Source organism: Podarcis vaucheri, assembly GCF_965113315.1.
Source record: "Podarcis vaucheri genome assembly, chromosome: 1".
Classification (NCBI taxonomy): domain Eukaryota; kingdom Metazoa; phylum Chordata; class Lepidosauria; order Squamata; family Lacertidae; genus Podarcis; species Podarcis vaucheri.
In genome coordinates this window covers 116,017,309-116,262,622 of record NC_138759.1, presented here as the reverse complement: position 1 = coordinate 116,262,622, position 245,314 = coordinate 116,017,309, and the positions used below count along the sequence as shown (strand labels likewise).

Genomic DNA, 245,314 nt, shown 5'->3' with positions numbered 1-245,314 from the left:
CCACTCGAGATTGCTCAGGAGAATCTCCCGGTAGAAGGTACCCTTTGCAACTAAGGCCTGATTCATACATGACTTTGCAGCTTAATTTTCTACCCCCAATCTGCTAAGTAGTATATGCTGTACATGTTTAGATCAGCTTGGATTACAAGTATTTCCTGGGCCACATTCCACCATCTTTGTTAGGGTGACTGGCACTCATAGAATCGTAGAACTGTCGAGCTGGAAGGGACCCTGAGGATCATCTAGTCCAATTCCCTGCAATGCAGGAATATGCAGCTGTCCCATATGGGGTTCGAACCTGCAACCTTGACGTCATCAGTACCATGCACTAACCAACTGAGCTGTCCAGCTGGAAATGATGCATGCAATAAAAATATCTACATTTCACCCAATGCAAGCCGTAAACTCATCAGAACAATGTATGAACCGAGTCTTAGACACAGGCATGAAATTCTTGCAACTTGTTCGGTGGCGATTACTTTCTCTTTTTATGTTCTCTGTGGTGGTGACGAAGGGTTGCTTCCAGTTGATATCCCTCTGCGGGTAGAAAGACTCATTGATCCAGTAGGGCCTTCTGTCAGCTGAGCAGATATCAAAGAGCTCTTGGGCAATGGCCAGCCTCCCCTATAGTCCAGCCTCCCAAAATCCACCCTGGAGGCTTGGAGTACCCTTTGGAACATCAAGTGAGAGTGGAAATCCCTGAAGACCAACTCAATCCCGGAAGGCTCCACTAGATCAAAGGGCCCTCTGTCAGCAGAGGGGTGCCAACTGGATGCAGCCCATAGCTTAGAGACAGAAAGACCTTAACTGCTTTCTTAATTTGCTATCTGTAATCCTCCCCCACCAGATCTGCTGTGCATTTTTGGAAGTTTCGGAGCGCCTCCTCCATTTAACAGTTCTGTGCTTTGCATTTATTGGAAATTGCATTTCAGTATTTGCAGTTATCTAAGTATTGTCAGAATGCAGAGGCTTCAACATGTTGCAGGTTCGTGCCTGTAAAACTTTTGATCTCCGTGTCTGACATCACCAGACCCATGTTCCTTAATTCTCTATATTTACATATTCTGAAACAAGTTTACCTCTCAACCGAAGGCCGTTTTCACTTGCCGTTTGAGAGGGGTTTGTTAACAGCTCAGGTTCGATTTCAGAACCTGATGCAAGAGTCATTGTAAAATTTGGGTTCTGTCTGGTTTGGCAGAGGCGAACAGACTGTTCTGTACTACGTTTCTCACTATATTCTAGTCCTCACTGAGGTGGCCAGGCTGTTTCTGGGATGTGCCACCTCGGAACTGCAGATAGAGAAGAGACTCATGATTTGAACGATACACAAAAGTTCCCTCTACATAGAAAACTAAATGTTGGAGGGCAGGATTTTAGCCTAGCTATATCCCTGGCATGCTAGATTTCTGTGTACATGGAAGTATTCAGTCTCCATTGCTTCTCCATATTGTAGAGTTGGAATGGACCCCAAGGATCATCTAGTCCAGGGTTTCTCAAATTTGGATCTCCAGCTGTTTTTGGACTACAGTTCCCATCATCCCTCACCACTGGTCCTGCCAGCTAGGGATGATGGGAGTTGTTGTCCAAAAACAGCTGGGGACTTAAGTTTGGGGAACCCTGACCTAGTCCAACCCTCTACCTATTGTGCAGGAATCTTTTGCCCAACATGGGGCTCGAACCCACGAGCCTGAGAGTCAGAGTCTCGTGCTCTACCGAATGAGCTATCCCAGCAGTTCTGGTCATATAAACCGCAGACTTCAGTCTGCAGCACATTATATAGGGTGTGATCTGTAGGGTGCTTCTGCTAGGCAACCTTCATCCATTTCATTGGATCACGGAAGGTCCCACTAAAATGAGTGGAGTTTATACTGCATGCACGCTTTGTAGGTTTGCACTATAACCTAAGAGAACTAAGGCCCTACAACTTCCAGGCATCGTAAGAGTGTGGGGAGAGACTCAAAAGATTTTGCTGGTTCCCGTATGCCCGAAAAAAATGCACCCGTACTTTGCATGTACAACACTCCCATGGATTTACAACGAGCTGCAAATTGTATATTTCACATATTAAATATGTGACCTACAAAGCTTTCAAATATTTATGTCGCAAAATATAGAGTATAATTAAAAATCTTGTTCTTGTTTTTAATGTACTTTGTTTCATTTTGCACCTCAGATTTCAGAAACCTTCAAAGGGAGATGCTTCCTCACTATTGCCCATTGTCCTCTTTACCAAACATTTCATTATTGAGTCTGAATTCTCTTTCTGTCATCGGTTTGTCACAACCCTGTTCTTTTCCATGTAGGTTTTTTTTTTGTCTGTAAATTTTATATTTACTGAAGTAAGAGGTTGGGGTTTTTTTGTGTAAACATTTAAACTTTAAAAAAATAAGAATAATTTTGTTTCTGAACTTTTCTCTGCTTACACCAAGTGGTAGAAAGAAATTTGTATTGTTAAATAAATCAATTAGTTGTTAAAGGAGAATGCGTGTCTGCTTTTTGGTGGGGGTGTGGGGGTGTCTCTGACTTCGCTGTGGGAGGAGCCTGCACCTGGTTGTTCTAAAGCAAAGTTCAGACATTAGCTGCTCTGTCATCAGGGTGACAGGAAGTGAGGTAACAGCCATGACTCTCCTTGGCCTGGAAAACACATAGCTCTCTGATAATGGGATAATGCAAGGAGAGTCACAATAGCGCTACTCTGGTGTTCAGCCAAACGTATGAGGACACAAACCGAATGTAGCTGTAGATGGTCACAGCGTTCCTGCTCTCTCCTGAATGCACAAAGATCTGAAAGGATATTTTACACATGTTTAGCCATACATAAATCATACCCCTGGCATGCCCCCCCACAACCCCCCCTGGAGCAGGTTGGGGCTTTGGAATGCAATGCATTGGCCAGAAAATAGAAATATCTGGAAAAAATGGAAGGGAAATTATCTAACTCACTCTCTCTGTGTGTATCATATTTCTCCCCAATGAGATTTCATGAAGTAGAAGCTGCTGCTTCTTTTTAATGAAAATTGAAGCTTCCTTGAGGGGGACATGCCCCACTTCACAGCCCTATGCCTCAAGCTCTAAACATCAGGACAAGAGATTTTCCGCCAAACCCTTTGGCCGACGATGAGGAGGATGGCGATTTGGGAGGTCATTTTCACAAAGAGTAGTGTGCAAATGAATTCTCCTGGCTGCACTTCCGGCTACTGACTGTTCTACCATTGTACTCTGCTTGCAAGTGTAGGCCAAAACTAAGCTGAGCTCTAAGGCCCGAGAGAAAGACCCAGTCACTCGTTTCAGCTTTGGGATGCGATAAAGCCTGGTGTTCCTGCCTGTCACTGTGTTTCATGCACCTCTGTGAACCACATACAGTGGTACCTCGGGTTACAGATGCTTCAGGTTACAGACGCTTCAGGTTACACACTCCACTAACCCAGAAATATTACCTCGGATTAAGAACTTTGCTTCAGGATGTGAACAGAAATCACATGACGGTGGCAGCGGGAGGCCCCATTAGCTAAAGTGGTACCTCAGGTTAAGAACAGTTTTAGGTTAAGAACGGACCTCCAGGATGAATTACGGTAAGTTCTTAACCCGAGGTACCACTGTACAAAGTATTGTGTCTGCCTGTACACACTCACTTCCTCCTCTCATCATCATCATCATCATAACAACAACAACTCATTGCACTCTGGTTGGGCATTTTGCTCTTTCTGGTTCCCCCCACAATAGCAGTAATTTTGTATGCCACATACAGCTTGTGCAGAGACTGCCCTCCCTCATTTTAAGGCCTGCTAAAGACAAAGAAATAAATGCTGGCGGATTTACTTGGGCTTGTACAAAACCTAGACACTGTCTCCCAGGAGCTCTCAGGAATGGCCAAGGATTTCGCTTAACGAGGGCCGGGAAGAGAACAAGAGTCACTAGCAGGCACAGCAAACAGCACTGGGCTAAATGAACCAGCCGTCTGGCTTCTTATAAGGGTACCTCGTATGTTCAATCACTAAGATAATTTATTGACTGATTCCTCATCAGCCCTGATTCAAAGCCATAAAAGGGCAAGTTCTCTGGATAGCGCCCAGCAAACCAAAGTGCTTCCAAATTTGTGGTGATTTAAGATCTATTGAAATCAATCAGAGGGCCTTCTCGGCAGTGGCGCCCTCCCATCAGATGTCATGGATATAAAGAACTACACAAATTTTAGAACATCTAACTTCCCAGCATTGGGAAGTTTTTAAGGTTTGATGTTTTATTATGTTTTATATGTATTGGAAGTTGCCCAGAGTGGCTGGGGCAGCCCAGCCAGATGGGCGGGGTATAAATATTTTATTAGTAATAATAATAATCTCACTTGAGTTCACACTTAAATGTTTAATTGAAGACTTGGATTCAAACATGCATTAGCCAGCATGCAACAGTCTTCTGAAATAACAGTACCAACTCAAGATTTCATGTGAGATTACTTGTTTGACGGTACTCCCCTTCTCACATTCAGTGGTGACACAAAATAGCCTCTGCTTAGGGAGTTGTGTCCTCTCTGCAGTGGTGGCACTGCACTCTTTGGAGCTGAGTGGTGGAGAGACAGCAATGGGGCTGGGGGAGCTCTGGTTTCGCAGCCCCATAAACATTAGCATATCTAGGGGGCTGACACCACCATTCTGGAGCTCACTCCAGCACCCCACTGGGAGGACGTCTCCATCTCCGCCTCCCTTATGAGCCACCGCTGGTTGAAAACTAACCCACCAGGAAACACTCCAGCAGAAAAGGACCCTCCCGAGGTTAGTGAGAAATCATCATTCTGAAGCACACAAAGTGGACATAAAGAAAATAAGTGAATAAGACATGAACAATTCATTATTTACCAGAGGAACCTCTCAACATTCAGGGGAAAGGGAAATTAGGTCAATAAACAATGGTTTGACAGAACAGTTCCGCTGCAGCTTTGGAGCAGGGAAAAATTATCTACTTGCAATAGACCAACATTCTTCTTATATCTGAGAGACTTGTTCTGGATGCAAATTAATTAGGCTACAGTCCTAGGCCCACACAGATGTCGACTTAACTGAATTAAATCATTCTGAGTAGAAGCACATAGGATTGCATTGTCCGGTGTTGGGATTCCAAAGTGTCGGATGCAGACCTTAGGACAGGAGAAAGGCCCCTGTTGTCCTCCAGAGAGTGGGTTGGACTACAGCTCCCATCAGTCCCAAACAGTATGGCCAATGGGCATGGATGATGGGAATTGTGTACTTGACAAGTTACTTGGCTTTATAAACTCTAACAAACTGCTACTTCCCTGGGTTGTACTCTGTGTATCTAGAAACAGCTACCTCATTTCCGTTTCATTTCCAAACAGGAATGCCCAGCTTCAGTATTATAGGGGACAATTGGGGACCCACGTCGAACGCTGCAGTTGCACCCCCTCCAGTCCCAACAGGAGTTCAGGGCTCCAACCCACCTGGAAGAGGAAGCTTGTAGCATGATTCAAATGTCCTGAAAGTGGGTGAGGTTTCAGGAGGGAGCAAAGGAAAAGGAAACCTATTGTTCACCCCCCCATACCTTCCTGGATTATTTACTGCTAAAGATTTAGGATTGGTAGCTTTATTAATATATATATATTGGGGTGTGTGTGTGTGGAAGGAGTAACCTTCCTTCCTCCCAAACATCCCCAAATAGCATGGAGATCATTATCCTTATTTATATTTGTACACTGCTCTTCATATGAAGATCCCAGGGTGAGTCACAACAGGAAAACCAAATACAAAATGAGAATACAAAATACATAGTAAAGCAGAAACAAACCAATACCTCTGCTTCCACAAACAGATTAAAAAAGCCATAGAATGTTAGTCAACCGAATGCCTGGTTGAAGAAAAACGTTTTCGCCTGGTGCCTAAAGATATGTAATGAAGGCGCCAGGCAAGCCTTCCTGGGGACAGCATGCCACAAACCTCATGACTCAAATCTTCCTGACCCCAATGCCCCACCACCCCATAATATGTTGTTAGTTGCTGAAGCAGACCAACCCCCTGACCTCCATTTCTCCTCCAACTGACACCCTCGACCACCCCCAGTCTGCCCTTGATATTCCATAGGTCCCTCAAGTCTTTACACCTAGACCCAGTGCTTTTTTTCCTAAACAAATGTTTAGGGGGTACTCTCATTTTCCTACTCATATTGAAATACAGCCCCTCAAATTACCAAGCGTTAATATTGAGATGTGGAAAATATGGAAACAACAAGGAGAAGCAGGACTAAGATGCTCCAGAGATCCAGACCGTGGGGAGCCCCAAGAAATTAATAAATACAATTTGGGCTATAATTTGATCTTTTTTATTTTAGTTTTTTACTTTTTTAATTGAAGTATTATGATTGGATATTTAATTGGATGTTTATTAATTGGAAAATCAATAAAAATTATTTTTAAAAAGAAAAGAATTCAGCCCCTCAATGAGGCCAAACTTAGATTCACAAAATGTTTAGGGGTATGCCCTATCCCTGCATCTCCCCCAGAAAAAAGCACCACCTAGACCTTTGTCAAGCTGTTTTTCTACACACCAAACACATGTTTCTTTTCATTTAATTTACTTCAGCCTGCATGCTTAAGAAGTCCTCAGACCACGGGGGAACCTTACCTTTGAGCAGCCCATTTTTCACTTATATAAATTCACAGGCCTGGGACCATCCCAAGTCCAACATTAGCTAAATAATGACTCTGCCCACCCAGAATTTCCCCACAGAGAAATGTCAGTGCTCAAGACCACCCAGTGAGCTTTACGGTGAAGACCTCTGTCTTTCACTTTTCTCCTCTGTGCCTCGTATAAATACATATTTCAGAGTCTTGAAGTCTGCCAGGTTCTATATGGAAACTTAAGCCTTTTCTATCACTGATTTACTGGTGAATTCCTTCAGGAAAACAACCCCCTCCCTCAAACACACACATCCCTTTCTCCCCCTCAAAACAATGATTGTTTCTTCAGGAATCTCATTAAAAAGCAACCACATCTCCACTAGATGTCAGTGCAACCCCGTTTTGCAAGACGCAGATGAAATAATTAAAAATAGTGTACTGACTGGCCTCACGCAGCCAAGCACTCTACATACGGTAATTGCAAGGAGCTTCCTAGTACTACAAGCAGGAACTGCAACACAATGTCCAAGTGTTGGGCGCTCCCATGTGGGGTGCCGGCCAGCCATGGAAGCTTCCAAGATACCCCATTCTGTTTCCCCTCCCAGTGGTTTCCCATCCCTCTGCCTCAGCAGTCAGTAAACATGACTTGTCCACTAAGTATGCTTAGTCCTCATTGGGCTGTTTTGAAGGCAGACCTCCCACACTTAATTCCCACTATCCATCTCAAAAATGCATGTGTTTGAAGTAGTTTTTGGGGTACTTCAGCCAGCCTGACACCACCTCTTTTGTGTTTGTGGTGCCATTTTGGTTACACACAGCTGCAAAGTCAGGGAATGATTGTGACTATGAGTATATATAATCTGTCATACCTGGATCATCTGCTGGGCTTCTTTGCAGCAAACAGAACAATATTTTAGCTAATCTGGGGAGTTGCAGCTGTGGGTTTCTGCAAACCCTTCCGCCGTGTTTAAAATGTTTGTGATGAGCTGAGTGGACAGTGGATTTCCTTTTTCCTCTTTCAATAAATGGGGAAGGGGGGAAGTTGCAACCTAATGGATCCTGCCATTGTGGTAAGGGGCTAACAGGAATGGCAACACTACAGGGGTGTTCAAGATGGATGGAAGTACCCCACACTCTACCCTCATGCAATGGTAATGGGTTGTGTGTGTGGAAACGAGTAACTAGGGTTATTATGTTTCAGACCGTTGCCCTTGTAGTGATCATCTGGTCTAGCAAGACCACCAGCAAGAGAATTTGCAAGGGATATCCAAGTCAGCCGTGAGCTGTATAATCGACATGGTGATTATGGTTTCCGTCTTTCTTGTTTACACTTGATTGGTTTGTACTGGCGAATGGCCCTGAGAAGATACAGAGCGATCTGGTGCAGCAAATGGCAGGCTAGGCATCTGTGGCTTGGCCTTGATTGCGCATAGCATGCGCCCTGGCACTTCGTTGCGGGAAGGATCAATTAGCAGCCCTGAACAGCTTCAAAGTGCATGTTCCTGTGGAGGCCTTGCTGGCTCGTGGAATTAAGATAAATGTAGATTTCCTTGGGGGAAGGGAACCTTGCAGTCTACATCAGTTTGCTGCTTCCCCATGAATCAATTTCTCCAAAACATTCATTTTTTTTAAAGTGTTTTTTTAAAAAACAACAACAACAACAAATCTTCTTGTGCAATTAGATGTGCTCATTTAGCATATGCGTACTCACTCAAAGCTGAAGAATGCCTACCCATCAACCAGTAGGGGCATTAGAATAAATATGTGATTGCAGTTTTTCCCCTTCAGACATCCCCCCTCAACCCAATGCTTTGATTGTGAAACCATTTTTTTGAGGCAATGGGGGGTTGGCCTATGAGGGCGAGTGGGGTGCTGCTCTCATCCTGTATCCCTCCCTTGCCGGCCTTCTTAGGGAAACAAGGATATGACAGTTTGGGTGCTCTCACTTCCTCATGTCTTTAATCTTCAATTCAGTTCTCCACATTTCTGCAACAATTTGCCATTATTATTATTAACCCTCATGAATTTATTTAGCATTTTAGTGCTGATTTCTCCTCCTAAACACATCTTGGTGCACCTCTGTGACTCATTTGCACATTGCTGCAAGCAATTTCTCCTGACATAATTCATTTTTGGTGCTATTTTCCCCAATATATTTAGTTCCATGCACGCTTTCCCCTAATAGGCACATTCTTCTAAGGTTGGAAAACTGCGTTGCAGAATTCAGATAATTTTGAAGGGTGGCTGTGTTTCTATTTTCTCACTGTTCCAGAAAGTGTGAATTTGTTAGATTCAACTTTAAACGAGGAATGAATTGGATCCCTCCTTGAGACTCACTACCAGTCCAGGCAATGTCCCTGCCTCTCAGCTTCCTGGTCCTCAATCTCCGTATTGCCCCATTGCAGAATTCTGCAGAGAGGATGAAGGAGGAGTTCTAGGATCAGTTGGTTCTTGCTGCTGTTTCCTCTGGTCCCATCTACTGTTGACTCCTCTGATCTCCACCCTAACAATCCTAATGGCCACCACCCATCATGGGGACTTTGAGGAATTTCCAAGATGACAACCAGAAACCCTTTCCTGCAGCTGAGCAGAGAAACTTGCCTATCATACTGAAGCACCATTTTCTACAGTCACTTATGTACAATTCACCATTAGGCTTCTCTCTTCCATCTTCATTTCTTTTCAATTACTGCATTTTTGTGTGTGTTGGATGCCCCCATTTTTAGGACTCAATTTTAAGTAAATGGCAAAAAATGGCCTGGAGTTGTTGAGCTTTTTGGGGGATAATTGACAAGAGAATTAAGCAGGGGGGGGGGATGACAGAAATCACTAACCCTGATATCAAAGGCTGAAAACATGCTGCTCGCAGGTGGAACCAATCACCTGTCCCCACAATGCACTATCCATGTATAAGACAGCCCAAGTGTGAGAGAGCCAGTGTGGTGTAGTGGTTAAGAGTGGTAGACTTGTAATCTGGTGAACCGGGCTCGATTCCTTGCTCGTTCACATGCAGCTGCTGGGTGACCTTGGGCTAGTCACACTACTCTGAAGTCTCTCAGCCCCACTCACCTCACAGAGTGTTTGTTGTGGGGGAGGAAGGGAAAGGAGAATTTTTTTATATATAAATTTTTTATTGGTTTTACAAAGTTTTTATAAACACAAACAAATAAACAAACACACAAACAAACATGTATAATTTCGTATCCTTTTTTTTCTTAAACCTTACTTCGTCGACTTCCCCATACCTCCCCTTTCTACATCCCAATTTCCAAAATTATTTCAGCAAATCCTAACACTTAATTTTATCGAATTTTTCCTTTATTCTTTTCTTTTACTTAATCTTTTACAGCTGTAACCCCCATTTTCCCCTAAAACCTCGGCATTTTAACATTCATTAATTTTGCAATGTTTCTTAAGATAAATTTTGAGGGAAAGGAGAATTTTAGCTTTGAGACTCCTTCTGGTAGTGATAAAGCGGGATATCAAATCCAAATCCAAAGTTTTTTAACATAATTTTTGAGTTAAGAAAAACCTTGTCTTAAAAGTACAGTAAAAGTACAGTATATAGAATCCCACATCTTTTTAAAAAATATATATTAAAAAATCCTTAGCACAGCTAAGATATAACCGCCTGGCATGCAAGAATACCATAATCATGATTATTCTTTCTTTCAAAAACACCAGAATCCACACTCAAAATAATGTTGACTTCCATAGAGGGGGAAGGGGGACAATATTACAGAGCATGCCGGTCGTGGGATGTCATGGGCTGGCTGGATGCAGAGCAATGTTGGGAGGAACCAGCTGAGGAACCTCCAAGAGAAGAACGCTCAGAGCCCGGGGATTGGTGGTGGGATGTGGATGAGTGGTCACAGGGAGAAGAGGGAGAAGACCAGGAAGAGGAGGTGTCGGAAGCTGAAGGGTAACAGGGCTTAATAAGCTGGGAGAGTCTGTGGCAGAGAGAAGTCAAGAATCAGGAGTGGAAGCAGAGGGTGGGATAAGGCAGGTCAAGAGGCCGTGTAAAGTGCCATAGATGTCTTCCCATCCTCTCGCAACAAGCTCCCTTCTTCCTCTGTCTCCTAGAAAAGGCATGAAAGGCAAGGAAGAGAGGTCAGCTTCACACAGACACAGTCTCTGATTGCTTGGGAAAGCTCTGGAGAGAAGGAGACATAGACAGCTGTGGAGAGGCAGGGACCTTTATTCTCAGCAACTGAATCATGGAGTTAGACCCGCAGGGAATGAGCCGCTGTGCTCATCAGGCCTGACACCCAGCAAAGTCTGTGAAGAGCATTTTTTTTTGGTCAATGTTATTAACTCCAACTTTGAACTGTACGATTTACTGGCCGGCTCACTCCGTGACTTGGGAGCTTTTGCTTGCTATCGAAATACAGTGGTACCTCGGTTTAAGAACAGTCCTGTTTACAAACGATTCGGTTTACGAACTCCGCAAAACCGGAAGTGGTGTCCCAGCTTGCGAACTTTACCTCGGTCTAAGAACAGAAGCCGAACAGTGGAAGGGCACCGGCGGCGGGAGGCCTCATTAGGGAAAGCGGGCCTCGGATTAAGAACGGTTTTGGTTTAAGAACGGACTAAGTTTGTAAACCAAGGTACCACTGTAGTTGCTAAACTCATTCTTGCCTTGAGCAGAAATAAACTCCCAATACGTATTTTAATTGACGCCTTCCTCCTGCCAATTGCTCCTTGATCCAATGCAGGTTCTGACAATTATTTCAACGGAGCCAGGATTAAATCTCCCAAGTTTGCTCTTGCGCCAGTGCTTCGGGGCTTCCCCTAATTCTACTCTTTAGGCACAGCTTGGCACGATGGATACATTTTTCTGCAGCCCCTAATGGTAAGTGGATTGATGTGGAAACAGCTTCCGTGTGTGCCGGCTTGCTTAGGGTATGAATGCAGCCACAGAGGCAACAATACCTTTCCATGTAAGACATTTCCTTTGTCCTGCAGGCACTGGTGTAATGGCATGAAATACTGTCTCCTGCATAGGTTGACTTCATTGTCGCCACAGTGGTTTTTAAATTGGGTTTGGCTCTGTACCTGGATCGTATCTGCAGAGGTAATTTCTAACTGAGCCTGGCTTCTGGGTACAAAGCATTTCAGTGTTGATTTCCCAAGTCACATTCAGGAATTGGAAAACAGATTCCCCTGAATGAAGGTCAGCAACATAGCAGAGCCGTAGCAAACATCTCTTGGCCTGTGTGTGTACACATACAGAATTGTAGTGCCTAAGGATCTGCTGAACGGTCTTTCTAATGCTCCGTGACAAGAATATGTTGTTGTTGATTTAATTTCTATACTACTTTATATTGGGGGGGGGGGGTGAGGCGATCTCAATACAGTTTACAAACGACATTCAGACTTCAAACTTCGTTCCAGAGGTCTGTTCTTAACCTGAAACTGTTCTTAACCTGAAGACCACTTTAGCTAATGGGGCCTCCTTCTGCTGCCGCGCCCCCCGGAGCCCGATTTCTGTTCTCATCCTGAAGCAAAGTTCTTAACCTGAAGCACTATTTCTGGGTTAGCGGAGTCTGTAACCTGAAGCGTTTGTAACCCGAGGTACCACTGTAAAATATACCTTCAAAGCAGGATAATTAACTGGAAACTAACATATTTCCTTAAGGATTATTTTTTTTCAACAAAGGAGGCCAACTACAGAATGCACATTTAACACAACCAAGTTTTAAAAAAATCTTTTTAAAAAACAAATAATAATAATTAATTTTACATGTAATCTCAGTACATCATATCCACATTTTATATCTCTTTGGCTCAACTGAGCCTGATGACTTCCCTCCATCCCGCCTAGTGGTTTACAAAGTTAAATGTGTAAAAACCAATCTTAAAAGATTTCAAAAGAAACATTAATAAAGGAAGCCAAATATAAAATGTACATTTAAAACAGCATAATTCGCAAGGGAATAAAATATTACCATAAGCATAGAATGTGTCTGCTGCCGTTGCTGCCATTCCTGCCTATGGTGGTTCATGGTGGGCGACTGCAATGGATGCTCAGGCTCAGTGACCTGGGTCTGCACTGAGAGACAGCCAAGATGATCCCCGGTCTCTTCAGCAGCCTCAGCTTTTGTAGCTGGAGTCAGTCAGGACCCCACCCTCCCCGGCCAGGTGGGAAAAGGCCTGCGAGGCCTTCCAGGACTCACAGGAAATATTTAAAGTACTGAAATATATAACAAGATAACATGTTTGCAGTTGGGTGCTTATAATTAAGACCCTTCTGAATATTCACTGACAAACGTGTTTGCTTCATGGGAGCATTCAGGGACCTCCAAATCCTTCAAAATGATTCCTTGCTCACCTTGTCTGTATTTGTTCACGGCCCTGATTGTTTGTTACTTTAGTATTGTTATTTTTTTAAAAATAACATCTACCCTCTTCCCAAGAATAGGGATGCCATCACTTCATCAATCAGATGTGTCTATGTGATGATGTCACTGTGGACAGACAGTGCTAGTTCAGAGTGAGGGTATTGCCACTAACTGGCTATATAATGAGGTCACCATTACTAGGAAAAAGAACAATCAGATGGAAGAAATGACAACAAAGCTGTAGCTGATCGGTTTTGCCAAGAGGATTGTTCAGATGTGCCACCATTTTAATACACACACGACTGATCTAGAAAGCGTTATTTTCGCTCTCAGTTGCTCCCATTTGCCCTCAGTGGATCTCATCCTGTAGCCTGATCTGATGGGCTATGTGGCATAATGACATAACCGTGTCATATGATCTCTGATTGACTGGGACATCCTATGTGACAGATCCCAGAAACACGAGCTCATGGCAGCAGAGGAGAAGGATGCTGAGGTGGCAGCAGCCAGGAGGAATGATGCCATTGACTAGGATAACAAAGGTGAACATCTTCAAGCAACAACCTCAAAACCTGAGAAGCTGTAAATCAGGGTTGTGTGTGGTGATGCACTACTGGGCTTAAATAAGAAAGAGATTATTTGAGGCCCCCTGGGAGATAGAACATTTGATCCCACACCTCTCTCTGAAGTAGTTCACACCAGCAACAGACATATTATATCTGTTTGTGTAGTGTTCATTTCTGATGACTCTTTTTAAAATTAACAACAACAACAACAACAATACTTTTCAAGTTCATACATTTCACTAATTTTACAATCATTTTGACATTTCAAAGCTTGACTTCCTTCCCCCTCTTTCTGCAGTTCCTTAAATTTATTTTTAATATCTTCTGCAGATCCAAATTAACTTAATTTGCTCATTTATTCGTCTTCTTTAAATATATACTCTTATGAAACTGCAGGTTATTACAATAATCCTGCCAATGTTCTTATCTGTTTACAACTTATCTGTAAATATTCAACAAACCATTTCCATTCTTTTATTAAGAGTTTTGTTGTCTTGATTTCTTATTCTTCAGTAGGTTTCACCATTTCGGCAGATTCCATAAGTTTTTGTATCCATTCTTCTTTTACTGGGACTTCTGCTACTTTCCAATTTTGGGCAAGTAACATTCTTGCTGCTGTAATAGCATACATGAATAAATTTCTATAGAGTTTAGGTAGTTCTGTCCCTATAATCTCCGATGGCTCTCAGTGTTAGGTAATAGCTGCAGAAGGAGGGTTAACAAATTCTCCTTCCTTGCTGCCTTTTGTTCCTTTGAAATGCTTTCCTTTTGCAGTTCTTTTCAAAGTGTGTCATCCTAAGACAACATACCATGGATCCGGATCTAGTGGCTGTTTGTCCAGGTGGAAGTTCCCCTGTGTTCAGCCCAGCTTGTTCTCAAGTAGGCGTCTTTGGGTTTCAACGTTAGTTTGTGTGGCACTAGATGTCATATTAAAGCTGCCAGTTTTTAACAGATGGCACATCTGTGACTCTCAGGCCGGGAAGAAGCTGTCAGCCATAACGATATATTAATTTTATTGGGGTACACGCATTAGAGCTGTAGCATGCAATACCGCCATTCATTACATGGGGACAATAAAACTATGGGCTGAGGGTTTTTATAGAGACAGGAGCTTGGGATAGGTGCATTATTCTGAAGTCACAAATGACAGATGTGTCTGTACACACAGCGGTCCCAGTAAGTGCTGTGAATATTAATGGAATGTACATTTTTGGCATAAAAGTCAAGAACCTTTATGCCACACAATAAATCCTATGTGTAGCGTATGGTTTGGAATGGAACGAGAATGATGCCTAAAATGGGGAAATAGTATACCACTGCATTTCTGTCGAAAGGACCCTGTAATCCTTTCAGCCATAAACATATGGTCCAATTCTACTGGCAAAGCCCTTTAACAATCTTCTGGCCAGCCAATTTCAGTATGTGGCAAGCTAATGGTGAACTGATGTGGTGAATTGTCAAAAGCCATCCCATGCCCCCGCAACATGGCACATGTAGAAACATATTCCCACAAAAGGAGCCCTGCCTCTACTGTTAAGCATCTCTAAGGACATTTCTGCTATGTTTACTTTGGGATTGCTTGTTCTGAGTCTGTTCTTAGGGGTAAACATAAAATTGTTGTTGCTTAGTCGTTTAGTTGTGTCTGACTCTTCGTGACCCCATGGACCGGAGCACGCCAGGCACTCCTGTCTTCCACTGCCTCCCGCAGTTTGGTCAAACTCATGTTCGTAGCTTCAAGAACACTGTCCAACCAACTTGTTCTCTGTCATCCCCTTCTCCTTGTGCCCTCAATCTTTCCCAACACCAGCGGCTTTTCCAGGGAGTCTTCACTTCTTATGAGGTGGCCAAAGTATTGGAGCCTCACCTTCAGGATCTGTCCTTCCAGTGAGCACTCAGGGCTGATTTCCTTAAGAATGGATAGATTTGATCTTCTTGCAGTCCATGGGACTCTCAAGAGTCTCCTCCAGCACCATAATTCAAAAGCATCAATAAAATAGAAAGGCCTATTTAATGCATAAGATGCTATTGACTTGTGCACGCAACTAATCTTACCAGCTGTAGCATGTAAAACCACAGCCTGTATGTGACACGATATTCATGTTCAGCCACAAATTGACATGGATGACAAGAGAGACAAGCTACATCAATTCCCTAGCATGAGAGGAGGATTGGTAAAGGCAGGAATGAGTATCTAAATGACACAGAAGGGCTTTTTCTTTTCCCTCAGACACAGGCCTTAGCAATGTGTGTGGAGACATTTGAGCTTCACTTTAGACAGCGACATATTTTTAACTGGTACTCACCATTTTGTCCCTGCAATATCATCTTTTCTCCCAGCTCTCAATTTTGCCTGGATATGTAAGCTGGCAAGAACTAATAAACTAGGACAAGATGCATTTGCAGGTTCCATTGACAGCAGCTAATGACATGGGAAAGTGCAGTCCAGGGACTCTTGTCCCAGGAAAACCTGTTTTTCCTTCCTTTTTTGGACTGGATTCATCCTGATGCTGAGCAGTGCTATTTTTCTAGAAAAAGAGGTGCCAGAACTCACCATGAACACCTCCCCTGTTCTCTTATAATGGCACTGGTGCCCACCTGAGAGGTGCCAGAACTGAATTCTGGCGAGTTCCAGCTGAAAACCCCCTGAAGCTGAGGACCCTCGCTCCCTCTCCTTTTGACATGTTTTTGGGCGGATCATAAGGAAGGATAGGTAGCCAATCATACCATCCTGCATATCATCTCCCTGGCTTCTCTTCTCTCCCTCTCTCTCTAATTCTTTCTCTCTTTTATCATTTCCCTCTCTTTTCACCTGTAATCTGATGTATTATTGCACAGTCATTTATGACTCACAGGTCTCTCCCGCCCTCCCTCCTTCCCTCCCTCCCCATCTCTTCTGAGACAAGTCACTAATAATTTACCATGCAATTTCCCTTATATATAACTTGATGGTATATAATAAAGTTACTTTTGGGAAGGAGTAAAGGAAACAAGGTCAGAGCTTATGCAGGAAAAGGAGAGTTTTTAAATATATATATATCTCATAGGAGATGGGGGATGGTAAATTATTAGTGTCTTGTCTCAGAGGAGATATAAACACTCTCTCTCTTTCGCTCTTACTTGCTAGGTACTGACCAGTCGAGGAATGGTCTGTTGGGGAAAATGGAGCATTGGCCTCCCCAAATTTCTTTTCTTTTCTTTTTTTAAATGCATTTTTATTGAAGTTATACACAAAAAACAGACATATATGAAAATACAGAGAAAAAGTTACAAAGAAAAAAGAAAAAAAAGAAAAACCACACATCTGAAAAAAGAAAAGCACACAATTTGAACTTCCCTCCGTCCTTTTGATAAGTATCAAATATCTCCTTCCATTACGTATTTGATTTTCATGGCCTCCCCAAATTTCAGTCTGTCCTTACCTGCCTGCCTTCTTCCTTCCAACCTCTGGCGCCCCCTACTGTTGGTCCTCCTACCTTTTGCCCTACCAGTCTCCATGGATACCAACTACCACTGGTACTGACTGAGATATCCCCTACTTGTATCTCTGCCTCCCAAGGATGGTGCTCATCCAAATAACACCATAGAAGCAGGGCGTAGTTTCCATCAGAAGCTTTCACCATTGCTGACTGCCAGGCAACAACTGAGAAAGATTCTGAGGGAACTGAGGGAAGCAAAAATTAATTTCACTTAAAAAAAGAATTGTGTTTCTAATAAAATGAATGTCTGCTTGTTCTTTACACCCAGACACCTCAGGATTCATGTTTAGGCTGGGTAAACAATAAAACACTGACTTTTCCAAGAGCACGTCAGCCATGAAAAACAGAGAAATCCTTAAAAAAGTGGTGTGGGGTTCTGCTTTTGAGCTATTGTCCTTGTGGATTGTGTTGGGAGTTTCACTCTGAATGGCTGAACTGTGAAGCAAACGTCTTCAAAAATGAAATTCTCCATAGCCTTCACTCAGGATAGTTGGAAGACAGCATTCCCAGACCTCCAAACATTTAAAAAATTCATGCAAGAATCAGCTACAAAAATGGCTGCTTCTGGAGCAATATATAAGACGCCATCCTATACTGAGTCAATACCAACCACGAGTACAGTGGGAAGAATGGAAGTCTGTGGTTTTGGTCTCAAATTTCCTTCTTATTCTGTCTCTAAGTGAGACCGTTAAGTTTCTCTCAAATGCAGATGTTTGTGGTTTAATTCATATAAAAACTACTCATTTCCTGAAGGTTGGGCTGGTCATTGTAAAAAATAAAATAACACTTATTGAACCTGCTAAAGTGAAACCAAGACCACACAATTTTATTAAACTCATGCAGCATTAACCGAAGGGTTTTTTTTTAATTTAAAAAACCCAAATTAGCTGCATGGCATTGGCATCGCTGCAATCTTACCTGGGGAGCAAGTCTTCAAGGTAGGATATTAGATTGGCAAGCAACACTCAAAATGCTGCCTCAAAGGTAAAAATCACCTCAGAATTATATACGTCACCATTACGAGATTTGTTTTCTTCTTTTTCTGATACATGCCAGGTTCTGAATGAAGCTGGAGAACATTCTCAGTCAAGGCTGCCTGCTGAGGGCCTGAAGGGACCCACCCTTGTCTCTTTCCACATGGTGTGGGGCTTTGCTTGACAGGCTTCACAAGGACTGCTGCTTAGCAGAGAGGTCTCCTCTTTTAAATTGTTTTTAATTTTCATCTGTGTTGTTTTAAATGAGACCATCTTGGCTGTGAGCCCTGGAAGACCTGCACCCTGCCTTACTGGCCCTTTCCCATCTGGCCTGGGAGAGTGGAGTGCTGACTGACTCCAGCTACAAAAGCTGAGGCTGTTGAATGGATTCTTGGGCTGGAGTATTGCTTACAGAGAGTTGAGAGAGCTGTTGCTGTTATTGATATTATTGTTGTATCTTTAGTTTTAGATCTTATGATTTACGCGGAAATTGTTTCCATTAGGATGTGTACTTTTTGATGTTTTTTATTTATTGTCTATGACTTCTGTTCTACTTGTAATTATGTAAATCTTGTCATGTTGTAAGCCACCTTGAGCATAGTTTTAAGTATGGAAAGGCGGCATACAAATAAAATGATGATGATGATGTTCTGCTTTTGAGATTTGTGGCTTCCCTCATGAGGGGTTTTTCTTCCACACTTCCGAAACAGCTCCATTTCATTTCACCCTTTTCTGTGCGCCAGTCTAATAAGATTTCCTCAGGGGATTGTGCTGAGTAGCATAGGAAACTGACTTGTGTGTTGAGGTCCCCAAGCCACCCCAATAACTCACACATCACACTCAATTTTTGTTTAAGGTTTTTGACATAATTTTGGCCACAACTTTATTTAAATACATAACTGTGAGTGGTTGCTTAGGCATTGGTTCCGACTATCTGTCCCCCCGCCCAGGGACAGAACTGACTTCCGGATTCCAGCGAAAGCCAGTCAGGGAAAACAATATTAGGGAGAGATAAAGCTGGGCACCAGACCCTCACCTCTCCCCGCATGCTCCCAGAGGCCTTGCACGGCCCAAGCCCGATGCCAGGGACTTGGACGAAAGCATGGCAAGCCCCCAGATTCCTTTAACGGAATTCCCTTACTACACCAGCATTGGAGGGGTAGGCACTTATCCCTCCACCAACCAATTTTTAACCAATGCCTAACCTCAAACCTTACAAGTTGTGACGATTTGCTACGCAGTAGGCAAAAACCAAATGCCTCCAGCCAATCAGCCAAATGGACAAAATTCCTACCAGGCCCCTGCCCCCAAAGCAGGCGACCCCATGACAGGCATAGCAAAGTCAAGCGCAAAACCCCATTTCAGGGAGGGTGGGTGATCCAATGCACACAGCAAAAGAGGACGCTCAAAGCTGCGTGCCCAGTATTTAAAACCTTTGAGCCCAACCCACAAATTGGTAACATCAAAATCTCCCCAGAAACACAAGTACCCAATCACAGCCTGTGGCCATCCAAACAGATCAGCCCAGCAACAGTGGGGTGGCCTGCAAAACCCCACCGCAACCCGTGCTCTCTATTAGTGAGAACACGCTTTCCCATGATGCCAAGCCACACCAGATGTGCACCATACATGTGGGGCAGATGACCCTTCAATGCCTACTTAAACTGAACACCCTTCCTGTACACGAATGCACAGCAGCATCCTCAGACACGTCCTTCTCCATCTCTCAAGAAAAGCTGTGGTGGCGAGGACTGGTATCAGGACTGCAGCAGGTGGCTAATCCTCTTCACTTCCCCAAATGATTGGCTGCCCTTACTTTATCAAGTGCTGACACTTAAAACGCTTGGGGCTGGATCAAAATTTCCCTTCTGTTTATGTGAAAATGTGGGTGAAACCTTTCACTGCCTCGCTTTATTTTTCTCTTAAAGAATGAGACACTACCCATTTTGTTCATAAATATGGTTCCTACTATCCATGTCCCTAGACCATTTGCATTCATGTGCTGTTATTAGTAGATTCAGGAACTGATACGCGTGTTGAATGGATCGACACTAACAAGAAAACAAGCACGATTATATTTATCTTATTATAACGTTCACGCCCCATTTTTTCCTTCCAGCACTCTGACTGCTACACCACACCGCCTCTCCCGTGTTACATAAACTGTCTGCTCTGTAAAAAAGGGGGGGCACACAGGTGAAATGAACGAAGTAGTATCTCATTTTCCTGTTTTCCACATTTCAAAAACTGGGAGTTGGTGTTGCACAGTGGGAGGAATGTGTGGAATTCTGCAAACAGGTCAATAGTATGCTTTAAGAAAAAGCCCAAATTCAGAGAACAAGCTGGAATGCTGAAGATATCTTTTATCCGTATTTCAACAACCAATATTCATAAAATATTAAATATACAAATAGGGTGCGATCGTGGATGTAAAAAAACAAACAAAACACACACACACACCAAACAGACCTGAAGGCAAAAGCTAGAGCATTTTAAACTGCTGTTCTTGTATTACATAACCCCCTTTAATTGTTCATGGCAGTAACAATTATACTACTTCTGGTGATTATTATGAGAAGAGAAGAGAAGAGAAGAGAAGACAAAGAGGACAAACAACAACAACAACCAAAAAACCATAATATAGAATTCTTTGGTTAGGAGCCAGAGTATTCCCCTTTTTAGAAGCACTGGTTTAATCTCCTCATGACTGATTTTTAATGGGTCTTTTACAAACAGATTAATTTGGAGGATGTCCAAATTTCAGATAACTTATTCTAAACTGCAGAGGTTCTGTTGTCCTCCCAATGACAGCTCCAAAAAGGCCACGGTTGTTGTTGTTGCTCCTCCTCCTCCTGTCAAAGGCCCTTTGAGCATGGATGATGTCTTACAAAGAGAGGAAGAGCCCTGCTGGATCCGATCAAAGGCCTATCTGGTCCAGCACCCTCTTTTCCACAGTAGCCAGTCAGATGCCCCTGGGAGAACAGCAAGCAGGACATGCACGAATGCAGTAACCCTCTCCTTCTGTTGCTATTCAGCAGATGGTGTTTACAGGCAAGCTCCGCCTCATCCTTGAGATTGCATATGGCCATCAGAACAAGGAAGTAACTCACTACTCCACATTCTCTCCCACATTGTGCTACTTGCAAGGACAATGCACAGGCAGCCAAGCATACCAGTGCCTGGAGAACTTGCTTCAGTCTCCTGTGTGCAGCACCAGAAAGCTCTTTCAGTGTCTGCAACCCGACTCCACAAGAAACAGTAACCTCTAAAAACGTCTTAAAATGATTAACAGATTCAATATCCATAAAGCAATGCTTCGCACCTCCGCTGCTGCTGGTATGTGGACTTTGCACACTCTGGGGCAGAAAAATGCCATAACAAGAGGGTTTGAGTAGGGAGGCTGCAATAAAATGTTGCAGCATGAATGCTTCTGTCCTGGGTTCTGGTCACCCCGTTCCATGCCGTCCACCTGATCGGAAGAAAGGGAAGTCAGATTGTTCTGCTATCACAATTCAGAATAAACAGACTCTATGGACATAATCAATCAGTGTCACACCCTTTTGAACCCCATAATTTTCAACAGGAGAGATGTTCACACATGAATAGCTTGCTCATTAAATCAAATGCGTAACTTCAAATAATAGCCAGTGCTATGTGTTTAGCTTGCAAAGAGTTTGGCCACTAGATGGGGCTGGTGGAATACGTGTAAGACAAATTTAACCTGCTTATTATGGCCTTGCTGCTTGTTTTGTGGTTCCAAAATTGCTCTCCGCTTGGGGCCCCTTAATACTTCCTAAGGGATGTCATTGTGATTGCTGTTTAGTAGTTTGAGTCTACATAAAATTGATGTTGAGCATTACAACAGCTGTTTGACACCATTTTATGTCGATGTTGTGACTTTTAAAAATGCTCATTACTCGAAAACGTTAACTCTTCGGGAGAACATGCTGTGAGCATTCTGCTTCCATTTTCCTGTGATTTATTGTGATCTTAAATCGCATTGCTTGGGATTCGATCTGCTTTGGGTTTGCTGAGTCTACTTTTTTCAAGGACTTCTGCTTTCCTTTGCTGGAACGAACGGATGAACATTGCTCTAAATATGAATTACAAAATGTATTTATGCCTTTGGGGCAGCGCAGTCCTAATACATTTTACTAAAGTTGGAAAACACTAGTTCTGATCCAGCCAGCCCCATGTGTACATACGCATAAGCAGCCAAGTTGTTTTGGGTGAGTCCCAGAGACTGGTTGTACCAGAGGTTGCGGGTGATTCTCTGGAACACTTGGCAGAAAGTTGTGAACAATTTGCTAAAGTTGTTCTGCTACATAGTGTCTTAGATACCACTATCCCTATCTCCCATCTCAGATAAAAAAACTCCATCAGAAATGGCTCCTTTCCTCTTCCCAAAGTGCTGCCTCGTGCCTCTCTCTGGTTGGCTATCTTGGTAGCCAATCAGAAAAAAGGCTTCAGCACTCTTGTGGAAGGACTGCATCACCAGATTCTGATCTGGCTCTGCTGTCCGTCACAGAAGCAGAAAGGCGGGATACATCTAAGGGATAAATATTGCACAGCAAAAAATATACGTTATCCCTTCCTTTCATTGTCCCTTTCAGATCATTCTCCTATGTACATGACGAAGCAACCGGGAATGTACTCACAATGACATGCTCCAGTTGGTGTGATGGTTGTACCATTTGGACGCTCCTTCAAAATGTGAGGGAAATCTCCCTGTTTTCCTATTTAAGATGTCCAAAATGAGATTGTGCTTATTTTACAAAACCTCATTAGAAAATAACAGCCTCTAAACTACTTGCTTCCTTTTTCTGGTGGCAAAATAGCCGTGTGTGTGTGTGTGTGTGTGTGTGTGTGTGTATCCCACAAATTTGCAAAGTAGAAAGGGGAGAAATGATTTCATTGACCAAATTGGATCATTTGATACTTTTCTTCGAACAGCCTGTTTTGCTTCTGGTGCGCTTTGCTGCATCTACAGGAGCCTCACATCTCTTGAAAATGAGAGTGTTTTGCCATTATCAGATCTTCGCTCCCATTATCTCTCACATCATAACTATTGAGCATCCTCAGCCTTCCTGAAATGAAGTTGAACAACCGTAGCATTGCCAAGTACATAGTTGATGCTTGTGTCACGCTTCTGCCCCATTTTATTACCACAAAATAATATTTTTTGGTGAGGAAATATACACACAGAGAAATAAATTAATGGTCAGTCTCTTGACTGATTAGCCAGCTAGCTAGCCAAGCAAAATCATTGCACTATCTCACTAGAAGTGATGTTCTGAGATTTTGGAAAGGTGCTGAGCATATTGGGCATGGATCTGGGAGATCTGGCTTGAATCTACAAGTTCTGGGTTCATATCCCTTCCGTGCCACAGACTGGTGTAGGGGGTTAAATAGTTTCATGCGGTGATTATCATCAAGCGCAGGATTTCCCAATCTTGGGACTCCATCTGTTTGTGGACTACAACTCCCATCATCCCTGTCCACTGGTCCTGCTAGCTAGGGATGTTGGGAGTTGTAGTCCAAAAACTGCTGGAGACCTAGGTTTGGGCAACCCTGATCTAGTGAGCTGTATATGTGTGTGATTGATTGCCATATAGATTGAGCAAACAGTCTCCTTGTAGCATAAGCACCATCTCTGGGGGCCCCTGGGTGCCAAGACACCCACAAAATTTTCCCTGTGGGTGCCCACAGTGCATGTGATGTCACATGGTGTGCCGAGGCCTAATGGGGCTCGTTGCAATCACGGGAGGGTCTGACAGGGCCTGTCATGCCGTGTGACATCACACATGCGACTTTTGTGATGTCACACACATGTGCCGGGCACCCCCAATGTACGATGGAACCTGGTGTGCCTGCCTAGTATTTCAAAGTGGTGGTTACTGCTCAGCTTTAGAGGGTGTACTGGCTATGACAAGCAGCTATCTGTTCTCTCTTTTGGCACTTGCACAATCGGCCACTCCAGCTCTGCTTCAGGTAGTGAAATGTCATGGGCTGGCGCTACATGGAATGTACTATAAATGCTCCTCTCTGCACTTTCCCTTTGTCATTGAGAAAACTTCATGCTTGCTTTTTTTAAGAGTGAAAATGTGCTAGCATTCCTATAAGCCATGCGACGAGCCTGTGCAAAGTGCTATTTTGAGGACCTATGCCAAAGTGAAGTGACAGGCAGCATCTTGTCTTATTTTGTCAGGGTTGCAATGGAATGACTCACAACATCTTAATCTTCAGCTCCTGGCAAAAAGTCACCATTAGTCCTGGCTTTGCTGATTTGCTGAATCAGACCTAATTAGGCTCTGTATCCAAACAGCCGCTGGAAAAAGCATCAAGGCCTTGGACATTAAACACTGCCCAGTTATTTCAAAGGGAAAAAATGGAGACTCAATAGTCACATTATCCAAGTGCTTTTCTAATGTGAATTGAAGGATCTTATTTGGCTTTACTGATATGTTTTTTTTTTAAGGGGGGGAACGCAGAATAAATGTTCTTCCTCCCTCCCTCCTTTCCTTCCTTTCTATTTTCTTTTCGGTTTACAAGAACTGGACACATCCTGGCAAAACAACACATCCCAGAAAGACGATAACTGCTGCTATGTGCCAGCATTTAATCATTCTATTTTTAGGCCTCTGTTGTAAAAATGATCTACATCCCTTTGAAATATACAGAAGTCAAACTGAAGTTAATGGTTTCATGAGGAAGTGGCTACTGTTGAATTATATTAATCTTTATTTGGTTCTTCTTTCTTTCTTTCTTTCTTTCCTTCTTTCTTCTTCTTCTTCTTCTTCTTCTTCTTCTTCTTCTTCTTCTTCTTCTTCTTCTTCTTCCTCCTCCACCAAAATTGTGTGTGTGTGGGGGAGCAGCCTTGTTTCACAGCAGCCCAAATGGTGGTACTGCCTTAGAACATCTTCATATTATGAGCGGTTTGCCACTGCAATGGTCTCCCTTGGGAGGTTGTGGACTCTCCTTCCTTGGAGGCTTTTAAGCAGAGGATGCTGTAGCTGAGATTCCCGTATTGCAGAGGGTTGGACTAGATGACCTGTAGGATCCCTTCCAACACTGTGATGCTATGAGTCCAAGCTTTTGCTCAGTCAAGCTCAGCGGCATGAAGGCTGAAGCTCCTCCAGGTAGTAAATGTCTGTACTTGTCCTCCCTGAACAGGTTGGCCAGGGCAGGTATGACTACTAGGCTCAGGAAAAATGGGATGTTGAGTATTGTTGAGAAACCCACTTCCGCCCTTCGAAGGAGGTGGCGTTGCGGGCTTCACGACCCCACCACACACATGGCGGCTGGAGCTCAGCCCCGCGTGATTGGGGGGGATACCCGGCCGCGTCATCCCCTGGCCAGCCAATCGGCTGGCTCTGGGGGCGTGGCCTGCCCTACTTAAGACAGGACGTGGCCAGGGATCTCCCTCTTTTCCTGCCTGCCAGCTGTTCCTGCTTTTCCCACCCTCCCGCCCTATAAGGTTTTCGTTCCTTGACCTTGCTATGGACCTTGGTTGGTCACCATTGAGGGGCCTGGTAGGAATTTTTCCACTTGGCAAATTGGCACCAGCCACTTGGCTTTGCCTACCTTGTAGCAAATCATCACAACTTTCTTGGTATTGGCGGTTAGGCATTGGTATTGTTCTGTAGATAGAAGAGGGAAGGTAGCACCATCATCTGCACCACATATTAAAGGGTAGTCCGATAAAGGATTCCGGGGTGTGTGGCCCTGTCCGAAGCCTATAGAGGTGAGGGCCTAAGGCACGCCCCCTATCGGTGATCCCGGGAGAGTTCCTAGTTGATGTGCATCAGCAGGAATCCCCCTACTGGTGGTTAACCCTTCCTGGACTTCAAGTGGACGGGCTGAAGTTGGATATAGTTGGATATAGCCTGGTGCTCATTCACTCTCTTTCTGGATTCTGTAAGCCTGGGCAGCACCCAATCCCAAGCAACAAGCACTGACTAGGCCAAAAGTAATTGCATACCGTCCAACTTTTGGAGACCCAAACCCAGGACATGTGTCTTCCAGGACGCACTCCTGGGCAAGTCATGTGACCTGCACCTCGCTCTCACCCTGAAAAAGCACTTGGGGGGGATGAGAGCACACAAGGTCATGGTGCTCAAAATGGTCCCTGTGATCTCGCATGAAAAAAATGGGATGTCCCATTTTTTCCCCAGGGCACTTGGCAGATATGCGATTAGCAAGAGAAGGAAACGGAGAAAATGTCTGCATATACAGCACACCTTTAAAGCACATTTAAAGTATACCCTCCCCCAGAATCTTGGATACTGTAGTTTGTGTGGGGTGCTAGGACTTGTACCTCTGAGAGGAGTAAGCTATAGTTTCCAGGATTTTGTAAAAGGAATGTTGTGTATTGGGGGGGGGAGAGAGAAAGAGAGAGAGAATGAGGAAGAGAATATGCACACCATTTTAAACCAGGCTGACACCCCTCCAACCAAACGTGTGAAGTTAACGCTGGTGGTTTAGAGGCTAATGTGAACATGCACAGACAGCAGCCTGCTTTAGCAAAGGTGTGACTGAGAAGACCATGAGAAACATAGAAAGTTGTAGAGTTATAGGCAGGTGCTGGTCATTTTCACAAACTCGGCGTTTTCATCCAAAAGCTCAGGCTATTTGCAGAACTCGGTTTCACACTTTGTCCTTTCCGTTGAGTCAGGTCTGGATAAAGTCATATACTGTTCAGATAACGTCCACAGATACCCGGAAGGGTTAACCAGGTAGCCGCATGCAGTTGTGAAAGCTGCAGCAAAGGGTGGGGCGGAGAGACACACAAACCATTTCCTGAATAGATCGAAAGCCAACCAAACAAACCACCACAGGACGCAGAAGTTCAGTGTGAGAAGCTAACATTTTTAAAAGAAGAACAGATGTACTAAGGGGATATTGAGGGGGTGGGGCTGGGGACTAGAACTCTACTTCTATATGGGAAGATCAGATTTTTTCTATACCTTATTTACATTTTCAGCTCCTTCAGGTGGCAATCCTATAACACTTCCCTGGGAGTACGTCCCTTGGAATTCAACAGGTATTGCATAGTGGGCATGTGTAAGTGGGATTTTTATAGACCGCAACCTTTCTAGATAAATTGAAGTTGACGTGAGAAAGCCTACAGCTCTTCTGTGACTGGCAGATCTGGTCAGTTAAACAAACAGCCAAGAGGTACAAGTCTGCTTTGCAGAGCTTAGGAGGAGACAATAAAAAACCCCCTCTCATGCTGCAGATTATTACAAGGCAGGCAATAAAACACACACCAATCTGTTAATATGATGAAGAGTTATTCTCGGCACTATCAAACAGGGACGACACATAAAAATATATATATGAAGGTCCTGAAAATTAGAAGAACTGCTCCAATTTATTGTTGGAGGGGGACAAATTAGAATAAAACATCTATAGCTGCTTCTGCCAGGAAGACGGAGAAGTTCACTGCAAAATGTAATGGTGCAGACTGACTTTTCTCATCGGAGCTGACATTTCAGTAGGCGCTGGGGTTTCAGTCTTGCACCTGGAAAAAAATAATAAAACCCTGAAGTGCAGCCGTGCTAGATCTAATTCATACACGCAAACAGCCCCCTTTGTGGTCCCTTTGAAAGGGAGCTATAGTGGGGACGGATAGGGTCCTTCAACCTGGAAAAGTCCTAAATCTCCACTGCCATGTGGGATATCTTCGGGAGAAGAAAAGGCTAAGAAATAAATCCTACACAAATCCAGAGTGAAGTTCTAAAGATGGTTGGGTGGAACCTTGTATGCCTCCTTCCATCAACTCCTGCAGCCAAGTTGGTGCCAAATGTATCGCTCTGCTGTCCTTTGGACCACCTCAACAAGGCTGGGGGGGGGGCAGGTTGTCGTCTGGGCAGCCCAGGACCTCCATACACACTGCCCAGACTTGCACCTCAGGGAGGTCATTTTGCTGCTGCTAATGCAGTGGTTTGACTTCACCCCCAGAGGTGTGCTCCATTGTCTCTTGAGACAGACCGAGGCCAACAAAAACAACTGAGGGCAGGGAACTGCTCCTCAAGTTGCGTGATGAGTTCCCGCCTCCCTCCAGAATGAATAAAGACACAGGAGACAATTATTTAAGGTTAATGGGCTAAAATTGGCCACAACTTTATTGGTTACAGGTAAGAGCGGTATTGGCATAGGCATTGGTCCTATCAGACTATCCGGCTTCAGCCTGTTTGCTTGAAGACCGGGAAGGGTTAACACCAGCAGGGGGAGCCCTGCTGATGCACATCAACTAGGGACTCCCCCGGGTCATCGCTCGGGGGCGCGCTTTAAGCCCTTGGCTCCATAGGCTTTGGACGAGGCAACGCCCCCCGGAATCCTTTACCGGACTACCCTTCAATATTTGGGGGAGTTGATGGCGCCCCTCCCCCCCAACAGACCTGCATAACAATACACCTACCAATGCCTAACCGCCAAAAACCAAAGAGTTGTGACGATTTGCTACAAGACAGGCGAAAAACCAAATGGCCGGTGCCAATTTGCCAAGTGAAAAAAATTCCTACCAGGCCCCTTAATGGCAACGAACTGCAGTCCATAACAAGGTCAGAAGGTAAACCTTAAAGGATGGGTGGGTGGGAAACCTAATCAGCTGCATGGACCAAGGGGAGATCCTGGGGCCGCACCTGCCTTAAATGAGGCAAGCCGCACACCCCGAGCCAGCCGATTGGCTGGTTCAGGGGATGACCTGGCCCGAGGATTCCCCTGATCATGCGGGGCTAGAAATCAGCCCCCGCGCACGTGTTGGGGGTGTGAGCGCACAACCCCACCTCCTCCTGATGTCAAAAGTGGCTTTGTCCAGCAGACGGATCTGCTATCTTTCAATCCTGTTGCCCCTTCTTGGAAGCCCAGTAACTTATTTGCATATGTGCTGGAAATGTACAGATATTTGTGTTTTTTTTGGAATAATATATATGAAGAACTTAAAAAAATATATTTAAATTAACATTCAACAAGAGGCCAGAAATATCTTTATTCAGCATTTTGCCAAAAGAAATAGGGAAATTGAAAAGAACATTGTTCATGGATAGAATAACGGCGGCCAGAATTTTAGTAGCAAGAAATTGGAAAAACACAACAATACCCAACACGGAAGACTGGCAAATCCTAATGGTAGAATATCTGCAGCTAGCAAAAGTGACAGGAGGAGTAAGAGGCCAACCAAAACAAAAAGTCTATAAGGACTGGAGAATCTTTAAAAAATATTTAGAAAACTATGGAATAAAAGGAAACATCTTGGCAGAATTAGACTGATCCCTGTATTGTATAAATATAAGTTTGTAGGGAGGTAAAAAGAAATTATATAAGAAATATGTAACTGTGTGGTATAAAGTAATGGATAGACAAAGTACAGTGAGATTAACTGGAAGTCAGTTTTAAAATTCTTTTCTATAAATTTTATAATTGCGTTCAATACCAGGAGTATATATGATGATAATTATATTTATCTTCTTATATCTTATAGTGTGGTGGTTTGTTTGATTTTTCTGTTATTTGTTTGTTTGATTGTATGTTTGTTTACTTGTATGTATGTCTGTTTTTCATAAATGTATTTATTTTAAATTAATAAAGATTTTTTTTTTAAAAAAAAATTGAACGGGTGCAGGGCAAGAGGTTGCGCAAGAACTGATTGTGGCAGAGGGTCACCATCCACAGAGAGCAGCATTCAAGGCTAATTGATGCTTTAGCATGAACGGGACCTTGCTGCAAAAATATATAAATGAAAAAGGGCACAGGGGCACAGGAAGATGCCTTGTACTAATTCAAACCATCTCACAATGCAGTTTCTAGGCTGGCTGGCAGAAGCTCGTCAGGATTTCAGGCAAAAGTCTTTTTCCAAGCTCTACAATTGAGCTAAGGCCCTTCCCCCAAGAGAGAGAGAGGGGGGTGGGCAAAGCCGTGCAGTGGAGCATCTCAAGCATGCCAGGAAGGAAGTCCTCCCTTGCAATCTGGTCTCTGACACACGGCCTCAGTCTCACACCTACTATGCGTCTGCAACACAAGGAGGGAATAATATGTTTGTCACCTTAGTGTCTTTGAGGAGAAGAAGAATGTCTTCATGAAAATCTATCCGCACTTTACCACAAATTTCTCCTAATATAAGCACATTTGTATGCAATTTTGCCTAATATATATTAGAAGTATTGATATGCAGTTGGAAATAGAACCAAAAGGACCCAAGGAGGGGAAGGGGGGGGGAGTCAAGGGATTCAATGTACAGTGGTGCCTCGCAAGACGAAAATAATCCGTTCTGCGAGTCTCTTCGTCTAGCGGTTTTTTCGTCTTGCGAAGCAACCCTATTAGCAGTTTAGCGGATTAGCGCTATTAGCAGTTTAGCGGCTATTAAAGGCTTAGCGGCTTAGCATCTAAAAGGCTATTAGCGGCTTAGAAAAAGGAGGGGGAAAGCAAAAAAAATCGCAAGACTTGCAAGACGTTTTCCTCTTGCGAAGCAAGCCCATAGGGAAATTCGTCTTGCGAAGCACATCGAAAAATGGAAAACCCTTTCGTCTAGCGGGTTTTTCGTCTTGCGAGGCATTCGTCTTGCGGGGCACCACTGTAATCTTGATATGTGGATATTGTATGCTTTTTTAATGTATGTTTATTTTATTTATTATTTTTATTTTTCTATTTTTAAAAATTCAAATAAAAAGTGTGTGTGTATATCTATCTATCATCTATCTATCTATCTATCTATCTATATCATCTATCTATCTATCTATCTATCATCTATCTATCTATCTATCTATCATCTATCTATCTATCTATCTATCTATCATCTATCATCTATCATCTATCATCTATCTATCTATCATCTATCATCTATCTATCATCTATCTATCTATCTATCTATCTATCTATCTATCTATCATCTATCTATCTATCTATCTATCTATCTCAAAGCAATTCCCCCTAATGTTCTGCATGACATGTTCTTTGTGCTCATATATGCACTTTGTACACACTTAATCCTAGAATATGCATTTTTGTACGCATTAGTTGGCTGGAGAAAGGCATTGCAAAATTCAGAGAAGAGTACATTCCAAAATGTGACTAAGTTTTGGTTCCCATAGAGTTTTAGAAAGTGTAGATTAGGTTGGTTTGTCATCAGAAGTCAGCAGAATCTAATTTCTCATCCGTCCCTTCTGGGAATCTGCAAAGGTTAAGTACCAGAAGCAGAAGTTGAAGTCTGTGGGGTGTGAGAAGAGGAGTAGGTCTTGGCTGACAGATTTTCCTAGATGCTTGTGGTTAGCAGATACCATTCAGAAGTAATAGTCATCCTTTAGATTCATCCTTTGAAGTGGTACCACTGATTTTTGTTCTTGTTGTTGGGCCTCCACAGAGTACGTGGCTGTTGGAGGACTGGGCTGCAGCCAAAGTGCTCGTCCTCTTCTTACAACTTCCTTTCATTCTTCCTTCCTGTTAGAGCTGCTCTTGAGCAGCAGCAAAACAATAAGCAACACTACATGGGATCACTCAGTTGGTAGAGAAGGAGACTCTTAATCTCAGGCTCGTGGGTTCGAGCCCCATGTTGGGCAAAAAAATCCTGACCCTCACGGTCCCTTCCAACTCAACAGTTCTATGATTCTCACACATTCTCAGTCAGAAGTATCAGAGGGGGAAGCAACCCAATTTTTAAAAAGTGGTTCTGGCTTGTGATTTCTCACCAGCTGCTAATGACAGTTTAAATGCTATGACGGAGACACAAGTTTTGCTCGAGGGTTGCTGGCACAGAGAGGCGTTGAAAGAATGTTTTTTTTGCCACAGTGAAAGGGAAGCATTTGGATTCCTTTTCTTTTCTTTTAATTTTTTTAAAAGTTTATTTTACAACACATACACACACACTCATTAAACTAAACATAAAAGTAATAATACACAATCAAAAACAAAGAAAGAAATACAAATAAAACATAATAACGTACACAGATCAAATTGTTAACTCTCTCTCTCTCTCTCTCTCTCTCTCTCTCTCTCTCATATTTCAATTCTTCTTTTCTTCCAATTGACTTCCTTCATCCTCAACACGGTTCTCTTTTCGTCTTTGTTAATCTGTCTCCTTAATTCATTATTACCCCATTTTCTTTCTGTTTTTAGCTTTTATACCATAATTTATTTTGCAGAAGTTAATCAAAACAAGCCCAAGTATTAATTTGAGGGCACTGATTTTAAGGTATTATCTATATTTTCCCCATTCTTTTTGAATTTTTTGCTTGGGCTGACCCCTAATGGCTCCTGTCAATCTAGCCAATTCAATATAGTCAGATAATTATCTTGTCACTCTTCTTTTGTCAGTATTGTTTCTTTTTTTCCAATTTTTGGCAATTCATTTTAAGATCATTTCTGTTAGCCTTATGAACGTCCTTTGGTGCAAGAGGGGCATTAAAACATCATTAAAATATGACACTGCAAGCACGAAGCTTTTCAAAAGTATTGCACAGTGGCAAATGATAATCTCACAGCACATGAGTTTTCAGCTGCTTATAAAGGAGTCTGTGCCCAATAATGACTCCCTGAGGAATGATCCTATATGATACATATTTGACACATTCACATATTACGTTATTAGGTGTACACACCTACCTCCTCCACCCCCACCCGGATAATGTGTGAACATTACATATTCACAGTGAAACCAGGAAAGAACAGTGTTTCTTTAACAGACAACCCAATACACTAATTTCAGAGTATTTACCACCCAATATATGATTTCAGTGCTGATGTTCAGTACCTTAGCAGGAATCCTGATGACCAGGAAGTGACCCAAAAATGTGGGTTTAAATCCTGAAGTTGCCAAATTCACTCCAACACCCGCCGCATAGTATTCTAAGCTAAATTTGAATGCAGGTATTTGAGTGTGTGACCCGTGTGTATGCTCTCAATTAATGAAGGAGTAACACCTGCTCACTGAGCGCCGTTTGAGCTTCCTTTCTTTAATAAGGTGCAAAGGTGTCAGAACTAAAAAGGCCCTTGTTGGGTCTGTAGGAAGTGCAAATGAGCACAACATATTCAAATGGGAATTAGGAGATATGTGTAATATTCATATCCCATCGTCCTGCCTTTCTCTTATTTCATCCCCTCTTTTTCTTGGGGAAGGGAAGTGTAGGGCACACGTACTGTGTGTTAACTTTCCTAGCATCATTAAGTGATGACTTTGCACGGGTTGCAAACGTGGTAATAATTCTGACTGCCAAGTTGAAAATTGGAGGATTGTACGACTAGCTCCCTGGATTAAATTAGGTCTTCGGAAACGAAAAAGCTTTCACATCCCACACCGTTACCAAAGTGAGATTTCCTTCTGGTTCATACGGTTGGGGGAAAGATGACCAGCTTAATTATGAATCCTGTTTTCAAACCCTGGGGTCAATGCTCAAAAGCATTGTGCTATGGGCCTTCTGAAACATTACATGACTAAATGTATGTGGATTTGTATCCTACCATGTGACAAGACCACATAACTGTCTCCAGTAATCCAAATTAGTTTTGCCCTAAAGTCTATTCTCTCATTCATCCATCACGTTAAACCCTACAAGTTCATCCATTTTTGATAGGGAGGTTGAACTGCAACCATTACAAAATGCAATGAAACCTGAATCCTGAATCCAGATTATTGTGCTGTGTATATCAAGTTGCCTGCACATATATAAGCTTCAGCTCCGAATACAAGGATTTGGGGAGTGATGTTCTGCCCTTATTCTTGAGGGATGGTTATATCAGGCAGAGTTCTGTGGGAACTGGAGCTGTGCTCCCCCCGGTCTCTCTCTTCTTTCATGTACATCGAACATTCCCACAGTTAAATCCCAGCACTTGGGGGGGGGCATTTATGACCCATACTGTGTAGACATTTTCCAGCTAGGAGTAAGAGCTTAAATAAAACACAGCAACCTTGATTCCATCCTGCCACTTCCTGCTTGTAATAACAACAGGAAGTTGACACGGGGGCAGAGGCCAAGGTAGCTTCATTCATAAGGCTGATATAAACACTTTCACATAACCCTGGCCTGGCCTGAAAGCACAAAACAAATGTATTTATTTATCTGAGTGGATTGTGCCTGGGAGAACACATTCAAGTAACTGGAGGGTGATCTGCATTTGTACAGACAGTGGAGGCATGAGCAAGACATTACACTTTTTAAACGAAAGGAGCTGAAACTTTAATATAGTAAAAATCCCAGGTTCCTCCCCCCCCCAACAAATACACTCCTTTTGCTTCCACTACATAATACAATTGCGAGTTTTCTGCCATTGCTGTCATAGTGCTGCTGGTTTTGCCAGCACCACCAGCAGCAGTGGCTAGGGACAGGTGAATCTGTCCGCATAATATTTTTCATTTTTGCAGTCTTAAGCTCAGTTCATCACATCAGTCCTTTTGAAAATTCATCAGCATTTTAGTGTGAATTCCTTCTGATATACGCATAAGTGCTAATATGCCCATATTTGCAAAATAATTCTCCCTAATGTAAGGCATTTGTGTATGTTCTTCTCCCTATTCTGTGCACTTTTATGTTTAGTTTAGCATATGCTTTTTTTGTAAACAGGGTTGGAGAACTGCATTGCAAAATTCAGGGAAGAGTGATTGTTGAAAGGTACTTGCATTTTGGTCTGAGTATCATTTTGAAAAGTATGAATTCGGTCTCCTTGAAATGTGAACCAAATCAAATCTCTCTCTCCTCTATTCCTACTAGAGGCAGTTAAACATATTTGAACAGATGGACGAAATAAAACAAATGCGGGCAAATGTAAGCAAGAAAATGATAAAATTAGAAATGATACAGTGAAGGCTAACCTTTTGGGGTGAGAAGACTGGAAGAAAAACTAACGTGCCTTCACCTTCCCTGCCCGCTTTTTATGAGGGAAATGCTATTCCTCCCTCAACAGGCTACTAATAATTTAACAACAACAACAATTTTATTATTTCTACACTGGCCATCTGACTGGATTGCCCCAGCCACTCTGGATGGCTTCCAACATATATAAAAGCAGAATTAAACATGTCTTCTAAAGATGTCTTCTAAAGGTTGTATAGTTACTTATCTCCTTGACATCTGATGGGAGGGCGTTCCACAGGGCAGGCGCCACCACCGAGAAGGCCCTCTGCCTGGCTCCCTGTAACTTCAGTTCTCTGAGTGAGATAAATGATGTACTGCCTTATATTATGCCAAGCCACCGGCCTAATAGTTGCAGAAATTGCGTGGCCTCATATTGGCCATATATGTGCAAGCTGTGTGTCTCTGCATTTATGCAGAGATTCTGTCACCTTAAACTGCAGACAGCAGCAGCATTAAGAATAAAATATTTTGTTCTATGAAAAGAAGCCCTACAGAAGCCAGAGGGGTTGTCTTATTTCACAGCAGGCTGCCAGCATGGCTTTGTCTTTCTGAAGAAGCCTCCTTCGAATACAGGAGCAGAAGCAACGTGGTTCTGCGAACCACAGCAGCAGGCTTCAAGCTGCAGCAGCAACGCCCACTACTTCCCAAACGAGAGTACATTTAATCGTTACATCTTGCTTCCTGTTGTCTCCTTCTGTGTGAAGAAGTTAGAGGGTGTGTGCAACTGAATCTGCTCATTGGCAAAGCCGGGTTGCATAGTGGCTTAGCTTCTGCACGTTCTGGAGGAGCGATCACACGCCGGGAGGTTAACTAAGGTCTGAGCCACAGCCTGAGTCTAAGAACAGCCTAGTCTCTTCATGCAACGGACTGAAGAAGGTACTGCTGCACTGCAGGTGGAGATATCACATGACTGAATGCTTCCTGCATTAAAAATTTCCTAGCATACAGAAACCAAGCACAGCTGGCAAAAGTGGTTGGGCGTGAAGCTTTTTATCCCTGAGGTGCTGGATTTCTGCTTGCAGCAACAATAAATGTCTCATCGTTCTGGATTCTGACTGCTGCTGGAGTCACAGGGTGCATACCCTCCAACATGTGAATCCTGGGGTTTTGAACACCTTAGACCAATGGTTCCCAACCTTTTTTGGGCAGTGCCCCACCTAAGCGTCTCTAAAATCCTGACCCCCCCCCCGTGACATATAATTCTTATTATTCAAAACGAGAACTCCTATTCACATGGAGGAAGCCTAAAAGGTCATTCACTGTCAATAACTCATTCTCGAATTGGCCCCCTTAGACACATTCTCAGGGTCTGACTCAGGTAAGAGATCTGATTCTCGTGAAGAAATGTGTTTGAAGGGTGACATGTTAATGCTTGTGCATGCATGTTCTTGGAGACATATGTTCAATCCCCAAAATTTCCAGGGAAGGTTGGGAACGGCCTTCGTCTGGAACCCTAGACCTTTAGAGCAAAATTAATTTGATTGGCAGGCACATATCTGTGGCTCTTGAATGCAGAGAAAATAACTCAAGACTGGGTGCCAGTATTGGGGTCAAATGTCCCCAAACCATTGTGGACAAGTCTTTTAAGAAGAAAAATAAGAGAAGAGTTTGGATTTGATATCCTGCTTTATCACTACCCAAAAGAGTCTCAAAGTGGCTAACATTCTCCTTTCCCTTCCTCCGCTACAACAAACACTCTGTGAGGTGAGTGGGGCTGAGAGACTTCAGAGAAGTGTGACTGGCCCAAGGTCACCCAGCAGCTGCATGTGGAGGAGCGGAGACGTGAACCCAGTTCCCCAGATTATGAGTCTACCACTCTTAACCACTACATCACAGGCCTCGGCCTCTCCTGCCTCTCAAAAGATCCCATGGAATGATAGCTATCCCACAAGATCTCACAACAGCACAGTGGGAAGATGTAATCCTGCCTTCCCCACTCCTCTCCAGGCCTCTGTGCCTCTGGGCAAAGTCATCTCACCTGGAGTGTATGCCTGGAGCAAGATTTATAATAATATTGTACACATGCTGTCTCTGACGGATGCCCCCATCATCGGTATTTGGTAACCCAGTTTCAAATTCTCACTTCCCCTTTTCCACAGTTGACATACAATTTCAACATGTCGCAAGGAGCGGATGGAAGACTGAAGTGCTGGAAGATCAGAGTAAACATTTTGCCGCAGAAGATGATCCTTCTGTACACAAGGAGGGGAGCTGGCATACAAACCTTTTCCTGTGTTCTTTAAAATGCATCCCATCTGCTTCTGGAAGCATGAGGGTTCCCAAATGCCCTTGCTAAATTTGTTTGCTTCTAATCCAAAAGAAACCCAGGATGTCAAATACAATAGAGCACAAACTGCGATCTCACTTGTATCTACTTGCATTCAGGAAGAAGTAGCAATCTCAATACCTCACACATTGTGGGAGAACTAGAATTTCTTATACTGTTGCTCTTTTTCTGTTCCTGATGGATAGAGAGCATGAAACCTCTTTATTACAGGGCTTGGAAACTGGATCTAACCAGCAGGTCTGATCCTCACCTTGTGTCAGGTTTGGCAGGTGGGCTGGGCTACCTACCTGTCAATCACCCTGTTTTCCATGGAGCTATTGCTTCTCCCCTTCTGCTGTACCCTATCTTCTATCTAGCAAATCATAACCACAATGTTACAATCTAATTGAGTTCATGAAATATCATGAGTATTCTAGTGACTCTGCTCTTGTTTGCACATAGTTTCTATGCAAGGGGGGGAAACTGGTATAAAAGAGTTGAAATATGCTGAGACTATAAGTGGTTTTGGCACCAAAATGTGGAAATACTCTTTAGCATGAAAAGCTTGAGATGTTGCAAGAAACGAGATACCAAAGAATAGGTAATGCTTCTTCATGTAAGCGCAACTCAAGTGAATCCATATAAAGCAAAGAGGCTGCCGGAATTTTGAATCAGCATTTGTCAGTGACGGCATCGCAATGTTCAAACCTGTTCAGGGAGAAGATAGGTGGCAAGTTCTTGGGGTACATCCTTCAGCAAGACCAGCCTTTGAAGGTCCACACAGCTGGGAGAGATCTGGGTGGGGCCACGGCTGGGTGCAATAAGAGCAGAAGTGATTCTTTGGCTACTTCCCACACTAAAAATGAACTAAGAACAAGGAAGCAGGTTATGAGCAGCTAATGCTAAGTTGGAAGCTCTGCTGAGAACTTTTCTAGCTCTAATCTGGGATTTAAGGTGGCAGCTGCCAATTCATGTGATCCTGGCAGCGGTTATGTCAATCATCCTGACTACAGCAGCTCTTTGCTGGGTCTGAATAATAAGGTGAATCGGGGTGATGTACCCTTCCCTGAGCTGCTAACATCAACTGGAATACATCTAAAGTTTGTGCGGGTACTGTGCAGCAAAGTTGAGTGCTTATCTTACTGATTTTTGGGGGGAGGGGGAGAGAGGGAGGGAGAGGGAGAGGGAGAGGGAGAGAGAGAGAGAGAGAGAGAGAGAGAGAGAGAACGTGCTGACTGGGTTTCTCCAGCCACTCTGGGCTGCTTCCGACTTAATAACAACACAGCAAAATGTCAAACATTAAAAATTTCCCTATACAGGGCTGCCTTCAGATGTCTTCTAAAAAGTCAAATAGTTGTCTATTCCCTTGACATCTGACTTGAAGGTGTTCCACAGGGAGGGCACCACTACCGAGAAGGCCCTATGCCTGGTTCCCTGGAGCTTCACTTCTCGCAGTGAGGGAACCTCCAGAAGGCCCTCAGAGTTGGACCTCAGTGTCTGAGCTGAACGATGGGGGGTGGAGATGCTCCTTCAGGTATACATGGCCGAGGCCGTTTAGTGCAGATTCACTGAACACCGAAAATCAGCGCCCTCCTGTGTCTCACCTTCCATTCTAAGTCATTCTTGGGGCGCCTCCTGCAATGCCCCCTCATGGGCAAACCAGTCGCACTACCCTAAATCTGCCTCTGCTCGGAGAGTGACCCCTCTCTACCACAAGTGCTGCTCCTTTGCATAACTGTATCATTAAAATTCATATTTGATATTGGGTGGATTGGGCACTGTGTGCAATGCGATACACATCAAGTAAATACTTGAGGGGGCAGTTGTGTATCTATCAATTTCCTCCAACATCTGCAGAATATAGGATTTTATGTTTGCATACTTCTTGCAGGTGGGGAATAATGACATTTTGAAGAAAAAGCAGCATTTTACACATCTGCAGTGAAAAGCAACAAGGGAGGCCTTCTAGATTGGTAAATGCAAGCAGAAAGGCCAGTTCATCTGACCTCCGCACACCTTTGGTGAAGAAGTTGTGTGTGTTCCTCCTGCAGTGCCAAACTGGATGATACGGAGGCGCTAAACCAATTCCTTGCACATTGTGCTCGGATGGCCCAGAGCTGATGAATATGCAACGCCGTGCAATCCGTTTAATCTGCCTAGGCATTCTGACGCCGTCCGGTGCTCTAGAGTAATAAGTGTGATGAATGAAGTTTTCCATTTAGAGTGGAGATGATAAGGGCAATTCTCACAACAGATGTTGTTATCATTCCCAGAAAAGGCAGCTCCTCTTTTGCCCCAGAAGAAATGTCAGAGGAAAATGGCATAAAAGGGATTCAGAGTGTCTCTGCCCAGCAAGAGACCACTATCCCTAAGAAGGTTTGGCTGGCACCTTCATTATACACCTTTAGGTGCCAGGCAAACAATTTCGTCTTGAACCAGGCCTTGGGTTGGTTGACATCCAATGCCCTTTTAAATGGTGGGTGGCAGAGAAGGAAGCTCCTTGATTTGTTGGGTTTTTTGTTCTTGTTTTGTTCTTGTCTATTTTCTGTTTTTATCTTGCATTTTTATGTTGTGAACTGTCCTGAGATCTATGGATGAAGAGCAGTATACAAATTTAATAAAGAATAAATAATAATAATAAGGTAAAGGTACCCCTGACAGTTAAGTCCAGTCGCAGATGACTCTGGGGTTGAGGCACTCATCTCGCTTTACTGGCCGAGGGAGCCGGTGTTTGTCCACAGACAGCTTTCCAGGTCATGTGGCCAGCATGACTAAACCAGAGCAGCGCACAGAAACGCCGTTTACCTTCCAGCCGGAGCAGTACCTATTTATCTACTTGCACTTTGACGTGCTTACGAACTGCTAGGTAACTGAACAAGCTGACTGACAGGCTTGCTCTTATGAGTATTTTCATCTTAATGATACAATAGTGTGTGTACACAAAGCAGGGCTGCAGAATAGATGAGAGGAGGGGACATGGAGGTGGGGTGGTCTGGGTGCACGGGGGAGTTGAGGAAAAGGAGGATGGGAGAGAGAAAAGGGAGCGAAGGTGAAAGTGGAGAGGTCAAAGGGGGTTGCAAAAAAAGAGGGGTTGGATATAAAAGCAGAAGTATGAAAAGGCCTAACCAAGAGGAGATGGCAGAAGGCAAAAAGGCTGCCAAGTAGTTGCAAAGTATGGGAGGAGGAAGATACATGAGGAAGATACACTGAAGTGATTTGTGCGCAAGGCAAGTTGCGCAAAAGGAGGGTGAATCTTGGACATGGGTGTGAAGGTGAAAATGAGTGCAAAGCGGAGCTACAAAGAAAAAAGAGAAGTGGTTTCAACAATGCGGTTGGGAAGGTGAAAAGCGAGCTTCGTAGTTGCATGGGAAGAGGAAGCTCTAGGGGGTTAATTTGAGAGAGGGAAATAGCAAGGGTTGGCAAATGAAGTGAGCAGGGGTGCAGTCCCTAGTGAAACATATCCCTATACCAGCATCATGGTGAGGAAATGAAACCTCCTGGGTTGTATACAGCAAAAAGAACAATGGAAATAAATGGATTTATGAGTTGTGCGTATTAATTTCAATGGCCCTACTCTGGGTGTGACATAGTTTAGGGGTGGGGAAGCTCCTGCCCATGGGGATGATAAAGACCCACCAGATTTCCCCATTTGGTCCTTGAGGTCATTATGATGGCAGGTGTGAGGCAGGTAGAAACCTGACTTGGCCAAAGGCAGGGTGATTGCAGATACCCCCCGCCCATGAATGGAGCTTCTGAAGACCTGGCAGTCAGCTGATGGAGCCCCTTGTGATGCCAGGTGATTGACAACTGGGTAACTCCAACCTACCAGTCAAACTTGGCCCACAGGGGGCATGGGATCCAGCCTTCTGGCTTGATCCAGTTTTCCACCCCTGACGTAGTTGGGTGCAGCCTCCACCTTCTAAAGGTGTACCTCAAATTTTAGATGAGATATCACCATGGAGAGCAAGGATGTCTCTTCTACAAAAGTGCTACTCAGGGCTTAAAGCAATGTCCAAGGTGTAGAGCAGTATTTCTAAAACTTGGCCCTCCAGCTGTTTTTGGACTACAATTCCCATCATCCCTGACTCCTGGTCCCACTAGTTAGGAATGATGGGAGTTGTAGTCCAACAACAGCTGGAGACCAAAGTTTGGGAAACATCGGTGTAGAGAAAGTGTATGACCACACTAGCTCTGCCCCACATGTTTCAGCACAGATGTCTGCTTTGGGGAAGCCCCTACCACACATGGAGTCCACTCTCCTCATGCATTTTGGAACCCTCATTTTACAGCCCTGGCCAGCAGGACCAATGGTCAGGGCTGATGGGAGTTGCAGTACAACAACATCCGTAGGGAGCCATGTTGGAGAAGGCTGACTTAATTTGTGTTATCTGACTGTAGGACTGTCAGGAGAAGTAACTTCACCAACTTGCAGTTGCCATGTTCAATGCAGGTTCACAGCTTAAGCCACAGGATATGGTGGGGGAATAAATGGATTGTTGTTCAGTCTCAAACTGAAGCTGCTGACTTTGTTCTATTTTTATATCTGAAATCTCTTCGCAGTTCATGCAATGGCTTTCCCAGATGTAAATGTGGAGCAGAACAAGGGAAGCCAGATGATTTCAGTGTACCAATTTCCTGCTTTAGTTCATGAACTCAGAAGCAGCAGTCACACAGTCTGTTTCTGACACCACTCTGTTTCTGACTGGTGGAGTCACAGAGAAACCACTCAGTCACATTGCCATGGTACGGCATTTGAATGGGGGATTTTTCCTAACTCTCCTAACATACTCAATAGGTAGAAGAATGGGAAATAATTGCTGTAATGATCATATACCTCAAGAAAATGTGCTTAAAGGTTGACCTAGCAACAGCAGAGCTTGAGAAATGCTCCCCATTGGCTGATAGAATTATGACATCACCACTTTGCTCCCCTAGTTACATTATTCTTCTTTTGGGATTTTAATCTCATTTTTACCTTTTCCTGTTAGTTTTGCTGTCACATGTCAGGCCCCCCAAGTACTGTCAGGTCCTTAAAATGGGCAAGTTGTAGTTTTGCAGATAGAAAGAAAATTGGACCAGGTACTATTACTGAGTTGAATTTCATTTTCTTTCTAAACATAGATTTTTACATCATGATCACTAAGTAAGAGAAAAAGGGGGGAAAGGGAAAACACTGATTTCAGTTCATATCGTATATTGTGAATGAGCTTGTGGGATGGTTAGAGTAAAATGGCCGGAGAAGCTCAATAACTATGGAGAAATTATTCATATTTATGTTATGCGAGCAAATCGTAGTCAGAAATATCCATACTTAAATAGGATGGAATCAGTAGGTTGAAGAACTTCAACAGAAAATTGGAATTGCTTGCTTGCCGAACTTGCTTGGTATGTTTATATAAAAAAATTCCTTCTAGTAGCACCTTAAAGACCAACTAAGTTAGTTCTTGGTATGAGCTTTCATGTGCATGCACACTTCTTCAGATACACTGAAACAGAAGTTGCCAGATCCTTCTATATAGTGAGAAGGTGGGGAGGGGTATTACTCAGAAGGGTGGTGGGAATGGGAGATTGGCAGATAGCTGAGATGAGCTTGTTGACGACTCTTAACGACTGTAATAGGTCTTACAGGAAAAGGCAAGGGGTGAGAAAGCTCATACCAAGAAAGCTCATACCAAGAACTAACTTAGTTGGTCTTTAAGGTGCTACTGGAAGGAATTTTTTTATTTTGACTATGGCAGACCAACACGGCTACCTATCTGTAATTGGTATGTTTATGTTCTGCTTCTCTGGATAAATCTTAGTTTATCCCTCCTTTTGTTTCTGACTTTTATCTTTCTCATGATCCAGCTCCACAGCTTCAAGTACACATGTCCCCACATGTTTTAATATATGTGGTATTCACTTGGGGAGACTTGATCCCTTTCAAAGCAATATCCAAACTGAACTTGAACCCTGTCAGCAGAGGTCACTTTGGCATATATGCCAGTTGCCAGATGATTTCATTGAGAACACTGAATTGTGGCCCAATTCAGCAGCGTCAGCAAACTCTGTGGCTCATCAGCCTCGGCTTTGCTAAGCAAATGAGACGGTGCCTTAGATTTCCTTCCAGTGTGAGCCAGTGTGGTGTAGTGGTTAAGAGTGGTAGTCTCGTAATCTGGTGAACTGGGTTCGCGTCTCCGCTCCTCCACATGCAGCTGTTGGGTGACCTTGGGCTAGTCACACTTCTTTGAAGTCTCTCAGCCCCACTCACCTCACAGAGTGTTTGTTGTGGGGGAGGAAGGGAAAGGAGAATGTTAGCCGCTTTGAGACTCCTTAAGGGGAGTGAAAGGCGGGTTATCAAATCCAAACAACAACTCCTCCTCCTCTTCTTCTTCTTCTTCTTCTTCTTCTTCTTCTTCTTCTTCTTCCATTTTAAGTTGCATTTAAGCTGCAAGAAATTCAGTGGGAAATCTGTCAATACTGTTGAATACTGATGCCCCACAGGCATTATACATTTAAAGCACACCACATGAAACAATCATAGATTCCCCCAAAGAATCGTGGGAGCTGTAGTTTGTCAGGAGACCCTATTCCCCTCGCAGAGCTAAATTCTGCCATGTGGTTTAACTGTCATTCCCTCTTCCCAGGGAACTCTGGGAATTGTAGCTCTGTGATGGTAACAGGCGTCTCCTAACAACTCTCAGAGCCCATAACAAACTGTGGTAAAATTATTATTATTATATATGCTGAGGTAAAATCATTGTCAGAAGGAAGGCTCTGGCTTGTAAGAATAAAGGAAGCAAATTCTTTTAAGATGTGTTTAAAGTCTTAAGGGAGATTTAAGGTATTCATATTTTATTTAATTGTGTTGTGCTCAGGCACAACATTTTTTTTTTTTAAGATTGATGTTTAATTATGTAGGGAGTTTAGCTTAACAACATAATTACAAGACAGCTAAAGCTGGTGCTTGATTGTATACTTAATACGGCTTTCCAAGAATTGTCTAATCATAAAATTGCTAGTTAAACATGTCAATAAGATGTAGTTTAAAAGACTGTAATTACACCACTGTCCACATTATCTGCACGGGTTATGAAAGCACCATTGTGGCCTAAGTAATCATTGTTTTCCCGAGTCTTTTATTAGAAAGAGTTAAAAGAGATTTGGCACAAAAAGTAGCGGGGGAGGGCGGGCAGAGAACAATATTAAGAAAAACTAAGGGCGGATTTAGTGTAAACCAAAGGATTTCAGGAACTGATCATTTAAGACTGTGTTACCAATATTAATATTGTGATGATGGCTTTTTTCATTTTCTCCAAAACAAGCATGACGTGGAGAGATTAAAATTATTAAACTTATCTCATTTCACTGCCACCCCCATCATATTCTTGCTAAATTTGCACACAGAAAAATGGAAAATGAGGTGGGAAGCCTCTATCTGGCTTGTGCAGGTAAGGAGTTGTGGTCCAAGACCTGTAGCAGATTTTGGAAGACTGACCCACAATCAGAGTTGCTACCTCAGTGAGAAGTTGACCTTAGCATATATATTCAGACAGATTTCCGCCCCGCCTCCCACAATAAACCTTATATTGATAATGGCACCAGAAGCTGGGATCTGCCCCATAACTCATCTTAGGAACTCTTACTGATCCAGTCGTTATAGTGTTTTACTATTATATTAAGGACTCTGGTTTTGAACTCTTTAACATCTCTTTTCTTTTCTTTTCTTTTCTTTTCTTTTCTTTTCTTTTCTTTTCTTTTCTTTTCTTTTCTTTTCTAGTCAACCAGTTAGGTGGGGCTAGAAATAAATTGGCAAATGAATAAATGATGCTTGAGCTAGCTCTGGGCCTAAGATTGCACACATTCCTGGTGCTGCCCCTGAAATTATAGTTAATATAGAGATTCCATCTATATAGCCAATGTGTACGGAAAATTTGAATTAGAGCGGTTTTGTGCTGTGTAAGATGGAAATCCCACCTTGTGCAATCAATCAATCAATCAATCAATCAAACAAACAAACAAACAAATAAGAATAAGAATACTGCATCTTTCCTGAAAATAAACTCAAAGAAGGGCTAGAGTTTTGCAGGATATTTTCTCAAAAAGAAATTGTGAGGGAGAAATACCCCCTCCCCCGCCCAATACATTCAGAATTTTATAATGTCATTTCTTTAACTCTCATTCATAGTGATTTTGTTCTTCTTAAATTTCAATGGGGAAATAATATTGAAGCACTCAAGTTTACAAGTTTTTTTTTAAAGTCTCTTTTCTTTTTATGCATGGTCATGGATGGTTACCTGGTCGTCAAAGATGGGACCTGCAAGTAGTGATTGAAAGTGTTTTCAGTGTGTGCGAAACACAGCCACTTCAAATGAAGCAGCTTTTATAAAATTCCAAGTTAAAGAGAGGCAAAGCAGAAATGATCGGGGAAGGATCTTTAAGGCCGTATATTTCCATAAGTACTTCAGGGGCTTAACATTTCACTCTTGGGAGTAATCTTTTTATGGACTGGTAATGAAACCTTATCTGACAGTGGTTATGAGTCATTCTTTGGCATTCTCCTGCCAAATGTTACTGTGCAGAGTTCTGGATGATGGGATAAAGCTTCTTTCTTCACAGTTTTGTCTGCTCAGGGGGATCCTTCAGTTAGAAAGGAAACCCATTTTATCCTTCTGGAAGCCTACATAATCCATCCATCCATTCCTTTCTTTTTTACTTGAATGCCATCATCATATTTAAGGTTCAGAATTAGAGCCATCTTTCCTTCGGTTGAGAGGCACCTCTGTTATGCTTTGGGGAACCAGAGACAATTGAGGAATAATAGTATTATTTATTCACGGTTAGAGAGTTACAAGAGTTAGAGAAGCAGTTCACTGGGTGGGCAAGTAGCTGTCGCTTACTGGGAGGGAGGGAGGGAGAGGTGGAGGTGCAAGGTGGCTGGGAGGTTGGCATGGTGCAAATGCACTGTCAGGAGTGCCAGATTGGCTCCGCCGGTACATTTGCACTGTGCTGACCTCTCTCCCTCCCTCCTGGTAAGCAACAGCAGCCTACTTTCCAGGAAGCTACCATTGCCATTCTCCCCACCTGGTGACCTGCTTCTGACTACTACCAGCCACAGACTAGTGCTATAAACTCATGGGTAATTTCTGGTTTGGATTTTTTTGAAAAATGAGTGAAATAATTCGGTATTAAGCTTTAGAAATTTTGCTTTGCCTTGAGCAAAGTGGACCCATCAAAATTAATGGGCTTGACTAACTTAAGTTCATTACTTTCAATGGGTCTTCTATTAGCATGGCTTAAAAGGTAAAGGTAAAGGTAAAAGGACCCCGTGACTGACTCTGGGGTTGCGGCGCTCATCTCGCTTTATTGGCCAAGGGATCCAGTGTACAGCTTCTGGGTCATGTGGCCAGCATGACTAAGCCGCGTCTGGCGAACCAGAGCAGCGCACGGAAATGCCGTTTACCTTCCCGCCGGAGCAGTACCTATTTAGCTACTTGCACTTGACGTGCTTTCAAACTGCTAGGTTGGCAGGAGCAGGGACCGAGAAATGGGAGCTCACCCCATTGTGGGGATTCGAACCGCCGACCTTTCTGATCAGCAAGTGCTAGGCTCTGTGGTTTAACCCACAGCGCCACCCGCGTACCAATTTAGTATGGCTTAGCTGGATACAATCCCTTTCCCTTGTGCCTGGTTCTTGGTCTCTGGTTAACCTCAGACCACAACCTATGCTCCAGGCCTGACATGGATACAAATCAATGGAATGCGCTTCTGCCTTTGCCCAGTTGCAATAAATGGAGGCTGTGCAATAAGACAAATGTGCTCTTGCACAGCTCCATTCATTTCATTGGGGGCAAGGCCAGCATTAGCAACCAGCAGAGCCAATCACCCTGGACTTAGGGTAACTTGTTCTTAACATCTGGTTGTAGTAGTAATTTTAATGTGCATTTTGCATTTTGTGTAAACTGCTTAGAGGTCTTTATGATTAAGTGATATACACATCCCATTAAGCAAAATAAAATAATGATAAAAATTTCCCTCCCTTTCAACACACACACACATATCAGAAATGGCATGGCAAGCACATGTGGTGCATGTTCTTTGTCTCTGCAAAGCCAAAGCGATTTAATTCACAATCTGTGTTGCTCTCATGCTAATTCTTGAATCATTTGCTATTAAGGCCTTGATGGTTTTATGTGGTTTGCTGGGAAAGATGCAGGACTCTGGGGGAGTTCTCTGGCTTCAGATGGTTTCAAGGCTTTCCTTTCTCTCTTTCCTTTCTCTAAAATCAGAACCAGATTACATTGGGGAGTGGTGTTTAACCTAAACAAGCCCAGTAGGAGGTGATGGGTGAGGGGGAACCCGACAGAAAAAATGAAACACCAAATGTCGGGAATTTGGCTGACATTCCCTAGGACGTCATCTGAGTTTAAATCATCTTTATAGTGGCAATTCCCCCCCACGGAATGCCTAAAGAGTTATGTAAAGACATTACTCTTAATCTCACGCAACATGCTAATATGGAGAGAGAATAGTGTAATGGTTGGAATGTTGGGCTGGGATTGTGAAGACTAGGTAGAAATCTCCCTTCAGCCATGGAGCTCATTGGATGACCTTGCGAGATCCACCCTTTTCCATGAATTGCTCAAACTGCATCGGGGCAGAAAGTAATGGCCTGTTACCACCCTTGTTTGTGGACACACCTCTCTAAACATGCCTGTAGACTACTTCTTTGTGGTCAGGGAAAAAGCCCTTCCAGAGCATGAATGACTGGGGAGAATTTAGCTAGGGGAACTGGCTGTATTCAGGAGGACAGACTGGTGTCAGTCTGATAGAGCTGACCTAGTAAAGGTAAAGGGACCCCTGACCATTAGGTCTAGTCGTGACTGACTCTGGGGTTGCGGCACTCATCTCGCTTTATTGGCCGAGGGAGCCGACGTACAGCTTCCAGGTCATGTGGCCAGCATGACTAAGCCGCTTCTGGCGAACCAGAGCAGCACACAGAAATGCCATTTACCTTCCCGCTGGAGCGGTATCTATTTATCTACTTGCACTTTGACGTGCTTTTGAACTGCTAGGTTGGCAGGAGCAGGGACTGAGCAACAGGAGCTCACCCCATCGTGGGGATTTGAACTGCCGACCTTCTGATTGGCAAGTCCTAGGCTCTGTGGTTTAACCCACAGCGCCACCTGCATCCCTGGCCAAAACGCAAGGGAGCCTGGTGTGATTATTCGGGATTGTATTGTCAAGATAGTGGAGTGCCCATGAAAGGTAGTCACAGAGGAATGGCGATGAGAGCACAGCTTTCCCAGAAATGAAGTTTATAGCAATTGAAAGGTTAACTGCTGAAGGCCTTCCAGGAATGGAGAGGGAAAGAGAAGGTGGGATTGTTGGATGAACAGTGGGGCTGTGGAATGTGCTTTGCATCCAGTGGGGAGAAAAGGAGAGATTGCAATCTGAAGAACAGTTAGAGACAATAAGAGTCAAAAGAGGGAGATTCATTTACCTATTCTTCCTTTTGGTTATAGAAAAAGTGGGCAGCAGTTCATAGGAACACTCCACCAGGAGCTCAGGGCACAGAGTTCATGGAATTCGGGAGGGGAGGAGAAAAAACTTTGACAGGACTCCAAGGAGGTTTTTGGGAAGAATGGAAGTCTTTGGAAGACAAGCATGAATCCACTGGAGGGCGAGACTCAGTGGAGAGCAAGGGAACTCTGCTAGGTCAGATGAAAGTTCTCTCTTATGCAGAATCCTGTTTCTTACAGTGGTCAACCAGAGGTGTCTGGGATGTTCACAGGGCAATAACCCTCACCCACTGTTGTCCCCTACCATTTTCTTGACCTGCCCTGAATACAAGGGCCATCTTCTGAAGCAGAGAGCCTCCTGTACTCTTGAAGGCTTCCACACACATCCAAGAAAAGAAATGAGCCAGGAATCTTAGGGGGAGTGTCTTCCTGTCTCGCTCTGTAGAACACCATGTTAAAACACAGTACGCTATCTTCTTCCAAGTGTATGTCCAGTACTGATGTGCTCCCACCACTTCCTAGGCCTCAGAGCGCTGAAATTCCAACTGTAGACCTTGTTTGTGTCCAGATTCTTTCCTCAGTTCTTTCAAATACGTTATTCAATGAGCCATTTGTTTCATCGTGATGATGTCATGCAGAGCACTACTTTAAACAAAATGAAGAAACAGCAACCCGGGTATTTTATCACATCAGGGTTATCACTAGCAAAATAGCCATGCTGCAGGAATTTGACTGTTAGTGAACACATCTGGAAGGCTTTGATTACATTATTCGCCCTAGATAATAGGAGAAAAGTTGTCCAATTGTGCCTAGTTCCAAAAAAGGGCAGCAAATAAAAGAAGATTGATAGACCTTCCTGGCCTACTAAGTGTTATAAAGGATGTGGTAGATAACCTAATGAAAGCTCAGTTTAACCACACAGATAACAGGCTGTCAGTTTAATAATGCCAACCCACAAGAATAAAGGGAAATGTAAAGAATTAAAAAAAAAACATATATGTTTATTAATTTTCAAGAATACTATATGCTCCTCAGCAAGGTTTGACTAGTGCCTTCATTATACAGATTTAGATACCGGGTGAAAACATTCCTCTTCAACCAGGTTTTTGGCTGATTGACATCTGATGTCCTTTTAAATATGTTGGGCATTATTGGTTTGTTGTTGTTGTTCTTTTTTGTGTATTTTGTAATTTTCATATTGTGATTTTATGTTGTGAACTGCTCTGAGATCTATGGATGAAGGGAGGTATACAAATTTAATTGAATGATGATAATAATAATAATATACACACTAGAATTAAACAAATACTCTCTTCCTCCCAATCTACTGCCCCCTTTCCTTGGGTATCTGGATTTCTCATTACCTGCATTAAGCTAAGTGTAAATTCCACACTTGTTTCACAAATAGTAACATAACTTACCCTGTATCTATCTTAACAAGTCCACCCATAAATGTAAAGAATTTTGAACCGCCCCATATGAGAAGCATTCCCGCACCCCTACAGCTGTATATTGGAGGCACTGAAAAGCCACAGATTGTCTTGGTAACACTACCACTTGTTAGCAGAAGAAACATATTCTTACACAGGAACCTGCTGTGTAAGATATGGGCATTTGGGGGCAGCCCTTGGACCCCTATGAAATCCATGCCTCAAATGTACAGCTGCACTTGGAAATGGACTTGGTGGTCCCGTCTTCCATCCTCTTTGCTCTCTGGATGACATGTGAGCCTGTGGCTACCAGAACATGCTACCAACTGCCTTAGACTGGAGGCCCGGGAGCAGTTCCCATGCATATAGATCCAGCCACCTCTTCTTTGCCCTGGAACTCTTGCTGTAATTCTTGTAAGCCAATTTCTGGAGTGAAGCCAGCTGCAGTTATTGGGTGTGTTACATTAAGAAGTCTCAAGCAGCTCTGTGGACTCCGCCCATGTTCCAGAGAGACTGAATGGGTATATCCCAAGGGCTGTGTAGAAGTTCTACACTGTGAAGTTACTTCACTGTGTGAATTCCTCATTCTACCTTCCCAGCACCAGATCTCTCAACTGCCCAGAGTCATGTGTGTGCTTTCAAGGTGGCCAGTTAGGGATCACTATTAGTCTCTGGCCTGGGCCAATGATCTGCAGAGCTGAAAGGAATATTACAAACACCCACCAGCCACGCAGAAGTCCTAGAGCCAGTCTGCAGCATCTCCAATGGGGCTACGAGAGACTCCTGGTGGAAAACCTGAATAGCAAACCAAGCTAATGGACTATGCTGACATGGCAAAGCTGACTGGAAAACTCAAGAACCAAGAGGACAAAGGCGTTACAGAAGAATGGGAAAATTCATAAGTTACTTAAGAGACCACTGTAAGCAGATGGAAACATTGGCAGGATTTTGATTTCACTTGCAGTGTAACAATTATCATGGAAAATATGGATTGATATAATAGTTTGGAGAAGATGCAGTTTTAAATGATTAAAAAGGAACTCCAGGGAAGGAGGGGTGGGGGAGTCCTGAGATTTGGAGGAATCTCTTTATATGGATATGTAATTGGATCTTTTTAAAATATAATTTTGCATTTTTGTAAAAACCAAATAAAAATGATTTCCAAAAAAAAGAAAGGAAAACCTGCATAGTCTCTACTATAAAGGTAAAGGTAAAGGGACCCCTGACTATTAGGTCCAGCCGACTCTGGGGTTGCGGCGCTTATCTCGCTTTATTGGCCAAGGGAGCCGGCGTACAGCTTCCGGGTCATGTGGCCAGCATAACTAAGCTGTTCCTGGTGAGCAGCGCACATAAACACCGTTTACCTTCCCACTGGAGTGATACCTATTTATCTACTTGCACTCTGATGTGCTTTTGAACTGCTAGGTTGGCAGGAGCAGGGACCAAGCAACGGGAGCTCACCCTGTCATGGGGATTCGAACCGCCAACCTTCTGATCGGGAAGTCCTAGGCTCTGTGGTTTAACCCACAACACCACCCGCGTAGAGTGGATCATCTAGTCCAACCCCCTGCAATGCAGGAATCTTTTGCCCAACATGGGGCTCAAACCCACAACCCTGAGATTCAGAGTCTCATGTTCTACCAACTGAGCTATCTCAGAGCTTCCAGTCAGTGTAGAGGGTACCAAGCTAGATGGGCTCAGAACATAGGAAGCTGCCTTATACTGTGTTCCTGACCTGGGCCACAGATACATAGAGCTGCAAGGGACATTTAAGACCATTTCTTCTTGCTGAACTCTAATGCACTGAATATCGCCTCATCCAGATTCCCACGACCATCCTATAACCAATGGGACAAAAATGCATCAGGGCTCAAGGGGTATGAGCCCTGATGCATGGAATGAGGGCAGGGCAGTAAAGCAAGGCCCGATGGCTGGAGTAAATTACTTGATGAAACATGGTGTGGAGGACGCCCCTTACCCATCAGTGGCATAAATTCGCCTTCCTGCTTGCCAGTCTCACAAATGCGTTCATCATGGGATAGGAAAACAGATCTACTGAGCTTCTGAAAAGAGGGACAGAGGAGTTTCATTCTTTTGTTTTCATTTCTGCTAAAAAGCAGAAGCAGTGCTATTCAAGCACTAATATTTTTAATATAGGGAAGATGTTTTGGAAATAGAGAAGGCAATAAAAAGAGAGACAGCCACTGATGCAACTATATGGAAGCCAATTTGTCTTGCTACAAGTTGCTGCAAAGTTCTGAGGAAATTTTTCCCTTCCTCCTCCTCCAGCAGCAAATCACCCTGTTTTTGTAGGTAGATAATATTTTTGAGATGTTGGGGGAGATTTCTGTTCCATCTGCCCTCCTTTCAAATTGCCGTCAAGCCCAGGCACTCCAGTACCAAAACTTTCAGCATGTTAATTTCAGAAGCAGTGTATCTCTTGACACCCAAGGTGCTAAGACTATGTTCCTATTTTCCTTGTTTTATGCTGCATGCACTACAGAGAGTATTCTTAGCACAAAAGTGCTCACATTTTTAGAAAATTTCTTATTTGTCTAATCTCCTGTTACAGGAGCTCCCGTCCCATTTTTTGTGTTTAAAATTTGAAAGCATAAAAGAAAGCTGGGAGTTGGGTGGTTCTCCCAAATAATAGTGATAAGTTATTACTATAGAAGCAAAAGTCACATTTTGACAAGATTCAGACACCTTGGCTGTGACCTTCTGAAATAAGCAAGAGCTAAAAGAGATTTGTTTGTTTTTAATGTAGAAAAAACCCAGTAATAATATGTGTATGTATTTATAGCTCTGTGAAATATCCTTTTAATCCTACATGCAGGAGTGACCAAAAGCAATGTAAACAACATTCCTAGATAAGCAATGGCATGCATCAAGCAGAAGATCATAAAATTAGTGCCATGTACAGAGATTAAGGGTGGGTGACTCGTTTTAATCAATCTGGGTTTCTTTCAGTTTCTCAGCTTTCCATTGTAGAGTTCAGTTCTCCACATTGCCACATCAGTTTGCATTTTTTAAAAAGTCCTCATGAACATCCATCAGCATTTTAGTGTAGGGTTGCCATATTTCAAGAGGTAAAAATCTGGACAAAAAATGTTGTGCTTGAGCCACCAGAGCCGCCAGAGCCCAAAAAGAGGACATGTCCAAGATTTCCCTGATGTATGGCAACCCTATTTTAGTGTGATTGTACACACTAAACATCCTAATACAGTGGTACCTCAGTTTTCAAATGTAATCCATTCTGGAAGACCATTCGAGTTCCGAAACGTTCAAAAACCGAGGTGCAAAGGGTGGTCTGCAAATTCAATAGGTAAAGGTAAAGGGACCCCTGACCATTAGATCCAGTCGTGACCGACTCTGGGGTTTATCTCTTTGTCATTCCACAGGGTGGGTGCCACTACTGAGAAGGTCCTTTGCCTGGTTCCCTGTAGCTTTGCTTCTCGCAGTGAGGGAATTGCCGGAAGGCCCTCGGCACTGGACCTCAGTGTCAGGGCTGAATGATGGAGGTGGAGACGCTCCTTCAGGTATACTGGGCCAAGGCCGTTGAATGCAAACTAAATAACTGTTCTTCCCAATCCCTAACAGAGCTAGGGAGAGAAGGAGCCAAATGTTTCTGGTCTCGTAGCTGCGTCGATGAAATAGCCCTGCTTCCTTTCTCTCTGACTATTGCACCCTAGTGGAGAAAGAGCAAATGTAGGGTTGCCATATTTCAAAAAGTGAAAATCTGAACACAAAAGTTGTTGACCTTTCCCCCCAAAAATCTCTTTTAAATATGAAGCTATTTCTATGGAAATCCACTAAAATCTGCACTTCTGAGATGGGTTGCCATTCATCTGGATTTTCCCAGACATTTCAGCGATTTCTACCTGGACACTGTTTCTGACAGCCACATTCCGGCTATGTCCGGGAAATTCCGGATGTATGGTAGCAAAAGAGAAAGAGTGGAGAATCCTGGCATTTTCAGCCTGCCCACTAATTACAGAAATAATCTGTTTCTCCTGGGCGCTCGCACGCCTTCCCATCTGCTGAGAGTTTTGCATGAAATATTGGAGAGTTTTGCAATATTGAGTACAAAGAGGGGTCCACTGCCAGCCAGCCATCCTTGCTTCACAAATTGTTCCATTAACGCCCCCCCAACCCACTTTTAGTTATGATGCTTGACACTCTGCGTTCGGGTAAATTAGACTCACAATGCATAATGAGCCATGAAAAGGTTTTTAAAAATTATTTCTGATACTGGTAAAGCTCATTGCTACTGCCTATATCTATCTATTATCTATCTAGCTATCTAGCTATCTGTCTATCTATCATTATTGAAAACAAAAAACAAAAAGAAAATGAGAAGCAGTGTCATGTGGCCTGTAGTGTGTCAGACTAGGTTTAGGGAGACTCATGTTCCACATGAAACTAGTGGGCAGCCTCCACTTTTTGCTACAAATGACTAACTTATCTCATTTATTTCAGTGGGATGAAAGTGTGACTAACAGAGCTCTAACCATGCCTTCTCAGCTCAGTTGAATTCCATGGGGTTTACTCCCAGGTAAGTCAGGTTAGGATTGCTGCCTAAGGCTCTCATCCGATACACATTTTCCTGAAAGTAAGTCCTATTGAACTCAATGTGCTTTACTTCTGAGTAGACACAATAGGACTGCTCTGCGCCTTCGTCTGGATCCAGCCCAGAGACATTTGCATTTGGACTCCAAACCCAATAGCTATAATTGGTGTCAGGCTCTAATCCCCACCCTCCACACCGAAACACACACAGAGATATATACAAACCTTATTTAGAAGAACATTGTCTGTTTAAGTAAAGCCTATTCTTAAAAATAAAATAAAAATAATCCTTGCAGGAACCTAATAAATGTGTGAAAAGAATGTTGTTTATTAGTGTCAAGGGACTGCTATTCAGCTGAGTTGCAAAATTAATTTCCCAGCACGGTCGATAAGACATAAAAAAACTCCCAGATGCTGCTGTCACCCGTCAAACCACAGTGAAATATTGCTCCTTTGTAGTGCATCGCCCCAGCAACATCATGTTTTCCTTAGCAGTGTTGTGATAAAGAACGACCTCAAACACAGCTCTTTGGTTCAGCTTGCACTCTTTCTTGATAACCCGCAGATGTCTGAAAAAGGTCTTTAAAGGGGTTTGTAAATGGCCCTCGTGGCTGAAGACAGTCAAGAGCTTTCAAGAGGGTTAAGGTGGCGTTATGAAGCCTTCATTGTATGTGATACACACACTCCTCACTCTTGTCACTGCTTGCATAGGGATTTACAATTGTGCCTCAATGCATTCCTCTTGATATTCTCCCAGCAATTGGTTTGTTTTGCACAGGTCCTCCCTCTGTTTTGTCCTCCACAGATGCAGAAAGATACCTTTTTAAATAACATAACTCATAGTGCACAATAGCAACGGATCTCTCAGCGATCAACAGATATTTACGGATGGTTGCCTGCCATGTGTGCTCCCGTTTGAAGATGTTGAATTTCAAAGTTGTTATCCTTTTGCAGTTAAAGGAACAAAGGCTCTTGTGGCACCTTAAAGACAATGCTAATGAAGTGGCTGGTGCCCCATCACAAAGCCATCAATGGCTGCAAACCCAGGAGCAAGCCCCACAAAATGTCAGTAGGATTCCAGCCTTGGTGGATAAAGCCAGCCTTTAGCAATGAACACAAAGTCAACAAACAACACTTCAGAAAAAAAGGTGAAGCAAAGAGGTACCTGTTGGGACATAGATGGATATGTCAATTACGTAAGGTGCAAGGCAGACAAAATATATATTTACAGTCATACCTCGTGTTTGATTCACGTTGCGGCTTTTCAGGTTATGAACGCGGCAAACCCAGAAGAGTTTACTTCTGTTTTCACTGCATGCGCATGCGCAGAAGCGATCTGCACGCTTTGTGCATGCGCAGAAGCGCTCTATTGCATTTTACGTAATAGCTCCACTTGCAGACTATTCGGGGTAAGAACAGCGTCCTGAAATGGATCTTGTTTGTGAGTAGTGGTACCACTGTATATATAATGTATGCACATTTTTTAAAAAAACTTGGGTTGTCGGCAAAAATAATACATAATCTGTCTTGTTATGGAGGTCAAATGGGGTTTTTGAATTTAGACATAAGGCTGCATGAAATTAGGTCATAGATTCACAGGTCACTCACTCCTGGGTCTCAGCTACATTAGTAAAGAAAAAGCGTTTTAAATGCATTATAACACTGTGACACCAAATGGTTGCCTTTTGGCAATGTGGTTTCCTATTATGAAGTTTGCAACACGTTTTCCTGAAACATTTTTTTCCTTTATGTGTCTAGATCCAGCTGTGGTCAAAATGCATTGGTTTTCAACTGGTAGAATGTGATCCATTGCTGGGTTGCAGCCTGACTTAAGGTGGGTCACAGCAACAGCCGTTTTCAAAACGTTCAGTTGAGCTGCAGCTTCACGAAAAAGTTTGTTTCATATTGTGGTGCTTGCTCACCACTTTCTTGTTGTGAGGGAAAGATTTGCTTCTTTACATTGCTGGAAGGAATGAAGAGTGATGTGCTACTAGAGAGACCAGCAGGATGTTAGAACGTTCCCTAAAATGACATCTCCTTTGGTGCAGCCTTAAATAAAGTGTTTGCTCTTAGTGAACAACTGGTGCCTGTGCTCTTTACAGCACCACAAACTATAAGGAATGATTCAGCCACTCCTGTGCTTGCAGGGGATGAGTCATACCAGTCCTCTGCATGTACCATTGATGCCTCTTTTTTCTGCTTTGGGTGCAGCAATAAAAAAAGGAAAATGAACTGATTTACAAATGGCATTCTAAGGATTAGGCTCCCAACAGCATTAACTTTGAAAAGATTGCACATTCTGTACTACGGAAGAGGAGGAGGGGGCGATCCTCTGCGTGTGCTTTGCATTATGTTTAATAGGTACAGAGCCCTGTCACCAGTTTCTCACACTTCTTCAGGTTTTTTTTTCCTTTTCCCACCATTAAAATTCTAATCTGTCCCAATTAGTGTGAACGCAACTCCATGCACACAAAAATTATCACAGGGTTTTAAAATATTTCTTCGCATTAGCTGCTGCTGGAGATAACCTGATGATATGAGACACTGGACAAACCCATAACGCTTTCACCGCTTTTCTTTTCTCCCTCCCCTCTTTCATTGCTGCCACTATTCAAAAGGAAAATGAAACACCAGAGTGTTTTCAAAACCCTCCCAAATTCAAACTGACTTCTAAAGTAAGGCAGCTTTTGTTCCTTGCCACTCCATTTGGACTGAAAGTCTGGACAGGACCACACCATACAGTTAAATCCAATTTGGTGCACACTGATTCCTCCAACAAGCCTCAGGAGCTGTAGTTTGTTGAGGGTGCTGGGAATTGTAGCTCACTGAGGTGAAACTACAGTTCCCAAGGCTCTTTTGGAGAGGCCATGTGCTTTCAGTGTGTGGTGTGGCTCTGTCCATATTCCATTTAACTGAAACAGAGTCACATTTTCTACCCCAAGCCAGCATTCTGCTGCAGATCTGGATATTTTAAAATCATTAAAACTATGATTTTGGACATTTACAGAATTGCATCCCTGAATAATGAAAAAAAAGAAGAAGCTGTAAATTGCAAATTTTATTTCTTCGTAAGTAAGTAAGTAAGTAAGTAAGTAAGTAAGTAAGTAAGTAACTGGCTATGTAAATAAGGAAGTAAGTAACTGGCCTCTTTGTAAGTAAGTAAGTAACTGGCTATGGCTCTAAATTTATTTGGCTTTTTTCTGGAAAGAATATCAGGATGCCACACACCGAAACATGACATACAGCAAGAGTGATGTGCGATTTTTATTTTTATTTTTGAAAAAAGTCACTTGATGTTAAAACTGCATCATATTGCATGCAGTTAGTATTAATCTACTTTAGCTATTCTTTGGTTTTTACCCCTGCCCATAATTTATTATGTACCTGGAGATATTTATCTTCCCACTTTGGAAAAAAGATTACAATTAATATGGCACGCATGACTTTAAATTAGTACTTCAGCCAGAGCAGCATGAGTAATGAATTAGCCACGGCTTTGAACTCTTGGCTGATGATTTAAATTGCCCGCATGTGGCTGTTGCATGATCCAGATCTACTGAAATATGCACTCAAGCAGAACAGACTTTACCTGCTTCCATTTGTATACTATCTGGGAAATTTAAAAAAAAAAATCAGATTGGGGAATTTCCACATATTGAAATCAGTGGGACTCAGCATGCCTTGTCATTTCAGATTTCACAGCTGCGGGAGACAAAGAGACTTCAGTAGAGGGGACAAGATTCTCAGTGTGGTTTTGGTACTAGATTAGTGAAGTGGGTTTTGACCTCAAAACTCTGGCAAAAGGAGTGGCCCACTTTCATCCTCCCATTGCTCACTCCTGACATAAGCAATCATTTATCTCTCTTGGTGAGCATTATGTCTGCAAAGTGATATTTTCGGTCCCTCTCTTCTGTTCTTCTCTTTTCAGGTTGCAACTCTATCCCTGTTTAAAAAGGTAAAGGTAAAGGGACCCCTGACCATTAGGTCCAGTCATGACTGGGGTTGTGGCGCTCATCTCCCTTTATTGGCAAAGGGAGCTGGCGTACAGTTTCCGGGTCATGTGGCCAGCATGACTAAGCCACTTCTGGCAAACCAGAGCAGCGCACGGAAACGCCGTTTACCTTCCCGCCGGAGCAGTACCTATTTATCTACTTGTACTTTGATGTGCTTTCGAACTGCTAGGTTGGCAGGAGCAGGGACCGAACAATGGGAGCTCACCCCATCACGGGGATTTGAACCGCTGACCTTCTGATCGGCAAGTCCTAGGCTCTGTGGTTTAACCCACAGCGCCACCCGTGTCCCTTCATCCCTGTTTACCTGGGAGCAAATTCCATGAAACTCAGTGGGGCATGCGTCCGAGTAGTGGATTGTGTTTTTTGTTTCCTACTCATAAATAAGTAAGTAAATAAAGAACCACAGTTTCCTGATTCGACAGCTGTCAGTTTAGACCATCTACTAACAAGGCTTTAGTTTTACCCAGTGCTATTTTTCTAGAAAAAGAGGTGCCGGAACTCACCATGAACACCTCCCTCATTCTTTTAGAATGACAATGGCACCCACCTGAGAAGTGCCGGAACTGAGTTCCAGAAAGTTCCAGCTGAAAAAAAGCCCTGGTTTTACCACAAAGAATACACCCAACAGATGTCTCTAGTGTGCACAAGTCTGCTGATCAGTATAAATATTAAAGCACAAACAACACCTTGTATCTGCAGTTGTCGTTTGTCTGTTTTCTGACAGGAGGAGCCAGTTTTGATGGGCTTCCTGTGGTCCCTTCGTTTTTTATCTTATCATCCAATTTTCCGCTGCACTGATCTCCTTCTGTCATGCTGATGGCCAGCCAAACTCGCCTCGTTCCTGGAGAGAGCGGCGTGTAGCCCTTTTTCATCAGAGTAAGACAGAAGAGGAGAAGGAGGCGTGATCACTCCTGAAGTGGAAGCCTTGCCAGTGCTTTGACCTCTTCGGTGGCGAAAGGGAGGCTATTCATCTTCAAGGAACCTCACATATTTCCCTGGGAGGAAGTCACACTGATTTCACAAGAACTCAGCTCCACAAAGGGCTTAGGACTGAGGATGTCACTGCCCTCATCTGTCCTCTTGGCAGAGAATTCTGAGTTAATGAATCAGCTTCAACCCAAAGTCACATTTTCCAAGGGCTTTCCAAGGACAGTGGAATGGTTGGAGTGTCAGACAGCGACTGGGTAGGGTCAAATCTCTACTCAGCCATGAAACTCGGTGGGTGGCCTTGGCCTGCCACCATCCATTCTAGAAAAACATGGTCTGATCATGGGAAAGGCTGTGCTTCAAAATAAAGGTAAGGTAAAGGAGAACCGCTGCTTCAAAGTGGTCACATGGAAAGCAGGCATCACTCAGTGGTAGAGCACAAGCAGAAGATTCCAGGTTCGGTTCCCAGGAACTTCAGATGTGGCTGGGGAGAAATTCTGCCTAAGACACCAGAGAGCCACTGCCAATTGGTGTAGACAATACTGAACGAGATGGATCATGGGCTGATTCATTTTAAGATAGCTTCCGGAGTGTTGTCACAGACTGGTGGGACACCGAAGAGTGGTGCTTGGGTGCCTGGTGCAGCTCACGTGTCCTGCAGCCGGGGGCAAGGCAAGCCTCCCATGGGGGTGTGCTGTGCTGCATGGAGCCTCTCCAAAGCCTCCCCCTCAGCTGTAGAGCAGCTTAGGGAGAGGTGGAGAGCAGACACAAGTCCCACACTGCCATTTCAGGAAGTGCAGAGCCTCCAGGAACCTGCCCAAGCCACACACCCCTCAGTGTTGACACACAGGACAGTCCGTATCCCCCTCACCCCCTTCCTCCTCCAGTGGGTGGGAGGAACTGGTTGGGGAACCCCCAAGGGAAGAAGGTTCAGAGCCCAGGGTGTGGTAGTGGGGAAATGATGAGTGGCCTGAGGGAGAAGGCTGGGAAGAGCAGGTGTCAGAAGCTGAAGAGGTGACAGGGCTTAGTGAGCAGGAAGAGGCTGTGGCAGAGAGCAGTCCAGAAGCAGAGGCAGAAGCTGAAGCAGGAGAGGAGGGAGGCCGAGAAGCCAAGATCAGGCTGGCTGGGGAACCAGGAGAGGCATGAAGAGGGTGAAAAATTAGCTTCACACAGGTGCAGTCTCAGATTGCTTGAGGAAAACCCTGGAGAGGAGGGGACTTAGGCAGCTGTGGGGAGGTGAGCAACTGCTCCATGGGGACAAGACCTGTTGGAAATGAGTTGCTCTGCCCATTAGCCCTGACACTCCTATGCAGATCATATTTTTGCTAATAAGGAGTTAACTCCAACCTGCTCTATGTGATTTACTTCTGGCTTGCTCCTGTGACTACGATTACTGTACATCTCCTGGAGTATAAACATGATTATAGGAAGGAAAATTGTTCTAAAGCTGGCATAGGGAGCCAGTGTTGGTGGAATCCACTTCTCACCAGTCCTAACCTGCATGGCCAGTGATCAAAGAATCATAAAACTGTAGAATTGGAAGGGAACCCAAGAGTCATCTAGTCCAGCCCCTTGCTATGCAGGAATTTCCACTAGGTCAGGAATGATGAGACTTGTAGTCCAAGAACATCTGGAGGGCTATCACAGGTTCCCTACCCTGTTCTAAAGAGCAAATCAAAGAATGATGATTTACATTCCAGTTCTGTAATATGTTTAAATGTGTTTGTTTTACTAGCAACGAACCTAGCAAATAAGCCCAGATCTGTATTCCAAATGTTTCCTGAAAGCTGAGATCGGTTTCATTTACATAAGTTCAAGCCCAACTAGAACAGAGATGAGTTTAATGTAGAAAAGAAACGTCTCAGAAGTTTGCAGTTGATATGCAAACTACGTCAATGCCACTGCACTGGGCATGCGGTGGGTTCTGATGGGCAAACAAAGAACAGCACAGGCAGGGGCTTTTCTTCTTTGAGCAGATTTTCTTCCGTGAGTCGTGGAACTTGAAGGCGCTTGAGGAAAGTGGGAGTCATTCTGCACACCCCCAAACAGCATTGTCCACCAAGAAAGAGAATAGGGAGGAACAGAGGAAGTTGCCTTACCCCTAAGTAAGACCCATTGGTCCAACCTTGCCTGTACAAACAGAATTGCTCAATCTCTGACCATGACTCTGCAGAGTTTCAGAAAGGGAATAATCTCAACATTACCTGGAGATGCACACAAAGCAAATGGCTTGCCACTAAGCTACGGTACTTGTCTAGAAACCTGTGTGTCCATATCAGAGCCTCCTGGCAACTAAACTAGATCTTTACCAAGAATAGCTTTTCTGGCATATTTTGGATGAATCGTGGAGTTGGAAGGGGGCATGAGGGTCATCTAGTCCAACCCCCTGCAATGCAGAAATCTTTTGCCCAATGTTGACTCGAACCCACAACCTTGAGATTAAGAGTCTCATGCCTGGAGGCTGTTGGAGGATGGATGGCGGCTAACAGATTGAGGTTGAATCCTGACAAGACAGAAGTACTGTTTTTGGGGGACAGGGGGCGGGCGGGTGTGGGGGATTCCCTGGTCCTGAATGGGGTAATTGTGCCCCTGAAGGACCAGGTGCGCAGCCTGGGAGTCATTTTGGACTCACAGCTGTCCATGGAGGCACAGGTTAATTCTGTGTCCAGAGCAGCTGTTTACCAGCTCCACCTGGTACGCAGGCTAAGACCCTACCTGCCCGCGGACTGTCTTGCCAGAGTGGTGCATGCTTTAGTTATCTCCTGCTTGGACTACTGCAACGCGCTCTACGTGGGGCTACCTTTGAAGGTGACCCAGAAACTGCAATTAATCCAGAATGCGGCAGCTAGACTGGTGACTGGGAGTGGCCGCCGGGACCACATAACACTGGTTCTGAGAGATCTGCATTCGCTCCCAGTACGTTTCCGAGCACAATTCAAAGTGTTGGTGCTGACCTTTAAAGCCCTAAACGGCCTCGGTCCTGTATACCTGAAGGAGCGTCTCCACCCTCATCGTTCAGCCCGGACACTGAGATCCAGCGCCGAGGGCCTTCTGGCGGTTCCCTCATTGCGAGAAGTAAGGTTACAGGGAACCAGGCAGAGGGCCTTCTTGGTAGTGGCGCCTGCCCTGTGGAACGCCCTCCCAGCAGATATCAAAGCAATAAACAACTATTTTACTTTTAAAAGACAACTGAAGGCAGCCCTCTTTAGGGACGTTTTTAATGTTTGATGCTGTACTGTTTTTAATATTCAGTTGGAAGCCACCCAGAGTGGCATAATCACCCAGAACTATCAGACCTGAATGCTTCTTGACATTAAAATAATCATTTCCAACAAAACAATTATTCGACATGGCATTTTACCCCCACCAACTTCTTCTAAAACGCTCCACACAAGCGTACATGTGAACAAAAACGTAAAAAAATGACATGTGGTCATACCTCAAAAACTTGACCTGATTGAGCAAAACCAATGTGATTTTTGGATTCAGCGCATCAGATTCGTCCTAAATCAGCTGAAAAAACGCAGACAACAAATTTGTTGTTGACCAGTGTTATATCTATCTATCTATCTATCTATCTATCTATCTATCTATCTATCATCTATCTATATCTATCTATCTATCTATCATCTATCTATCTATCATCTATCTATCTATATCTATCATCTATCTATCTATCATCTATCATCTATCTATCTATCTATCATCTATCTATCTATCTATCTATCATCTATCTATCTATCTATCTATATCTATCTATCTATCTATCTATCTATCTATCATCTATCATCTATCTATCTATCTATCTATCTATCTATCTATCTATCTATCTATCATCTATCTATCTATCATCTATCTATCTATCTATCTATCTATCTATCTATCTATCTATCTAATCTATCTATCATCTATCTATATCTATCTATCTATCTATCTATCTATCTATCTATCTATCATCTATCTATCATCTATCATCTATCAACAAAGCCTCAAGGTTCCTTCCAACTGTACAATTTTATGTACAATTTTATGAGAAATGATATATGGTAGGCAGATGGGTACCACTAGGAGCTGAAGGGTGGAATTAAAGAGCAGCCCATCTGGAAAATCCTCCTGACAGTGGTACCTCGCTGCGGTGTCAAACAGCATCCTAGGGAAGCCTTTGGAAAGCCATCACTTTGGCACACTGAAAACTATTGTAGACAATGTGCTAATATAGTTACCATGGGGAGAAATTTCACATTGCTAAAAGGATAGGCTGGATAATTTCAATCATCTTCCTTCCTTTTAGCCCTTGTAATTTGACAAAGGGGAAGTTGGGGAAAATTATGCCAGAAGCAAAATGGGCTTGTACAATGCATCGTTTAGCTGTGACTATCTCTCTCTATCTTGAGATTCATAGAATCGTATAGTTGGAAGGGATCAAAATGGTCCTTGAGTCCAACCCCCTGCAATTGCAAGTATATTTTGCCCATTGTGGGGCTCAAACCCATGACACCAAGGTTAAAACCTCATACTCTACCAACTGAACTATAGGCAAGTTTCTTTCCCAGCCTTTCCTAGGGATTGAAACTGGGAACGTCTGTATGCAGGGCATCTGATCTATCACTCAGCTACAACCCTTCCCCTTAAGGAAGGGTAGCAGATACTGCAGAATCATCTTCATCACCACCAACAGCATGATGAGAGCCGCGCAGTCATTATGTTGTAGGAAAATATCTTGTTGCAAAGCAGCAGCAGACTGTAGGCTGGCTCCGCATGGGACAGGTGCATGGGGCATGCCCCCAAGGGGCGGGGCTCAGAGGGAGCCCCATCCTCGTGCTATCCCACTGCCACAAAGAGTTAGAGATGGAAACCTTGTAGCTGCAGATGAGCACCAAATTCCTTTTTCAGTTTTGAAAAATCACAAAGGTTCTGTTGTTTGTGTTTCTCCCCTTTCCACATTTTTTTTTTGGGGGGGGGCAAAAAATTAAAGCAAGTTTTAAAAAGAAAAATAATCAGTTGCATGTGCAAATGTTTTTGGAGTGGCAACGCATGGGAGCATTGGACCTTTTGCATTAGATGAATGAATGATGCTCATTGAGTGTGTTATGTTACCTGTTTTCAAAGCAGCTTCTTCCTATCCCTTTAGCTATGTCCTATTAACTGCTGAGCTTCCTCTGCCCAACCCAAAATGCTGCTGGATAGCAGAGAGCCTGGCACTATCTTCTCCTTGCTACCCAGAGAGAAAAGGCAAGAGGGGGAACTGGCAGCTGTGAGAAGGAGGAACAGCAGCTGCCACCATCCAAAAGCAATTTAAGGTTTGTGCGTGCATGCAGGAGTCAAACACCCTGGCAGTGCCAAACCTTGAACCCAAGCCTAATCCCTCCCCCTCTTCTCCTTCTTGTACCATTTTGGCCTCTTCTTTGAAACAGGTCAAAGAAGAGGCGCCATTCGAGGATCTCCACTGATTTTGCCTAATGGCTTGGTTTTAAGGCTGACATGAGCTGGCCTTCTAAATGTCTGATTCGAAGCCACGTCTGGGCAAGCAAATGTCATCGTTTCTCTGCAAATCCCAAGCTGCATTTCCAAATGAGCCTGCATGAGCCCATATGGCACAAGTCCAATGGTTGCTTTTTGAACAGATTTCAAGGAATTACATGTGACGTGGAGAACGTCCAGCCTTCGACACCTAGTCCAGATTTAAAAAGAAGAAAAGACATGGCTACCTCTTTAGCTGAAAAGCTATCCATATCAGACACAAAACCAGGCTGTTCCTCAGCTCTGTTTAAGAAACTCAAGTGGTTTCTGTGTAGGTAATTCACAGGTGCTTCAGATCAGGTGTATTTATTTAATTTCAAGTATTTGTCTGTGCCACTGGAAAAGATCACAAATTATTTAAAAGGAAGAAAGAATAGGTTAAACAATAAAAATTAAGCACAATAAGGAAAACAGTAAGAGGGACGTAGGTAGCACCGTGGGTTAAATCACAGAGCCTAGGACTTGCCGAACAGAAGGTCGGCGGTTTGAATCCCCGTGATGGGGTGAGCTCCCATTGCTCGGTCCCTGCTCCTGCCAACTTAGCAGTTTGAAAGCACATCAAAGTGCAAGTAGATAAATAGGTACCACTCCGGCGGGAAGGTAAACGGTGTTTCTGTGCGCTGCTCTGGTTCGCCAGAAGCAGCTTAGTCATGCTGCCCACATGACTGTACGACGGCTCCCTCTGCCAATAAAGCGAGATGAGTGCCACAACCCCAGAGTCATCCACGACTGGACCTAATGGTCAGGGGTCCCTTTACCTTTACCGAAAACATCAAAATCCATAAGTAACTATATAACATCAAATTCCATAGCATAGAATTCCACTCACTCAATACACTTAGGCTGCATCTACACAGCTATGAAAAACGCTCTGAAAACGATCTGGAAAAAAACGTTTTAAAGCTCACAAAATTTAATGGAGTTCCAATTTCAGCTCTACAGCGACATCTGGTATCAACGTGTTATAATGTATTTATAACTTTTTTAAAACTAATGTAGCTGAGTCCTTACATTCACTCAAGATCTATGTTTACTTACACATCTGTTCCTCAATCAAATTACACTTGTACACATTGTCCAACACTCACATACTCTTAACAATTACAGATCTCAATAATCCCCTGGATACATAAATGAAGGTCACATGATGACATTTGGGCAGCCGAACACTATGAGGTTAAACTCAGATTTAATCTAGGACCATGCAACATTTATGCAGCCATTGTGGTGCCCTCTAGTTATTGTGGACTCCAACTCTTTAGTCAGCACAGCCACTAGTCTGGAATGGTGGAAGCTGGAGTCAGTAACATATGGCGGATACAACATTGGCCATCCTTGCTTTAGATCCAGATTAGAATAATTTGCAAGCTAACCAGAAAATGGTAGAGTGGCCTGCTTCTGTGTACTTTGAAAAAGCAGCTTAATTCTGCAGAAAGGTTTGTATGGCAGGGAGGTAAGCACTGCTAATATTTGCACATCAAGTGACTGTTATAGGAGAAAAGACCATTTCAAAGCTTAACGACCAACGGGAAAGTCTGCAGCTAAATTCAGAATGAAACTCTAAACTACTGAAGTGTCTTTATCACTGATACGTTACACCCAAAAGGTCATGGCCTAGGTCATCTTCTTATGTTCTGAACAACTGCAACTCACTTTTTAATCAAGCAGATGTTTCTTTCTTTACTCATTATTACATATAATAGACTTCGGAGTTTCACGTTGTGTCATCTCTGTAACCCTGATTACGTTGAGTTTCTCTGTGACTCAAAACTTCCAAAGAGGGATCTAATTCCAAATTAAAATGAATATAAAGATAAATAGCATAAAGGGACAGAGTAGAAACTCAGATAAGCAATCAACGAAAGAGTTATGTTTACTCATGTGTAATCTGCATAAGGATAGGTGTCAAAATCAGGTCTCTCGGTTTCTCATTTTTCCAATCTTAAATCAAGTTCTTCATTATTATTATTTAAATAGATACAAATCTATCAGCATTTTAATGCCATTTTCTTAAAAAAAAAACACCCATGTTTTTGTAAAAGATTTCTCCCTAATATGCATTTTTGCATGTTATTTTCACCAGTATATGCATTTTATGCACACTTTATCCAGATGCATTTTTTGTGCACATTACAGGCCTGGGCAGGTCAGGTCTTCCTACCTGCTGGAATTGACAAGGCACTTCTGTTAACGACAAGAAAGAACAAGGAGGCACTTCTGGAACAAATTGAGACTTTTTTTTAAATTTCTTTACATTCAATGAGGGTTTCAAGCTCAGTGGTTACTCATGTAAGGCACAGTATGAATTTCCAGAAAACACTCTTTACAGAGAACTTTAAAGCCGTAATTAGCACTCTTTTCTAAACTTAGTCACAGGATAAACTATTTCCACTATTTACTGCATACTGATAATAATAATAATCATCATCATCATCAGCATCATCATCATCATCTTATTTATACCCCACCCATCTGACTGGGTTTCCCCAGCCACTCTGGGCAGCTTCTTCTCTAGCGATCACTTGTAGCCAAGTAAAATTGTCTTCCATGAACATGGTCTTAAAAGTGAGTCGGTAAGTGACTGTGGACTGTGGAGGCCAATTCTGGATCCACACGTCCTTCCATAGTGGGAACATTGGTTTCCAGGCGGAAGTTGATCACGGTGTGGATTTGCCAAGCGTGCCTTCCTATTAGCACCTTTCTCCCTTGCATCCTGAGTTTGAGTGTCTTCAAAGCCCATGACGCCTTTGGTAAAGGTTGTTCTCCAACTGGAGTGCTCGCAGGCCAGTGTTTCCCAGTTGTCGGTGTTTATACTACATTTTTTAAAAGATTTGCCTTGAGAGAGTCTTTAAACCTCTTTTGTTGACCACCAGCATTACGCTTACGGCATATATAGAAATATAGTAAAAATCAAACATTAAAAACTTCCTGTTACAGGGCTGCCTTCAGATGTCTTCTAAAAGTTGTGTTGTTCTTCATCACAGCCCAGGCTAGCTAATCCCTATCAGAAGAGGTCTCCCCAGGTCCCTATCTCATGGACAGACAATCCCTATCTAACCATTTAATTTTTAACTCACCACCAATTGCTCCTGATTGCACAATGTTCCAACCAGCTCCGATTGGTTGCTTGTTCATCGGGAGGTTGACCCAGGGTCTGTCTGTCACAGAGAGGCACAGATGAAGATCAATGAAGATCAGTGGAATGCCTGCTCCCATTTTACAACCAACTGTCTTGTGGGAAGGATCCTGATGATGATATACTGTATACATGTTTTTAAAAAGTAGGCATGCATTTGTTTAAATGTAGTTTAAAGGTACTTGCAAGCTGCCTTGGAAGGATTTGCATCCTACAAGGCAGGCGATAGTAATAAATCGTTCAATGAATGAATGAATGAGTGAAGCACAAGGCCAATCAGTCATATTCAATAATAATAAAAATTTAACCAGGATTTCCTTCTGCCACTACCATGTACCATTCAGACACTGCGCTGCATGGGCTCTCCTAGCCAGCTTTCTGATATGACCCTCGGACATTCCAGATTTTCATCTGAAAGCTAGGTTCATCTGTTTGATGTGGGTAATGTGCAACTCAACTGTCCTGTTTATTTATTAGGTGGGTTAAATGCTTAATGGGATGCGGGTGGCACTGTGGGTTAAACCACAGAGCCTAGGACTTGCCGATCAGAAGGTCGGCGGTTCGAATCCCCGTGACGGGGTGAGCTCCTGTTGCTCAGTCCCTGCTCCTGCCAACCTAGCAGTTCAAAAGCACATCCAAGTGCAAGTAGATAAATAGGTACTGCTCCGGCGGGAAGGTAAACGGCGTTTCCGTGTGCTGCTCTGGTTCGCCAGAAGTGGCTTGGTCATGCTGGCCACTTGACCAGGAAGCTGTACTCCGGCTCTCTCGGCCAATAAAACGAGATGAGCACCACAACCCCAGAGTTGGTCACGACTGAACCTAATGGTCAGGGGTCCCTTTTTCCTTTACCTAGACTGTCATTTGATGTGGGGTTTCTGGTGTTGCAAAATAAAGAGATTAAATCAACATTTCCGTTTAGCTGATTAATATCGCACTGGATGCAACAGCAGCCTAATCCTCATTTCCTAAAAGGTGGGATACATTTCTACTCTTGTTAGTTGTTTGCATGCGGTGATTTGCAGTGCTTTTATAGAAGCAATGAATTTAAATCACCATGGCACAAGAGACACTGGGCATTCCCCAACACCAAATAAAACTCCTGCTTGCTCAACTGCCTGCCAGATAATTGAAATTGTTATACTGCATCCAAAGTCATAGTCAATTACTTTTTAAAAGAGCATTTTGCTGGTTGGCATCATGGCCGACAACCTCAGCTGAAAAGCCAAAGAATAAATGGATGTAGATGGTTGAATGCCCTCTAACAGGAGACAGTCTCTCAAGGTTAAAGAGGAGTGTGCCATACCTTGCTGGGCATCCCGACTTCATTTGTACACTTCTGTTTTGTGGAACATCAGCTACTGTCGAGGTTTGGGCCATGTAACATTTCAGCAGGTCAAACCAAGAAGTAGGAGGTCTCCAAGCGCCAGATGCAAGCGTTGACTTCGGAAAGACGGAGAAACGTTTCTGGTCAGCCATGAATGTGACGAGCCACACAATGGTGCAAAGCCTGCCCCAATTTCTCACCAAACAGCAATTCCACAATACTCTGGCCTAGTTTATATGTATGGTAGCTCAAATGGGGGACATGGGGAGGTTAGTTCAGGGCTTGGACGTTTGCTTTTAAAAGGAATTCGGTCCAGTTCACCTGCTCCAAAAAGGAATTAGTTCCAGTTTTAGCTTACCCCAATTCTAGTGCAATTCACAACTCGCAACTCGTTCATATGTTCGCCCACATTGTTCTGCCCAGTCAGGGTTGGTATGACAGTTTGTGCAGCCCTTTCTCCTTCTTTGGTTGTAGCTAAGGGGATAAGAGATTGCACAATTAGTTCTGGGCAGGGCTGCTTAGCACAGCAATCTCCATAGGTCATGCTTTTTAGTTGATGACATGAACAAAAGAAGTACTGTAGTTGCCAGCTTGCATTACAATAAACACTTCTGCAAGCAAGAGGCAGGGCAGCACAGGATTTAGGGTAGTGTGGGTGGATCCCCCACACAGCGTGCCAAGCCAAATAATAATAATAATAATAATAATAATAATAATAATAATAATTTTTTATTTATACCCCGCCCATCCCGGTTCAAAAACCGGGCTCAGGGAGGCTAACAACAAATTTTAAACACTTTAAAATCATTATAAAAGCAGCATAAAATACAGTATAAAAACATGAATAACAATAAAATTCAAAAATCAAAAATCAATTAGATAATCCCCAGGGCCAGCTGGCTGAATTGGTCCTACTTGGGCCAGCGAGGAGGCCAGGGGAAAATTAGCTGTGGGGTCTCAGAGCAGGTGATCTTCATAAAAGGGGAGGGGGAGGGAAGAGAAGGGAAATAAAAGATCAGGCTGAATTCAAATTAAAGGCCAGATGGAATAGATCTGTCTTACAGGCCCAATGGAAGGAGGTTAAATCCTGCAGCGCCCTGGTCTCATGGGACAGAGCATTCCACCAGGTCGGAGCCATCACTGAAAAGGCCCTGGCCCTGGTGGAAGATAGTCTGACTTCCTTAGGGCCCAGGATCTCTAAACTATGGTTATTCACAACAACAACAACAACAACAACAACAACAACAACAACAACAACACCTATATTTATTCAGTTACCTATTGAGAAGATCCATAAAAAGCAACTGTACCAAAGGGAATTATTGTGAAAATAAGAAATATTTATGGAGAGGGCGCCACATCTTGCCCTCACTCAGGACGCCATATTACCAAGGTAAAAGGTAAAGATAAAGGACCCCCGGGTGGTTAAGTCCAGTTGAATTCAACTATGGGGTGTGGCGCTTATCTCCATTTTCAGGCCGAGGGAGCCAGTGTTTGTCCACAGACAGCTTTCTGGGTTATGACTAAACTGCTTCTGCCACAACAGGATGCCGTGACAGAAACCAGAGCGCACGGAAACTGAGTTTACCTTCCCACCACAGAGGTACCTATTTACCTACTCACACTGGCGTGCTTTCAAACTGCTAGGTTGGCAGGAGCTGGGACAGAGCGACAGGAGCTCACCGTGTCGTGCAGATTCGAACTGCCAACTTTCTGGCTGGCACGCCCAAGAGGCTCAGTGGTTTAGACCACAGCGCCATCCGCTCCCGTTTCATATTACAAAGTCTATCCCTGGGTCGGGGCACCTGGTTTCATCCTCCCTCCCTACTGTGCCTCCTTCTCCAAGAGCTGCTCCTAAGGGTTGAACAACCTTCTGAAACAGCACAGGAAGGCGGGGGGGGGGGGAGGCGGTTAGAGAAAACCAGATGGTTGAAGAGCTGTCTACTGGTGCAAACCTGCCATTGGATACAACCCATTGTGGTTACATTTCAAATGGCACAAGAGCTGTTAGGCAGCAAGGCTGAGCTCTAAGGACTGTGAACTGTTTGCCCACATGCAAATAGTTGGTGCCAGATCAGGCTCAGGTCTGAACGTTGGTCTGAACCTGAGCTCTCTCCTTCTGCACTGTCACTATTTTGGGGTGGGATTCAATCGCATACCAGCAAACTCTGGTTGTTTTGGAGGTCCTGAGAGACAAACCCACTTCCCCAAAAGACTGGACTTTTTGCAATAAGGGAAGTGACAGGACAATGCCTTGGAAAGTGTGGGATTATCCTTGCTTTGATGCAGGAGCATCTAACCTCTCCACAAGAAATGAGAATGAATGCCAGTGTCTCGTCTAATCTCCTTGCAAACCAATCAGGAAGATTGCTCAATGAATAGGTTACCTGGAAACACTCCAGGTTTCAAGCTTTCTTCAAGCACTCTGATATTTCCTTCCTTCGCCCCAGCCTTTAATTTCAAAAATCTCATTTGGCACCCGAGCAGTATTGTACAGTCTGTCAGGGCTCTAGGATGGCAGCTCAGAAAGGTTACATGTAATGAGCTCAGATAGTTCCATAGAAGCCATCCCTTTTCTAAATCCAGATAATTAATCTTTTCCAGATTGGCGGTAATACAACAGCTTCTGTTCAGAGGAGTTCCAGCTTAGATATCTAACATTTCCCCTTCGGCAGGTGTTTTTTGTTTTTTTACAAAATGACATCTTCCTGGTTTGAAAATTAGTAATAACAGAGGGGAATATTTACCCATTCCTTGTTTTACTTGCCATTAAAACAAAACAAAACCCACTTAGGGCGAGACTTTTGAACCACCCTGGAAAAGAGCCACACAAAGTCCATGGAGAGGTGACTCTGGGCAGCAGTCATCCCACAGAGAAATTATAGACTTGTGGAGATATTTCCAAGCTTAAATCTATAGGCTTAGCCCAGTGCAGTGCTGATTTCTGCAAAATTCCTAAAATTGCACAGCCCTTTGCATGCTCAGGCAAGCTCCTAAACACAGCTTTTGAATTTACGGTCACCTCCCCACCACACTTGTACTGCTATAGTAGTCATGGCTTTCCCCAAAGAATTTTGGGAACTTTAGTTTGTTACAGGTGCAGAGAGTTGTTAGGAGACCCCTAGCAGAGCTATAAGGGTGGCGCTGTGGGTTAAACCACAGAGCCTAGGACTTGCTGATCAGGAGGTCGGTGGTTCAAATCCCCGCGACGGGGTGAGTTCCCGTTGCTCGGTCCCAGCTCCTGCCCACCTAGCAGTTCGAAAGCATGTAAAAGTGCAAGTAGATAAATAGGTACCACTCCGGCGGAAAGGTAAATGGCATTTCCCTGCGCTGCTCTCGTTCGCCAGAAGCGGCGTAGTCATGCTGGCCACATGACCTGGAAGCTGTACGCTGGCTCCGTCGGCCAATAAAGCGAGATGAGTGCCGCAACCCCAGAGTCGGTCACGACTGGACCTAATGGTCAGGGGTCCATTTACTTTACTTTAGCAGAGCTATAGTTCACAACTCCCTTGACCAACTACAGTTCCCTGGACTCGGTGGGTGAGGGGAGAAACCACTGCCATTGAAATGGTTTAAAAGTGCTTTAAATGTATAATATGGGTGTGCCCTGAGGTAAGTAGGGCAAAAACATTAATGCATAAACAAGCATAGCAGGTCCCCGCTAGAAGGAAACATTGCTGAAGCTGTCAGTTATATTTAGCTCTGAGAGTTGCATTTTCACACACCACACACACACACACACACACTCTTAAAAGAACCACCTGCCACAATGTGGCAACGGGCCAGGAAGCAACAGGGTGATTTATGCCCACCACTTCCATGCAAACTGTGGGACCCTAATCTTACTATCATTTTTCTTTCTTTCTAGAAACAAGATCCTGAAAATCCCTCCCAAGAGATAGATAATTGTTCTTCTTCTTCCTTTAAAAAGATTGTTAAAACCTTTTGAGTATAACACAGATACAGCCGGACCTTGGTTGTCGAACAGAATCCATTCTGGAAGTCCGTTCAGCTTCCAGAAATGTTTGTCAACCAAAGTTTGGCTTCCAATTGGCTGCAGGAACTTCCTGCATGCAATTGGAAGCTGTGGAAGCCACATAGGATGTTCAGGTTCCAAAGAACATTTGCAAACTGGAACCCTCACTTCCGGGTCTGTCGCGTTTGGGAGCCAAAACGTTTGACTGCTAAGGCATTTGTCAACCAAGGTACGACTATTATTATTATTATTATTATTATTATTATTATTATTATTATTTAGACCCCACCCATCTGGCTGAGTTTCCCCAGCCACTCTGGGCGGCTTCCAATCAAGTGTTAAAAACAATACAGCATTAAACATTAAAAACTTCCCTAAACAGGGCTGCCTTCAGATGTCTTTTAAAGAGAAGATAGCTGCTTATTTCCTTCACATCTGAAGGGAGGGCGTTCCACAGGGCGGGCGCCACTACCGAGAAGGCCCTCTGTCTGGTTCCCTGTAACCTCACTTCTCGCAATGAGGGAACCGCCAGAAGGCCCTCGGCGCTGGATCTCAGTGTCCGGGCTGAACGATGGGGGTGGAGACGCTCCTTCAGGTATACAGGACTGTATGCAGGTTGTATACAGTGGTACCTCGGGTTACAGACGCTTCAGGTTACAGATGCTTCAATGTAATACTATACTGTCATAACATAACAAGAGAGAGAAACTTAAAGAGAATTATATCAAGAAAACAGAGGGGAAGGAGGAACAGACAGACAGACAGACAGAGAGACAGACAGACAGATAATGGGTCATCTCACAGTGACAAATAACATAAAGTAAAGTTGGAGGGAAGCAAGTTAGAAGGAGATCTGCAAGAGGATGGATCAACAGTTCAAGTTCATTGCTGAACAGAGTCTTTGCAGAGGCTCATTGGAGAAGATGGTGGAAGCAGCATGGGGACATTCTAAGCTGCCGGTCAGACTACTTGAAACAACAGTTTCCACATCTCCAGTTCCAATAATCTGGCTCCCGAGTAACGACAATAGCTTTGTTTGCTATGAGTGTTTTCACCCTTTCACCCTAATGCACGGTGCCCTTTTGAGTCAGTATTATTTCCTGTCGCCCCTTCATGGCATTATCACAAAGAGCATCTTAAGCTCTCCTTTTCATCAACGTAATGCTGCTATTAAAATGTCTTGTGTAACCTCGGCGGTAGGAACGGGCAACTCAGTGAATATCTCCTGACTATTAGGGTGGGAGCTCAGAGGAGCTTTTTGTGCCTCATAATGGATGCCAAAGTACTTTTCCTTAAGGATTTCGTTCCCCACAAACGGAAAGTTCACCTAGTGAGCTGAGAACTGCCCTGTAAACCATGTACTTTCCAAAGCTGATTATGTGAGAAATGGAAGATAGAGAACCACAAGATAATTTGTTGAGCTGGTTTCTCCTCTGAGCTGGTTTCTCCTCTGACACACAGAGAGGGAGTCCCTTTCAGCTTTGGGATTAAAGGCTGATTTACGGTCAGGGTGTGCTGGAGAAGGATGGCGATAGTCAGTGGGTGCTTGCTTTCTTCATTGGGGGTATGGTGACAAAAGTTGGTGGCTAGAGCTGCCATATTGCTCCACATGGGAGTGAGGAGCAGGCATGTGCTGAATAGGACTGCCTCCTGGCACCCACATTTAAAGAGCAAATGCCACTGGTAAGGAAGCATTTGTGCAGAGAGTTGTGTAAAGGCATCACCACAACACAAAAACCCAATTGCCCACACATCTGGTGAAACATCTGGACACCATTCAGCATACTAATAATAATAATAATAATAATAATAATAATAATAATAATAATAATACAGTGATACCTCGGGTTACCAATGCTTCAGGTTTCAGACACTTCAGGTTACAGACTCTGCTAACCCAGAAATAGTACCTTGGGTTAAGAACTTTACTTCAGGATGAGAACAGAAATTGTGTGGCGGCAGCGGGACGCCCCATTAGCTAAAGTGGTATCTCAGGCTAAGAACGGACCTCCAGAACAAATTAAGTTCTTAACCCAAGGTACCACTGTAATAATTATTATTATTATTATTTTATTATTTGTATCCTGCCCATCTGACTGGGTCGCCCCAGCCACTCTGGGTGGCTTCCAGCATATACAAAAACATAATGAAATATTAAACATTAAGAACTTCCCTATACAGGGCTGCCTTTGGGTTTATTCTAATGGTTGTATGCAGTGGTACTTCAGGTTACAGACGTTTCAGGTTACAGACTCCGCTAGCCCAGAAATAGTACCTCAGGTTAATAACTTTGCTTCAGGATAAGAACAGAAATTGTGCTCTGGCGGCGCAGCGGCAGTGGGAGGCCCCATTAGCTAAAGTGGTACCTCAGGTTAAGAATGAATTAAGTTCTTAACCCGAGGTACCACTGTAGTTACTTATCTCCTTGACATCTGCAGGGAGAGCATTCTGCAGGGCGGGTGCCACTACCGAAAAGGCCCTCTGCCCGGTTCCCTGTAACTTTACTTCTCACAGCGAGGGAACTACCAGAAGGCCTCGGAGCCTGATACCAGTGTCCAGGCTGAACAACGGTGTGTGTGTGTGTGTGTGTGTGTGTGTGTGTATTTTACATACTGCTTAATGACCCAAGTTTCCAAGTGGTTTAAATGTACAAAACCAGAACGAATAGAAGCACATAAGTGAAATACATTTAAAATATCAGTGCATTAAAATATACACCCAAAATTAAAATGTGCCATAAAAAAGAATTGAAAATAGCAATTAAAACTGTCAAAACAGGAGATTCGAGTCAGGTCAAGAGATCAGAGGAAAGCTTGCCTAAGCAGGTGGGTCTTCAAGATACCTAAGTACAAACTTGGTTTCTAGACCTAGAGACCTTTCCACTGTGTGCAAATGCTTAAAGCAGCTTTTACTTTCAGATTAATGTGCCTACAAATGCAGCCTTGGGATCAAATTATTCACTTGCTGCAAAGTAGCTGCATGAAGTCCAAACACAGAAGTAGATGCAATGAAACAGACAGACAGACACCGGGGGGGGGGCATTCTTTCTTTTCACATTTGCACTCTAGCATCCTTTTGCTGAACCAAAGCCTTGCTGAAAACACCATCACATGAAAACTGCGGCTTGGGATGTTGACCAGAGGGTGCGGCTCCACCTAGCTATGTCTGCGGAAAGAAAAAAAACAAACAGAAAACAGTCTGCACCAGCTGAACATGCAAAGTTGCACAGCTGCAGTTATTTGAAGCAGGGAAAGAATAAACACATTATATGCTGCTAGCAGGGCTGGCCCACCCATGGGGGAAGGTGAAGAGACATCCTCGGGCGGCAGGATCCAGCTTCCAATGAATGCATGGCCACCTGCTGCTGCCACCACAGTGGCAGCAAGACCAGTAGCATGCTCACTGGACGTTGGATTTCCCGCCTCCTCGTCAGCCTCAGACCCCTACAACCACTACAGTGGCCTCTTGGGGAATGGGAGTCACTGTTGGTCTCCTCCCACCTGTGGGGGGGGGATGGCAGGGGCTGCCCTCTGGGCTCTCCCGTGCTTTGCACCCAGCCAGCTTGATTCAGAGCAGGCCACCATCCCCCCCGCCAATGTCTTTGGGTCCCACTTCAACCACTGGGTAAGACTGATTGGATTCCCCGCCTTGTTCCCAATGTAGATCTTCGCTCGCCCCCTTGTTCCCCATGTCACACCTTCCAACATTCCTCAGCTGAAAATAGGGATATTTCTCACTCTCCCCCCCCCCAACTGACCCTCTTCAACCCCAATTCCCCCCCCCCAATCCTGCAGAACATTTCCTATCAGAAGAAGAGCAGCTCCTACACCAATGGGACAAGCGCCTTCCTCCATCCTGAGAAAACTCCTTCATCCCAATCTCATCTCATTTTATTCTTCGGTTGATTGACAAAAAGAAAAACACACACTACTAAATAAATTTTAGAATGGGGCAAGAAAACATGCAGATGCACAAAGCATGTATCTCTATCTCTATCTATCTATCATCTATCATCTATCATCTTTCATCTATCATTCATCTATCATTCATCTATCTATCTATATCTATCTATCTAATCTATCTATATCTATCTATCATCTATCTATCTATGTCTAATCTATCTATCTATCTATCTATCTATCTATCTATCTATCTATCTATCTATCTCTATCTATCTATCTATCTCTATCTATCATCTATCTATATATCATCTATCTATCTATCATCTATCTATCATCCATCTATTTATATCATCTATCATCTATCTATCTATCTATCTATCTATCTATCTATCTATCTATCATCTATCTCAGTGTTTCCCAACCGGTGTTCTGCGGCACACTAGTGTGCTGCGAGACGTTGCCTGGTGTGCCGTGGGAGGGAGGCGGGTGAGTCGGGCGGCGAGAGGCGGGGCGGCGGCGGTATCTCCTGCTGGATGCAAATCCAAACATGGCGGGCACCTCCCTCGCTCCTTTGTAGGCGGACCATCGAGAGAGAAAGAAATGCGGGTAGAGTGAGCCCGTGCGGACTTCCGGAGGCGGCGCGAAACAGCAATGGCGGTCCTCTTCAGTCTCTGAAGAGGGGCTCCGCAGAAAAGGATCGTTCGCTGCGGCATAGTGACGATCCATTAAGATAAACCACGGGTAGAGTGAGCCCGTGGCCGTGGGACTCGGCGGGCACCTGGAGCGACCCCCGAAACGAAGAAGGGACCCCGTAAGGGGCTCCGGAAGCGTGGAGGGGAAGCGGTGCTGTGAGTTCATCGCTCTTTCTGCAGGAGCGAAGCCGCGCGGCTGCTGCTGATGAGCGCTGACCTTTCTTCCTGGAGTATTGGATTCTAAATTACCTACTCGTGAGTAAGGATTACTCTCTTTTGGATTACAAATTCTGGAATTTGGCTGAAAGCGGGGGATGAAAAAAAGGAAGTCCGTCTTTCCGCAAGTGCTTAAAGATCAAAGGCAAAGAAACTGACAGCTGGAAGCGATTTAAAGGGATTAAAAAATTGGAATTATCGTGCGTTGATGGAACCGGCAACTGAAAGGGTAAAGGCAAGTTTTTTCCTTCTCATTGTACTGATTTAAACTGGGGACTTTCTCCTCTTTGTTGGATTACAAAAATTTAAGACACCAAATGTCGGGCTGGCAGGAGTAAAGAGAACTGTCGCTGCGGGAACTGTATCTAAAATAGAAATTGTTACACTTGGGTGCTTAAGGAGGATACAATTAAGGAACTGTAGCAGGCACCTTTCGGAGAGATTTTGTGGCAACTTGTGAATGCTCTGTAAGTTCTAAAGAGAGGAAAAGAAGTTTTTAAAGGACTATTGTTGAACTTTTTGGGACTGCAGGGACTTTAATGGCGGACAAACTTCTTTCTTCCTTTCCTGAATTGCAACAATACTCCCTCTAGTGGAGTTTTGGATTTACAAGTGCCTGGGAACAAACTTTATTTTGACTCTCTGCTGTTTTTTTTTCTACTTACACTGGGGGACTGTCTTTCCTATGGGAAAATTGACAATTTGACCTTGAGCCATAGACAGGTGTGGAATGAGTGGCCCACCGAAAACAAGATCTGCAAAAACGAAAGCAGGGAAAGGTCAACTTGTGCAAACAACTTTGACTACTCAGTCACGCAGATCATCCGTCCCAGCTGTATTAGAGGAAGCTGGACAGACAACAACAGAGGATATGGCTGCAGGAGGAACTGAGATTTTACTAAAAGAGATGCTAGATCAATTTGCAATTTTAAACAAGAAGGTGGATGATCAAACAGCAAAAATTGACTTAGCCACATCCTCCATTACAAAACTTACTGAACAAGTGGCACAACACTCACAAGCAATTGGGAACCTTAAAGACGCAGCTTCTGAGAACCGGAAACTGGCTGAAGCTGCTAACTTAAAGGCAGACCAAGCAAATCAAAAAGTCGAGGAAATAAAAGGGGAAGTAAGGCCACTACATAAACACATCAGTGACCAGCAGGCCTACCTGTCTATGGTGGAACTGAGAAATCGGGAAAATAATCTAAGATTACGCCTTATCCCAGAGATTGAGAAAGAAGATTTGATTGGCTATTTGACAGTGGAGTTTTCTAAGTTCTGGGGTATAAAAGTAGACCAAGACTTCAAAATAACAACTGCATTTAGATTGGGAAGAGTAACAAGGAAGGACAGACCCAGGGACTGTTTGATCATTTTGAGATCCAAACAGGAGAGAGACAAAATACTAGACCTTCATTTTAAGAAATCGCTTGAGATCCAAGATAAAAGAGTGGAAATTTACAAGGATATACCAAAACAACTTTTGGATCTCAGAGCTGTATACATTGATCTAGCAAGACTACTGAGAGGCAACGGGATACCTTACAGGTGGGAGTTTCCTCAAGGTTTATCATTCACCTATAAAGGAAAGAAAATTAAAATTAAAACAAAAGAAGATAGCCAGAAGTTCCTGCAAGACCACGGAGAGGACTTACAGAAGGGAATAGCGGTTCCTTGGCCTCAACCACAGCTTGGAGCAGAACCAACACCTTCTGCCTCGGGTACGGAAGAAAAGGAGGACACCCCATAAAGAGCAACAACAGATTGATTCAGGATGTCTCTGCAGCTGTACAGCTGGAACATTCATGGCGCAAATTCCCCGGAGAAAAGGAGAAGGATTTTTCATATTTTGAAAAAAGAACATTTGGATATAATTTGTCTGCAGGAAACACATGTGACGAGACTCCAAAGGAAAGTGTTAATTAATAAAAGGCTGGGCCAAGAATTTATTTCATCAGATAGAGTCAAGAAAAGAGGCGTGGTGATTTATGCGAAGGAGAACCTGTCACCGAAATTTTTGTTTAAAGATGAACATGGACGAATTTTGGCAATTGAAATACAAACTCAAGGAGAAAAAGTTTTGATATTAGGAATTTATGCACCAAATGAGGGGAAATCGGAATTCTACAAGAAGCTGCATGAGATATTGCTGGACTATCTGGACTATTCTAACATCATTATGATGGGAGATATGAATGGGGTGGTCTCTACCTTAATGGATAAGTCTCAGAACCAAAACTTAACTAAGGACGGCAGACTACCTAAAACCTTTTTTGAACTGACTGACAATATGGATTTGATTGATACTTGGAGGACAAGGAACCCCCTAGGTAAAGAGGGAACTTTCTTCTCTGAGGCCCACCTGTCATGGACAAGAATCGACCAGATTTGGGTAACTAGAGGGCTGGCACCTAAGACTGTAAGAGTGGAAATCTGCCCAAAGACCTGCTCCGAACATAACGCTCTGAAAATGGAATTAAGATTTACCCCAGCCGGCTCCTTCAGATGGAAAATGAATGACAACTTGTTAAGAGATCAAGAGATTGTAAAGAAGGCCCAAAAAGCTTTAAAGGACTATTTTGAAATTAATTTGAACACCTCGGTGGAAAAAAGAATAATCTGGGACGCAAGTAAAGCTGTAATGAGAGGGTTTCTGATACAACAGAATACGATTAAGAAAAAACTTTGGAATGGAAAAAAGGATTAGATATTAGAGAAGATAAGAGATGGAGAGAAAAAACTGAGACTAAATCCAAAATCAAAAGAGATTTTGAGAGAAATTAAATTCCACCAATCACAATACACGAAATTGATAAATCAAGAAGTGGAATGGAAAATTAAACAAATGAAACAAAGATCTTTTGAATCAGCGAATAAATGTGGAAAACTGCTAGCATGGCAGTTGAAGAAAAGACAAAAATTGAACTATGTTACCAATCTAGAGGTTGAAGGGAAAAATATTCAGAAACCAGGTGAAATTAGAAAGTGTTTCCAGAAATATTTTAAAAAATTGTATACGCAAGGGCCCGAGGAAGCATTCGAGATGGATCAATTTTTAAAAGTCAATGGCCTACCAGAACTATCTCAGGAAAAGAGATCAATCTTGAACTACAGAATTACACAACAGGAAATTGAAGATGCCATTCAGAATATGCAGTTGGGCAAATCTCCAGGCCCAGATGGACTTACCTCCAAGTATTACAAGACATTAAAAAACTATTTGACACAACCATTAACGGAGGTTTGCAACCAGATTATGGAGGGAGGGAGGGCGCCGGAAACGTGGAAAGAAGCTTTCATTACATTGATACCTAAAGTGGAAACTGAAAAGACTCAGCTTAAGAACTACCGTCCCATCTCACTCCTAAATGTGGATTATAAAATATTTGCAGACATTTTGGCAAACAGACTTAAAAAGGTACTGAATGAAGTAATTCACAAGGACCAGGCAGGCTTTCTCCCAGGTAGACATTTGTTTGACAACACCAGGAACATTATTGATATTCTGGAACTTTTGCAAACTAATATTAACACTAAAGCAGTGTTAATCTTTATCGATGCGGAGAAGGCCTTTGACAATATTTCCTGGAAGTTTATGAAGAAAAACTTGGAAGGGATGGGAGTGGGACGGGGGTTCGAAAATGGTTTAGAGGCAATTTACTCAGAACAGAAAGCTAAGTTGATAGTGAACAATGTGGTGACAGAAGAGTTCCAAATTGAAAAAGGAACGCGGCAAGGGTGCCCTCTCTCCCCCCTATTATTTATTTCAGTCCTGGAGGTGCTTTTGAATATGATTAGGAAGGACCGGCAGGTACAAGGAGTACAGGTCGGAGCGAAACAATATAAACTGAAAGCTTTTGCAGATGACTTGGTCTTAACGTTACAGGAGCCAGAATCTAGTACAAAAAGAGTTTTAGAACTGATTCAGGAGTTTGGTCGGGTGGCGGGATTTAAGTTGAATAAACAAAAAACTAAGGTATTGGGAAAAAACTTGACATCTTCAGAAATAGATGGGTTTCAGAGGGAAACAGAGTTAAATGTGGTTAAAAAAGTGAAATACCTGGGGGTTAACTTGTCTTCCAAAAACTTGAATTTATTCAAAGATAACTATGAAAAATGCTGGTTAGAAGTTAAAAAAGATCTAGAAATTTGGTCAAGACTGAAACTTTCCTTGTTGGGCCGAATAGCAGCTATAAAAATGAACGTTTTGCCAAAGATGTTGTTTTTGTTTCAAACCTTGCAGATCGTGGACAGAGTGGAATGTTTTGGAAAGTGGCAGAAGGATATCTCAAAGTTTGTTTGGCAGGGCAAAAAGCCCCGAATAAAGTTTAAAATACTAACTGATGCAAAAAAAAGAGGGGGGTTTGCCCTGCCAGACTTAAGGTTATATTATGAAGCTGCAGCCTTCTGCTGGATGAAAGATTGGTTGTTGTTAAAGAACACTGATGTCCTAGATCTGGAAGGGTTCAATAATTCGTTGGGATGGCATGCGTATTTGTGGTATGACAAGGTAAAAACACATAAAATGTTCAAAAACCATATTGTCAGAAAAGCAATATTTATAGTCTGGACAAAATATAAAGACTTATTAGAAAGTAAGACCCCGAGGTGGTTATCACCAGTGGAGGCCAAGGCCCGGAAAAAACCCAATATGGAGGCCGGTTGGCCGACATATGGGGAAATAACAGAAAAAATTGGTGACAATTGGAGGTTACAGAGTTACGAAAGACTAAAGGATAAGGTGCAAGATTGGTTTCATTATGCCCAAATTCATGAGGTGTTTAAGATGGATAAAAAAACAGGCTTCCAGGAGGAAAAATCGAAACTAGAGACAGAATTGTTAGAACCAAAGACTAAGCTATTATCAAGAATGTATAACTTGCTGCTTAAATGGAATACTCAGGACGAGACAGTCAAATCAGCCATGATAAAATGGGCACAAGACATTGGGCACAACATTATGTTTGAAGACTGGGAAAAGTTATGGACCACCGGTATGAAATTTACGGCATGTAATGCCTTGAAAGAAAATATTATGAAAATGATATACAGGTGGTACATGACCCCAGTCAAGCTTGCAAAAATATATCATTTGTCGGACAACAAATGTTGGAAATGTAAGGAGGCTGAAGGGACATTCTTTCACCTATGGTGGACGTGTCCTAAAGTGAAGGCCTTCTGGGAAATGATTTATAATGAGCTAAAAAAGGTGTTTAAGTACACCTTTCTTAAGAAACCAGAGGCCTTCCTTCTGGGCATAGTCGGCCAAAAGGTGTTAAAGAAGGATAGAACATTTTTTATGTATGCAACTACAGCAGCAAGAATTCTCATTGCAAAACATTGGAAGACTCAAGATTTGCCCACACTGGAAGAGTGGCAAACGCAGTTGATGGATTATATGGAATTGGCCGAGATGACTGCCAGGATCCGAGATTTGGGAGAAGAAGCAATGGAGGAGGACTGGAAAAAATTTAAGGACTATTTGCAAAAGTTTTATAAATTATATGAATTATAAGAATTCGCACGATTTGGAAAGACTAGCTCCAGTAATGAGAGTGGAGGACATTGAAACTAAATAACAAATTAATGAAAGGATCAATGTTTAAATGTTTAAAATGTTATTATATTGGTTTTTCAGAGTAAACTGACAATAAGTAATTTAAACTAAAACATAAGTTTTAAAAGTAGAAAAGAAACGCATGAAACAAGGTTATAATTTGCTGATATGTTTATCGTTAAGAATGCATTGTCGGGGAGATGTGGGGAAGTCCGATGGTAGACTGAAATAAGTTCTGAAATAATTAATTCTTTTTTTTTTCTTTTTCTTTTTCATTGTAGCTGATGTTTCTCTGTGTGTATATTCTTATCTGGAAAAAAAGTAATAAAAATTTTATTAAAAAAAAGAGAGAGAGAAAGAAATGGAGGCGAAAGAGCGAGAGAAGGCGCCTGCGCGGAAAGAGGAGCGAGCAGTGCGCCTGCGCGCCGCGGCGCCCGAGTGCAGTGAAATTCCGTGAAGAGGGGAGGGGGGGCTGGAAAAGAGAGAAAGGAAAGATTTTTCATTTTTTTTTTAAAAAAAAAGGAAGAGGGAAAGAAGAGAAAAAGCGGCAGAAGCTGAGGGGAAGGTTTCTGTGAGGGAGAGAGAGAGAGAAACGCGGGGCTGGCGGGACCCCTCCTCTTCCGCCACGCGTCGCCCGCCACCGCCTCAGAATCTCCTCAGGAGCGGCGCCGGCTGCTCCCCCTCGCCCCCTTCCTCCCCCCAGCCCCCTCCCAACCCCCGGACGAGGGACGCGAGGCGGCGCCGCTGAGAGGACGGGAAGGCCCCCGGCGGCGGGGTCGGCTCGAGCAAGGAGGGGCGAGCGCTAGCCGGCTGGCTCTAGCCCGGCAAGTGGAGGAGGAGGAGGAGGAGCACGCCGTCGCTTCCACAGCGGCCGCCCCACACTCCCCTCCCCGGGCACCGGCGGGGAGAATGACGGAGCTCCAGTCCGCGCTGCTATTGCGGAGACAGCTGGCAGGTCGGTCCGTCCGTACGTCGGGGCAAAACACACCACAGCGCAGGCAGAGGCAGGCAGGCCCGTCTCTCCCTGGCCCCCTGGACCTGGCCGGCCTGGGGTTTGCACCCCAAACATTCATGTCCACCCCAGCTACACAAGCCACAACTTGCTCTCAGTTCGATCTGTCAAATAACTCACCTATCATTCACATAAAGAACCTAGTCTATCCTCAAACGTCAGAATGTACCTCCTCTCTAGCTTCCCCCACTTCATCTAGGCACTTTCAGCCCTTACTTAACCCACCCCAGCCTGCTTACTCTTCCTTCATTTGCTATAAAAACTAAATACAGAGAGAGACTGAGAGCTGTTGACGAAGAGCTATGTGTGTGTCTTTCTTCGATTCCAGCCAGAATATCAGCTTTGTGTTCAGCCAAACAGGCCCAGGTTGCGCACTGAATAAAGTATTTTATAATTTTTCATATTTCTGTTTACTTACTATTTCATAATAAAGTAATTATAAAATACTTTCTTTGTGTTTATTTGATTCCTATTAAAGAGAGTTACTTTATATATAGTCAATATAGGCACAGAGTTAATTTTTTAAACATTTTCTAATGGTGGTGTGCCTCGAGATTTTTTTCATGAAACAAGTGTGCCTTTGCCCAAAAAAGGTTGGGAAACACTGATCTATCTATCATCTATCTATGTCATCTATCATCTATCTATCATCAATCTATCATCCATCTATCTATAGCTATCTATCTATCTATCATCTATCTAATCTATCTATATCTATCATCTATCTATCTATCTATCTATCTATCTATCTATCTATCATCATCTATCTATCTATCTATCATCTATCTATCTATCTATCTATCTATCTATCTATCTATCTATCTATCTATCATCTATCTATCATCCATCTATCTATATCATCTATCATCTATCTATCATCTATCTATCTATCTATCTATCTATCTATCTATCATCTATCTATCATCTATGTCATCTATCATCTATCTATCTATCATCTATCTATCATCTATCTATCATCCATCTATCTATCTATCATCTATCTATCTATCTTTCTTTCTTTCTATCTATCATCTAGACTCCTTGTGCTCCACTCTGCGCCCCCTTTCTTCCCGCCCAGGGTAGCCCTGCCCTCTGCCTTCCCCTCAGAGCTGGCGCATCAACTGGGGCTGGGCCTCACTGCTGCCTAAGGGAAGCGGCCAGCAGCAGCCATAGAGAGGCAATGGGATGCTGCCTCACAGTTGCCACTGCCACCATCGTTGTTGCTCAAGACAAGCGCCAGCCCATCTTCCTCCCCGAGCTCAGCGGCAGCAGCTCTGGTGGGGGAAATAGGGGCATTCTGGGACTGAATCAGAAGCCAGGATTATTATTATTTTGTAATTCCGGGACTGTCCCTGGAAAACCGGGTCACTTAGAGGGTTTGTGATGTAGATCCCTCACCCTTGTTCCTGATGTAGATCTTCACTCACACCTTCTTCCCTGGTGGGGGAGACCCTGTGTTGTGTTTCGCCTCTGGTGCCAAAATGTCTTGGGCTGGCTACTAGGTTCTACTGCCTTGAATCCATGGGTTCTACTTCGCAGACTTCTATTTGGAAGACGAGGACAGCTTTCTCTTTGAAGGACTGTCCTGTCCAAGTCCAGCTGAAGATAAAGACTCCGAAGAAGAGAGAGCAGGAGGAGTATTGGCTTTGCCCATCAACAGGAGCACCTGTGGAACAAGAAGCCATGATAGCTTTTTTTTCTCCCTCCCCTGCCAAAGGCAGTATGTATCTGAATGCCAGTTGCTGGAAATCACAAGTGAGAAGAGTGCTGTCAAGTCCTGTTTGCAGGCTTCCTGCAGGCATATGATTGGCCACTGTGAGAACAGGATACTGGACTAGCTAGGCCATTAGCCAAGGATCTTTTTATGTTCTTATGTTCTTACTTGAGCACTTCAAATATTTTTAATTTCTTTTTTCAGAGGACAAAACAACGTTTTCTCTTTCAAGGTTTGTGGCTTGGCTATGAACCAAATATTATCTGTTTTCTAGGAGCTGAACAAACCTTTGTGGTGGTCGCAACATGACGACTGCTAAAAACAAAACAAATTCAAGGTCTGAGAGGAAGGAAATGGCAAAACACTCATATTTCTTCTTGCCTTTTGCAGTAGGTGTTTTCCTCCCACGCCCCATCGTGCTGGACTTCCCATTGCTACACCAATGCACACAGGAGATAAGAAATGTCGCCTTCTTCTGTACCCTGAAAAACCAGCAACTGTAGGTTCCAACTGTCCACAAACCACAATTAACCGTTTTCTCCACCATTTGGAGTCAATGGAAAAGCCTGTTATCTGAGCGGGCCAGGTTTGCACCCCAGCACTCAACTTACAAGTTCACACTCTGGGGTTCAGCAAGCTGTGAGTTCAGGATAATAACAATAAAAAGCAAGAGCGCATATTTCTATGGAAACTAACTTTTTTTTAAACACACACACACCCCTTAACAAAATATGTTGACGATTGTGTATTCTGTTCAAACCAAGTGGGATGTTCTGCTACAAAATGTTCCAGCATAGAGTGCTTCTATTCACTGAGTCAGCCACCCAAATGCATTGGCCTCCTCTCCTCAGTTTTCCGGCAGCCTCCAACAGTCAGTCAACATTCTGCATTCGTCCATTGAGGGAACCAGGGAAAGCCAAGCAAAATTCTAACCAGGCAAAACATGGAGGGGATGACCTAGTAGGCCTAATAAGAGATGTAGCCTGGGGATTGGTGAGCAATTTTTGGTTTAAAGCTAGTCTCCTGTTTTGGGTCAGAGGATGGGCTGTGGAGGAACGAAGACAGAATTTGGACACGTCAGGTGAGGGGAGAGACTCCACCAGGCAAGGCCTCCTTCCACCTGCCTTGCCCCACCCTCCGGCCCTAGGAGTCCTCATAAGGGAACTGTTCCTGGAGGAAGAACTGTGAGGGGAGAGACTCCATCAGGCAAGGCCTCCTTCCCCCTGCCTTGCTCTACCCTCTGCTTCTCAATGTGTATTGTGTTGTTTTATGTACTGTGGCTTGCCATTGGTTTATTGATTATAGTTTAGATATTATTGTAACTGTTGAATGGATTTCTGTTTAACTTTTATATGTTGATATTATTATTTTATACTATTCTAATGATTGTTGAATGTTACTTTTTTGATGGAGGTTGCCTATTTTAAAGTTATGTTTTATTATCACATTTTTGTTTTGCATTAGATGGTTATAAGATGTACATTTTGTTTCTTCAGCTTGTAAACCGCTTTGAGTATTGTAAGATAGAAATGCAATATACAAATTAAAAAATGATGAAATGATGAACCTGGATCTGTATTTGGCAGGTCACATACAAAGCCTGGGGGATGGAGTTAACAGCTACATATATTTGCCAGCATAGAAATTCTCTTATCCCAGCATTCTGGGTTGCCTCTCAGAATGCTGGGCGACAGAAACAATGGCTGGCTTGTAACCATTGGTAGAATCTGACTCATAGATTCCTTTTTCTTATACAGTATTGGTAGTATATTATACCTCTTTAAATATATAGAAATAGGAGAATATGCTTTTCCATTTGTTGTTATACCGTGCCTATAGTTTTCTGTGTTTCCTGGCTAATATTTTTCTCCTGTATTTAAAATAAATAAACAGCAGAGTGCTGTGCCCAGGGGTACCTCTATGTAAATGTAAAGCATGCACGGTGCTATTTTAGGGGTTCTGCTTCCCTTTGGCTCTGCTTCAATAACCCAGCCTTTTATAGGCGCGTGATCACATTGCACAGCAAGTAGAGGCATTTGCGTTGTGCCGAACAGCCTATAATAGTCACACTTTTGCTCGCAGAAACTAGCACCATCTGCAACCCTTGCATGGAAACCCTTGATCTTGACAAACCACATAGCGGCAAGTAGCTTCTGGACTCTGGAAGCCTTGCAGAAACTCACCCTATTTGGCTGTTGCTCTTGTGAAGGGGGGGACACAAGAACAAAAGGGCTGTGTCCCAGCTTGCCTCTCCCACCCCATCACGCCACTTCTTCTGGCCTCCCACATGCTCAGGGAAACCATGTGCAACAGGGAGCCTGCTGTACGCTTAGGGATACACTGCAGATATTTGCTCTGAACAGGTTCGATCCCTGTATGAGATAGCTGCATATTCCTACATTGCAGGGGGTTGCATTAGAATGATCCTCAAGGTGCCACACTCTAAACAATTGAGCTATCCGTGCAGTAAGCTAGAACTGAACAGAGCTAAGAATCATAAAAATACTGAGCAACTGCATAGGACCCAAAGTGTTCCTGCTTTCATGTCCAATTTTGTATCAGTGGCTGAAGTCCCATCTGCACTATGCATTTAAAGCTGTGTCATATCACTTGTATGAACGTGTAGGATGAAAAGAAGAATCAGCTTGATCTTTAGGAATTAAGTAGAAGAATCCAATAACCTTTTAGAATAAAAGAGAGCATCGAATACAGCGGTGCGCAATGCAGGGGAAACAATGGATGAGGCAGCCAGAATGGAAATGTCTTTGGGTAACTCGCATTGCCTTGCTGAAGGCAGTGGAGTTGCAGTTACCAAACTGCTAATCTGTTCTCCAGGCTCCCCCCCCCCCACTTTTTAAATCAGATGTTGGCATTATCTGCCACTAATTGCTTTTTCATTTCCGCTTGTAATTATTCCATTGGCTGTTTGTGGTGAGAAGCTGAAAATGAAGCAGATCACTGAGAAAGAATTAATTGTTAATGAATAATCAGCAGTAGGAAGCCAATTTCATTATCTTCAAAGAGGTAGCCAGAGATTAACTGGGGTTTCTTTAACTTGTGTGTTGTGTATGTGTATGTGTGTGTGTGCACATGCCACAACTGTAAAGTAACCACCAAATAATCACACCCTCCAACTTCATCAATTATTTTCTATTATGTGTACTGATAACCATTCCCCCCCCTCTCTTTTGGCTTTGTTGTTTAATCTTAACAGTAGAATTCATGCTGCGGCGTGCTAATTGGAAGGTGTTACATTCAGTGGGGCTTTAGGCCTAATTATTAGAGCATCTCTGTCATTAGCATACGATCCTATGAAGGTTGCATGGTGGGAGTTATTAAAGTTGCCATGATACAATTTGGTCCCGGTGAATGGACTTGGGATAGCATCCAAGGTGTGGCTAAAATATAACAGACTACATGTTACTACTCTTGAAGCTACACAGCCAATGCACACATATGTGTGTCTGCAGCCAGTTAGTAATCCATCGAGAAATAAATCTTTTCGAATCAATTTATTGAAAATGAATATGATTCTTGGGAATTTAAACAGCGAAAGAGAAAGGAACAAAATATAACCAAGCTGACTTATGCTATGAAACGGGAAGCCTCAGAAAACCAACATCTGTCTCATTGTTATTGCCAAGATTCTGCATCCGGAGGCGATTCTTGTGGCTCAATTTTTACTTCTCCTCTGACACTGAAATTTTGTCCAGCCAGCTGGGACACCAAAGAGCAGCACCAAAGGTTCCTTCAGATGAATTCAAGGAATGGTGCGGTCTCTGTATGAAAACAGTAAGGCCAATGAAATTTACCAGCAGGAGTGGATGTGTTTTCATAGGCTACAATGGATGTTTCCCCAGCCCCATATGAGGCAAAGACATACAGTTATACCTCTTGTTACGTTGGGTTCAGGTTATGTCTTTCAGGTTGCGTCCCGCAGTGACCCAGAAGTACTGGAAAGGGTTACTTCCAGGTTTCACCACTCGCGCATGCGCAAACACTCAAAAGGATGTCACGTGCATGCGCAGAAACGGTGAATCGCAACCCGCGCATGCGCAGACGCGTGTTGCATTCTGCTCATGTTGCGAACGGGGCTCCAGAATGGATCCCATTCGCAACCAGAGGTACCACTGTAATGAGTAAGACCAGCAACAAAAATATTGCTTTCTGGTAAGTTGTTATAGCCACTCCATTCTGCTCCTTCCGTTATGCATTTTCACACAACAGTCAGTCAGTCAATAGTTTTGTCCACTGAGCATGCTGTGGGAAGTTTTGAAGGTTTTCCCTCCTTATACCCACCCCTACCCCCCAAATTTCCTCTGCAGTTCTGAAAAGTCTTGAGATTCTTATGTGTGGGTACTGCCACTTTGGCTTCATATGATATGTATAGCTCAGTTGGCCGAGCACGGCTCTCTTAATCTCAAAGTCATGGGTTCAAACCCCATGTTGGGTGAAAGATCCCTGCTTTGGGGGGGTTTGGGGGGTTGGACTAGATGACCCTCATGGTCTCTTCCAGTTCTATATTTCTATGATTCTAACCTCAACAATGCAGGGATATCATTTTCCTGTTGGGTAGGCTAGAGCTTTTGAAACATTTCGTTCTTCACTGAAACCCTAGCAGCAGGTTGAAAGTTCATGAGCTTGTTATGTGACATTCAGCAATGAGTCTTGGGGGAACAGCCAGAACTGTGTAATACGATGTACCTGCAGCAAAGACAAGTTGGCTTGGGAGGCAGTGAAGATGCTCTGTGCAGTTGGGACTGGGCCCATGGGGCTATGAAACATGCAGCTTACAGTTAACCCAATGGCATAACATGGGGGTTGTGTGCACAGGGGTTGATGCCCCAGGTGCAAAATTGTTAGGGGTGCAAAATTTCAACACCCAATGCAACCTCAATACAGCTCTGTGCTTCCGTTGCTGGGCTCTGTTGAAAATGCCTTCCCCATGCAAACCAGGCAGTGACCTCTCCAGACAACAGAACGACTCTTCTTTTCTTATCTCTGCAGAAGCAATCTCCTAGGTGATGCAGATGGGGTTAGGCAGTAGAATGCATATGTGTACTCTTATCTTTTTCCCTTCCTCCCACCCTATCTCCACCTCTGCACTGCCCTGGGCACTGGCAACCCACGCTATGCCATTGTTGTTGTTGTTTAGTCATTTAATCGTGACTCTTCGTGACCTCATGGACCAGAGAACGTCATGAACTCCTGTCTTCCACTGCCTCCCGCAGTTTGGTCAAGCTCATGCTGGTAGCTTTCGAGAACACTGTCCAACCATCTCGTCCCCCTTCTCCTTGTGCCTTCAATCTTTCCCAACATCAGGGTCTTTTCCAGGGAGTCTTCTCTTCTCATGAGGTGGCCAAAGTATTGGAGCCTCAGCTTCACGTTCTGTCCTTCCAGTGAGCACTCAGGGCTGATTTCCTTAAGAATGGATAGGTTTGATCTTCTTGCAGTCCATGGGACTCTCAAGAGTCTCCTCCAGCACCATAATTCAAAAGCATCAATTCTTTGGCAATCAGCCTCCTTTACATTGTCCAGCCCTCACTTCCATACATCACTACTGGGAAAACCATAGTTAACCCCAAAAGGCTGACACCAGTGAGGATCACCATCATGGCTGTGGGCGCCATTTTCTTTTCAGAGTTTTGTTTTTAAGGGGGGGAAAGCTAGGCTCCTATGCAGCAACATGGAATTGTGAATTCTTCCTCAAGACTATCTTGCATGACCTTTGGAAGCCATTGGCAGGAATTGTTTGACTTGATTTAACATCTATTTGTCACTGTTCTAACTATTAAGTGGAGCTCAAAGCAGCTCATAACTATAAAAGGATTAACAAATAAAAGCAACCCTTCCTAGCAGAGATGAAATATTCAGGAAAAGTACAATATTCACTTCCCTCCAGTCTCTGACCTGGCCAGAAAGATTCCACCAACAGGTTCTCACCCTGGGGGGAGAAATGTTACTCTGTTCTCGTTTAAAACCAAACCTACCTATTTTGCACCTCCCAAAATCATATGTGAACCAAAACAGTCATCTTTCGAAACGCATGTGTCTCCAAATTTTGCAGTGCAACCCTCCAGTCAAGTAATGCATAGGGGGGGGGAAACATATTCTAGGGTAAAACATGCATATAGTGAAAATAACATACAAAAGTCCATTATATCAGGGGGAAATTTGTTTGCAATAATGTGCCCATTATGAGAAAATCACACTAAAAATTTGATTAATTGTCATTAGGACTTTAAAAAGAAATAAATCACAGACTGATGTGGAAATGTGGAAAACTGCTGTCTTCAGTGGGGGAAAATTACCCTTATGAAGCATTTGTAGCCAAATAACTAATATGCTTATTTTTAAAATTTCCTCACAAAAAGTACCCCAAAATACTAGAGGGCATTGGAGTTCAGTGAATCGCACTGTGTATGGGTATGTATGCACATGCCACCTCCCCAATCCCCAATCTTAATTTTTCATATAAATCTTACTTATTTAGAATTGCCACATTGGAATTTCTGATTTTCAACGAGTGACACAGTCCTCCCCCAGAACAGCTTCGGGAGAGCTATTAGAATACTGTCACGAAAACGAAAAACCCACTCAACATAATTCCATTTGGCAATAAGGATTTTACATCGGCTCCTCTTGATGCAAAAGGAATTCAATAATGGAAAATGTGTAGTCATAATTTTGCATTTATTTATAGGCTCTTTAATTCCAAAACAAATTTTCAGCGTAGCATACATAATTCTGTCTGGTTTTAGGGGTTTTTCATTAAACTATAAGTGAATTGCCCTTCTGGCTGCAAATCTGTTTTGCTTTGCGTTCCTTTCCTCCCCACTTACTCTTATTCCATCTTAAATTCCACAAGGATTCCATAGATTTCATTTAAGCAGGGCCAAACGGCACCAAACACATCTGCCCTAGAGAAGTTTGCCTCTCTTAACATGCAACCCATTGCTAGTGCTCCTTTTTTGCCCCCCCCATTCAATTTGGACGAATTCCAAATTGCCATTTATTCCAATAGAAGCACTACTAATTACACAAAGCATCTTAAATAAAGAATGGAAACAAGATTTAAAACACACACACACACACTCTGATGCTCTAATGTGAAGTGACTTTCAGTGTAAAAAAGGGGGCTTCTGTAACTTTATATACGTCTTTAGAAAACTGGGCACCCCCCCCCCTCCTACAACAAAGCAAGAATGGCTCAGGATAGAGAAGAAGTAAAACATAATAGATATAGATACACAGTTTATGTTCTGTATCACTGTGTATGTTGCTGTGTTCCTACCTGCCAAGTTATGATTTTTCAGCACAGCAGGGGTAGGCAAACTAAGACCTGGGGGCTGGATCTGGCCCAATCGCTTACTAAATCCGGCCCGCAGATGGTCCAGGAATCAGTGTGTTTTAAAATGAGTAGAATGTGTGCTTCCAGTAGCACCTTAAAGACCAACTAAGTTAGTTCTTGTTATGAGCTTTCGTGTGCATGCACACTTCTTCAGATACACTGAAACAGAAGTTGCCAGATCCTTCTATATAGTGAGAAGGTGGGGAGGGGTATTACTCAGAAGGGTGGTGGGATTGGGAGATTGGCAGGTAGCTGAGATGAGCCTGTTGACGACTCTTAATGACTGCAATAGGTCTTACAGGAAAAGGCAAGGGGTGAGAAGGTGAAAAATGGCTTAGTCATGTATAATGAGTTAAGAATCCAATGTCTTTGTTCAGACCAGGTCTCTCCATGGTTTTAAGTTTGGTAATGAGTTGCAATTCAGCAGCTTCTCTATGGCAGACCAACACGGCTACCTATCTGTAACTAGAATGTGTGCTTTTATTGAAAATGCATCTCTGGGTTATTTGTGGGGCATAGGAATTTGTTCTCCGCCCCAAAAAAATATAGTCCGGCCCCCCAAAAGGTCTGAGGGACAGTGGACCGGCCCCCTGCTGAAAAAGTTTGCTGGTCCCTGGTCTAGAGCCCTGGGCAGCAGCTAGATGTGCAAGAGCAGGGTTTGCCAAAGCGGTGCCCGTGGGTGCCAGTGTGCCTGCCTGTAACCTACTGGCTGAATCCTGGCATCTCCAGGTCAGGTTGGGAAAGATCCCTTTTTGAAATCCTGGAGAGCCACTTCCTATCACTGTAGACAGTATTTAACTAGATGGGCCAATAGTCTGATTCAGCATAAGGCAGCTTCCTATGTTTCTATGATGCCTCCACTAGATCTTAGTAAATATCGAATTTAGTAAATATCTACTGGAAAACTTAGATAAAACTTCCAGGGCAGGCAGCTTTGTGGGCGGGCCCTAGACCACTTAAGTGAACTGGCAAATTGCAGGCCAGGTTGCCTGCCTGCTGGCAATTTGGCCAATGGTGGCAGAACTTTGGGGGTGTTCCCTAGGGCACGGGATCAACTGGCCAATGGTGGCACTTGGCCCCACGCCCAGGGCCAGGATATAATGCAGGCCTGCCAAGCCATCATTCAGCATCTTTTTCCTTGCTGGTTCTCCCACCTCAATCTGTTAGTGGTTTTGTTGATGCTACAACCTTGCTATGGACCATTGTTGGCTGTCAGATTCGGGGCTGGGCAGGAATTTTTCCCACTTGGCAAACTGACACCAGCCATTTGGTTTTCACCTACCTCCTAGCAATCGTCACACCTTTGTAAGGTGGATAGGCATTGAGGAAGCATAGATCTTGGATCGAGGGGAGGTTGTAGCCTCCGCCTACCCCTCCATGGGGAAGGGTAACCTGTTAAAAGGATTCGGGAGGAGTGGTTCCTCTCTGAAGCCCAGATGAGGGCTAGGGTTATACCACTTCTCCAACAGAGACCACTTGGGGGACTCCCCGATTTGACGTAGGTTATAGGGCATCCATCCCAGTCGTGTTTACCCTTAGAGGCACTGCTGGAGTGGAATACGTGATTGCTTACCTCAGTGCCTATGGCCAAAACCTTCACTTCTGTAACCAATAAAGTTGCGGCCTTATTTGATCCCATAAAACTAAAATACGGTGTTTTTTTCTACTTATCTAACCACTAGGGGTGGTCACAGGGCCTTGACAGACAAATCAGGAATATTTCTGGACAAATCATCTTTGGCTCATTATCAGTTCTTTTTGAAGAAACTAATTTAGTTGTGGATAAATGTTTAGGAACTGGAACATGAACTAATGAAGACTTGAAATTATGCTTCAGAAAAATATGCATGAGCCAACTTTCCTGCAGCTTCGGTGTATTGAGAGCACAACTCTAGCAAATGGGTGGAAGTTAGCCAAATTTTGGCTAAACGTTAAGAGAAATACTATGGAAAGACAAGAGAAGTGACTGGTTTTTTTCTTTGTTTGCGATGGGTTTCAACCCCCATAAAGCATGCATTGACTTAGGCTGCAAATGTACCTGCTCAAATCTGAGGGTTAGGCTTCTTCTCTCTTAGAGTACATTTCTCCTGTCTCTCCTTTATAGCAAAATGTGAGTACGTCTAGTGCAGCCATCACCAGCCTAGTCCCCTTTGGATGTTCTGTAATACAGCTCCCATTGGCCCCAGTTGGCATGACTATATCATGCTGGAGCTGCTGCCCAAAATATCTGGTTGGCAAAGGCTGGTCTTGGGTGGATCTACACTGATCTTATAGAACATTATAGAACTCGTGCAAATAGGGGAATCAAAGCATGTGGGGAAAGAGAGAGAGAGAGGGAGAGAGGGAGAGAGAGGCTTTCTTTCTTTCTTTTCACATTTCCACTCTAGCAACCTTTTGTTAAGCTTCCTTTGAAATGTCATAGGGGAAAAAACACACTTGAGGTTGCATCCACACCATATGTTTAAAGCATATTTATACCGCTTTAACAGTCATGGCTTCTCAGGAACTGTAGTTTATCCCTGACAAAGCTACCACTCCCAGCAACATCGACAAATATAGTTGCCAGGATTCTTTGGAGGGTGAGCAATGTCCTTTAAATGTATGGTGTTGATGGGCTTGATGGCTGCTTCCTTTTTTCAGCATCTGTTGGAATGTGAGAAGCTATTCTGTGAAGCTATTCTATCAGCTTAGCGCATCAATTGCTGTTGCCTGGTCATCTCAGGCAATTTGCTCTGTGTTTCTTAGAGAGGGCCTTATTATGGTACCCGTCATTTAAGAATCATTTTTGGTGCACACTAGCAATACAAAATAGTTATTTGCATGCCGTTTGAATGGATGCCCAGCAGCCCAAATAAGCCCAGCTTCTTATTACATTGTTTTCCTGAATGTAAATTAAAGACAAATGATGTTGCAGAAGTCATAGCAGTATCTTTATTATTAGTATTGGAAATCATTTTGTTTTTTAAATAGTGTTTCCTGGATCACATTTTTATTTTCAAAGACTACTGATCCTTTTTTTTAACCACCTCCTGATTCAAAGGGCTCGCAGGGGTGTTTTGTTGGGTGGGGTGGGGAGGTGCACAAAGGTATCTTATTAAATAATGTCACAAACATGAAGTTCATTATTATGCAAATGCCATCCTCAGAACAGATTTGTTAATTGCAGCACATTTGCATAATTAATGAACTCTCCGATGAATAATGCCTTTGCAGATTTGTGCAGCATTGTTTTAAAATAAATTATAAAATACATGTCAAATGAAGAGTGCCTTTTAGAATCCCATAGCATTGTTGGAAAATTAATTACCAAATGCTTGTCACATTAAAATGAGTTTGTAGTTTTTATACTGTTAGTCTAAAATTAATCACAAAATGAAATGTCAGTAGATTAAAGTAAACAACTTTGTTTCTTAAAAAGAGAGAGAGAGGAAAAAACTATATTTAAACTTTGAATGCTCTGTTGGTTATACCGATTCCAGTTTATATTCCATTATGTTAATTTAGCTGCCTTGGTAGCTGTTAACATATTAATATGTTAGGATATGAATTTGATTTAATTTTATCATATTGGACTTCTAATCTTTAATAATGATAATGATGAATGTAGTACATGAAAGAGAATTATCAGAGAAATGCCATGATATATTAGGTGCAAAGTCAATCCAAAAATGCTGACCAGAAAGCAAAGATTCCTTTATGCAGATCTGAGTACTTCTCTGCATTTTTCAGGACGCCATGAGCCTTCTTCCAATTACGGTTCCCTGAACTACATAGCAACTTGCTCCCAAATTCACTAGTGTATGAGGTCTCAGAAACTCCTTCTCATGTATGGGATAGTGTGGGATGATACTGATTATTTGGATCCATTCCATTCAGGTTTTGGCCTGGGTACGGGACAAAAGCAGCCTTGGTCACCCTGGCAGATGATGTATGCTGGGGAATAGAGTGGGCCTCTCTTGGTCCTCCATGTCCTTTCAGCAGCTTCCAATACTATGGAATCCTTCTAGTTCACTGGCTCTGATTAAGCCTGCTGGGCTCAGTGCTGCAGTGGCTCCAGTCATTTTTGGAAGGATGGACTCTGTTGGTGATACATGGGGATTTCTTCTCCAACTCTGAGCTATTTGTTTTTGGGATGGATGCTCTAACATCTACATGAAACTACTGGGGAAGGCAGCTGGAGGTCTGGGCTAAAGTGCCATCAGTATGCAGAAAGTTGTGTGTCATCAAAATGCTCCACTTCTCATTTCCATTTATGAATCCTGGAGAGGTTGTGGAATTCCTGAACAGGTAGTTTGGGGATGGATGAGGATAAACAAGGTGAAACTTACTACAGACGAAATTCTGGATTAAGGAAACCATGTGGCCTGAATGGCTGCTAACCAGCTATATTCATCTTCTTGTTTGATGATCACTCATAGCTGAGTAAGATTGTCTTCCATGAACACTGTCTTAACAGTGAGTCCATGACTGTGGAGGCCAATTCTGGATGCACACGTCCTTCCACACCTTTGGTAAAGGTTCTTCTCCAATTGGAGAGCTCGCAGGCCAGTGTTTCCCAGTTGTTGGTGTTTTTTAAGGTTTTCCTTGAGAGAGTCTTTAAACCTCTTTGTCGACCACCAGCACTACACTTTTCATTTTAAAGTTCGGAATAGAGTAGTTGCCTTGGAAGACAATAGTCAGGAATCTGCACAACATGACCAGTTCAACGAAGTTGATGTTGAAGAATCATTGCTTCAGCACTGGTGATCTTTGCTTCTTCCAGACGTTTTGGGATGGATGAAGATGAACAAGATGAAACTTAATCCAGATGAGATTCTGGATCAAGGAAACCATGTAGCCTGAATGGCTACTAACCAGCTATTTTCTATCTCAGCTGCTGCACGCAGGATGTGTGGAAACTGTTGTTGTTGTTGCTGCTGCTGCTGCTATAATATTTATACCCCGTCCATCTGGTTGGGTTGCCCCAGCCACTCTGGGAGGCTTCCAACACATGTAAAAACATAATAAAACAAGAAATTAAAAAAACCACTTCCCCATAGAAGGGGAAACTGCTGTTATGTTTAGGTCTCGCTTGTGGGCTTTGCATAGGCAAGATGCTGGTCTAAGATTGGCTGCTGGCTTCTCCCTGAAGGCTCTTTTTAAATCCTTATAAATGGATGTGCTTGATCTGTTCTAGATAAGGTTGAACTCCTCCTGAAGGATCAAGTTTGCAGCTTGAGAGTCCTCATGGATTCAGCACTCTCTGTGAAAGCAGGAGATACTTTTGACCCTTTTCCTATTTTCTTTCTAGCGGACCTTAAATGCATTTACTTTTCAACCCACTTTTGGCCAGATAAGTTGGTGTGGCTCAAAACCAGCCCCAAGTGGGGCTCAGAATGAGTGAGATGCCCTTTAGATGTGGGGAGGAGGAAGTCACTGTGGCGATCACACAGGGTCCCTGGACGTTTGACGGTCTATTGATCCCTGTGCCATCACTGTACCTGCTTCCCCGCTGCCACCAACCCGTTACTCTCGGGTACACACTGAGTCCAGACAGTTGTTAAAATTAAATCAAATAAACACGTTTATTTTGTAAGCATTAACAAGTATGGTTTCTCAGTTAATTTTCTTGTCGGTTTCTTATCCTTAGTTTCTTTACCGGCCTATACCTTCCTAATACCTTCTGACTGATTCTCTCACATCAGACTAGCCCAACCCACATACTTACCCTCCTTCTCTCTACTCTAACTCCAGACTGACTTCTTAACAACTCTAACTCTAACTCCTCCCCTTGGGTTCCTATAGGTTGGTCATTTTACAATTAGTTAACCCTTTCCTTATGAACCCAGTATGATGTCACACACTTAGGAGGGCAAACGCCACAGTCGCGTTTTTGAGCCCCCATCCCCATTTCAAATACTCCAGTTCTAGTGCTGATCTACTTGCAGAGCAAAGCGGTGGTTCCGTTTACCTGTAACAATAGAGGGAAAATGAAGGAAATCTGTTCTATCTGTGAAGTTTTTTATTTTCTTTTTCATGGGCAATGAAGCAGTCCTTGAGATGATTGTAAATAACTGCAATCATTTTCTTGACTTCTTTCAGTGAAAGTGGCTCCTTCAAGGGAAAAAAAAATCCCAATACAAATAATTTCAAACTGCATTAATGCAATAATGCTTGGGCTTCCCTTAAAGCCTTGCGAATAAAATATCAGATTTATTGATGGCTGGAAAAAACCCCATTCAGTGTTTTCAGGATTAGAGATTTATGGCCTAAAGCACTTGGTTGTAAATCCCTACAATGAAAACAGATCTTACTGCATCTCCTCCATAAATTGCTACAACCCCATTCACCCATTCACACAATGCCTTTATGGAATTCAAGCTACAAGCATGCCAGCCATGTAGAGACTCAAAACTTATAGGTATGTGGCCCCCTTCTCAGTCCTGTTCAAACAATGGGAGTGATAAGACCAAAATTAAGCACTTCCATATCTAATCAATATCAACGAGAGGATGGAATGTGTGCTGAACACTTCAGTGAAATCCGTGGGACCTTAACATTATTAACATTCACTAGAGTGTGTCCAGTATATTTGGATGGAAACAATCTAACAGAGTAAACCAGGACGAACTGCAGGTTATATGCCCTCTGGTGGGCTGCCTCCTCTCTCCTCACAAATTTACCTGGCTGTAGTGGGGGACACAGGTGGCGCTGTGGTCTAAACTACTGAGCCTCTTGGGCTTGCCGATCAGAAGGTCAGCGGTTTGAACCCGCTCAACGGTGGTGAGCTCCCGTTGCTCTGTCCCAGGTTCTGCCAACCTAGCAGTTCGAAAGCACACCAGTGCATGTAGATAAATAGGTACTGCTGCGGCAGGAAGGTAAAAGGTGTTTCCGTGTGCTCTGGTTTCCATTACAGTGTTCTGTTGCGCCAGAAGCGGTTTAGTCATGCTGGCCACATGACCCGGGAAGCTGTCTGTGGACAAACTCCGGCTCCCTTGGCCTGAAAAGCGAGATGACTGTACTTAACTGTCCAGGTGTCCTTTACCTTTTACCTTTACCTAGCAGTAGGCAGGAGCAAAACACCAAGCAGGGTTGTATCCAGTGATGAGCATGTAAGTCTAGCTGCCATTTCCCAGAATGCTCTGGAGCAATGATACACTGGGGCTTGAGGAATATTCAACTGGCAGGAAAACCAAGTTGTCCAGAGTGCTTGACTGGAGTCCAGAAAGCAAAAGAGGGGAAAGGGAGGGGATGTTTCAGCAATGGAACCTGGCTGAATTACTGTCCTCCAGTCTCTGGAGCATCCTGGAGCAAAATGTTATGTGAATGCATTTTGAAGCCATTCTAATACTCATCATATAATGCACTCCATTCCTTCCAAGATCCGCTCCATATTTACTCCCCTGCCATGTGCTCCACCATTATTATAGCTTAATTCATTAGACTTAAGCCTATTGGGTGAAATGCGTCCCTGGTGAATTCTAGTGAAATTACGGCAGTTCCATCAGGGTTTAAGTGGCCCCACGAGCTCAATAGGTTTGGAAGCTAATGAAGACTATACAGAATGTTAGAATAAAGTAAAGAAGAATCAAATCTGATTGCAACAGACCACTCTGAAACAAAGACAGAGGGAGAGGATCGTCCGTGCCCAGATTTTCAGTCTGAAAACTGCCTGCGTGCAGCAATATTCTAAATTTAATTAGTTGCGGCAACAATGTAAAACAACTATTGGAAGCCCAGATTTTTGCTTGGGGTGCTTGTTAACACAAAAAAGATCAAATTTTCTACATGGAAAAAGCATTACTTTGGCAGGCAACCCCCCCTTTTGCTTTGGAAATCCAATGAACCTTGGCTTTTATAGGAACAGAACATTTCAGATAACTGTGGCATTTCTTAGTGCTGCCCTGCAGTTATTAATTTATTTTTTTCTTTGTAAAAGGAGTCTTTTTGTTATTAAAATCCTATAAAAACAACTGATCTAGTTATATAAACAGAGTCCAGACATTAGAAAGTAGTAAAAAAAAACCCCACAAAAACCCCCACTGTATAGATCAAAATCAAATAAAGTTGCCTTTGGAAAGTCATACATAACAATGTCAAGTATAAAAGGCTTACAGAGGACTTATTCTATAGTAATCTCCAATTTATAATCACTTAAGTTTCTTTTGGATTAGATCATGTCCATTTCATTAACCTGCAGTAAGGGTGTTGCCCCGCCCTCCCCTTTCTTGCTATTTAATCCACTCTAGCCTGATTTTCAAAGATTAACCTTAGATTGAAATTCTTGAGGGCCTCACCACAATATTCAGCCTCACAATGAAGAGCAAAGGCTAAACAATAGCTCAATTCCAGTTCTGTTAATTAAAAAGCACAGATCAATATATATATTTAATAACGTGCTCTCTGGCAGTATACAAGCATGTTACCTACACCTAGGTACACCCACACTGCCATAAATCGCCCTGATATTTTATGAAAGGGTGGTATGGAGAGGGGCAGGATGTAGACTTAAAGGAAGCAGATTTCACACCCCTCAACCATCATTCAGTAGTGGAAAGAGGCCCCTTGCTGCTAAAGGAATGCCCTCCAGCATTTTCCTGATGAAAATAGAGACGTCCTATTCCATGATGATGATGATGATGATGATGGTGATGATTTTATTATTCATATCCCACCCATCTGATTGGGTTGCCCCAGGTACTCTTGGTGGTTTCCAACATATATAAAAACATAATAAAACATTAAGCTTTAAAACTTCCCTATACAAGGCTGCCTTCAGAAGGCATACCCTCCGACATTTCTCCAATGAAAACAGGGACATCCTAAGGAACAATGGGACATTATGTGATCAAATCAGAAACTGGGACGGCTTCTGTAAATCCAAGACTGTCCCTGGAAAACAAAGGGCACTTGGAGGGTCTGTAAAGGGGGAGCGGGGCTACGAAGAGGAAGTGTGTCAAATGGACCAATTTCACTTTCCTCCTTTAGTGGCACTGCATGTAGCTCTGTGATACTCTCAGTGATGGCTGGTGCCTATTGGGACTGGTAGCGTGGAAGGCTGGAAGACCAACAGTAGGTGGAGCCAGAGCCAAGGACAGGCAGAGCCAACTGCTTCTAGTTTGGTCCCCACCCTGTCAAGTTCTGCATTGGCAACGCTGAGACTAAGGAGAAGGGGAGCTGGAAGGTGGTGACACCTGCTGGACTGGCTGTAAGGGGCCAGGTAGGTGGGTGCTGTCTGAGGGCAGAATGAGGTTGGTGGGGCTGTTCCCAATTGAACCAGCCTCCACTGGAGATGATGATGATTAATATTATTATCATATAACAAATTTAACGAAGAAAGGAGAGAGAGAGAGAGAGTATCAATCCATCAGCTCACATTAAGGATACGATAACCATCAATACATGCATCTTAATTTAAACATGGGACGCGGGTGGCACTGTGGGTTAAACCACAGAGCCTAGGACTTGCCAATCAGAAGGTCGGCGGTTCAAATCCCCGCAACGGGGTGAGCTCCCGTTGCTCGGTCCCAGCTCCTGCACACCTAGCAGTTCGAAAGCACGTCAAAGTGCAAGTAGATAAATAGGTACCACTCCAGGGGGGAGGGTAAATGGCTGCTCTGTGTGTGCTGCTCTGGTTCGCCAGAAGCGGCTTAGTCATGCTGGCTACATGACCCGGAAGCTGTACGCCGGCTCCCTCGGCCAATAAAGTGAGATGAGCGCCACAACCCCAGAGTCGGCCACGACTGGACCTAATGGTCAGGGGACCCTTTATCTTTACCTTTAATTTAAACATATATATCAATATATGCTATCTCTATGTCCAAATGAGTAGCCACATGAAGCTGATGCAGAGGATCTGTGTTTATTAGGGCCGCCATACGTCTGGATTTTCCCGGACATTACTGGGATTTCAAAGATGGATTTGACATCTGGGGGTGGCGCTTTATCCTGGATCTTAGACAAGTCAATTAAAAGAAAATGTGTTTTTTGGCATTTTTGTAAGAAGAAAAAAAACCTCAAGAATTTTGGGGGGTTCTGGTTTTTACTTTTTGAAATATGACAACCCTAATGTTTATAGAGTAGTAAGTCTGGAATTTTATTCAGAATCATGGAAGAAAATGGGATATGAAAGAAAACAGAATACGCACATACGACTTAGAGAAGGGGCAAGTATTGTTTGAACTATCTTAACAATTCATAATGTGTGATATGTGTCTGGTCATTAGTATATTAAGGTACAAACAGAGTCACAAAGAACATTAGGAAATGGAGAAGTACCTGCAGCCTGTATTTTTTTACATGACTGTTAAAACACAATCTGAAAGGATTATCCCTGCCTCATTTAAGATACTGGTATTTTTTTCTTTTCTCTCTTCAAGTTTTGAAGACAGACACTTCCTTTTAAAGAGCTTCCATTTCATGGGAGTATTTGGATTTCTAAGTATTTTGATCTAAAACAATAAAGAAAATATAAGCCTTTAAGCCTTCCCCAAGTATGATTGACGTTTGCTTTTCAATCCAACCTGCACTTTTACAATGTTAAGTCCCATATTACATTTTATAGAGAACTGATTGCATCGTTCTGGCCTGGAGAGCTTTATTAACTGAAATTGCTGTCTGCTCGAATAGTACAGCACCCAAATTTTCTGATTATAGCTCCTCTAGCTCTCAAAGAAAGGGGGTGTGCAAGAGGGAGGGATCCTTAAGCAGAATCAATTGCCTTCTCAAAATAGATTTCTGGAGACATAGAATGTCTTGCTAAACTGTTTATTTTCCAATGTATGGGTTGAGCAGGTGAGAAGCAAATGTCTGTGAAGGAAGTGCTGATCCCAAAACACCCTAAACTCCAGAAACTGGCTTCCTTCTGCCAACTGGAATCATCACAGCAATTTTCCCCAGAAAGCTCCAGACTTGTATGATGCAGATTCCAATGGCCTGAAGTAACTAACTGTCAGATTATTAAAAGCCATTTAAAAGACCATGAATGGCAAGCGAATGGTTGCACGTGCCTTAATTTGTATGCATGTTTCTGATAGGGTGGTGGTCATGTGTCCAACTCTACAAGGGCCCTCCTCTATTGGAAAACATCCTCTCTTTGTAGGGCTGCCCAGTCCATGCCTGGTGAAAAGATAAAGAAGGGAGAACATCTAAATTAGCATGTGCACCTTTCATACCAATTTGTGCCTCCTTTTGCCCCTCCCCTTTTGGGATGATGCGTTACCTCTATTTTTTCATGTGTAGCAGCCACCCTAGTTCAAAATCACAATATTAATTTTTTTAATTTTTTTTTGCAGTGGAGAGCATCATTAAAGTAATTAAATTAAATGCAGATGGGGCACAGGACAGCACAAGAGCTGTAAAGTGCATTGTATCAATGAATCCTTTGTCTCTTTGTAACCCGGTGGGGTTGAAACAGCCTGGTCTTGTTCCTATCAGACTGACCCTGAAGCTCAGGTCAGTTTTAGGCAGACAGCTACACTTAAAGCTCATTGTTTCAGATGCCTTTAAATGAATTTTAATGAAAGAAGGCCGACTCGATGAAAAGACAGCATTCTTGAGCAGTGGCTGGAGAACAGGAGAACTATGAAACTCAACAAATGGCACACATGATAGTCTTACTAAGGATGGACCTACGTGTTACAAGCAACATGGGGGATACCCACAAGTAGAGGCATCCTGGGTCAAAATTCCCTCCATCTGTAATGAGCACCTGTTGTGATGTTGTGTATTTCTCAACACCTTGGGATATAGCGGAAGATTCAGGACTAAGTGCTTCTTCACAGAGTGTGTATGGAATTTGATCCCACAAGATGTATTGATGGCCACCAACGTGGATGGTTTTAGGAGAGGATTAGACAAATTCATGCAGGTACAGTGGTACCTTGGTTCTCAAACGCCTTGGTACTCAAACAACTTGGAACCCAAACACTGCAAAACCGAAAGTAAGTGTTCCAGTATGCAAACTTTTTTGGGAAGCTGAACGTGCTCCGTTTTGAGTGCTACGCTTCCAATTTGAGTGCCACACTTCCGTTTTGAGTGTTACTCTGAGGTCTGTCTGTTTTTGCTATTTATTTTACGTTTTTGTCACTTTTTGTTTTGTTTTTGTGACTGTGTGGAACTCAGTTCAGCTATTGATTGATTGATTGATTGATTGATTGTGTGACTGCAGTACATTGCTTAATGCTTTCATTTTATGGATCAATGGTCTCGTTAGATAGTAAAATTCATCTTAAATTGCTGCTTTAGGGGTTGTTTTTAAAAGCCTGGAACGGATTAATCCATTCTGCATTACTTTCTATGGGAAAGCGCGCCTTGGTTTTGGAATGCTTTGGTTTTGGAACGGACTTCCGGAAGGGATTAAGTTTGAGAACCAAGGTATCACTGTATATCAGTGGCTACTAGTTATACCAGGTGAGGTCTGGAGGTGATGGAGAATCTTGTCCTCTCCTCCCAAAATCCGAAATTGTTCTCCCTCCCCCAGCAAACACACAATAGTAGCAAGCAGGTAAGATGGCTGTCTTTGCTCATCTAGGTACTACCCACAATTCCTCTTCTTCTTCACACATGCCTGTCTCCTTCCATTCCCAAAACTGGGTTATAAATAAAGAAGTATAAACCTGTGTTTGTGCACATGTACACACACAAACACACACACACCCAGCTTTTCTTCAGCCGGAACTCGGTTCCGGCACCTCTCAGGTCGGTGCCATTGCCATTCCAAGAGAATGAAGGAATCGTTCAAGGTGAGTTCTGACACCTCTTTTTTCTAGAAAAATAGCACTGTTATGTATTTCCATATCCCCAACAAATGTTGTCATCCAAATGGGGAGGGGAAGTTTGGTGTTGCTCTGCTATGCCCTCACCAGCGGAGCTGATGATAATCAGTCACTTCTACCTTATTTTGCAGCTGATACCCTCTCCCTCCCCCAAATCCCCCTTCTGAAATTAATTGCAAAAGTTTCACAGATGTCTGCAGCAGTTGACCAGAACTCTTGGGTTATTGCTTGTCAGACTATTAATGGGTTTGGCTAACCATGACAGTCATTACTTTCCCCCTCCTGTGAGCTACTTTCTGTGTAATTTATGCATAGGTTTTGCCAAGATTTGACAACTTTCAGGGCATTAACATAAAATTAGACTTCCAAGCTGAACAATGGGTGGCATTACCAGCAGCAGGGGAAACCAATCAGGGAGAATTGATTTCTCTCCCTCCCTCCCTCTGTCTCTTTTTAAATCCCCCTTTTTGGTTTTTAGGGTTGGGATTCTGTATGTGTGTATATATGTCCGTACATATAATTTATTTAGCATCCCCAAAGAATCCCCAACAGAATAGGTTGGAAAAGGATGAATGCTGAGGCCTCGCCTGAGACCTCTCTTTAGCATTGGAAGAGCACGTGTGTGCATTTGCGCACAAATGCGTTTGCGGAATATCTGTTCCACAAAACGGTTGCCAGCATCTTATACAAACTTAGGGAAACAATGGCCTCCTCCTGAAATCAAGCGCACAGGAGGGGAAGCATCTCAGGGCATCTTTGAGGCCCTTTTTTTCCTTTCTGCTGAGAAAAGAGTCTCTCCTTTAACACAGATTGCTCAGTGAATGCCATTACAGAATGCGATGTGTGTGTTAATAAGCCAGGACATCTGGTAACCAGCTTTTTTCTGATTCATTAACTGACTCTGCTTCGGTGGCCAGAGGCTATGCTAGGAAAAGCTGGAAGGCTTTTTGCTCCTCAGAAATGGGGCCTTGATATATGCCTCACTTCATTGACCCAAACATAGCCTTTTCAATCTCCTCTAATGTCTACACTATTAGTATTAAAATGTGAATACTGGGAGAAACGTGTGTGTGTACACGCAAACACACACATACAGAATTAAAGCTGTATTTTAAGATTCACTTCCTTCCCCCTTTTGGAATGGCTGGCAATATCTTGCTTGGGGTTCAAGCCCTGCTCATACGTATTTGAAATCATTCCACTTCGGCAAAATGACGTTGCCCATCTGAACCATGCTCAGACATCCCAGGGGTCCCTATTTTTCAGGGACAGCCCCAGATTTACAGAAGCCGTCCCGCTTTCTGATTAGATCCCGGAATGTCCTGCTTTTCCTTAGGACGTCCCTATTTTCATCAGAGAAATGTTGGAGAGTATGGACTTATTTGACCTCCGAGCCAAGGAGATCAGTAACAATACAACCTTTAGAAGACATCTGAAGGCAGCCCCGTATAGGGTTTTAAAAATAAAAAATCAGTTTTGTGGTTATATATGTTGGAAGCTCCCCAGATTGCTGGGGCAACTTAGTCAGATGGGTGGGGAATAATAATAATAATAATAATAATAATAATAATAATAATAATAATAATTATTATTATTATAGACGTCCCTATTTTCCTCAGAGAAATGTTAGAGGGTATGCATGCTGATACCCTTTGGACCATAGGAGCCAACTCCTGTGGTCCAAAGCTTGAGGTCCATTCAGCCCCCCCACGTTACTAAGCATTGCCATTCAAATGGTGTGTGTGCTATGCATCTTGTGATCGATTATGCAGGGTGGGGCTTACTTGTTCCCCCCACAAATATTTTATTCAAGTTGCACCCCTGCTTTGGACCAGCATTCCAAATAAGGGACTTAAAATACTTCCAGGTAAGGAAATTAGATCTTCATCTTTGGGACATAGCAGAATGCCTTAATGTGTACCCAATGGAGAAAAATTACCCCCCCCCTCCAAATTCTCTGAGCAATATAATAACTCAGTTTGAATTTGAGAAATGAAAGCACCTCAACCCCTCTCCCCCGGTGCCCTTTTCCGCCCTTGAACGCATGCAGACGGATTCCAAATGCTCCAGAGACGATGATTGAGCAAAAGAAATCTGACTTGATGGTACATGTTGAGGGATGAAATGGACAATGAAGTTTCCATATGTTCTTTTTGCACAGTAATTAGAAACTGTCACACACCGTTTCATTTTTAAGTTTCCCCAGGCTTATTTGCATGGATGAGGCTTCCCTTGGAGCAAAATCGCAAGCATCAGACTGGCACCCCGTTAAAAATCTGAGGCCCCGACACGTGGGCCTCTTCCACTGCATGGGCAAGAAGCCGGCGGCAGGTACCGCAAGAGCCCTGAGCACCGCTCAGCAGTAGCCAGATGCAGACAGGCTTTGTCCCTTTTCTAGGACGATATTCCTCTTGTCTACAATAAAATAAGATATGGCAACTATTGCACTAGGCATCTGGGTATCTTCAGAGCTAGCCCTGCTGAGCATAGACCTATTGAAATTAATGAACCTGTTAGTTACGTCCGTTCATTTCAATGGATCTACTCTGAGTAAAGGTAAAGGACCCCTGGATGGTTAAGTCCAGTCAAAGGTGACTATGGGGTTGCGGCGTTCTTCTCGCTTTCAGGCCAAGGTAGCCACCGTTTGTCCACAGACAGCTTTCCAGGTCACGTGGCTAGCATGACTAAACTGCTTCTGGCACACAGAAGCCAGAGTGCACAGAAATGCCATTTACCTTCCCGCCACAGCGGTACCTATTTATCTACTTGCACTGGCATGCTTTCGAACTGCTAGGTTGGCAGGAGCTGGGACCAAGCAATGGGAGCTCACTCCATCGCGGGGATTTGAACTGCCGACCTTCTGACCAGCAAGCCCAAGAGGCTTAGTGGTTTAGACCACAGCACCACTCATGTCCCTGTCTAAATGGGTCTAAATGGGATCTGGTCTACTTAGGTGACCATGGGTCCTACTTTATATATTTATTTTAGAACCTTTATAAAGCACTTTTAAAAAGCCCCAGCTCTAAATGGCATGCACCAAAATAACTGTAACCAATATAACTAAAAGAAAAATATGACATAAAAACAGTAGTACAAAACTATGCAAAAGCAGGGTCTGGTCTTACGCGTTAAGGAAAGCAACGGCAAAATGATATGTCTTTAGAAATAGTCCTTTATTTGAAGGACCATCCGGTTTAAAGCTAAAGAACCATAAGAAGGGAGACCAGGAACAACAGACTGCAGGCACACAGGTCACCTGATGACCGCCTTCCCTCAGATGGTGGGATATGTTGTATACAGTGGTACTTCAGGTTACATACGCTTCAGGTTACAGACTCCGCTAACCCAGAAATAGTGCTTCAGGTTAAGAACTTTGCTTCAGGATAAGAACAGAAACCGTGCTCCGGCGGTGCAGCAGCAGCAGGAGGCCCCATTAGGCTAAAGTGGTGCTTCAGGTTAAGAACAGTTTCAGGTTAAGAACGGACCTCCAGAACAAATTAAGTACTTAACCCGAGGTACCACTGTACAGGATTTCCCCCCCCCAAAAAAAATGTTTCTATACCCAGGTATGTGTGCTGTGTCCCACTGGTGTAGTGGTGGCTCTCATTCTTTTTCTGATAAGAGATGTTCTGTGGAGAGGGCAAAAAATGGGGGGGTCAAAGAGGGGTGGGGCGGGGAGTAAGAAAAGTCTCTTTTGTCATCTGAAGAATGCTAGAGGGTATGCCTTTGTGCAAGTACAGTGTTGACTTGAAGAGCCTATAGGTCCTTGGTTCAAGCTGCATGGTATCCCCATTGATGCTTTGGCTTGTTACAAGAGCTTTTCGTTTTTATATAAAAATCAACATGTCACTTTCTATCAGAAGTGGCCAACCCCCAATTTGTTTGGAAATATACCACCTTTTTGGAGTAATACCATAAAATTATATATCAATGGAAAGATAATTTAATGAAGAATGTAATGCAACAAAGTTTGTTCAATTATCTGTATTCTATCAAAAGTTATGGCCAAATAACCAGAAAAAGGAAGCACAACTTGCTTAGGTTGAGATGCAGTAGCTTTCCTTCATTTGAATGTAGCCAATGAGCAAGAGTGTTTAGAGAGCCAATCAGGTGTTAAAGGTAAAGGTAAAGGGACCCCTGACCATTAGGTCCAGTCATGACCGACTCTGGGGTTGCGGCGCTCATCTTGCTTTATTAGCTGAGGGAGCCGGTGTATAGCTTCCGGGTCATGTGGCCAGCAGGGCTAAGCCACTTCTGGCAAACCAGAGCAGCGCACAGAAACGCCGTTTACCTTCCCACCAGAGCAGTATCTATTTATCTACTTGCACTTTGACGTGCTTTCAAACTGCTAGGTTGGCAGGAGCAGGGACCGAGCAACGGGAGCTCACCCCATCGCTGGGATTCGAACTGCCGACCTTCTGATCGGTAAGTCCTAGGCTCTGTGGTTTAACCCACAGTGCCACCATCAAACCTCAGAAATACACTTTTCCCAAAAGGTTTCCACAATTTTGGCCACTAGTGTATGCAGGAATCCCGGAATGTTGTATAAAGCACAGATGAAGTTCTGGGATTCCCTCATATGTTTCTGAAGCCTTGGTGGGATTTCTATCCATGTAAACCTGCTTGGGACCATGCTGTTAAAGCTACGAATGAATGAAGCACTTTATAGAGAGACTAACGTTCGGCTCCGAGTGTGTTAAGGGAGATTATTGGTCAGCACAGGGGGACGGCATTGTCATTGTTTATGGCGCAGCTGTTGGAGGTGGCTGTGTCGGTATCTGTAGCATGTTGATGTGCAGAGTGCAAAAATGAATCTTATTTCTCAGGAGAGCCCTGCATATGTCAAGTATATTGTCTCATTAAGCCAATCCATTTATCAACCCACTGAATGCCAATTAAATTGCACAGGATGGTGCAGGTATATGGTGGGCCGTTGGTGCCAAACTTGATTACAGCGGAGATTTTCTGGCTCAGCACATGGAGGCGCAGCAAAATGGCAGTCCCTCCTCACCAGCCAAACGCGACATTCCCGAAACCGACCCTTTAAAATAGGAGGACAAGGAAAAGAGCCTTGTCGAAAGAGATGGGAGTGCAACGTCGCTGTTCTCGGTGTGCATTTCATTCCGATGAAGATGTCAAGGCTCGCATGCAGCCCATGCCAAATGGCTTCACAGCGTGCAAATTAGATCAGTGTAATTTCATCAGGCCCAGCGCCGGAGTTGCCTGTAGCTCTGTGGCTAGTTTTTTCACAGCTCCTGCTGCAGACAGCCATCACACAGCTGAGCTAATGTTGTCCTCCGCTGAAAGGGACAGACATTGGTTTTATATTGCTCTCTCCATGCCAAGGTTAAAAAAAAAGAAAGACATTGCCAATTCCACTGCCTTAAATGTCTGCGTTGTTAATGCCAGCTCTATAAACCAGATAGTTCCATCCGTGGAACATCAATCCAGAGTCTACAACAACAGTACAATTTGTTAAAAAAAAAGTTTCTGTGCCTCATTTTGTATTGGCATACTTCATTTGAAGTAGAGGGGCTCTCAGTGCCAGAAAACATTATGCAGGAAAGGGGGATGTGCCTGTACTCTCTGTCCAAGCTCATCCAAACACGCAATTGCGACACAACAGATGTTGCAGGACAGTCCAGCAAACCCAAGTTCAAAGGCAATAGAATTATGTCTCCACTTCCAGTAGTAGATGGCAGGGTATGTGGAAGAGGCAGGCCAGTCGCTGCTGTTTACTAGGAGAGGCAGAGGGGCCTGGCAACTGGGAGGTGCAAACTGTGGTGCAAACACTCCAGCAGGAGTGCCAGATCGGCTTGGGAAATGGGAAGTGACATCACCAAATTTTGCCACTCATGATCAACCCCACTGGGCTGCCGCTTGGGGCTTGTAGCAGAGAAACTCTTGGGCATTACCATTACTGTAATATATTTATTATACATATTATGTGGAACACCCTCCCATTAGATGTCAAGGAGATAAGCAGGGCTGGATTTAGGTTTGATGAAGCCTTAAACTACTGAAGGTAATGGGGCCCTTTATATGTCCAGCTGTCCTTTGTCAACAACAAATTGTTGCTGGTTTTTGTGTTGAATATATGCTACGTATTATGGTAATTTATGGACCTAACAGGTATCATAGGAGCCCACACAACACAAAACACTTTTGCTGTATGCAGGTTTTATTTTGTTTTTTATCTTATATTTTGGAAATTGACATCCAAGTGTTTTTTTCCCCTTTAATTTTTTTGGGGGCCCCCAAGAGAGTGGGGCCCTAAGCTATAGCTTGTTTAGCTTATACATAAATCCGGCACTAGAGATAAGTAACTGCAACTTTTAGAAGACCTCTGAAGGCAGCCCTGTATAGGGAAGTTCTTCATAATTGATGTTTTGTTGCGTTCTTATATCTGTTGGAATCTGCCCAGAGTGGCTGGGGCAATCCAGTCAGATGGGTAGGGTATTATTATTATTATTATTATTATTATTATTATTATTATTATTATTAATTCCCTATGTGATACCTGGGGGGGAAGAAAGGAGAGAGAAGCAGTTTCCTACTTCCAGCAATTGTGCTGTATCATAGTGTCGTGGCAGCATCTTCTGCTGACAAGCTCAGCCCAAGAAACCACATTTCAAGGATAGTAATCACCATTGTAAAATATCAGAGTGGCAACAAAACACACTCACCTTTTCCCCCCCTGACTCTCTGCACTAAAGTAGCTTGATTGCCTTGACAAGCAGACAAGCGTTTGTCAAGGACTGTTTTACACTGGCAACATTTATTTCACTGGCTTCATCCCAGGTTTATTTATTTAGTTATTTACTTAACCCTTCCCAGTTAAAGAGCCGGCGCCTCACGTAAGGGATGCTTTCAGATGCAGCTATTGGAAAGGAGTCCGTTTTCTCCGTCTGCATCTCTCCTCCTGCACCTCGCTCCGACAATGGGGTTAGCACCTAAGGCCTTTCTTCAGGCACCCTGGACCCCAGATGCCAAGCTCTGGAAGACTCCAGCAACAACATCTGGTTACTTTGTGAGCTGCATAGGCAGTTGTGCTCATAGATCTGGAATTGCCTCAGGGCATGTCACATGAGGAGACTGTTAATCTGATATTTGGTGAGGGGGGGGCACTCCCTTTCTCCTTTTGGAAATGTCTTTCTTCTGCTCACCTTCTGATTAGTCAAATGGGCATTTTGCCTGGCAAGTTAGGGGCAGTCCAGAAGAAATCCTTTGTTTGCAATGGACATTCTTACACAATAGCTATTGCCTTTATCACTAAAAGAAGCAAGAGTTGCAAGCCTTGCTTTTAGTGTGTAGTGTTATTTTTTATTAGGGTTTGGGTGCGGGGAAGGCAAAACATTATTCTAAATTGCTTTTTTCCAGGTAACTGTTGTTCTAGCATGTTTGATGTTTGTGGCAGGGCGTAACAAAGGCAAAATTGTTGTTTTCAAGTGCTTGGTATTATGATGACAAAAGCAGCTGAGAGTGGCATTCATTTTTTACTCAAAGCGAACCCACTGAAATTAATGAACATGACTAAGTTAGTTACAGATAGGTAGCCGTGTTGGTCTGCGATAGTCAAAATAAAAAAAAATCCTTCCAGTAGCACCTTAAAGACCAACTAAGTTAGTTCTTGGTATGAGCTTTCGTGTGCATGGCAGTGTATCTGAAGAAGTGTGCATGCACACGAAAGCTCATACCAAGAACTAACTTAGTTGGTCTTTAAGGTGCTACTGGAAGGAATTTTTTTATTATGACTAAGTTAGGTCCGTTAATTTCAGTAGATCAACTCTGAGTAAATCTTAGGTGAGTAAACTTAGATTTACAGCACAAGAGACATGTAGAAATAAATAACCTGCACTTTTTGATTTTCCTGTGCCTTCTGATTTCTGTGTGCGCATGCATGGCAAAATGTTCTCAGCCTCATCAGCTGAGCAACTGCTTTCATGCTCCCTGATCAGTTTACTGCTAAGTCAGGTGAGGGTAGCCACTGGGTCTCAAACCCTCAGTGTGTTAGGGACTTCCTCTGCATATGAAGACAGGCTCTGGCGAATGAGACCAATAGTGAGTCCAAGGTCAAGAAGGCGGTTTCTGCATGTGTTGTAGAGGGAAATGAGGAGCAGATGGGGCTCATCAATCTAGAAAGGTAACCCTTCAAGGAGAAGGAACAGTCTGATCATAAGCCTCAGCTGCCTTGCAGGATATCTTCAGAAGAAGAAAAGACTAAGAAGCAAACTCTACACAAATCTGGAGTGGAGTCCCTAAGATGGTTGGATGGAGCCTTGTACACCTCCTTCTAGCAATTCCTGCAGCCTGGTTCCAAACACATTGCTCTGCTTTCCTTTGGACCACATCAGTGAGCAATACATTTGGCATCAGCTTGGCCACCCCCAGGAAAAGGTCCCACTGTACAAACCTGGGATTCACCAGGCAAAAAGTTTTGAAGTCAGGGTGAAACTGGCTTTTGGGAAACTGCAGAAACCAGTAGATTGCGGGTAACACCACGTGTACACAGATTCAAAGAACATGGGTGAAAACTTTGTTTTCATTGTCAGATTAATTAATCTATTCCCTTTGAGGACTTATGTCAACTGCCTGATTAATAATGTTTTGTATTTCTTCTGGATATTCTGTCTCAGAAGATAGCCACCTTAGAACAGTTCCACCACATATGATGACACTCCCCAATATTTTTTTTGAAACCTCTGCAACAAAGTGGAGAAATATCATGTGCAATATGGTACGACTGGCATTACACAATGTGCCACCTCTTCAGCATAATTGGCTTCTTCCTCATTTCATGCAGTAGTTTAAGAGTAAACATCAGAGCACGTATCCAAAAAAAGTATTTATTTTTATCCATAAGAAGTCTAATTAATTGCAGTATTTTTGAAACATAGTTCAACACATGCCATCTTTATAGCACAGATCTCTTGCAATATTTAGCACATTTTTTAGCACACTGGCACATTTATTTTCCCTGCTGGATTTCTTTACAATCATTTGCTTGCCTGTTTTGAAGCAACAGACCCTATTCAAATATACTTCCTTAGTGGTCTTGATCAATTGTTTAAACCAATTCTCATAGAATCATAGAGTTGGAAGAGACCACAAGGGCCATTGAGTCCAACCCCCTGCCAAGCAGGTAACATCTCCTGTATCTCCTGGATGATTTTGGCAAGGTCAATTGCCAATTCTGCAGCCTGGATGTCTCCATAAGATGTGGTGATGGCCAAGGATCAAGAGAGAAGAATTTGACAAATTAATGGGAGACCATTCCATCAAAGGCTGCTTGCCATAACAGCTCAATTTGTCCTCCATGCTGAAAGGCAATATACCCCTCTGAGCAGTGGAGAAGACATGAGAAACACTTGATGTCCTCACCAATGTACCTTTCTTATGAATTTCCACAAGAATCTGTCTGGCCACCAGAGGTAACAGAATAGGTGGGGAACCTGTGGCAGCCTAGATGTTGTTGGATTCCAGCTCTCTTCATCCCTGACTGCTCATCTAGAACTGATGAGAATCAGAGTAGAACAACAAATAGAAAGCCACAGGTTTTCCATCCCTGGTCTTAACAGATCCTGTGCTGACCTAGCAAGACAGTTCTTAGGTTGTATGGCTATGGTGTGCTATGCTCCTAGGTGTGATAAGACCACATATAAAAATCTAGTAAAAACTGACAAGTGTGTGCAATGCTTTGAAAGAGAAGGGACATTTACTCTGTTGTGTATATTTTCATAAGTGAATGAGAACAGCCGTCTTGAATGCAGGAACAACTACCTCCAGCTTATATCAACGGGGTGATTTTCATTGACCTGGGCAGGCTCTACTGAAAAGAACCTGCATGCATAATAAGGCAAACTTTTTGGCAGGCTGGGAAGTACAAGACAGCTCAGCAAACAGCAGGTGGGAAGAGTGCCTTGGTAAATGCGGCTTAAATCCAAGGAACTATTGTGGCCTTGATCAACGTAATGCCCTCTTTTTAATTAATACCATCTGTAGAGCACAGCTAACTAATTAGGCTCTGGGGCATTTGGTGGAGGAGATCTAGTATACCCCATTTTGCGTGTGCCTTGAGTTGGCGTATCTTCCTATACTAGGGGTACCGGAAAGGAAAAACAACAGCAGCAACACCATGCTTTAAAACAAAGAGAAAGCAGGAACAAATGTCTGGAGCAAACCTCCAGTCTTTACTGACTAACCCTTCCAATAATATAAATCAGAGCACCTAAGGACAGCCCCATCAAATGCTTTATGAAATAATCTATTTCCCCCAAGCTGAACTAGCGTCCTCTGTCTTGCCTTGTCTCATTAAAGTATAATCTCACTGAGACTGGGAGTTTGTCCTCACTGTAATTTGTTCCAGGTTGGGTTGTTGTGGCTTCGCAAAAAATGTTTGGGAAGAATCCACATGTCCTTGTAGCATCCGAAAGGAGTCAGGGATCAGGCCATAATTCAAGGCTGCACACAAAGGCAATTTATTCTAGAATCAATCGAGATTGGGTACTTGTTTTTTTCTATGTAGCCCACACATATTCAAGATCAGTTGCATATATATATTTTTGCCCCTAAAGGCGCTTCTTGAGAAACTAGTTTGATTGTGGGTCAAGGCTGACAGACCAGACCCTTGTTGAAATAAATTCACATGGACACAGAATATTTAGTTTAAGGTTACTGGCAAAAAATTAGGCCACAACTTTATTGAATTACAGAAATGTGAGCGGTATTGGCTTAGGCACTGGCATAGACTATATCGGACTCCTGCCTGCTTTGCAGGTAGTCAATAAGGGTAAACCAACCCCACAGGAAGCCACATCGGGGGAACCTGCCTGTAGCTTTCCTCAGTGTTCACAGAGGCCTGGCATGGCCCTAGCCCCTCAAGCAGACTTCAGACAGGAACCAGGCCCTGGCTTCCTTTAATGGAATGCCCTTGGTCAATGGAGGGGCAGGTGATGGCTGACCTCCCCTCCCCCACAATTCAATGAGCCAATGCCTAACTGCCAAACCTTACAAAGTTGTGACGATTGCTAAGAGGTAGGCAAAAACCAAGTGGCCCATCCAATTTGCCAAGTGGAAAAAATTCCCACCTGGCCACTGTCCCAAGACAGGTGACCAACCAACGTCCAAAGCAAGGCCAGAGAACACATAAAACACAGGGCAGGTGTATAGCCACGTTGCGCTGCCACTTTTAAACTCCTCACAATCCCCCCTCTCAAAACCGATTGGCCAATAGGTCTGGGGTGATTGTGATGCCACCCTGGCATGGAAGCTTTACTCCACCCATGCCAGGGTGGGGGGAGGAACCGGGCTGGAGGCCTGCCCACAACCAGGACCATAATAAAGATTATCCCACTTCTGAAAATAAAAGCTAATTGCAAATTGATTATGTACAGTGTGTCCGTTTGGAAACAGATGAAAACAGATATAGGTCATCCTGGCAATGGGGTTTGTGTGTGCCTCCATACCTGACCAATGATGTTGCGAGTTGGCATGTACCAAGATCGCAATCACAATTTCCTTCTTTGTTCACCTGGTGCATGTGGAGGGAGGGAAAGGTGTGGATAACCTAATCAAGGGAAGGCTTTCCAAATGTGTATCAGGTAACTACAAGCACCCTTGTGGACAGCGGAACCTAGAATGTCTAAACTGAAAACAGCATGTTGAGGCTCCCTTCTATTGAAGGCCAACAGAGGTGTGGGGGGGGTTGATTCTCTTATTATGGATGCCTTATTACGATAAGGTTACCAGACGTCCCCGTTTCCCAGGGACAGCCCCCAGATTTACAAATCAGTCCCCTGACAAAATCCATCTATTTAGTAGGAAGTTGAAAAGTGCCCCCGGATTCATTGAAAAGAATCTGGTAACCTTATATTAAGAGAGTATTTAGTATATGGATCACCTCATTCATACTGCTGTCACAAGGAAAAAGTGTCGTCAGGAAAAAATGTCAGCAGAATTTCCTTTCCCCTAGAGAACAACATCTTCTCGGCTATGAAGACGTACTGCTATTTCCTTTCTGAAATAAATTTATGAAAACGTCTTTGCTTAGCGCTTTTGACAAAATTGTATCCACACTGGGAAATTACTCAGTTTCACAAGCATTGTGGTTTGAGGCAGTGCTGAATGAAGTTTAAGCATGCCATGCAGGACCTCGCTGGATCAATGGGAATTGCATGTTGCATCTATAGTAAAATATACGTGAATAGTTTCTTGTGCAATTCCCCTTCAATGAAAGCAGAAGTAAAAGGACGAAAAGCCATACTGTGTTTCTTTCCAAATTTGGAAAATACCAGCAGCCTCTTCACTGCTGTTTCATTTTTCAGCTTAACCCTTCTTAAACCTCAGCTCTTGCAAATATGTTGATTATACATGCTAGTTCAGAAAATTTCATACTGGGATTAGTTTCCCAAACCATAGGGGGACATCAGAGAAGACAGAAGAAACTTAATGCCCACAGCTGGAGATGCATAGACTGAATAGATGATAGATAGATAGATGATAGATAGATAGATAGATAGATAGATAGATAGAGATATAGAGATATAGAGCCAATATAGTTTGTTGATTATATTTGGTAAATATTGCTTAAGAGGGAGGCAGGGGACAGATCTCAAACATTTGATTCATGGTAAATTGGGATAAGAGAGTATCATTTACATAGTCCCTTGCTTGGAGGTATATAGGTTACATTTGCAAATCCACTTTGCAGAGATAAGTAAAGGACTGAACAAATGATGAGAATGTAGGGATGAAAGAATGCATAATTTTCCATTCTGCTCTGTATTTGTCACATGCGGCATTGTTTCCATTCTGCTGCAGTTTGTTTGCTGTATTCATTGTTTTAGTTTTATTTACAGATTTGACATCCAATATTGTTGCAGAATGTTGAAGCCTTCCTAAAATATTCTTCCTCTGTTACTAGGATCTTTAGGTCCTGCTCCCAAACGTCACTAAAACCTGTGGAATGGACAGTAAATACTTCTTACCTGCTGCAGGAAAAAGAATGGGTTGCCTTTCTGTCTGTCACTCCCCACTGATTCATTTAAGTAGCTACAGCCTTCTCCGCCCCAGGATCATCCAGGTAATCTGCAGTAACAAAAATAATATTAATAATAATTTTATAGGCAACAGAAAGAGCTTCTTAACACAGCACATAATTAGTATATGGAATTTGCTGCCACAAAGTTGGGTGATGGTTATCGACCGCTGTGTTCAGAGACAGCATCCTGCTAAATATTAGTTGCACCAGCAGCCTGAAATTGCCACTGCTTTACCCCAGTCACGGTGCCATGCAGGAAATCTGCAGCAATACTAGTGCTGCTATAAGGATAATCTAATTCTAGCCCAACCCCCTGCGATGCTGGAATCTTTCAGGGTTGTGGGGCTCAAACCCACAACCCTGAAATTAAGATTTTCATGCTCTGGTCTAGCAGCTCCTATGCAGCTGGAAGAATATTTCATTGAACCAAGCACTGGAGATGGGGCACATAGGTGTGTATGGAGAATACTGAGGTATTTCCCAAACTTTCCCAGACTTTGAAGGCTCTGGACTTTGAAGAATAGTTTTGCAGAAGATCTTCACAAGCAATTGGTCAACAGTCCTTTTTATTATGCATCGGATCTAACCCCAAACACACTGATGAATGAGGTGGCAAATCTCAATTTTATGACTAAAAAGAAGAAGAAAGAGCTAAATCCAATAACTGGCAATTTCTTGCCTTTTATCTGCATTCCTATTCACTCTGATTTATTATATTCTCAGGCCTGTTACACATTTTATCACGTCTGTAAAATACCTGTAAGTTTAAAATAAAAGAGCATGCATCTTGGAAAGGCAGCAAAAGGAGAGCATATAAATGAGGGGGTTGGAATCATATTGGGGGAAAACGTCGCTTTCATTAGGAAACCACAGAATAGAGTATTAGTGTGTGGATGTTAAAATCCAATAACCCAGAAGAGAATTGAAAATGTATTTTTCAATCATGTGTACAGAAGTGCTTGCTGTTTTCCCCATCACGTTCTGCAATCTGCAAAGCTTCTCTCTTGACTTTCATAATCCCATTTTCTAGTATCTGATGTTGCCATTTACTTTTCATCATAGGAGCCAACTCCTAGGGGCCTAAGCCCCCCCATAAAATATTTTAGGGGGCCACCCCCCAAAAAAGTTGATGGATGTTGCCATTCAAATGGTTCCACATCTTGTGATCAATTGTGCAAGGCAGTGCTTACCTGCCCTCCCCCAATATTTATTTAAGTTGGCACCCCTGCTGATCATGAGACAGTCAGGACCAGGTATCCTTCATCTTCATCACCATCATCATCATCAGTATTATGGAACAACGTATATGAAAACTCCATTCTGCAGACCCCCTGATTCATGTGAACAGTGTTAATACAAATAAGTCACACTAACAGGCTGATGCCAGTAGAAAAGAGCTAGCTCCCCGCCCCCATTTCACAAACCACAGACACATTTTAAAAACTCATTGTTTGGTTAAATGCCATGGCTAAAGTTTCTGGGTGTGTTTGTATCAGAAATGTAGAAATGAAAGAGGAAGTGAAGCATCACTGAAGGTTACTGTGTAAGCACTTTCAGAAAGGATTAGTGCTCAAACATGCCTTTTTCCTTTCCTTTCTAAAAATTGCATAACTCAGATTCATCTATGAAATTAAATCCCTACAAGCTAGTTTCAAACTTTTACTACGCACACTGAGAGCAGGGAGGGGGGAAAGGCAGATAACATCATACAAATATGAGCATTATCACCTAATATTCACGTTTGTGGTTTAGCATGATATATGGCAGCCTTTCCAAACCTGGGGTCCCCTGATGTTGTTAGATTACAACTCCCATCATCCCTAGCTAGCAGGACCGGTGCTCAGGGATGATGGGAGCTGTAGTCCAAAAACACCTGGGGACCCAAGGCTGAGCAAAGCTGATATATTCTATAAGCTTTTTTAGCATAGGGATAGAAAATTTGGGCCTTCCAGATGTTGCTAGACTGCTACTCCCATTGCCCAGTGGCGTAACATGGGTTGCCAGTGCCTGGGGCCATGTGGAAGGGAAACAAATGGAGTACGCATGTGCATTCAACTGCCTAACAGCATCCGCATTACAGCTGCAGAGATAAGAAGAGTCGTTCCATTGTCTGGAGAGGTCACTTCCTGGTTTGCAGGGAGAAGCTGTTTTCAATGGAACCCAGTGCCAGAAGCACACAGTTGTATTAAGGCAGCACTGGACATTGAAATTTGGTGCCCCTTACAATTTTATACCCGGGGCAACCACCCCTGTGTCCCTCTAACGCCACGCCACTACCATTGCCCCTGACCATTGCCCATGCTTGCTGGAGGTAAATGAAAGTTTGACTCCAGCAAAATATGGAGGACGTCACATTGGCCGGCCCTAGCTTGGTGTTACACCAATAGTCTTTCCTTAAGGGATTCCTTCATACTGGCAGCCGGCCGCTTCCCATGCAGCAGCAGTGTGTCTGTGAATGACACAACCACACAAGTGATGGATCTGGGTTGCTGCTTGGTCCCCCACCCACCGTTTCTCTGTTTGCACATTTACCGCAGCCACATGAGGCAACATCACAGGGAAGCAGTTGCAATGCAGATGGGTGGATGTGTGAAGGGTGGGGAACATTTCCTCACCTGGGCTGTGCATTGACAGCTATGCATATGGCAAGAACTACTGAACTCAAGTTAGGGCCGTGGGAACCTTACAGCAATTTCCCCTTTGATGGTGGCCTGCTGGGTGAATTCAGATGATGCATTGATTGATTGATTGATTGATTACTGTATTTTAATATTTTGTTGGAAGCTGCCCAGAGTGGCTGGGGAGGCCCAGCCAGATGGGCAGGGTAATAATAATAATAATAATAATAATAATAATAATAATTGATTGCATTTCTATTCTGCCTCTCCTCAAGGATCTCAAGGTGGCATGCATGGTTCTTGCCCGCTGTATCCTCACAGCAACCCTGTGAGGTACGTCAGGGTGAGAAATAGCGACTGGCTCAAGGTCACATGGTGTGATTCATAGCAGAGTGGGGATTTTAACCTGAGTCTGTCCTCATCCTAATTCATCACCCACAGGAGCCAATTTATGGGGGGGGGGTGAAAGCTTTGGCTCAGCTGAGGAGGCTGCAAACATTTTGCCATGCATCTACACAGAGAGATCAGAAGATGCAGGAGAATTTAAAAAATGCTTCTCACTTCTTGGCAGCCTACTGCCGCTTTTATCTAGTTGTTAGCTTACAGGTCCTCTGTGCTAAATTACTGCTTGGTGATGGTAAGGTTGGTTCTCAGGCACTATGAATCCTGAATTCTCCATTTCAGATTTGTTCCTTTTCATGAAAGCGATCTCACGTTTAGTTCTGTGATGCCACCCCAACTTTCCTTATTTGCTGTATATGAAGCCCAACATCTTTGAAAATTAGGCAGGACTTGTACAAAACACATGCAGTTAAGACAAATGTAAATAAAGATGCAATGGGGTTTCTGTGTGTCTGCCTTTTTTCAAAGCATAAAAGGTAAAGGGACCCCTGACCATTAGGTCCAGTCGTGGACGACTCTGGGGTTGCGGCGCTCATCTTGCTTTATTGGCCGAGGGAGCCGGCGTACAGCTTCCGGGTCATGTGGCCAGCATGACTAAGCTGCTTCTGGCAAACCAGAGCAGCGCACAGAAACGCCGTTTACCTTCCCGCCAGAGCGGTACCTATTTATCTACTTGCACTTTGACGTGCTTGCGAACTGCTAGGTTGCCAGGAGCAGGGACCAAGCAACCGGAGGTCACCCCGTCGCGGGGATTCGAACCACCGACCTTCTGATCGGCAAGTCCTAGGCCCTGTGGTTTAGACCACAGCTGTTTTTAGGATAGTTCAGTAGTAGCACACTCATACTCCAGAATATGTGATAGATTACATCTCAGCAAAATGCCCCCACGTCAAAAACAAAACAAAAGTTGGCTAACTTTTTACGCATTGTCTTGATACAGTAACTTTAAAAAAAATATGCTTCTGCTAGCATCAGAAATAGACAGCATTGGCCACAATTTTTTATCACTAAGAACTGGGGTTGAGGCTCTTGTTACCCTGATATCACAGTGCCTCCTGTTGGGAGAGAATATCCTTTACCTTTCTACAGTACTTCTTGCAAACACAAGATTCTTTTCGCTATAGATGCAGCCCTAAAAGAACCATCTACCATTGCGCCTTCATGCTTCATCATGGGAACTGGGAGCTGTTGAACGGGAGTCTCTGACACAGCTGCTGCAGTGTCAAAAGGTTGTGGAAAGCAGTGCTAAATTGCTGGGTCCCTTCCTGAGACTCTTAACCTCAGAGTTGCGGGTTCGAGGCCCAGGTCGGTCAGAAGATCCCTGAATTGCAAGGGATCTACAATTCTATATGAAACTTTGGGAGCGTTCGTCTTACGTGGGTTTCCCTCCGCCCCTTCCCTTATTTCCCACGCTTCTTCCCCCCAGTGTCTTCTTCTTCTGCTTCTGCGGGGCTATTTCCTGCAGCTCCCCCCCCCCGCCGCCCCACTCCTCGTTTCAGCCAATGACTGCCCCTTCCTTCGGGTCGTCCGCCTGTCTCCCAAGCTCCGTCTGCGGCCAAGCTCCCCTCTCACCCCCCCCCGGACTCGCATCCGCATTCCGAGCATCTGCTAATTGGTCGCAGCTGGCGGGACAACACCCCAGCCACTCTCGGGTTGACTCCGCCAGCGCCCCCTACAGCATTTCGCAGGTAGCCGCGCTCCCACGCCCCCCCCCCGTCCCCATATCAGCTGCAATAGCGACAGGCCGGCCAACCTGCGCGCTCCGCTTAACTTTTCCCGCCTCGCCCATATACATAGCCCGTCGAGCAGCGCCGAGGAGAGTTCCCGCCCCGTTTTGACTTTGAGGGAGTTTTTCCCAGTTTGCTGGGGGGGGAAAGCAAATCCATTCTCTTGTCCTGCCTCAGCTGCCTCCCCTCCAAATATATATTTTTCTAAAAAACTGTGATGAGGGTTGCTTGGAGAGAGTCGGGAGAGGGCTTTCTTTCCTCGACGGGGGCTGCCCGGTTGCTTCTGCTCCTGGGCTGCTGCGCGATGGGCGGGCAGCCCTACAACCTGGACCCGCGGAGCGCGCTCGTCTTCCCGGGTCAGAACGGGACACTGTTCGGTTATTCGGTGCTGCTGCACAGCGTGGGAAGCAGCAGATGGTGAGTTAGGGAGGGTGGGCGTGGGAGGGTCTCTCCCTCCCTCTTCTTACGACGACCATCCTCGACGTGTCTCCTCGGAAGTTTAGGACTTCTGAATCCAGCAGGGTTTTATTCCCAGGTTCATAGAACTGTGGGAGTTGGAAGGGGGTGCCGAGTAGTCTGACCCCGCGCAATGCAGGGGTCTTTCTGCCCCTATGTGGGACTTGAACTCGCAACCCTGAGGTTAAGAGTCTCCTGCTCTATACTCTGAGCTGTCCAGGGTTAAGGACGGCACCGTTTCTTGGGGAGAAGTTTCTTCCATGGACTTCTGTTGTTGCATTTCGCCGATTTAAAATAACCGCTCGTGACAAGGTCGGAAAGTTTTAGGAATGTAGTGGTGGATTACCAAATAAGCAGGGGGGGGGCTTTTGGGGGGGGGCACAACAAACGGATTGTGTAATAAAATTGGTTTATTCAAATGGTTAGCCGGTAAAATAAAATAAGTATTAGGAGTTAATTTGAAAAGGGGCCCCTGATATTTCAACTGCCTAGGGGCCTCCGCAAAGTTTGTGATCTGGCACTGAGCAAATGTTGCACCCCTTCTCCTCTCGCACCTTGGACTGAGGAGCCAAGAGCGTGACTTGGTTGTGTTTTTCTCATAGGTCTCAAGCATGGACGTAGGGGGGGGGGGAGGCAGCTGCCCCTCCAAAAAAAAAATCAAGTAAATGAATAAAAATGCTTAACTAAAAGTAGAAATTATAGAAAGATTTTGAAAGGTTTTTGCTGAGCAGTTGGAGTCAAAAGAGAATAATTTAAAACAACTGCTGTTGAGACATTGCATTCAGAATCTGCTAGACAGAGCCAGGCAGAGAAGGATGGTGGGTGGGTCACGGTGGGTCACCCACCCCCCAAAATAAATCCTGGTCTCAAGCTATCCTTTGAGGTGCAGAAGTTTTTCTGGCTTGCCCCCCCCTCCAAATATAGGATCCCGGTAGACAGAGACGCTTCAGTGTTTCTCTGCACCATGTGGACTAGAGGCGCTAATTTTAAACTCGTACCTCCGTTGGTCCCCAAGGGGATTGTCACTGAGTCTGCAGTAGGTTGGATCCACTTGACGTTGGTTTAGCTTTTCTTTTCTTTTGCTTCCTTCCCCCAGGCTTGTAGTGGGAGCCCCGAAAGCCAGCTGGCTTACAAACAGCTCCGTGGTGAATCCAGGAGCCGTTTTCCGATGCCAAATTGGGAATAATCCTGGGAGAGATTGCGAAATACTCCAATTGGGTGAGTGGAGGTGACCCTCTCAGTGACTTGGCCATTGTTGGCAGCCAAACGGGATGACCCCAGATTTGGTGGAGCTCTTCGGAAATCCTTCCCGTATAACGCTGTTTCTTATTTCCATCTGTCCTCGCTCAGTAACGTCTCCAAAGTCCTGAAATGATAAAGGAGTTATTGAAGACTCATTTCTTTTTCTTTCTTCTCCTCCTCCCTGCTCCCGAGAAGGTAGGATGTCCGCTTGCCAGTTGTAATAACGAGATCGGCACAAGACGAGTTTACTTTTCCACCTTAATTTATTTCATCAGTATTCAAAGATGATGGCTTTCCTTGCTGAATATGCAGAGTATGACGTGTCTCCCTTTTATGACACATCAGCTCTCAGTTTGTTTATATTCCTCTACATCCCCCTTTTTTTAAAAAAAGAAATAATTGCAGCTGATTAATTTAATGTTTGCATGCCACTTCCCCCAAGAAGGTGCCCGATGCCAATTAAAAATGGAGCTCAAGTAAGAGTGAAAGAACAAGCCGTGAAATCCTAAACATGTTTAATTGCAAGGCAGTCTCACCGCAATCGATGGGACTTGCTCTCTAGTTGTGTTCTTAAAAACCTTGAAAATGAAATAAAAGCCAGCAAGTCAAAACGCAGGTAATTATTTTGGATCAAGCAGCTGGGCATAACAGCATTCACAGGAAAAACAACAACATGCTATGGCCCGTGAAGAAGTGTAGAATTTGGCGTGCTTAAGCCCATTGAAATCAAAGGGGTTATGTTTACCTAGTTGCCTTTTAATGTGTCTGTTCTTAGAAGGGCTGACTCATTTAAAATTGCCAACCACCAAAATATCGTTTTTGTCTGTTTGCAGATGGAAAGTGAGTTTGCTGTTTTAAGACCGAGTTAGCTATCCAAACTAAAAATGATACTTGAAAACCTAATGCATTGTGTGTTTCCCGCCTTTTGCTCCCAACACTCACGGAGCGCTTATTCATAATCTTGTGGAAGCCTAGCCTTTTAAGGCATTGTAGCAACAAGAGTCCAAGAACTTTGGAGCCAATGCCGTTTATAATGACAATCATGGACGAGAGAAATGGGGAAACCCCATGTACTTCAAAGTGTGTGGGAAGAAGTGTTTAGATTGGAGAAAAATTCTCTTGCATAAATACATCCCATTCCTTGTGGATAGATTAGCTGAGGAATGCTGTCACATTGTAGTTTTGTAGAAAATGGAGTCATTCAAGAAAAAGGGTCACAGGGAGTGTTTTGGCTCCAGGCTTTTTACTGAATACAGTGCACTGTTGCAAACTTGCATGCTGATGATTTGAAGACTAGCTGAAAGGTCTACTCTTCTTCTCCAGTTAAGGATTCCTTAACATCTCATGGCCACGACATCGAGTGGTAACATGCATGTGTGAAGGAACCAGTACAGAGAAAGAGAGAGAGCTCAGGTGCAGTACTTTTCAGTGGAGCTGGTTCACAGATTTGCACAGCTTCCAATTTATGAAGCAAATAAATTATATAAGTGGGACGATTGGCCCATGCAGAAGTTCTTGGGTTCAATCACCAACATCTTCAGCTAGGATTTGGAAGCCCAGAGGGTCCGAGTAGGCAATCCTGAGCCAGATGGACCAATTATCTGACTTTGTATAAGGTAGGTTGCTATGATCCTGTGATGTGTGAAGCATTCCCAGAAAGAGACCATTTACTGAGGTAGGTTGAGGCACTGAGAGAATGCGCAAGCTTCTTAAGCATGGTGGTACTCTCTTTCCAAATGCTGCACCCTTGACATCCATTTTTGTTGTAACAGTAAAAGAGACCACCTTGAAATCCATGCGGCTGGAACAAAACCTTAACAGGTTATCCAGTGAAGGATAATCTTGTGATGTGTTGTGCCATGTATCCATGCAAGCAGATTTCTCTTCCACTTAAAATAAATCCCTGGGGACATTTTCGCTGCACTGCTGAGCAACAGCTCTCGTTTCTGTTTCTTGCTACTTGATGAATGGCAGCTGGGTGTGTGAATGGACTTCATACCATTCCTCTTGTCCAGATTCACCCTTGTATTGTTCTTCTGCACGTGCTGCCCACATGTGCAAAGTGCAGCGTTTTGATCCCTACTGACAGACTCGGCCTGCCATGCTTACTCATGACTGGATCAGTTGTCAGTGGAAGGATGTTGTCCCATGTCACGTTAAGCAAGTTCCTTCTCCATACATATAATAATAATAATAATAATAATAATAATAATAATAATAATAATTTATTATTTATACCCCACCCATCTGGCTGGGTTTCCCCAGCCACTCTGGGCGGCTTCCAACAAAATAGTAAAATACAGTGGTCTGTTAAACATTAAAAGCTTCCCTAAACAGGCTGGATTTCAAGATAGATTTCCCAGCCTGACGTCTTAAGGGTCAGACTAAGGTGTTCATATGTAAGCAGCAGAGACTTGTGTAAGCTGATCTAACTTGCCACTTGAACATAAAAGGCTGGGGAGAATACTCATATCCCTACTGCTTACAGGGCGCGCTCTCTTGCTCAGGCTCCTGGTGACATGCTTCTTTGCGATGCCTGTCCAGGGATGGTAGGGAAGCTGGTACTTTATTTTTGCAGGATCAAACTGAGAAACGTAGTGCTAGTCAGGGTCGCCACTGTGGATGTGGGGCTTCATTCCCTTTTGTTGTGTTCATGTCTCTGTCAATTCAGGCCCTGGGCTTCAGCAAGCCTCTGGACACAATGCTTTTGGTATGCCACCTTACTGAGTGAGCCTCCCTCCGCATCTATGCTTTTGCAACCAACTATTCATTTTTCAATAGATGATGTTGGACTCACCATTTCCCATCAGCTCCAGCCAGTGGGACCAAGAATGATGGACATTGTATTGGCTATACCCCCGACTTGGCATCTTTGGGGTCCAGTCCGCACAGCTGCCCAGAGTGGAAGAGGAGACTGTTGTTCCTGCTACTTGCTCCTGTTCCTGTTTACTTGGCTTTTCAGTGGAGACAAGTGAGCAGGCAGCATTAGCAAGGAGCAAGGAGGTCCATGGCCAGGGGTTGGTGATAAGCTCCCTGCTTATCCCACCCTGTGGGATGGGCCTTGATGCCAACCCCTGATCGCCATGGCAGGGTTAACGGTCTCTCAACACATTCACTTCTTTCAAAAAGCAGCAAAAACTTAGTTCTTGACTCAGCGAGGATCCAAATACTGAGGCTGTACTAGCAACGGATTTGATCTGTCATGGAGCATGTTTGAGTTGGAACTGTTCTCTGATCGGCAATGTAATAACGAGCTTCAAACATCGTTCATGAAAACTGCTTTCCCCAAGAATAATTCATAAGAATAAGCTCATGCTGCTGAAGAACTTGCACTTGTGAGTGTTCTGTCGTGCCTTAGCTCAAATGGATGAATACAGAGTTCGGTGTTCTGATGATTGTTGTTTACTAGGAAGTTGGTGTACCTGCAGGCTGTGGATCCCAGGCACTTTCAGATAACCGAATTGAGCACTGAACTATTTTAACCATGCCTGTGAAATGCGGAATTTATCTTTGTGGGGACAAAAAAGGGACGATGGTATACCCAACTGTCAAGTGGTGCCGCGATAAAACTGCTAGCACGTTTGGGAAGCTAAGCAGGGTCTGGTATGGTTTCAAACTGGATGGGGAACAATGTGTTGACATTCCTGCATTGTAGGGGGGGGGTTTACTAGATGACTCTTGGGTTCCAAATAATCATGCAAATTGAGAACTAACAACTGGAGAACCTGTAAAGGCCAGTGATGGAGGAGAGCCCCCTAACATCCCTAAGTCCTTGGGACCTGGTTTGGTTGGTCCTCAGGGGCCACCTCATTTGCTGAGCTTCCTGAGGTCACATGGCAAGCTGCCATTCCATGGAGAGGAATTCCAGCTTACTTTGTGCCAACCAGACCAAGCAATCAGGCTAGCTGTCCCTCCACCTATGCCAGTCTACATGGCAGCTATCATTATTTCCCTAAATGATGCCAAATTATGTTGCCCATCAACTTTGGATTTTCAACCTGGCTGCTCCTCCACCTGCCACAGCTGTGGTGAAATAAAAACAGCAAATTTTGACCAGTTAGAATGTTTGCAGGTCATCCTGGTCCTAAAGCAATAGGTAAAGGGATTGCTAGCATACTCAACTCCCACCCACTTGTACCAAATCTGCCTTCCTGGGTCTGAAGATTTGATTTATTAGATTTAAAATGAATCACAAAGTGGGTTATAAACAACAAATAAATAAAACATAATAGAACATCACAAATGCAGCACAAATTATTATTATTATTATTATTTATTTATTTATACCCCGCCCACTCTGGGTGGCTTTCAAAAAAATATCGAAATACCAGTTACAGATAGGTAGCCGTGTTGGTCTGCCATAGTCAAAATAAAAAAATTCCTTCCAGTAGCACCTTAAAGACCAACTAAGTTAGTTCTTGGTATGAGCTTTCGTGTGCATGCACACTTCTTCAGAAGAAGTGTGCATCTGAAGAAGTGTGCACGCACACGAAAGCTCATACCAAGAACTAACTTAGTTGGTCTTTAAGGTGCTACTGGAAGGAATTTTTTTATATTGAAATACCGTAATACATCAAACATTAAAAGCTTCCCTAAACAGGGCTGCCTTCAGATGTCTTCTAAAAGTCTAAATCATATAGAAGAATTAACAAATCGCCAGCAAAACTGTTACCATCCGTAAAACATCATCGACTGAACAACTAAAGCAGTACAATTGCAACAAAGTTCATATTGTAGGCTTCGCAAAGTACTACAGCATTCATAATAAAATAACAGCAACAGCGTTAACAAAATAACACCCAGAAATAAACAAAGCACTGCAAAATTCATACACACACTCTCTCCCCACCCCCATGACTCATAACCTTTCACTCTATTCATTCAGTTTATTATTGATGACCCCAAATTGAGGCTTAAGGTGCAGAAACAGGATAGGTGGATAACCGTCTGATGCCAAAATGCTCCACAGCCCTGAAATGACCTGCGTGGGGTTGTTTAAATACTCAAGCCTCTCACCCTTTCAAAGTCACCAGTCCCAGAGCAACAGGATCCTTTTAACCAATTGTAGCTTCCCCATTGGCCATGTCTCACATGCTGCCCCCACCTGGCAACAAGTGCTTGGATGAAGGGCCCCTTTGAGCATAAAAATCTGCCCATTTCCCCAAACATTTCACAGACTTTATCTTCCATGCACCTAATTGCTACCTCCCAAACCAAGCTTCCAAAGAATTAGGCAGTTAAACTGTTGCGTTATTTTTAATCACTAGGAGCAGGGAGAGAGACTGAGAAAAAAGTTGTTTCCATTTTATAGTTCTGAATTCCTTTGTGATCTTAGAAACAACTAGTATTTTAAATGTCTGGGCTGAAGATTTGCAGTGCAACACTCTGTGTGTCTACTCGGAAGTAAGCTCAATTGAGTTTAATGGGATTTATTCCCAAGTAAATTTGTGTAGGTTAGATAATTGTGCAGCCTTATACATAGCATGGGGACGTGGGTGGCGCTGTGGGTAAAACCTCAGTGCCTAGGGCTTGCCGATCGTATGGTCGGTGGTTCGAATCCCCGCAGCGGGGTGAGCTCCCGTCGTTCGGTCCCAGCTCCTGCCCACCTAAAGCACTCTTAAGTGCAAGCAGATAAATAGGGACCGCTTTCTAGCGGGAAGGTAAACGGTGTTTCCGTGTGCTGCACTGGTGCTGGCTCGCCAGCTGCAGCTTCATCACACTGGCCATGTGACCCGGAAGTGTCTTCGGACGGCGCCGGCTCATGGCCTCTAGAGCGAGATGAGCGCGCAACCCTAGAGTCGGACACGACTGGCCCGTACTGGCAGGGGTACCTTTACCTTTATACATAGCATGTGAAAGAAGCACTCCAGTAAAAAGTGAAAAACATGGAAATATAGTCATGCCTATTGAAATAAATTGTTTTCTAAATGGGTGTGAAGCTGGAGGCATTTTTAATTCTATGAGAAGCATGATCTTGCCTTGTTGTCAGAGCCATATAGTTCATCTGTCTGCCTTTTGGGTGGAAGTCATCCTGCTTAAACCACAAACTTAGATATATTTGTTAGATAAGCCTCCACACATTTCCTTGGACCAGGCCGTGATGCTGCTGAGCTGAGACAGATGTGAGGCAAGCTATTTAAATTAAAGTGCAGTAAAGCATTAGCATGTGTCTGTGTGCATTTATATGCATGTATATGTGTGCATGCATGTGTGTCTGTGTGCAAGTCTCCCCCCCACCTCCCCCCAAAAGATATGTCTGTAAAATCCCAAGCACATAAGCTTAAATCTGAAATCGTGACTCTTAATTTTTTGCTTTCCATTTTTTTCCATTTTCAAGTTGAGGAAATGAATCAAAAATACATTTACAAATTGGCTCGTCTGTTGGCAGTAGGGGTGAGAAGGTCATGGTTCTGCAAGAGTCTCCTCAGAATTAGTCACCAGACGCATAAGATTTTATCACTTTTTTTTTTTTGCTTTTCGGTTTTATGTAGGAATGTTACTGCTATGAGCAATGAATTTTTATTTTTTTAAAAAGCCTGACAGCTTGAAACTGGAACACCAAGAGTGCAGCTGAGATCTTAATACCTTATTTTTTTGGATGGTTCCATTTTGTTTGCAAACAGATAGGCACATAACTACCCAAGTTCACTAGTGGATATAATCATACTCCCTCAGCATAGGCAATTTTACCCGCAAAATGTGGTGTCCCACAGAAGTGAATCACAAGTAGGGGAAAGCACTGTTGTGCTCAAGTACTGCTTCCATAGCCATCTAGCTGGCCACTTGTGAGAACAGGATGCTGGGTCAATGGGCTTTGGGCCTGATCCAGTACGGTGCTTCTTAAGTTCTTACAGTTCCTTACCTGTCAAGTGTTTTTATGTTGGAGGCAGCTGCATGCCCTTCCTGTTTTGTCTTTCTGTGCTACTTTGTTCTGTAAACTTTCTCTGAAAATGATAGGTACTTTGGAATATGTTTTCTACAAGCAGTTGATTGTATTGGTATAAAAAATGGGGAGAGGGCAACCCCGTAAATTTGCCTCACATTTCATTAGAGAAATCATTGTGTCCCATGTAAAGGTAAAGGGACCCTTGACCATTAGGTCCAGTTGTGACCGACTCTGGAGTTGCAGTGCTCATCTCGCTTTATAGGCCAAGGGAGCTGGCGTACAGCTTCTGGGTCATGTGGCCAGCATGACTAAGCCACTTCTGGAGAACCAGAGCAGCGCACAGAAATGCCGTTTATCTTCCCGCCGGAGTAGTACCTATTTATCTACTTGCACTTTGACGTGCTTTTGAACTGCTAGGATGGCAGGAGCAGGGACCGAGCAACGGGAGCTCACCCTGTCACGGGGATTCGAACCGCCAACCTTCTGATTGGCAAGTCCTAGGCTCTGTGGTTTAACCCGCAGCACCACCCGCATCCCCTGTAGTTGCCACCAAAAACATTCGTACATTTCTCTAGAAATCCAAGAAACCCAGTTCTTGTTTTCTGTTAGTTTTGTCCAGAGGATGTTTTTTTTTTTTTTTTTATTACACAGGCTGTGAACTTGCTGGGTTTTTGCACACAGTTAATGAACTAAGGTGGTAAAGATACATCTGTAATGGCTTTGCCATGAACACAAGTGAAATGATATCCACATGCCGTTTGTTCTTTGTTAGCTTCACCTCTCTGTTTACAAAAAAGGGTTTCCTTTCATCAAAGTTCTCACCGGTACTTTTCTAGACAGTAGAGCAGAGTAATATAGCCCCATGCTGCACATCTCAATATGTGAGTTTGTAAAACTCTTCCAACAAGCCTTCTGAGTTGAGATCTTTTCCAGATCTGCATTGAAATTGTTTGAATGTGTTTTATTCTTTTATCGCTTATTGTTTCCTGCCCTGGGGTGCTTTGAGAGGAAGGGTGGGGTATAAATTCAATAAATAAAAATATATAAAATAAAACTGTTCTAGACTGGCTGATCAAACCAGCTGGTAGGTGAGTTTCTACCTGTAGCTAAAGCTCTAGATGGGTGGGTGTGTCTCTGGTCTCCGGTGGTAGGAGAGCCCCATAATAATAATAATAATAATAATAATAATAATAATAATAATTTATTATTTATACCCCGCCCATCTGGCTGGGCCTCCCCAGCCACTCTGGGTGGCTTCCATAAAAACCAAAAATACAATAAAATATCACACGTTAAAAACTTCCCTGAACAGGGCTGCCTTAAGATGTCTCCTGAATGTCAGGTAGTTGTTTATCGCTTTGATATCTGCTGGAAGGGCGTTCCACAGGGAGGGCGCCACTACCGAGAAGGCCCTCTGCCTGGTTCCCTGTAGCTTTGCTTCTCGCAATGAGGGAACCGCCAGAAGGCCCTCGGCCTTCCATGATGATGGAATAAGTTCCTTCATAGACTGCTATGGGACTTGTTGCCATTTTTTTTATCTTGGGATCTCTTTCAGTAGTGAACTAAGAGTTTCCCTCCTTTTTGTACTATTGCACTCTTATCACGTGTTTTCCTTCGAGTATAGAGGTTTTCTAAAAACGTGAATCATCACAGCAATGTAGAAAGCTTTTGTTCAGCCAGGCAGCCATGTCCTTTCCCAGAATATTACCCTGGTTTTCCATTTCCCTCTACACTCCCTCTGCAACAGTTCAGGCATCATTCTGTGGTGAGCAGATTGTGCTTGGCCTTCATTGGGTTATTTTTCTCTCCCCTCAGAAGCATTTATTTTGTACTTACGCAGGTTTTGGGTGTTTCCATGGGCCTGCTGATACCTCCTCCTTGTGAGTGGATGGTACAATGATTTTCCTATTGTAACACGGGAAAATAAATCCTTTCCTCTACCACCCCTGTTGCCTCCAATAGGACTGTGTTTGCTTATGCCATTCGTTTTGTAAGTGTGACTTAGGAAGCTGGAACAAACTAAGCAAGAAGCAGCTCATTTCATTGCTCATCTCTCACCGTGGCCTGAGACCACCCCTGCTTACGTTGGCACCGCTGTGATGGTCAAGCGCTTGCAATCACCTTAAAAGTTATCTAGTGCAATGTGAATGTTGCACCGTCATAACATCGCTATGCTGGCTGAACTTTGAATTATGCCTATTAAGGGTAGGAAGGCAGTGGACATGTGGTCCATAAGTTCTGAAAGATGGCTATGCGTGTGCTAATTTTTCTCTCTTTCTGGTTTAAGGTGACCCAAAAGGAGAAAAGTGTGGGAAAACCTGTATAGAAGAAAGAGATGATCAGTGGTTCGGGGTGAGCTTGTCAAGACAGCCAGGAGAAAATGGATCCATTGTTGTAAGTACTGCCTTACATTCCCCAATATTTGGGGGAAGGATAATATCTCAGTGCTTTTCGTGCAGATGTTTCCTGGTTCGATTCCTGACATCTCCAGGGAGGTCTGGGTAAGAAGCTTAGTCTGAGATTTTGGTGAGCTGCTTGCCAGGTTGTCTAGATGACATGGAGCCAGATGAGTTAATGGTCCCATTCAGTGAAAGGCAGTTTCTTGTGTCTTAAGTGCTTTCTCTTCAGGCGACCTTCGTGATCATCACACTTTCTTTTTGTCTTTAATTAGGCCTGTGGACACCGATGGAAAAATGTATATTATATCTCAGCGCACAAATTTCCCTACGGCATTTGTTATGAGATACCTTCCAATTTTCGGACACTGCTGAGTCGAAGAATATGTCCTTGCTATATGGGTAAGTGTCGGTGCGGCTGGACAGATAGAAGTAAATGATGCTTTATGAGAAACACTCATTTGCAGCAAGCAAAGGCTCAACATTCTATAACTGGGAAAGCCAAATGCTGTCCTCCAACTTTTAAAAGCTTTTTTGAGGCTGCCATGATTGCTATGAAAAACAAAAAAAAATCTTTAACAACAATGAGGCAAGGTCTTTTAAATGCACTGTTATAATGGGTGTTGATTATACAATGATTATGATTACAAACATGGCTTTATTGTTATTTTTTTTTAATCCTCTTACCCAATGATTCAGGCATCATCTATATAGGAGGCCATGTTGGAACCTTTAGGGAGATTGAGGGACAGAGAAGCAACCCAGCTATTCTCCCCCTGGAGTGGTTTCCTGCATGATATCCCCAAGGCAGGAGAGGCAACAGCCTTAGAGACTCGGTCAACAGAGTCTGATTCTCCCTGAAAAAAATACTTGCCCTGAACTTTAGTCCAGAGTGGAGTTGAGCTGTTGACAATACTAGACCACCATTGCTTTAGATACAGCACATGCCCTGGAGAAACCATGCCCTACCAGTTCATTGTGCAGGATGGAAGGAAATTGATTCCTTCTATTCTGCTTCCCACATTTGACTCTAGACCAGCCTCCCCTAACTTGGTTCCCTCCAGATATTTTGAACTATATCTTTCATCATCCCTACTGGCCAAGAATGACAGGAGCAACATTTGGAAGGCACCAGGTTCAGGAAGGGTTGTGACTAGGAATGAGCAAAGTGTTTCTCACTGGGACATGTGGTGGCTTGCCAAGGCACTCCTTGACTTTCTTTAGATCAGTGTTGGGTCTCCAGCTGTTTTGGACTACAACTCCCATCAGCCCTAGCTAGTAAGACCAGTGGTCATGGATGATGGGAATTGTAGTCCCAAAGCAGCTGGAGACCCAAGTTTGGGAAACACTGCTTTAGATCCATACTTTGACATTGTGCCATCACTTCGCATAAAGTTCTCTAGTTCTTCCTACCAGCGATTTCCTGAAATTATAGATGGGAGGGGAAGAAACAGCAGTGAAACTACCAACACGTCTTATCTGCGAAGCCTGTTAAAAACAGTGACATTGGCATTCTAGCTGATTAGAACGAACTGTGTCAAAAATGAGTTTGCCGGTTTTATTGGAATCCTTTAAACCAGAGCTTTGAAAGCAAGGTTGAGCAATGACAATACATTTCGAATAGGACCCTTTTCAAATCCCTTATTCTTCTGATATCATTAAGTGGGATATTGCCTTGCAATGTTGGATGCCAGGAGTTCTAGTTAATCCCAAACTCCTTTATCAAACAGCTGTGGAGAATTTGTGATATTATTCATGGAGGATTATTGTTTTCAGTTGCTTGTTTATACATACTCTCTGTCCCCACCCCCACCCTATATTTTGTTGTGAATATTCAGATTACTGGAGCAAATACGGAGACAAATACGGATCATGCCAGGCTGGGATAATGTCATTTTACACAGAGGTGTGTGTTTTAAAAATATTGCTTTTCTGTTAAAGCTTTGGATATGTGTGTGTTTTTTCCTTTCATTGTATATTAGTCTCATTGTAGACTGAGAACCACATTGCCTTCTGAGGAGGCATCCAGGGTCCAGAGGCAAAAGGAAGTGGAACAACACACTCTTCTCTGTCCAGGCAAGCAAGAGGCTTTGTCTGAGTCCAAAGGCAAATTTCAGCCTGGCAAAAACACCCAATGAAGGAGTGAAGCAGGGCCAATGAGGGGTATGCCCGGGGAGATTTCTGTATGTGGGGAGCACCACGTACCGAGGCCAGGAGGGCTGCCTTTGGGCTCTAAACAGAGATTCCACACAACTGCATGTCAGGAGTGAGCTGGCAGTAAACAACACCGTTCAAGTTGTTGGCAAAAACACAATCTGCACATACTTGGTGTAGTGTCTGTGCAAAGCACAGTTGTCGAGACTGAAAGTCCCCTCCTCCCCATAGCCATTTGCTCCTTTCCTTTCCCCAAGCAATTGGAGACTGCGCCTGTGTGAAACCAACCTCTCCTCCACCCTTTTCATGCCTCTTCTGGTTCTGGGAGATGAGGAAGGGGGCTCATCGCAACAGGAGACACCCACGACTCTACACCAGCCTGACTCAACTTTGCCTCTTGGCTGCCCTCATCCTACTCTCCTGCTTCAGCTTCAGCCTCTGATTCTGGACTTCTCTCTGCCACAGACTCTCCCAGCTCACTAAGCCCTGTTACCCCTTCAGCTTCTGACACCACCTTCTCCCAAGACCCATCCGAACAATAATCCCCCAGCTCTGAGCCTTCTTCCCTTGGGGGTTCCCCAGCTGGAAACTCCCACCATTCCTCTGTATCCAACCAGTCTGTGGCACTGCACTATTGTCATGTTGCTATGCCAAAGCTCTCCCCCACTCACTCACACACACACCTTGTGTTCAACACACAGGTCATTGTGTCACATGGCTGGGGCCCTTATTATACAGCAGCTACAGCTGCTATTTTATTATTTTTTTGGTCCCATAGCTTCACCGTGTAATTGCAAGGGAGTCAGGGTTGACCTATGAGCTGGCTCTGCTCCATTCCTGAAGAATGCAGTCATGCTTCAGGTGCAATCGTATAAATGACTACTTGCGTCATTGCCAGTGTAAGCCAAACTACAGACCACTGTTCCAAAGGCAATGTATTTTGGAGCAGAATGAGTACTCCACAGCACAATTTTTAACACACACCATGAGCTGTATTTTTTTTTTAATATAGACTTACCTTCTTTATTTCAAAAAAGATATAAATAATATAACGGAACATAAGATTTTATTGCCTGATTCAGATTTAACCTATCCATAGCAGTAATAAGTTCTGAAAGCATTCCCTTTGGGGTTGTAAAGATCACTGTACCTCACTGCGCATCTTTATGTTCTGTATAAGAACTATGAGTTCTTAAATAATCTGCAGAGGAGGGCGGTTTTTCATTAGCTTGTAGCCCATTTGGAGTTGCTTGCAGACATAATCTTTAGCAGAGGAAGAGCTGGTATATTTTCAAATATAGAAAAAGAAAGATAATGGGCTTTGACTTGATTGTACCTACTGAATGACGTTACCAGTTGAACAAATGTGTCTAGGGCTAGGTAATGCTGCAGGCTTTAAAGCAGAGCAGGAATAAATATGAATCACTCTGATTATCTTTAAGAACTTAAGACTTAAGCTTTTTGTTTTCTTCCAGGATTTAATTATTATGGGAGCTCCAGGATCATATTATTGGACTGGATCCATCTTTGTATACAATAAAACAGCAAATACCTTCCTTTCGTATGTAGACGACAATAATCAAGTAAAGTCTGGGAGTTATCTAGGTAACTGAAATATGTTTTGTCAATATGCTTTCATATGAAACTTTGGTTTAATACAGTTTCTGAAAGCATGCTATCTATGATTGTTTTTGCTATTCATGATAGAAATGCTAGGGGGGAAACCTGTTAGCACTTGTTTGTGAGAACAGAAACAAGGGCTCATCCAGACTTCTTTTTATTCTGGGTTTCTAGACAGAGGAAACCCAGAGGAAATATAAAATATAAATATATTGTGATTGTTCTGACATGAAGGGTTTGAGTAAGTTTCATTTTTGTAGTCAGAGATGGTTGTGCATCATGAGGTGTTGACCACAACTAGCAGGCCCAAGAGGGCAAACTGAGAGGATGTTAGCATCCATACTGCATTAAGGGCAGGAAAATTCATCCCAGTCTGCTCTGTGGAGGGAAAATGGGGATTGCATTTGGAAACCTTGCATCCCAATGCATGTCTGACCTGATCCAGGAGAAAGAGAGAGAGAGAAATGCCCACATGCATCTTCCCTACTGGATTACAGCATGTATCTTCAAGATGAGCAAACTTGCCTTGACCCTTCTGAATATGCTTAGTGTATCTTAATAAATCTCAGTGATATTCTTCTCTCCCTTTCATTCTGTATAAGCACATGCCCAATTCATTTCACTGCATTTAGGCTTGGTGTTGTTTAGTCGTTTAGTCGTGTCCGACTCTTCATGACCCCCTGGACCAGAGCACGCCAGGCACTCCTGTCTTCCACTGCCTCCCGCAGTTTGGTCAAACTCATGCTGGTAGCTTTGAGAACACTATCCAACCATCTCATTCTCTGTCGTCCCCTTCTCCTTGTGCCCTCAATCTTTCCCAACATCAGGGTCTTTTCCAGGGAGTCTTCTCTTCTCATGAGGTGGCCAAAGTATTTGCGCCTCAGCTTCAGGATCTGTCCTTCCAGTGAGCACTCAGGGCTGAATTCCTTCAGAATGGATAGGTTTGATCTTCTTGCAGTCCATGGGACTCTCAAGAGTCTCCTCCAGCACCATAATTCAAAAGCATCAATTCTTCGGTAATCAGCCTTCTTTATGGTCCAGCTCTCACTTCCATACATCACTACTGGGAAAACCATAGCTTTAACTATACAGACCTTTGTTGGTAAAGTGATGACTCTGCTTTTTAAGATGCTGTCTAGGTTTGTCATTGCTTTTCTCCCAAGAAGTAGGCATCTCTTAATTTCGTGGTTGCTGTCACCATTTGCAGTGATCATGGAACCCAAGAAAGTAAAATCTCTCACTGCCTCCATTTCTTCCCCTTCTATTTGCCAGGGGGTGGTGGAATAGCCTCCTTATAGCAGTCCTAATAGGAAAGTAGTTCCCATTTTACAGCTGGAGAAATAAAACTGAGGCATGAACTTGCAGCTTTTTTTGACAAGTGTTTTTAAAGGATATGTGCCTGTTAGCTTGCAATAGGTAAGGGCCAGTATGTGCCTTTACCCCCAGCCACCGTGTCGAGCTTTCAGCAGAGCAGCTTGCAAAATGGCATTAATGGTGATATGCCAAAAGCTGAATTTTCCACAAAGTGTTGGGTGTGCACAACCAGATATCTAGTGATACACAGCTGAGCCTGTTTTGGCTTTTTCAAGCCATTGTCTTGATCCAAGATAGCTGTGTGAATCAACACTGAAGAATTTATTAAATGAAATAATTTCCTTAACTTCATTCATTTATTGGGGATTGGGTGGAATGTTGCATAGAACCCGGGACCTTTACCGCGATCTCTCACTGCTCTCTTAATGGACAGGCTACTCTGTTGGAGCTGGTCATTTCCTGTCGTGGAATAGTTCTGAAGTAATTGGCGGTGCACCCCAGCAGGAGCAGACTGGTAAAGTAAGAATTAATATATACATGTATACACATCTCTCACAATGATGAGAAAGGAATTTGCACTTTGCAGCGGCAAAAGAGAGTTGGCTGTCAGAGCTTCCATGACAGCCAAGTAACAAGAATCAGATTGATATGTATGACTTGTTTGTCCCTATGACCGCAGCTCTCAATGTTGCATTTGAGCTGGGAAGTGGATGATGGCATTCAAAGCTGTGTACGCTTAACAACAGAAGTTGCAGGAGTTGACACCTCTGAGCTGTCAGCCATGTGCTGCTTTGCTGCAGTAAAGGAAGGCAGCGGATGGAGGCACACCTGCAGGGCTATACATTTAGCCCTGCCTCTACTGTCATGCTGAGAATAACTTCTGTGCTGCAAGTCTCCCTCCACTTTCCCAGGCAAGGAAGGACCTTGGGCAGCGTTACTTGCTGCCCTGTTGGCCCCACAGCTGCTTCCTCCACACTTGTCCCTCACCTGTGCATAACACATGAAGAGAGCTGTAGTTAACCCAAGGTGGAGGGAGGCTTTTGCTGAGCTGCAAAGCAGATCTGATAAGGGACAGCAGGGAATGGTGCAGTCTGTGAACAGTCGTACCTTGGAAGTCGAATGGAATCCATTCCGGACGTCCATTCAACTTCCAAAATGTTCGGAAACCAACGCTCAGCTTCTGATTGGCTGCAGGAAGCTTCTGCAGCCAATCAGATGCCACAGAAGCCTCGTTGGACATTCGGGTTCCACAGAACATTCACAAACCGGAACACTCATTTCCGGGTTTGTGGCATTCAGGAGCCAAAATGTCCACCAAGTCGTTCGGGATCCAAGGTACGACTACTGTATTCCGTGGTGGGGGTGGATAACTTTTTTTTTTAAAAAAAACCAAATTCAGCTTAAAAGTCCAAGCTCTGGACATAGCTGACCTTGCAACAAAGCCCAGCATCGAGAGCAAAAAGACGCAGCATGAAAACACTGGTCTTGTGTGCAGAGTTGCCTTGTGGTCAGCTTTCTAGGGAATGTGTACCAATGATAAGTGGAGCCTATCAGAGGCAAAAATGGGCAGAGCAATTAATGCAAATTTGTACAGCAGGCTAGTTTCTACGCGTGCTCACACATCCCTCCACCCAGGCAAGCAAGGGGGCATCGCCAGATTTCAAGGACACATTCCAGCCCGGTAAACAAACATACTCAAGGATGGTGCAAAGTAGGGCTGGTGAGGGATGTGACCTAGAGACAGTGGGTGTGGGTGAGGAGAAGAATCAAGAGGCCGTGTGGGGAGGCCAGGAGGGCCACATTTGGTGCCCTGGCCTGAGGTTCCCCATCCCTGCTATTGGAGGTGACCAGATGTTGCCATTGCCAAAGGGAGGGTATTGAGTCGATAGCTCCTTGAGCTTGAATGCAGAGTTGAAGTGCTGTTCTTGGCCAACTGGTTTTGGTTTGCCTCTTTCTACTGCATGTTGAATGCTTCCCCCTCACCCCACATACCCAGTTAACTTCTTTATCTTTATTTTAGGCATACATTTTTAAAATCGAGCGGAAAAAGCTTTCGATTTTGTCTGAATTAAAGGGCAAAAAGGTAATGCATTGTTTAAAAGTTGAGACTGTTGTCTGCAGCATTTTCACCTTGAGGACTAGCTAATTATTTCTCTCTCTCTTGTGTATGGCCAGCTTGGTTCTTATTTTGGAGCTACTGTCTGCGCTGTGGATCTCAATGGGGATGGGCTCTCAGACTTACTGGTTGGCGCCCCAATGCACAGTAAAGTCCGGGAAGAAGGAAGAGTGTATGTTTACATCAACTCAGGCTCCGTAAGTATTGCTTTATTGGTAGTTTGATTCCAAGGGGTGGCTGATGTTCTGTTCATAGGACCAGCTTTTCTCCACAGGGCTCTTGAGCCTTTGACAACTTCCTATAGGGGGGAATGTAATGAGCAAAGGTTTTTCTGGCATCGGGATGTGGTGATGGGGAAAGCGTCCCCTGATGAATTTCACTCATTTTATCACAGAAAACCTACCAGAAAAAAATAGCAACACTTGTGCAGTCATTGTCCCATCATATGTTACGAGTAAACACTTTATCTCATTGATACCTGCATGTATTGAAAAGACTAGGACCAATTTAAGCAAGGGCAAGGAACTGAAGCCTGTCTGGAATATGCAGTCACACGCGAGTAAAATGCGTGTGAGTGGGGGGGATTGCCTGTATGACAGGGGGAAGTGTGCATAAAAATACTTTATGTTAAGGAAAATTGCTGGAAAACCATTTTAAGCAAAATTGCATACGAAAATTGCATGAGGCGAAATTTGTCCTGAAATGCTGACAAGCTTTTATGATACCTTTCTAGAAAATAATAAGTTGAAAACTGATTCAGAAATGTGGAGAACTCAAAAAAGACCATAGAAATGAGAAACTGAAATTCATAGATTTGTTCATCCCTACCTGCAGCCCTCCCACCCCAAAAACAAATATATTAGGTGTTGAAAGTCTGTAGTGGTGAACTTCTCTGTTAAAGTTGACTCTCCCCATGATTATTGTTATACCCCGCCCATCTGGCTGGGTTTCCCCAGCCACTCTGGGCAGCTTACAGCATATCTAAAAACACAATGAAAACATCAAGCATTAAATACCTCCCGATACTGTAGAAGATGAGCATTGTAAGTTGCACAGGAAGCTTGCTTTTATAGAACAAGTTCCCTGATGCAGACATTCTTCCCCCACCATACAAAGAGGGACTAATGACAGGGACATTCAGGAAGTAACAGGGCTAAAGACTTGCCCCTGCTCTCCCCTTCACACAGTACAGGTATGGAAGGGAGAGGGATTGAGTGAATAAGGCTGTTGTGTGCCATATAGTGCAAAAAAAAACAAAACAAAAAAAAACAGTTAACCTGGCTTTGGTAGAACAATATATGAAGAGTAGCAGGTTTTCATATGAATCTGTCAAAATGAGTCAAATAAAGGCTTTATGCTGATGGCAATACAGTGGTACCTCGGGTTACATACGCTTCAGGTTACACACTCCACTAAGCCAGGAATAGTGCTTCAAGTTAAGAACTTTGCTTCAGGATAAGAACAGAAATCGGGCTCCGGCGGCACAACAGCAGCAGGAGGCCCCATTAGCTAAAGTGGTGCTTCAGGTTAAGAACAGTTTCAGGTTAAGAACGGAGCTCCGGAACGAATTAAGTACTTAACCCGAGGTACCACTGTACAGAAACAATAATATATTGCTCTCTATATATTGCTCTATATATATTGCTCTATATATCAAGTATGCAATTAATTCTCTTGCTCCAAGTTTCACTGGTTTCCAAGTAGTTAACTTTGGCTCACGTTTCACATGGAAACACTCTTGTGGAAGGTAATGTGTTGTTCTTGTGTGTGTAGCATGTTGGTCTCCCATATGCTGAAGATTTCAACATGGACTGTTTCTCTTCTGAAGTGTTTTCCTTAATTGTATCCCCATACAATAGGAGCCCTGCTACAAAGTAGAATTATTATTTCTTTTCCTCTAGGGAGGAAATATGCTGGAGCTGGAGACGGCACTGGCTGGGAGTGATTTGTACGCAGCGAGGTTTGGAGATGCCATTGCCAATTTAGGAGACATGGATAACGATGGCTTTGAAGGTATAATGTCCTAATGATTTAAAACTAGGTATTATGGAACTTAAAATGATTTGTGTGTTTATGTCATACAGAGTTCAGAATAGATTACCAAAGTTTGTATATGATTGCAGCCTCCTTTAACTTAACCTCCCTTTGCCTGGCTTGTGTTGTGGGCTGTGAGATGTTCACTTGTTTAATTGCTAAATATTTTCAGTTTCTGCATTTTGTGTGCATAATGCACCATTCTGGAGATTGAAAAATTCTTTCGTAAATAAAAGTCCTGTTTCTGCTTTGTTTTAAAAAGTGCGAGGCATTTTGAAGCAACACATTCCAGTTCTCTTTCTGCTTGGATCATTTACTTTAGCTATTTGAACAACAATCTTGGAGATTTAGGTAATCATGAAGACTATTATTCTTATGTCTCTGAATTTTCTGTAGGAATAAAACTGCTCAGGCGCATAAATAAGTTTCAATTTACTTAAAACTAGTTACCTTCATTTACCTTTTAAGCACCCTACTCATAACAAAAGTTCTAATTGGTTGCTTAGAGATTTTTAAGAAGTGTCAGGTGTAAAATGAATGTTAACTAAGTATCCTGTCTCATACCAATGAGAGCGGAATCCACCAGAATTGTCACAGAGATTCCACTGACCATTTTTCAATCATTTCTGTGGACTTCAGGTATCCATATATGAAGAAGAAATTCTGAAAGTTCATTCAGAAATGAGTTTTGGAAGACCTGAAACCATACTTGTGATTATAACACTGCTTATTTTGGAATCATAGGTTATAGATCTGCAGTGGACAGTCCTCCCAAAACTTGTGGGGTACTACTATACTTGAAGCAAGCTTCCTGTGGCTTCACCTGTTAACCTCATCCAGAGTGCTTCTGGGCATGTATGGAAGGTTTAAATTCAGAGAGCGGTGGCAAACTTGGGTTCAACTGGTGCCACCAAGCAGCTGGCCTACAGGGGCTACATACAGCTCTTAACATTCTCCAGTTTTAAGTAGGCTGCAGAACTGATGGCCATTAAAACATTAAAACACCCAATCCTACTTGTGGAAGCTAAGCAGTCCCTGGATGGGAGATAGGCTAGGAATCCTTGGAATGCTGAAGAGGTGGAGATGCCTTAGAACAGAAAGCAAGGGGGACTTCAGTATGCCAGCATGCATTCCTGAAGGGGGCAGCAGGCAAGGCACTTGGGGAATCTTGCTTTGTGGGCAGGGATGGGTGGCCAGCGATTAACCTAAGCAGCATGCAGGGTTGCCAAAGGAATCCTGTTTTTATTTTAAGAAGGAAAACTTGATGGTTCTCCCGATTTGGGTGTGTGTGTGTGTGTGGCAACCACCAAGGCATAAAGATTGAGACCTACTTTTCCTTACTTTTTAATAGCTCGGCTGAAGAGCTTAGATCATGCATAGGCAAACTAAGGCCTGGGGGTAGGATCCGGCCCAATTGCCTTCTAAATCTGGTCCGCAGACGGTCCAGGAATCAGTGTGTTTTTACATGAGTAGAATGTGTCCTTTTATTTAAAATGCATCTCTGGGTTATTTGTGGGGCACAGGAATTCGTTGTTGTTGTTTTCCCCCCCAAAAAATATAGTCTGGCCCCCCACAAGGTCTGAGGGACAGTGGACCTGCCCCCTGCTGAAAAAGTTTGCTGACCCCTGGCTTAGATGAATAAAGGCTAGGGGTGGAAGAGAACTTTATTCAGTCTGCACTGATCTCTTCACATCTTCTTTATGTTAGACTCTTCTTCCAGCTGCCCCCAGAACATTCAAGACACCTTTTTAATTAAAAACCCCCCAAAAGCAGGGAAGATAAGTAAAATTTGTTAAATCAAGTTCAAGGGAATCTTTTGCTCTAGAGAGAGGCTGCTGTCTTCCCTGGTCTTGCCTTAGGATATACCTGCATTGATTGTACTGCCACAGTCAAAGTCCTTCATCTATCACTCTCTTCAGAGCCCCATTGTTGTTAATAGTTCTTGATAGGCCCATCATCCATGCATCTGCCTAATTCTGTAAAAGCGTATCTAAGCTAGTGGGAAGCACAGCGCTTACATGACTATCAAATTCAATAAATCATGGACCTTTCCAACAAGTCTGGTTTTTCAGTAACTGTGCTTCATTCAGCTGGTGGTGATGCTACAGCCTCTGCTAAATAAATGTGTTTTTGTTTGACATTGTTTTTAATTTGCTTTAATCTGTACTACTTGCCATTTTGATTTAATCATATCCCTTAGGCATCACTTGCATAATGACTTTCATTCTCAGCCATTAATGTTTCTTATCGTCTTCAGGTTTCATGCACATTAATGTACTGAATATCTAAATTTATTTGCTAGGCAACTCAAACAACATTTACATTTCACACTCTCCTCTGGATCTGCTTAATTAACATTTGTTTTGTAGGTAAAACTGCATGATATTGAACTAGAGCTACTTCCTGGAAATTATTGCCCTCTTCTCTTTTTTCTACCAAACCTTAGTCAAGTTAGAAATGTCTATACACACCTCCTTTCATCACCTCTTGCAGGCTTTTTAAAGTGGAATGATAAACTATGCACATGTGTTACTTTTAATATTTTAGGTTCCCCACTTTCAGATTTTATTGAAATAATGGAAGCAGAAAAAAATGAACTATATGTTAAGGAACATGCCAAAAACCCAGTGAATTTTTTACAATATACAGTAATCCTTAATATTTAAAGATACCCGTGGGAAACATGAGTAAACTTAGAAACTTTGGGATGTTAACTGCAATATGTACTGGAAAGAAATCCACAAACCATCATCCATAGGCATGAGAAGGTGTCTGTATGGTTTGTATGTATGGTGGAAGGGAACCATGAAGGAAGTAGCAAATTATTTGGGGGATGGGGCTTTAGAGAGAATAAGGAGAAACTGTAGCTCAGTGATAGATCATCTGCTTTGCATGCAGAAGTCCCAGATTCAGTGCCCAGCATATTCAGGTAGGGCACAGAGAGTCTGCTGTTGGAAATTCTGGAGAGTTGTCACCAGCAACGTAAGCCAGGCAGACCAACAGTCTGTCAAGCTAAGACTTGGTCTGCACAGGCTGTTGGAGGTGTGCGCCTGCCCTGTGCAAACTGACCCCTTTCACCAGGGACCACTTAGTGGTGGAGGGCAGGGGTTTCAATTTGCAGCATGCATTTGTCTCTCGTCCATTTGGTCCATGTGGCGACTTGATAAGTAGATGCACAATTCTGAAGGCCTGTACGATTGGCTCTCCCATGCTATACCATGTGATTTCAAGAGCCCAACCATGTAAAGAAGGATTTTTCAGAAGCTACAGTAGCCTTTAGGCAATATTTGAATTGGGCTCTAACTAGATAAGTGGGAAGCTTTTAATGTGAAACATTGTACTTGAAGATGGCAGGGAGCATTTGTTGTTGTTTAGTCATTTAGTCGTGTCCGACTCTTCGTGACCCCATGGACCAGAGCACGCCAGGCACTCCTGTCTTCCCAGCCGCTTCATCAGCTCTGAATCTACATGTACTTGTCCTCCACTCTTCCTGAGTAGCATGTTGGACGCCTTCTGACCTGAGGGGCTCATCTTCCAGCGTCATAACTTTTATATGCCTGTTGTCTTTGTCCATGGAGTTATCTTGGCAGGGATACTTGAGTGGCTTGCCGGTTCCTCCTCCAGGTGGATCACATTTGGTCAAAACTCTCCACTATGACCTGTCCATCTTGGGAGCCCTGCTCGGCATAGCTCATAGCTTCTCTGAGTTATTCAAGCCCCTTCGCCACGGCAAGGCAGTGATCCATGAAGGGGGCAGGGAGCATAGGCAGATATTTTTATCAAGGAAGGGGGAATGAGAAAGTTGAAGGCAAAAGTAAGTTTTTGTCTGACTGATGATAACGATGTCTAAGTTGCTAGTTATCCTGTTTTAACCTGGAGACTTGGGACAGGTTGCAGCATTAAACTAGAGAAACACAATTTTGGGGGCTTATGGGTAAAGAAATAGAATTACATTCTACAGAAAACCGCAGTGGCTTTGACCACAAATGACTTGCAGAAGTCTAAGCAAGAAATGGCTGTGGTGTTCTGTTTTTGAAGATTGCATGGCTAAAGATGCTGACCTCGTCCAGGGGTCATGAGGAGTGTAGCTAAGCTGATGATTCTATTGGGGGGGGTGTTGGTATGGCTCCTGCGAAGCCTTTATACAAAGATAGCTCTAGCAAGTTCAGTTATGAGACCATAAAGAGCTATTGCAAATTGTGTGTGTGTGTGTGTGTGTGTGTGTGTGTGTGTGTGTGTGTGTTTTGTAATCCCCAGCTGCATTTACAACTGATATAAGACTAGGAATGTTTCCTGAATAGAAATGTAGTGTTTGCAAGAGAGGCAGCTACTCTCTTCATCACTTTCCCTTCATTACAGGCCAATAAGATCAAATTGTGAAAGCAAAGCTGTGCTTCTTAGAGAGAAACAGAGCAAATGAGAAGTGTGTCCTGAAATCCTGTCCTTACATGAAACTACAGGGAGAAGATGGCAATACAAAGCAAGACAAACAGAAACTGAAGCATGCTATGTGCTTCCTCCACCACCCTGGAGCTTCTTTGTCCAATGTTGCTTTCCCTCACTCCCACCCTGTCAAGCAACTATCCTTGCACTAATTTATGCCACTGTTCCGTGAACAGCTAATAGTGATGAGATATTGCCATCTTTCCACTTGGTGTGAGCAAATCTTTACTTTCCTGTCAAGAAACCCAAACAAACCATGCATTGGAGTAAACGTTATTAAAATGAGTGTGTAGCTAATATGCTAATGCGTCTTCATAACGTTGCATTGAAGTATGTCACATCTATTTTAACAGATGTAGCCATTGGGGCTCCACAGGAAAACGATTTGGAGGGCGCAATTTACATATATAATGGCAGGAAAGATGGGATATCACCAACCTTCTCACAGGTAGGTCTGTTTTAGCCACTACTACAACTGTTTTAAGGGACGCGGGTGGCGCTGTGGGTTAAACCACAGAGCCTAGGACTTGCCGATCAGAAGGTTGGCAGTTTGAATGCCTGCAACAGGGTGAGCTCCCATTGCTCAGTCCCTGCTCCTGCCAACCTAGCAGTTCGAAAGCATGTCAAAGTGCAAGTAGATAAATAGGTACTGCTCTGGCGGGAAGGTAAACAGTGTTTCCGTGCACTGCTCTGGTTTGCCAGAAGTGGCTTGGTCATGCTGGCCACATGACCCGGAAGCTGTACGCCGGCTCCCTCGGCCATAGAGCGAGAAGAGCGCTGCAACCCCAGAGTTGGTCACGACTGGACCTAATGGTCAGGGGTCCCTTTACCTTTACCTTTATGACTGTTTTAGCAGAGATGCTGTCATCATAGCGAGTAGGAACATAGAAGTGACACTGTCTCTGCCTAGAAGGCTTGCAATTTTTGAGGCAATGCTTTTGCCAGCAACCCAAGAGGTCACTGAAATACGAAATGACAAACAGATGGGGTGGGAATGGGAGGTCACTAGAGGAGGGAAGAGATAGGGAGAAAGGAAATAACTCACTATAGCTGCCGCCATTCATTTGTTAGAAAGTATTTGTTAGAAAGTTAGAAGCTACTGTTGCTTCAGTCTTCCTCCACAACTCGGTAGATTGTGTAGCAAAAAGACAGAAAGCAAATTGGGACTGGAAGTATCTGGGACATTAATAGAAGTCTGGGTGAGTGGTTCCCATGTCTGAGAAATTGGTTAATTGCCTAAACTGAATGTGCTTACACTCCTTCTGAAGGACCAGGTGTGCAGTCTAGGGATGCTTTTGGATCCATCTTTGTCACCGGAGGCCTCAGGTTGCCTCAGCATCTTGGAACATTTCTTAATTAGTTTTATAACATACATTTTTAAACAGTCAATTTCATTTATATATATACAGTCGTACCTTGGAAGTCGAACAGAATCTGTTCCAGAAGCCCGTTCGACTTCCAAAACGTTCAGAAGCCAAAGTGCATCTTCTGATTGGCTGCGGGAAACTCCTGCAGCCAATCGGAAGCTGTGGAAGCCCTGTCGGACGTTTGGGTTCCAAATAACTTTCTCAGACTGGAACACTCACTCCCGGGTTTGTGGCGTTCGGATGCCAAGTACCAAGGCATTTGGGATCCAAGGTACGAGTGTGTATGTATGTATATATATATATATATGGTCAACTGGTCAACATGTTTTTAAATTCTGGCTATTATCAATTCATTTTAATGTATCTTTTATGTAAGCTGCTTAGAGCTTTTTATGATTAAGCAGCAGGCAGATTCAACCCAAGATGTTGTCTGGTCCAGTGGTCCTTTTAATGGGGTCCAGTGAAAGCAGCACATCATGCCAGGCCTTGCTGCAATGTTGTAAGGTTAACACTAGCACTAAGCCACAGGAGAAGCACCATTCCCAGTGAGGCACATGCAAGCCCTCCAGCTCCCATCAGCCACAGCCAGTAAGGAATGTTGCCAGGAATTGTAGAATGTTGAGACTTGAGCAGCATCTAGAGGGCTCCTGGTTCTTCATCCCTTATTTGTTGGCAAAATTGATTTAACTTACAGTGGTACCTCAGGTTACGACCAGTCCTGCTTTCGAATGCTTGGAGTTATGAACTCCACAAAAGTAGGTGTTCCGGGTTGCAAACTTTGCCCCGGGATATGAACACAATCCACTTCCGGGGCCGCGGGAGGCCTATGTAGGGAATGCGCACCTTGGGTTAAGGACGGACTTCCAGAACAAATTAAGTTTGTAACCCAAAGTACCACTGTACTTTCCATTGTTGGTTAACTGTAGTCACTAATGGTACTTAACGGGGGGGGGAGTATTCCTCCAAAACTTTTTTTAGATATACAGTGGTACCTCGGGTTACATACGCTTCAGGTTACAGACTCCGCTAACCCAGAAATAGTGCTTCAGGTTAAGAACTTTGCTTCAGGATGAGAACAGAAATCGTGCTCCGGTGGTGCGGCAGCAGCGGGAGGCCCCATTAGCTAAAGTGGTGCTTCAGGTTAAGAACAGTTTCAGGTTAAGAATGGGCCTCTGGAACGAATTAAGTACTTAACCCGAGGTACCACTGTACTAAAAATATCAGTCTTTTTCTTTAAAAAAAATTTTTTTAGAGGATACAAGGACATCAGATCAGCAACAGTTTACGAATGTTTGGTCAGTCTATATCTGGGAGAATTGATGTAGACAACAATGGATATTCAGGTGAGTTGAGCATTTTGCTTTGCTTTTTGTTTCTTTAAAGCAGTAGGAACGAGCTTTGCTGTATTTCGTACCCACCCTTCTTTAAAACATCCTTGAAAGCAGGATGCAAACTAATAAAGCAAAACAGGAAAACAACATCACCAAAACACTCAACAACTCACAAAACATTAAAGTCCATAAAAGATTAGTAAAACGAAACAACAACAGAACCAGTGAAGGTTACAAATAATCAGAATGCCTGAAAGTGAATTAATTTCAGTTCCCAACTATCCCACTATCCCTAAAATTGTAGGAATATTCTGTGATGGTTCATGTTGCATTGGTAGTGATGGTGCCTATGAATGATTTCCTCTCCTGTTGCCCACTGTTGACAGCACTGAATTTGTTTAAAGATAGTAGCAACTTGTCAGATGGGAAGGCCATTAAATGTGCAGTCCTATACATTTCCACTCAGAAGTGAACTCTATTTAATGGGATTTAGTCCCAGGGAAATAAGTACTGGGTTGCAACCCAGTACTGTTATCCTGCGTTCTTCTTGAACAGGAACATGCCCTATTGAACTTAGCAGAACTTACTTCTGAGTAGCTATGCACAGGCTAGGCTGCTTATCGTAACAGAATTTTATTTTTTTTAAAAAAAATGTTTTCAGAAAGGGAAAACACAGAAGAACAAAGAGGTTAGCCTTTCAGTTTTTAAATGTAATTCATTCTTTTCTTTATTAAAATTCTTTCCCACCCTGTCTCCAAAAATGCTTGAGGTATAAAGAATGGAGATTGAGCAGCCGCTTAACTATATGGTGTGATGCAATGACTGTGGAATTATTTTAATGCCAAGAATAAGAGCAACGCAGCTCCATCTCTATGACTCTGTTTAGGAAGTTCCGATAATATATGTTGGCTTAATGTATCCTCGTATCCCCTCTCATTAATAATGTGCAAAGAGTGACATAATGCAGTCCAGAGGTGAATAAGTAATAAGGGGATTGTGCATGAGATAAAGTTTTCTGGTGACTAATGATCATCTTCAATCTGTGGGGCGCTTTTTTCTGTCTACAGATGTGGCAGTTGGTGCTTTCCTGTCAGACTCTGCCGTGCTGCTGAGGTGAGTCCAACACACACACACACACACACCACATACCATAATTGGAGACAACTGGGCATAATGGTGAATTATGAGATGCAATTAAATAAATTTGCCATGTGCTGCTGACCTCATAAAGCTCTCAATTAAGCTCTGAACTTGGTCATTAAGCTCTGGAATGTGACTCCAGAATGCGAGTTCTGTAGAACACTGGAATCGCACAATGTGTCAACATCTCTAAGAAATGATCTGAGCGGCGAACATCTCTGAATCTTGTGCCAAACAATATTTTACCATCGCAGGCTTGGCTCCTAAGTCAATTAAAGTTAGGTTTTGTTTTCTCAAAACTTGGGATGTGGAAATGATAAAGCAGCACACACGAAATTATCAACATTACAAAATTGTGACTATGAATTCTTCTTGCTTTTCAGGACAAGGGCAGTCGTCATTGTTGAAGCATCCTTAAAACATCCTCCCTCAGTAAATCAAACTAAACTGGACTGTGTGTTAAATGGACAGCCAGCTGTGTGTGTGCACCTGACACTTTGTTTTAGCTATAATGGCCGAACAGTTCCAGGTTACATAGGTAAACTATTAGCTAAATTCTGTATCATTATTTCTCAGCATACTTTATTGATGGTGTATGTGCCTCAATTGCTCTGCTCTTTTTTCTTCTTCTTTTAAATGGCTTACTGCTGATGGTTAAATGGAATTTAATTACCTACTAATCTATCAAACTGAAGCCAATTGGTTTCCATTATTATTTTTGGCACTGAATGATGTGTTCCAGATAGGAGAAAGCATCGCACAATAGCTGTACTGCGTAGCTCAATAGTAGACAGGATCAAGAATGGCTGATAAAAAATATTGGAATATGCAGAGGTGGCAAAAAGGACAGCACTGATAAAAGATGCAAATTTAGAATCTTTTAAAGAAGACTAGAAACCATTTCTAGTCTGTATTAAAAGTTGTTTTTCATATGCAAAGACCACAGTGGGGTTTGAAGTGTAAGAAAACAAAAGCATATATTAAGAAACATGTCATAGAATCATAGAATCATAGAATCATAGAATCATAGAATCATAGAGTTGGAAGAGACCACAAGGGCCATCGAGTCCAACCCCCTGCCAAGCAGGAAACACCATCAGAGCACTCCTGACATATGGTTGTCAAGCCTCTGCTTAAAGACCTCCAAAATAGGAGACTCCACCACACGCCTTGGCAGCAAATTCCACTGTCCAACAGCTCTTACTGTCAGGAAGTTCTTCCTAATGTTTAGGTGGAATCTTCTTTCTTGTAGTTTGGATCCATTGCTCCGTGTCCGCTTCTCCGGAGCAGCAGAAAACAACCTTTCTCCCTCCTCCATGTGACATCCTTTTATATATTTGAACATGGCTATCATATCACCCCTTAACCTCCTCTTCTCCAGGCTAAACATGCCCAGCTCCCTTAGCCGTTCCTCATAAGGCATCGTTTCCAGGCCTTTGACCATTCTGGTTGCCCTCCTCTGGACACGTTCCAGTTTGTCAGTGTCCTTCTTGAATTGTGGTGCCCAGAACTGGACACAGTACTCCAGGTGTGGTCTGACCAGAGCAGAATACAGTGGCACTATTACTTCCCTTGATCTAGATGCTATACTCCTATTGATGCAGCCCAGAATTGCATTGGCTTTTTTAGCTGCCGCGTCACACTGTTGGCTCATGTCAAGTTTGTGGTCAACCAAGACTCCTAGATCCTTTTCACATGTACTGCTCTCAAGCCAGGTGTCACCCATCTTGTATTTGTGCCTCTCATTTTTTTTGCCCAAGTGCAATACTTTACATTTCTCCCTGTTAAAATTCATCTTGTTTGTTTTTGCCCAGTTCTCTAATCTGTCAAGGTCGTTTTGAAGTGTGATCCTGTCCTCTGGGGTGTTAGCCACCCCTCCCAGTTTGGTGTCATCTGCAAATTTGATCAGGATGCCCTTGAGTCCATCATCCAAGTCATTGATAAAGATGTTGAATAAGACCGGGCCCAAGACAGAACCCTGTGGCACCCCACTAGTCACTCTTCTCCAGGATGAAGAGGAACCATTGATGAGCACCCTTTGGGTTCGGTCAGTCAGCCAGTTACAAATCCACTGAGTGGTAGCATAGTCAAGACCGCATTTTACCAGCTTCTTTACAAGAATATCATGGGGCACCTTGTCAAATGCCTTGCTGAAATCAAGGTAGGCTACATCCACTGCGTTCCCTTCATCTACCAGGCTTGTAATTCTGTCAAAAAACAAGATCAGGTTAGTCTGACATGACTTATTTTTCAGAAATCCATGCTGACTATTGGTGATCACAGCATTCCTTTCTAGGTGCTCACAGACTGTTTGCCTAATGATCTGCTCCAGAATCTTCCCTGCTATTGATGTCAGACTGACTGGGCGGTAATTATTTGGGTCCTCTCTTTTCCCCTTTTTGAAAATAGGGACAACATTTGCCCTCCTCCAGTCTGCCGGGACTTCGCCTGTTCTCCAGGAATTCTCAAAGATGACTGCCAGTGGTTCTGAGATCACATCTGCCAGTTCTTTTAATACTCTTGGATGCAGTTCATCTGGCCCTGGAGACTTGAATACATCTAAACTAGCCAAATATTCTTGTACTATCTCCTTAGTTATTCTGGGCTGTGTTTCCTTTGCTGAATCATTTGCTCCAAATTCTTCAGGTCGGGCATTGTTTTCTTTATCGGAGAAGACTGAGGCAAAGAAGGCATTGAGTAGTTCAGCCCTTTCTGTGTCCCCTGTTTGCATTTCACCATCTTCTCCTCTGAGTGACCCCACAGTTTCTTTGTTCTTCCTTTTGCTACGAACATACCCATAAAAGCCTTTTTTGTTGCTTTTAACCTCTCTAGCAAGCCTGAGTTCATTCTGTGCTTTAGCTATTCTGACTTTGTGTCTACATGTGCTGGCTTTTTGTTTGAATTCCTCTTTGGTGGTTTCCCCCCTTTTCCATTTTTTGTACACATCCTTTTTTAATCTTAATTCAGTTAAAAGTTCTTTAGATAGCCACCCTGGCTTCTTTAGGCACCTTCCATGTTTCCGTCTCATTGGTATTGCCTGACGTTGTGCTTTTAGTATCTCCCTCTTAACAAACTCCCAGCCATAATGAACTCCCTTTCCTTTTAGTATTGTTGTCCATGGGATCTCACCCAGCACTTCCCTAAGTTTTATGAAGTCGGCTTTCTTAAAGTCAAGAAATTGAGTCCTAGTATGCTTGGCTGCTCCTTTCCGCTGTATAGTAAACTTCAGAAGAGCATGATCACTCGCGCCTAATGATCCTTCCACTTCTACCCCACTAACCAGGTCATCAACATTGGTTAGGACCAGATCTAAAATGGCTGTTCCTCTTGTTGCTTCTCCCACTTTCTGGACAATGAAGTTGTCTGCAAGGCCAGTGAGGAATCTGTTTGACCTTATGCTCTTGGCTGAGTTTGACGTCCAACAAATATCCGGGTAATTGAAGTCCCCCATTACTACTATCTCCCTTCCTTTTGCATGCTTGGCCATCTGTTCCAGGAAGGCATCATCTATGTCCTCCGTTTGGCTTGGGGATCTATAGTAAACTCCCACAATGAGGTCTCTGTTATTCTTCTCTCCCTTAATTTTGACCCAAATGCTCTCACTTTGGCTTTGAGGATCTAAATCTTGGATCTCTTCACAGGTATACACATCCCTGACATATAACGCCACTCCTCCTCCTTTCTTGTCTGGTCTGTTTCTCTGAAATAGATTGTATCCCCCCATTATTACATTCCAATCGTGGGACTTATCCCACCAGGTTTCAGTGATGCCTATTATGTCATATTTAGTTTGCTGTACCAAGAGCTCAAGCTCATCTTGTATATTTCCCATGCTTTGCGCATTAGTGTACAGACATTGAAGTCCATTAATCATTCCCCCGTGTCTCTTATTTAAGGATTTTTTCCTCCCACCACTAGGTCCGCGTGCTGTTTGCTCCATTTGGTCTATGACATTTGGATGATCATCTTCATTAATTGATAGACTCCTACCTTCAGGAGCACTGTCTCCCTCCCCCACATTAGTCAGTTTAAAGCCCTCCTGATGAGGTTTCTGAGATTTTTGGCAAAAACATTTCTCCCAACCGTTGTGAGGTGCAGCCCATCACTTGCCAGAAGTCCATCTTCAAGAAACTGCAGTCCGTGATCTAAGAATCCAAACCGTTCCTGTTTACACCATTTGCGAAGCCAGCTGTTCACTTCCACTATTTTCCCCTCTCTCCCTGGGCCACGTCGTTCAACTGGGAGGACAGATGAGATGACAATTTGTGCATTTAGTTGCTTCAATTTCCTGCCGAGAGCCTCGTAGTCTCTTTTGATCTTCTGGAGGCTATTGCTTGCAGTGTCATTGGTTCCCACATGAACCAAGAGGAAGGGGTATTTGTCAGTGGGTTTTATGATTCTTTGCAGTCGTTCAGTTACATCTTGGATCTTAGCCCCGGGGAGACAGCACACTTCCCGAGACATCTTGTCAGGCCCACAGATCACTGCTTCTGTTCCCCTCAGTAGGGAATCCCCTATCACCACTACACGCCTCCTCTTGGGTTTGGTCGGGGTTCTTCCGTGAGCTGTCCGTTCCAAGGTCGCCTGCACATTCCCTGAGGACTGACTTTGCTGCTCGTCTTCATATACCTGATCGACTGTAATGAGGGAGAGATCCTCAAATGGAGTCTGCTCTTCGTCTTCCATGCTAGGGGAGAGGACCTCAAAGCGATTGTGTATTTCTAAGCAATCAGAGTGAACCCTGGGCCTCCTACTTCTTTGAGTCACGTTTCTCCATATATCTGGCTCCTGTGTTGGTGAACTAGACTCCTTCTCAGGGGGAAGAGGATGAAATTAGATAATTTTACCCAGCCTGTGGAATGCCATCCCATCAGATGTCAGTAAAAGAAACAACTATTTGATTTTTAGAAGACATCTGAAGGCAGCCCTGTTTAGGGAAGTTTTTAATGTTTGATGTTTTATCGTGTTTTTAATATTCTGTTGGGAGCCGCCCAGAGTGGCTGGGGAAACGCAGTCAGATAGGTGGCACAGAAATATTAATAATAATAATTGTTTGTCATGTATGTATATGATTCAGGTTATAAACATTGATGAGCCGACACCCCGACTCTTACACGGGAAGACACCCGAAGACACCAAAACCTGCATATATATATATATATATATATATGCAGGTTTTGGTGTCTTCGGGTGTCTTCCCGTGTAAGAGTCGGGGTGTCTGTGCGACGTTTCGCACAGACACCCCGACTCTTACACGGGAAGACACCCGAAGACACCAAAACCTGCATTCCTGTACCCGTGAAAATCTACGAAAGCAAATTATATATATATATATATATATATATATATATATATATATATATATATATATATATATATATATTGTATAAACAGGATCAAATTTACCTAATTAGACTCTTATCCTGAGTAGCTGTTTAATTTTCAAAGTAAATGCTCATATTATTTGGTACATTAGCAATTAGTATACCATGGAACAAAACAGATGCTTCTCAGAAGTTTTACTACATGGTATTAAGAGACACTGGATTTCTGGATTAGCCCTTTAGACTATGGGTAGCCAAACTGGTCCGTTTCAGTTGTTGCTGGACTCCAACTTTCATCCCCCTCCCCTGACAATTGGCCATGTTGTCTGCAGGTGATGTGAACTGGAGTTCCACAAATATCTAGAGGTCACCACATTGACTTGCACCTCCTGTAGACTTTATCAGAAGAAAACAGAATGGCTTTATTCTGATAATCAACCAGCCCCTGTTGCTGAGAGCACAGGGTATAATGCTAAGGTTGCCAAGGCTCAGATTGGGTTCAAGCCCAATGAGAGAGGACCCAGCATTATGATGCTTACTGAGAGCCAGTGTGGTGTAGTAGTTAAGAGCGGTAGTCTTGTAATCTGGGGAACCGGGTTCGCGTCTCCGCTCCTCCACCTGCAGCTGCTGGGTGACCTTGGGCCAGTCACACTTCTCTGAAGTCTCTCAGCCCCACTCACCTCACAGATTGTTTGTTGTGGGAGAGGAAGGGAAAGGAGAATGTTAGCCGCTTTGAGACTCCTTCGGGTAGTGATAAAGCGGGATATCAAATCCAAACTCTTCTTCTTCTTCTTCTTCTACTGTAGAGGCAGAAGATGGCATCTAGTAGGTTGAGAGAAGACCATAGCTATTCCTGATTATCACAGAGGGTGGAGTGAATAGCAGGAACTCTCCAGGCAACAGCAAAGTGGCTAGACCAACAATATGGAGAAAAATTAACTAGAATAAGATGGTGGGAGCAGTATATGTGATACAAAAGAAAGAATCGGGGGTTTCCCCATCAATTCATTCATGAGAACGCACAATTGTTGTTGTTTTTAAGTGTGCAAATGATACTGCTGACCTCCTGAAGGTATGAAAGAAAATTCTACAATACTTTTTAGCACGATTTGAAAATGATTCTTTTGAAAGCCTGCCTGGCATTCTAAAGTATTTGCCATCAATTTAATAAATATGAAAAACCTCTGTGAAGTTACTTTCCAAACCCTTCCTCTTAATGTTGTCCTTTCACCCCTCTCTTCCACTTTTTTACAGTATTGCTTTATAATCTAAGCCTGGATGTTAGCAGGAGGCCAGATACCGCAGCAAGGTTTTATTTTTCCTATAATGGTACATCTGAAACGACTTCTGGAAGCCTCAGCATTTACAACAGCAACAACGTTACTTGCACAACTCACCAAGCATTCATGAGGGTAACATGTGTGTTTCTTTCTCTCTCCTAAATAGAATTGTTGAAGTAAAATAATTGCACCAGTATTTGAACAATGATGGGAGAAGGATTGCCAAAAACTGGCTTGTTCTGTTTCTTTGATGAGCAAGACATGAGCAGAATAGCTCCTCTCTGAAATGGATAGCCTTATCCTTCATGAATTTGCCCAATTCCTTTTTAAAGCCATCCAAGCTGGTGGCTATGAAAAGATGTAAGGGTGGCCATCAACTTGGAAATCTTCAAGAAGGGATTCTAAACTTTTGAACCACCCGTCTTGCACAAATGCTTGTGTCATCCCTACTTCTGACGCAATGTCCTTCTCTGTTTTGAAACATTAATACTGAAAGTGTCTCCCCCTTCTGTGACCTTTGAACTTAAGTCAAGTCATTCAAGTTCAATAAATCCTCAGCGTCTGTCGAGCATAATCCTTGCATATTCAGTATCTGAGAAAATAATAATTAATAGCTAATTGGCATAATGGAAAGTAATGAAGAGCAGATGTAGGGAAACCCTTGTGGAAAATTATATGAATTGGATAACATACGAATTGGTGGAAGCTTTCTTGTAGATAAGAATTAAGAGCAGGAGACATGTGGAAGGCAATCAGTGCCTGCCTATCTCACCCATCCAGGGAATAATTTAATCATCTTCGCTATTGTAATGTTCAGTGTTTCAAGCAAAGTAGCTTGCTTGGGAACTGAACTTTGATCGAGAGCCTTACTACACAGTGTGGTCTGGCATTAAAATTTGTATATCTTACAAAGACATACAAGAGAAACAGAGTAGACTCAATCCCAATTTACTTATTCCAGTTCAGTGCTGGGATTTTAAGCAGAGGTCTTTTTCCTGGAAGACCCTGCCTATGATACCTTAAGCTTGCAGCACCATCCTCAGAAGAAAGTGCCATGGAACTTACACCCTAATAAGTGAATTTGTTTGCAGCCTTATGCAGAAAATAGAAAAGGTTACATCAACTATGTGTGAGTGTAGCCCTACTCATCCTTTTCATGACTGCCAATATGTGGCCCCACTTTGAAGAATTAGCCAAAGTGGAATGTGGTCGCCAGGCCTTTAAAGGTTTCATACCTCTGGTCCAGCTTTGTAGCTGTTTCCTGGCCACTTCTATGAATGAATGAATAAATGAATGAATGGTATGTTCCTTGTAGTCACAGACCAATGAAACTTCTCTAAATGCATCATTAGAATGTTATGAAGAAATGCAACATTGGAAGCACCTTTGAGTTTGCTTTGGCTGCACCTTGTTTACTATAATTTAAGCCAGGCATAGGCAAACTCGGCCCTCCAGATGTTTTGGGACTACAACTCCCATCATCCCTAGCTAACAGGACCATGGGATGATGGGAATTGTAGTCTCAAAACATCTGGAGGGCTGAGTTTGCCTATGCCTGATTTAAGAAATATACAGTGGTACCTCGGGTTACAGACGCTTCAGGTTATGTGTTTTCGGGTTGCGCGCCGCGCCGAACCCGAAAGTACAGGAATGGGTTACTTCCGGGTTTTGGCGCTCACGCATGTGCAGAAGTGCCGAATCGTGACCCACATGTGTGCAGACGCGGCGCTGTGGGTTGTGAACGTGCCTCCCGCATGGATCATGTTTGCAACCCGAGGTTCCACTGTAACAAGCTTTAGATGGTAGCTCAAAATAAAATACAAGGTAACTTTTGTTTTTCAAGAAACAAATGAAAAACAAATGAAGTTCCAACATGTAAGATTTTAGAAAGAGAGAAAAAGGAAGCAGCTTTGATTTGGCAGGTAGGATGATCTTGTGGTGTTCATCCAGCAGTGGGCAGCAAGGTGGTGATGCAAAGCCACCCTCTTGACACTGGTGTCACTCCAGATTCCCTGGACGGCACTGGGGCAGAGCAGGGGTGACAATGCAGTCAGGTCTGCATGGACCCACTAGTGTAGCCAGTCCACGCAGCCCTGCTATTCGCTCCCTGCAGACATGACCTCACTGCTGCCCTGCTCTGTCCAGGTACAATGAGCAATGGCAATGCTGATAGGATGACTCCACCCCACCGTACTGGCTGCTACTGGATCATTGCATGTTGACCGTGTGGCCTTTCACATACTTAGAAATTCTGCTATTTCTGTTCATGTAGCGATCTAAGGTAGGCGGGGTTTTCTTTACATGCACACGTGTGTGTTTTTATGTTGTTAACTCATTAGGTTTCCAATTTCCATAGAAAAATGTGAGGGATATCTTGACTCCTATACATGTTGAATCCACCTACCACCTTGGAGAGAACGTTCTAAAGAATCAAAGTTCAGATGAACTCCCACCACTCCAGCCAGTTCTTCAGCAACGAACTGAAGATGATGTCATACGCAGCAAGGTATGTTTGTGTTTGCGAAAGTGGCATGTTTGCACCTGAAACAGGGTTTGTTGTTTTTTTTTGCATACTTATTGCTATTTGTTTTTCCTCCAACATGCCTCTCTGTAACGTAAAGTTTTCTGGACAACTTAAAATAAGTAAAAACAGTTGAATTGCAAAATAAGTTTCCAATTGCGTTTGTGTGTATGTTGTTCCCCCCCCTATGTTTATGTTTTGCATTTGTGTATCTTTGGGGCCACTGTAGCAGCTCTTGAGAATTGGAGATGTAGAGCATGAATTTATTAAATAAATGAATGATCCAGATTTAAGCAGCTTGCACTGTGTGTTCATCTAATAAATGCTACTTTTAGGACTGCCATCTTCTTTTGTTTGTTTTTTTAAAAAAATGTTTTTATCGAAATATTTTGCAAAGGTACGTTCAGTATCTGTTTTTAAATCATAGCATCCTTCATACAAATCAATTACAGTCGGTTTGAGACACATTTTTAGCCTAGAGAGCATGGCTTCAAAAATATTACTTGGGAAGACAGTCCTATGGATACAGAGCCATGAGAGTAAACCAGGGGTCAGCAAACTATGGCCTCCAGGGGGCCGGTTCACTGTTGCAGGCTGGACGGGAAGGACAAGCTGGTGCCTTACCTGCAGCTGTGACCCCGTGTGGGTGTTTCTGCCCCTTCGTCCTCCTGCTCCCTGGAGTTGAAGGCCTCCGCCTGGGCCACTTCACCACCAGCCTCATCGTCCTCCACCGTCACGTTGGCTGCCAATGGGAGCTTGGCAGCTGTGGCCCCGCTGAGCCCTAGCCCAGGCCGGCTGTCCTCCTCCAGGATCACCACTGCTGCCCCACTCATGGGGATGCAGAGCGGCAGCAGCCACAGCAGCACCAGGGCGGCGGGAGGAGGAAGAGGCCAAGCGGCAGCAGCTCTGCCAATCAAATGCCGCGCCTGGTTTACCTCAGCATGGTGTGGGGACGTCTCTGCCAATCAAACGCCACGCCTGGTTTACCTCAGCGCAGCGCGGCATTTGATTGGCAGAGACGTCCCCACCCCACCCTGAGGTAAACCAGGCGTGGCGTTTGATTGGCATAGATGTCCCTGCGCTGAGGTAAACCAGGCATGGCGTTTGATAGGCAAAGCCGCCGCTGCTCAGTCTCTTCCTTCCGTCGCCTTTGCTGGGAGTCTCGGCTTCGTGGCGGGTTCTTAAATGGCCAGGCTAGATTTAGAAGTCTGCTGGTCCTGATCCGGCCCAGGGACCGTAGTTTGCTGACCCCTGGAATAAACTATTTCCCTTGCTCTGTACGAAACTTTGAATAGCAGTTAATTTATAAGTGTGCACGTGTGTGTGTGTGTGTGTGTGCACAGCCTTCTGCTGCTGGCATAGTTTTCCAGATCCGGGCAAATATATTCATTCCCTGATCTAATTTTAAGTGCTCCTATGCATTGCTTAAGAGCCTAATAAACCCCTTCAAATTAATAAATGTTTCCCTTGGCAAATACTGTTGTGATGAAAGGTCAAATGGATTTGTTTCCACACCTCATGAAGCATCTTAGTTAGCATCAAGCCAGTCTGAAAAAAAATCAAATAAAAAATTGCCTGCACTACATCAGTCCACTGACAGTGGGATCACAAGTGGGAAGATTTCTGTTGCATTCGTGTTCTGCTTGTAGTGACCATGGTGAAAACAGAAGATGGGGTTAGATGGGCCTTTTGTAGTCTCTTTTTATGGTCAGTAATACCATGTGTATGTTTTGTAGGCTGATGTTGTGTTAGGAGCCTCCCAGAGGTATCTGTTGAGGGGTTGCCTAGAAAGAGCTGTTTCCTTTTGGGTCCCTTGCTTTGTTGTTGTTGGCAGTGGAAGGTACTAGACCTGTGTGTAAAGAATGAGAGAGAGGAGTGAGGATCTGCCAGTAAAATACTGTTTTAAATTAACGGTCTGAGTTTCAGGGTGAAAAGGGATTTACTTCTGAATATGTATGGATATGGGATGCGGGTGGCACTGTGGGTTAAACCACAGAGCCTAGAACTTGCTGATCAGAAGGTCGGCGGTTCGAATCCCCGTGATGGGGTGAGCTCCTGTTGCTCAGTCCCTGCTCCTGCCAACCTAGCAGTTCGAAAGCACGTCAAAGTGCAAGTAGATAAATAGGTACAGCTCTGTGGGAAGGTAAGCGGCTTATCCGTGCACTGCTCTGGTTCACCAGAAGTGGCTTAGTCATGCTGGCCACATGACCCGGAAGCTGTACGCCGGCTCCCTCGGCCAATAAAGCGAGATGAGCACCACAACCCCAGAGTCGGCCACGACTGGACCTAATGGTCAGGGGTCCCTTTACCTTTAGCTTTATGTATGGATATGGTGTTGTATTTGACCCTAAATAATTGTTGTTTTCCTCTTTTATAGTTCATGTTTGCAAGATTTTGCTCTCAAGAAAATTGCTCTGCTAACTTGCAAGTTTCTGGAAAACTTGCATTCCCGAGGTAAGTAACTAGTGATTTCTATGTGGTAAAAAAAAAGACTGGCTATGCTTTATTTATTTAATTATTACACTTATGTCGCACCTTACTTCCAAGGAGCTTAAAGTGGTATATATACTTCTATTTGCATTGCACAATATGCCACATCATGAAGAACCCTTTTCAGCAATTTGTGTTGCAGTGTTCTGTATATTTGTACAGATGAGAACTTTTATGGACATTGATATATCTGCATAAAAATGGGCTTCTGCACTGCTTAGTGTGATATATACACACGCACACACACACACACACACACACACACACACACACACACACTATGATTGCTGGTGAAAAATCTAGTTTAGCTTTCTCACATTCCCAGATGTTCACCTGGTGATTTTATTATATGTGCAAATATCATACTCCGCACTGGCCATCTTTTTTTGTCCGGGCTCCCCTTTCCAGCTTTGGTGGCACACTGGCAATGAAGCAAAACGCAGCATCACACACAATAGGGAAGGGAAGAGCACCCCATTATTTAACTTGGAAGCATACTGTAACCCCAAAATGCAGCCACTGGAATGTTAACAGTTGTGTGTTTCTCCTTAATTTGAAACTTAGCTTCTTACGCAGAGCTTCTACCTTTTGCTGCCTGCCAAAGTGCCAGCTTGTCTCCCCAAGGTGTTCATTGACTAATGTGTTGGTCTCAAGCCAATATATTTGATAAATGTCTATTTCAAGGCAGCTCGTCTGCAAGTCTTAATTAAACTTTAATGTCAAATTGAAGTTTACTTTTTAAATCCTCTTAGGAACCTTTTTTTTTTTTTTTTTTTTTTGCTTGTTAACGTGATTAGAGAACACCAGGAGGAATGCAAGCTAGTCGTGCTCACTCACGTGCAGGAGTCTTGTCTATATATTAACCTTGACTTGGAGTTTATAAGATGAGAGCTTGTGTGCAGCATAAGGTGGCTATAAAAACAACATTAAGCACAGACACACCTAGGCCATGTGCTTTTCTTTTCTTTTTTAAAGTGGAAACGCAAAGAGGAAGCATATAAGGCAGTCATTGCTAACGGGATGAGACAGAGCAATTACAATCAGCACAAAAGCTACAAGAGAGATGTGTTGTTTTTTTTGTGTGTGTAAAAGCACTTGCTAGGTCATCTAGGCTTGCCAAGTGGTAAGGACAATCATGCCCCACACCCCCTTGAGCAGACAGGGAATAGTAAAATGCCCACCACCAGGTCATAGGACAACAGAGTCTATAAAGATGTGTATTTTGCTACACATTTGTATGTGATAGAATGGTGCTTCCACTTTGGTAGGAAGATGCAGATGCCCAAGGTCCCTCAAGAAGACATTACCTTAGGAGAGATGGCCATTTTTATCCTGCCATCCTTCCTTCCAAGGAGCTAAAAATGGCATGTGTGGTTGTCTACCCATCCACTGAAGGAAACTTTATGCCCCAACAGCCCTGTGAGATCATAGAATCATAGAATCATAGAGTTGGAAGAGACCACAAGGGCCATCGAGTCCAACCCCCTGCCAAGCAGGAAACACCATCAGAGCACTCCTGACATATGGTTGTCAAGCCTCTGCTTAAAGACCTCCAAAGTAGGAGACTCCACCACACTCCTTGGCAGCAAATTCCACTGTCGAACAGCTCTTACTGTCAGGAAGTTCTTCCTAATGTTTAGGTGGAATCTTCTTTCTTGTAGTTTGGCTCCATTGCTCCGTGTCCGCTTCTCTGGAGCAGCAGAAAACAACCTTTCTCCCTCCTCTATGTGACATCCTTTTATATATTTGAACATGGCTATCATATCACCCCTTAACCTCCTCTTCTCCAGGCTAAACATGCCCAGCTCCCTTAGCCGTTCCTCATAAGGCATCGTTTCCAGGCCTTTGACCATTTTGGTTGCCCTCCTCTGGACACGTTCCAGTTTGTCCGTGTCCTTCTTAAATTGTGGTGCCCAGAACTGGACACAGTACTCCAGGTGTGGTCTGACCAGAGCAGAATACAGTGGCACTATTACTTCCCTTGATCTAGATGCTATACTCCTATTGATGCAACCCAGAATTGCATTGGCTTTTTTAGCTGCCACGTCACACTGTTGGCTCATAGGTCAGGGTGAGAGATAGTGCCAGGTCCAGCGGACTTCATCAGATCTCTTTGGTCCTTCTTTGTGTAAAATTCTGGGGTAAATTTTTTGTCACCACTTGGCAAAATGACATAAGCCCTGCCCAGGTGTTAGGTGTTCACGTGTAGGGGCTCCAAGGGATCAGGACATCTCCCTGGCCAGGTGTCCTGATTGTGTGAAAGCCCCTATATGTGGTAAGGAACTGATCAGTTTGGGCTTTCTTGATAGACAACACTGCAGTGACACGCAGCTTTTGAAAAGAGGACATGACATTGGAGAACAGGGCTAAATGTGTGGGCAACAGACAGCTAAGGTGTCCTGGAGGGAGAACCAAAGGATGGCTGGGAGAACCAGCAAAAGTGACCAAATCACATTTTTGTACAGAGGAGGTGCTTTCTGAACCCACAGGCCTAAACATCCTGAAGTAGTCTTGTGTAGCAGATTTATTTCGGAAGAGTTGGTTTACTCTCCTAGGAGAAAATAGCAGTTCCTCCAGTGGACTTTATTTCCCAGCTGTGAGCTTATAATAGCAGAAAGGGATCTTGTGATCCTCCAGATGATGCTAGACTCCAACTCCCAGCATCCCCAGCCAGCATGGCCAAAGGTCAGGGGTTGAAGGCCGTTGGGATCCCAGCGACATCTGGGGAGGGGCACAGGCTTCCCGTGTATGGCTTGGCACTTTAGAGGGAAGCCTGAGCATTTCTCTTGTACTTGAGGAACATTTGAAATTAAGTCAAAAGCAATCTTTTCATTTCCAACAGGCCTCATGAAAAGAAGCCCTACCTTGTGGTGGGAAGTACAAGGGTACTGATGTTGAATGTTACCTTGTACAATGCTGGCGATGATGCCTACACAACTGCCCTCCATATCCAGCTCCCCAAAGGGCTCTATTTCACCAAAATTCTACAGCAGGTAAGAAAGGAAGGGGTCAGTTTTCATCAGAAAAATAATAATAAACACACCCAGCACCAGTCTCTATCCAGACTTGAGCGACCAATGGCTTCTTTCTGCAACAATGTAATGATATCCCATTGCAGCTCTCCATTACCTTGTTACGTTGGTCTCTCAGAGCATGTTGTTTTTTTTAATATGTACTTTTGCAAAAACATCCATATTCCTGCTTCTTGTACATTGTTACCACAGGAGGAAGCTCCAATACATTGTGAAGTGTCGGAAACAGAAAGTCATGCGGTGAGACTTGACTGCAGTGTGGGGCATTTATATGTAGATCACCTGTCAAAGGTAAAATTAAATATCAACTTTTAAATATATATATATATATTGTACTTTCTTTGGCATCATTTACATTGGGATGGGGAACTTATGACCCTCCAGATGAAGTTGGACTAAAACTCCCATTATATCCCTGACTGGCCATGCTGACTGGAGCTGATAGGAGTCCAAAAACATCTGGAGAGCCACAGGTTCCCCACTCCTAACTTACACCAAAAAACACACCTTGTGTCCTATGGCAATGGAAGAGACTCATGCATGTGTTTTTCTTAACTGCCCTTTTGATGATTAACAAATAGTCTTGCAGTTAGGATCTGTGTCAGCACACATTTGAAAATAGAATCATAGACATGGAAGGGACCACTGGGATCATCCAGTCCCCTGGGATGCAGGAATGTTTTGCCCAACGTGAGGCTTGAACCCACAACCCTGAGATTAAGAGTCTCCTGCTCTACCACCTGAGCTATCCCAGAGCTCACACCTCTCTGGAAACAGAGTTCTTTGGAGAACTAAAAACTGTAGACAAGCTGGCAATGTCAAAATGAAGCATTCATGGGTGACAAGCATGGCAGTCAATAGGATTCTGCCAGCATATGTAGTACTTTGGGGATTGTTTGCCAGGAAAATTCTTAAACTATTTTGGCCTAAGGGCTTCACTCACCCTTGCCCAAACCTCTCCCACGGCCAAGTGCCAGTGGTGGCTGTGATCAGAAGCGGGTGTGGCCACTCCACAACACACTCTTGAAGACACACCACATGTTACACACTCAGCTCACACACATTACATGGGCATGCACACACAGAGGTGTGTGGACAGGCACAAAGCCTCCCCTAGCATCTCGACTGTTTTGTGCACATCAGCAGAACAGAAGTGGAGTTTTCCTCCTCATCACGTTCCTAGGCTGGGTAAAGGTAAAGGTAAAGGGACCCCTGACCCCTGACCATTAGGTCCAGTCGTGGCCGACAACCATATGTCAGGAGTGCTCTGATGGTGTTTCCTGCTTGGCAGGGGGTTGGACTCGATGGCCCTTGTGGTCTCTTCCAACTCTATGATTCTATGATTCTATGATTCTAGGACTAAGCCGCTTCTGGCAAACCAGAGCAGCACACGGAAAAGCCGTTTACCTTCCTGCCAGAGCAGTACCTATTTATCTACTTGCACTTTGACGTGCTTTCGAACTGCTAGGTTGGCAGGAGCTGGGACCGAACAATGGGAACTCACCCCATCGTGGGGATGCGAACCGCCAACCTTCCAATCAGTAAGCCCTAGGCTCAGTGGTTTAGACCACAGTGCCACCTGCATAGAGAAGTTTAAAACAGTAGCCACAATGTTTTCCCTCACCCAGCCCAATTTGCCATCAGCAGCAGTGCTGAACAAAGCACCTCCCGCTTCTCAGTGCTGTCACTCAGAGTCGATTGGAGTGTTCTGATGTTTCCAGAGAGCTTGGCCATCACCAGCACTTGGGAAACAGCTGAACAAATCATTTCTCTAAGTGCCCCCATCTTTTTTCAGTAGCAGCAGGAAGAGGAGAGGCATTCAGCACTGCTGCCAGTGGTGAAATGGGTGCTGGTAGTGGGGCAGTTAAAACAAAAGCAAGAAAACCCTCTGCAAGCCAGTTCTGGTCCAAAATGTGGCGGCTTACCACTCCTGGTTTACCATTTGCTGTGTACTTGATCAAATGGATGAGCCACAAAAATGCAGCTTGCCCGGACAGCAAGTCAGACTGAACATAACAATTATTCTAAGCACACTTGCTAGGAAACGAATTCAGTAGTACCCATTTCCCAGCGGGTGCATTGAAGACTGGGCTGATGATTAAATGAGTTACAAAGGCAGCATGCAGTTCAAATGCCAATAATATAATTTCTACTGATATTACTAATATAGTATGCTTGCTGATAGAATACAGATGCATTCGTTTAAACCCTAAAGCATTTCATTTACTCCACAGATGGATTTCAGTTTTGGGTTGGATGCAAGCTCACTTAGCAGGGCAGGAGATGACCTCAGCATCAGCATTAACGCAACCTGGTAAGTGCTGTTTGCTACAGATTGCCGTTTTAGACTAATATTGTCTCTGCGTTTGAATGGCAGAACCGGGAATTACACAAGGAGTTGCTGAAGCATGGAAAGCATATATTACATAATGTGCAAAAGTCCTAACAAATACCAAATAAAACCTGTTTTTAGTAGTTTGGTTGCAAAAATAAGACTTTAGGTAAATTGCAGTGGAAATGTGCTTAACTCTTTCATTCAGACCAATAGGACGTCTTGGGTTGGCTCATGCTCTCTCTTAGTGATACTAAGTACAGTGGTGCCCCGTAAGACGAATGCCTCGCAAGACGGAAAACTCGCTAGATGAAAGAGTTTTCCGTTTTGGAGGTGCTTCGCAAAACGAATCTCCTATGGGCTTGTTTCGCAAGACGAAAATGTCTTGCAAGTTCCTGCGGGGTTTTCCCCCCCCCCTTTTTCTAAGCCGCTAAGCCGCTTATCAGCTGATCTGATAAGCCGATAAGCTGCTAAAAGCTGCTAAAAGCCGCTAATAGCGCTAATCCGCTAATCCGTCAATGGGCTTGCTTCGCAAGACGAAAAAACCGCTAGACGAAGAGAATCACAGAACGGATTCGTTTCGTCTTGCGAGGCACCACTGTATGCAGTTCAGAAAACTTTATCTAACCAAATCTGATCTTGTGTGTTGTGCATGTGTTGTGATACACTGTAATCTTTGTTTCCTCCCATAGTGAAAATGAACTGGGCACTGACATATTGTTGGATAACAGCCTAATTTTAACATTGCCTCAGAAGCATGAGGTTGAGCTGAGTGTTCATGGGTAAGCTAATGAATGTTCAAGTGTGTATAAAGAGCTGATAATGAACTGCTGCAATCAGGGTTTTGAGGAAGACAGCATGAACCCTTTCTAGAGTCCAGCAGGTTTTTGGATAAGGTGGTTTAAACCACCTTCATATTTCTGGGAGCAAAATATGAATCCCTGTGGCCCATGTGTGAGGGCTGAATAACAAAATGATTGGCTGGGTGCCTAGATTCAAAATGTGGGGCTCAACCGACTCTTCAGCAGGAGAGAGTCCCAATGGGCAGAATTTAAACTCACAAAGTCAAGCAGCACAGTGAAGCCTAAGGAGTGTAGGCTGTTAAACCTTTTGCATAATCCATTTAGTCTACTTGCAAAGCGCTCCTCTATTTCTACCCCTCTTGCAATGAGCAGACCACACAGTGTTAAGTAAGTTATGCTTTACTTACAGATTCAAAGGTCTCATTCGTGAATTTATCTAAGCAGAAGCAAGGAGAACATGGGCAGAATACTCTTGGGTAGAAAATGCAGAAATGTGCTTTCAGACATGTATTCTAAGCTTGGAGCAAAGCTTTGCCATATCTGCCTTGGTCAGTTACATGGCACAGAGAGAGAAGGGACAAGAAGAGGCTTCGCTTCCTCTCTCATCAGAGAACAGGGAGCATGACTTAACTGAGTCTATGAACCCCTTCATGTACTGAGTCTTAACCCCTTCATGTGCTAACTAGTTCTTATGAATAGTTCTGTTTGACTTCCATCTCCCACATCATTTCCATGCCTTTAGGATTTCACTGTCAGTGTTTCTGCAATCTTGTTACCTTTTCATGGCTTAGAAACTCTCAGAAGAGCTTAGAATATTGAGCTATTTGGGAGATGGGGTACTCTTAACAAACAAGGGCAGATGGGTGACGGAATGCAGCTGAAACAGGAAGCCTCTCTAGGTAAAGAGGGACCAGAGGGTTTCTGAAAGGGAAGAGAGACTGGATGGTAGAGCGTCCAGAATGGCCCCAGTTCAGTCGCTGGCAACTCCAGGTATGGCAGGAAAAGAATTCTCTTAGAAATCCTAGAGAGGCACCACCATCCAGTGTAGAGAATGGCTGCTTACCCCCTTTCCCGGGTGGGGCGGAGGTTGCGGCTCCTTGCATTCTGTGGCCATCCATGCTAGCCAGGGCACATGTGTCCAGCTGGCAATTTGGGGGATTTCCCCGGCTGCAGAGTGGGCTTGCCTGCCAAAAAACTAACTTTAAACAGGCCAGTCGGAGCCTCCCTCAATTGGTCAGTGCCTCACTGGCTGAGCGGGATTGCCTGCTTGCCTGCCCAGTCAGCAAGCAGTGCATAAACACCAGCTGTGCCCGACTCCCTCAGCACAGTTGGCAGAAGAGCCTGCCATCCTAGAGTTGGAGACCCTGTTATACTTGCCTCTTGCAGGCAGCTAAAGGTAAAGGTAAAGGGACCCCTGACTGTTAGGTCCAGTCGTGACCGACTCTGGGGTTGCGGCGCTCATCTCGCTTTACTGGCCAAGGGAGCTGGCGTACAGCTGCTGGGTCATGTGGCCAGCATGACTAAGCCACTTCCAGCAAACCAGAGCAGCGCACGGAAACGCCGTTTACCTTCCCGCCTGAGTGGTACCTATCTACTTGCACTACCTATTTATCTACTTGCACTTTGATGTGATTTCGAACTGCTAGGTTGGCAGGAGCAGGGACTGAGCAATGGGAGCTCTCCCCATCATGGGGATTTGAACCGCCGACCTTCTGATCGGCAAGTCCTAGGCTCTGTGGTTTAACCGACAGCGCCACCCACGTCCCAGCTACTATAACTAGAATTAGGCTGCTTCTGAGCTGACTTCCATTCTTATGACCTGGGATTCCAGATGTGTAGCAAATGGTACTTAAGGAAGCTAATTGACAATGGATGCACTGGTAATGATTTCATCAAGATTTATTTTCTATCATTTCTTTTGGGAAACACTTTTTGTAGATCTGTATCTCCATCATCATTTGTTTATGGACCCAGTGAGGAAAATTCACCAGTTACCTGCATAAAGGAGACGATAAACTTCACTTTCCATGTAAGAGATATTTCTTACAGACACATTTTCTGTTCTCGGCGCTTTCAAAAAGTGAATTAAATGAAATTTATCACTTCATGGGGAGGGGGGGCTTTTCCTTGTAGGTTAAGCTGATTTCAATAAAGCTAGACACTCTCTGAGCCAGTAAGGCTATACCTGAGGTGCCTCTTTCAATTATATCTCCTTGGATTATTCTTGGAACACAATTCTTTCAATAGTTCCCCAGATGAAAAATTAACTGTTCTGTCAAAGTTGCTTTCTAAGGTTAAGTAATAAAAACATGCAGTTTTGCCATTATTCCAGTTACAAATATGATGGGTGAAAAGGCCACATTTGCACTGGGCAAAACACAGAATAATTCTGCAGGGGAGGAGCTTAAAAGGGGTGCGTGGACTCCTATATAGCCCCAGAATAATTTAATTCTGAGACAGCAAGAAAAATAGAATGTATATTGTGACAAGACGGGTTATAGCCCCTGCACCATGAGAGAGAAAGGAGCCAAGCAAATCAGCCAAACCTCTTCCTGCTCACTACTGCCACTAAGTGGATCTCTGCTCACCCCCTCCCACCTTGCCCTCTGGATTCCTTCCCTAAACAGCTCCTTAACCCTTTGGATTTTTAACTGACCCAACCTTAACATCCTACACCAAGTAGACGTATGACGCATTAGGCATGGGGTGCATTAATAATTATTGAATTTTGTGCCACCCTTCTTCCCAAAGGTCGCTTCCTGAAAAGGTGGCTTCCTGATTTACAGGGGCAAACTCTTTTTAAATGTCCCTTGGGACAGGGGAAAAAACATTGTCCACAAGGCCTCAATGGAGACATTAAAGAATTTAATGTAGCTGTGTTGTGACAGTAGTGTGTCCATTCCACCTCCTAATTTTTCTCCTTCCAAAATGAAGTCCAGAGCAGTAGGTACAGAACGCTGACGGGCTGTTGTAGGAGGGAGGAAAACTGGGAGTGGAGGGGAGGAGAGACACACAGAGTAGCTGGAATCCTGAACAGCACTTTCAAACAGCAACATTTTGTCGCAGGCCGCTACTCCTACTTGTATAATCTCTGATCATCATTTCTACTTCAAATTTACCTCATTTCTGGAAGTCTTATGATGGCTCACCTCCTTTAAAAAATGATTTGAAACATAAGATATATAAGCCTTTTAATATAAAACCTGGATACGTGAACATATCTTTCAAACGTTTGTGTTTCAGAGAGCAAAAATAGCAGGTATTATGTAAGTTAAGAGTCTGGTTTGATTTCCAGTTTCAGATGAGATTCTACCATAATTGTGTTCTTTACTCCTTAGGTCAGCAATCCAGGACTAAGTATGGCTCCTGGTGTAAGCCTGGTGATACAGATACCCAATTCTTTTGTTCCTAGAGAAATCAAGTTGTTTAATATTCTGGATGTCCAGGTATGCCTGGTTTACTCTATGTATGGCAAGTAGGAAGATTGTATCAAAGCAGTGAAATACTGAGAAGTTTGCAGCTGTGTAACCAGTAGGGACTGGGCTGCTGTATCACACAAGGCACCTTACATGACAGATGTACAGGTACAAAGATCTGCATGTGTCAGACATACTGAGTTATCCAGTTGTGTCCATCCACTTTGTGTCCTTTCCATAGCCATAAAACACAGCTTGGTAAATAGTTGTTTAAAATCCCACCAGTAAGGACTGAAAATTCTCCTCCAGCTGCCTCATCCCTATTAGCTGCGGTGGCACAGAGCCCACATATCAGCTAGTTTGGCCCTACCTTTATTTACAAACCCACCCCCCACCCTTCAGCATAGTTTGAGGAAAAGATGGGGCAAATTTAGCCATGGATAAAGGTTATACGCTGGACCCATTCTCTCTCTCTCTCTTCCCAAAGCTATCTGTATTAAAACTTATGCTTTAGTTGAGATTCCTGCATTGCAGAGGGTTGGACTGAATGACCCTCTGGGTCCCTTCCAACCCTACAATTCCATGATTCTATTATTTAAAGGACTATTAAAAACAATGTGTACTCCAATGAGTTCAGTAGGGCTTATGAGCAGACAGGGTTAGGACTGCAGCTTAAATGTGTTTATAGAGTAAAGGTGTGCACAAGGGGCAGTAATTCAACTCAGAGAAGGCCTATTGGAATAAATGAATATTTTAGCCATGTCCATTAATGTCAGTGAGTCTACTCTTGAGTAGGACTAGTGTGGACCACCACCCAAGGTTTAGAAACTACAATCTAATTTTGCTTTTGTTCCTTTTTTAGACGACTGATGGAAACTGTACATACACGAAGTATATAAGAGACTGTAATGTGCCAGAGACAAATGGAAATATATTGCAAGATCTCATTACATTCTTTACGAAGCTTGATAAGAGGGGGCTGGTAATTTTCTTGACTTTATTCAATTTTGTTAGAGAGATGGGTTTGAATCCAGAATGTCCATGAGCAAAATCCATTCATGGGATGCTACCAATGGAAGAGGAAGACATTGTCTCTGGCATCCCTGTAGCCCCTTTAAAGCTGTTGTAAAAGATTTGATGAAAGGGCTGCAGAGGGGAGGGGGAATTGGTAAAAAAAAATTCCCACCCTGTTCTTCCTTTCCTGGATCTCAGTCCCTTCTATTTGCAGGAGGGGACACTCTGGATCCATTATGACTTCCTATTCCACACTTTTATTTTGCATGTTCATATTAATTAGATGAGCACATTTTGGTATCAGAAAACTGGGTTTGATCATGTATGGAAGAAAGAGGTGCTTGTGGCAAGACTGGGGTACATAATAGTTAAAATAGTAAACTTTGGACATAAAAAAACAAAGCATAAGAAAAGATGGTGCTTATGCCTCAGTAGCTTCTGATGGGGAATGTGAGCTGTGAAAAGAATTAGCAAAATGAGAACCAGAGCTTCATTTTGAAGCATTTTAAAATCAATTAAGGATTGAAATCAAGATTCCTCAAAACATTGCAAGTTGGTCATACATTTAATTAATCCCTTCAAAGTGGTGAGAGCCAGATAATGAGTTTACTCAGACCCTGTAAATGGTATGCTGGAACTGTAGAATTTTGAACTTCCTAACCTTTTGTGATGTGGGTAGCGCTGTGGTCTAAACCTCAGAGCCTAGGGCTTGCTGATCAGAAGGTCGGCAGTTCGAATCCTCGCGACAGGGTGAGCTCCCGTTGTTCGGTCCCAGCTCCTGCCCACCTAGCATTCAAAAGCACGTCAAAGTGCAAGTAGATAAATAGGTAAATGGTGTTTCCGTGCGCTGCTCTGGTTCGCCAGAAGTGGCTTAGTCATACTGGCCACATGACCCGGAAGCTGTCTGCAGACAAACGCTGGCTCCCTCGGCCTATAGAGCGAGATGAGCGCCGCAACCCCAGAGTCGTCTGCAACTGGACCTAATGGTCAGGGGTACCTTTACCTTTAACCTTTTGTGACACCTTTTTTCTTTTTTAAAAAGGAAGGTGTAATCAGCACACGAACAAGTTTTAAAAATCCTTGGTTGCTGATTTCTGCATGTTTTGCTTTTTGCATTTAAGTGGTTTTTAAAGCTGCAGGCCTGCCAGCCACTTTGGCTATATAAATATACTGAAAAACCCAGTCATATTTAGGGCTTTAGTAACTGCCATGTAGGGACGTGCCATAATATCTAAAATCATGTTGCTGTCCATATGTTCCCTGTTTATCCTCTAAAAGTAACATCCCTCCAGCTATCTGCAGTAGCTGGCAATGGCAGGAAGGCAGGTCTATGTCTCTCTTGACAATAGTCCTTAAAATGCTCTGGGTAGTCCTGGCTCATCTGCTGCCTGTCTGGAAAGCCCCCTGTGTGGCTATTCTGTTTCCAATCCCTGCATCCACATCTTAACAGAACCCATGCTTTTAGCTTCCTCAGTGAATGTGATGGGTCTGGTTCCCAGCTCTGGTGCAAAGCAAAGGAAGCACTCAAACTCCATGTAGCCAAGTTTCCCTACGTGGCCAAACAGTAAATGCAATGTATCTACCATAAATGGCTTGGCATTTGCAATATTCATTAAACTGGTGTTTCAAAATTAAGCTAACACTGGGGCATCCATTTCTGAGGCACTTTTGGCATAACCCCTGGTGCTTCAGAAATGTTTTGTGAGAAAGATCAGAAAGTTGGTGTCTAAATCAGCCCAACTATGGTTAAGAAATCACACTGCCTCTTCTTCCATGCGTAAGTTCCCCACTTCTCCCCTTTAAGGAGGTGTAATCAGAATATCAGAATATGTAAACCAACTTTTATAACTTTGGTTGCAAACTTTGCTTCAAAGCTAACCATGGTTAGCTCCAGGGGAGGGGAAGAGGAATGTGTGTTGTATTCAGTCTCCAAACCACGATTTTAGGAGATGGAGAACCTTATGTGTGGATGAGGCCTTCATCAAAGGTTTACCAAAACACTGAAATCCCTGGGAAGGAGGGAAGCTTAGTGGTAGATCATCTGCTGTGCAATCAGAAGGTCTCATGTTCAACCTGATCACTATCAGATAGGACCACGAGAAAATCCAGCTTTGTGGGGATAGATAAAAATGACAAAACCACATTTGTGGATGCATCTAAAAAAGCTATATTCTAGCAAGCTAGCAAGAGAAATAGTGCGGAAAGATTTAGAACAATGAACAGCATTACTGGTAGCCTTTTATGAGAAACAGCATAACCAGGCAAGTCCTTGCTGAAACTTTTCCAAGCAAACTCCAAAGTAACAGAAGCAGAAAGAATTATAGCCTATCTCCAAATGTCTCTGAAACTGTGACAATCGCTCAGAGAAACTTGTTAACCCCTGCATAAGGCTGGTCAGTCTAATTTTTATATATATATAAAAAAATAGCTGTGTATAAGTTGCATCTCATACAATTTTTCTTTCTTCTGAAGTACTGTATGAAAGATGACTCACTCTGTTTGCAAATATTCTGTAATTTTGGAAACATGGAAAACGGGAAAGAAGCAACTGTTCACGTTCAGCTAGAAGCAACTCCTTCAGTGTTGAATATGGTAAATATTTTCATCTTTGAATAATCATAATTAAATGCGTGTACCCAAGGGTCAGAAGCCTCACAAAGAGCAAAATCCATTAATGGTTTTGTGCTTATAAGACTCACTAATTTCAGTGGCAGGGACTAAAGCATGTGCTTAATTTCTTCCTCCCTCCCGCTCAAATCCATGGGACTTGAAAAGGGCTTAACATTGCCTGCATGGCCTAAGTGGGTTCCTGAGCCTATATTTATAAATTCAATTTAACATTTCATAGTGCTATTTGTGTGTTCCCTCCAAGTGGTATAAACCTATCTTTTAAAAAAAAACAGGATGCAGCTTCTGCACTTACATTTGAAGTAAAAGCGAGTGTTTCAGCAGATCAGAATCCTAAAGTCATTGAACTGCACAAGGACAAGCAAACTACATATGTAAGTATTTTTAAACAGCATTTGATTGGGGAAGCAATATTTAGGCCAGTCGCATGCGAGCTTCATTCAGGTGGTCCATGATGTGTCTGTAAAAATACGATCAACACACAGCCGTTGCTACAACAGGGACAAAAATGGTTAAGAGACCCGGCAAACCCTTAGCTGTTTTCAGCTGGGAAAAAGTTCATCTGGTTGTGCTGATGGAAGTTCACCATGGTGTTTCTTCTAGCTGCCGTTCCTCCTCTGGTCACTGCTGTGGATACAAAACCTGACTGTCTAATTTATACACCCTGAAGGATACAAGCCATATAAGTTCGTGTGTATGAGAAACCTGGTACAGTCTCTATAGAATCCTTGATGGTTAACTGCTGAATGTTCTTTATTTGTGCAGGTCATTCTGGAGGGACTTCATAACCAAATACCAAAACCTAGTGTAACAATGTTACTCATTGGACTGGGTTCCCTAGTTGGAATTGCTTTGCTTTTGATTCTTGCATATATTTTATGGAAGGTAAGTACTGCAGATTTAATTCATACATCTATTTGCTTTTTGGACTGTTTCCCCCCCTAGATCTCATCACAATGGAAGAGTCACAATTGCTTCCCCACTGCCCACAAATTTATTCTAAAGTGCAGCTTTTATATTCATTTTTTAAAAGTTCTTTTTTTCATCAGAGGGAGGCTTTGGTCATTACATGGGTTAAGGAATGAGAAGTTTTTCTTCCCTGGAAAAGCTCCCACTTTTATTTCTAAAAAAAGTCATTGATAAGTTATCACATTTGCAGAGCCGGACTTTTGGAGTAAAGTTAGGCAACAAAGCCTTTAACTCATTTCTATCTTACCAAATAATGGCCTTTGATGCATGATAGACATCCTGCAGTTTACAGTGCCATTTGTGTTGGCACTGTTGTGATTATTTATTGGCAACAGCTGAAGAGAATGCTTTCTGGAAACTGATAGTGCTACTTCCTGAACAGCCACCCCCAAAATTTCCTTTTTGTTTAAATCATGTGACCCCTTCAGCTGTTGTTGGACTCTATATCCCATTAGCCACAGTCAGTGGGAGTTGCACTCCAGGAACATCTGGGGAGGGCACACATTAGTTACAGTGTTAGAAACTGATATATGAAAGCTAGGAGCTAAATGGCACCTTAAACCTAGGTTATAGGCGCAAAAATGGAATGTCTAGGCACACTTTTTTATAAGAATACAAAGCTGAAAATGAATGAACTGCAGCTAAAATATGTTCATTTTTCACATGGTCTGCTCTAGTCCTTCCCCTGCCCCCCCTAATATTCTTAAGAGGGTCTCTTCTCCAGTCTTCACAGAGTAGCTGGAAGTGGAGAGGCAGAAAAAGGTCCTCCTTTCCTTTCACTCTGCAGTTTTAATCTGAAATCTTAGGTGTAGCACTGCACCCAGAGCTCAGAAACTGCTTGCATTAATGAAATTCCCTGTTGCAAAATGCACCTAGAGCAATGGGAGTTTCGAACACTAATTAGTTAGCTCAGCTTTGGAAGAGGACTCTGCTTACACAGACAATTGCAGTGGAAGAGGGCTCTGTCCACACAGATAAGCAGAGATACTACTGTATAGTAGAATTGTAAATTTTATTTTTTAGTTGCCAACATCATCTTCATAGGTTCTGAAATTGTGTCTTCTAGGTTGGTTTCTTTACAAGAAAATATAAACTTCTTCCTCAAGAACAGAATGGAAGGGAAAGCTGGAGCTTTATAAACAGCAAACAAGAGGACACCAGTGACAATGATTAAAAGTTTTTCTACATAGTACATGGATAATATTTTTTTTAATTGAAGGCACCATTTGCAAGAATTGACATGTCATAAATCCTTGCCATAGATATATCCAAGTGAAAAGAAAGATTTCACTTTTCTCAGCTTCCTACAATACAAATCGTAGAATGAAGAAAAATGGCAAATATAAGCGAGACCACCAAGATGAAGAAAAACCAGCGAAAACACTATGAAAGAGCTACTACTTGCTAAAACGAATTTTGGCCAGTTGAATCATACTTGAATTAAGAGTGCATAGCTCCACTGCCCAGGGATTCAGCTGAATATAGAAAAAGGAACAACATTATGAACAGGCTTGGGATGCAGCAACCAACAGTACCTTTTTATATGATTAAAAACGCACACCCTTCCCCCCCCCGTCTTCATCAGAGCTTAAGTTTTCTAATGTACATCTGCACGAAAGGGGACCCTACTAAATTAGATGAATTTGGTCATCTGTACAATCACTGTATGGCCTTTGTCTTTCCCGTATTATCGTGGACTTTTAGGGCTACAAACAAATAGGGCATTTTTCCAGGGCAAACCTGGACCCAAGACGCAATATGAGCACAGCTGTTTCACCCTCCTCTATACCCCAGCATATGCATGTGAAATTGATATTTGTGCCACAACACAGCATCTATTTTCTGAAGGTGACAGTGGTTTAGGAGTACAGTGGTACCTCGGGTTACTTAATTCATTCCGGAGGTCCATTCTTAACCTGAAACTGTTCTTAACCTGAAGCACCACTTTAGCTAATGGGGCCTCCTGCTGCTGCTGCTGCACCGCCGCTGCACGATTTCTGTTCTCATCCTGAAGCAAAGTTCTTAACCCGAGGTACTATTTCTGGGTTAGCGGAGTCTGTAACCTGAAGTGCCTGTAACCTGAAGCGTATGTAACCCGAGGTACCACTGTAAATCCAAGCCCTGGGCCCTTTCCCCTGGTGATGGTGGATGAGATTCAGCACAGGATTTTGAGATGGCCCTGTCCCCAAACTCCCTCATTTCAGGGTTTTTGCTGGCTACCCCTAAAAGGAGAGGTTTCCATCTCTCCAGCATTTCAGAAGCTTGGATAGGTCTGCCCCTTATGAAACTCAAGACTTCAGGATCCTTTGCGAATAGGAGTTTCCATTCACAAGGCAGCTGCCCCAACACCTATGCGGAGCTCACCTTCTGTGAACTGAAGCTGCATGTGTTCATGGAACAAAACCATCAGAACCAGGAATCTATGATATATATTTTTTTTAATGTGCAGTCTTTAGATTCCAGTTTGCCAGATTTTTTTTTGTAGCTATATCCAATTAGAGCATCCAAATTAAAATTATATTGAAGTAATTCTTCTCCCACTGACTTCTTTGATTGATCAGCAGTCGTATTCCTTCCATTCTATTTATTTTGTTTAAGAGCAGGTTTATATAAGAAAGTCTGAAATTATATTTAGAGCAGATTTTGTTGTTCGATATATTTTAATTATCATCTTTTAAAATAGGGTTCGAGACATAGGTGGAACACTGCACTTTAACCCCCAAATCATTGTGCTGTCACAAAGTATACCTCAAAGTTTAAAACAGCATTATACACTCTGAAACATAGCACAAAAGTGATCTGGATCTACATTTTTTACCAATTCAATGACGCACAAATATTTAGAAAGTTGTCATAATTTAACTTACAAACAAGGATAAGTGTCGTTATGAAAATAACAATAAAAGTTTGCATACAAATAGGATCTGATACCATGTCAGTTCAAAATGCTCTGCCAGTTAAAAATAACTAAATCCACATATCATTTGTAACTGCTCAGAGTCCAACTTCAATAAATTCACTTTTTTGTATTTGAAGTATTTGTCAAATTATTCCAGAATACTTAGGAGAAGTAGGAATTACACTAAAATACTTACTTGGCAAGATTAGTTTTGTTGTCTTGCCCCCACATTGAAGATTACTGGTGCAATCATATTCAAGAAGAAGAAAATCCTACTGTATTCAAGTGGACTTACTCTCAGGTAAGCATGCACAGGAATGCAGCCAAAAGGTGCAAGTACAGTTATGCTATAACATGTTTACTCAACTGTAATTGGCTCTCACAGGGCCACAATCCAAAAATAAGCATTTTTCTTAATTATTTGCTTTAGGGAGGGACTGAAGATGGCATAAAGTTTAAGAGTCTTCTTAAATGTTTAATGGAACACACTTTTTCAGCAGTACTGAAATGTGCAGAATGGTTTGCAGAACTGAAATAATGGAAGTCATAAAAAGTAATGGGAAAAGCTAGACTCACTGAGCAATGCATGGGAGCTTGGATGAAGAATGCTACCCTGCCTAAAGTGTGCTTAGGTGGAGAGGCTTAAATGTTCTGCCTACTGCCACTTTTAAAGAAGCAGAAAAACAGCCACAGAACCCAATTTCCAGGGCCCCTCTCTTCTGGTGAAGGGCACACACAAACCCACATCCTCCCACACCTTCCTTATCTGAGTAGCATATCCCTGCAGCCCCTCTCCTCAGTCTCTGAAAAATGTCAATCAAGTATATAAAAAATCATTCAGTTTTCCTGCAGAAATAAGTATGTGTTGGGGATTTGCTTCATCCAAGCTTGGGTTTCAATCTGCATCAGGCATATCCTATACAACTGAGTTGTTCGATTTAGCAGCAAAATCCATAATTTCTCTTCCTGGATTGTTTCTAAAGACAGCTGCATGATCCTTTTGGATTATCCACTGCATCAACACTTTTGCCATATAGATTAATTAACTGGGGATGTACCCTGGTAATAGGAAGAAAACAGGAAATCCATTACTTCTCTGCGGTATTGCTATGGCATTTTATCTGAGCACTCATTTACACACAGGATAAACTACAGAAAATTTAAAAATCCTCTTCCTATTACAATCTAAACATTTCTCATAAAGTTACTTTCCTAGATTATATGGGTCTGCCTTAGTGCCTGGGATATTTGTGTATGGAATTAATAAGAATGGGTCATTCATTCAGCAAGCAAGCTCGGTAAAACTGAATTGACTCTGAACTATGTAGCATCACTACTAAATACAGCACAAGTGAAATTTCAAGGACAGAGATTTTGAAGTCTGTCCTTCATGAGAAGTAAACCAATGTTATCAGCTAGAACTGGAATGCAGCATGAATCTCATACTGGTTTCAATGGCCTGCTGAAGGTTTTGCTATGCAATCACAACAGGCACAAGAACAGAATGCAGCAAGGAAGTAAAATCCAACTGCAATTTTGTGACATTTTCTGGCCTACAGGGCTATGCGATTTGCTTAGATATGGCCTAAAGCATTTATTAAAGAGAACAATGTATCATAAAATGATGCTGAAATGTGTCACTCAGCATTAAACTCTAGGCACATATTTCCAATGTGCATAATAAGGGATTAGTATAATGTTAAGTCTGCACTGCCCAATTCTGGTGCACTGGATACAGGCCTAACATCCACAGAACGCAGTCTGTACCCTACAAAAATTGACATGTGGTCAACAATGGCAACATACAGGTGCGAGCTGGTGTGATTCGACTTCTAGTTATTGTGAAAGCTCTCCCCATCCCATGTACGGTTCTAGATAAAGGCGGCAGAGGAAAAGGCACTGAGCAGGGTTCAGCCAGCAGCATCAGGCTGGAGTCAGAAGCAAAGACCCCAGCCAAGGATCCCAATATTACCAATGTCCCAGGAAAAAGGCAAAAGTACTTTGCTTAATGGAATACAGTGGTACCTCGGTTTAAAAGCAGTCCTGTTTATGATTTGGTTTAAGAACTCCCTAAAACTGGAAATAGTGTCCCGGTTTGTGAACTTTACCTCAGTCTAAGAATGGTATCTGAACGGTGGAAGGGCACCGGCGGCAGGAGGCCTCATTAGGGAAAGAGCACCTTGGTTTAAGAATAGTTTTGGTTTAAGAACGGACTTCCGGAAAGGATTAAGTTTGCAAACCGAGGTACCACTGTAGTGGCTAAAGAAAGACTCATGCAGAAGCACAGTGTGGAATTCCAGTATTGCATTCTGTGTGTGCACCTGCAGAGCTACAATAGCATCGGGACTGTACAGAAAATGGAGCAAAAACGCAGGGATTAAGCAAAAAAACAACATGGTTTTTGATAAACTTGCCAATTCTCTAGTTCAGAGTCTTGAACTATAGCATACTAAACTTTAAAAAGCAGAGGAACAGCAGGCATTGATTAATGGAACACTTAGGGCTTACAACAATCAATCATAATCAATCAATCAATCAATCAATCGCATATCACTACACTTCACCCTACCGGACACAAACTTCTGATGGCCATTCCATTAACTCTCCATCTATATTCCATGGGTAGTTCTTTTCTTCAGGATCTATGGAATTCAAGTTGTCTCTAGTGATGCGTTCCTTTCTAGTTCTTGATTGGACTTTTACCTCTTCAACAACGAAAGCTTCAACAAATGGAAAATTGAACTAACACACAAAAACAGAAGATACAATTTTGTAAATATAACAGGACATTCCCCCTCTCCTTATAGGATTGGTGTTACCTTATGCTTTCATTTCATTAAAGAAAAAAGATGGAGTAATAATCTCAAATGACTCCATAGAGTTTATCTGCATCTCCTTAAACATGTAGTTTTAAAAGCAAAAGAACCAAGAAAGCCTATGTTCGTCCTGCTCTCATGTTTCCTGCCACCGATAAATCCTAAAGAAGACTTGTCTTACCCACTTCAATAAGCTGAAGGAAAGCTCGTTCTTTTCCTTTGGATTTAAAGCAGCAATGCATTGCACCAAGCCCCACATTACAGTTCACTTTATCAGCCAGAATTTGTGCCCAAGGACAATGAGCCTTAGCCTGGAGACTCAACACACTGGTCATTAATTTAGAATAGTATTTCATCCCCTGTAACTCTTGAATCCCATTTTCCAAATCTTGGGGTTGGGCAGGGAGAAACCAGCAGTCTTCCGGATGGTGTTGGGCTACAACTCTCATCATCCCAAACCATTTGCCATGCTTGCTGAGGCTGCTGAGAGCCCAAAAAAACATATGGATTCCCAACCCAATTTAATGTGATGTTCTTCATTGCTGAGCACTACAGAATGAATCTGTATAAGCACCAAGACTCCAGATCTACTGAACTGGAGGAGTGCTGTGTGTCTGTGTGTTTGTGTATGTAGATATGCACACATGTATGCATTCTCAAACATGTACATTGAAGCTTTGTGGATAAATTGTGGTGTTTGATACTGGGTTGCCTGCTGCTTGTGTATGTTTGTCCACCTGCGCTCTGCATATAGGTGGAACTAAAAAAATAAATCCCACCCACAAAACGTAGGGTCTCCACTTGCCCTTAATCTCAGTGAAGTCTCTGTTTAAATACAATAGTGTTTCTGGTTTACCACCCCCACCCCCCTTTTAAAATCAGTTTAGCAGCTTTTCACGCTAGTAACTCCTGTATATAAGAACCATATATAACTAAACCACAACAGATGGGTGGAAATAGGCTAATCGGTATTAGTCTGATTGGTGATTTTCAGAAATCAGATAAAAGTGGGCTAATCTACTCTGACAGGAGGTTAAGTCTCCTTACCAAGGCACTACTATCTCCTGGAGCATTTACTTCCCATCTTAAAGTTTTGTTTGCTTCATCATGTTATGTTTTAGATACTCTTTCGGGAGGGAGGGGTGATGTACTGTGCACATTTCCATCTTCTGTGCCCTCTGTTGGGCACAGCGATTAAAGAAATCTAATCTAAACAAGTTTGGGTTGCAGAAGTAAACCTTTACCTGGTTTTTCACACTAGCATATCTTTTCAGGTGCTTAACAAACTCCGGACGAGAAGTGTTCCACACAACAATAAGCGCCATGCTTCCATCATTTAATCTAAAAATGGCATAGTTCAGTGAAATATTGAATTAACACAATTATCTTTGATCTCATTGTTGACTTATTCAGAATCATCTATTTTTATTATCAGCGAGGTTACGGGTTATACTTATTTTCAGAATTAAATAATAACACAATTTTTTAAATAATGGAACTACTACATTGGCTCCATTACTTCTACCATGCCAATATTTTAAAATTAAAATGCTCAGTCCAAGCTCCTCTACAGTGCTGAATGTCTTTCCTTCGATCTCATTTGGGGCACCCTTTAGTAACTGACCTGTTGTGATTTGCTTTGATAACAAAACACCCTTCTGGTAAAATCAGAGGTGGGAACAGGAAAACACTGGCACACTCTTCAGTTCTGTAAACATAATGTTAACCAATAGTTTCTGTTCTAAACTTGGGAGTCTCCTGTATCCGTACAATTTTGTATGTTAAAATACCATTCTAACTTTATTTCTACATGACCCTTTTTACTTTGTTACTAAATCCAATGCCTGCCGCAAATTCAGCCTAGGCAAAACAGACACTCTACCCAAAATGAAAGGTAGGAGGCACTACAAGAAAGGAAAAGGAAACACATGCTGGATCAATTCCTCAACTGTATGTACAGTGGGAGTGCAATCATATGCAAGTCAGTCCCACTGGTGGCATAAGATGCTGGTGTTGTAACATGTAGTGGCAGCTACTAGCAAGTCAAACCCTTAAGGGCTTCCACTTACTTGACCTGAAGGAAATGCAGTAATTTTGTGGATTGTGGCAAGGATCCTACATTGGCCACATTGAGGAACACTAAAGAGACTGATGAGGACCCAAAGAGTTAATTCTCACAACCAGAGTTTGATATCTACCCTGAGATTGTGAGCTCCAGTAGAAAATCTTAAAATTGCTTGTCTTCTGCACCATAAAAATCTTAAAGGTTTTGCAAATACTGCAGTCAAACTATGTCAAAGAATCTCCGATAATAAGATCTGACTGATTTACTGTCATGATGACATTACTGTAGTAACAAATACTGAAAACTGCAAAGAAAGAAAAGTATTGAAACAATCAATCAGTCAGATCTAAAGAACTAGATTTCCTATCAACAAGCCCCAGGGAGATTATTACTTGATGACTACCACTTAAGTCAGACTTGTAAACTAATTTAATCACTGTAATTATCCAATGATTATTTCTAGGTGGGTGACCTCAGCTGCCTGCTCCAAAAACTGATTACAATTCTTGAGATTAGGGAGTCAATGGTAGTCCAACTCAACTATCTTCATCCCCCCCCCATGAACCTCAGAGGGTCTAGACTGTTCATGACACAAGCACACATTCTTGGGAAAGCCAAGGCATTAGAATAAGTTGTCAGAATTTAGAGACATTACTCTAATTCTGTAAATCCTTACTGACCTGGTATTAGGTGCCAAGCCTCTTGGTGCCATTGAGCAGAGGCAAGGGATTGCCATAATGCTCACGTTCAGGAAGTGACCCTGGATTCTGCGCCAGTGATCCCTGCTGTCTAAATATAACACCACACCGTATTACTTCGAGTAAAACCTAATTCTCCTGCTAAGTGATTAAACTTGGAAACTTACCAGATTTAAGTCTCTTTTGCTGCTTTCTAAAAATAAACGCATCAGATAAAATAATTAACAGGCACGGAACGATGTGAAACAAAAAATAAAAACAAGCACAACATGTTTGTGATTTAATTGAAGATTGAACACTCAGCTAGGAAATGCAAATTATTGTTTGAAAGAAAAGTGGGATTTCATTTTGATCTTAAGCACATTATTTCTAAAACAACAGGAATTCTGATTAAAGCTTTCGGGGCGGAGTGTGCTGGTGACAGCTCTGAACTACTTATAATAAAACCGGAAACAATAATATCTAAGTGAATGGTTAATCATTTTCTTTAAGAAAACATGATTCACAATACAATGGTCCCAATCCAACTAATGCTTGTCACATTTAAATTGCATTGAAATCAAACAGTGCTTACATTCATTACCACTTAGCTGAAGTTGGGTTGCAACTGTTATGGGATAAAGTTTGGAATATACAGACTTGTGGCAGTTTGTCTGAGTCTTACTTACTTAACCTCCCCCTGAGCATCTTGTTCCAAAGGTAGAAATGATAATTCACAATATTCTGGTCTAAGGACAGAACAAGATTAGTTATTATATCTTATCTTATGTTTATTGGGTGTGCACACAACAAGGTTTAAACAATTACAATTTTTTCTTCACGTTACTATGCTGTAAGGTTTGCAATGCAGTCCTATACATATATATGTCACAGTAAATCCCACTGGTTTTGGAGAACTGAATTTGGAGAGGTTTACTGACATGAAGCTGGGTATGATAGCAGCCCGACAGTAGTTATTAGTCTAGATCAGGAGAACCTAATTTGTGTCCCTCCAGATATTGTGGGATGACAATTTCAGCCATCCCTGACCATCAGCCATGCTGGCTGGGGCTGATGGAAAATGACCCAACCACAGCTGGAAGGCCACTGGTCAGCCACCACTGGTCATTATTATCTGTATCATATCTACTGATGCTACCCAACTACAATCATTAAACTTTTGCAAACTGGTAATAATATGAAATCATGTGTTTTGGTCCAAATGGTACAATGTTGTTTTTTTTTAAAAAAAACTAAACTAAACTAAAAACTAACACAAACATAATTAAAAAAACAAACAAATTCATCGTACTTCAGACTTGCCAGTGTCTTGAGCACAGCAAAATCTTTTCGCTGACTTGATGGCATCCAGCGATGCTTTTCAGCCAAAGCCAGAGCCCTTGATCCAAACCCAAACATTGATGAAAACCCAAAACGAAGTAGCTTGGTTGGACTACTGAACGTGCACACGTCCACTGACTGTACATGCCCTGAAATGGTACCATATACATATTATTTCATTTTTCCTCAACTTTCATCACAGGGCTCAAGGTGGCCCACAACCAAATGAGAGTCCTCTGTATTTATCAATTTTAAAAGGCAATTAAAATATCTGCAAAGTCAGGACCCCTATATACTTTCCTGTCAATATTAAATTCCTAGATGAATGGAAATGTTCTGTTTTCTAACTCCAGAAAGTTACTCCAATTAACCCAATAAAGGTGGAAAATCTGTAACCTTCAGCTATAAAGTAGACAGTTTACTTAGAATTCAGGTAAAAGCAAACATGTGAACATAACATAATAAACAAAGAGCACATTGATTTAAATGTGCCTTTATTACACTGAGTTGCCTTTCCCCTTGCAAATAAACAAAGCTTATTTTGAGCAAAACTTGTACTGATTGCGGGCATTTCTACCCTATCTTTCAAACATATTTCTAGGGCAGATCTTAGTAATATTAATTACTCCCATACCCACTGTTTCCCAATAAAGTGACAGTCTTATGTATAAGCCAGTAAGAAATTTCCTTTCCTAGTTAAATGTTTACCCACCAATTATTCCTGGAACAGACTTTGGCACAAGGCATACAGAATGTGAGCATGAATCTGGAGTACTCTGTGATTTCAGACTCAAAATTCAGAGAGAGAAAATCAGAGAATTGTAGAGTTAAAAGGGGCCATGGAAGTACAGTGGTGCCTCGCAAGACGAAAAGAACCCGTTCTGTGATTCTCTTCGTCTAGCGGTTTTTTCGTCTTGCGAAGCAAGCCCATTGATGGATTAGCGGATTAGCGCTATTAGCGGCTTTTAGCGGCTTATCGGATCAGCTGATAAGTGGCTTAGCGGCTTAGAAAAAGGGGGGGAAGGGGAAAAAAACCAGCAGGAACTCGCAAGACAGTTTTGTCTTGCGAAGCAAGCCCATGTGGTGTAGTGGTTAAGAGCGGTAGTCATATAATCTGGGGAACCGGGTTCTCGTCTCCGCTCCTCCACATGCAGCTGCTGGGTGACCTTGGGCCAGTCACACTTCTTTGAAGTCTCTCAGCCCCACTCACCTCACAGAGTGTTTGTTGTGGGGGAGGAAGGGAAAGGAGAATGTTAGCTGCTTTGAGACTCCTTAAAGGGAGTGAAAGGCGGGATATCAAATCCAAACTCTTCTTCTTCTTCTTCATAGGAGATTCGTTTTGCGAAGCACCTCCAAAACGGAAAACTCTTTCGTCTAGCGAGTTTTCCGTCTTGCGGGGCACCACTGTAATCTAGTCCAAACCCTACAATGCAGGATTTTTTAGCCCAAAGTGCGGCTCAAACCCACAACCCTGGGATTACGAGTGAGACTGCCTCCATTGCCCTCCTAGCAAGATTAGCAACTGCTACAGCCTTTCACAAGAGGATGTGAAACAATAGAACAGTAGTAAGAAATGGGGGCAGGCAGAACACACAAAATAAGAGCATTCCTTAGTCCTTTGAGCCATTGTCACAGTGGGACAATGAGTCAGTGTCACTTAAGTGGGAGACCAAGCTGTGAAAGAAAGAGTATGCAGTTCTCAATAGGCCAAAGGAAGAATGTGAGTGCAAAGTGGACCATTTGTCACAAACTCTCCTTCCAAACAATGGCAAGAAATGTTCAAAGTAATCCTCTCTTCGAAAGGCAGGTGCCGTGCTTAGCAGTAATTATAATGCCTAGAAGTGGTCCTCTCTTTAACTGTAATGCATACTGAAAACAAAGCTATTGTTCGGTTTTATTCCAGAAATTAACAAGTAATGGCATTGTGCATTCATGTTGAGAAAACAATGTCAAGCATCTTACTAAGAAGTGCCACATCGTTACTTGAAACTAATATTACTAAATGTAAAAAGGTTCTGAAATAACTTGAATGCAAATGTTAGTCTTCCTCAACCCACATTCACAAATACAAGAGGACGAAAGAGGTAAAGCTAGTCACATGCTACCAGAGGATATTGTAAACTGCCCTGTGATCTTTGGACAAAGGGTGTTATAGAATTTAATAAAATAAAAATAAAATCATCCTGCCCAGCAGATTGGAAATTAATTCCTTCCACCCTCCTCATGCAAATGCAGTCTTTTCACCTTTGTATATTAGAAGTATGAGTGCTCCTCCTAATGGAAATAAGCATTTTTTTTAAAATCAATTCTTTTCCTAAAGTATTTCAGATATAGGATACTTACCCATTATTATGTGCAGTGTTGCAGTTACCGTGTGTTGTATGCCATTCACAGTATATGCCAAAATATTTGTAGAACCTGTAAATATTCAACAATGTGTCCAATAATGAAAGCAAAGTGAATAGGATAATTCTACAAAAGAGAATATTGCAAAATGAATCCTCTAAGCCAGTGGGGAGCTGAATTCCTTTAGTAAAAGCATTTGCCCAAGTCGATTGATTTCTATAATGTAGGGTTATGGCAGTGTCTCACAACCAGATGTTAAAGAAGCATATAGTTTGAAGCATACAGTGCTACCTCCAGTTACGAACTTACGGTAATTTGTTCCAGATGTCCGTTCTTAAGCCGAAACCGTTCTTAACATGAGGAGCGCTTTCACTAATGGGGCCTCCCGCTGCTGCCATGCCGCTGGCACATGACTTCCGCTCTGATCCTGGGGCAAAGTTTGCAACTAGGGGCATCTACTTCTGGGTTAGCGGAGCTCGTTACCCGAAGCATTCGTAAGGAGGACGGTACATATCCTGAGGTTCCACTGTACCTCCTTGTGGAAGACAATTCTTGCCCATTTACTACTCTGGCTTTAATCTAGGACAAGAGTGAGTTCCAACAGCTAACTTGTCTGTTACACAGATCCTAAACATGCACCTGGAAGAGCTCCAGTTGTGTTTTTTTGACATAAGAAGTTATGCTATGTCAAGGTCAAAGTACATAAAACCTTTGGATCTCAGCAATCCTTGTGTGAAAGATTCAAAGTCTAATTAAATATTTTGCACTATGCAGCCTCCCTCCACGAAACAAAGGCTCCAGGTAATGTATTCTTTTGATTATTTCTGCAGTCCCGTGATATTATTATTGCCCTGATGCTCAACATGTATTTGGTCCTAGCAATAATACTAGCATACAAACAAATAAGTGTATCTTCAGTGTATCTGAAGAAGTGTGCATGCACACGAAAGCTCATACCAAGAACTAACTTAGTTGGTCTTTAAGGTGCTACTGGAAGGAATTTTTTTATTTTGACTATGGCAGACCAACACGGCTACCTATCTGTAACTGAAACAAATAACTGTAACTAAAGGCTACTTATTCCATGGAAATAAAGGATTGGATCTAGGCTAAATTATAATACAATCCTAACATACATGGATACTCATAAGTCACAGTGAGCTCAGCAGGACTTACTCCCAAGGTGACTATGTATAGGGCTACAGTCCTAGTTGCACTAAGGTCCATTAAAATCAATCTAAAAATTTAATCACAGCTATGTTAAGTTCCACAGATTTCAATGGGAACTGAGCACAACTAACGTATCCTGGATCCAAGCCAATGGATTTCTCATTTCCCAAGTGACAGCACTGTGCAGAGGTAATTAAAAGACTGCTTATTAATGGCAATGTTGCGGCTTCTTAAGTTGTGGTGTTTCCAAACATATTACAAAAGACACATTTTTTAAATGGACAACACTACCAATAAAATGAAACTTCTATTCCAATGCGTCTGTTCCTGCTAACCAAACTTCCTCCTAAAGGGTGCTAAAGTGTGGGAGAAAGGGGAAAAGTACCAGTTCACGTAAAGCCTGACTGATGAAGGTACCAGACAGAAATTGTGGGGGGAAATGTCTTTGGAAGTGCAAGCACTCCTGCAGAACAATTAACTTAATTAACCAGACAACATGAATATTCATAAGTCTGTTAATGTCTCCACCACATCCAAACAGATAAATGTGATGTAATGACTTCCTAGTCAAGCATATCTAAGAATCTCACGAAAGCTGAACCAACACTGTGGTTCTTTGCCCAAAGTATCATGGAAATTGAAAATCTCGTTAACAATATATTATTCTCCACAAATTAATTGGAAGCAGGAAATAACATAAATCTCAGGGCTATGAGATTTACGGTCAATATATATAAAATTCCTCTGTTTCATAACAATTTCATAACAATTAATCTGCTTTCCCCCAGTCCTTCCAGTTTTCTCCAAATCCCTCTGTACAGTTCCTGAGCTGTAGTTCCCATAGCAACAAACACTATTCCTAAATAGCCAGCAGTACCACCACAGGCTTCCTCCACCCGACTGGTTTTATTTTGACCACAGTATAGTAGCTTGTTATGTTGGTCTAACGAAACCTTTCTTCCACTTTTTTCTCAAGGAAAACTACAATTTAGCACAATGCTGAAGGACTGTTAACATTCTAGAACTGGGTGTTAGTTTTCTACTCAGAATTGATTTTAATAACCAGCTAAGTTAAAACTCAGGTTTTGTAATTCTGCATAAAACTAAAATTCTTATAGCATGAAGCATGTCACTCAAGACTGACTGTAGCATATCCATGATAAAATAAGTAACACTTGAGTTAGATACCAATTTAAATTAGTCACATCAGCTTGCAGTATCTCTCTCAGTTGTAATACCCAAGTTATATTTAATATAGAGAATAGGGCAGGCAATATATCAATATATCATCCAAAACCGGTTTGAAATCCAAGTTGCAATATTGGTTTCATTATTTTTGGTTTGTGTGTGTTTGTGTGATGCAAAAATCACAGTGTGGGGAAAACGGTGAAGCCAGCCATTGCCTCTACATCAGGCATCCCCAAACTCAGCCCCCCAGATGTTTTGGGACTACAACTCCCATAATCCCTAGCTAACAGGACCAGTGGTCAGGGATGATGGGATTTGTAGCCGCAAAACATCTGGAGGGCTGAGTTTGGGGATGCCTGCTCTACATTGTTCCATCCTTATTTCAGACACGGTGATATATCAGTATATCACAATGTTGAAAAACGGGTATCGCCCAGGCAACATCTCTCACTGATTTCCCCTGGGAATCTCTTGTGCTTCCTGAAAGTCTGCTCTGGAATGACATGGCATGAAACATCTTGTACCTACTGGTAGACCAGAGAGGACTTTTCCACTCAGGGCTTCCACCCCCTTTACAATGCATATTCCTCCATGGTAACCCAGCATGGTACATGAAGTCTGCCATTATCCAACCACTACTCAGAAAAATAAATGGAGATCAGCAACTTGTCCATGCTCCCATAAACAGTTCTCCACTTAAGAATCAAAGTTGGGTTTACATAGGCCATACTTATGTCTGTGAGGAAAAGATGGGCATCTTCAGAGTGCCGTATAAAGAATATGGACTGTGCCAGGAGCAAAAATAAATAATTGGGGTTTTAGAAATAAATCAAACAATAAGTAGAGAACAATATAACAGAACCGAAGACAGTATAATATCTGAAAGTGATTCTGTCACAATACCATAAAAACTATGTGTACCATTTTTTGTATTCATTGCTTTATATACTCTCACCTGCTGGTATTATTCCAATAGGAACTTCTGCTCTTACTGGTGCAATTATGTCATCACCATCCCTCCTGGCATCCATCTGGGCTCTAAGCAGAAGACCATGAGCAACTTCATGGGCAGTCCCATCTCCACCAACGCAAACCACCCTGCAGCAAAACAGTGGCAAGTCTGTCTTCATTACAATTTAGTTCAAAAACCATTTAGTTTTAGGCTAAATATAGTGCGAGGCATTACATATGATCAAGCTGAAACACATTATAATCTTTCTAGGACAGCTTATTGAACTAATATGCTCCAGAACAATTTTCTACATAGCTTTGACTTCTTTTGAGCTTTACAAATATGATAAGTATGCTGTTCTCATTCCCCACCCCCCTTGTTAATATGTTGTTGGCGTCCGTCTGTCTCGGGAGATAATGGAAGAGTGCACCTTTGGGGGTAAAGTCAAACCGTTTGAGAGTTACAGTGCCTGCTGTCAATATGGGAGAGACTTGTTTCATTGCAGGTGGGGCTGATGAAGGCATCCGGATTTGCTGCTACAGGTGCACCATGGCATTTCTGCTCTCTGCACTTCTCCCAGCTGCCATGCAGTCAATGGACAATATCCCACATCAGTCAAACTACACAATGCTATTTATGCAAATGAAGACTATTGATTTCAATAGTTCTATGTGTGACTAAGTTGGATATCATCCAATTTGTACTAGTGTGTGTTCGTAGCATTTATTTAACCATTAAAACGACTTTCATCACATTCCCTTAAACTATTTATTTAACTAATTTCTATGGCAGTGTTCAAAATATAGTACAGTGGTACCTCGGGTCACATACGCTTCAGGTTACAGACTCTGCTAACCCAGATATAGTACCTCGGGTTAAGAACTTTGCTTCAGCATGAGAACAGAAATCGCGCGGCAGCAGTGCAGCAGCAGCAGGAGGCCCCATTAGCTAAAGTGGTGCTTCAGGTTAAGAACAGTTTCAGGTTAAGAATGGACCTCCGGAATGAATTAAGTACGTAACCAGAGGTACCACTGTAACTTCCCCACTGGAGCTTACAGAATAGGAAAAACCATACAAAATAGGAAACACTAATACACCAATAATAGCAGCAGTAAAAATGTCTCTGCTGATCTAGTTGCATCATCCAGCCTTCCCAATAAAAGTTGTTTGCATCTTACACATGCAAACAAAATGCAACACAAAGCAAGAGTTATTAACGAAGACACTTCGCTATCTTACCCAAATTTCTGGCATCTGTATCTATTCAAGGCAATACTTTAGAGCAGTGTTTTTCAACCACTGTTCCGCGGCACACTAGTGTGCCACGAGATGTTGCCTGGTGTGCCGTGGGAAAAATTAAAAAATTCAAAAGATTTTTTTTTAAGTCAAATTTTCGATTGGGGCGCCGTCCCCGGAGGGAGGCGGACAAGTCGGGCGGCGAGATGCGGAGCGGCGGCGGCGAGGAGAGGCCGCCCAGCGCGGGGCTCTCGCCGGCTGCCTGCCTGGCTGCCTGCGAGCTCGGCGGGCAGCGCCTCCGTCCGCAGCGCCCGCCTCGCGGCTCTCATTCCCTGCCCCTGCCAAAGCTCACCCAGCCAAGCCGCGCTCTCCTTCCTGCCTCGCTTTGCTGCCTCCTCCCTCCCCCCACCCCCAAAGCTTGGAGGTTCCCCGGCGCTATTCAATTGCTCATTGTCTAACATTGTGTATGCCATCAAATTCCAACAGTGTCCTTCAGCTCTCTATATTGGACAAACAGGCCAAACCTTACGCCAAAGAATAAATGGACATAAATCTGACATCAAGAATCACAAAACAGAGAAACCAGTAGGAGAACACTTCAATCTCCCAGGACATTCTATACAAGATCTCAAAGTAGCTGTTTTACTACAAAGGAATTTCAGAAATAGACTGGAAAGAGAAGCTGCTGAATTGCAACTCATTACCAAACTTAAAACCATGGAGAGACCTGGTTTGAACAAAGACATTGGATTCTTATCCCATTATACATGACTAAGCCATTTCTCACCTTTTCACCCCTTGCCTTTTCCTGTAAGACCTATTACAGTCGTTAAGAGTCGTCAACAGGCTCATCTCAGCTATCTGCCTATCTCCTATTCCCACCACCCTTCTGAGTAATACCCCTCCCCACCTTCTCACTATATAGAAGGATCTGGCAACTTCTGTTTCAGTGTATCTGAAGAAGTGTGCATGCACACGAAAGCTCATACCAAGAACTAACTTTGTTGGTCTTTAAGGTGCTACTGGAAGGATTTTTTTTATTTTAACAGCTATGTTAGAGAGTAGCCAGCTTGCTTATAGTGGCCACAGTATGGAACTAAGGCTTCAGAGGCAAGGGCCAAATCCCGACTTACCCATGAAGCTCATTAGGTGCCTCTGAACCAGTCACTGTCATCTCTTAGCCTAACATACTTCACAGAGTTGAGGGAATGAAATGGGGAGTGGGAAAGCCATTTACAATGCCCTGAACTCCTAAAAGGAAGGGGAAGACATAGCTAGACAGCTAAAATTAGAACTATATGCACAGCTATCTTTAATGTTGGCTTGCTGATTCCAAAATTTTGAGCAAGCTTATATGCTTTCTACTCCCAACTCTTTTGCATAGCATCCAGAAGTATAAAAATTAGTGCAAGCTAGTACAGCCTATCTTTAAAAGGCCTCAAGTAGTAATTTATTGAACACCACTAACTGTTTCAATTAACTGGCTATTTGAAAGAGAAATTTATTTTGTTGTCTTGTTCAAGTTTGAGGGTTTAAGAACATTTATTAAGATTCTAAATTAATTAAAATATTCTAAGAAATAAATAAGAACAATAATGTGCTTAAACTAATAAAACAAACCATAACTCAGAATTGCTTGAATTACATATGATACCCCACACCTGTTTCATCTGGGGAAATCTGAAATTAGCCAGCTCAATAGAAAAGCCTGTGGATGCTATGATACAGAGAGCTTCTGTAAACCCAGACTGATTGATTTGGTAGGGAGTCAAGTGGTGGCTCCCAGTACGTTTCTGAGCACAATTCAAAGTGTTGGTGCTGACCTTTAAAGCCCTAAACGGCCTCGGTCCAGTATACCTGAAGGAGCGTCTCCACCCCCATCATTCTGCCCGGACGCTGAGGTCCAGCGCCGAGGGCCTTCTGGCGGTTCCTTCATTGCGAGAAGCAAAGCTACAGGGAACCAGGCAGAGGGCCTTCTCGGTAGTGGCACCCGCCCTGTGGAACGCCGTTCCAGCAGATGTCAAAGCGATAAACAACTACCTGACATTCAGAAGACATCTTAAGGCAGCCCTGTTCAGGGAAGTTTTTAACGTGTGATATTTTACTGTATTTTTGGTTTTTATGGAAGCCGCCCAGAGTGGCTGGGGAGGCCCAGCCAGATGGGCGGGGTATAAATAATAAATTATTATTATTATTAATTATTATTATTATTATTCTGGGTGTGCACAGGAATGCCTGCACTGAATAACGGGTTTGTAGCAAAACTCTGAGACATGATGCATGGGATAGAACCCCAAAATTAAAAATAAGCTGTGTGCCTACGGCACTGATTACCCTTTCCTTGAATAAGCAGCATCCTTGCAGTAGAAGAAAGCAGTTAAAAGTTAAACTTACCCATGAAATGACGTCAGGTCACATTCCTTAAGTAATTTAAGAGCATGTCCTTCATATTCTGTAACTATGAAATATAATGCACAAACAGACAATTTCAGCAACATTCAACTTCTCAGTGTAAATTGACAAATCTGTCTTGGAAGTCATAATTCACAATTCAGAGATCTATTCAGTGTGCCCAGGAGACCTTTGGGGGTTTTCACTTAGATTAGGAGATCCTTATGCCATCTACTAAGTTCTCCTGGATATCAAAAGCACATTTGCCACTCAGTATGCCAGAAACACAAATATATTCTAGAGCCCCAGTGGGTAGACAGAACTAATCATTTTTTTGTTTCTGGATTGTGATCATGGGCACTATTTCTCCCTTATATTTTGAACAAGAAAAAGTCAGTTACTTGTTTGCAAATTTGTAAACTAGGATTATGTGGATACTAAGAGAGTTTGTGTACTGGTCCAGTAAACGCTTCCGCTGCGCCACCAGCAACAGCTCTCTTTGCAGAGCATTAATTAAGTCCAGTGCAGAGGTTCTTGTTGCACTACAAGCTTCAGAGTCTCAGCAGCAAAGAAATAACGACACAGGGAAGCCTGTCCTTCCAAAGACAGGTTTATTGCAGAAAGATAACAGAAACACCTCCGGAGCTTTCAGACATTTTTGCTTCACGCCCCACACACAGAGAAAACAAACACTCTTTATATACTGAGCAACTTAACAACTTAACGAGCTTGACTACTTAAAGTTACATGACATTGCTAACTTGCCAGCGTCTTAGGTTTCACACCCTAACACCCCCTCTCGCTGGCAATACAAAAAACAAAATTACTTCAGACCCATTTCTTCACAAAAGTTTTCATGCCGCTGAAACCCAAGCGGTTTTGTGAAACCATCAGCTTGGTTTTCATGACTGGGACAGTAATTTAATTTAACAATTCCTGCTTTTACCGTTTGACAAACATTTTGAAAGCGGATATCCAAATGTTTTGTACGACCTTTAAACTGCCCATTTTGTGCTAACTTAAGACACGGTTGATTATCACCCCATACAGTGATTGGAGTGATGGCCTTTTCATACATCTCTTGTGCCAAGCATTTGTAAAATTCTAGATCTCTACATAACTCAGATAAGGCACAGAACTCAGCTTCTGTTGACGACAAAGCAATCAGGTTCTGTTTCTTGGATCTCCACCCAATCAGAGAGTTACCAAATTTTATTACACAGCCAGACACTGATTTTCTATCCTTTAAATTTGCCCAATCACTATCTGCCCAGCAAGTAATCTGTGCTTGTCCTTCCGAAGATAATTCAAGGCAAAAATCTTTGGTGTATTGTAAATATCTTAACACTCTTTGAATTCCTTTCCATGCATTTACACTAGGTTTCGAAGCTTCTCTGCTGAGTAAGTTAACAGCGTAAGCAATATCTGGTCTACTCCATTGCGAAAGATGAAGTAAGCTTCCCAGTGCTGACTGAAAGATTTCAGCATGCTTGAATTCAGCACTATCCTTGAACTCATTGTCTTTTACAAAACCCATTTCCATTGGTGTTCTAACACCTGCACACTCCGTCATGTTAAACTTTTTCAACATTTGCAATATCTTGCCTTTTTGATTCAGTAGAAAACTGCCATTTTTGGTCCTATCTATCTGAACACCAAGATAGACCTTCACATCACCAAGATTCTTAACTTTGAAGTGTTTATTTAACTCTTTGGCTAGTTTTCTTACTTGTTCTTGTGTCTTTGAAGTATAAATCAGGTCATCTACATAAACAAGCAAAGATTCTTGAGCATCTCCTGAATTTCTGAAATATAAGCAATTGTCAGCCTTGCTCCTGCGAAAACCAATGCCTACCAAAACGTCATTCAAACACTCATTCCAATTATGAGCAGATTGCTTGAGTCCATAAATAGATTTATGTAGTTTCCATACCTGATTTGATTTACCAACTTTCAATCCTGGCGGTAGCTCCATATAGAGCTCTTCAGCCAAGTCTGAATGAAGATAAGCTGTAGAGACATCAAATTGATTCACTTTGAACCCTTTCTGAGCAGCAACTGCTAATAGTGCCCGTAGGGTTTCACTCCTTGAAGTGGGTGCATAGACTTCGGAATAATGTAACCCCTTTCTTTGCGTAAAACCTCGAGCTACAAGCCTTGCTTTGTACTCTGGTTTCCCCATCGCTGTTGTCTTTATCCTGTACACCCACCTACAACTTACTGCCTTGGTACCTTCTGGCAGTTTGGTGATGGAAAACACACCCAGTTCTTTCATAGAATTCAACTCCTTTTGCATGGCCTCACGCCACCTACTGGCCTCCTCCTGGGGTAATTGCTCAACTTCCTCAAAACTTTCAGGTTCGCAATTTGCCAAACCAGCCCAAACACTAATAGCTTGGTACCTTTCAGGAGGTATACCTTTGTTGGTACGCTTAGAACGCCTTAACAGTTCCTGCGATGTTCCTTCAGTTTCCCCCTCTGACCCAGAATCGCTAGTCGTCACCTGTTTGTCACTAGTAGTTGAAGAACTTTCTGATTCTGACTTTACACGTCTCTCTTGCTGTACAGGTGAACTTTTAGAGCTAGAAGATTCTGACTTTACAGATTTGGGTGAACTAGGCGATTTCTCACCCTCATCCTCAGACTCAAATTCCTCAGTCTGTTCTGGAACTAATACCTGCCCTGGGGCCTGAGTTTCATTGCTACTGTTCACCACATCAAATAGTATGTCAGGATTTCCATGAATTTTATTCCAACCATCCTGCTCACAAAATTCCGCACTTCTGCTGATTGTGATTTTCGTTTGATTGCCTTCTACATTCACAAATCTCCAACCTTTTGTGTTTGCTTGATAACCACAGAAAAACATTTCTTTAGACCTAGGATCACCTTTCCTACGTTGTGCCCTAGGCACCAGCACATAAGCACGACATCCAAAAACTCTTAGATGATCAATTTTTGGTTTTTTTCCAAACAGCATGAAGTAAGGAGTGTTGCCTACTGTGCTATTGTACACTCTGTTAAAAGTATAATTCGCATACAGTGCAGCCTCAGCCCAAAAACGCTGTGGAAGACCAGAATCAAACAGCAAAGCAGCAATGGCTTCCTGTAATGTTCGAAATTTTCTTTCGGCAACTGCATTCTCCTGTGGTGAATAGGGATTGGTAAGTCTATGAACTATACCTTTCCTTTTTAACCACGTCTCCAGCGTGTGGTTCACATATTCCCCACCACGATCTGATTGTATTTTACGTACCCTGGTGTCAAATTTACATTCAACTTCTTCAATCCAATCCATCAGGATGGAAGCTGCTTGTGATTTTTCTTTCAGAAAGAAAACCCAACTAGCCCTTGAAAAGTCATCCACCAAAATTTGCATAAATCTCGCACCTCCAAGCGATTTGACTGGCATAGGGCCACACACATCTGTGTGCACAAGTTCAAAGGGTTTCTTGCTTACTCTATCAGATCTAGGATAGTTACATGTCTTAACCTTAGCATGTTTACAAGCACAACAATCCAGAAAATTTGGACAGGGTTTAATGTTACACTCCTCAGCTAAATCTGGCATCTTGCTTACATACTTAAAGCATATATGAGCTAACCTTCTGTGTAGTAGATGTGCACAACCTGTATGAGGAGCCTTATTTACACACTTAGCTTGCGCTTCACCTGTTGAACATCTACCTGCTGCTAACTGCTCTTCAACCAAAACAAAAAGCCCATCCTCACAGGGAATTTTAACTAGCTCCTTCCCCTGTTTCGAAATGGTGCACACATCATTTTCAAACTCAACCTTAAAACCACTTTTTACCAGGCATGACACACTCAAAAGTCCATTCTTCATTCCTGGAAGAACAAAAACAGGAAGGTTAGTTTGCAAACAGTTAACATAAATTGTGCCTTTAAGGTTCATTTCTCGTTTACTATTGTCTGCTATAGTCACGGTTTTTGCAACTGGCAATGTCTTGCAGTTCATCAAGCGGCCACTAGATGTCGCTGGAACTAAACTGTGACTTGCTCCACTGTCAATGATCCACTTCAAAGTTTGTTGGCTCCTTTTAGGACTCTGTTGTGCTGCCATTGCAGATAGTCCCTTATCAGCACCTGCTCCCCCTCTGGATCGTTGATTCTTGTAGTTCTCACGTCGTCTTCCCCTGTAACTCCGGAAACTGGCCTTGGACTGTTGCAATTCCTGTTGCTTTTCTGGACACTTTGCTATCAAATGAAACCTGCTGCCACATCGAAAACATGACTTGCTGGCCATAGCAGACACTTGTGAGGCTTCCTTACAGCTCTGCCTGCTAGTTTCCCCACGCTGGGAATTATCTGAACATCCAACCCTTGGGGTATTTGAATTATCAATACGTTTTCGATGATGTTGATATTCTTGTTCACACAATCTACCAGTCACATAATTCATATTCAGCTGGTCCTCTGGCAAAACTTGTAAAGTTAGTACTAAGTTTTCAAACTCTGCATGCAGGCTGCTAAGCAGAGTATAAACTTTAATATTTTCAGGAAAATTCACACCTAAAGACGACAGTCGGTTGAAATACTCAGTCATCTGTGACGTGTGTTCAACCACACTATCCCCTGGCTTCAGTTTCAACTCATACAAAGCACGTATAATGTTCACCTTCTCTCCGGGCGTGGCTCTATGGTGAATTCGCCTAAGAGCTTCCCAAATTTCAAATGCAGACCTTAAATTTTCCACATGAGGTAATTGGGAATCGTCTATCGATACCATCAACATGCATCTAGCTTTAGTGTCCATTTTATCATGTTCCCTGTTCTGGGCATGTGCAGCAGCCTGTTGCTCTGCTGTGGCATCTGCTGCAACAGCCACAAACGGCTTTCGCCTCTGGACATAGTCAGCCCACACTTCTTTGGCTTCCAACCAGACTTGAGCCCTCTTAGACCACTGCACGTAATTAGCAGAGTTCAACTTTGTAAAGGGAACCTGGAAATTTTCCACTGCCATTCTTGGGGTCTGCTGCTACTCCCTCTGTGTGCCCTTTCTTCTCTTTCCCCTTGGGATTTGTCTTACTCACTTTTCAGACGCCTCCAGCCTCCTCTGAAGCCTCTCAGTTCCTTTAAGAGCTGGATTTACGACCAAGCCGGTCTTCTCTCATTCGAAAGCTGCTTTCACTTTCTCTGCACACAATACAGCTGTAGAAACGTTGGAGGATCCATAACCTAAGAGAGTTTGTGTACTGGTCCAGTAAACGCTTCCGCTGCGCCACCAGCAACAGCTCTCTTTGCAGAGCATTAATTAAGTCCAGTGCAGAGGTTCTTGTTGCACTACAAGCTTCAGAGTCTCAGCAGCAAAGAAATAACGACACAGGGAAGCCTGTCCTTCCAAAGACAGGTTTATTGCAGAAAGATAACAGAAACACCTCCGGAGCTTTCAGACATTTTTGCTTCACGCCCCACACACAGAGAAAACAAACACTCTTTATATACTGAGCAACTTAACAACTTAACGAGCTTGACTACTTAAAGTTACATGACATTGCTAACTTGCCAGCGTCTTAGGTTTCACACCCTAACAGATACTCAGTTATATACATTATCTGCTCTTTCCATAGCGATACAATGGTTATGTTGCGATTTATAGTTGTAGATGTTTGAAGTGCAAGCGTCTGCACAAGAATAAACTGGCATCTTCTACTAGATGCAATCATATCACACCACACAGGATTGAATTATCTGAAAACGAAATGGTATTTGCATCAGTAAATGCACATCTCTAACTTGGACAAGTTAACCATGGAAACAACAAAGACCGGAGACCAGTAACGAAAGAATATAACACAGGAGGGTGGCGGTACAAGTATACACCAGAGTCTGTAGCCTCTGGAGAAAAGGAATCTGTCACTCTACATCGCTGTCTCTGTTTGTTGATATCCTACGCAGTACAGCAAATCCGGCAAAGAAAGACTAAACTGGCATAATGCAGATGGCATCAAGCATCATAACCACATTTAGCATTTTCTAGGGCATCTTTGCCAGAAGAGACAGCCCAGCTGCATCCGCTCATCAAAGATTTCTGCTGACTGACATGACACCTCCAGATGGATTTTTTTGTGTAAGAATGTGCATTATTATATGCAAGATTACATTAATCTTTCATGCTTGTCTGTCTTTGGTGAGAGTACATTCTCACTCTCCAGTGCTTTTAAATATTGTTGCGCTCACTCGGTGGTTATTTAAAAACAACTCATAAACACATCATTATTTGTATTTTGCCTTAGAGTTAGCCTCCTGCCTGCTTCATTAGGATGGGTAGCAAAGTCCTAAAGCAAAAAACAACAACAAAAATGGTGCAGTACACCATAGCACAGTTTCTCACCTGGGGCTGCAAATGGGAATTCCAGCCATAAAACAGCATAACATGTTGTCTCTACATATGCTAAACCCTTGACCTTTAGTCTTAAAAGGTCAAGAATGCAAAGCGAAGAGCCCAGAAGCAGCTTTGTAGCACTGTCACTAATGTGTAAACAAGTTTCTCACCCCTCAAAGCTGTAGAGATGGGTAGAAAGAAGGGCCCCCTGCTTATATATATGCCTGCAAAGCTAGAATCATGCCAGAAGCTACAAAGATTTTTTTCCAATCCTTGGGAGTCAAGTTTGAAATGCTCTTATAGCTCTACGCGTCCCATCTTTAGCATGACTTAGCAAGGCTCAGGAATCATGTACTCAAAACATGCTTAGGTATACATTTCCCTGCTTCTTTGGCACCCTCACTGGCCAACATGAAGGGCAAATATGAACCAATAAGCTCGAATGCAAATAGTCAGAAGCCAAGACAAGAGTGAGAGTGAGATTATGTCTCAATCCAGTTTTGCTCTCGCCTTGTTTAGGGCTATGTGTAGACAGAAGTAAGATGTCAGAAGCACTGGCTTTCTTTTTTCTGCAGTCTTTCCATTATGGCTGAATCAAAATGGTGGGTGGATTTAACTATGGTTTATCCAAACAAGTCAAGCCCATGCACAATGGCCAGCTTGGATATGCAATAGCTAAAAACTAAGCAAATCCTGACCCAGTTTAAACATAATGACAAACCACCATTAACTGAAAACAGGGGCAAGTGCTTTGATTTTCCTCTGTGTGCCACACCCAAGGAGGAGAGGAGTGGAGGAAACAAGTTGAGGTCTCTTCTCATTGCATTAAACCATAGTTTAGTGTTTCATTCACCTTTAATTTTTTTGAAAGTTGGTTTGAGTAGCAGCAAAAAAAGCATCTAATAAATGTAATAATAATGGTGATGATGCACGGCAAAATTTAGCAGCATTGTGCGTAACAGAAGTATGAATTTTCCTAAAATCATTCTTATTTATTGAAGTTATATTCTGCCCTTGCTCCCGAAGGAGCCTGGAACAGCAAACAGATCCACAGTTTTAAAACAAAAATGCCTCAGCAAAATCAAAATAAGCAAATATAGCCAAATGCTTAAATTATGCAGGTTGCAGAATTTAGCTTATAGTATGGAGTTTTCATTTTAACGAAGGACCCTCACAAGCCTTACTTTCATCTTAGATTTGTGAAGAAAGGTTTTGCTCACATAAAGACTGAAGGGGTTTTACCACAAAAAAAATTCTGGCAGTCTACTAATTAAAGTCTTCCTGCTCTACTGAAATATATCTCAGCTTTACAGACTGTTCCTCTGATTGGCTGAGCAACATAAACTCTATGAAGGATGAATTAATTTAAAGGTAACACACTTATTTTTTTAATTAAAAAACCAGTAAGCATGTTTTTTCTTGATGCACAGTTCTGCATAAATTCCTAGTGCACATTTTTATGATTTTACTATTAAAAATAAAATTCCATATATCCATGTGCAATCTGTGTCAGTTGATACACAGCAGAATCACTTCTTGGTTTGATAAAATTCTATCTGACAAAACCGAAGTACATGTCATTTGCCAAATTAACCTGTAGGAGGAGTGTTAACCACTAACCATAACAATATGCTATGAATAGACTTTATGATAAGAAAGTTTGGGATATAAGAATAAAAGGACACAATTCTTCAGCAAGAATAGTGTGAATGCATAAAAACTCTTCCAGATTTCCTCTGCATGTCATTGTCATGGTATACATTTATCTCCAGAGTACATGTTTCGTACACATACACCAGGCATGTACCAGCAAGCAGTTTTTCAGCTTTGAAAGCACTGTTCACCTGTCTGGAAAGGTAGGAGGACTGAGCCAAAAACACTACTGGGCCTGTCAGAACTGAATAATCTATTCAGCATCTAAGCAAGTGGAAGAGCTAGTCCCAGAGATCTCTGGATGGAGCAGTCATGACGTACCTCTGACCTGTAGGCCTAGTTATGTCCACCAGGTCTCTGAATTTCACCAGCAAGGCAGCTTCAGGCAAACTTCATCCACCTGCCAATTACTTGATATCATAGGTCAACAGCAGCACAGTGCTAAGATGAGAGATAAGCCCTCTGCCTGCTCTTGGACAGTAAATGGCAGCCTAGGGATCCTCTCTAAAAGGTAGGCAGAGTGAACTTTCTAGCCATTCCTATCTCAGTGCCGGAGCAGAGAGGAAAGGATATGTTCTGTGTGTGATTGCATGACTACTAGGAGCCAGCATGATGGGTCAGAGCTGCTTACCTGACCTCCTGGCAGGTAAGTCACTGCTACTTACCAGAAGGGGAAAGGGCAATGCAGTGGTGAGGTTGGCATGTTGCAAACACACCAATGAAGCCGATTCAGTGGTCCTGCAAGTATATTTGCACCATCTTCCTTGCTTTACCTCTCCCAGGTCTGGTGGAACTGCCTCTGCCACAACACACAGTCTACTACTGTTTGTGCCTGCAAACCCATCTGGGGTATGTATGAGTGTGACGGCATATGTTGATTTTTATGAGAGAGGAACAGAAAGAAAGTGCTGTGCACCTGATAGAAAGGTGCTTGTGACAATGCGTAGGTGGGGAAATATAAGTGTATAATATAATATTTGATACTACATTGGGGGGGCACTCATATTTGGAATGCAACTGTGTATAAGGTTGGACAAGTTCCAACTCCCCACCCGGTATTGAGTAATTGATTGGACTGCTTCCATTCTATCACTGTGCAATCCTATGCATGGCTACAGAGAAGCATGTTTCAATGAGTTCAGTGGGGCTAACTCCCAGTTTGATTGTGTACAGGTTTGTTGTCTTACTCCCTAGAAAGTCTGCCTTTTGCAGGGTTAGAGAATAACATACAGTGGTACCTCGGGTTACATACGCTTGAGGTTACATACGCTTGAGGTTACAGATTCTGCTAACCCAGAAATAGTACCTCAGGTTAAGAACTATGCTTCAGGATGAGAACAGAAATTGTGCTCCGGCGGCGCGGCGGCAGCAGGAAGCCCCATTAGCTAAAGTGGTGCTTCAGGTTAAGAGCAGTTTCAGGTTAAGAACGGACCTCCGGAATGAATTAAGTACTTAACCAAATGTACCACTGTATTGTACTAATTTTTTCATTAATTTCCTATAACTTCAGTAACTAATAAACAGGATGGAGAAAGGTATTTAACAAAGCAAGAGGATATGAAAATATTTAACTAAAAGATGAACCAATGACTGCACATAAACACAAAAAAATTCTCGCTAACAAGGAATTTATTTCTTTAAAATCATGTGTGCTAAGTGATGTCATTAAAATAGAAACATTAAATGTGGACTGACCCATTTGCGGAGACGCTACCTCCAAAAATGGATCGAATCATGTTCCACAAAGCATCTTACCTGTAACGTCAGCCCTGATGTCAGCAAGCTTAAAGAGAGGTGCAACCTGTTCGTGATAAATGCGAGCAGCCTCTTTTCTATGACTATTTGGATTGACAAACACTTTTAATGACTTTGGCCTATTTGGAAAACCTTTAAAAAAAAACACAAGGAAAAAACACATCAGGGTTTTTAAGGCTAATTCAAACCACTTTGAACACACAGCATTGCAAAAGAATAAAAGCATGGATTGCAAACATTAACACCTGCAGATGAATATGCATCCTGAAAAGGTACAGCAAATTCTGGTTTGTGTCTGTGGACATCTTTTTTTCTTTATTTTTTGCACGAAGCTGCTCATTACTTATATATGCCATCTACGTAATCCTGAAACAACTGGAGCAACTGACCTGTTTGTGCATCTCTACTGCTAAGAATAACTAGTACAAATGAGTCAGTCACCCTCATCAAGAGCATTATGTGACAGCTATCACGAAAGAGGTTTTAGGTCATGGTTCAAACCTGAAAGAAGGAGGGAGATCAAGTGAGAAGAGAATATTCTCCTGAGATTTTAAAAAAAGGAAGTGCCTGTCAGCAAGGATTTGATAATAGTACCCCTTCACATTTGCTGCGGAGATTCGATACTACAATTTTAAGGATTTACAGATTATGTTTCATGCCACACAGAAGGTGCACAGGTGCAAAAGAAATCTGCCCTTGATTAAAAGGATCAATAAAATAGAGGTATGAGAGTAAGGGAGGGGGATGAAAGCCAAAATGCACATTTTGAAACAACATGTCTTGTTGATAATCTTTTATCACTACAGCATTTAAAAATAAATTATCTTGTTAACTTTCACCTACCATACAACATTATTTATCATCAATTCTAATCATGTACACATCAGGTGATAATTCAAAGGATCATTTGTTTAGCAGTTATTTGCCCCTCTCTGATATCCCCATAATTTTCAGTGAAAAAACCACACACCAAAAATAAAACAACAGCTACAATTTTTTTTACAACATTGGCATTATCAGCACCATGCTCTAACCAACCAACCATCCAGGACTCTTAACTAAGGACTATGGTTTATCACACCAAAAATAAACGTTGTTTTGGTGCACTGTATTGTTTCATTGGGACTTGAGGCTTGCAGGGGAAATGGACACACTCGGGTATGATCTTCCTGGACAGGCAAAATAATGTCAAGTCTCCAAGCAGAGATCAGGGGTGTCAGGACCAAGGACAGATCGCTCTAGGGCTAGCTAGTTGGAGCTCTCCCTCCTACTGCAACTATAGAGGGATGCTGCCACCCGAAGCCTTATGTAGCCTAACAAGGCCTGTGATACGATGACTATCTGCCTGAAGGGGGACTCTGCTTTTCTAAAGGCCTTTCCCTAATTTTGTATCCATTAGCTACTTTGGGGTTAGGGGTGTGCTGCTGGGGTTTTGTCTTCAGGTCCACGTCCTCCGGCAAAGAAAGCTAGAGAGAAGCTACTGAAGATTATTCCCTGGAGGCAGCAGCATGTACCTCATCTTCCTCTGAATCTTCTCAAAGTACTGGAGGCCCCTGGGGTCAGGGGCCCTGACATGCTCTCCCCTGTCCCATCACACTGTGGATCCAGATTTGATGAACATATTAGAGTTTGCTAAACCAGAGTTAACCATAACATCTAAATGGAGAAACCATGGCTTAACAAACCACATCTTTTCTAAAACTGGCCATGCATAGTGTACACAAGAGGGTGGCAAAAGGACATGCATGGGAACAAGGCTTGTTCTCAGTCTAAGAACCAATGGTTTATGAGTTGGAAGTTGTTATATATGAAACCAGCAAAATGATTTGCAGAGACATCAATAAAACCTTAAAATGATTTCCCAAAGGGTTTGGAAAATTTGCTTCGATGTCTCGATTCACCAGGGAATTTGTTTTCTCCTTCCCAAAATATATTATTCAGCAGTCTTATAGAAAACAACTTTATAATCTAATAATGTTAAATAGTTTCAGGTCTCATTACCGGCATATAAGTGCTGTAGCCTTTGGCATCATTAGAGCCTATGTTCTATTGAATTGCTCATTGTAGCTTCCTTTGCTAAAGTGAACTAGGACTTTAAAACAAAATAGCCAACTGTTCCTCTGGTAGCAACAAATGTGCTAATATGCACTAGTTTAAACTTGATCTATCAGTGAATCAATGAACCATGAAAGGTAGGGGTTAATCAGGGAGTTCTGAAAACAAAAGCTCATAGGGCAGCAGAGACGCTATCCTCAGACACACATCTGTGCTGTTTTCACTGTTTAGTTTTATGGCAGCAGGCTTATGTTTACAAAAGTTAAGGGCTTGAAATGATGTCACTGTCACATACGTTATTAATATTTTATACAACAAGCAATAAGAAAACTGCTACATAAAGACAGAAGTAATGATGTGAATAAACATTTTTCATGCTAACTAGAGATATACCACTGTTGATGCTACACTGTTAATGTATAACATTAATGGGATAATTAAACCTTCACGCATGAAGCTTTCGATGCTCACATTAAAAACTTGGTGTGAGATGCATGTTGTAAAAGGAGCTTCTGTAACAAATTTCTTCTATACAATAGGCACTCTTAATTTTTATACTGAAAGCATAGCTCTATATTGCTCACTGCTAAAGTCAAGCAAAAATTTAGACTAAAAATCTTTCCTAAGAGATTGTTTAAATTATGTAGTTTTAATTGAAACCAAAAATTATCACAGGGTTTTTAAAAAGGGAAATATGGCTGTGTTGAAACAAACCTTATCTGGTTTTTGATGCTTTATCTTACTATTTCATAAAACCATAGAATTGTAGAGTTGGAAGGGTAGAGAACCATAGAATTGTCAAGTTGGCAATGCAGGAGTCTTTTGCTCAATGTGGGGCTCAAACCCGCAACCCTAAGATTAAGAGTCTCATGCTCTTCCAATTGAGCTATCCCAGCAGTCATGCAGGGATGTTTCGCCCAATATGGGGCTTGAACTCATGACTCTGGGATTAAGAGTCTCATGCTCTATGGACTGAGTTATCCTTGATTTATATTACACAGTATTCTTTCGAATACTACAACAAACTAAAGCAACCACACCAATCTTCCCCACTTCACATAGATTCCTGGTTTGTTTGGGAGGAACCTGGCTACCATATATACTTGTATATAAGCCGACTTTTTCAGCACTTTTTTTTATGCTGAAAAAGCCCCCCTCAGCTTATACTTGAGTGAGGGTCCCACCCGAGCGCATTTCCAGCAGCCCCTCGTCGGAGCAAGCTGTTTGCTGCCGCCGCTCGTGCTGCCACTGCTCTGCCAAGCGTGGCTCCTGTGCCTGCCCTTGTGAGCGGCAGAGGCTGTTGTTGGCGGAGGAGGAGGAATGAGCAGCCCAAAAGCAGCCCTTTTAGGCTGCTTGTTCTTCCTCAGCCGCTGCTGCCACCAGCCTCTGCCTCTCAGCAGCACCCTAGGTAGGCAGGGGTCAGGAGGGGCTGGGGGGGAGAGAGAAGCCCCCTCTGCCGTGTGCGCATGAGCACATGCACACAAGCACTCTGACCCACCAGGAGTTTTGTGGTGTGGTGAACTGGGTTATACTCAAGTCAGTAAATTTTCCCAGTTTTTTGTGGTAAAATTAGGTGCCTCAGCTTATATTCTGTTCGGCTTATACTCAAGTATATATGGTAAGCATGGAAAAACAAACTGGAACCAAAGGAGAGAAGGAGAAAGCATTCTCATGACTCCCAGTTTCCTATTGTGTCATATGCTTTTAACACTGCTGTCTTTGTCTTTACCTCTGCTGGTTTTCCTTGTTTGTTTTGTTTTCTGGTTGCATTTTGTTTGGGTTTTAGGCTGTACTTTTATATTATTTTGTACTATCTCCATTTTGTATACATTTTCCTGGTGTACTTTTGTAGAAAAAAGTGAGGTATAAATCCACGAATAGCAATAATAAATCATATTTGCATTTCTAAACAAGAGATCTACTGCAAACCAGAGTTAGCACAAACTCATCATTTCAGATCCTACGTTGTCAGCTCCCAAACAAATCACAGTTTGAGGGCAGCCGCAAGCTTAGAAAATAGCCTGGTTTGGATCTGTTTATTAATTCAAGTTATGAACAAGCCTTTTCCTTGAAATCCACAGTCAAATCACTAAGCATCTAATTAACAATAGTTTCTCATTTCATCCAATCCAGGAAACTATGGTAACCAACTTTAGAGCAAGCTAGTATGCTAAACAAACTTCAAATCATGGTGTATGAGACTGGGTTGTTCTGAAATAACACACAGAGATTTACTACAGTCCATAGACCCAAAATATGGTACAATGATAGTATATAAAATGTTATTAAGGTGTAATATCGGCCTTGCTAGCCAACAGAGTAGCTTTAGCTTGTACATACTGATTTCTGACTTTTACTGCCTCCAAGAGGAATTTTGCTATGGCTAGTGTAATAGTATCAATCTTATCCTCAAAGAGGACATTGCTTCTGATGAAATGGAAAACTCTAGTTAATTGGAGATTTGCTGGTTTAATTGCTGCATGCCACAAAGGGAGGAGTGAAGTAGCTGCATATGCAAACGAAAGAGTTCATGCATATATTGGCCTGGTAAGCCAAATTATGTTTATCCAAGCCCAGGCATTGGCAGTGTTTTGATGTGACATTAAACCAGTTTAGCAGTACAAAAACAACCAGTGCAACCCCTCCCTCCAGCACAGTTGCAATGAGATCAGAAGTTTTTGCATTTTACTTCTTTTGTCCAAACCAATAAATGTGCTTAATGTTAATTACAATTTAGAGAAACGGGTCAGGTTTGTAAACCATGGTTCAAAATTTGCTTGCTTCTGTAAACCACAGTTAAGAATAACCACAGTTTGAGTTCCTGCAAAACAAGTAATTATAATTAGTTGAAAACAGAAGTAAAAGCTTCCCATCTCATCCTCACAGATGTGCCAAAGGAGGAATGGTAAATTGAGTGTGCAAGCCCTGAAGCTTGTTCATGTAGTGATAAATCAGACTTTTATTGGCGAGCCAGGCCAGTAAAATGTTTGGTTTCTTGTTACATATTAACAGAGGCTTAGACTAATTTAAAGTCAGCTAAGTGGGCTATGTCACTAACAGAATAAGATGGCAATTCTAAGTATACTGATTAGGGGGGAAAGCCCTACAGAAATCAATAGGACTTATTTCTCAGTAAACATGTTCAGCCTCATACTGTAATTTTTTAAGGTTAAGAATGTTTAGAAAATATAGAAATAAAGTCTTTCTGAAAAGTGCTTACCATTCAAAATTTCTTTCAGATGCTTAAACCACAGGTAACAATGGTCCTCACTTAAATTACTTAAGTTGATGACAGAATCCTTAAGTTTGTTTCCTTCTTTTTTCAGGCAGACAAAAACTGTGATACCTAATAATAGGCCACCTTTTTGCTGCCCAGCAAAACGACGGCGTTTCAGTTTTACGGAAAATACATCTTTCATTTCGACAGATTCCTCTTCATTTGTCAAGCCCACACTGGAACCACCTGCCCAAAGGAGAAAGAGAGAGTGTTTATTTTCATACTACATCACTGTTTAATCCCTTATGGTTCCATCCTAACTAAAAGTGCACATACAAAATATCTATTATTATCATCACTTTTTTCCTGAATGCATCCCTGAAAAAATAGTTTTAGAGATACTTAAGGGCTGTTCATGAACTGTGAAGAGAGGACCAGACTCCACATTGCTAGCAACCATGTGGGACTTACAGCAGCTGCTTCCATACCACACTCAGTAATATTTAAAGTTGTTTCTTCTTCACAGAAATGACTGTGCTACTCTCCTCCACATTATGTTATGCTCCTTCTCCAATGGTTCACAAGGCCAAGAGATGAATATCTCCCTTTACATCTGTAAAAAAAAATTGAGGGCAAGTCCCATCCTCCCCCACCACTGCCTAATTTTGATAGCAGCTGCCCTTTTACATACAGTTCCAAAAGTGCTTCTTTAAATCCCTCACACAAAATCTTTTTTTTTTTAAGCAGTTTCGGGATATATCATGGAACCACAGGTTCACTACCTTTCTCCCATTCTTGGTTTTCCCTCACAAAATGGGTTATATGCAAGTCAATATGTCACTGAGTAACTTTGTCAGAATGGCTAGAATTCCTTGCACCACAGAGACACAGTGCTTATTTGCATGTCACAGTAAACCATAGTTAATTTTACGTATGTCTGAACCAAGGATAATTGTCTTGTTTCACTCCCAACATGATCTGTAAACAAGGTTTGTTCATAGCTTACAGGAAAACAAACCATGAACCTTGGTTTGGACACAACACTAAGGAATTGTAGCGTGTTTCCTTGGTATGCCATTGTGGAGGGGCAAAGTAGCCAAATCATCATTTTGGTAACAATGGGTTTACCATGACATGCAACCTATTGGCTCCTTTCTTTGCTCAGAAGCAAAAAAATCAAACAAGATTTGGCTGCCTCTGGGACTCCAAATTGGATAGCTGACTTTAAGAGAGTCATATTTCTTCTAGAAGGACTCTGATAGGACTTTATGATTTATTCTTGTCCTTAGCCACAGCAATCCCCCCCCATCAATGTCACCATTAAACAATGGCCTTTAGTATGAACAGTCTCATCATTAGGAAGCCATTCTTTTAATTGTCTTCCCTTAGGATGAAATTAGCAAAAACAAGCAAATAGACTCCGGGACCAAAAGGCTGAACCTCCTTTATCACCTTCTGTTGCACTGTGGACACAGCCTTCAAAATGTGGAATAAAACATGATCACAGCAGTTGCAGTCAAGGTGGCCACGTACCTCTCCTTGAAGCTTTCAAGGGAAGTAACCTATTCTATAAGCTTCTCTTAACATGCATGCCTCAGAGGTTCTAGTCTACCTTGCAGTAGATGATAAAGTATCCATGCAGCAGGGAAGCCACCTGCTCCTGAGTAAAATGGTTTTCATGTGTCCTTTCAGCCATTAAGGCTGGTATTGCAGATGGTGAAATACCACGGCCAAAGGCCCATGGCCAACAAATCAAGGGAGCAAAGAGAGCATCTTGAACAAATCCCTCTGGTTACATGCCACTTATAAGACAGACAAAGACTGGTCAACCAAAAGTATTTCTGCTTCCTTTTCTTTGCTTTTATGTTGTATTACTATAAAAAGCTATCTTGCGGCTATTCTGGTTGCTGGTGCTGGAATGCAAAAATAAATAAATGGCTGGTTGCATTCCTTGAAACTCTAGATTGACATCTTATGGAGAAGCCTTACTAGAATGGATATGCAGCCTTTCCTCCTAAGCACCATGGAAATCACAGTGCATTGTTTATTACAATTCTAAAATCATTTTTTCAATGCAATGGGTGCTCATGGCGATGTACAACGATTATATGTCAATAACATTAGAAACACATTTTCAACTTTCAAACTTTTGACTTCATCTGCATCTATGGGATTTTGAACACCTGCTTCTCACTACGTAAAAAAAAGAAACTATTTTATTTCCCATATTCAAAATCTTCTAAATAAGCTAAACTTGCCTTTTAAAAAAAACCCCCACACAGTAATTCTTTCCATTCAAGAACTATCCATTCATTAGTATCATACTGATTATTCCTAGCTGTTTCAAAACATTAACTATCCTCTCATATTACCTAGAAGGATACAGGGTACCATCTGTTCTTATAAGGGGTTTAAGTATACATTAGATATCATGCTATTTATTTAATTCAGCACCCACTTCCCATTGTATTCCCCCCCCCAAGTCAATTTAATTACAAGGAATAAAGATAATCTTTCCTGCCAGGTTGTTCCATCACCATAAGAGCAGAACAGGGACCTTCATAAAGTAGGCTTCACTTGTTAGGTCCTCTCCCATTTTTAACTACACTTAACGTTAAGAAAGGTCTTAACAAAAACAATACTACACAGCTCTTAAAAATATTATTATAAGCCAAGAGCTTGTCTACATCAATTTTGGCACATCTGCTTGATAGAGAGCATAAACAGGATTAGCTGGATTTATCTGCTTGACGCTAATTGTACTCACAGTTTCTGCACATGTCCATTTCCCCCAAATACACCATGAAAAATAAGTATGGCTAAGATAGTTATTTCTACCAGCATGTGTTACGCACTTGGATAAGGCATGCTATATTCTTAAGTAAACGAGTGCTCCTAAAATGGGTTCAGACGTGCACTTTCCTCTAATTACTATCTATAATTACCTTTGGAATATTCTTCACCCCTTTGCTAAACCTTAATTCTCTTCAGCCTGAGAGTGAAATGAGGGGGAAGAGGATTTCTCATTCTTTTCTCCTTGCTTCCCCCTTCAGCTTTGGGATGCAAACTGAGCGGTAGGGGAAGAGAGAAAACTGGCGCAACAGAATATGTACCTTAGATACATATCATCCGAGTCAAAATCCCAGCCTTCACAAGAGTCTTTTAAGTTGAAGGGCAATTTTTTCCTTCATAGCTGAGGTGAAGTGTGAGGAGAGATTGTATTAGCTAAGCTTGACATTGGCCAAAATGACACCTGCATTGTCTTCTTGTTTGGAGGCTATGAGAATATCCCAAGCTTTGAAAGCCTTTCTTATTTCTGGATTCCCAAAGCTGCCAGAAAACAGAAGTTATCCAGGAATTGCTAGGGCTGTAATCCCACAGAGATTAAATAACCGTGGGGTGGTCTGGCCTCACAGGATTGGCCTCAGAGAAGATACACCCTTGGGCCCACATTCTCTAACCATCCAGAGGACTTTGTTGAATACATAATGCTAAAAGTAATAAACGAGACCAGCTCATTACTGTCACAGAATTGAATTCAAGAGAATGGTAATTACTTGTTTGGGAGATGTGCTATTCCAGCCCCTCCCTCAGCACCCAAGGATCACCTTTGTTATGAGTTGAAAAGTGCTATCTGTTGAATAAAGCTGAACATCTCATATAATTATTAACTCTGGAGATTTTCAGTCTCTGGATTTAAACACTTCTCTTTTCTTGTGTCACAAAGGGCACAAGTAACAATGCGGCCAAACTTTGTGTCTTAGGGCAAAAAATACCCAGCTGAATTCTGATTAACTTTAATGTATATCATGGCCACATACATGGCTATTAAAAAATAGAGGTATGTCTAACACTGCATTCTATACACTTAGTTCAAAGCAACTGGAGGTAAACCTCATTGTACAAAGCAAATATGCTCAATGTTCCTGTCAAATATTTTCCAGACAAATTTGACAGCAATATGATCTGATCCATTTGAACCAAACCTACTTTTCACTCACAGCAAGAAATCACAGTATTAAATAATACTGTGCAGTCTCTTAGAAAAGCCCATTTCTTACGGATGAATGAAAGTTTCCTTTCAGAGGTATCTTCTGTATAAACAGTAAAGCATCACTGAATATGACCCAGCACTCTGTTGAACTGCAGCAAGTATAGCTGCAGGAATAAATGATAAAGCTCAGAAACTTCAAAAGATACATAGCACTAAGGGCTTATTCACACATGCACACCAATTTACTGATACAGTATTTCATACCATTTTGATTCCCAGTTTCGCATATGAACTACCACCATTTAGTGTGGGGAATACTAATATGTGAATATATAAGTTCTTTCTCATGCTCAACACATGCCACTCCTTGTTTTATGCTGCAGCCATTAGGCAGTGAGCATACATGTGTGAATTGACCTGGAGATATTCAAAGATGTGGTGAAATGAGTTACTGAAAGCTCCTATTGCAGGATGCAGACTGTAGTTACTATTAGGATTTTTAAAAATAGGGTAGGAGTCAACTAATGAGTCCTGTCTGTAGAAGTCCTGTGCAATGTGGTTTTCCCCACCTCCCCTCCCCTGTGTCCCATGCCTCCCAAACTGGCTCAAGGTGGAGTTGGGAGAACCCCAAAACAGCATTTAGGGGAAGGATAGGGAAATTGTTCCATCTGGAAAGTCAAAATGCTTGTAGTGACAAAACTCACATTTTAGTGCAACGTTTAATTCCTCTCATAGTGTCCATGGGGTAGGGGTGGGGGTGGGAGTTCAACTAAATTTTACTCAGAGTAGACCCATTGAGCTCAATTGACTTAACTTAGTCATGTTCATTAATTTTAATCTGAGTAAAACATTGTTGACTGCCATCCTTACAATAATATTAAGCCCTAGTATTCTCATACCCAATATTGCTTGGAAATTCTAGGTATCTAGTGGTTAAACGCAGTGCAAAATGGTGCCCAATTACCGTATATCCACACATAGACAAAAGCCTGCTCCTTGATCACAGGAAGAAAATTAGGTTGTGCTATCTGAAAAGGTGACCAAATCCGATAACAAATAAGCAAGTCTCCAAAACATATAGTAAACATGTAAGAATCTGTATGTGCTGTAATATTTTACCAAAGTTTGTGTATGAGTGTGCATACACACCCTAAGTGAAAAAAGTTTTATAAGTGTTTATATACTATTGTATGTAACAACAAGGAAGGCTCAAGCAGTATGTGGACCGAGAACTCCCAGAAGTGCAAGCTGGATTTAGAAGAGGCAGAGGAACCAGAGACCAAATTGCAAACATGCGCTGGATTATGGAGAAAGCCAGAGAGTTCCAGAAAGACATCTACTTCTGCTTCATTGACTATGCAAAAGCCTTTGACTGTGTTGACCACAGCAAACTATGGCAAGTTCTTAAAGAAATGGGAGTGCCTGATCACCTCATCTGTCTCCTGCGAAATCTCTATGTGGGACAAGAAGCTACAGTTAGAACTGGACATGGAACAACTGATTGGTTACAAATTGGGAAAGGAGTACGGCAAGGCTGTATATTGTCTCCCTGCTTATTTAACTTATATGCAGAATTCATCATGCGAAAGGCTGGGCTGGATGAATCCCAAGCCGGAATTAAGATTGCCAGAAGAAATATCAACAACCTCAGATATGCAGAGGACACAACCTTGATGGCAGAAAGTGAAGAGGAATTAAAGAACCTTTTAATGAGGGTGAAAGAGGAGAGCGCAAAATATGGTCTGAAGCTCAACATCAAAAAAACGAAGATCATGGCCACTGGGCCCATCACCTCCTGGCAAATAGATGGGGAAGAAATGGAGGCAGTGAGAGATTTTACTTTCTTGGGCTCCATGATCAGTGCAGATGGTGACAGCAGTCACGAAATTAAAAGACGCCTGCTCCTTGGGAGAAAGGCGATGACAAACCTAGACAACATCTTAAAAAGCAGAGACATCACCTTGCCAACAAAGGTCCGTATAGTAAAAGCCATGGTTTTCCCAGTAGTGATGTATGGAAGTGAGAGCTGGACCATAAAGAAGGCTGATCGCCGAAGAATTGATGCTTTTGAATTATGGTGCTGGAGGAGACTCTTGAGAGTCCCATGGACTGCAAGAAGATCAAACCTCTCCATTCTGAAGGAAATCAGCCCTGAGTGCTCACTGGAAGGACAGATCCTGAAGCTGAGGCGCCAATACTTTGGCCACCTCATGAGAAGAGAAGACTCCCTGGAAAAGACCCTGATGTTGGGAAAGATGGAGGGCACAAGGAGAAGGGGACGACAGAGAATGAGATGGTTGGATGGTGTTCTTGAAGCTACTAGCATGAGTTTGATCAAACTGCGGGAGGCAGTGGAGGACAGAAGTGCCTGGCGTGCTCTGGTCCATGGGGTCACGAAGAGTCGGACACGACTAAACGACTAAACAACAACAACAACATGTAACATCAAGGCAATCTGTGCTTCCTATGAAGCAGATACCACACACAATGGGCAAGCACACAACATTCAGACCACAAAACTACTTTCAGTTCAAACTGTGTATTCTTTCCCCCATGTTGTTTTGTGCCATGTGTTGCACTGTGTGGTGCTTGTAATCATTATATCCACCTGTGAATCAGATCAGTCAATCAGGTCAAGAACAGTAAGCTGACCGGTCAGAAACGTAATATAAAAACCTCACATTCCTGATAATACAAGATGTTGCACACAAATGAAAGTGCATCAACGCAACACAATCAGTCAATGCAGAACACAAAACCGTACAGTGCTGACTTAGGATGAGTCTGGAAAAGCATTGCCTGTGTTCTTCTTTGTAATATACTTGTCAGCTGCATAAGGAGAAAAGCTAATCCTGTATGTAGATTTCATTATTACTCTGCAGCCTTTATCCATGGTAACCATAATTCTTAATCCTACCATTCTCTGCAACTGTAGTCTTATTTCTATCTCATCTTATTCCTACCAACTATATCCAAACAAACAAACAAAGACCACATATGCATCAAGAACTGTATTAGGCAGTGGGCACAAAAGAGACAGTGTCGTACATAAATTTTGGTTAGGAATCCGATTCCTATAAATACACAACAACTCATGATAATAACGTCCCCCTTCCCTCCCACCCTTGTCCTGGCATCATAGAGCTAAAATCCCTTCCCCACCCCCAGGCATTAGACAGCCATGGGCACCTGTACATCCTGCCCCTGCTTGAAGTGTGATGATGAAATCTTATGGACCACAGACTAAGGGTGCCAACTATCAAGCTGTGGTCCTGCCAGGTGGGGAGTACAAGCACCCTTCTGCTGTTGACCAAGAGGGACAGAAGAGGCTTCAGTTAATTACTATATTGCAGCAGGGGACTGTGAGGTAGGGGGCTCCACCAAGTCCTCATTCACTAGAATCATCCCAATTATGACATTAGGTTGGCTTGTGGAGGGGGGGGGAGAACACACAAAAGACCAGCTTACCCACCCCCACTATTATATCACAACTACCCAACCCAAATTGTTGTTGATTGATAAGAGGGGCCTGGTACTGGCCACTTAGCAGTTCTTCATCTATGTACAGAGATCAGGATAAGCAATAGGGCTATTTCAAAATCGAGGGGGGGGAACAAGCTCAGGACATGAATTTGTTATTACACTTCAGTTATATTTCACTATCACTTTAATATTTCTTATATAATCTTCTCTCTCTCTCTCTCTCTCTCTCTCTCTCTCTCTCTCACACACACACACACACACACACAATCTCTATAAATACATCACATCATAGCCAATGACAATAATTTATTCCTGGTATCAGAAAGTATGTCATTGGCTCAGGTTTTTTTGTTTCTCTAACACTCTCTCTGTTTCCAAGATACACACTACTATGTAGAGCGTAACATCTGTTGCTTCAGAGATTGAAAGGTTTGCAGAACCTGCCTAAGCATACTTTCCTATACCCTGCTATTAGGTCAATTTACAGGGAAGATATGCGGTCTTAACTCAAATCAATTAGAACATGGCGAGTTAGCTGTACACCGTATACAGCTCTGTCATTTAAAAGCTGCACTGATCAGTTTCTGCTCTAATCGTCTTGTCAAAAAGCAAGTAAATATTGCATCTATTTTTAAATCAGTTTCTTTTCTTTGTATATTGCCCACTAAGTTATGTTGTGTTGAAATATATTAATTTATTAATGCAATAAAAAATTAAATGTTGAATGCATACAAAATCAGATCATTAGAAGTTTACTTATCAAGGGAATGCTTCCTAGTCTAACCAGAGAACTAAAAGCCCCCAAAGAAAACTAAATTCTCAACTGATATCTGCAATCTTGCAGACTTCCAAACATGAATGCAAACATGCTATTTTCAACATTTCAAGAAGCATTAGTTTATACAATTAAATATTATTTACTTAATATATTTCTTATCCACTCTTCACAATCTCAGAGCCTGGTGTGTTACATTTTAAAAAGAAATGCGACAGAAAAAGCCACCATTGTTCACTAAGGGTTGTATTCCTACTCAGAGTAGACCCAATGAAATAGATAGATATTAGGGATGTTAATTTTAATGTGTCTACTTTGAATAAGTTGAATATGGCCCTATGTTAACAACCAGTAAGCTAGTAAATCACAACAGGCTCCAGCCTTCATGCCTAGCAAATGCTTGAGCAAAAAATTCAAGCTTTACATCAACAATAGTAATTTTTTAGAAGTGTTTGCAACTTATTCAGTGTTCTATGCAAACAACTGTTGCCTTTATCTGAAAGTTACCCAGCACACTGACAGGTAATAAAAGGGTTTCAAAACAAGGTAACTGTCCAAAAAAACCCCCATTTTGCTCTTTTCAAGTGCTTTGGATCATTAGCGGGTAAAAACTTACGCTCATGGGACTGTGCCGTGCAACAGTAACTTTCCACCAGAAGTCGGCAGACCTATGATGGCAGTTCTAGCCATGCAACTTGGAGGCAACAACAACATGTGTTGATATTAGCTCTGCCTGTTATTATACTATATGGTGCCATTGCCAAACAACACTGCATATTTCTTCCAGAAGTCTGGTTCTCCCAAGGTAAAGGGACCCCTGACCATTAGGTCCAGTTGTGACCGACTCTGGGGTTGCGGCGCTCATCTCGCTTTATTGGCCGAAGGAGCTGGCGTACAGCTTCTGGGTCATGTGGCCAGCATGACTAAGCCACTTCTGGCAAACCAGAGCAGCACACAGAAATGCCGTTTACCTTCCCACCAGAGTGGTACCTATTTATCTACTTGCCCTTTGACGTGCTTTTGAACTGCTAGGTTGGCAGGAGTAGGGACCAAGCAATGGGAGCTCACCCCGTTGCAGGGATTTGAACCGCCGACCTTCTGATCGGCAAGTCCTTGGCTCTGTGGTTTAACCCACAGCGCCACCCACGTCCCTCCCAAGACTTCACCCCAAATGCATCAAATACTAGTATGATGTGCAATGAAAGCTGCCGTAGTATCCCTGCTTCACCCTTGCTTTCACCGAAGCATTACACTCATACAGAATAATTTATTTTGAATGAATATGTGGCACTGGAATAGAGTCTAACCCAACTGAAGGTTGTTACTTTAGATGGCTGCTCCTTTGAAACACCCATAGGACAAGCTGGGGAACGGCAGGCAACTCACAGAAATGAAAAACAAAACAAACAATAAAGCTTCCACAGTTCAAATAACTTAAAAAATATTAAGGGAATAAGGGAGCGATCTTAATCCTGCACTACCGGGGGAGGTTTGGAATTGGCAGTGAGCAAGTTCTGACACTGAGAAGTTCCCATCGTGCCCACGGAAAGAGTAGGCTGTTGTGAAGCTACATTGGATGGTGTTCCTGCTGGCAATAGCCAGAGTAAGGCTTCAAAATGCAGAGGCAGAGCAGTGTTAGACAAGGATCCCCGGATCCCATGTCAGTCTGTTTGCAGGAGACGTAGCTTTGCTCACCAGCTGGGAGTTAGCGTAACCAAAACTGCACGTGCACAAAACACACAATGCCACCCCCCCCAGCCCCTTGCACTCAGACCAGCTGGAGCTAATGGATCTTCAAATGTGGCAGAAGCTCTGAGCAGTGGTGGTCTCCTATTACAATTGCTCTGCCCAATAACAACAAAATAACCATGCCCATTTAACAATTGGGTCTAATATGTAGATACGACAAAGGGAGACAGAACTCAACTATCTTCCTACAGTTAGCTGATTAGTACTAAAAAAATTTTTTTTGTTTAAGTCACACAATACTGAAAAACTAGAGAATTGTAGCTGCAATTAACCAAAAGGTCAAATTCTAAAAGGAAACAGCAGATACCACCACAAGAGTAACAGATGTTCTTTGAGTTCATCTGGACAAAAACATAAGCATATGTGAAAGAAATCCAATACTATCATAAAATCAGTTGGTGTCTAAAATAATAGCAGGCCCTTATGGCAGAATGGTAATGTATGTATCAAATGTACAACACATTATGTTTCAACAGAATGTTCCGATAAGAATTCATAACCAGCAGAAATTAATGCCAGATTCCCCTCCCCCCCCCCCAACAAGGAGAAGCTACATAAAGATTATAGCAGGCTATTAAGGCATGCAAGCACAAACTGCTCAGAATCCACAGCTATTCAGATTTGATCTGTAAATGCAATATAAAGGTAACGATTAAGTTCCACTATCAACAAAAATAGAACTTCACAAAATAACGCAAACACAAAGGACTTTACTAAGGTGAACAAAGCAGCAAGCCAAGATAACGAACAGTCATTTTGCTACTGCTTTAGAGTTTTTCAACATACAGTAAAATTCTTTCACACCTCAGTATGTTTTTCTTAATAGGACACCACTATGCAAGAAACATAGACCAGCCACCACAAGTTAAGGGTATAATTAAGTGGAAGATTCTAAAATGCACTAAAATTTTGATATCCCTTCCATTCTGTCTCATGTGTTCAAGCTGTGGGGGGAGAAAATAACCATGAAAATAATGCTTGCTACAATTTAATCAACCTGGGAGAGTTGTACCTATTTATTCTTAAAACTTGAAATCTGCATTTCTGCAAACTGTATTCAAGGTAACTTCACAAATAGTAAAATGTAATAAAAATGCAGAGAGTTACAGAGCAATCCTAACTCCCCTCCCCCATACTATCCTGAGCTCAGGAAGTACAGTGTAAGAAACTCAGCTATATAAACTATTCACCAAATGGCACCTTACAAATCAGTGACAGTCATCACAATGGAGTGTCAAGGTGCCATAAAATAAAATAAAAACCAACAAAGCTGAAAATAAATTGTGTACATTGTCAGCACAATAAAATTCAAAAAGTATATTGTGTTTTCCTTTTTTTTTTTGCCGCTGTTTTAATTCCCTTCAATTATTTCAGGTGTCGTTTGTGGCCTTTTGAAAAATGGAAGCAATTAACCAATCCAAAAATAATGCATCAAGAATAAAAAGAACACCCCAAACCATATCTTTGTATTTTGAGCAAATTAATCCAGAGTAACTACCATTTCCAGCCAGCCAGATGGAGATGTCAGTCACGAAACCTGGTGACAAGACATCTCAAATTGGTCACAAGTAAACCACCCAAAGTCACAAAATGTGCCTGGAACCCAGGGAATTTTGAACATTGGGACAGTGTTACATTAAAATGACAGTATCTAACCACCTCATAAGGACGCAGGTGGCGCTGTGGTCTAAATCACTGAGCCTTCGGCTTGCCGATCAAAAGGTCAGCGGTTCGAATCCCCACGATGGGGTGAGCTCCCATTGCTCGGTCCCAGCTCCTGCCAACCTAGCAGTTCGAAGGCACACCAAAAAGGCAAGTAGATTAATAGGTACCGCTCCAGCAGGAAGGTAAATGGTGTTTCCACGCGCTGCTCTGGTGTCTGTGTTCTGTTGTGCCAGAAGTGGCTTAGTCATGCTGGCTACATGACCCGGAAAAACTGTCTGTGGAGCAGACAAACGCTGGCTCCCTCGGCCTGTAAAGCGTGATGAGCGCCACAACCCCAGAGTCGTTCACGACTGGACTTAACTGTTGGGGGTCCCTTTATCTTTACCTTTAACCACCTCATAAAAAAAAATACATTGGTTTTCTAAAAATAAAATCTATGTAAATTACAAAAATGCTTCATACTGTTTGTACTAAAATAGATTCATCCTCCAAAGATTTGAGTAAACAGATGTGTTTTTAATTGACACTTCAATATCAAAAGTGAAGGGGACAAACACACTTCCAAGGGAAGTGAGTTCCACAGTTTGGGTGCCACAACAGGAAAGACTCTGTCCCATTTCCTCACACAATGAAATATGAGGTTTCTCCCGCCCAAAGATCTTAAATACTGGGTCAGCTGTGGGGCTGTTCTACCAAATACCTGGGTCCCAAACCATTGAGGGCTTTTAATTAATACCAAAAACTTGAATTGGACCAGGTAGCTCACTGGAACCAATAACAGTGATTAGCCGAAAGGTGGCCGTGTGGGTGACATCTAGCACTGTATTGGTAACAGCAGACTTCAAATCTATTAACCTATCCCAGTCATTTCATGGATATATTAGAATCCCACTAAAAGCCCCAGAAGGTCTTTAAGAAAGATTCCATGGTTGTGAAAGCCAATAAAAAGTCCAATAAAATCAATGACGGTTAACTGCACATGTCTGTCTTCCAGCAACAGGCCATCAACCAGAATAAGCAAAGCAGTTTCAGTCCCAAAACTAAGTCAGAATCCTGAAAGAAATGGGTTTATAACCCTTAATCTCCATCACACAAAGATGTTTGGACGTGGGTAGCTATTACCCACTTGAGCACCTTGCCCCAAAAGGATAAACTTGCAACCAACCTGTAACTTTGCAGATATTGTATTCCATCTCCCAACACCTCTGACTATTGGTCATGCCGAGTCTGGCTGGGGGCAGTCAGGAATCCAAAAACTTTTGGAGGGCCATAGATTCCCCACCCTTTAAAGCTTAACAGAGTTAATGTGTCCAGAGAAGGCTGCTTTGTTGTAGTATCATAACAAGCTCTTACAACTGTACACTGTAGGAATCCACCCTTATAATGCATTCTTTCTTTTTCCTAATCAAATATTTCACTTTTTAAAACTTTTGGGTTTGGGGTATTTATAAGCCCGTGCGCACACACACACACACACACACAATGTAAAATGAGCATGACATCCTTTTTTCGTTTGTTTACTAAATATAAGAAACATGAACATCATAAATCAGATCCAAATGGATTTTGCAACATTAGAAAAACCTTCCCATATCACTGGGCAAACTAATGCCTAGGTTGGGAGGAGGTGAGAAGAGGAAACCCAATGATGGCTATAGATGTTGTGCAATTAGAAAGACAGGGAACACAGAACTGTCTCCCGCACAACAACCAGGTCACCAACTCATCTACAAATGCTTTGAACTGAATGTAAAACAATAAAAAGCATTGGGCATGTATCTAAGCCCAGCAGCCAAAACATACATGGACCATTGAGCCCTTGTCACATACAACAAATATTAGGATTCCCTTTCAGACTGTTGTGTTGTGAGCAACCAGTATGTTAGACTTTCATATTTTATGCCATGATGTCATCATCTTTACTTGCTTTCCTATATAGGACTTTGCTGAGTTTTACATACCAGTTCCTTTATTGGCTGACTAATCAACTCACGACTATCACTTCCTTGTAGTGCTTGCTCTGCACACAGCATCAGCAACCACACTCATGCCCCTTCCTTACTCTCCTAAGTATGCAACCAGAGTTGCAAATTTCATGAACATTTAACTCATTTCCCAATAATCATGCACAGGAAGGATGCCATCTCGTCACCCTGTGCATTCAGTTGGCCAAGCAGAAAGGGGCTTGTTTATATTTTTGTACCTTTATTCATTCTGAGGACTGCAAGACTGCGTGTGGGATTCCAAAGAGTATCAGTAGCCATTTGGAACCATTAGTGTTAAAATATTACTTCCAATCATACCATACATTCCAATCTTGTGCCACTTTTCACAGTCACAGCTTCCGCCAAAGAATCCTGGGAACTGTAGTTTGTTGAGAGTTGTTGGGAGACCCCTCGCAAAGCCACAAAACCCAGCAGTCTTAACAAAACAAAGTTACAGGGATTCTTTGTGTGGGAGAGCGATGACTGTTAAAGTGTGCATGCATCAAAAATGTGAGAGACCGGGTGCACAAACACAACCCATTCCATGTTTCCATGGCTATTGGGCAGCCCCCAACTTTTTGTTTGGCCTCTATGTGACGTTAACATATGGGAGTACTGGAGGTGAAATAGTTAAACAAGTTACCCAATCAGAACCCGGGGAGTGGAGTCAGAGGGACTATAAAACCTGCTCTTGGGAGGGGCAGAAAGGAGGAGTTTGTTGGGAGTTGGGTGGTTGGTTGGAGTGGGAGTGAATTGGGATAGAGTCTGTGGGTAGGTTGAGTTAGTGTAGCGAAATAAGCTGAGTCAGGAACAGTTAGGAACTAGGAAGACAAGGTGGTTTAGTGAGTGAGAGCAGGTAGCGGAAGTTATAGGTCTGGATAGGCCCCCCATGATTGTAATTGACTGAGAACGTTTATGAAACCAAACACTTGTTAAACTGCAATAAATAAACAGAAGTTTATGTTCCAATTTAACCCTGACTGGACTCAGTATTGTACCAGGTAGGGCCTGGGTAGTGGCAGCGAGAAATAAAGTGGTGGCACAGGGATCAATAGACAGTGAAACATCCGGGGACCCTTGCAGTCAGTGCCTAAAAACATTACCCTCTATTTTATGCATTCCAATGCTCATTACGAAAGAACCAAACTCTTTCCTGTAGCTATTCCCTGCCAAAATGATCCATCCTGATGTCAGCTTGAGAGACAGCAAATTCTTCCTCATTTCAGATGCCCATGATCCAGCACTCCAGAAAGAGTATCATTTGCTTCTCAGGTAAACAGAGATGTCAACTTGACTAAAATATTGGTGGGGGAGGCAGCCCTGCCTTGCAAAACTGATCCCATGATCTGGTTCACACACAGTATTTGAATGGCAATGCCCATCAACTGGGGGGGTGGCTGGCCCCCCAGAAATATTTAACGGGGGAGGCACACGAAGGAATACCAGCCCCTTCTATCAAGGATGCCAACTTGAATAAAATATTGAGAGGGGGCAGGTAAGCCCTGTCCCACATAATCGATCACATGATGCGGTGTACACACCCAATTTGAATGGCAATGCCCATCAACTTTATGGGGTGGGGCTCAAATATGTTATTTGGGGGTGGGCAAAGGGACACCAGCCCCTAGGAGGTGGCTCCTATGCAAGTAACCCACGCATCGGTTGCACGCCAGTCCCAAAGTTAACCAAACTTTTCTTTCGCTACCCTCTGACGTCACGCCCTGCCCACCTTGGCGGCACGTCTTTGAGTGACACAGCGGAGAGGGGGCGGGATGGAGGCGGAGGAATGTGCGGGCAGGAAAGGAACTGAGGCTGCGCTGCACCCGCTGTCGAAGCGGGTTCGAGACCCGTTGTCAACTCAGCAGCCCTTCCTGCCATGCTCGGGCTGTAGCTCCGCTTACACGGCGGTAAACCCCGCCGAATTCAGCAGAGGAAGCTGTGCACGGACCAGAAGAAAAACCCAAGCAGCGTTTTGCTGTTGTTCCTCACACTGGCTCGCTCTCACCTACGGGCCTCTCGGGCTGGATGGGGCTCCAGCTGAGCCTCCGCGCGCTCAGCACCACGTCGCAGCTCCTCTTGCCGACGCCGAAAATCCCCCTCAGGAGGGGTTGCTCGTCTTCGTCCCCCGCCTCTGCCTCCCGCACCGGGGGCGCCCCCTTTGCTCCCTCCTCCTCCGTCGAAGAAGAGGAGCGGGAGGAGGGGGCGCCGTCGCTTCCCTTCCACCCAGCGCCCGCTGCTGGTGCCGCCGCCGCCACCCCGAAAGGGTCCTCCGGGCTCTCGGCGGCCCAGGCTATCCTCCTCCCGGGGCGGTGCATGGCAGGCAGGCAGGCAGGCTCCTCCAGCTAGGAAGGAGGAAGGGGGCAGGAAAGGCGCCTCAGCGCGTCGCCGCCGCTACCAAGGCAGCGAGCCGCTCTCCTCCCCCTTGTCCCGGGTCCAGCTGGAGGAGGGGGGGGGAGCGCGCGCGCGCATTCGGCTTTGAGCTTAGGCGCGCGACCTCTGCCATCTCCCCGCCTCCCTCGCCACCAACTTTTAAGCCCGTTTCCAGCCTCGCCCTGGTCACGGGGTCGGGCTCATAAAGGAGGATGAGGAGAGAAACTTTCTGAAAGGCGGGCAAAGAGCCGCGAGACTGAGAGAGATGGTTCTTTTGAATTCCTCCGCACGGAAAAGCGCAGCTCAGTTGCCTCAGAGGCAGTGGCGTAGCGTGGGGGGTGCAGGGGGGCCCGGCCGCACCGGGCGCAACATCTGGAGGGGGGGCGCTCGCACTCGCAGCTCTCTGCCCCCTGCTAAAATCCACGGGTTAGGGGGCGCAAATTACTTGCCTTGCCCCGGGTGCTGACAACCCACGCTACGCCACTGCTCAGAGGGAAAGGGGTGGGGAGGACACAGGTGTTATCCAATCACCAAACTGTCTTTTGGTTTATTTCACGCAGCGGTTCTCAACCTGTGGGTCCCCAGATGTTGTTGGACTACAACTCCCATCATCCCTGAGCTCTGGCCTTGCTAGCTAGGGGCGATGGGAGTTGTAGTTCAACAACATCTGGGGACCCACAGGTTGAGAAGGGCTGCTTCAGAGCTTCCCTAACTTCGGTCTCCAGCTGTTTTTGGACTACAGTTCCCATCATCCTTTCACTGCTGGTCCTGCTAGCTAGAGGATGATAGGAGTTGTAGTCCAAAAAAGTTTGGGAGCCATTGGTATGATGGATTAATTTATAAACCGCTTGCTCAAAAGAATAAAAGCGACGCCCTTCCCCAACCCTTTCTGCCGATGTATCCTCTTCATTTCCCTGCGGAAGTTATTGGAGAGAGTCTTCTATTCATTAACTTGTATTGGGAGTAAAATGACACCCACACCCAGAAATGTTCGCAGAGAATCTCTACAACCACAATTACAAAAGTCTTATGTTCCCAGGGAAAGTGAAGTCTTTGGCTTTTGAATTGAGGACAGCTGCGCAGAAGCAACAGCCAAGTATTGGCCCCTGGGATATATGGCACCCATGAAGGCATGTAAGGCAATATAGGCCAAGTTGAGCACTGAAGTGGCAGTGCCCATCAACAGTTACTAAACTGGGGCACATGATTGTTTAGAAATGCTTTCTTGAAACCTAAAATCTTGGCACTGTTACCTGGTCTGAGTCATCATGGTTAGAGTACGCAAGTTTGTCATCGCTGAAGCCAATTGTTACATTTCCTTAAAGAGGTCAGTATGTATCTCGTTTTCGAAAGTTATTGCTACTCTCTCACAAACGCAACAAAGCTAAAAGATGGACCTATTCCTGCTTCTTTCCCCCTCAGAAGGATTAAATATGACATTTACATACACACCCTGTTTCTGAAAAGAAAAGAAAAATAGTGGGAGGTTCGCTACTCACATTAATGAATTCCTGGTTTCGCCGCAATATTCACACCAAAAAGCCACTTCTCAGTGCATGTTTTCTATCCATACAGTGAATGCAATATTAGCACAGTATGAAAATTGCTAACCTGGATTTTGTAAATATGTTCAGTGCTTTTTTCTGGGGGGGGGTGCAGGGGGATGCATACCTCTAAACATCTTGTGAATCTAGGTTTGGCCTCATTGAGGGGCAGTATTTCAATATGAGTAGGAAAATAAGAGTATCCCTAAACATTTTTTTTAAAAAGCACTGGATATATTCATCTCCAACTTGATTGCTTGAGCATAGGGCAATAAATTCTCCTCCTCCTTCTATGTTGTTGTTGTTGTTGTTGTTGTTGTTGTTGTTGTTGTTGTTGTTGTTGTTGCTGCTGCTGCTGCTGCTGCTGCTGCTGCATTATGATCCTAAGTCCAAGGAGACTGGGGTAGCAACCTTGGTGATGTGAATTTTCCTATTTGTTTATTGATGCAAACAGCCGGGCAGTTTATAGAGAGCCAGGCTAGTTGAGTGCAGGGTTGATACAGCCTTTACTAACCCAACACCTTTGGGCTACAAAACATCTGTTGTGATCCAAAGCATTGAGGGGGGTCAGGATGGTGAAGGCTGGTGTTATAGATAAGGCCTGTGCAGAACCTCAGGCCTGGGAACCAAATATGACTCTCCCAGCCTCACAGTCGGGTCCTCAAAAAAGTTCCCAAGCCACAAACTTCACTGGCCCTGCTTCACAGTCTTGGTTGTATCAGGTGTTAGGGGAGGAGTAGTACTCTGATGGGGTACCTGTCATGCTCCTTCTGGGGTGGCTTGTCCACCTTTGCTCCCCATTCTGCACTCAACTCTCACCTGTGACCAGGTGAATTAAGAATTGGAGGACAGGTAAGCCCAATTCCTGCCCCCAAGATGCAGCCCCTACATACCATTTGAATGGCAATGCCCATTAACTGAGGGGTGGGGTGGGGATTCCGCCTTGTAGGATGGTGTCCCCAGAATGATGTTACATGCTACATACCACAGGTATTCATTTATGCTTTCCATTTTAAATATCACTCAGTCTGTGACGCAAAGTGCGCAGAATCTGAAAATTAAATGCAGCAATTCAATGCCTTGCCAACAATTTAATAGTATAAGTGAATGCATTAAGAGTGATGTCAGGCTTAATTTGGATTACCTTACTTGTGACAGCTTGTTAAGTACATATTTCAATGTATGTATGTATTTTTAATTAGGGAAAAACACATATGCATTTAAACAACAGCTCGGTTGCAAACCAAATTTTCAACCCACCACTCTAATATGTATTAATATATTTTATGTTGTGGGAGAACAAGTCATAGTAGCGGTCTTCCAACTAAGTGACCTATTTAGGCTATTCTTTTGGGCATGGTAAATTCCAGTCACTTGGGGCACAATCTAGTTTGGTAGAATATAAATAGCTGTGCCTTTCTTTCTTTCTTTCTTTCTTTTTTCAAGTGCTTTTGTAGAACTAAACAACAAAAGTACCGTATTTTTCGCTCTATAAGATGCACCAGACCACAAGACGCACCTAGTTTTTGGAGGAGGAAAACAAGAGAAAAAATATTCTGAATCTCAGAAGCCAGAACAGCAAGAGGGATCGCTGTGCAGTGAAAGCAGTAATCCCTCTTGCTGTTCTGGCTTCTGTGATAGCTGCGCAGCCTGCATTCGCTCCATAAGATGCACACAAATTTCCCCTTACTTTTTAGGAGGGAAAAAGTGAGTCTTATAGAGCAAAAAATACGGTATGCCCTTCTTTTACAATAAGGTGCCTGCTACTGATACAGTGCTAGGATTATGTTCAGGGTCAGAGAATGCATAGCCCTCCAAACACTGTTGAACCTCAACTCCCATATCAGCCCCATGCAGCATGGACAATTGTTAGGGATTGTGGGAATCAGAAGAATAGAATTGTATAGAACTGGAAGGGACCCGAAGAGTCATCTAGACTTCCAGCAACTGGCAGGACACGGTTAACAACCCACCCACTACCCCACTCTTGATTGTTGATGATTATTAAGTAATACCTTTTGTTAAACAAGTTTCTAAGGACCGAAACAGATTTTATTCTGTTTGTTTGTTTGTTTGTTTGTTTGTTTAAGCCACCTCTCAAGAGCTGATATCCCCCCACACACACACCTGAGGTTAACTTGAGTGGACAGGAGTTTGAGATGAAAGGTGCTTTAGCGTGGACTACCTTGCATCACTTCCCAGAACCACTTAAGGAAAATGGAAGAGGCTTGTGGCAGCCGTGGCGAGGAAATGCCTTCTACACAAACTTGGGACAAAACAACAGTAGTGACTCTATAAGGCTGGATTTGTAAATTAAGAGATTTACTCCCAGCCTCCACTTTCCACCAATTGACAAATCAGTTTACTGGCATTCTTCTTCCTTGTATTGCTGGTATCAGAGCTGTGCACCACTGCCAACTTCTATCAGTGTCATTAATAGTAATACCTGGAAACACAATTCTTATCAGCTTGCCTTTGCTAGCTAATAATAATAATAATAATAATAATAATAATAATAATAATATATATATATATATATATATATATATATATATATATATATATATATATGCAGGTTTTGGTGTCTTCGGGTGTCTTCCCGTGTAAGAGTCGGGGTGTCTGTGCGACGTTTCGACGAGGTCTCACTCGTCATCTTCAGGCTGGTGCTTTCGGCTTCTTGTTACTGGAACAGAGCAGAATCTGGTGTTTGAGTTCCTATAAATACTGTTGAGGGGTGTGGTGTATAGCCTCCAACGTTCTGGGCGGAGAGGAAGTTCCTAGATTAGTGTGCCTTTTCTTCTTTTGTTCCTTAATTACTTGAGGGATATCTTGAGTGATTTCATGAGTGATATTCTGAATACCACTGGGTGGGTCATTAAGTGTAGATTAGTTGCTAAAGCTTTTGTGTCTTGACCTCTTGAGCTTGTGAAGAGTTTTTCTGAGAAGATGGCTGTGCTGCATTTAGTTGTGCTCTGGCTTGTGCTCTGAATACCCAGTGGTATTCAGAATATCACTCATGAAATCACTCAAGATATCCCTCAAGTAATTAAGGAACAAAAGAAGAAAAGGCACACTAATCTAGGAACTTCCTCTCCGCCCAGAACGTTGGAGGCTATACACCACACCCCTCAACAGTATTTATAGGAACTCAAACACCAGATTCTGCTCTGTTCCAGTAACAAGAAGCCGAAAGCACCAGCCTGAAGATGACGAGTGAGACCTCGTCGAAACGTCGCACAGACACCCCGACTCTTACACGGGAAGACACCCGAAGACACCAAAACCTGCATTCCTGTACCCGTGAAAATCTACGAAAGCATATATATATATTCCAGTACAAAATTCTTCATGAGAAAAATTACCGGCTTGGATTTTCAAAAAATGCCCAGGTAATGTGTAAAGTTAATCATCTGCCCACCCAAATATTTCACCACCATCCAATTGAGCTTGTTTGTTCTTTTAATTATTATGTATTTTGAAGTACTACAGCATCAAACATTTGTCATACCACAGTCAATTGCATTGGCTGGAGGAGGTGAAAATGATTATTAGCTGTGAAGAGGGGGAAATAATTGAAAAGCTTTCTTGTGGCTAGCAAATGCCTTCCAAATATTCATTAAACATTTAAGCGACTAAATTTGCAGAATATGTTCCTGACATTGGCACTGGTTCTGCAGTTTTCTCTCATCAGATGGAAGTACTGTGTGTTATGTGGAGTGCATTCATGCATAAACAATATCATTTTCATAAATTAAAACCTCCCCTGCAGAAGGAACATCTGTGCCTGCCTTTGAATAAAAGATGGTGGCATCTGAGTTGCCCCTTGACTGACTGGAAGAATCCTTCTATTTGGAATGAAAGCACTTAACCAAAAGGAACAAAACACGGAGCAGATTTCTCTCTCTCTTTTTTAGACCTTGTGACACCACTTTTCCACCTTCAGAACTAACTCTCCAGAGCAAGTCAATGAAGAGAACAAATCTTTATATATGCTGCAATTAAAAAAAATAAAATACTGGAAGCCAATCATCTTGCAACTGTCTTGGTCTAGCTGACTGGCATTTATGTGCGGCTTTTTTGTATTTTTTTGTCTTTTAAACATAAGGGTCATAGTTTGCCTACAGTAGCCAAATCTCACTCATTTGATTTGGAATAATTTTCATGGTGCTTTTTTGTGATGCTACTCACCAACACAGACTACCACCACCTCTTCTTTTATCAAGATACGATACCGTCACCTCCTTTTTTTACCATAAATACTCTCTAAAACACACAGAATTTTCATACAATCATGATGAAGTCCTGAAGCTCTTATATACAATGCTTGTAACTACTTTCTTCTTGTTGGCCTTATTAGATCACTTATTGTTCAGCCTGTGTGCAAGAACCCTGAAAGATAAGAAAAATGAAAATGTACAACCACATGTGTCACTCTTTAAAAAAAATAAAATAACATAAATGGGCATAGTAAACTGAGATCATGGCCTTGTTTCAAGGAGGAAAGCTATGTAGTAAACACAGCTTAGTATGGGGAATATGGCAGCTGAATATAGAGGGTGGTGCCAAAACATTATTCTCCAGGCACCTTGCTCTAATCCATTACTTCTCCATAAAGGAAGCATGCCCTGCATCCTGGAATAAGCAAATTGCTTTCTTACTGCCTCAGAGCCAAGATGAGTCTCTGGCATGCAACAGCAGAGAAAACACTCCAAGCTCAGATGCTGTGAGAGGAACCATTAAGTTGCCATTCTAGTATTTTACTCCATCAAAGAGAAGCCAGGTTGTCAAATACAGTGATACCTCGGGTTACATACGCTTCAGGTTACATACGCTTCAGGTTTCAGACTCCGCTAACCCAGAAATAGTACCTCGGGTTAAGAACTTTGCTTCAGGATGAGAACAGAAATTGTGCTCCGGCGGCGTGGTGGCAGCGGGAGGCCCCATTAGCTAAAGTGGTGCTTCAGATTAAGAACAGTTTCAGGTTAAGAATGGACCTCTGGAACGAATTAAGTACTTAACCCGAGGTACCACTGTACATGCTTGTGCGTGTCAATCAGTAGATTACCAGTGACCAATTATACTCAGGGTTTGTTTTCGTTTTAAAAAGAAGCAGCAAATTTCAGCATCATCTATTTGGAATACTGTATTGAAAATAATGGACTTTTTAAAAATGACAGTTGTGGCTGAGGATGTTCAGAGATACACAGTCTCATTACCTCAATGCTGAGGCTTAAAGTTCTGGAAGGTTTTGTTGATATGTGAACATTCTAACAGTTCCAGAGCATGTCCTGCAGGTACATGGTACAACCACTTTGCTAGGCTAAACAGGTCTGCATTTGATCAGTCTCAAAATGGGAGACTGTCTGGGATTTTTATGCATGCTTTCTTGAGCTCCATGGATGAAAGTTAGGGTATAAATGTAAATAATATTTGCCATCATACACCCACAGTCTTGCCTCATGGCAATTGCCTCCTGCCCGTCGGCTCTTCCAGACAACAAACCAGAGCTGGGCAGAAAGTAGACTGGGATCTACGGATAGATCTGTAAGTGGTCAGCAAGGATTCTGACTCCCAATTGTTTAACAACAGGAGCACCAAATGTTCCCCTTTCTAAATTAAGGCTGCTGAGGTTAAGAAATCTGGAAGCAGTAGGAAGCTATCACTGTGTTAATTCAACTGCCAGGCAACCCAGTGGGGAAACAAGAGACAGTATGAAGACTGCATACACCCTTTCCTGAATGGAGATCTCCTTTCATAGTAACTAGGCACAAAGGAGAGGCAGCTAAGAACTACTTCTCTGTTTCCAGAACTACTATAAAGGGTTTCAGCTCAGTAAGTTGCTACCTACAGGGCAGGCAGGAAACAAAGGTAGTAAATTGTTCTGCCCTTCCTCCACATCAAACAATAAAAAGAACCAGCATATGCATTTGAAAAGGCAAATGTAATATACCCTGCCCACTATCCTCATGGCTGTGCATTAAAAAAAACTTTACAAAAGATAACTGAGCACCAAGAAAAACAGAAATCTGAGAAGGATAAGATGAATTTTACGTTGTATTTTTGCATCCCTCCATTCTGTTTGCTTGCCCACTGAGTGATGTTGTGTTCATGTCCATCTTGCAGGCTTCCCACGGGCATCTGGCTGACCAGTGGGAGAACAGGATGCTAGGCTAGAGGGGTCATTGGCTGTGATCCAGCCGGGATCTTCTTGTGCTCTTATGATCACTGTAAAGCAGCAGCTCCTCCTCTGGCTTTGTGGTTTTCACCAGGCATTTCTCACACACTTTCATTAGGTGTGGGGAGGACTGGCCTTGACCTTCCCTAGCAATAACAGAAGGAACAAACTCCAGGGAACTTTCTGGGTCCCCCCCCCAAAAAAAACCGCAATACCACAAAAAACCCTGACACTTCCTCTGTCCCTGCTCATCATCTGGAGAACAAAGGACTACTGGGTTGAATGTACCACCTACAATTAATTCCCACCTTTATTTATATAAAACCTGCCTTTCCCCCTCTTTTTTCCTGCTTTCCAGGAAAGCAAGCAAGCTGTGTGTTTCTCCTAAGGACAGACATGTAACAGCTGCTTTTTTGTATTTTTAGAGGTGGGAAACTAGCTATTGTAAGTTTCTCCTTCTCAGGATGCATTGGTGCAACCTGAAACCTGCAGAGCATCTTACAGAACCTCATTTGCATGTCTGCTCCTTCCACCTGCATTCCATCTTCAGCCTCTTTCCCAAAACAGACTCTTGACTTCACCACCAAACATTTACCCCCTCCCTTCTCATTGCTTTGCTTGCCACCTGACCTGATTAAGAGTTCTGTAGAAAATGAAATCAAAATGTTGTTGCACGCTCATTTGTGACAGCTTGGTCATTTTGGTTGGTCCACTAAAGTATTGCCCTCATGTGGATGTTGAGATTCATCTTATGGGCTCACATGGTGACCTTTATTTTATTTTTGTGGGGGTTGAACACATGCAACATTTGTGTGTTTTTATTTTTCATTGTTGCAAACACAGAAGTATTACTGCCCCCCCAAAAAACCAACCCAAATAAACCATCCTTGCAATTAAGTGGTAGAATTCCCCCCCCCCTTTAAAAATGAAAAAGAATGCTGAGATTCCCAGGGAAGCATAATAGCCCATTCTGCACTTTCTCTGTGCATGGCATAATGAAATGCAAACAGTCCTGAGGAACATTGTGTCTCAGGGAAGAATTCAACAACAATCTAAGGTGATGTTACATGAGGATAAGCATTTCAGCTTGCATGAGTCCTTGCCTCCTCTCCCAGCTCACTGTTCTTGAGGTTCTCCCAACCTTCTCAAGACAATTTGGGGGGCATGTGGGTTGGTGAGAGTGGGGAAGCCCCATTGCAGAAGTAGAAGCTCTTGTACAGAACTTTTGCTGATAGGGCTCAATAGTTTAATCCTTCCCTCAGTATTTTAGTGCTACGGTGTAGCCATAATGAACCTCATAATACATATTCACACCAAACCCTACTGGTTACCAGTTCATTGCAATGGAACAGGCTCATGGATGCTGATTTAAGCATGCATCCCTGTATATGCAAACTGGTTCCTACTTTTGTCACATACATCCATAACAGTGTTACTCCAGCTCATGATGTCTGCTCTTGATTGTACATGGTGCATTAGGGAGGCAACATGAAATAGGTGTGGGGAAGCCTGCGGCACACCAGATGTTGCTGGACTCCAACTCCTGAGAGTCCCAGTCAGCATGTTCAGTGGTCAGGGATCATTAGAACTGTAGTCCAACAATTTTGGGAGGGCCACAAATTCTCCATCCCTCATGTAAGATATTTGTGCAAGCCTGCCAGCAATCTGGAGACCTAATGATCATGACCAGGGCAGCTGGGTCTTATGCATACCAAACGTTCCCTGCACTGGAGCCTTTAAGTGGACTTGTTAGCAACATAAACTTGAAAAGGGGTCCTGATTCACCAGCAACTTGGCGGCAGCAATTAATGGTAAGAGCAAAATGGCAGACTGGGTACTGAAAAACTGGGTTGGCCTAAACACATAAATACCAGCTTCAGGCAGAAACATGATTTGTTCTGGGGAGACCAACCACGACTGAATTCAGATGCTGTTATATATCTAAGGCAGTCACCAAAGGCTGAAAAATAAATCCCTGGAATGCTGGGGTCTCTATGCTACCTCCTGCTTGGGGAAATAAATGCCATTTCCTCTATGCCTTTCCATGAGCAGTTGGTGGGTTCCCATCATCACCATCCTTGCATCCTGCAGGACCCCAAATCTTAGTTATGGTGCTGTCAGTGCCAGTAGATACTCTAGGTCAGGGGTAGCAGCAAGATTCAAATATGGTACTGGAGATGTGAGGCAAGATGTCCTAGAAAGGTCTGAGGTCTGACCTTGGAAGCATTCAAAATATAATTGCAAATAGCAAAGTATGTTTGCATTGCTTACTTCTTTAGATGTCATGATGACTGGAAACAGATGTGTTCCTGGTAGAAGAGCTACATGTGCGAAACCCAAGCGTATGGAAGTGTCCTCCCCACTCTAAAGGAACACATATCCATATTGATCAGATTTGAGTGAGGGCAGGAAGGAGCGGAGGAAACAAGAGCTACCTATGACTCCTGGTAAGATTTGTGTGTAGGATATGGCACTCCTGAATTTTGACCATAGATGGTCTGGACACAAAGTGAGGGCGACTGCCACCCTCCATCCAACCCAAACAATCGCTTAGGATACATGACTTGCTTCAGAGAAATCAAACCACCACTTATTTCAGTTTGCTTTCAGATGCAGTAACACACCCAAGGCTTAAGAGACCCAGAACCTGTCTGAGTGCCATACATTCAGTGCTCTGCAGAGCTTTTCCCCTCTCCACCGAATAACTATTGCCAGCTCCCCTTCTCCATCTTTGGGGGGGGGGCTACAAAGCGCTTACAGGTCAGAGGTCGTGGCTTCCTGTTTGGTCCAGAGCAGCAGCAGAATCTCTACAAATTGATCACTGGACGCTGTGGAGTTGGCTTTGCTGGCCGAATCTTGCCGTCTCTCCCTGTGGGATTTCAGCACCGCAGAGCTGAACAGCTACGTAGGGCCTTGGCCCGGTGAGCGGTTGCTACTGTGAACGCTTGAATGCGAGGTCGCCTTGACTTCCAGATCAGATTTCCGAGGGGACCTTGCTCGCTAGCTATGCATTCCTTCCACCTCCCACCCGCTGTCAGGTTGCTATTGGACTGCACCTTGGTTTGTTTGTTTTTTCTTAAACTTCCGTTTATTGTACAAATTAGTAAAGGTTGCACCTTTTTTTTTAAGGAACTATTACAATAATCCCATAGGAATTGCTCACACTAAGAAGGGGGAAGGGAGAGGGGGATCATATTTAAGGAGAAATGCAACATTTGACGGACGTCTCCTTACTATCTCGTTCCAAAGGTGTGCTTACTAAATTCCCAAATGTGCATTACATAGTCATATACAGGATTACGAACAAAATTACAGTACAGATTGAGTTCGGTTGAACCAGCGTTACATTTCAGACAGCACTTATTGCGGATTGCATTGTACATGCATAATAACTATATTGTTCTAATTACGAAGTCAAATGGTTCGAATGGGTTTGAAACTACTGACTACAATCCACCAGCATATTATATAACAATCCCAACCATAGTGAACCTGATTGGCTTTTCGACTCTTGGACGGAAATATGACAAACCACCGATTCATGTGACTGTGTATATATTTAAAAATATATATATCATGCATTTATCATTGCCTGGAAACATTAAGTGTTTTCAAGTTATCTCTATTCTCTTCAAAATCACGTGAGGCGAAAGGACGGGGACGCCAAAGATTAAAAAGAAACAGTGCAAATTGAATGTGATAGTCAAGCAGCTTTTGATTCGGGAAAAAAGGGAAGAACTTGGCATTTCCTTATGAAAACATGAATGTCTGGCGGGTGGGAGGGTGTCTCTATCCGCACATAAGGTTTTGCAAACCTTCCGTTGGATTGATATGTTCCAATAGGAAATAAATATTTTCCTACCTCCATTTTTTAAAAAATAAATAAATCCCAAAACCCTGTAGTAATCTGGTTCTTACTGCAAGGAAACGAAATTTTAATGGGAAAGACTTTGCTGGCGCTGTGCATTTGCGTGTGTGAAGAACGCGAAAGGAAAATGAACGGGGCGGGGAGGTGCTAAGGCAACAGAACATCTCCCCCTCCCCACACACCTCTTCTAAGCACTTTTCTGCTGGTTCAAATTACTTAAATTATTTCGTATAAATTAGATATAATTCTACTTTGTTTCCAATACGTATAAAAATCGATGAAGCTGCATGGTTTAAAATAGTTTATCAAAAGTTATTAAAAATTCTGTACAAAACCACAACAAAATAATTCGGCATGGGAAAAGGTAGCAAGTAGGAAAAATGCTGGTTGAAAAATAGACATTTTATATATACTTTTTTCGATTTTTTTTTTAAACTGGCCCACGTCTAGTTTCAAAAACAAAAAAAAAAAATTTAATAAGAATTGCATAGATCCTAATTATTGCTTGTGGTTTTTTTTTTTTTTTTGTCCCGATCAGATCAGTGGGGAGACTGGCTGACTTTCTTCTACACTAAATTGATAGTGCAGATTTACATTCGGGACCGTGCGGGGTGGAGAAGCTTAGCGGAGGGAGGTGGGATTTACAGAAGGGGGACCAGGAAAAATGTAGCCTCCCCATATATTTATATAGATGACTCTGGCGTTTGGAAGTTCCCCCCTTTGCCCCTTCGCGTATTTTTGCACTTGGAGCCCTAGGGTGGGTGGATGTCTGTGTTGTGGGGGTCCCCCTTCCTAAGCAAGGCAGCCCCTCGATGCCCCTTCGCTCCTCTGTCCCGACGCTTCTGGAAGGGCTCAGTCGTGAAAGATGGCATTGAGCTGGGCACTCATGACCCTCTCGTGGTGGGCATGGCTCTCGTAGGGCAGGAGGTTGTCGATGGGGATCTCGCAGCGAGAGGCAGAGCAGGAGAAGAGCGACCCGTGTCCCGGGGTCCCCGCCAGGCCGGCGGCGGCGGGGTAGTGCATGGTGAAGGCATAATTTTTCTCAAACTCTCCGGAAGGTTCGTGTTTGAAAGAGAAGTTCCCGTTGACGCTGAGCGGCGGGCTGAGGGGCCCGTCGAAGGAAGGGCTGGCGCACTCGGCTAGCGCGCTCTCGAAGAAAGGCTCCAGCGCCGCGCCGTAGGAGTGCGGCGCTTTCACGTGGAACAGGTGGGAGCTGTCCATGGTGCCGTAAGGCGGGCTAGGCAGCCCTGGCGACTGGTAGGCGTAAGGGTGCACCGGGAAGGAAGCGCTGGGCGGTTGCATGTGCGGAGGCAGGTCCTGGCTCTGCTCGGGCAGGAAAGTCCTCGGGTTGAGCTGCAGGCAGCCGGCCACTAGGTTGGTGGTAGGCTGGGACAGGCCTTTGCAGAGCGTCTGCACGAAAGAGACCAGGTCGGGGCTCTTGCCCGAGCGCAGGATCTCCGAGAGGGCCCAGATGTAGTTCTTGGCCAGGCGCAGCGTCTCGATCTTGGACAGCTTCTGCGTCTTGGAATAGCAAGGCACCACCTTCCGCAAGTTGTCCAGAGCCGCGTTGAGGCCGTGCATGCGGTTCCGTTCGCGGGCGTTGGCCTTCATGCGCCGCAGCTTGAACCTCTCCAAGCGGGCCTTGGTCATCTTCTTCTTCTTGGGACCGCGCCTCTTGGGCTTCTGATCGTCGTCGTCTTCTTCCTCCTCCTCCTCCTCTTCTTCCTCCTCCTCTTCTTCGAGGTCGTCCTCTTCTTCCTCCTCTTCTTCCTCCTCGCCGTTCCTCAGCGAGTCCACCTCGGCTTCGGCGTGCATAGCTTCCAGGTCGCCCTCTTTCTTCTCCGCCTCGTGCTCCTCGTCCTGGGAGCTGAGACAGTCGTCCGTCCAGCTGGGGGGACCCTGCGGCTGGGGCTCCCCCATCAGCCCGCTCTCGCTGTACGATTTGGTCATCCTGCAGGATCCTGCGCGCAGAAGAGATCACAAGAGGAAAAAGCATTTAGCAGAGAGGACACTCCCAATAGCTTCCTCCAAGCCCTTCCTCCGGGGCTACAATCCTAAATGCATTTGCCACGGAGTAAGCGCCACTGAAACCAGCGAGGTTTACTTCTGAGTAGAAATGCACAGGATTTCCTCCTTGTCAGCATTATTTAGGAAGCTCTATAATAGTTATTCCGTTCACACCGATTACAATTTGAAAATTGGCTTTGGTGAGTTTCACCACTCCCTCCCGCCCTGCCCCCCACGTTTCTATGCGACTTTCTATAAATTGGGTTCTTAAAGAAGTTTCCTACCAATTTGAAATTTAGGGCGCAATCCTCACCCCGTCTATGGAGACGTCCTATTGAATTCAACCGAGTTTTCTGCGAGGCGACAGAGTACTGCAGCTTTAGACTCTCTGACTCCTAAGCCTTCCCCAGTAAACAAACTTCGACTTTTCTCCGCGCGTCTCGGCCACAATGAGATCGATCGTCTCAAATAGCATTATATAACTTGTTTATATTAGTGTTGGTGGTGGCTCTCTAAGGAGATTATAGATAGAATGAAATTTGACGGAGAGAATCGAAAAGAAGAAAATGTCTCTAAGGGGTGGGGCGTGGGGGGGAGAACATCACGCAGTAGCAGAGTCAGCGGGACAAATGGCCAGCGATTATTCAGCCCGGGCAGGATTTATCCGTTGAGTTGGGTGCCCCCTTTTCATTCTGCCCACATTTCATTCTGCCACTTCATTCTCCCCTACAATAGCCGTGCAGACTTCCCAACTGTTCAGAGTCCAGCCAAAGTCTGCCGCCCAGACAGGGGATCAGGTGCGGCCACAGCCTCTCTAATAAACCACCCCTCCCCTGCCTTCCCCCACCCCCCTTTCTGCCTGAGGATCCCCAACCTTGCGAGAGGACGCGTTTGCTCATGAAGGGGATGGACCGATCCTGACCGTCTTAGGCAAGCGACTCTACCGAAGCCTCCGGAACTACAAGGCGATCCAAATGCAACAGTTGAGTGAAACCGTTTGCTTCTCCGTCACCAGCGCAGCCCCTCTCCCTCCAGCGGCAATGGGGAGCGAAACCTGACCCATCTGCTGCCCACTTTCCCTCTCCCCATATAGGAACTTCCCTCTCCCTTTTAGCAACCAACCCGCCAGTTCCCAATCCTGACCTGTCAAAGGACAGGCGAGTCCTATCAACTGATTTGACGCCCCCATTTTTCTTCTCTCTTTCCACCGCCAAAAGAAAGAAAGAAAGAAAGAAATCCAGCGGCACCTGTTCTAGACTGCAGCCCACACTCCTTCCAGTCTGTAAGGACAAGGTCTACTGGATTCGATTTGGCTCTGATCCCCCCCCCCAAAAAAAAAAAAAAAATCAGTGCCACGCGCAACAAGGCATTACTACGGATTCCTTGGATCATTTCTACCGTATTTATGGTGTCGCTGCGCCCGCCTCGCAAGGCTTGACGCAGCAGCAGAAACGCAGATGGGGGGAACTGAAGGATGTCATCCAACGCGCGCTTTCTAGCGAGTAGGTCGAGAGCGTTGGATCGGCGGGTCTTTACTCCATGGGTTTTGCCAGGATTTATGTTGGGGGAAGAAGAAGAAGAAGAAGAAGAAGAAGAGTTTGGATTTGATATCCCGCCTTTCACTCCCCTTCAGGAGTCTCAAAGCGGCTAACATTCTCCTTTCCCTTCCTCCCCACAACAAACACTCTGTGAGGTGAGTGGGGCTGAGAGACTTCACAGAAGTGTGACTGGCCCAAGGTCACCCAGCAACTGCATGTGGAGGAGCGGAGATGCGAACCCGGTTCCCCAGATTACGAGACTACTGCTCTTAACCACTACACCACACTGGGAGGGGCAGGCTTTATGCTGTGGGGGAGGGGAGAGAACCTCAGCTAGTTAAGTATTTTGTATTGGTTTACTTGATTTAGGGGGACAGCTGCCCCTCCCTTGCCTATGCCCTTGCCTTACTCCCGAGTAAGATCGTACTGGACCCAAGCGTGTGGCGAAAAGAGTTCGCCAACAAGAAAGGTCATTAAAAAAATATTATTTTTTAATGAAAATGTAGTGAAAAGAGCCAATCCAATGGTTCATCCTTATTTCGTTCAGATAGAGGAAATAATAGCCTTCTGGGGAAATAAAGCTAGACGTGCGATGGGTTTGGGTGCTTTTCCCCCCTTTTCTTTTTTGGCATATCCTTCACCCAAGCCACGGATACTGTATAAAGAGGAGACGGGTGCTAAGGAGGGAATCAAATTTTTACCTTTCTCTTTTTCTTCTTCAGCGTGTCCTTTGCAGTGATGGTCTCATAACCCTGTTGCTCCTGGGAAGCTTTCCTTACAACCGAGGGACGTGCCACTTTTTATTGGATTTATGTGTGTTTTTTTTCCTTGAGGCTGCATGCAGGAGACTCCGCTTATATATATAGCCGAGGCTCTTCTGCTGGGGGGGAGGAGGAGGAGAAGGGGCGGGCAGCGAAAGCACCCCCTGGGGATGGCCGAGCAGCAAGCCCCACCCCCATCGCTCCTCCCCCCTCCCGCTACACCCCCTCCTACCCACCCAGAGACTGCGTCAGCCTTCCCCCGGCACGCGCCATATGGTCACCCACGTCAAGCTTCGCGCGGGTCACGTGAGCTGCCCATTCGTATGCCGCCCGGCTCTTCCTGCCATCCCTTTGTGGCCCGAAAGAAAGTGGCCATCTGTCGCCAGTCAGAGACTCGGCGGACCTGTTTGTACCCGCAGGAGAGATTAACCCTTGCGCTGGCGCGCGAGGCTTGGGGATATTGAGAGGAAAAGGGTCTGTGTGTGGATTGTCCCCTTATACTTTTGACCGAG

General features: G+C 43.2%; 3 protein-coding genes and 1 long non-coding RNA gene across 6 annotated transcripts; 2 read left to right on the top strand and 2 right to left on the bottom strand.

Annotated features, from left to right (window-relative positions):
- Nucleotides 1-54,498: 54,498 nt before the first annotated feature.
- On the top strand, nucleotides 54,499-59,221 carry LOC309519970. The gene is made up of 5 exons (XR_014214092.1): nucleotides 54,499-54,575; nucleotides 56,348-56,423; nucleotides 57,597-57,661; nucleotides 58,283-58,456; nucleotides 59,132-59,221. It is a non-coding gene; the product is annotated as an uncharacterized lncRNA (long non-coding RNA).
- A 65,272-nt stretch (nucleotides 59,222-124,493) lies between these two features.
- On the top strand, nucleotides 124,494-181,816 carry ITGA4 (integrin subunit alpha 4). 2 transcript variants are annotated; one of them, XR_014213976.1, is made up of 29 exons: nucleotides 124,494-124,890; nucleotides 126,026-126,147; nucleotides 135,345-135,451; nucleotides 135,729-135,855; nucleotides 137,292-137,359; nucleotides 139,083-139,212; nucleotides 140,975-141,060; nucleotides 142,562-142,624; nucleotides 142,717-142,854; nucleotides 144,559-144,670; nucleotides 149,488-149,582; nucleotides 151,754-151,844; nucleotides 152,900-152,945; nucleotides 153,356-153,510; nucleotides 159,551-159,708; nucleotides 161,933-162,082; nucleotides 164,475-164,551; nucleotides 167,430-167,580; nucleotides 167,812-167,910; nucleotides 169,854-169,933; nucleotides 170,644-170,733; nucleotides 172,693-172,783; nucleotides 174,093-174,200; nucleotides 175,033-175,152; nucleotides 177,657-177,776; nucleotides 178,088-178,186; nucleotides 178,578-178,697; nucleotides 179,848-180,638; nucleotides 180,882-181,816. XR_014213976.1 is itself a non-coding variant. In XM_082200842.1 (28 exons), exons 1-28 carry the CDS (start codon nucleotides 124,691-124,693, stop codon nucleotides 179,953-179,955), a joined length of 3,111 nt encoding a protein of 1,036 aa, XP_082056968.1. In that variant the 5' UTR covers nucleotides 124,494-124,690; the 3' UTR covers nucleotides 179,956-181,816. The 2 variants fall into 2 exon arrangements, 1 of the variants encoding a protein (XP_082056968.1); XM_082200842.1 differs by having other exon boundaries at nucleotides 179,848-181,816.
- Nucleotides 181,423-229,034, bottom strand: CERKL (CERK like autophagy regulator). Its single transcript, XM_082200979.1, has 13 exons — nucleotides 228,545-229,034; nucleotides 212,892-213,134; nucleotides 207,617-207,748; nucleotides 197,866-197,929; nucleotides 194,239-194,381; nucleotides 190,923-190,997; nucleotides 188,551-188,728; nucleotides 187,928-187,987; nucleotides 187,427-187,452; nucleotides 187,242-187,350; nucleotides 185,741-185,837; nucleotides 184,250-184,422; nucleotides 181,423-182,739 (listed from the first exon to the last, which is right to left on the bottom strand). Exons 1-13 carry the CDS (start codon nucleotides 228,852-228,854, stop codon nucleotides 182,658-182,660), a joined length of 1,692 nt encoding a protein of 563 aa, XP_082057105.1. The 5' UTR covers nucleotides 228,855-229,034; the 3' UTR covers nucleotides 181,423-182,657.
- Nucleotides 229,035-240,025: 10,991 nt separating this feature from the next.
- NEUROD1 (neuronal differentiation 1) lies at nucleotides 240,026-244,903 on the bottom strand. Of its 2 annotated transcripts, none has more exons than XM_082229345.1 (2): nucleotides 244,743-244,903; nucleotides 240,026-242,457 (listed from the first exon to the last, which is right to left on the bottom strand). In XM_082229345.1, exon 2 carries the CDS (start codon nucleotides 242,444-242,446, stop codon nucleotides 241,349-241,351), a length of 1,098 nt encoding a protein of 365 aa, XP_082085471.1. In that variant the 5' UTR covers nucleotides 242,447-242,457; nucleotides 244,743-244,903; the 3' UTR covers nucleotides 240,026-241,348. The 2 variants fall into 2 exon arrangements, with proteins under 2 accessions (XP_082085471.1, XP_082085470.1); XM_082229344.1 differs by lacking the exon at nucleotides 244,743-244,903 and adding an exon at nucleotides 243,647-243,835.
- Between the last annotated feature and the right edge of the window lie 411 nt (nucleotides 244,904-245,314).

Coding starts and splice junctions, on each gene's coding strand:
- ITGA4 (XM_082200842.1), top strand. CDS start 124,691: ATGAGGGTTGCTTGGAGAGAGTCGGGAGAGGGCTTTCTTTCCTCGACG. Junction 135,856..137,291: donor AATATGTCCTTGCTATATGG/GTAAGTGTCGGT, acceptor GTGAATATTCAG/ATTACTGGAGCAAATACGGA. Junction 153,511..159,550: donor AACAGTTCCAGGTTACATAG/GTAAACTATTAG, acceptor ACTTTTTTACAG/TATTGCTTTATAATCTAAGC.
- CERKL (XM_082200979.1), bottom strand. CDS start 228,854: ATGCACCGCCCCGGGAGGAGGATAGCCTGGGCCGCCGAGAGCCCGGAG. Junction 188,729..190,922: donor AACACTGCACATAATAATGG/GTAAGTATCCTA, acceptor GTACCATTTCAG/GGCATGTACAGTCAGTGGAC. Junction 185,838..187,241: donor GGCTTGGCACCTAATACCAG/GTCAGTAAGGAT, acceptor TGCCATTTTTAG/ATTAAATGATGGAAGCATGG.
- NEUROD1 (XM_082229344.1), bottom strand. CDS start 243,692: ATGGGGGCGTCAAATCAGTTGATAGGACTCGCCTGTCCTTTGACAG. Junction 242,458..243,646: donor ACTCGCCTGTCCTTTGACAG/GTCAGGATTGGG, acceptor TTCTGCGCGCAG/GATCCTGCAGGATGACCAAA.